General features: G+C 28.9%; 1 protein-coding gene and 1 long non-coding RNA gene across 2 annotated transcripts; one reads left to right on the top strand and one right to left on the bottom strand.

The window, feature by feature from the left end:
• Positions 1-28,400: 28,400 nt before the first annotated feature.
• On the bottom strand, positions 28,401-191,152 carry LOC132948723 (uncharacterized). The gene is made up of 6 exons (XM_061019349.1): positions 190,581-191,152; positions 80,519-80,695; positions 72,807-72,977; positions 54,044-54,190; positions 46,610-46,841; positions 28,401-31,665 (listed from the first exon to the last, which is right to left on the bottom strand). Exons 1-6 carry the CDS (start codon positions 190,852-190,854, stop codon positions 31,062-31,064), a joined length of 1,605 nt encoding a protein of 534 aa, XP_060875332.1. The 5' UTR covers positions 190,855-191,152; the 3' UTR covers positions 28,401-31,061.
• Positions 163,510-168,176, top strand: LOC132948203 (uncharacterized). Its single transcript, XR_009665007.1, has 3 exons — positions 163,510-163,627; positions 165,774-165,933; positions 168,003-168,176. It is a non-coding gene; the product is annotated as an uncharacterized LOC132948203 (long non-coding RNA).
• Positions 191,153-245,345: the final 54,193 nt, after the last annotated feature.

Below are 245,345 nucleotides of genomic sequence, written 5' to 3'. Positions count from 1 at the left end.
TATTAAAGAATACCAGATTGTCAATGTTTAAAAAATTTGGATAGAGGTAAAATCAAAAAATAAAAATTGAAGGAGGGTGTTGGCGCCCGCAGGCAAATGCATTTTAGGAAACCAAAAAAAAATTTTGAACAATATTAACTGTATGATTACACATTACAAAGTACAAACTAAAATGCCCAGTTTCTTAAACAAAAAAAACCATTTAAAATATTTAGTTCATTAAAGATAAGGATTATTCAAAGGTACCAGATTGTCAATGTTTAAAAAATTTGGCTTGAGGTTAAATCAAAAAAAAAAAAATTGAAGGAGGGTGTTGGCGCCCGCAGGCAAATGCATTTTAGGAAACCAAAAAAAAATTTGGAACAATATTAACTGTATGATTACACATTACAAAGTACAAACTAAAATGCCCAGTTTCTTAAACAAAAAAAACCATTTAAAATATTTAGTTCATTAAAGATAAGGATTATTCAAAGGTACCAGATTGTCAATGTTTAAAAAATTTGGCTTGAGGTTAAATCAAAAAAAAAAAAATTGAAGGAGGGTGTTGGCGCCCGCAGGCTAATGCATTTTAGGAAACCAAAAAAAAATTTTGAACAATATTAACTGTATGATTACACATTACAAAGTACAAACTAAAATGCCCAGAATCTTAAATAGAAATAACTTTTTCAAAATATTTATTTCATTGAACAAGGATTATTAAAGGATACCAGATTGTCAATGTTTAAAAAATTTGGCTAGAGGTAAAATCAAAAAATAAAAATTGAAGGAGGGTGTTGGCGCCCGCAGGCAAATGCATGATAGGAAACCAAAAAAATTTTTTGAAAAAATTTAACAGTATGATTACACAATACAAAGTACAAACTAAAATGCCCAGTTTCTTAAGCAAAAAAAACTATTTAAAATATTTAGTTCATTAAAGATAAGGATTATTAAAGAATACCAGATTGTCAATGTTTAAAAAATTTGGATAGAGGTAAAATCAAAAAATAAAAATTGAAGGAGGGTGTTGGCGCCCGCAGGCAAATGCATTTTAGGAAACCAAAAAAAAATTTTGAATAAATTTAACTGTATGATTACACATTACAAAATACAATCTAAAATATCCAGAATATTAAACAGAAAAAACTAATTTAAAATATTTATTTCATTGAACAAGGATTATTCAAAGGGTACCAGATTGTCAATGTTTAAAAAATTTGGCTTGAGGTTAAATCAAAAAAAAAAAAATTGAAGGAGGGTGTTGGCGCCCGCAGGCCAATGCATTTTAGGAAATCAAAATAAAATTTTGAATAAATTTAACTGTATGATTACACATTACAAAATATAATCTAAAATATCCAGAATATTAAACAGAAAAAACTATTAAAAATATTTATTTCATTGAACAAGGATTATTCAAAGGGTACCAGATTGTCAATGTTTAAAAAATTTGGCTTGGGGTTAAATCAAAAAAAAAAAAATTTGAAGGAGGGTGTTGGCGCCCGCAGGCAAATGCATTTTAGGAAACCAAAAAAAAATTTTGAACAATATTAACTGTATGATTACACATTACAAAGTACAAACTAAAATGCCCAGAATCTTAAATAGAAATAACTATTCAAAATATTTATTTCATTGAACAAGGATTATTAAAGGATACCAGATTGTCAATGTTTAAAAAATTTGGCTAGAGGTAAAATCAAAAAATAAAAATTGAAGGAGAGTGTTGGCGCCCGCAGGCAAATGCATGATAGGAAACCAAAAAAATTTTTTGAAAAAATTTAACAGTATGATTACACAATACAAAGTACAAACTAAAATGCCCAGTTTCTTAAGCAAAAAAAACTATTTAAAATATTTAGTTCATTAAAGATAAGGATTATTCAAAGGTACCAGATTGTCAATGTTTAAAAAATTTGGCTTGAGGTTAAATCAAAAAAAAAAAAATTGAAGGAGGGTGTTGGCGCCCGCAGGCCAATGCATTTTAGGAAATCAAAATAAAATTTTGAATAAATTTAACTGTATGATTACACATTACAAAATACAATCTAAAATATCCAGAATATTAAACAGAAAAAACTATTTAAAATATTTATTTCATTGAACAAGGATTATTCAAAGGATACCAGATTGTCAATGTTTAAAAAATTTGGCTAGAGGTAAAATCAAAAAATAAAAATTGAAGGAGGGTGTTGGCGCCCGCAGGCAAATGCATGATAGGAAACCAAAAAAATTTTTTGAAAAAATTTAACAGTATGATTACACAATACAAAGTACAAACTAAAATGCCCAGTTTCTTAAGCAAAAAAAACTATTTAAAATATTTAGTTCATTAAAGATAAGGATTATTAAAGAATACCAGATTGTCAATGTTTAAAAAATTTGGATAGAGGTAAAATCAAAAAATAAAAATTGAAGGAGGGTGTTGGCGCCCGCAGGCAAATGCATTTTAGGAAACCAAAAAAAAATTTTGAATAAATTTAACTGTATGATTACACATTACAAAATACAATCTAAAATATCCAGAATATTAAACAGAAAAAACTAATTTAAAATATTTATTTCATTGAACAAGGATTATTCAAAGGGTACCAGATTGTCAATGTTTAAAAAATTTGGCTTGAGGTTAAATCAAAAAAAAAAAAATTGAAGGAGGGTGTTGGCGCCCGCAGGCCAATGCATTTTAGGAAATCAAAATAAAATTTTGAATAAATTTAACTGTATGATTACACATTACAAAATATAATCTAAAATATCCAGAATATTAAACAGAAAAAACTATTTAAAATATTTATTTCATTGAACAAGGATTATTCAAAGGGTACCAGATTGTCAATGTTTAAAAAATTTGGCTTGGGGTTAAATCAAAAAAAAAAAAATTTGAAGGAGGGTGTTGGCGCCCGCAGGCAAATGCATTTTAGGAAACCAAAAAAAAATTTTGAACAATATTAACTGTATGATTACACATTACAAAGTACAAACTAAAATGCCCAGAATCTTAAATAGAAATAACTATTCAAAATATTTATTTCATTGAACAAGGATTATTAAAGGATACCAGATTGTCAATGTTTAAAAAATTTGGCTAGAGGTAAAATCAAAAAATAAAAATTGAAGGAGAGTGTTGGCGCCCGCAGGCAAATGCATGATAGGAAACCAAAAAAATTTTTTGAAAAAATTTAACAGTATGATTACACAATACAAAGTACAAACTAAAATGCCCAGTTTCTTAAGCAAAAAAAACTATTTAAAATATTTAGTTCATTAAAGATAAGGATTATTCAAAGGTACCAGATTGTCAATGTTTAAAAAATTTGGCTTGAGGTTAAATCAAAAAAAAAAAAATTGAAGGAGGGTGTTGGCGCCCGCAGGCAAATGCATTTTAGGAAATCAAAAAAAAATTTTGAATAAATTTAACTGTATGATTACACATTACAAAATACAATCTAAAATATCCAGAATATTAAACAGAAAAAACTAATTTAAAATATTTATTTCATTGAACAAGGATTATTCAAAGGGTACCAGATTGTCAATGTTTAAAAAATTTGGCTTGAGGTTAAATCAAAAAAAAAAAATTGAAGGAGGGTGTTGGCGCCCGCAGGCCAATGCATTTTAGGAAACCAAAAAAAAATTTTGAAAAATTTAACTGTAAGATTCACATTACAAAGTACAAACTAAATTGCCTCAAATGAAGAAATGTAAAAAACTCAATGAAGTGAAAAACAAATTATTTGAGAAATCTGGGTGAAATAACACTAAACAAAAGAATACGCTGGAAGCTAAATACTGCAATACACATTAACTACAATCCAAAAACTACGTGTCGTTTACATTATAATAATGCGAACAGTTATTATGATCAGAGGTGTATCACGGTAATATATATATTAGAAAATGTATAAAAATGAATGTAAATTATAAAGGATGCAAAGAAATTAAAGAGAAAAGGTTCTGCACGGACTCTACTATTTGATTGTAATTTATGAAGGACATAAAATGTTTAATTTAAAATAGTATTGTGTTTGGTGGGTCTACAGTCAATATTAAATTACAAACTATAATGTCTAAATGCAAATAAAAACATAGTCAGATACCTGTTTTAGTCTTTGTAAATATGTGCGGAAAAAAAATAGATTTTGTACAATGTAAAAAAAATGTGGAAATGAAACCCTAAGAATTCTTTGATAATAGGATATTAAAACACAAAACCATATATTAAATTAAAACTATTGATTTCATACATTTTCTATTTACAAAAACTCATAAGTATTGAAAACCTTATAAACCTTGATAAAATAATGTTTTGTTATATTTTAAAATACATTTTATAATTTGTTGTGGTAAAAAATTCATTATTTAATGTTGGCTGTATTTAAGTTTTTAATAACTATACTGGTACAACTCTTGCTGACAGTCTTTAAGACCGTGTTAAAAACTATGATAATTAGTTAACATCTAATTTCCTGCCCTATCCTAACCTAACCTAACCTAACCAAATTAATAATATTTAAATATTTTCTTTCATTGTTATGTTTCCAATATCGAATACCTTGATAGTTAGTAGGAAAAGATCATCGCAAAGCTCACGACCGGTGATGGTAGTCGTCTATCATTACCATAGCTTCAACTAACCATAGGTTTACCAAACTAACCTTCTTATGACTTATTAGGACACTTTGAATAAAAAGATCCTGATTTGCAGGTTGCTGAACTTAAGTGTTTGATTATAAAGTTGATCCTTAGATTGTTGACACCTTAATACATGCTATGGATGAATCCCATAGATAATAAAGATATGGATAGTCCACGCCTATGTAAATACATTTGAGGCCGCGTTCCCGCGGAAGGCAATTGAGGCTTCTTTATATTGATAGTCGATACTCGATATAGGTATACTTTATTTGGCCTCAATTGTTCCCCTCGAAGACCGCTGATAAGACCATTATGTTATATCTTTATTATCTATGATGGAGCCATACCCAGCTCACTCGTGTAAACAATTTGAAGCACCAGGGCCGTAACTACGGGGGGGGGGGGATATTGGGGATAGATCCCTCCCCATGAGCTGTATTTATATATTGTCTTATACCTACTAATAGTTCAAATAAAAACTTATAAATTATTACGAAACTAAAAAAAAAAAAAGTTTAGAAGTTGTGTATACTTAAATATTACCCGTATATAAATATTTACCCGTTAACGATAAGCATGATTTCAAAATAAATGGTCTGATTCATTTTAATTTTTATTTATTAATAAACCACACACTGTACCTAATTTTGAATAGATTATAGATGGTAAGTAATCCGATAATGGGAAAAACTTGCATTCCATAAACATAATATAATAATAAAAATGTAACTTCAAGATTTACATTTCGTAGAACGAATAATAGCCATAGATAGTAGGTACTAAGAACGCGCGCCGACACAAATTATCTACATTGATTATTGCGATTACGTATAAACAGTAAACACTACACAGTAGGTATAAACACCGTGACACCGTGTCATTCTCTCATATTCACAGTGTCAGTTACATTTTTATAAGCTAAAAGCAAAATGCAGCAAAAAATAGAAAATTACCAGCAACTAGCAGTACTTTATTGAATTTTTTTAAAAAGAAGCCTGGGCCTGACGTAAGTATTACAATTTAAAATACTAAACATTATTCGACCAGGAATTAAATGTTTAAATATTATGTATGACGTATTCAACTTATTATAATTCGCATTACAACTCGCGCTAAAATTATGCAAAATTAAATTAACACCAGTTAAAAAAAGTACCTATTAAAAATATAATTGCATTCACTGCAGTTTATTCAATAACTATTAGTTATGTTATATTAATTATTATAAAACATTTAAATGAGTTTATTAAAAAATAGATATTACATTTTCAAATGAAGAGGTCATTGATGAACTTGCCAAAAAGCCTAGGAATCTGGACATAATATTGTAAAATATTAAAACATTTTAAAACATATTTGTAAATGTATAATGTTATGTAATATAGAATGATTATATTATTTACATGTGTTGAGTTATTAAATTATACAAAATATAAATAAGGGGGTGTGGGCTGTGGGGGCAAAGGCCCCCACAAGTTTACCCTACAAATTTATTTTGATTCCCCCCCATCAAACATTCTCAGTTACGCCACTGTGAAGCACATAAAAGCGATCAACGAGTCTCTATTAATGATTTATCAGCATCTAAGCCCAGCCCACCTTCATATTATTCTCTATGCAAAAAGTAAATTTAAGACAAATTTGTAAATCAATGCACAGTCTCTCTATTGTACTAATATTTGTGATTTCATTAATTTTCAGTATATTGTATTATTAGATTGGGAAAACATAAGACAATATAATTTACACAAGACTGTGGCTAACCCAATCATATACTTTGATAAAAGTATATGATATAAGTACCTTCTATATTTTAATTAATCGTTTTTTTTTCGGGTACTTTATTGGTGGACGGCACTTTAATTACTGTCCCTCAACTTACTGAGGCAATCTTGAGGCATTTCCTTTTAGGAAATTAATTAAATCCTCAAACATAACTCTAAATTCAAGAGTTTGTAACTAATACAATCATAATATAATATGAGTATAGTACATTTCGTAATATTTTTTTGACGGTTAAAAGAAAAAAAAAAATATTTTTTTATAATATTTACTGTTAGTGAAATATTAAGTTTGTATTTCTAATATAATATATGTTATGATATTTATGGACGACACTTGCACCATGGCCCCTCGATATAGTAATGTGGCGACCCGGCACATCTCTTTTAGATAAATGATTAAAAAATACTTAATCAAGTCTTCCAATTTACTAAACATTTATATTTTGTAGATAATTAGAAGAAAAATTTAAAATTGAAGAGAGACTGTGTGAATTAACAAAATTTTTGGTATGAAATGTTTATTTGAACACCTGTTATATTGTATTATATTGAACTTAAGTTAATTTTTTATAATGTACTATAGTAAACATTTGAACATTTATTACAATATACGTATATTATACCTTGATTTCAAGTATGATTTTTTTTAGTTTTTTTTTTGAAAGTTACCTACCTACTACAATACAAGACACTTTTATCATTTTCCTAATATTTTAACAGAAATTTTGGAGCTAAAAATATAGAAATACCTATATTATGTCACGGTCCATAGTTCATAGTTTTGTTTCATTTATAATAATAATGCTTTTTAATATACTTTTTCATAAATTAATATTTATTACAGTTGGCTTTTATGATTTGTTTGAACTATTAGTACGTATTTTTTTGAGGAGATCCCTATTATTACAAAACCGTTACCAATATGCGTTTTTTTTGGGTTAGTTAATATAATTGCATGTTTTCATGATTTCTTCGTATTTATGCTTATTTTCTTAAAATGTTTTTATATTTTCGGTTCATCCGTTACCTACCTACCAAGTGTGTAAATAAAGAATTTTTTTTGTAAACCAATTTGAATTATAATTTATTAATTTAAAAAATTTTTAATAAAAACGTTTTCATTCAGTATTTTTTTGAATTTTAAGTGCATATTTTTGAATATTTCAGTGCATATATTTGCCTGTTTTTAGTGCATACATGCAGGCAAATAATTAACACTTTTTCATTGTATTAAATTCACAGCCCTGCTAATTACTTTTACTTCCAATCATAATACCTACCACAGTTAATGTTAAATGTCGAATTGTCAACAATCAACTGCTTCTTCAACTTGATAACACTAAGAGGATGTCAGATTTTTAGCGCACCATTTATTTCTCTCTCTGACCCAATCATTTTAGTGTTTTCTTAATCGTACATTTGGTATGCTACGCGTGGGTCAAAGATGGAAAACAAATAGTGCGCGCTGACATCCCAACCGGCAACAAGTTTACACGAGTGAGCTGGGTATGGCTCCATCATAGATAATAAAGATATAGATAGGACATAATGGTCTTATCAGCGGTCTTCGAGGGGAACAATAAATTGAGGCCAAATAAAGGCTGCATACTAGTTGCGGTCACGCCAATTTAGGTAATATCTTAGTTGTGGTCATAGCTTATCAAAGCTGTCTATAATGCACACAGCGTATATATGTGGGAACACCACTACTTATCAGTAATGTTTATAAATAAAATAGATTAAATTGTATATTCCGATAGTTTCGAATATTTGAGATATCCACCGTTATTATGGACTGAATGTTCGTTTTCCATAACACGAACAACCAATGCATGCGAAAGTTTTCATTCAAAGCTCAATAGCATGTTTTACCACTCTCATCCTAATATTTTTATATTTATTGACGCTTTAAATAAAATTCAAACGAATGGCTATTTAAAAATGAATTGTACAAAGACCAGTCGTGTTAATAAAATTTCAATAGAAAAAGTGCATTTTTTAGCGCAACAAATACAATATTGTGAAGAAGGTGAAATAAATCGGCTTGAATATCTAAAGTCAATTTCCTTTAAATTTATGCCTACAAAATTTTAAAATTTTAAATTATTATTATTATTATACTATTATATACATATTATATTTTGACACAAGTTTACTATTATATACTATATTTTAACACAAGTTTAACCACGTAATTTAAACATAAGTATCAACATTCTTAACCATACCTACACAAAAAATAAAAGTGTAAACAGTCCTAAGTATGTAACCTTTTTGATGGGTGACCGCAACTAGTATGTAACCTTTTTGAGGGGTGACCACAACTAGTATGTAATTTTTGATTATGACCGCAACTAGTAGGTACACACCGCAAATAAAGTATACTTATATCGAGTATCGACTATCGACTATCAATATAAAGGAGCCTCAATTGCCTTCCCCTCCGGGAACGTGGCCTCAAATGTATTTAACATAGGCGTGGACTATCCATATTATATTTATTATCTATGGGCTTCATCCATAGCATGGATTAAGGTGTCAACAATCAAAGAATCAACTTGATAATCAAACACTTAAGTTCGGCAACCTGCAACTCAGGATCTTTTTATTCAAAGTGTCCTAATGAGTCATAAGAAGGTTAGTTAGGTAAACCTATGGTTAGTTGAAGCCAAAGAGTCAATAGGGCCTTTGCAATTCAAGATATTTTCCTACGTATTCGGCATTGTTAACATAACTATTCTACCTTTACACTTTTTCTTCCCCCGTCTCTCACAGCTATATAACAGGTTCAGCCACTCTCATTCCACACCTCCACATGATCGGTATTCTGTCTATCCATCTCTTCTTCAGTCTTCTCGCCCATCATTTCTCCGTTAAATTAACTTCTATAGCCACTCTCACTATCTCTTATCATACAGTGACCGAACCACCTAAACCTATTCTCTCTTGTTTTCACTACAATATGTACACTACCCTACACTACCCTTAATTTATTAATTTATTATTCTATCCTCTTTTGTACCTTAACACCTTACTTATTATTCTCATATCTGCTACTCTCACTTCGCTTACCTACCCTAACCTTACATTTCTTTTTCATCTTTCCCTTTCATACACCAAACATTCTGAAATCCTGTTGACCCATTTCCTTATCTTCGCCATATCACACACTTCCTAATTCCTATTCACTCAGTCTCTAGTTACCTACAAGTCATCGTACTTGATTATCGGTGAAAATATTTAAATATCATTGAGCGAATTCCCTACTCAAAAGAATTGCTTAAAAAAATCCTTACCAATTTTCTAATTTTGAACACGACTTTATTGATAGCCCGAATAGTGTTATACCAGTATAGTTACAATACAAATATTGAAAATTTTCGGGCAATACATCCCCTGATCAATTAACTATAATAAAAAAAAGCCTACTGAGAAATAAGAAAATACATACCCCGTGACGGAATCAAAATCTGCTACGAAACTTAGTCTTCGAAACACTGAAACGTTCGCACATTTCAATCTGCTTATGATATATTATTCCCAGTTGGAAAAGGTTCACTGACGAATACCATTTCTGAAATAACACGCATCTTATGCAGTAAAATGTTCTACAATATTATAATGACCTATGCGTTACAGTCTACAGATATTATATAAACCTACCAATAAATACCTAATATTAATTTTTATTACACAGAGTTTGTATTTTTAAATGTTGTATTCAAGGATTTATTAGTTTTATTTTTATACCTAACAAAAATTACATTTATTCACAAGTCAGTTATCAACTAGAACTCGACTACGAGTAAGACGGCGTTTGGATTGTTCGGACTGGCGTATAATTTATTATTATTATACATTGCACCTTTGGTTGGCAGTAGTAAACGTATATGCTTCTACGTTACTTAGTTAACAGATTTTCCGCGACAATAAATATTTAATTCAAGTCTAAAAAGTAAATGTAACACCAAAATAATATAAAAACAAACTTACGCATAAACATCGACTCTTCCAGTGAAACCTGCTGTACTGCAACACACGCTGTCGTCGAAGAAACAGCTATCTTCATCCGTCTACATCTCGCTCCATCTCCATCTCTCTCTACATCTCGCTAATTGAAACTTATCTAGTATACAAAACTAGTATCTTTATGATCTGTAATATATTCTGGTTTTCTATTTCAGGGGGGGGGGGGGGGGTGTTCGATGAAAAAGATTGAAATAAGATAAAAATACATATTTTTTTTGGTTATGAATATGAAAGCTGTGAGATGATCGATATGAATTTTGTGAGAAATCTAGAGGGACTAGAAAACTGAGACGAGTGTGTTGAATGAAATAAATTAAAAAATTGATTAACACAACAATTGCTTAAAAATCAATTTAATTCAAATAATGAGATGAACCTTATTAGATCATTTAAATTTTCCAGAACAAGCCCCCAGTTGTTGGTCGCATGCCAATTTTAACCATATACTAGACCACAAGTTTATAGACATTCTATAATGTACTCTGCTGCATGCCGGTGGCCCTAGACACTGTTGGGGAAATTATATTTCTTTAGTAATTAAATTACGATACGAATTATTAGCTACGTAGGTACTTGTGCAATACTCGACTACCAGAATTTAAATTAAAGAATGTGATATACCTAGGTAACATATCGATCGATTCTAAAACAGAAACTTAACCTAGGTACAAATAATATCACAATATCAAATAGTGAAATGTGAAAATTTGAAGAAAATTTCCTATAGGTATATCCCGTAAAACCCCCAAAATAAAACGTACGTTTGAGGTGTTCTCTTAAAACCCAAATATTTAATGCCCGTATGCATAGAAAATGTATGTTTCACATTTAACGAAAACTAAAACTATCGTGACGGAACTAAATTACGAAGAACGTATAAAACAAAAATAATCGTCACCAAGTGATAGGTATAATCTGCTATGTACTTACAAATCATATTAAATAACATTAATCATTATGTATTTTCTTATTTTGTTAGGTAGCTATAAAAACCTACCTTCCTACTTATAAAAGCATTACCTAATCATTGATTTAAAATTTTAAAAATTATTCTACTATAACAATAAATTAACAGTTGTCGGCAAAGTATTATAATTTAAGGTATTTTTCATAATATCCTAATTTTTGTACACCTATAACAACTGGATTTTAAAAACTACTCTACGTCTAGCAGGTATATAAGTTTGTCTGACAATAAATATTTACATTAGGTCTACCGCGTCAACAGAGTAGTAGGACAACACTTACGTAATTATTTATTCTTCCGGCGAAACGCGTTCCCTTTGAGTGTATAATATTGTCTAGTGTCAGAGCTGTGCGTCTCCGCCAAGCAAAATGCAGCGCGCGTCTTCATATCTCCGATCCAAAAGTTCAGTCTGGAAGTATTGAGATTAATGACATATATAAAAATAGGCACCTAGCTTAATAACCAGAATGGAACGAAATATGTGAGTGCGTATTGGAATCGCTGTTCGTTTCAAACGATTGTCATTTGCCATAGATTATTTATAATTATAACCTAACCGTCTCAATCATAGAAAATATATATATGGTCCTAACCGATGGATGATGGATATTTTTACATTACTTCAAAAAAACATTTATTTGTTTCTACTAGACGCAAATGCGGTAAATTGAATTCAAATTTATAATATAGATAACGGTTTTTTTACTTGGTAACCATTTATTTATTACTTGGTTTATAAACAAATTCTAGTTGATATAAAATAGTAATTATATAAAAATAGTTTTATTGATCCCAATATTTAAAAATAATGTTTCAAATAAAATAATAAAAAAAATTTAAGAAATACCTATTAATTAATATGTATTACCTAAATAACAAAATAACTAAATAAATTCGTGTTTTTTTTTAAACATTTTCACGCCCCCCCCCCTCCTTACGAAATTGTGTCACTCCTCCTTAGAGTGGTGCACCCCTTAGGTTAAGAGCCTTTGAAATACATTGATCGTACAAAACTGTACCTACCTACATAATAGTTATCAACCTATTAACCCATCAATAATATTTTATTTTTTATTGTGTACACTAATCGATTGGTATATACAAAATAACGTTAAGTTATAAATAGGACGTGGATTTAAATGCCTTAAAAATACGATTTAATGCACTTATATTACAAAGCTTAATAAAATGGCCAGAAAAATTAAAAGTCCAATTTAAACGAATATAAAATAGAATTTAGATAAGACTTGTATAGGTAGTGTATTCGTTATATTTTGAGTTTCATTATAGTACAAATTATATACAGTCAATCAGATGCTATTTAATATTTTAAAACAAAAAAATTCGACAGTAATTCCATATTGGCAAGTGTTGTTTTCTATAACTGAAGACTGAAGTTATAGTATCGAACATAATGGGTACGTAAAAAAATTGAAATATAAGAAAAAAAATTACCTTTATTTAATTGTATTTAATTTTTTTCTAATACATTTTTATAAAATTGACTTTATCCCATATAAATGTTCTAATTTCATTTTTCAATTCGTTGATAATATATAAAACGAATTCTTTGCTTGGAAAGCAATGTTTTAGAAAATTCAGAAAATGCAGTTTATATTTAAATATTATAAATAATAATTTCTGATGCATTGATGTTGAAGAGTGAGGGGGTGGACAATCAGCCGAACAGAAATCTAACATCTTAAACACTTAATATAAACAATTTTTCACACACGCGTCATGGTATGAAAATAAAAAAAATATTTATAATTCATATTTATACCGATTTTCTACCGAAAAAATAAATTACTTTAATCTCAATATTATTTATTAGTTAACGATATCTTTGCTCAGAATCGTTTTTCGTTTGTTCGTTTTGTATTTTAATAATTTATACGTGGATATATTATTATTACTAATAATTATAGTAGTTGTGTTTGTTTTATTTCATTAATTTATTTAGTACTATACCAATAAATTATATATTAATTAATAATTTTTAAAACATAGTGTTCAAAAAAATAAAAAAAAAATGTGATTTTAATTAGAGTCTTGTAATGTACCTACCTATATTTAAAAAATAAATAAATAAAATAATAACTGTTGAACTTTTAGGGACATAATAGGTAACAAATTCGTGTATGTAGTATTACACTATTTATATAGGTATATTTATATACCTATACGAGTATATAAGTAGGTATATTATTCATAAGTGCGCACACGTCAGGATAGGCAGTTGACCATTCCGTGAATATACTTTTATGTGTACATGGTTATACATCCCTAATCCCTATGATATAGAATATAGATATTAGGTGAACAATAGAAGTTAAGTATGTGACACTAAATTAATAGTTACCTATAACTTATAACGTTGTATTTGGAAAAAAAATTACCAGTTATTAATTAAAATTGTATCTTATGACTATTATCAGTTATAAGTCATAACATATATTTCTATAAATTAAACCAAAATATTTATATATTTATATTAAGTACCCTGTATAGAGGTATGCACCTATTAATTATAATTATTCTACAAACAGGGACTGGAAAAACGACGACGACGTTTATATCTCGCGTATTTTATACATTTCTAGTCCGGAACTAAAATATGCGCCTACAACACTTGGATAGCACATTTTTCGTGACATTAAATATTTGTTTTAAGTCTTAAAAGTAAATTTAAGCCCCAAAAGAATATAAAAACAAACTTACTTTAATTATCGACTCCTTCGGCGGAATCCGTGACGTGTGTGAACTGCGACGCCCAAGAGGAAACGCTCCAGAATACAGCCAGAACTTAGAATATTGTGATTTATGAAAAATAAAATTATACGAAACGCAGTAAGTTTTTGCTCATTGAAATTTTAGAATTTTTAATCGACTGTGTCTTCTGCAACGACTTTGAGATTTGCCATAGATTAAATAAATAAATGATAGATATTATACTAGGTACGTCAATATGATGAATCCACGGATATAATATTACTCAGTATGTAATCATATGTTTATTTTTAGTTTAATTTAATTGCAGGTATTTAGTAAATAATAATAGGTATACGAAATTGTGTTTTCGAATAGCAATTTATTGTTTGTATTAATACCTACACCATATTAGGGAACTAAAATTTTGTAAGTGATGTACAAATGTATTTTTGGTGTTTTAAGGCTGCTGTAAGATCAATTTATGAGAATCTTTGCATTAAATTGTTAGGATTATTTGATATGAATAATTATTTTATTACACATAGGTTTATTACATATTGGTAAGTCGATCAGAAACTATATTTACACTGATAGTAAAAACCTATTAAAAAATCTATTATTTGTATTTATTTGTTAATAATAATTAAGACTTAAATATTAGCAGTAATTTTGTTCCTTTCACAAAATGTTGTTTAGTTATTTTTAATTTAATTTACATTTATCCCAAACTGATCTCTGAATATTCATTCAATGACGAATTTAATAGTTTTGGATTATAAATTAAAATAAACTACAGTTTCCAGCTTCTACTACAACATTATTTTATATTTTATTTTATGTTTTTAATTTTTTAAATGCAGTCTGCACCTTGTGTTGGTGATTTTACACGTAATATAGTAAAATTGATACTAGTGATGAGTAGTTACCTGATTGTTTAATCAAATTATTTACACGATTATTAACTAAAAAAATATCTATGAAGTATAAACATCCGCATTTCCATTAACTATAAATTCATAATTGTATGAGCTATACATGTTACATATATTTTTCGAAAAAACTATTTAAAAAAACAAGAATAATTCCTATTTGATGTCACACGGGTTGATCTAGCAACTGACAGCTACGACAACTGTGCAATTTTTTTTAAGCATAATACGTTTTGAAAACGTCCAGAAAAGAGATTATTTTAAGACTGTCTGTCTTGATAACAACTAATTTAATTTAGAGTGTATTGTTATATTATATTATAATTAAATTAATAATTATAGTAAAATATAAAATTGCAAGATATTTAATACCTATATATATAGCTATTTAGGGTATAAACTACACTAAAAAAGGTGTAAGTATGCTAATAAAATATATGAGGTGTATAATGTATTTATGTATTTAAAAAGAGAAAATATAAAGATTAATAACATTATATTGTTTTAAATACTACGCGCAAACCTAAGGTGATACCCGGCGTATAGTATAACATGCAAAAAGGTGCGTATTAAACTTGACGTGGTGAAACGAAGACGGTCTCGCGTATTTTATACATTGCGCTATTGGGATTAAACTTATAAATGCTTCTACGTCACCTAGTTAACAGATTGTCCGTGGCAATAAATATTTAATTTAAGTCTAAAAAGTAAATGTAAAATAGTAGGTAATAATATGAAAACAAACTTACTCGCAAACATCTACTTTTCCGGTGAAACGTAGCGAGAGTGCCGCCATCGCCGAAGAAACAGCTATCTTCATCCATCTTCATCTAATCATCTCACTCCGATGAGCTGAAACTTGAAAGTATCGAAATATTTTATGAAAATAACCTGATCAAACGAAAATTGCGAGTTTTTGTTACAACTTATCCGGTTTAATGAACTGTCCGTTTATATTTGTGGCCTATTATTTTTTGTACACTGAAATCAAAATATTCAATATATTATATTTATAATACAATAGTATTTCTGAAACTATTAGAACCGTCGCCGACGAATTTCGACAATTGACGATTGCCATAGATATTATAAAAATATATTATGCCATAGATATTATAATATATTATATTATTTACTATGATAAATCCAAAGAACCTATATATTATTATATAAGTACTCAGTATACCTATACGGTATATTTATAATCGTATGTTCTTTTACAGAAATCATTGTGATCTGCAATGCACCTATTTTGGTTTTCTATTTCAATTATAGTTCGCATGCCAAATTTAACTATACAAACTGGTCTGCAAGTTTATAGACATTCTAATAAATTCTCCCGCCAGTGCCAATAGACACAGTGTTTGAGAAGTTATATTTTTTTTGGTACCTAATTAATTTACAATATGAATTATTATAAGTTACCTATGTAGGTACTTGTCCAAAACTCGACTACCTGCAAATCATTGGTTTTTATGGTATAGCCTATCGAAGTTCACGATTTTCGGTGTTCTACGCACCCGTACAACGCTTAAAGTTTACCGAGCTTAAGTATTACAAATTAATTTTTTTTTTTTAATCTACGTAAATGAACGTTTTAAAATTGATGATGCAAAAATAATTCTGACACCCACCAATGGTGGTTTTACATAACAAGTCGAGGGATGTTTTTGATTTTAATTGTTCGAGCAAGCGCAGTGTGGTAAACCAGGTACATATGAAAATACCAAAAATTTCAATTAGTTATAATACATATAACTTAAAAATAAGACTGACCACCAAGTTCAGACTTCCCTGTCGTTTTCAGTTAAAAACTAATGATTTCCGGCAATTTTTTTTTGCAATATCGTTCTTAATTCGTTGTTACTTGTAATATATACATATACCTATTTTAAAAATATTATTCATGGGTAATTGAAACGTCTAAAATATATTATCATATACAAATATGATAATAAACAAATAATAATAATTCAACTTAACCGGCTATGGTATTAATAATATTTAATAATATCAATATAAATATAGTATACAATATCCTAGGCTGACAAATCGTTTCCACTTAAAATCGTTTTTCGTATACTATGATATTATATCAGCGAATTCAAATTTAACACTATCTATAACAGTCACCCACTTGTAACTTACTGTTCAGCAGAGTCACTTCCAATTTTTTTTTTTTAGATTCTGAGGGAAGCGATGAATGTATTGATTTTACAATGATGTGTGTTTTTTTTTTATTTTTTGTGTCTGTCATCACCTTTTAGGACAGCAAAAGTGCTTGAATTTTCTTTAACAGTAACTTTTCTGATAGGAAAGTGAATCTAGTTGGTACTATGGGGGGTCAAAAGTAAAAATGTTCCCAGTAGTTTTCAAAAACGACGTGAAAAGCAAAGGAAAAACGGGAATTTTTTACGCAAAAATCCGTTTTCGAGAAAATAGATTTTGGTTTTTGGTGCAACTCTAAAACAAATGACCGTAGGTACATTAAATTTTGACTGAATGCTTATTTTAGAATTTTCTATACACCATAATATTTTCCAAATATTTTGACTTATTTTGAGCTGTTTACGGACATAGTCAGTTTTCAATTATTTTAGTTTTTTTTTCTATAAATATCAATAAAATTTTATTTGTTGGGTAAAAAAGCGTGAAAATTTATTAAAAGGCTGCTGATATATCGTTTCTAACAGCAACTTTCAAAACTGTCGTCAAAACACTCGTTATAATTAGCAAGAATTTGCAAGTCAAAAATCATATATTTTTTTTAGTATTTTCATTCTCTTATTTTAGAAGTTATAGGGGAGGGGACACACATTTTACCACTTTGGAAGTGACTCTCGCGCAAACTTTTCAGTTTAAACAAAATGATATTAAAAACCTCAATATCATTTTTGAAGACCTATCCATAGATACCCCCACGTATAGGTCGGATGAAAAAAAATTGTTGAGTTTCAGTATGGGCAACCCCTAAAATGTATTTTTTTTCTATTTTTGAGTGAAAATCCTCATGCGGTTCATAGAATACATCTACTTACCAAGTTTTAACTTTTAACAGTATAGCTCTCATAGTTTCGAAGAAAAGTGGCAGTGACACCATGACGGACAGACAGACAGACATGACGAATCTATAAGGGTTCCGTTTTTGCTACGGAACCCTAAAAAAACAGAATTTTAAACTTAATAATAAGATTTTGAAGATTTTCAACCATAACTTCCAAAGAAAATTTAACCGACTTTTTTTAAAAGTGCCATTATTATGCTTATAAAAACACACATTTTAAAAAACAAAATTCACAAAAATCGCTTTGGAGCTAAATAAACTGGTATGGTTTCAATAATTCATATTTTCATGTATTACTTATCTCTTAAATCTCTAGAAAAACAAGTGTTAAATAAACATTATAATTTATAATATTACGTTTGACATATTAAAAATGAATACATTGATATCTTTAGAAGCATTTAATTTTGTTTTCTTATTATCAAAATAAATTACTGTACATAATAATTAAATAGCTATCAAACTGAAACTCATAACTATGTTTATACCAATGTTAATTTGTTACAAACCTAATGATTCTAAGTAATTATTTGTGGTGGACTAGTTTTGAAAGTGTCTGACAACAAGTCAGGGGTGGAAAACTTTGAAAAATCGTAGTGGTCGGAATTTTGACTTGCAAATTTCGGGAGTGGACTTGCGAATTCTCGCTAATTATAGCAAATGTTTTGACACCAGTTTTAAAAGTTTTTGACAACAAGTCAGGGCTGGGGTGGAAATCTTTGAAAAATAGTAGGGTTGAGATTTTTGACTTGCAAATTTCGGGAGTGGACTTGCAAATTCTTGCTAATTATAACCAGTGTTTTGAAACTAGTTTCATAAGTTTTGGAGAACATGTAAGGGCTGGGAAAAATACTTTGAAAAATCGTAGGGGTGAGATTTTTTACTTGCAAATTTCGGGAGTGGACTTGTAAATTCTCGCTAATTATAACGAGTGTTTCGACACTAGTTTTATAAGTTTTGGAGAACAAGTAAGGGCTACGTGAAGTTAGCCCTTCCTCGGTTCCACCCCTTATAATTCCTTTATTTTTGACTTGCAAATTCTGGGATTGAACTTGCAAATTCTTGCTATATACTTGTAAAATATTGGCACTGTTTAAAACTTTTTTTGAAAAAGTGTAAGTGCCAACTACACGGACGTGGGTCGACCTGCTGCAGTTACTTCATGTGACTTGAATAACTTTCTTTTTATACGCTACCAATAACATATCTGCGACGAAACAGGTCGTGCGGTTATAATGTTATGAGTTTATGACTTATGAATTTATGATACACAACTAAACTGTTGAATTATTAAATTCCTACTGACTTCCAGTTTAATTACTGTCGGATGTCCGTTACAAGGTTTATCAGCGTTATTGGCATTAATCGGGTAATTATTAAACGTTATGATGTCAAAACATGGTAAATTCGCGTGCATGTGCCAATTTAAACGGTTATAGATATACCTACCATTTACGAGCATTACTATTTACTATCAACTGCAACGTCGTTTTGGCTTTAAGATTAACTTCATGATATTTTATTATTTTATATACCTAAAATATATACTATTATCGACATTCGACAATCGTGTTTCAGTCATCAACACTCAGCGTGTTATAGGAAAAAAAAACTCCACGATTATCATATTTTATACGATGATCAAAGTTTTAAAAGGGTTATACAGTGTACTCTCGGTAACTCGAGATCAAAATAAAAATCTTAATGAGTTGTTTTTATTTGAAGGGGAATTTTATTTGTTCGAAATGTCGAGAATTTCGAGTTATCAAGGTTCGAGTTACCGAGAGTACACTGTAAGTTACCGAGAGTACACTGTAATATCTTTAAATACCCATAGTGGTCAATATAAAATACAACAATTGTATATAGGTATCAAATTAACAAAATAAATATGTGTATATTTGTATATTCTACTCGTATATGTAGGTAGTGCTGAAAAATATTCCTAGCATTATTTTTAGAGTAAAAACATTTTTTTTATGATTTTTAAAATATTGTTGTATGCGGACCGTCAGTGATCCAAAAGATAATGGTTTGAAATAAAGTTAGTCGATTTCAACCAGTAAATGAAATAATAGTGTATATTTTCAGTAATTATTAGGTGTACAAAAGTCGTATATGTGTGTGTATGTGACTGAGTGATGTGATTATGTGAAGGTGCTATGGACTCTTTCATTTAATACTTAGATCATATTTTGTATATTATAAAAGGTCACGATTCACGACTGTTATAAGAGTGGTTTATGTTTATATACATTGTAAATATAAATATAATATAATTATAATATAGTATACAATGCATCCGCAGAGCCATGGCTCTCAACAATATGTTATGATGTTGAGTTGGTTTATGAGTTTATTGTAACTTAAGAGTTAAAAGGCAATGTTTAAATTTGTTATATTATAGATTTGTTAAAGAATTTATAAGTTATATGTAAATATGTTACATATTTTCTTTGTTTCATACACCAAAAAAAATTTTAAAAATGTTCACTTGGAATTTGACGACTATAAACTTTTAGATATAATATACATTTTATTTTTATTTTTCATGAAATATTTGAAGAAAATAAATTTCATGAAATTTTAAAACCCTAATTATAATACGTTATCGAGTGAGGGTACCTATACATTTTTTTTGGAATATCCAAAATACGCGATAATCGCGTTTCAAAGAAATACTCAACAGACGAATTAAGATTACCGATTATCTTGTATCGTATATTATAATGTGTGTGTTTGATATCGGTACAACTGTACTTGACAACAGTCTGTTCCTGTTGTACACATTTTTCGGTATTTTAATAATTGTGCTTACTTCGCAAGTTATTTTCCGGTACACAGGCTTAGAACGTACCACGAGTTGTAAATTGTAATTTTTCATTTAAAACTACCCTGTTTATTTCAAGGCTTAAAATATCTTATATCTATATAATATGGTTCATCACTTTTATAATATACAAAATATAGATTATAAGTATATAGATTAATTAATATAGATCTAAAAACTATAGATTTTAAAAATATTATACATACCACTCAGAATCTAATATTTTTTATTAAATTGAATGTAATTTTTTTAATAATTAGATTAAAACCATTGGTAAATAATTAGGTACCTACCTACATCTTATGAAAATACAATTATTGAGATTGTTTTATATTTATATAGGTTATGATAAAAGAGGACGATTCTTATAATGTAGATAATGATTTGGCAACAATAATAATAAAATTATGAATTATAATTATTAGTTATTACCTATTTCATATTATGTTTGTTGATGTTATTTCATTCTGATATAAATTAAAAAATAATAAGTTAGGTATTTCTAAGTTTCAAATTCAAATTTAATTTAAACATACATTGGAACACAAGGTAATAAAGAAATTATAAATGTATAGCATATTGTAACTGAAAATAACTAAATAGTTAACAAAAATTTTGAATTTCAAATTCCAGTCGGCAATTTTGAAGAATGCACCCCTTTTTTGAGACCGTCCCTGCACATGTTCATATAGTATACTATACGTAATAGTACCTAGTTATAATAATTAGATTGATGAGTGCGGATTTTTAATTTGAATGCATCATTTTATTAAATTTAAAAAAAAGTAAGCTTTATGACACGCTGAACAATACTAAAGTTTTATTTTATCATACTTTTTGCATATTTTTAAATATTTTACTAGATCCTGGTGTGTTGCGGTGGTTGGCCACAGTCGCTTATATTACGTTTGCATCGTCAAGCACCGTCTGGCATCGTTTGGTCCCTGACCCTGTGACCACTGCGGTCACCATCCTGGTTCTTGGCGACAATCGTGCTCCATAATAAACCGTAACCCCCACAAAAAGCTAATTGTCATAGTTACCAAAACTCAAACACCAATTAAAAAAAAAACAAAAAAATAAAAATATTTTAGCAATTAAGTACATAATATAATTTTGTATTTGTATTTTGTATGATTACCTACAGACATAATATTAACAAAAAATGTTTCTGTGGGTTGATTGTACAATCGGTAAAAAATCCTTATAGATAACGTCGATACATTATATAATATATAACCATAATCTTAATTGGTTGACAGTTATAAAGTCATGTCTATTTTGCATTTATCCAGTACTTTTCTTTTATTCCATACCTATGATTAACATTATACAAATGTCTGTTAGATCAAACAATTTTCTGTTAATATTTCAGGTTTCTCTATGCGTCAAATTTGCCAAAAATATTTTTTCAAATATTGGGCTTCTTTATTACATAAAAATCATCGATAGGTATATTTATTAAATTTAACTTTTATGTTACAAGAATTACTGGGAAGTGGAAACTGTTTTTAATGCACAATTTATTGTTCTAAAACGCGCAATTAATAATAATATTATTTTATTTATTTACTTTTTTTTATTAAAGGAGAAAGGCTCGATGACGGGACCATTGGCTTGTTTTACGTGAGTACTTAAATAACCTTTATTACGTTTACACCGCCGACACGGTGAGTAATATTTTATCAATATTCCTAGGTATAGTAGCTGATACTCAAACTTCATCATAGGTTGATACTTGATATATATTTTCATTTTTCACTCCAAGTATGTCGTAAAAATTTCAAAACGACAGAATATTAAAAATGGTAGGTACCTACCAACCTACCTACCACTATATTAAAATATATTATGTTTAGTCGAGCAAGCTAAACTTTTTTCAGACACAAAAACAAAAAGGAAGTTTTTGACAGTCGTCTCTGTAATGTCAAACGAAATGAAAAAAGCTATATTCGACTAGATAAAAAAAATACACTGACGCACGCCGATTTATCGGAGGTTAGAATATATTGTAAGTAATATTTGTGGTTATATGAGGGTGAGGAAATGGGGGAAAAAACAAATCAACTCAGTGGATTATATTGTACACCTTGAGCGAGGTGCTTACGAAAATGGGGAACGGGCTACCGTATTTTCAGTAAAAAATACTGCTCATTCTAATTTTCCAACTGTACCTACATGCGAGGCAGTGTCCAAGACAATTTTTTTATTTTCGGCCCTGGAATTATAATAAACAGGGTTTAGAAACTTTATCTAAAACAAAACCTAAACTATTTAATCGACCAACAATTATTTTTAAATATTTTTATGTTTCCGTCGTTTCATGATCGTGGGAAGTTTGAATATTTTTTTTCACTATGAAAATCAGAGTAAGATATATTATTGTAATATTAGAATCCCGAAGAATAAAACGTTTTTTCACGGAACAGATTGTTGACATTGCGTAAAAAAGACCCCCTATGTTTACTATATCTGATTTATAACACTCCATTTAATGATAATTTATGACTAACACCGAGTAAAACCCAACAACACAGCCAATGGCCGAGGGCATCAGAAGTTTCCTATAAAATGTTCCTTAAAGAATCTATTAGTAACGATACCCCTAAAAACACGAATTTATAAACATAAAAATACAGGTAACTGTAATATTGTTGTTTCACAAAGTTTGATTAAAAAAAAAAAAACTTTACATTTCTAGCGGTATACTTTATTTATATTTTACGATGTACTCGAGCATAATATTGTAGGTACTGAAAGTGTTTACGCACTTCGAAAATCAACCTCTTATATCGTATCTCCGATGAGCGCTTCGCCGAAAGAATCTTTTCGTTTTCACGATTGTAGTGAAAACATAATGAGGTTGTCTCTTAGGAGTTAGAAGTATACAAGATTACTTATAAGTAGTTCCAAAAATACTGTCACCAAAAAAATCTAAAAAAGAATATAAATCATGAACACAGTTTTTTTAAGCATTTTAAGTTTAAATTTGGACGAAATTAGATATTTAGACACTGAATATTTATTTTAGTTATTCTTTTGTGATTTGAAAATATATTATTTTGTGATTACTTGAAACTTTTAACGTATAGGCATATTATTATATTTTATAAACACAATGATATTTTCAAATGAAATGTGTTCGCCAAAATTAATTACATTTACTGTATTAATTATAGGTGCTAAAAATAGTAAAATAAATTACTTTAACAGCAATATAAATATATCATAAAATATACTTATAGTAGTATATAGGCTGACAGTCTTCGCTCAGAATCGTTTTTTGTATGCAATGATTTACCATTGAATTTAAATTTAACATATACATTACTGTATGTTATATCATTATGAAAAGGTGACCTACTTTCCCCATTTTCTAAAACTAAAAATATTATTTTAGATATTCTTAGCGAAGCGATGAATGTATTGATTTTACAATGACGTGTGTTTTTTTTTTTTGTGTCTGTCATCATCTTTTAGGACAGTAAAAGTGCTTGGATTTTCTTCAACAGTAACTTTTCTGATAGGATAGTGAATCTAGTTGGTAATTTGGGGGGGGGGGGGGTCAAAAGTAAAAATTTCCCAGTAGTTTTCATAAACGACATGAAAAACAAACGAAAAATTACGGAAAAACAGGAATTTTCACGCAAAATTTTGGTTTTTGTTGTAACTCTAAAACAAATGACCGTAGGTACATGACATTTCGACTGAATGTTTACATTAGCATTTTCTATACACCATAACATTTTCCAAATATTTGGACTTATTTCGACTGTTTACGGACATTTTCAGTTTCCATTTTTTAAAATTTTTTTTTCTACAAATATCGATAAAATTTTATTGGTTGGGTAAAAAGCTTGAAAATTTAATACAAGGCTTCTACTATATTGTTATAATAACATTTGAAAAATATTAAAAATCCTTAGTCACAGTTTTTTTATATAAGCATTTATAGTTCAAAAATTGACAAAATACAAAAAATCACAAAAATTAGCAAATTATTTTGAGTTGAGAATTCGAAAAAATTTTCTTTTTCAATCTAAGATTTGAAAATGTAATACAAGATTATTCATAAGTTTATCTACCTTTATCAAAAAAAAAAGTCTACAAGAAACTCAAATTAAATTTTTAAGAGCGTTTGAAATTCATATTTTTACATCATTTGATATTCATTCGATTTTTCGTGTAACGATTTTCTTATTTTGTTGTAATTAAAACACGTATGACTGTAGATAATTTGAATATTATAACTTGACAATTTCACTGAATGTTTATATTAGCATTTTCTATACACCATACAATTTATAAAATAATTTGACTCTTTTTGAGCTGTTTACGGACATTGTCAGTTCTCAATGTTTTTAGTTTTTTTTTCTATAAATATCAATAAAATTTTTTTTTGTTGGGTAGAGAAGCGTGAAAATTTATGCAAGGCTCCTGATACCTTGATATCAATAGCAGTTGAAAAATATTGAAAATACAGAGGCACAATTTTTTTTATAAGCATTTAAAGTTCAAATTTTGACAAAATTTATCAAATTTAAATTTATTTTGTAGTTAAAAATGTATATAATGTTCAACTTTTGTAGCTATAAGGATTGAAAATTTAAAACAAAGTTCCACGTAAATAAGTAAATATATAAATTACTTTATTCACAATAATATCATCATTATTTAATATACTGTAAATGATTTACGTCTCACTAGCTCGGTGATTACCAACCTTATTCTTGAAACAACCTTCCATGTTTTTCCTTATGGTACCTATCGGCGACGCTGCCAAAACTTCTTGCGAATTTCTTCGAAAACGCCGCCATCGTTTATTAATTAATTACAATAAATTAATGACATACAACAATTTACGAAACTCTCAGGAAGTCGGAGACTATTTTCCATAGTGGACGCTTGTGAATAGGTATGTATAGGCTCCGGGCGACCTGAGAGTGAAAATTTAGTTTTTAAACTGGGTTAGCCAATGTAACTGTACTAAAGTCATTTTCGTTTAAGTAAGTATTTTGATGATAAAACCATATTGTTAGTAACTCCACTTCTTTCCAAAGATTGAGGAGACATAGAAGTTTTTTCACATAAGCTATACAATTTAAAATGGGAATATCCTTTTTTTTTAAATAAAAATGGTCTACTTGGTAATTTTAAGAATATTATACAATTTTATTGCAAAGTTATGTGCCATTTAATGAATTCCCTTAGGCACAGTATAATTATTTTTGTCACGCTTGCACCGAAAGTTTAGTATTCAATGACGGTTGAAGCGTTGGAAAGTGACCCTTTTCCGTTCAGTGGGTGGTAAAGTGGGAATACCCAAAGTGCCGGGCGGTAAAATGGAAATCCCCAAAAGTGTTGGGCTCGCATATAACGCGTATCTCCTGCACAACCAGACACTGAAATCTATATTTTTGGTTAGATCTTATATTCATATTATAACCTCCTTGCATAACGTGTAAACATTTTAATTTCATGCAATTGTTTTCGTAGAATAATCTGGTTGTTACTCATAGATTTCTGCATAGTACGTAGTTACCTTTGCCGTGATTCATTTTAGATTTTGAGCGGAGCGATGAATGTATTGATTTTACAATGATGTGTGTTTTTTTATATTTTTATTTAAGATTTGAAAATGTAATACAAGATTACTCATAAGTTTGTCTACCTTTATCAAAAAAAAATGTCTACAAGCAAATCAAATTAAATTTTCACGAGCGTTCGAAGTTCATATTTTTACAATATTGGATATTCACTCGATTTCTCATGTAGCGGTTTTGTTATTTTATTGTTATTCAAAAACTAATAACTGTAGATACATGTAAATTTTACTCAATGTTTATATTTTCATTTTCTATACACCATAACATTTTGAAAATATTTTGACTCTTTTTGGGCTGTTTACAGACATTGTCAGTTTTTAATTTTTTTTGGTTTTTTTTCTATAAATATCAATAAAATTTTATTTGTTGGATAAAAAACCACGCAAATTGAATGCAAAGCTTCTGATATATTGTTAAAATAGCAGTTGAAAAATATTAAAAATATAATATAGGCACAATTTTTTTTTATAAGCATTTAAAGTTCGATTTTTTACAACATTTATCTAATTTAAATTTGAATAATTATTTTGTAGTTAAAAATGTATAAAATGTTCAACTTTTATAGCTAAGGATTGAAAATTTAAAACAAGGTTTTCAAATATAAATTACTTTATTCACCTTAATATCATCAAATATTATAGGCTGACTGACCAGTGACCGGCTTCGCTCAGAACCGTTTTTCTTTTACATTGATATTATATCATTGAATTCAGATTGAACACCATCCATTACAAATTACAATGACCCACTTGTAACCTTCTGTACAACAGAGTGACACCCGCTCGCCCACCTTTTTGTTTTCTATGAATATCAATGAAGCTTTATTTGTTAGGCCAAAAAGCGTCAAAATTTACAAGGCTCCTGATATATTGTTACAATAGAAGTTGAAAATATTAAAATTACAAAGACACAATTTTTTTTGTTTGAATTTTAACGAAATTTATCAAATTGAGAATTTACAAATTATTTATTAGTTGAACATTTATAAAATGTTTAATATCTATAAGTAATAATAATTTAAAGCAAAGTTCCACGGGAGTAATAAATTCTGTTACCAAAAAATCAAAAAAATTCTTTAACACAGCTAGTATATCTTTATAGTTATTTTAAGTTCAAATTAGGACGACATCACATATGAAAAAACCAAGAATAACTTTACTATTTTAGTTATTTTGTTGTAATTTTATAATATTAATTTAACTTACCGCCTACCGTATTGATAATGATAAATAACAATATAAATATAATATAAAATATCCACACTGACTAACCGCCACCGCTCAGAATTGTTTTTCGTATACAATGATATTATATCATTGAATTTAAATTTAATGACATCCATTTTACAGTGACCCACTTGTAACCTACTGTACAGCAGAGTGACATCCACTTACCCATACTTTTTTATTCTTATTTTATTTTAATATAATAATTATTATTTATATTGAAATCTTTACCACGGTCTTTACAAAACAAACTTTTGGTTACATTATCTTATATTCATATTATAACTTCCATGACGCTTAAAATAAATCGTTTCTTTCATGAAATATTATTTTTGTAGAATTATAGTCCGGTTGTTGCATAGATCCCTGCATTACTTTTGCCGTGATCGATGACGCAAAAGCGTGACAAAAAAGTATGTGTGGCTCATGCGGGGAGGCAATTTCAGTCTTTGGCGAAATGTGCGCCTCGCCTGTGGCTTGTGCCACACACGTCGCCCGTGACGAAAATAGCTTTTTTCCCGCCATTGCCACACTATAAGATGAATATAATTTTAAGTTATGTCAGTTGAATTTCGATTTGTCTAATATCGGTAGCATCCACAGCAGGTAAAATAAGCGTTTCGGCGATAGTTTTAAACACTGCAATTAAAAGTGACATTTTGTAGGAAGCAAAAACACCTTTATCATTATTGTTTTTTATTAAAAAAATTCACACCTTTTTCAATTTTTTTCTGTAAGTCACAAAAATGTAAAATATTTTTGTTAGTTTTATTTATTTTTTTGTAAAATTCTCATTCATTGTTGAAGTCAACAACAAGTAGGTAACAAAATTATTTTTAACAAATAAGACACCACGGAGTTGATCAACTGAATATCATTAAAATTTTTTTCTTGAACATTTTATAATTACGGATATAACTTGTATATACACGCGAGCAATAACAAACTATGCGAGCATACGAATGTCAGACAATATCGGGGCCAAAGAACTATCGTACTGAATCGGGTAATTGGCATTGATAATGTACGTCATGCGATAAGATAAAAGCAATTATGTATATCATTACTTTTGTCGCTAATATTGCAGTGGCGTGTAAAAATATTATATTTAAATAGAGAATAAGCTCTTTTAGTCATATCGAACACTGGAACAACGTATTATAATTTATCACGCACACTGCACAGTTATAAATGTCATTGCAATAAGTTATAAATTAAAGTGAGTAGTGACAGAATATACGGCCACCTTAGAGAGCTTTAAAGTTGAGCGCTCTGTTAAAAGTTAAAAATTCCCACATGAAGGTGGCCGCGTCCAGGTTGGGAATCTTTGAACCAACAGCACGCAAATTGGATATTGAATTTATTACCCGGTTTTCCTGTTTTGGAGACCCTGCAAATATAGTATGCAGCGTATGTGATATAACACTCAAGTACCTTGTCACATATATATCTATAGGTATTGCAGAGTAGATACCTATTACCTATATATATATAAATAATCGTAATATTACTATGGTCACAATATATGCTTTATTGTACATCTTCCGTTTTAACAGTATGTCGATTCCCCGGGCGTATCTAACGAAAAATTAAAAAAAATCATCACGTATTAATTGGCCATTATCAAAGTTCAAAATAATATGCGTATTTAGGTAGGTAGGTAGGTAGGTTTATACCTGGTATAGGTGCCTACTTGTGAACAGTTATTCACCGCAATCCCAAGTTCCGGCACGGTATTGAATTATTTAAAATAAAACATATTTTATTTACAACTTTATCAATATAGATGATTGAAAACATTTACAATGTGTTTTCAATGAATTATATACGGTTATAAGATAATATCATATAACATACTTTATAGTATAATTTATAGCTTATATAATAGGTATAATGTTATTATAATATATTATTATAGTATGTATAAATATTTAGTTAAAAATAATAATTTATACTTAAAATAATATACATTTTCAATAATATAATAATAATTGTGTGGGTACATTTGACTAGAAAATGACATTTTCATAAAGGTACGAGGTTTTTCAAATTTTTGTTTGGTACAGGAATAAATAAGAATCAAAGTTTAGTCATCTATTTCGGTTTTAAAATATTTATACATAAAGAACAACATTTGTTTTAAAAACGTCAACAAAACACAATAATATTATAATAAAACAACTTTTTTTAAACTTATAAACGTCATTTGCAATATTGTGGGACGTGGATGGCGTATCTTTCATTCGGAGAAAAATTTCAAACAGACATGTCTAGTATAGAACGGAACAATGGACAGAACGCAATTAATAGTATAACAGACTATATTATGCCGATAGTATAATTGTTACACTTTGGGTTGCTGGAAAAGTATTAATAGTCTACTTCAGATGGACCAACGTTTCCCGATAATCTACACAACGTGCCATAAGTATAATATCATGATATATGACTTTTAAGCGATTTTCGTTTTTTAAAACTTTTAAACAAATCGTTGAATCGCACCAACGACGTTTGGGAACTATACGTACGTGTAAATTATACAATGTACTAATGATATGGAGACGATTCCAAAAACGTATGCGCATTCAGATATAAACCCTGTGCCAACAGGTGTGCATAGACAACATGCCGTTTTGGGTATACCTAAATGCGCGGTGTTTGGGAGATTGATTGAGTACAAAGAGAGAGAGAGAGACAGACAGAGAGCGAGTGAAAAAATACTAGGAAATCTTTCGTTATGAGAATCGTTTTACACGATGGAGGGTAAAGAATGCATACGTCGAGCTAACGTCACGGGATTGTAAATAATAAAAATTAAATTAATAATCGTATATTGTAAAACAATATTGTTATCATATTATTTACTTTATGCACTCGGTACCAATCGAACCAGTGACTCTGTTGGTTACGGTTTGTCGTAGGATATACACATTCCGTTATAATATTATCATTCAATACATTATAACTTATAAGGGGTGATTATCATTACCCCTACACCCCCTAAGAAAAACAACAGTGTCCCGCAAAGCTCAAAAGTACATGTGTCGGATTTTTTATACAAATCGGCACTAACGGTGCACAAAAAAGCTATTGGTTTTATTTGGAAATTCAAAAGTGAGAGGAATTGTTCTGTGTTCATCGTGCATAATAATAATATGCTGTCGTCGTGGTCGGGTGTTCATCGTGACACGTGGATAATGTTTTGGACATGTTTTACAATTTCGGTTTTTTAAATGCGTAACGAGTAAGGTTGACAAATATGGGTGGAGGATGAGGGCTGCAGGTGATATCGTATTACAAGGCGTACGGCTGGGTTCCGGGCCTGGGCGGTTGTTTGAGTAGGCCCACGTAGCGGGCGGCGTGCCGGCACTTGGACACCACCTCCTCCTGGACGAGCGAGAACGACATGGCGATCAGGACCAGGCCGAACAGCAGGTAACCGCAGCACGCGACCAGCTGCAGCTGTCCGTTTTGAGTGTCGGTGCCCTGGAACGATTTGCCCGGTACCAGGTCACCGAACCCAATCGTGGACAGCGTGACGAAGCAGAAGTACGCGCCGTCGATGAACGTCCAGCCCTCCCATGCGGCGAACACGGCCGCGCCCAGACAAATGTAACCGGCCAACACGAGCAGCACCAGGGCCACCGGTACGCCCGGTGGTGCGCCGTTGCGCCTCTTGTTCGGCCGCTTGCTGTTGGTCGCGGCCACTGCGGCCGCAGCAGCAGCCGCTGCCGCCGCCGCAGCAACCTCACGGTGATAGTGTTCGGAGGCGATGGCCGCGGCCGTGGTGTTTTGTCGTCGGTCCTTGTCCGCACCACCACGCCGCCGCTGCTGTTGACGGTTGCCGCTTAGGAGCGGCACTCTGCTGGGCGTCCCGTGTGATCCACTGTACATTTGGCTGTGGAACACAAAACGATATTATATTAACATGTATGAGGAAACTTGTATTTAGTTTCTAAGTTTTTTGACCGAGCAACAATTTTTTTCATCGATAAATATAAGGAAAAAAAATCCATAATGTCTATAAATAACTCAAAAAGTATCGATTATCAACGGCCATTCGTTTTTGTACTATACAATTAAAGAAGAAAATCGTTTGAGAAGAGACAGTTAGTGTGCGGGTCAATATCCTGTCTTATGAACTTCAAACGCTCATTAAAAGTGATGTGACTTTCCGGTAAACTTTTTTTTACATAGAATATATGTATAGGTAGATAAACTTTTGTAGAACCTTGTATTAAATCTTCAAATACATAATATATACATTTTATTAGATATAAAAACAAACATTTTTATGAATTTCTAATTACATAATAATTTTTAAATTTTCACGATTTTGTGGAATATTTAATAAATTTAAATTTTTTCACTTTATTCTTTCATGGGAGAATACAAATTGACATACTTTTTGAAAATTTCCCGGTGAATTTTGTCCGTTTATCGGCTGTAGGGGCACTACGCCACTACACGAAAACAATATGTCTACAGCACACATATAAACGCGTCAAGAACTATCAAAAGTGTCAAGTATACCTACCCATATTATAGATCAAGGCGCGCGCTCGAAAAATACAATTATTTACTGACGCGACAGATGTCACGTTACTCAAAGCCAGCCGCAAGTCCCGCAGACCGGAAATATGTATTTGAGAATTTAATAGCTATGCTAATATATATAAATACAATATTTTATAATCTATACTATTTATTAGATAAAGTAATATGTACAGGAAGCGCGAGATGCTGGTGGTTTGTATACCGTGTCATATATATAGTATGATTTTAAAGAAGTAATGTCATCGATACTCGATCTCCCGATGTCCGATAATGGTTTCAGTGGTGGTTGAGAAGATGGTCTGTAGTGACGGTCCAGTCTTGTTTGTGCGAGTTCTTTTAAGGGTTCAGATCGAACGGGAACAACCCATGAAGCTGTATTTATTAATTTATATGGTGCGAGGAAAAGCCTCAATGTATTTGTAGAGCAACGTTCGCCCGTTACAGCTGTACGCAGTGGTGGATCCAGGGGGAACATCATGGTTATTATAGCTTACAATTAGATTAAATAGTTATGTACATAAGGGGTTTTTACAATGATGTTTATATAAATTAAGTTAAATTAGATATAATTATTATATAATCAGTTTAATGTGTATACCGTATATAATATATTTTTTTATGGTTATAATTTAAAATATAGTGTTAATAAATTGTGCTCCTCTTCCTTTAACTTTTAATAATGCATTCATTAAAATTATGAATTTTTGAAATATAAAGCATACTTATTGCTTATTTTGAATAACAATAAAATAACAAAACCGCTACATGAGAAATCGAGTGAATTTTCTAAAATTATGAACTTCAAACGCTCATAAAAATTTAATTTGATTTACTTGTAGACATTTTTTTTTATATAATAGTAGTCAAACTTATGAATTATCTTGTGTTAAATTTTCAAATGTTAGATTTAAAAATAAAATTTTTTATGAATTCTTAACACAAAATAATTTGCTAGTTTTCGTGATTTTTCCGTATTTTGTCAAGATTTGAACTTTAAATGCTTATAAAAAAAACTATGACTAAGGATTTTAATATTTTTCAAATGTCATATTGACAATATAGTAGGAGCCTTGTATACAATTTTCAAGCTTTTTTATCCACCAAAAATAGTTTTATTGACCAATGTTCCTAAACAGTTCAAAACAAATCAAAATATTTTAAAAGTTTTATCGTGTATAGAAAATGTAAATATAAACAACTAGTGAAAATTTCATGTATATACGTTCATTTAGAGTTACACCAAAAACCAAAATCGATTTTGCGGAAAACCGATTTTGCGTAAAAATTCCCGTTTTCCTTAATTTTTAAGTTGTTTTACCCGTCACTTTTGACAATTATTGGGAATTTTAAAATTTGACCTTCCGAATACACCAACTAGATTCACTTTCCCATCGAACAATTAGATACTGTTGAAGAAAATCAAAGCAGTTTGACCACCTCAAACCATAATGACCGACACAAAAAAAAAAATTAAATAAAAAACACACATCATTGTAACTCAGAATCTAAAACGTGTGCAAGCATGTTGGGTAAATATCATATATTATATCCTAAATATACTTTTTTAGATAAGTATAGGTCTGTACCTACAATATTTTTTTTTAGTCAGGATTATGGTCCGGGTTTACAGATTGAGCATATGATGAAAAACTGAATTTAAAATCTTTTTCTGAATGAAATAGGACTTTATTTTTAAGCTACCGTTTTTTTCTTAAGAAACTATTGATTTTAAATATTTTTCAAACTTAAATTAAACCAACGCGTTATTTATCTATCTAGTTTTAAAATATATAGATATCTACACAGGCTGATTCCTCAAGCGTACTATTAAATGTACTACCAGAAAATATTTTTGAATAGGTTCTTAGGTTTTTCTGCAATTTATTTGTCTTGTGGTAGTAAAAGTAGTGACTAAGTACACACTTTTTTTTCGAATGAGAACCCATTTTTCTTCTGTAAATAAATTATGAATCAGATGATTTTTCTTAAAACGTTGATGTATCTAAATTGAAATCTAAATGAAAAGTTTTTGAGTTATAATCTAATGATAATATAGTTAGTCAGTAGTCCTTAATAATGGTTTTATATAAAATATAAAATATATTTAATATTTACTCTAGTATAGGTACTTATATTTCAAAACAAAAATTTTTTACATAAACCTCCTAAAATGTACAATTATATCCTTATAGTGGGTATTAAAGTTTGATACTCAATCAAATTTTTCTTGATGCATCAATATTTAAAAAAAAATTATTTTTTAATTATTTAGAAAAAACGGGTGTTTTAAAAGTTTGAACCAACAGATCTAAGGATTTGAAAATATGGTGCTGAGTACCTACTTATTTTTAAATTATAAGTTTAGGTATATCGCATGTAGTCACATAATTCTAGGCAAATATAATTAGTTCTCCATTACTCGTAGAATGCGGTATGTATAGTAAAAAAAAATATAATGGTTGCTCTTTTGCTTACAGCTTACTTAGTTGTTACTTGTTAACAATGAGAACTAATATTACTATTTACAACTGTACAATGCTCATACAAATTATACTATTGTCATATTATGCATAAATAAAAATAAAATAATTATACTAAATTCCTGTTATGTAAATAGTATTCTCGTTACAAATATCTTTCAGAATTAAATTTAGACTGTGTAAATTAAATTGCATTGCATCTAAATCTACGTGAGTCAATATCACGCAAAACCTTCGACATTGGATATTTTATACTTATCAGTTATCACCGTGCAATAATAATAATAATATAATAATATTATATTATATTATATTATTATCTAAACGAGCGAATCGTATCGCGGTTTATCGTGCGATCGATAAGCAATAAACATCACAATGTATACACCATAGAGTATTACTCTATGGTATACACCATAATATTATATCAGCTAATACAACGTATTTTACAAAGTTTGCGCAAAAAAATATCATATCGTAAAATCGTACACGCGAATATTATTATTTTAATATTATATAATATTATGTACCGCGTACATGCGATAGTCGTCTTTTGAAATTTACAACCGATGGTCGATTATCACATATTATATTATTATAAACAGTATATTGTCCTGTTTTATGTGCAGTCTTGTTAAGTATTCGAATACTTGCATTTAAATACTTTTTTTGTATTTCAAACACTTTTCATATACTTTTTGACCAATGTATTTTAAATAAACTTTTCTTCGTTCTCGTGGTCTACTCCAAATTCCAATTACTAATAATTCGGAATGTACTATTTTAAATGTTGATTCTAAAATATTATTTTAAATTGGTTCTAACCTTTGATCATTTATAAATAAGGTTTCGCAAAAATACAAGCAGATAACATAATGACTGGATACTGAAACCTCTGTTGGCTCCTCACTCCCATATTATACCTTGGAATACAAGACACTGACCGCCACTCGTTGGATTGGCATTTATCTTGAATCTTTAAATAGTCTTTCTTCTTATTTAATGGGTGGTACTGTGGTAGTAGCTTAAAATTTGTATATAAGATATTGGTATTAATGTTATTGAACATTTTAATTTTTCATATTTATTTTAATTTTTACAATCTGTATTAAATTTTTTACAATAATCACAATATATGGAGGAATACATGAGAGGGCTTGGTTTGGTTGATTAAATAAACTATTCAATAATAGTACTAGTACTTCATGGCGTGGGTAGTAGTGGTTTTAGTCGACTTGTCATTGAACTGATTGAATTATTGATTATTAATTATTCATTTATTGATTTAAAAATAAAGTATTTTTGTTAGTAATTTGAATACTTTTAAAAGGTATTTGTATTTATATTTAAATAGTTTTAAAAGAAAGTATTTGAATACGTATTTTAAATACAAAGTACACCAAGTATTTAAATACGTATTCTGAATACATTTGAAAAGTATTCTTAACAAGACTGCAGTTATGTGTTCCACTAAATATCTCAGCCTGGCGACCTTAGATTGAAATATGGTTTGATGTGATAGCTAGATAGTACCAAAGTCATAAAAATATCACTCTATGCGTCTGTCGGCGTGTGTTTATGTTTTGGAAAATCGAAAAATTGAATTATTTTCAAATTTTGAAACTCATCCAAATCTAGTTTTAGGACCAGTGTAAATAGTCAAATAGATCTAATGAAAATATAATAATAATAATATAATGGTTAATGGTTATACTAGCTGTTATCGTTATTAGATACATACTGTACATATAATAATATATAGATGTAAAAAATAAAGAGATGAGCAAACTATTCTATTCAATGATTTTTATTTTATGTTAAGAAAAAAGTAAAAACTTAATTTCTTATACACGAGGTGCTTCAACGCCTTTGCAACCTCGTCTGTATCCCTCTCCGCTAAACTTTAAAGCTTGTATTACTATTTAAATAATACTTAACGGAAGTTACATTAATCGACTTTTAACATAATAAATATTTCCATAAATTTGCCATCACAGATTCTTAAGAAACACGAAGACTACCGTTTTAGTAATTATTAAACAAATATTAAATTATAGCAATAAAATTGCGGTTTTTAACTTCTTTATATAATACGGAAATGAAGGTCCAAAGAGCATCATTTTAGACTTTACGTGGAAAGTAAAATAGTTTTCAAATAATTTTATATGATCATTATCATCCAACCACAATTAGTACAATTAAACACGTACCACGATATACGTTCCCTCATTCCAATAATATTTTTATTTAACAATATTTTTTCCCTTATTAAATTTTACTTGGCAGAAAGATATTCAAGAGATGATATTAACAATAATTATACTAAAATACTAATTATGAGTTACAATTTTACAATATTGGTAATCGTAGACGTCGTTGGATCAGAGACGGGATATATCGATCGATCCCGACGAGCAGAACGACAATGATGAAAATCAAACAGACAACAAAACACAAATAATAAAAATATAAAATCTGTGGAAAAATGAAACACCCGAGTGGTGAGTGGTGGATTTCGATAACCATATTATTAGACGGATTATAATAACTGTTTTATTGAGTTATTCCACAATAACATATTTTTATTTTACAGACGTTACCCGTGTTTATGCCGAGAACGATGAATGACGAAAAAAAAAAAAATGATTACTACGAAAATTTGTTATAGTGCGCATAATAAGTACATTCCTATTCTATTCTCGGAAGTGCGAGGAACGTTTCGTAAAACATCGATTTCGTTATATTGTTTCTATCGAATTTCCGTTGTCTATAAAACGTAATAATTTACTACGTAGTAGGCGGCTGGTTTTCCACGATTCGCGTCTGTGTGGAACGTTACGTCGTAGTAAGAGGCGTAAGATGACGTTCGCTCATTATAGAATTAAATAACAATAAGTAGGTTTTGGATCCCTCCCCGCACCGGTAGCAGAACTCTGGTACCACCACACAGAGATCATCGCCGGATACCGGTGAAAACGCATGCAGGAAATCGCACGACCAATAATTTACCAGGTTGAATTTTTCGAGATCTCAGTCTCGTTGACAAATTACTTTTCACTGTCAGAAAATTTAAAAAAAAACTAGCAACTTGCATCTGCTTCTTAATATTATAGTAGGTTTCGAGATTATCTCGTCATTGACTATTGCCAGTGCAGCTCACTGCAACATTATAACATGACGTATATTATATTTGAAGTCCATAAAAAAGACTGTGCTGAGGAGCTGAAGAGACCGATATATAGTGATAATATGTGGATATTGGATAGTATATTCAAGTATATTATATTATTTTTTTTTTAGTAATTTCCTAAATCGGCTTAGGACGTACCGTCAAACGATTATATAAATCTCGAGGGATACCTAAACAGATTAAAATTAATCTTAATATTTTGAAAATTTCATTACGTAGAATGAAAGACTGTGATTACAGACAATGATAGTAAAAACACACGGAGGAAGGACTGAAAAACAAAATAACTTAAATTGTTATTTTTCATTTAAATATTTAATTACGTCCAAATAAAATTTCAAACGTCTATTATAAGAAATTATTATGACTTTAAGAGGTCCCTTTCCTATTTTTTTTTTTTGAAAGTTTTAACTAGGTCCAAATAATTTGTATATTTAAAAAAAAATTGAAAACAGATGATAAGTAGTGCTAATTAAAGTATTTGGCGAAAATTTTATGTTTATAATTTATTTTTCTGAATTACATAAACAAAAATAAACGATTTCGTCGAATACTATAATATTATAGTGAATAAATATTTTAACTTTCTCGCTATATATATTCTGTTTTTTTTTTAAGAAATGTATTAAAAATTTTCTATTTTTTACTAAAAAGCATTTTAAATCAAATATGTTACCAGAAATTACTCTTAATGCCGATGATTAGAGCAATAATTAATATTCAACTTCAATTTATTCCAAAACGTGATAACACACATCGTTGTAAATCCAATATATCAATCGCTCTTTTCAGAGTAAAAATGTTATCACTTTCATCATAAAAAAGGTGGATAAGTGGATATCGCTCTGCTGTACAGTAGGTTACAAGTAGGTCACTGTAATGGATGGTGTTAAATTTGAATTCAATGATATATCATTGTATAAGAAAAACGATTCTGAGCGAAAACGGTCAGTCAGCCTATGATATTACCAAGTATATTGATATTTATAGAAAAAAAAACTAAAAAAAATGGAAATTGACAATGTCCGTAAACAGCTCAAAATAAGTCAAAATATTTGGAAAATGTTATGGTGTATAGGAAATGCAATTATAAACATTCAGTCAAAATTTCATGTACCTTCGGTCATCTAAAAATTCCCGTTTTTCCTTAATTTTTCTTTTGTTTTTCACGGCGCTTTTGAAAACTACTGGGAAATTTTTACTTTTGACCCCCCAAAGTACCAACTAGATTCACTTTCCTATCAGAAAAGTTACTGTTGAAGAAAATCCAAGCACTTTTACTGTCCTAAAAGGTGATGACAGACACAAAAATAAAAAAAAATAAAAAAAAAACACACATCATTGTAAAATCAATACACTCATTGCTTCGCTCAGAATCTAAAATGTAAAAACCATAAAAATATTATTATTTGTGTTCAACAAGTGTCTATGAATTTCAACAACAAATATAAAACATATATAAACGGCATCCATGGAATTCAAATCCACGCACACACCCACAATAAGTGACGTCCACGACATCCTGTAAATGACGCCCCTGCACAGCAATCGTTTTCTTATTCTTTAATATTGATTAGAAAAAAGTTATTGATGGGGACAAACGCTCTGTATATGTATCGGCGTTTGTATTATGTTATTTGTTCGGAATAAATGCGTAAGCTATGACGGTTGTTTGAGCAACGCGTCGCAATGTTTTCCATCCGAACCGAACGCGATTCGGAGATTGGGATTTTGAAATTTATATTCGAACAGAGTTTACTTTGCAGTCGCAAACCGTAATGCGCGTGTATATTATACGTGTGTGTATATATGCACATTTTTTTTTTATGGCGGAAACACTCGACGAAATCATTGTACGCGAACCGTTCAAGCGCAAAAGCCCCGGCTGTCTTATTTTTTATATGCGTCCCCCGCGCCATTTACATTTGGCCGTAATAAAACATCCGCAAATCACTCGGTTTGGTTCAGCGTCTCCTATGCGCGCGTACAATATAGGTTTCGATTAATTTGTATTAGTCACGTACCTACGCGATTTTTTACACATTTCCTCACTAACGGCTTACCTTTTTATACGTCAAAAAACCACACGCAACCGTGCCAGTCGGGCTACGACCATACCCCACATATTTTTATATAATATATTAAAATGTATACAAGTGAAGTGCAACTGGATTCATCAAGCCTGCACACCTCCTTTAATACTGCAATAGTGTGGTGTAATAGATTAATTCACATTCAGATTTTAGGAATTTTTAAGTATACTTATTTATGAGACTATATATTTCAAATACTTAAATGTTGTATACTGTAAACCATTAAATCACTCATTTAATGTCTTGTCGCACTGTCACGCTGTCCCGTGGCGATATAAACTTCCGTTTTTTTTTTAAAATGAAAACCACCCTTTTTTCTTGTGAATTGTCAAGAATATATACATATAGTTTTAAAAATGTTGATGCATCTACATTGAAATACGAACGAGTAGTTTTTCAGTTATTAAACATTTTGCACCAAGAATAATATTGTACTTGATAATGCATCGTTTTAGAATAATACGCGCATCTGTTTTGTGGCATCCATATACCATTGTCCATTAGGCATTAACCTTCAATTGCAGTTATATTTTAGAGCAAGTACAGCGTAGATTCTTGTTATTACTCATTTGCTAAGTGTATTTTAAAAATAGATCACTTGCCACACCACAAGATTATTATCCGAGAGTTCTTACTTATCTGAAACTGTGCATAACTACTACTTGCTTCCTAGATTTAATTTAATAGGTAATCCGCGCCCAGATCAAGAAGACCAAGATGAGCAGATGATAGCCTAATACTTGCATCCTAGCATTGTTTTTATTAGAATATTTATTACTCTAAAGCTAATAACCTTAGTAGTTGAGGCTCTAATTATTAAATAAAAAAATATAAAAAAAATTGATAGTAGTACCTACTATCTAATACACATTACTCAAGTTTATTTTTGACACTGATAATTGTAATTGTAACCATTGGGCTACCATTGGGTACGTTTTATAAATAAATAAATAATGGTTTTTAAAAAATAATATAAAATAGATGTGATATTTATTCTTGTACCTACTTATAAGTTATAATTGTGCTAGGACAATTTGTACAAAGCATAAATATCAATAGTTATAATTTTTAAATTATTTTAGCCTCCATATCTGCTAAACCTCGCTACGGCTATTATTTAAGGGGCAAAATTCAGGCAATTTATAATCTAGTCCTAGGATCTATGTGTTAGTTAGTTGAAAGTAGTATGTGTTTGTAAGTAAATGATTATTAGTGAAATGTACCACACTCGAACGCGCGTGCACATGCCAATAAAATAAAATTCATTAGGTACCTATACGTATTTTACAAAAACTTACTTATTGTTTAAAGTAAAGTAAGTTAACGTTGGCTAATTTCGATTTTCAATCGAAAAAATATTTGAATTCAGCAGAAAAATGACCTTAGATCGTACAAAATACTTAATTTTAATTAAGATTTGAAGTTTTTGATTACAATTCACAATAATAAAATATTTAATTTTTACCAAGTGTTGAGTACAATCTATAGACAATTATTTTGTGTCAATTATAAGTTATTTTTCAAAATCAAAATCAGACAACGTTAACTAACTTTAATTTTGTCAAAACTAACTCTTTTTAGTTAAAATTTACAGCAGTAGCGAGGCCCATTAATAGGCACATACCGTTTAATAACTTGAAAATTAATCGTTAACATTTTGAACTGGGTGTCTGGGTATACATAAATATATTATTCTCAAGAAACGTATATTCTACTTAACAACGCTCAGTGAAAAAGGGTGGTTGTTTGGAAAAACACACAAAACCGAAGTATTTGAAAATATGATCTTGAATAATTATGCTTAAAAATTCTAAAAATGGGATGAAAAAATATGTGGTGTGAACATGCTCGGCGAATCATTGCGTATGCATAATATGTGTAAGTGTATGTGGATGGACGTTATGTGTTAATAATGCATGGTGGGCACGACTATAATGAATATAAACATTCACCGAAATACGCGTGTTTGAGTCATTACGACAGAAACGACCGACGATTCCGCGAACAATTCATTTTGGCGTAACCGCCACCGCCGACCACAATAAAATAATAAGCCTATTAGGCCTGTTCGCGCACAAAAGACCACCAGAAATATGTCTGCCTAGCGCACTATAGGAAGATGGTTTGTACAAGATAATGAACGAAAAGTTGTGTCACTATTGAAACGGTTTTCGGGAATTGTCAAACACGAGACGACGACGTTGCAAGTGATATTTTTATTTTCATTTTCGGAAGAACGATTTTTGTCCCGGTTTTTTTTCTTTTTTTTTTTTGTACGACCAAACTCAATCCGGCTGAGACATTTTTTTCGTTGCACAGGTATATTTTTTATACATATATTTTTTTTTTTCTCAAATACGAAATAATTACGCGCAACACTATTTTTCCTTTAAATTTATATCTATATAAAAGTCCACGATCCGGACAATTGCTTTTCGCGTCATTAAACGCGATACGGTCATCTGACTACTGCAAATGTACGGCGCGACGCAGCTTCGTGTTTAAAAATTCATTACCGTAAAACTTTACACCGTTTTATGATACGTTTAACAGTCTTGCACGCTGCAGCCGCTGCGAGTAAAAGCGTTGGTCACCGTAAACATAATAATAATATCATTAATACATTTCGATCGATCAACAACACCATTTTGTAGATTATGATCATAATAGTAAATGGACATTTCCCCTCCGGACGTATCCCCTCCGACCGTTTAGTAGGACATTTCCCCTCCTCCCCTCCAGTATATTTTTGATGCGGACATTCTCCACCCATTTTTTTTTTAAAGTTTATTACTGACTAATGATAATAATGAATTTAATAATATTATATTATTCTTTTTTTTTAAATAAAATATAAAATATATAAACATTTTTTTATTTTCATAAATATAATATATTATAAATGTATAGTATGTTTGATCCACTAAATTAAGTACTTCAATGTTAAAACAATACAAATTAAAAAATATAATAAGTATAAAATAAAAAAAATTAATAATTAATAATAGGGGGCCGCGCGGACTAAAGCGTCGGTTGCGACGCGCACTGTCACCGGTTTGAACTTGGCCACGGGCGGCATTTTTCTTCGGGCAGTCACGGTGCCCGGAGAGAGAGGCCGCCATCCCCATGGGCATGAAAACAAACACACACGTGTTCAAAACTTACAGTTCCCTCCCCCACGGTTCCACAGGCTAAAAACCTCAGTTGTCGAAAACTTAAAAACAAAAATTAATAATAGTGGCTAAAAATGCCGACATAAAAATTATTCATTTTGTAAAAACATTTGACTACTGATTTTTTTGTTATTTCTAAACACATATTATTTTTTTAAATTCTGAGCGGAGCGAGGAAGCTAGTGGTTTTACAATGGTGTTTATTTTAATTTTTTTTTTTCTGTATACAAAATTTCCGCCAGAAGGAGTGCTTCGATTTTGACATATTATAGTACCTTATCTTTTATCAAATTGAATCAAGATGGTACTTTAAAGAGGCCATTTTTCGAATTTCTCAATAGTTATTTAATGTCACGGGAAAAACTACCAAAAATTACCGAAAACCACTGAAAATAGGATTTTAATTTCTAACGCTTTGTTTATCACCATAGCAACGAATAAAAAAAATAATATTATAATATTAATTAAACTTACAGGCTATAATAAATAATAACAATGTAAAAAATTCAAACTGATAAACCGTCTCCGCTCAGAATCGTTTTTCTTATACAATGATATTATATCATTGAATTCAAGTTTAATACAATCCATTATACATTGACCCACTTGTAACCTACTGTACAGCAGAGTGACAACTACTCACCCGCTTTTTTTTTGAAAATAATTGCTTTTGAATTTGATTCAAGTAGTTCAGTTGATCAAAAATATACATCTATAATTTATTATATTTATGAAAATATTTGAAAATATAAGACAATATCCAAAATAATAATTCCATATTAAATAATAAAATTATTATTATTAAATAGTAAACTTTTTAAAAAAAAATGGTGGGAAAATGTCCGCATAAAAAATATATCGGGGTGTAAATCTTATAATACACCAAAAACAGTCGGGGGGGAAATTTCCACGATTCGATCATAATAGTATCATCTGGATATAAAACAATAAGCGGCAGCGTCTACTGCAGTGATTGAATTAATATTATTATCATTGAGTATATTATATTGCACAAAAATAGTATAATAATATACTCAATAATGATATTATTATTATTTTTATATATTATATTTCGAACGTTTCGTAAAACGGCTGTCGCATAGGTAATATAGGTACATGCGTGCGTGGAATGCCTTACGCTATTTTTACCACCACGTTGACTTGTAGTCATTAAGTTTGGACCATTAAGTCATTGACAGTAGGTAGTCGGAACACGTCGGTTGGTTTACTAACATATTATCGGACCATATATAAACATACTGGAAATTTACGATGGATATTTAAATAATGAATATTATACTTACATAAGTAGTATATATTTGTATGTTCACAGCCAGCTTTTTCACGGTAAACATTTTTTTTCAAGGGGGAATGTCCCCCTTGGAACACTCTGATTTACTGTGTAACACATTACACACTGATTGTCTACCAAAATTTACCTCATACAAAAAATATTTGGGATGTATCAAATTTTTAACAAATCTTAAAACTGAAATAATAATTTCAAATAAAGAACACAAATTTTTTTTTATCCAATACAGCAAATATTATAAACAGTATATAAATATTAATAATATTTACTTATTACTTTTTGTACAAATTTATTTCCTTTCATTAATAATACAAATAAACATCTAGATGATAATCGAGTATGTTCTATAAAACAATTATCGTCGATTTCAAAACTATGTAGAATTATTCCACACCAATGGCATTGAACTGCATCGTCGAGATTGATATAGTAAAATCCACATTCAGCTAATTTGTATTTATTCTGGCCGGTATTAGATGGAAACGACTTAAAAGTTCGTAACCTAGATACAAATGTAGAGAATTCTGGATACCCTGACGTTGAATTGAATCGTATTTGTTCAACCAATGACTGGATATCGTTTGTACATTTTTGGAAATTCATTTTTTTATAAAATTAAATAATAACTTGGAAAAAAAACAATTTAATGAAATGATGAGAAAATTAGTGAACGAGACACAACTTGTTGAAACAGCTAATCGTTAGTAACTGAATATAATAAAAAAAAAAAATAATCAAGTTTGAAAATGAAAAAAATTATTGTAAATTTGTTTATCAAATTTTAGATAAAAAAAAACAGTGTAACCAACATGAGTTAAAATAAAATATAGTAAATATTTTTTTACGAGGTAAAATTTGGTAGACAATCAGTGTGTAATGTGTTACACGGTAAATCAGAGTGTTCCAAGGGGGACATTCCCCCTTGAAAAAAAATGTTTACCGTGGAAAAGCTGGCTGTGAACATACAAATATATACTACTTATATATAAGTTATATATCAACACCACGCACCAGTTTACAATGAGTTTGGCATGGATCATTATTTAAACGAAATTTTTTAAAAAAAAAGTAGAGAAATGTAGGTACTTAAATAAAATCCGACGTTAAAAAGTGACTCTGCTATTGAGCACAACATTTTCATGTACCTGTATCTAAAGTTATTTGGTTGGTGTTTTAATCCGTACACGAAATAATTTTTTTCGAAGAAAATATCTATAGACTCTTTAAAACTTGAAATATTAATAAATGCCTTGGAAAAACACACAGACATAATATTATATTATATCGTTACAGTACACTAATCCATCATTTTTTTTTCACTGTTCATAAACAATATTATAAACTTGCTTTATTGTTATTTGTTAATGTCAGCTACCAAGTCGTCGGAACCATACGCAATCCCAGCACACGCCTCGCGGCTCGTAAATTGTTTCTTTCGTCGTGATAATATATTATTGCATTCATCAATATAATATTACATTTTAATATAATTTAATAATTACAAATTTAAATCGCCTCAGGTTGTTCCAACTCAACAAACATAAGTTCAAGTAGGAAAAAAATATTTTGGGGTGGGTGAGATGTCCACGGTATATTTTTTTTATGTTATACAAAATGTATTTTTTATCGTTTTAACGGGTGCAAAATATAAGGTCTGATATTGTATGCAAATGTATATTTTTATAAACGTTTAAAATAAACATTTTGTGAAACTAACAATATATGATTTAAATATAATATAAGCTCGTACCTACGCGTGTCACCTTAAAATATTTGAGTGGCGCATAAATATTTTTCGATCTGTGTTTTTAGGAAATCGTATCAACAAATGAGAATTTACCTGCATATTATATTGCCAACGGAATAACTGAACGGAAATATATCGTTTTTCGTGGCAATTTAAAGATTGATAAGTTCTTTGCAGAACTGTATATTTTTGGATGCACCCATTCGCCTATTTTTTATTTCCCAGTGTAAATGACGTGACTATACATTTTTTCCCCCATTTGATATATGTATATTGTGCTTAGTGCTTACCACTGGTAACAGTCCTCGTTGTTTTCCCCATCGCCGATACCGTCGTCGTACGCGTATTCGTCGTGTTTCGCAGCCGTCGTTGGCAAGTCCGGACGATCGCCCAGTTGTCTGAGGATGTGTGCAGCCACGTGGTCGTGTGTCGGTGAGTTGGCCAGTTGATACTCTGCGCATTCGCACAAGACGTGTTTGGCCTCGGACGTCAAACGGTACACCGGTTTTCCTCCACTGCCACCTGCACGGTACACACAAATGGTATAAGGACTTGTCGTAAGATGTCACATAAGTGATAAATATTGGAGTATTTTATTATAAACAGGTCCTGTGAGTATGATATCATAATGAAAAATAAAATATATCTATACATACATTCGGAGGTAAAAGTGCGTGTAAGTATTGATTAGGTACCACCGACGACTTTTGAAATGATAATCGATTTCGTTATAAATCATATTATTTACCAATCATGTCATTAAAAAGTCGTCTGGCCAAAACATGTGGTATCCGTCACTGAAGTGTGCAACATAGAGGCAATTTATATTTAGAAGTTATCGTTCAACTAAATTCGTTTTGATATTTGAGTGATGTTATCTATTGAATAAAACTCAAAGGTTTCATTTTGAAGCAAGTTTAAGTGTGTAAAATATTACAATTTAAAAATTTTCATACCGGCATATTCATCACTACAAAATTAAAAAATCGATAAAAACATATTCAAAAAATATTGTTACCTTCAAATTAAATAACAGGTAAATTTACTCTTAAATCTAAGCTAACATTTAGCTAAACAAGAACTGTTGGATGGTAATTTACTATAGGTAGTATATCAGAAACTTGTAAGATGGAAACAACAATATTGTGACAATGTTTATAATACGTCCTCTTAAATCAAAGCTGTTTAATTAAACTTTAATATATCTCATATAGTTCTTTATTATTCACTATGGATTTATGTGTCAATGTTAATATTGTTACACCTTACATTTATCGTATTAAATATATATAGGTATATCACATTTTTATTATTTCATACGATATGACATGTATACATTTTATTGAAATACCTTATGTAAAAATGTATGTTCCAAAGACAAAATACAGTGATACCTCTCCTAACGGATACCACTAAACAGTGATAACTTCCAAATAGCAGACATTTTTTGGGAACTAACGAAACACTTTCTACAAAATGAACCCTCTGAATAGCGAACGCCTTCGAATAGTGGATACAATTTCAGCGACCGAGATTGTCCGGCATTTAGAGGTTTCGGTGTAACTAATTTTATTATTGATATTATTGTTTTATTTTTAAAGTCCACGTTTTAATAATTACATGGTACTTTTTTTATACATATTATACAGTTACGATTTGTAACTATAATTAGAACTTTTACTTTTCAGGGATACATTGGATGCTCAAAATAAAATAACCATATCACAAATCGCTGGTTAGCATTTATCGTCGTGACTTTAACACTGCATTTATATTGTGCACGGACGATGCACCAGAAACATTGAGTTTTGAGCTTTTACATTCTTTGGCCGTAAAGCACAGTACAATAATTATATGCGTGTACAACGTACTATACGCTTAATAATATTTACATTTACGGTTCCCTGCAGTGATTGACTCCTTTGATAACTTTTTCCTAGTCAATATTCTTGTTATATTAGCGATAACATTGTTCTCCTTTGGTATTATCTACTATACTCAGGCATTTACTAGCTTTGGCTGTACATATATTAAAATTGGAACGATGTAGAATCGACATGAACAACATTAATACCTTAATACATTAATACCACTCACGGTGCGGTTTCGAGAACATCTGTATTGTTTTCGGCCAGCACAGATCGGGTTAAACTTGATGGCGATGGTATAATATAAGAAAAAACAAAATCAGATCGATATGCGTAAAACGAATTATGAGATTCTGCCAATAAACCAATACTACGATAATATTAAAAAATTTTTATAAGATTTTAGAGATGTTTTTAACCAACTACACCAATTCACGAGGTATAATACACTTAAATTCGATTCATTAAATATCCTACGCAATAATTCCTATATATATGCTCGCATTGTACATCGCATCGTCAATAATTGCTCTCAACGGTTAAAATTTGTTTAATAATGTAAAATAGTGTCTCGGTAAATCGAATAATTCTGTAGCGGAAAATTGTATTTTTATTCCTATTCGCAGCATGTCTTGAATTAAATCATGTTCGGTTGATTACATTCTTTCATTCAATTATATTGAACGAATTAAATAACATAATTTATACTCGTAGCTTACGCCGCATAAATGTTGATAAGCAAGTTCCGTATAATATAATAAGATCTGCAAAAACGGTGAGGTAGAATTATTCTGTGGTTTTTTGTTTTATATATAGGTAGGTACATAATATAATATACGGACTAGGATTATAGTTATTTGCATCTGTATATCCGACCATAAGACTTGGGGTTTCTGGGTCTCTGAGTTTTGTTATCGTTCAACCATGTGATTACTGTTCAGTTTCGTGTCATGGGTGGTTATATATATGTATATATTATACACGAGTATATAACGAGTATATATACGACTCTCCTACACATACAATTGTATCGTTCGTAGGTCGGTACCTTAATAATTCTGGCTGTCTGATCTAAATTTATTACTATTTGGACATCCACACTGTGTCCTAAAAAATCCCTGAAATTACCTCTATTTTATCGTTGTATACCTATAGAAGCTAATAATACATGTATTTGTCTATACACTCACATCAGCAGTGACGGGTTGACGACTGAACGAATTACCTATAAACGGACCCATCCAAATCTCATTGAAAATAAAAACGTCGGTATAATATATCGTATATATATTACTTCTTATTATAAATCTCCCTAGCAGAATTGAGAAATCAAGACAAGCAAATTCAGACACTTAGGTACAAATGGACAAAATATACTACAGTAATAATGCACACGTTTTGGATGCGTAAATTTAATGAGTTCAGTAAGAAAACCATTTATTGAATTTTATGCACTATCTAAAAGATATAAAAAATAAATCAGAAAATTGAAAATGTCTATAAATAGCAGAAAGAGGGCCAACATATTTATTAAAGTCTACATTTATTGATATTTAACTAAAATAAATCAATTATGTCGACAATTCCAGTTATTCCATTTTTTTTTTATTCAACTGATTATTTTAAAAAGTATTGGAAAGTTGAAGATTGAAATACTTAAATGTACTTCAAAAGGTGATACCAAACATACATAATATCATAGTAAAGCCAACCGCTCCGCTCAGAATCTAAAAACTATATAAGTAGTAAGTAGTTACTTATTATATTATTTTTCAATAATATTTGTTATAGCAGCAACGATCTGCGTGTTAGTGTGCGTATTTTTGAATTGAAATCATGGATATAAACCTGAATACATTTTTCTTCAAACGAGACTGATTAATATATCATAATAACGAATTCAACGAGTTAAAGATATTCTTATTTCTTGATTATTCTTAGTAGTTATATTATTTTATTTTGTCATCGAAAGCAAATATAAAATATTAAGATAATATAATAAGTAGTTATAATAATATAGTAAAAGGCATAATAATATAATATACTAATGCGTGATAACTACCGAATAAGCATGAGAAATAAAATACAATATTATTGCACCTGTCTTCATAAACTATTGTTCGGCCCTTAAATTGCCTTAGAATAAATCCACGTTCACGGTGCACCTGCAAGGCGATGTTAAATAAGTGTTCATATTACTCTCTGTTTCCGGTAACGCAGTAATTTAGCGAGAGTGTTGAAAACTATTCTTGTTCCCGGCCAAAGTAAAACAAAGCGTCGCAAAGTTTGTGTGAACTTTAGTACTTTTATCTTATTTTTTCTTTGTACCTATAGGTTCTCTAGGCACAATGACGAGTGAGAAAATTATGAAATACGCACAGAAACGTGTATACGAATGCATAAAATATAATAAATTATAATATTGTATTAGAGCATGTAGGTACCTAATATTATAATAAATTATTTTATATTATACTTTAGCGGTGGGTAATATAATAATAATTGATGTCACACGATCGACCCAAAAAATATTATATATATATTAAAATATTTTTACTGTACCTACTCGTTTTTTTTATTAACGTTCCGCAGAACAATTAACGTAGATAATCTCGAGTAATATTGATGTCGTGCTCACGACAAAACGCATTAATTAGTCGTGGCCAGACTGAAACCGCTCCGGTACGGTTTTCAAACGTATTCAAACGGAATACGTTAATATAATATTATTTGTATATCGTTTCATAGGACTGTATAATTTTGATATTTTGTCTGTTTTGAAACGAATTATGAATCTAAAAAATGTGTGCGTTATTATACAGCTAGGTATTAGGTGAAACAGGTAGTTACGAAGTAATTCGTAGTCAGAAATCTCGTGTACCTATTATAATATATTATAGAATAATATCATATTATACATGTGTATAAAAAAATTAATAAACAACTGTATTCCGGTGGGTTTCATAAAACTTTGTTGTAGCTCTGTGGTTTGAAATAAAATCATCTAAACTTCTTCGTTTCGAATGCTGCAATGCGTGCGTTACGAACACGCAACCCTCCGACAAAAACATTAATGCTAATTAGCTTTATACAATATCATAATATACATACGGTATTTTCAATGTTCACTTGTTACTTGCATTTTTATACGTTTTGATACGTAATCGAATCGAAACAAGACAATAAGACCAGCACACACTATGAATCAATCGCCACAGTGAATTTGTTTATTTCACATACTTATTTATATAATGTAATATAATATATATTATTATGATGATTTATATTAATACATGATACCGAAACTATAAATATAGTATGGATATAACGACTCGTCGTAAACTTAAACATTTGTCACTATAATACGACCTGTCATAAAAGCTAAATTGAGTTTTCAATTTTTGGTGGGATTGAATTTTTACAATGACTATATTTTTCAACAAATAACTAATATTATCTATTTTTTCCAAACACTACGATCATATACGATGTCATTTTTATGAAACAGTTTTATTGCCATATAATTTTAAACCATTCAATTTATAAGCGTCCGCGATACTGTAATGGGTCAGCTGTCTATGCTAGGCCATATTAAAGTCATATAATTGTATTTTGAACATAATATATATTTATATATTGTACGCACGTTAAAGAGAAAAACGAATAGAAAATACATATTATTAAATCCGGATTGATGAGAAATAAGTTAGGTACTTATTATACAACGAGACGGGTAGAGAATTTCATTTAACATTGTTTCAACAGTAAATGTAAAAAAAAGCATTTGTTTTTATTTAAAATAATATTCGTAGTATGTTTTTGAGTCCATATTATAAAAGTTATGCAAAGTTCAAAACATGAAAATATCAAAGTGCAATAATATTGGATTGTTCCTAATCACATCTAATTTCTACCTAAATATGCAACATCACACATTAACACCTCACTCTGATATAAAAAAACTAACGTATATCTACCTAAAAAAAAATCTGTGTCCATAAACAATTAATATATTAAAAAAATTAGGTCATTAACCTTAGAATCACGATTGTACTCTTCCTAGGCATACCCAAATCATTATTAATACACTCCGAATCAGCCATTGTTACTTAAGCACCTCGAGATTACACAAGAACTACCACTATGTGTACCTTGTGCTCTTCCTGTTACAGATTAATACTATTATTCACGAGCTCAATCTCCATCATAATCTATGTGAACTTAAGCATCAGATCCGGAAACCACCACTTAACTCATAAGATTCACCAATTTATTGGAATTATATAATAATATTTAAATTTACTTACCTGTACCAATATTATTATTTCCTTTAATAATTTGTGTCTTATTTAAATTATGTAATTTTATTTTATGTTGATCGTTAGTACCTAATGCTATTATCTTGCTGCATATATAAAAAAAAAAATACTTTACCCACCAGCCATTAGAATTGTTTTGTATGACTTTTTGGATTGGCAATTGTTACTTAAACAATATGTGATTTAACGGGTAAACAATACTCTATTCCAAATAAGTCTAGAAAAACTGCGCAGCCTCTGTACGGTAGAACCGCTGTGATTGGCCGCAGTAGTCAGCTGCGCCGACTGCAGCCAATGAGACTGTACATGCGCAAACCACGACGCGTTTCCGTCGGGATTTTTTTCATACTTATTTGGAATAGAGTATACATGATATGAAAAATATTTATGGATATTATCAATATAATATTATATGTCTAAATAAAGAAGTATAAATTGTAATTAAAATAATATTATGTTATTTTTCATCAGCAAGAAGTCACTAGGCCGGGATGTTTTACACTCGAGATGTTTTAACGTATGCTATTCGGTGTAACTTAACCAATAGCACCGCCACCACTAGTTAGACACTATTAATTTAATTTTAAACAAACATTAATTATACATACTACATAATATTATACAATATGTATTATGTATGTTATATGATCCTACCACCGCGCTGTCGTTGTCACCGCCAATTAAACTCACCGCGGTGGCGTTTTCTTGGTAAGTATATATAATAATATATCTACAAAGTACGCTTCGTGTACTTTGTATAATAACTATCACGAACACAGTTTTCGAGATTTTTGGAAAAAAAACCAACATACAGACATTCTAACCCCATGCTATAATTAATATCTCCGTTTTCAGTTAACCGACGTTATTATATATTCGCTATGTGGCACACGTTTGAAATCGGCCTGAAAAGTGAAATTCGAGAATATCGCGCCATTTTATTTGAACAATATTATTATAATAACCGTGTATGTTATAAATGTTATAATATATATGTCTGTATTGTCTATGTCTTAACTTAAATCACGTGCTTGAATCATACAATGGAACTGCGATTTTGTTTTTCATTTCACTTTTGTAAAAATATATAATATTATATATGTGTAGTATAATAATATATTTATAGAGTTTTTGAATTTTTTATTCAAGTTGATTAAAAATATTGTTTCAAAAACTTTTGTTTAGTTTAATGCAATAATTCTCATAATTTAACTACTCGTATAAAAAGTTGATATAATTATTTAACATAAATTAAAATAATCTTAGTTTTATATTTTTGACTGTTTAGAATGAATTACACATCCCCGAGAATCGAGATTATATTATTCATTAATAATAACAATTGGTGATGAACCATTTCTAATTTTTTAGATAGAATGATTAGACTTCTTTGAATATTTAGTATTCAGTTGATTTTTGTGATACAATAAAAAATTTAATTTTTTAAGTGATTTATTGTGACATTTTTAGACATTTTTTCGATAATTTTTTAGAACCCCAATAATAATATTATAATATAAAAATATGTTATTCGGACCTATTTGCTGTTTTCGTGATCTCGGTGATAATTCTGCCCTTTGGTGGTGGCTCGCGTTGTACTGTTGTGGCGGAGGTGGAGTGTGTTGCACCGACCCCGCGTTTACAGCCGAAGATGATTTTTTCGATGACTTTTCCCGCCGATTTTCTGAAAAAAAAACAAACGGAATGGGTAAATTATTATTAATATAAAATGTACCTAATAATGTTATGTATATATTATATGTTATATTCTCGCCGTGACGCATATTACAATAGTGATATATTATAATTGAACTGTATATAGGTGTGTATAGATAGTAACATAGAGCGATTTAACCTTATAACCGGCTTCATTCAATTTGTATCTATACATTACTATAAAAGTAAAATTTCTGATCCAAAATATGAAATTAAAATTGTTAGCGCTATCATTTGAAAAATAAAAAAAATACATAAAATTAAAAAATAATAACTGTACAATGCCTAGAATGAGGATATTATTGGAACTGGGAGCTTTCATGGATTTGTCTCTATAGCAGTGTGTGCAACCAGTGGATGAACTAGGATTTTTTTATGGTGGTCACTAATGGATACTATTTTGATAATAAAGCTTATGTACCTACTTATTATGATAAAAACCAAGATAATACCTATTTGTTGGTAGTTGGTAACCCATAATTAATTTAATTCTATGCAGACATACGTGATAACTGATATCTGAGTAATTTATAGTAAAAAAAAAAAGTTCAATATGCGGGACGGTGGTTGCTTCAGAACAGTAGCACTTCAATTTATCGCGAAGTCAACTTGTCGTGACGTCAAATCATCGTGTATATATTATATATATATTTTTAAATTTTTAAATTGTAACAATTGGTTTTGTGTTGGCACATTTTTAAGTGTTCCATCTTTATTTTATCAAGTTTATACTATTCAGTATTCACGCAGTACAACATTCAAATGTTTTACTATCAGCTTACATCTTATTACGTTGTTAAAATGGGAAGGATAATGTTGGATTTAAATATTATATATATATATTTACATTGGATTAACACTCGATGAATTGACGTATATCCCTTCAGAGAACCCCTCCCTCCTCCTTAGATCTGCCAATATGTGCACCCTTCTGATGTTTCATCGGTCATACATATGCAAAAACTGTGCAGAGTTCTTACTCATTTTTACTTAAATGTAATAATATAATCGAATTTCATTACGATTTTATTTTATACTCAACACCAATTATTAATATTTATATAATATAGTAACATAATGTACGCCTCACGCCCACAATTCAATAAATACACTATAGTACAACGCGTATGTGAAAACTGTTTGATGATAACTTTTTACTGCAGTAACACACTCGATTCGCACTTCTTGTAACACCACTTCGGATTTATATTCGTTTCCAGCAAATCTACAACAATTTTATTTTCATATTTCCATACGCTATTCATATATTATGTGCACATAGAGTCATTTATAGATTCCGCTATGCACTTCAAAGAAACAGCATAAAATTCAATATTGAAAAATTACATGTTTCAGTTAAAAGGACGTATATAGTATACCACTATTATCTACTCAGTTCATTATTTGATGTATTCAATAAATTACCCGTTTCCTTCCGTGATTAAACCGGGTTTTTTTTCAATTTCCTTTTTTTTTCTAGTGAATAATAACAAATCAAGTTTATATTATTTTTTAAATATAATTTATGAAAACAAATATCATGTTAAATTAATATAAATATTATGAAAAGCAATGATCAACTACTCATAATAAAAATATAGATTGTATTTAATGTTTATTAAAATATAAGATTATTATAATAAACAGAAAGACACAAATGTTTGTGGACAAAACTGGACTACCGATTTAAAATTGTTTATATACCTATATAATATATACTTGCAAATTAAAAAAAAATCAGATTTTGAATAACAACATTATTAAAGAAAAAAAAGGGTTTAAACATATGCTTGGGGAATCACTCTGTATATTAAATTATTAGTTGGAAATTTTCTATGATTTTTGAAACCATGAACGGGCAGATATATTAAACATAAGTTGAAAGTTGTATACCTGTATCTAAGATTTTCGATGTAAAATTAATTTCCAATGTTCGAGAGGTTTTAATATAAAAATAATACTTGTAGATGTAAAATCATATCATATTCACTGGTTGTAGTTGTGTGTATTTTTTTAACAAAACAAGGTAAAATTATATTAATATAATTTATAAGCGAGTAATTCGCTTGTTCTAAAATTTTTTTAATAAGCTTGCAGTACTTAATTAAATACACATGACCATTTGAAACGTCATGATAAAAAAAAACATTTTTTTATCATCATTGTCATGCAAATGATCTTTTGGTTTTGTCTCTAACAACACTATTGTTTACCTTCTTTTCACCACATTTCCCACAACAAACATTTTTTTATCGTCTGACGGCAATCCCTCTGTCATATTTCCATTGCCCATTGTTTTTTTCGCGTAATCCACAAAAACGCAACTAAAGTCAAACATTTCGCTTTGTTTTCCCATGCACTAGGGAGAAAGTGTTTGGGGAATTAAATACAATATGTTAGTCATAAATCATATTTTTTTATTATTAAAAAGTGCAATCAATGTTTTGTAATAAAAAATAATAATTTATCCTTATAACTTTATTTAAAAACACAATTGTAAACGGATATTTATATATATTTTTGTTGAATATTGATAGACTCAACAAGAGCTAGAGATTAGGAAATCCATATATGATAAACAATATTAATATATGATGATTTAAATAAAATAGGTAGTATACTACTTGGAGAAAGTTTTAGCATATTATAACCCTAGTTAAATATCTTATCAAAAATCTACTTTTGGAAAAACTTCTCTCTGCAACTACTCAAATTTTAATATACATTTTTATTTGAACTTTTTCATAAGCTCACAGCAGGTAGTATTTATACATTATTATGAAATTATTAACTATGTTCAATATAATATGGCCATATACATATTATGTATAATATTATAATGTCAACAGTTAGATTAAATATTTTATTAACTACAATTTTCAATAGGCATATTGTTACATTATTATTCTACATTAAGTTGCATTTAACGAAATATTAAATAACACGCATATCATGGGCAACAAACAATTTGTATTATATATAGTTATCCATAAAATAGAATTGAATAAATTTGGTTCTAATTTGGTTTGATTCTCAAAAATATTTCATTAAACAGAACATTTTGTTAAATGGAATACTGGAATAGTTGCACTGTATTATAATAATTACATAAATTACATTTTTTAATGATATTTTTTTATTAACAATTTCCATAAAAATAATCACGTTATATTTTTCAATTCTGATCGATTTGTACTCCTATTTCTCTATTATATACAAATTTATAAATGTAAATGTAACAATTGTAACGTCAATTATAGTTATGAAATGTCGTTGGATATTACTTTTTCAAAAAAGAAAATAACAAGAAAATTCCATATCACATGAGATGCATATTATATTAGAGATATTGTCTCTGTTTATAGTAGCATGTTTTATTTTCCATCGAACTCCATATGCTTCAGTAGAATGGACAAAATATAAGACGCGTGTTGTGTAACGATTTATTGCATTGTGTATAGGTTAAAAGCCAATGTTTTCGACTTAAACGCTCTAGTGGAGGATGCACGGCGACAAGGGACCTAACGTCAGTCTATGGTAGATAAAACACCATTAATCATGTCTTTTTATTAAGCTAAACGATTATGTACTCAGGAAAGGTGTCCCTCGCGCAGTGTCGGGCGAACGAAGATGCACTGGCTGTTACACTTTACACCTCTGATAAAAATCCCACCCGACATTTGAAGGGAATTCATCGATACTGGATAAACGTCATATTATTATATTGTAACTGTTATTAGTGGTGGTACCTGTAAAATTGAGTTTAATTAGGCATTAACCAAAACATACTTTGCATTTTAATTATGACTCTGATTCATTTGTGTATATAATTTTGGTAAATCATATTTCAAAAATATTATTATATACGAATTATCGGTGTGGACAACTGCATATTATTATATATTCCTGATGAATTACTAAAAGTTTATGACGCTTACACGATGACGTATAACCTTCAAGGTTGTGAAAAAATCATATAGGTCCAACGAAAAAATGTGTATTTCATTTAAAATTCGTATAAACGTACATTATAATATCTATCAGACAGTAGCAAAAAAATACACGTAATACTATATACAACACGACGAAATTAACATAATATTGTAATTATCTGTAGATTATGGTGTCATTTTTTTGGCTTTGTCGGGCTGTGGTTGACTGTATACACGATCAACCTGCTGAGCAGTGCAGACTACAGATGCATTTTAATAAAAAAGTACGATATATAGTTATTTAATGATATTATAATATGCAATACTGCAATTCATGAATATTACCGTCGTGTCGTGTTTGTAAACTACATAATATTATAGCATAAAAAAAAATTAGGAAATAATACATTTTTCAACAGTCCACGTAAAATATACACAGGCTGCTGCAGTTAACTAATTACAACAAATAATATTCCATTTATTATTGTATCGTGTTCACTGACAATTTTTAAGATAAGTATCTATACTGCTATTAAGTATTACAGTATAAAATATACACTCGCATTTAACCAAATGTAATAATATTTTATTGTCTCCCTCCTGTACGTTGCTACGGCAACCCATGTCCCTTCATAATAATATTATCACAGATTATACGAAAATAATTAAAATAATAAATAATTTCATAATAATATAATCTGTGATGTTATTGTGCAAAAACTTATTAATCACATTATTTAATTTTACGGGTTCATTGGTACGTTCTATTATAAAATATGTAGCTTTATTTTATTTTTCGACAATGTTACATTATAATATTATAACGTGTACACGCATAGTACGATTTTAAAGCGTAGGCATACATTATCATATGCACAATATTATAAGCTCGCATTATATTGAGATTAATCTAAAAAAGAAAAAAAAATCACCCACCAGTTACAGTCTTTGTTAGAAACGATACGTGTTTGTCAAAGGGTGGGGAAGAGATTTATAGTAATACGATATAATATAGTCACGGCGACTGACTCGAATCGTTTGCACCGGATTAAAGCGTTAACATTTTATCCGGATTGGCTCTCGTTCCATTACCCTCGAGGGCACAGCCGTTAAGTATATTCTGTTTGTGTGCTCTTTAGATGTAGTTTTTCTTCAATTTTGATCTGAAAATGTCATCATACACCCCAGGCATACCCAGTGTCGGCCTGGCTATGGTCGCTGGACGCCATGGCCCCGGGGTCCCTCGGTTTATTATTTATTTTAGGGTCTCGAAAATTTGTATTTGGTTGACGTGTTCCTGTCTTTATAGGCCATAAGGAGAAAGGACTCAGCAAAGTATTTATCGCGATATTTAATTGTACTTACATTTTAGGCACATTTTTTTTTTACTGCAGCCTGCGGGGCCTAAATCCGTTCGTAGTGGGGCATTGGGAGCCATAAAAAAAAAACTTATCCATGGGTCTTTGCCTCTTTGGTGTGCCCGGCCGACACTGGGAATACCTATTGCGGTTGAAAATTAAACAAAAATATTTCCGATGGTAAAATTACGTATATAGACAAGTTATAAAAGCACGGCATTGTCCACGTTTGTTTAAGTCCAGCCGTTTATATATACAGTCCATTGCGTGTTGAATTTATTTATTTTTTTGTATGAGTTTGAGTTGAGAAAAAAAAACAAATTTACGATAGCCAGCCCGCATAATATTATATACGTACCATAAAATGTGTTCTGTACCCTAGGCCGTTTTGATAAAGGCACTGACTTACGCACGTTGTACGTATTGTACGAACACTTATCTCAACGTCGTCGTAACCGAAAATGCACGGTGCAACGTGCTTATTGTTCAAAACGAAATGGGTTGGAAAATATTGTCTATATGCAGTTCGGACGTTATTATTCAACCACAGACCGTAAATCGCGCCCGTACGTTTTATCCAAAGTTCATCTAGTACCAAGACATATGTGTGTAATAAAAAGGGTTGAATTGCGAAGTTGATATAACGCGCATAAAATATAATAATATACCTATTATTGGTGGCCGAAAGTTTTATTGTCGTTCAAACGGAACGTATGGTTTGCAGCGTTTCGCGTTTAGGTATATCCGCGTTCTTCTCTTGTATTGTGTTCTGAGAATAATATCGCATAATATTTTCCTCGGGTACAGATTGCGTTAGTTATTATATTTTGATTACCCGCTCGTGTGCTTTAGTAGAGTGAGCTTGGCATTGTATAATATAATTATAATCATAAAACAAAGAGAAATTTTAAGCCAAGAATAAAATTTGAAATTTAATAGAATCCACCGGCTTCATATAGCGTTATTATAAATACGTATTTAATTAACGTTTGATTTGAAAACATTGTCCGGAGCGGCACCGGTTCGCAAGCTGTCTCTGACCTTTTGATGCAACGTCCGAAATTTTAACTTCAAAAATTCTTTTTTTTAAGCTGCCACATCATATTATACATTATTGCCCATATTATGCGTAGTCAGTTTATGCGTCACATAAGACACACTTGTTTGTTGTTATTGTGATTAGACATCAAATCTGTACAGTGTTAAATAATATAATAAATGAGTTGTGCGCAGGTACTCGTAAACGGTAAAAAATAACATTACATATACGAGTATACATATTACATATTATAAGTATACATATATAAATAAATAAACAGGCTATGATGGTAGGTGCAGGGAATTTTCAACAACGGACCGATATTACAACTTTAGAGTGCATGCCTATTGTGTTTATATACATTTGATATCGAAACGTTGAATTTAATTTTCGATTTAACTCAACAATGTTGTCCCAGTATGAATTCGAAAGTGTTTCGATGTAATCCATGGGCTCAGAGCATGAATTATAGGTAATAATATGGCGTGGACATAAAATAAAGCGTATATGTCCAACTGACGAAAAAATCAATAGTATAATATAGGAAGTATGCCGAACAAAAATATCAATCCTGCAATCCTATTCAAAAGAAGAACTACGTACTTATAATAAGTACACTACAGTGCAGTCGTTCTCGAACGGCGTGTTGTCCGAAAAATATTTATCCCCCCCCCACCACCCCCTAAACAGCAAATAATATAGTAAATCAAAACCACAGAGTATCATTTAGATTCTAGACGTTCCTATTTTATTCCCAGATGATACATACCAACAGACAGTTTTATAACTTCTGATTGAAATTGAAATCCGTCTTAAAATTGCTACAACTACTTTTCATTTACAGACTTACAGTGCAAACATTTTTTCCATTGTACAGGAAGATAGTAAAAAGGTTTACGGCAAGACAGCAGTAAAGATATAAGTTTATTATATTTTAGATAGGTACGTATACGAAAAAAAAATAAATTTTATCACTGACGGTGAAAATCGGGAAAATAACTTATCTTATATATCTTGTGTACTTACAATTTATATAATCTATTAGGTAGGTATAATATACAATTATGTTACATTAGTTTATTTATGCGATTTTACTACCAGTAAAAGTAAGTATAAAAAAATTATATAAACAAGATGATTCACTGAGCATGCTCACCCTCTATTTTTTTTTTTTTTTTTTGAATCATGCAGTTATTTAAATTCTGATTTTTAGAGTTTTCAAGTATACTAAGACGCAAAGACAATATTTTCAAATTTTTAAGATTTGTTGTACTATAGGTACTTAAAAAATAACGATTTTAATAAAATAAATCTCAAGAACTTAAAAAGGTAATCTTCTAATATACCTATTTACAATTTAAAAATAAAAATTTGAATAAATGCATTATTAAAGGAAATAATGGTTTGGTGAATGGTGAATCTAAATTATTAAACCAAATTTTTTTGTATGCATTTTATAAAACAAATAAATAATTAAAATATATGCTTACTAAAAATAAAATTAAAAAAAAAATTTTTCACAACCATGAAATTGTACGGAATATACATGTATCAATTTTTAAATGAACATTTACCTGCTGTAATCATATATAAATAATGTTTAAAAGTCCCTACGTATCATTAGAAAAATAATAGAAAATTGTTGTCGTTTCCATTACAAAAAACTTTGTATAATTAAATTTAATTTGGTAATTAGAAGCAAATAGTTATATTTTTAAATGTTCGATATATACATATTATAACAGTGTGTACTTTCGTATGCAAAAAAAATAAAACCAACTTAAATAATATTTTTCAGATGGCAATATTTTTATCGTTTTGTTAGTTATATAATAATAAGTTTCATCTTTATCGTCTGTAGTTCGTCCATATTTTACGTCTTTTGGAATATTCGTTTGTGATACAACAATCAACATTTTTGAGATAATTAGTACCTAACGAACTTCTCTGCCATCTAAGGCGAACAATGATCATTCGACCCTCTTATACATATAATGCTCAACAATGGTCAATGATTTATTAAAATATTTCTTGTCTCCATCCACCCACTTCAGCCGTTCATGAACTTGCTATATATTATACTACCTGCAGTGGCAGGTAAGAAATTATTACATTTATTTGAAGTCTACTCATTATAATAATTCGGTCATAATATGTTTTACATTCCGTTTGACTATGCAAAACACCACTTCAAAACCTTATAATATAAGGTATGATTTTAATAATAAATTTATATATATATACATCAGTCCATCGAGTTATCCCGCTTTCCAGTGTTGCCTTTTTGTAGAAACCGGAAAACTACTGCATAAGTATATACACTAGTAAAATTAATTATTGAATACAAAACAATCAAAACAATTAAATAGCACTAAAATATTATGTGTGAAAGAACGTATGAAAAATAAGTCATAAAAATCTTTAAGCAGTAAGTATAATACATTAATACACATACCTACAGTATACCTACTTGCTAAAAAATATTTAATTATAATTCACAATCCAAAACACACTCCATAATATATATATATGACTACATTATAGTTTAGATTATCTATCATCGTTACATCACATCGTACTTATTATATTTTCAAATTGTATTATGTCTAAATACAATATAACAAAAATTATTATTATTGATGAATTTTAAAATTACTCATTGTTAGACTTTTTTTATGTTTAAGGTAAACACATTCATATCAACCTCAATATAGTTGAATAACGTTTTACACATCAGTTTAATGAAAACATCTTTTAATTTTTTTAATTAAATTTCTGATAGAAATAAGTATTACAATTTATATTTAAAATCAATTTTATACATAAGTGTATAGGTAGATGGTTTAAATTATAAATAACGTTCAAAAGACATTTGTAAGCAAAAGAAAATGGTCTAAATTTAAAAGGAATATAATCATAAACTTAGAAACATTGTATATTTTGGAAATTTAAGAATAATACCTTATGCATGGTTAATATCTTTGTACATTGTAAATAATAATTGTTTTAGTTTGTTTCTTATTATTATCCACCACTATTTCCCGTATTTTACTACTACTTTAATAATAATAATACACAGGCAACAAGCACGCGACTTATACATCATCAAAATATTATATTCGTGATATCAAAACAAACAATTATATTGCTATGAATACAGCAATTATTTGTTTTGAGGTTTCCATTATAATCGACCAACTATTAGATTTTACAATATTAGAATAAAATAAAAATGTTAAAAATAGTTTTATGGCTATACTTTTAATGTACACACAGACATCGTAGAACCATCTATAATATAGATATTTTCAAAAACAGAAATGTATTATTGTAATTTCAGTTCTTTTAAAAATCCACCTATTATATACATTTTGATTGCTAATCTATACACACTATAATAGTAGGTATGCCCGTAATATTTGTGGTTCGTGGTTCGTGATTAGTTAAAATTAATATAAGTATAATATATATTATTATAGTATATATTTTTAAGAGTTCCTAATAAATGGTGAGCAAATGGGAATTACACGAATATGCTCATCCACCTCGATTCATATTCTTTGAGTTTTTAATTTAATCTCCCTCCGGAGCGATGGCCACGAATCATTCGTGAATATTTCTGCGCAGCTTTTCAGCCATGAATCACGAATGAAAAATGTCTATGCCGTTCACGGATCTCAATAAATATAGCGAATCGTGTGTAGTTACTAGTTAGGTAGGTACCTCATATTATGTGATTGGTGTATATAAATTACTATTAATTACAATGATAACAATGCTTTTACATAATACTAATCACTATTGTACTCTTGTTGTTAGCAGTATCTCGTTATTCGATTTACAGGATAATATTACAATATTATGTCTATTGACCGTGTTTAATACTTACAGGTAAACGATTTTGCGTCAAGGTAGTAATCCCTTCTTCGTGATCTTATTTACTGTCTCAAAATAGACTATAATATAGAACAGACATTGGTATAATACGTATATTATCGTAAGCTCATGTTCAAGCTAGCATAAAATATTAAATTTTATCTTGTCGGTTTTCACGGTAAAAAATAAAAGACGGTCGATATAATTGTTTCCTATTATATTTTAATTTTAACTTTTGTTTAAAAGTAATAAAAATATAGAGTAATTATTTATACAAATGAAAAATTATGCAAATAATGTAACTTTCAGTACCCACTAAGCTTGCGTGGTTCATTGAAAAAAAAAAAATAATAATAATAATTTAATAAAAACGAGTTAGTACAATTTTTCTATAGACTAAAAAGGAATTGTTTTTATTGTGAAAACATAATAACATTTTTATGGATTTAAAAAAAAAATTATATTTGTAAATATAATGTGCCAAGTAGCTACACTTTCGGTTTTAGTACATAATAAGAAATAACAACTTTTGTATTGGTATTATTATAAAAATATACAGACCTACCTCCAAAGACAAGAAGCATTAAATTAAATATGTATTATTAGTAGTATTTTCTTAGCATACAAATGTATTCTAAGGCTAATTTAAATAAGTGTATTTTTTTCTCTACGGCGTGAATTTGGTTATCTTGTGTATTATTCTTTGGTTTGGAGCATAACTAAATCTCGTATAATATAATATGTATAATGAAAACATGGAAAATATGTACAAAATAAGTAAATACAATAACATTATATTGTTGCACGTTGTACCTATTTCATTTATAAATACATATAAGTGTATAAAAATTATTACATTTTAGATTCCTATGCTGTATAGTTCTATAACTTAACACAATTGTTTGTGTTTAAATATTTATCGTGTTTTTTTATAAAATAATTATTGTGAGATGAGTAATGTGTAAATTCGATTTAGAAAAAAATATCCTAAGATTACCAAAGAAATAGATTTTGTTCAAACATCAAACTTATTTTAATTATACTGGCCAGTGTACATATTGAATTATTGATTCATCAAAAATAAAATAATGATAAGAAAACAAAAATTAAATGAGCATAATCAAAAACGGTATAACGAACGCGCACAGAATACGCAAATATTTATAAAAGTATCCGAATTGAATCTAATTGCAGAAGGTGCAATAGTAATAAAATTCGATACTTTTGTTACTGCAGATTAAATTACCAAGTTTATATTATTTTAGTAGACAACAAGGTAGTGCAGAGAATATAAATACGTAGGTACGCGGTCTTATGTAGTTATGCACCTACTGGTGGTATTGCAATCCATGGTTAATCGTAAATGAACATTCTCGGGATGAAGAAATTTGGAGTTAAACACGTCGTAGATGGCGTTAGTAAACCGATGAAAAATGGGAGACAAAAATATAGTTTACTCGAAATCTAAAACAAATAAAACACATCAAAGGTAAACGTGCTCTTGTCTATTATAATAGAGCAGCTGTAATTGTCGTTATTATTGATTAATGGGATAAAAATAATAATGACAATAATATTGTTCAGAAAAATTGTATAGCCAACATGTTCCTCGACTATAGAACACAACTTTTAAAGACCCTCATTATATTTTATGAAAAGGAAATGCTTTGGCTGTTATATTATTTTGTTTTGATTTTAACGTCGTCGAGTGAAGTATATATATTATATAATAAATATATATATATATATATAGGAATTGGAAAATTTGTTTCAACGTAAATTAGTGCTTTAAAACTATTAATTATAAAATGGTTATTTTTTAAACTCTGTAGCTATATTATACTAACACCTTATTATTAGGTTAAAATAATTATGACTAATTATGTTATACAGCAATGACCTGGATTGATATTATATAATAAAAAATATTTAAGGATAACTGAACAAATCGTAGCTATAGGATATAGTTGAGAATATGATTGGCACGTAAGCCAATTTTAAGCCTTTTTAATGATAATGCTGTGAACGGAGGAGAGGAGAAAGTACGTCAGCGTGGTGAAGAAGAGCAATCAAGAAGTTATAACGATACGGAAGAATAGATACGGCTGTGAATAAACAAAGAAAGAATCATTGGATGTATTAAATTGAAGGAATTATGAATTCCTTGATTCCTACTTGAACGCATACAGAAGGGATGAACAATTTCAGGTTCTTCAGCAGGGGCGGCGCTACACTGTGGCCAGGGTTGGCAAGTGCCCCCCCCCCAAACATTTTATTTTGCCCTTCCTTTGCGCCCCCTATAATTTAACGTTGAACATTTTAATCTAATCTGAAAATGCATTTTAATATATTGAGCATTTTTTAAATACTATAATATATAATATAATACTATCCTAATAGTTTTTAATTATTTATATTCATTTCATACTAATAACTGATGGTAAAATAAAATATAAAACAAATAATGCTAACATAATAAATTGCATTTATTGATTTTAATTTTAATAGGTAATACCAATATGTTGCCATTTAGATACTTAAAAAGCCCCCTTTGTCTTTGTTTAATTGCAATGAACATAAAATATGAATGTGCATATAACACATTCGTATGTCATAACTCATAAGTCATATAACCTTATTACAAGTTTGTATAAAACATATTATAAGTACTTTAGGTAATACCTTATACCTACTTTGGATTCTATCATAACATAATATGTTAAAAATATGTAAGTACCTAAATAAAGATATTTTATTAATTAATTATTTATTTATTTTTTTTTGATTATTTAGAAATATAGCATTATATACCCAAAACATTTTTATCAATACTTTCTGAATATATGATATAAACAAATAAGTGGGTAATCGAGTAGCAATACATAAATGCCCCACCAGAAAAAAATTTGCCCCTGTATCGCCCCCCCCCCCATCCCCCTAATAAAAAATATCTGGCGCCGTCACTGTTCTTCAGAAGGTATAACACTATAACGTATTCCAATTCCAATTTTATTTAAAAAAATGGAGGAAAACATTGCACACTACACCTCAAATGGTTTCAAAAATAAAGTGAAATCAATATGATAAGAAACTTAACAGAAACTATTAATAAATATATGTAACATTTCCAATTTTGATCTTCACCCAGTTGTTATAAAATGGCTTTCTGACAATATAAAAGAAATTATTAAGTTCATCCACTTGCCTTACAATAACAATGGTATGGAGGTGTTTTACAGGAAAAAGTCTAAGCAAAGCAGATTATAGGGCTTAATAAATATATAATTTACATTTTAAATGATATAGGTACCTATCATACATAAAATAAAGAATTTGTCAAATGTTAACAGTATCATTTGTTTTTAGATTTTTTATTTCATGAGTGTATTTTCTTAAGTTTGTAAAATAAAAATTGGTTGGTACTATTTTACCAACAAATAATGTGTTATTTGATTTAGAAAAAAAAATGAGTACTAAAAAAATGTTTAATATTATTTTTAATATTATTGTAGTCTCGTGGTTGTAATTTTATTTGTAATTTAAAAACAAAAATAATTTGATTTAATACTTTGGGTGCTAATATTATGACAGTTTATTTAATATAAAGAGATACTATCACCACACCCAACTCTCAAATCTCTGATTTTTTTTTCACATAATATACAATTTTTAGTATATACATAATATATCTACTCATCTTTATTTCCCCCACAAAACAACTAAGTATATCAAAAGAAAATAAGAGTTGAACCTTTTTGCATAAATACATATAATAATAAAAAACTGAGACTTGACAGATACTCTTCATGACGTTATTTATTGCACAAAGCGAATTCAGGCAATGCATTTTCTTATGATAAAAAAATAATTCAGTTCTCAAACAGCGGCAAGAAAGTAACTTTTATTTTGATATATTGTATTTGTCAACACCTCATAATTTTCAAAATAAGATTATTTATATTATTATGAAGCCACTAGAAGATTGAAATACACAACTTGGGTGGGCAGAGATAATAAACTTTTTGCAGTAAAAATTACCAGGTGTCCTCCAGAAAAAAGGGGCTAATAAACAGCTATAGCAATCGAAATGTATATAAGTCATAGTTAGTGTCACCGGTGCCGTGGTAGACGAATACTGCACTCCTAATTGGATTAATTATTTATGTGCTGCCGAAAACTTTTGTTTGTTTTTTATCGCCTTATTTTTGCTTCCTTTTTGAAGTGGCACTATGCCAGAAATGTCATTCCGCAATTAATCACCACTAAGATTTCTATTTGAATTTACGATGGCATTACAGGTGAAAACCGAGAACCAAAAGAGGAAATATTTTGTCTCGCCAAAACGTCAAATCCATTTGGTCACCCTTTTAACTTTTAGATTTTACAGCTTCACAGAATTAAAACTTGAAACATTTTATAAGTCTAAGATACGACACCGATCAAACTCCCAATACGGCTATATAAACCTTGTACTTTGTAGGTATATTATATAAAGTGTCTGATCAAATAATTTTTACAAGTATTCAAGTACAGATATAAATACTATAGAAAAGTATTTAAAATACGTATTAAATACTTAGCAAAAAAGTATTTAAAATACGTATTAAATACTTAGCAAAAAAGTATTTGAGTACAAATACAAATACTTTATTTATAAACACTTTCAAATACTTTTACATTTTTTATAAAATATTTTTTTTACCTTATAAATCAGCAGAACTGATTTTCATGTTTTACGTTAAGTTTATAGAGCATTTACACTGTATCTTTTGATATATTTTTGAAATACTACTCAGCTGTTTTCTTCGTCAAAGTATTTGATTTTCGGTTCAGTATAATTCACAGTAAAAAAATATATTATTATAATAATTATTCTCAAATTTTATTTTTATTTTACGTGATCAAAATAAAAATAGAAAAGCGGGTATATGGGTGTCGCTTACCTGTACAGTAGTTTGCAAGTGGGTTACTGTAATGGTTAGTGTAAAATTTGAATTCAATGATATAAGTAATATCATTATTTACGAAAACAGATTCTAGGAGGAGACGGCTTGTCAGCCTAGGATATTATATTTATATTGTTACTATTAATACGGTAGCCGGTAAGTTGAATTAATATTATTTGCATAATATCATATTTCAATATCTGTATATAATAATATAGATACTTGAGAAAATTCAACTTTCAAGTACCCACAATATGAACTAAAATATTTGAAACTTTAAAATATCCGTTAACATCTCAAAATATTTTGAAAATATTATCAAGTACCAATAGGAATTGATCAAATATAAACATACACGAGTTTTTCTCAGTGAGGCCCAGTATTTTTTCGATATTAGTTTCAATAAAAATAAAATAAATATAGAGTAAATTTTAAGTATTGAAAGTTATTCGTTTTTGAATTACAACAAAACAATGAAATCGCTACATAAGAAATCGAGTGAATATCTAATATTATAAAAATTTGAACTTCAAACACCCATACAAATTTAATTTGACTTTCCGGTTGACATTTTTTTTTTTTGAAAATGGTAGACAAACTTATGAGAAATCTTTGATTTATAAAGAAAAATGTTATGAATATCTAACTCAAAATAATTTGCACATTTTCATGATTATTTTTCAAAATTTGAACTTTAAATGCGTATAAAAAAGTTGCAACATTGTATTTTTAATATTTTTCAACTGTCATTGAAACAATATTTTAGGAGCCTTGTATTAAATTTACAAGCTTAACGAATACAATTTTATTGATATTTATAGAAAAAAAACCTAGAAAAATTAGAAACTGAAAATGTCCGTAAACAGCTCATAACAAAATGAAAATTGTATGGTGTATAGAAAATGCTAATATAAATATGCAGTGAAAATTTCATTTATCTACGGTCATTGGTTTTAGAGTTACACCAAAACCAAAATCGATTTTGTCAAAAACTGATTTTACGAACAATTTTCTTTTTCTTTTTTCCAGCATTTTTGAAAACTTCAGGGAATGTTAACCTCTGCAATGTACTAACTAGATTCACTTTGCCATCCAATAAGATACTGAAGTTGAAAATCGAAGCATTATTTCTACTACTTATCGTGTATACAGACACACAAAAAAAACACACATCATTGTAAAATCAATCATTCATCACTCCGCTGAGAATCTAAAATATATAAGCCAAAAATAAAAATTAAAGTATTTGAAAATAAGTGTTTGATTATAAATGCAGATACTTTGAGAAAATATTTAAAATACCTACTTGAGTACTTAAAAAGTATTTGAATAATTTGACTCAAGTACTTTACAACACTGAAGTACTATTACTACCACTCAATTGAATTTAAGCGTGGATGTTGCAATAAGTACAAAGAATTTTATTTCAGTGGTAAAAATAATAAACCTATACTTCCGAAATATTTGTGAATTTAATGTGTTAAATAATCTTTTTATTCATTATCGTTAGAAAATAATTTACCATATGGAATCTAAATGTATTACTTACTAAAAAGGTGTCAAATATTTTTTTTAGATTCTGATGATTTATCTTAGGTCTTACATTAAACACATAATTGCTTAGGTAGGTAAATTTTAAAAATGTATTGAAGTTTTCATACTTATAGAAACTTAGTAATTTAATTTCTACGAAGAACAAAAAAATAAATACTTTAGTTATATAGTAGTTGTAAAATATTTATTTCTTCAGTTTAAATACTATTATAAACTATGCAGCTCAAACCAAACTTCTATAAATACGTCCAAATAAATGATTGTTTACTAAGTTCACAAAGAAAACTTTGAATTTCATTATCTAAGCTAGCACTACATTGACAAGCTTATTTATACTACTTCAGTAGAATTATCATTATTTGTAAAAGTGTTTTTTTTTATGAAATTCGAGTGAAACTTAGACAAAGCTGAATAGATTAAAATGTTTTCAACTTCACAAATCATTTCATCTGACCCTAACTAAACAGCATTAATGTAATCTTCGGCGTTCGCAATACTGATTGTTTTTAAATTCTATAAAACGCAATAAACTGTTTAGGTTACGAAATAAAAAATATTAAATCATAAAATACCATTTCTTGGTGTAAAGTTAATGTGCAGTCTGAATAACATGTAAGTATCATATTTTCACAATAACTAACCTCGTGTAACCTAACCTTCTGTATAGGTACTTTAATATTTGGAACATCGATCGATATGTTTAAATGCCAGCCAAGTTCAATATCAAGGTATTGAAATCATGGCAGATCATTGATTGGTGATAATCATTTCACTTGAAGTATTAAAGAAAAGTAGGTACAATTCAGAAAAAAATGCAGCTTTTATTTGTTGTGATAACCATAACAGAGTTTCTAATGCTGAGATAGATTTTATTTAGTGTTAGGTTCGCGTTGATATCCAATCACGGTAACGAAATGTCAACCACACTATATTATGCGTATGGAATGTTATGGGTTCGTCATCGACACGGAAAAAAATAACTCAGTCCATTATACACCGAGATAATATATTTTAAACGAGCTATTTTTTCGCTTCAGGTTATTTAATATCTTGTGTTAACAATAGAATATTAGTTTGCGTAATATTTCGAACAAACACATCACACACACACACACACACACACACACAAGTATACCTATATGTATAGCCATAAAAAAACCTTTGGTGTACCGTGAAATTTTCTTTAAGTAATCTCCCATAAACCAGGATATTGTATATATATATATATATATATATATAATACAGTGTATGGGAACGCGAAAAGGTCAGAGTAATATTATCTACAGGAAAAATATGTTTTAGTCTCGAAATTAGATTTTCGCGTTCGCCTACTACACACCTATACGTATATACTGTTTATGTATAATAATGCGGGTTTGGTGTGCTATAATATTATACTTGCGCGGTGTTTACACGGAAAAAAAAACTTTGCTCGATGTTCGCGGTGGGAGGAGCTAAAATATGAAAACCCATTAACGATATTACAATTGATAATGCACATAAACCGTATACCTATATATGTATACGCGATACACACATACGTGTATATAATATATTATCATATATAATGTGTGTGTGTGTGTGTGTGTAGGTATGTATAAAGTTATATAACACCGTCTCGGTATTCAATCAAGTCGAAGCGGAACTTCATTATCCCCCCCCCCTCCTCCGCCGCACGTGATATCCGTGATTTTTGTAGGGTCGATTGAACTGGTGGTGGTCGGGGGGAGCACTCGAATACGTATAGCACATAATATACGTATATAATATGGAGGTGTACGTTGCAGACGTGATAATATTACGTTTTAAACCCTACAGCGACTGGTACATTTTTTTTTCTTTATTATTATTATTTTTTAAATGCAATATTTTCCCTTACCCGATTTCCTCTTGGAGAAACAGCACGAATGGGAGTACGCGAACTGGAAAGTGCCGGCCAACAGAGACCCCAGATTGGATATGCACAGCAACATTAGTGGCACGCCGAATAATGCGTACACCATAGTTACGATTTTGCCTTCTGGTGTTTTTGGTGCCAAATTACCGTAGCCTGAAAAAAATACGCTCTCTGTATGAATAAATATATATACATAAAAAAAAAATCGATTAAACGAATTTTAGAGACGAATACGTTTTATGAACAATTCAGATTAACATAATATTTTGAAAAATGAATAAATCTTGGTTCAATATTGTTTCCTGCATTATATACAGAGTGATTCACCAATCATGCTCACTCCCATTTTTTCCTTCATTAATGAATCTATTTAAATTTTAATATTTGGGATTATTAAACATACTTAAAGATAGTTTTTATCAAATTCTTGAATTATATTGTACTACTTATAATGAATGTCCTGTGGCAATAACAAACTTCTGTTTTTTTTTAAAAATGAAGACCCCTCTCTGTCTCCCACTTTTTTCTATAAATTATTTAATCAATCACCATAGCCCCCATATCATATAACCATAGACTTTTTATCCTTAGAACACAAAGTTAAATTACTCTAAAACTACTCATATACATTTTGATTCAGATGCTTAAAATTTTTCAGGAAAATTATCCACTAAATAATTTACAGTTGAAAAGGGGGGTTCTCATTTGTAAAATAGAAGTTTGTATCTCTACAGGAAATTCCTTAAATACTAAATTAAATCTCAAAAATGTGAAAATATGGTTTTTAAGTATACTTAAAAATTCCAAAAATTCAGATTTTAAATAGGTAACTACATTATTGAAGAAAATAGGGGGTGAGCATCTTCAGTGAATCACCATTTATATATTATTAGATATTTCAGAATATTATATAAGATGATTATTTCATCCGTAGATACTCATCTTGAGTTCATCTCGGTATTTTTTTACTAGACAACATTGTTATTATAGAAATTGTTTTTGAAGGAAAATTATATATTCATTCTGAATATTTTTTAAGAATTTTTATATATAAAAAATATAAGGTAAAGGAAAGTCATCCTGTATTATAAATACATAATAATTATATAAAATCCAAATGATTCAAATAAATCCATTTTATCAGTTATTTTCAGTCATTATAAAAACTAATGACATCAAATAATGTAAAAAAAAAATATTTGAAACAACATTATATACTTTGATAGATACCGCATGATTAGTGTTAAATGAATCACCCAGTATTGTAAATAGTATATCATAAATATATAACGTCTTACGATTGTACACATTTTAGGGATTTCGTTTTTGCTAAATAATAATTGCCATAACAAAAAAATTGTAAGCCAATGGATTATTCTAAGATGTTAATTTAGCAATGATAAATATATTGTACATTTTAAAAGTATTTAGACACTTTGTTTTACGCATTATTTCATTGAAGGGAAACAAAAAACTTTTTTTAATCTTTACAAATTACTTAAATATTTAATTAAAAACAATCATATAAATAATTGCTTTTGAAATTAAATTTTCTTAACTATCCGATCATTATTTTAGTTCTTTCAAATATAATTAATGTTTTTGAAGATTATAAGTAATTTTGACACGTCAAACTCATTACATTATTTATGAATATTAAATATTAAACTGTAATCTCTATTGATGAATATTGTCGGAACGTAAGAAAGGTAATTGATAGAAAGTACATAACTATAAGATTAGCAATTTGTTTCCATTTTATTTTAACTTTGTAAAAACAATTTTAAAATATGACTTATTCGCTTATAATGTCGTACGTATCCTTACCAAAAAATAATTATCAAAATCTTATAGAAAATCTCATTTGGTTACAATATAAAGAAGCAATAGTTATCCATAAAATGTGAATTTTAGTCCCAAGAATATTTTATACCAGTAGGTAAAATAATAATCTATGCTTAAATATAATAATTATTATTCCATGGCAAAAGTATGTTTAATTAAGTATTCCGGAGTCAAATGTTTTTTCTAAGAACTTTAGTGTGAGAAAATCCAATTTCAAACAAGACGTTTATTACATAATTAAAATATTTAAAATGTATATAATCAGAGTATAGTAGCACATAGGTACTCGGCCGCTACTCTGCTCATCAAATCGTAAAATATACCTTCGCATCAAGCCATAAACTCATAACTTATAGACTTCTCGTTCCTATTCGTTTATCAAATATCTAATTTCTCAAAAAAGTATTCTGTTTAAATAGGAAATTAGAAATGTATATTGTAATCATTCAAAAAAAGTAAAACAATTAAAATATAGGTAGGTAATTACGTTACAAAATATTATTTGTTTTCAAATTGTTAATATTTTTTGAAATTGATAACGAATGTTTATTGCTATAATAATTATTAATTACCATGTTATGAATGTATTAGTTTAAAAGGTCAAACCATTCAGACCAGCGTCAATGCATTGTGAACTGTAAAATCACATAATGCGTAGAACAATTCAATAAACAGGAATAATTCATTAGGAAAATTGGTTCCAGTTTCGCTATAAAATAATATCATTTTAAAATTACGTATACAGTGATAGAAATTGCTTAACATAATAATATGTGGAAACTGTATAATGGGTTCAAAATTTCAAATATGTATCAAGAATCACACATAATTATACTAACTGAAAAGTTTTCATTTGTGACACTTTGAATTTAGCAATATGAAAATTAAAACTACTTTTTTTTAAGTTATAAGTTTAAACTTGATAAGTAGATACATTTAGGTACTTACGCAAATAGTAATACATTGCCTACTAATGTCTAATTAGATGGATGACGGTAATTTAAAAAAACCTAACTGCAAGTAGATAGGTTAATGTTAATGCAATTTATGAAATAAAAACATAAATTAGAATATCACCAATGTTAAAATCTACATATTTTTTTTTTAAATTCCAAAGTCGTGTGTATTGGCTTGCCTAATGCAACTATTTATAAGTGTTACTATTCAGTGTTGATATTCAGTATTAATACTCAGTTTATAGTCCAGTGCAATTAGGTTTTCAGCTCGGAAAAATTCCCACCTAGCTGAATTTTGGTACACATCTTTATTACATCGTTGTAAACAATGTCTAAAAAGTCGACCTCGATATCATGTACGCGTTAAAGGTTATTCGAGGTCAAAGGTCACGAAATTGGCCTTTTTTTTAATATCTCGTTTTTATTGGTCGTACAAAAAAAAGTTTTAGATTCAAATTATAGAGGAGGTAATTATCTACAAAAATAGTATCTTGACATTTTCACGTCAAGTTGATAGTTTTTCCAACAATGTGTACACTTTTAATGAAATATGATTTTTTCGCTAAAAACAAGTAGCCTTTGCGTTAATATCTCGCTTTATACTGTTTGTACGATAAAAAGTTTCGAACGAAAATTGTAGAGGACAAGATTCTCTACAAAATAGTTGTACATATATGTATCCAACCACACTTGCGGTATACAAATTTTAATGTTTACCATACAAAATTACAATAATATAATATAATATTATATCATATTATAATAACGATAATAAGAATGCATTCGTTTCCACACCACCATTGAGGTAGAAGCATGGTGCGTTTTTTTTCATGGTTTCCCCGGTAGGCCTAGTCCACGTAGTCAACAATAATTGTTAAATAATTATTATAGGTATCATAGTTATCTAATCGTCAAAACAAAGTAATAAATTATACATTTAAATTATTATTAATCATCATCGCTCTCGTCTTCATGAATTTCTTCTTCTTCTTCGTCATTTTGATGTTCTTCATTTTTTTCAAAATTATATGTATTGTCTTCTTCCGTTAAATCCGCTGACAAAACGTCAAGTGTGTCTATATTGTCATCTAAAGCATTGTCGGAACTTGAATTGAAACACGACTGCCCACGACAATGTCCACAAATAATTGAACATTTGATACCAATTTTTTTGCAACTGCAGTAAGTACCACAGCCTTTTTTACAGTTACAAAAAGTCATATTCACCAAGTCATCGGTTGCGGGTGGTAACAATGTCATTATAGGCTCCAAAACATTGTTATTCATTATCCACCCCCAGTTTTCCGGGTTTAATTTGTTGCCCAACCAAATTTGTACCTGGTAATAAACTCGAAGCAGATGCTGTTGGGTGGCGCTATTTGTTGGTGGTAGAGATGATAATTTCACAGGTTTATTATTCCTAGTTAGTTTAGCAAATAATGTTATATATCTGTAATTATCGATGGAGAACACTTGTTTTTGGGCACCATACATTGCTAAAATGAATTTAATTCCATGTTTGAAAATGTCTTGAACGGAGCAATTTTGATTTTTGAACACTGCTGCTGCACTTTGAAGGTCTGGACTATTTGCTAATAGTTTTAAAACTTTTACCTTTCCTTTATTAAACAATTTTGATGTCGTATCACATCCTGTGACAGCGTGCAAAAATAAAATATGTTCTCTACCAAAATTGTAGTGATCCATGCTATTAGTAGATGAGTATATTTTTGTGTCAACGTTTTTCCTTTACCGGGTTTTAAAAAAAAAATTTGTTTTTAGGACGGAGTGCGTGCTATTAGTATAACTAAGAGATCTACGTCCTCTCCAACAATAATAGTTTTCCTAGTGTATGCTTCTTCGATTGCTGTTTCTATAATAAGTACGTCAGCATCGTCTTGAGCTTGTTTTTAAGCTATATTAACATTTTCTAATTTTTGCATCAATGTAGAAATAAATCTGTTTTTATTCGATCGATTTGAAAGAAACTTTTCTTGACTTATAGGCACTTTCATTGTTTCATTAAAAAAAACTTCAAAAGACCCACTAAATGCCTCAGATCTGGCATCCAGACAACAGAAATATGTACAATGTACCTACATATACATCTTGCATAAAACGAATGCATTCTTATTATCGTTATTATAATATGATATAATATTATATTATATTATTGTAATTTTGTATGGTAAACATTAAAATTTGTATACCGCAAGTGTGGTTGGATACATATATGTACAACTATTTTGTAGAGAATCTTGTCCTCTACAATTTTTGTTCGAAACTTTTTATCGTACAAACAGTATAAAGCGAGATATTAACGCAAAGGCTACTTGTTTTTAGCGAAAAAATCATATTTCATTAAAAGTGTACACATTGTTGGAAAAACTATCAACTTGACGTGAAAATGTCAAGATACCATTTTTGTAGATAATTACCTCCTCTATAATTTGTATCAAAAACTTTTTTTTGTACGACCAATAAAAAACGAGATATTAAAAAAAAGGCCAATTTCGTGACCTTTGACCTCGAATAACCTTTAACGCGTACATGATATCGAGATCGACTTTTTAGACATTGTTTACAACGATGTAATAAAGATGTGTACCAAAATTCAGCTAGGTGGGAATTTTTCCGAGCTGAACCCCTTTTTTCGTCTAATTGCACTGGACTATTAAACAATATACCTATAGTGATTTATTAATGTATTGCTTTTAAAATATTTATATTATATAATATAATATATACATATTATTATATTAAATTAATTAAATGGTTTTTTTCTGTTGAGTGAATACTTATATTGTTGAGATACTTTTAGGTTATAGGTAGTTACAGTTATTATAAAATTATTTTCTATTCACATATGTAATTTTAATATTTTCGTATGATCGTTCTTTAAAGTTTGGGTTTGTTGCATGTTCTTTCCTGTTGTCCTGAGTTTTATTTGATAGCAAATAGTTTTCTCTTCCTGTCGAGAAGTTAAGTTTATAAGGGGGCTAATAAAATTTGTTGTGTTTATCTTTTATATAGTTTCAATAACTATTTAAACAATAAAACAAGTGGAGAAAAATTTAAGACATATGTTTAAAAGAAAACAACCTTTGGATTTTATTCATGTGGTTCTTATTCAACTTGGTAAATACTTTGAAAGTTTATTATTTTCAAATACGTTGTCATATATTATTTTATTTGTGTACTTACATTTATTTTAAATATTTACATTATTTCACGATATTTAAAGAGTTTGAGCCAACTTTTAAAGATTTAATGTTTTTGTAAATAATATAAATTTTTTCAGAACTATACTGAAGAGTGCATAAATAACTTTATGACTGATGTGAATTTACTTTATTCATAGTCTTCAGTTATTTCATATTTGCTAAATTAATTTCAGTGGAGGATAACAGTGAGGAGATACTTAGACACTTTTTATATTAATATCTGATCGTTTATTTTAAGTGTTTTGTTAAAATTTTCATGTACTTACTCCTTAAGTTGTTACAAAATAGAATATTACAGTACATTTTATTGAGATAACAATGGAAGTATCGTGTATAATATATAGCACTATAGAAATATTTTATTTTAGGTACCTTTTGTAAGGAATTTAGTAGGTATCTGGGTAGAATTTGATAGTTTGGTTTGTCAGTATTTATATTATTACATCCTAACTTTTCATATTCAAGATCGTCAAAAATCTTACATTATAATATTAATATTATATTAGCAGTAATTTTATTGTTTGAAAACAAAATGCCATTTTTTTTCAACTCATATGCACTCAAAATTTCTTATAAAGTACTTCTCAAATTTAATTAAATTAGTCACATCCCTTTGTTGCAGGTAACTCAAAACAGTGTCTTATAAATTATGACTACTTTTCTACTTTTTTTTCCCCGTCATTTGTAAGCTTACTAGTTGATTAAATAAGATAATACTGCATACTTTCTATTCAAACCAAAGTTACAAAAGGATCTAAAATGTATGAGTTACAACAAAAGTATTAAGAAGTAAGTAAGTACTTAAGTACAAAAGTATTTAAAATATTACTCGGTGTATTAATATGTTCAACTTAACTGCTTCTTTTTTAGGAAAATCTGTAATATACTCAGTTAATTATAGTACAAAATATTGTTATAATGTTCGATGTTCTACTTTAGAAAATTAAATAATACAAAAATTATATCAAATAATATTATGAAAAAAGTTAAAACATTATAATACATTTAACTTTGGTTCCTCTCTTTCTCTCTATGAATAAAAATAAATGTACATAAAATATTGTAGATTAATATATTAATATTTTCATGCCAACTATATACTAATAATTATTAATTATTATATGTTTTAAATACATTATTATTCCCGAGAGTTGTACAATAGTTGTTATAATAGTTTGATTGCTTTACTTAATTGTACAACTAAGGTAATGACATAATAAATTCCGATAGTTTATGTTGTTTTCTTAAAATATCAATTTTGCCTAAGCTCCTCTTAGTAATTGATTGAAACCACTAAAATTACAAACACTATATAATTTTTCTATTCCTTATTTAAAAATGTCAATTTCAATTACACAGACCTAGCTAACAGCCGACTTTGTCTGAAAACTTTAAAAACATTCTGTCTTTTATATAAATAGAAATAATTTCAAACAAAGACATTAAACAAAAAAGTTCATAAAACGATCGGTTCAAGATTAAAATTTGCCGTAGACGTCTCACGACAAAGCATCGAGCGCATGCTACGTGGCGGTCGGTGTAGCTTTCAGTTTTGAATCTAATTCGAAATCGTTTTACTCCGTGTAACGGAACGATAACGAATAATAAGTATTAAAATTTATATAAGACATACAATCAAGAAACACGTGTAATGGGTGTATACGCTTACCGATTGTCGTGATAACTGTGACCGAGTATAATAGCGCGCCTGTTAATGACCACTGTTCAGTGTTCTTGCTGTCGTATCCTTGTATGTTTTTCGTTGATATGATCTGAGTCTCAAACTTGTGCAGAGGTTCGTATACTAATTTCGTCCAATTTAATTCGTGTAACACGTGCATTCTCACTGAAAACAAATACATACTGTAACACATATTTTACTTATTCGCAAGTGCCTGTTGGAAAATAATCGGCTTACACACACCGAGGGGGGGGGGGGGGGGGCGTTTGAACCCAATCGTTTTAATATCTTTTAAAAATAATTAAAATACATACAAACTTTAAAAATGAGTTTGATGAAGATACAAAAAAAATAATTTCATATTAATATTTTTATCATTATTTCTGTACAATATATTATTGTGTATACGATAAATTGATTAAGTGTTCTACGATTTTATGCAATACAAATAATTCATCCAAAGTCTGATAGGTTAGGTAACTTAGGTTTAGTAATAATAACTTATAGTGTTTAAAAATCAACAAATAAATGTAAGGAGGAATGTTAACGTTTGTAAATTTGAAATACATTTATTATATTATTTAGCCCACTGTAGTGACAATAAAACAGCAGCCTACCTGTGTATCCTACAACTTAAGTCGGTGCACGCATATCCTAACCATACCTGATAGATAAACTAATATTATTTTGTATGAAATCCGCAGGATAGGGTACATTATTAAAACTGAAGATGCGTAATCGTCAATGTACATTAACAACGAAAAAACTGCAAACATTATCTAAGTAGATACTGACAATAGTATGTTTTATCAACATTCTATTCTTGTATACAATTGAGTCTTTACAACTGTATGTAGTGAAAATAAAAATTAAGATATACATATTGGGTACCTATTAAAAAATGTTACAGTGCATGATTTTAAGAAGCTATATATAAAATATATGGCTATAATGCTATATAATATAATGTATACAGTTACACTATACTTGTCTTATAAGTTGTATATTTCTTTTGTGTGTTGTGTTGTTTTTGTTAAAAAAATGTTTGTCGTAATAAATAAACTCTTTAGTTTTTTTTTGTCCATAACATATCTACATGTAATGTCTATTGAAGAAAATTAAAATTTGAAATGAAAACCATTGTCTGCAATTTATAAACATTTTTAATTTTCAAGCAATTTCGGACATGGTAAATATTAATTGAACATTCTCAATAATCTATTCATGAAAGGATATTTTCAGAGAATGTTATGAAAATTGTTGTCCGTACCCGGAATTTCAATAAAGTTTACTGATCTGTAAAGAATCTGTAAAGGGTGTACCTACTGGACTGAAAAACTATAGGATGTATAACGTATAGGTGTAAGAACATATTATAATTAATTACACATTAATTTACTGTAGTGTTTTAAATCAATATTTTGGTTTCCTTTTGTGGACAAAAAGCAAAATGAATCTTGTTTGATTGAATGAGTTAAAACGTTTTATAAATATGTACTAAATTTATGTTATGAAATCGTATTATGAATGACGTTATGTAGATACAATATATCAATATATTATGATTGATTTATTATTTTAGATTCTGAGCGAAGCGATGAATGTATTGATTCTACAATGATGTGTGTTTTTTAGATTCTGAGCGAAGCGATGAATGTATTGATTCTACAATGATGTGTGTTTTTTTTTTATTTTTTTATTTTTTTATTTTTTTTTTTATTTTTGTGGCTGTCATCACCTTTTAGGACAGTAAAAGTGCTTGGATTTTCTTCAATAGTAACTTTTCTGATAGGAAAGTGAATCTAGTTGGTACTTTGGGGGGTCAAAAGTAAAAATTTCCCAGTAGTTTTCACAAGCGACGTGAAAAACAAAAGAAAAATTAAGGAAAAACGGGAATTTTTACGCAAAATCTGTTTTCGAGAAAATCGATTTTGGTTTTTGGTGTAACTCTAAAACAAATGACCGTAGGGACATGAAATTTTGACTGAATGTTTATATTAGCATTTTCTATACACCATAAGATTTACAAAATATTTTGACTCTTTTTGAGCTGTTTACGGCCATTGTCAGTTTTCAATTTTTTTAGTTTTTTTTTCTATAAATATCAATAAAATTTTATCTGTTGATTAAAAAAGCTTGAAAATTTAATAAAAGGCTCCTAGGTTATTGTTTCAAAGGCAGATGAAAAAAATTAAAAATCCTTAGTCACAGTTTTTAATTATAAGCATTTAAAGTTCAAATTTTGACAAAATACGGAAAAATCACGAAATATAGCAAATTATTTTGAGTTGAGAATTCATAAAAATTTTTCTTTTTAAATCTAAGATTTGAAAATGTAATATAAGATTACTCATAAGTTTGTCTACCTTTATCAAAAAAAAAATGTCTAGAAGAAACTTAAATTAAATTTTTATGAGCGTCTGAAATTTATATTTTTACAACATTTGATATTTACTCGATTTCTCATGTAACGATTTTCTTATTTTATTGTAATTAAAAAACGAATGACTGTAGATACTTGAAAATTTCACTGAATGTTTATATTAGCATTTTCTATACACCATACAATTTTGAAAATATTTTGACTCTATTTGAGCTGTTTACGGACATTGTCAGTTTTCAATTTTTTTAGTTTTTTTTTCTATAAATATCAATAAATTTTTATTTGTTGGGTAAAAAACCGTGAAAATTTAAAATATATCGTTCTAGTAGCAGTTGAAAAATATTAAAAATACATAGGCACAATTTTTTTTTTTAAGCATTTAAAGTTCAAATTTTGACAACATTTATCAAATTTATAATTTATTAATTATTTTGTGGTTAAAAATGTATAAAATGTTTAACTTTTATGGCTAAAGATTGAAAATTTAAAACAAGGCTCCGAGTAAATAGGTTATATATAAATTACTTTATTCACAATAATATCATCAAATATACTTGGTAATATCATAGGCTGACTGACCGTTTTCGCTCAGAATCGTTTTTCTTATACAATGATATTATATCATTGAATTCAAATTTAACACCATCCATTACAGTGACCCACTTGTAACCTACTGTACAGCAGAGCGACATCCACTTATCCACCTTTTTTTAAATATGTTTTTTGTTCTTCTGCTTAAAAAAATATTCTATAAAAAAAATTATATTATGTACTTATATCACTGAATATCAGTATTGAGTATATATTATGAATAAATTCGACTCACACCGTCTCTCATCGGCGTGTGAATGCAAACTGAACGGTTTTACAAACGAAATCCGCAAGAGCTGGACGGCCAACCTGACTTGCATCTATAATAACTGATATAGAATTTCTAAGGGTGTGTACTCCTTATGTAGTATTATATTTTTGTTTCGATTTTCGTGTGAACCTCTGTGGCACTTCCCCCCCCCCCCCCCCCCGGTCGTGATTCGCGATGGTTTTGCTTACCCAAGTACGAGGTAGGATAATATTACAATAACGCGTCATTTACATTCATTTTCCAACATGTATAGAGGATAGAGTGAATTTGCGAAGTTCCAGTAAGCGAATCATCAGCATAACTCGTCTGTTTCACTGGCACGTGATGATAATACCGTCGTTGTAGGGTTGCGTGAGTGGGTGTATACAGCGTGTTTGCGATACTATGTTACGTATTTAACGTACACTGTGCAGATTAGGTAATGGAAACTACTGAACATATAACTACGGGCTTCCCATAGGTCACCGGTAACGACGTTTTTGAATGAGCTGCATTTACCGTCTCTTAATATTATCCGCAAAAGGAAATATTTACGCGAAGAATGGCATTTTTCTTCTTGTTTCTACTCAGTTTTAGTTTATTATCTTAAGAGACACGATGAATATATATAATATTATATAATATAGTAGTCCGGTTTTAAAATGTACTGTGCAATACAAATTGTATTTGCTTATATTAAAGATCTTACAGATTAGTTTGAAAAAAACTACGTTTGTTGGTCTGAACTCTATAGAACGCATAAATACTGGTGCGTGTTTGTAGGTGCTGTGTTTATCTTTTGTAACGAATTATCTAAACATTATCTTACACAATATGGTAAGTCAAAAGTAACGAGGACCGTAATGTTATTTTAACGAGAAAAATTTTTAAATATATGTCTAACTTGTAAACAATTTAATTAATAGTTTGACTTGACGTTCATTCTATGTTTTAAAACATATGCCCTGCTCCACTACTGCCGTTTAATCTATTATTTCAATTAATTCAACTAATCCTACAGAGTAAACGAATTGATCGAATAATTATTTGGTATGCGCCAGGGATGGGAAAATAACATCACTTTGTAATATTTCAAATTCAAAATACTTTTAATTTTAAGGTTGGTATACAAAGTTTTTGTTTTAAAAAAAAAATTTGTAAATATAATCATAATTATTATGATAAGTACATTTATGTATTAATAAAAAATAATTGTATATAAAATCTGTATAAAAGAACTTGTCCTGATTGATCGATTCATCATCACCTAGCCGTTGAAGATATAAGTATGAAATTTGGTCAGTATTGTTACGTCTTATGATCTAGAGATCCACTAAGAAAAAATTTTCCGAAATGCACTTTGTAAATAGATCCTTACACACGGATTTTGAAATTCCCGATGGAAATTGAAATTTTTTGTTTTTTTTATAAATGGTTAGCAGATTATAATAGAAATAGTAGAAATAAGTATTTTTTTTTTTGTATTAAAATGGTTGAAAATGGTTTACTCGGGCAGATGAGGTAGAAACATGCATACAACTATATCTTAAAAGCAAATGTATGTTTGTAGATTATATACTCATAAACTACTCGATTAATTTTGACGAAAATCTCAGAGGTTGTTTTTAGAGAGTAGTTTAAACCAAGTTAAAAAGTATAATAAACCTGAGTAGTTCACAACTGTCCATGTAGAGTTTTTAATGATAGCGTGCCTTCGTGCAGTGCGTTTTTTATGGGTATACCAAAACGCATTACCAATGACATGAATATTGTACACGATGATAACATTCTATCATCTTATTTTATCTATCATTTTTATGAATTTATCTGTAACCACATGTGATTGTATGCACAAACAAAAGTTGATTATATTCAACTATGCGGTATCGTTTGGTTACTGTGGTACATAATAATTACGCCATCTCCCGTTGAAAATGTTGCTTCAGTGACCGAGGAGCATAAGAGGTATAGTATCACTCAGAAAAATAAAGTTCTTCGTTCTTACAACAATGCATCATTAATTTAATGATTTACTAATAACTTAAAGTAATTGTTAAATATACTTAAACTAAAGATAATATCCTTAATAATAATTTGATTTCAATAAATGTGACTCCTTAATTGTATATCAACATCTTACAAATAATGAACAAAATGTATTTAATTTAAGGAATTTTATTTCTTATTATCCATGCCAATTTTACTTAATCTTATAATAATAGTTTTTTTATATAATACTAGCTGATCCCGTGCACTTCGTTACCCGTTAAATGTACAAACTGTATATGACTCAAACTTAGTTCAATGCGTCATTTAATATTCGGTGTATGATGTTCTAGATTTATCTTAACCCAGAGGTCTAATCTACACACAAACATTCATTTATATATATATATATATATATATGTATTGACTAAAAATAATAATACAAACCAACAAACATTCCCGATTAACCAATAGCGACCAATATATAATACACTATTATTATTATAATAATAATAATATTTTTATTTGTATTTTATTCTGGACAACCCTTATCACTTAGGGGTATGAAAAATAGATAGTAGCCGATTCTCAGACGAGAATATTGAATATGCATATTAAATTTTATAAAATCGGTCAAGCCGTTTCGGAGGAGTATGGTAACTAACATTGCGACACTAGAATTTTATATATTAGATAGAAAATGAACGCGGCAGCCTGCGAAGAAACTTTTTTATTTTTATTATAATCAATAATCATTCATATTATGCCTACGACCGTATTCAGGCCTAGTGTCACATTATATTACAACATACGTATCGTGCGCATTTGTGTACCGCTGTAAACATTAATTTTTCACTGTTCAGTACATTTTAATTTGTGACTTGTGTAATGGAAATCAATAGTTTTGATATTTCAAGTGCTCCAGTCGAAATTCTTTCGGGTACAGACGATTTTTTGGACGGAACCTCTCTTTTAGATGTATTAGTTCAGTTGAGAGGCGAGTGTTTTTTCAATATATTCATCGGTGTGTTGATATTTAATTTATTATTATAGATATTATACATATACAGTAATAAAAAAAATTCGTATAATATGTATTTAACGGTTGAGTATGTAATAATATTTTTTATTGTGAACTGTCAAGTGTCAACAGATCAGAATATAAAAAGATTAAATAATCAAAATGTATCCAAAACATTACAAAAACTGACATCTTGTCAACTATACAAAAGCTAGATCTAATAAGTGTCCAAAAATGAAATTGTGTCCAACTCGTTACAAAAACGTTTTACAGAAATAAAGTACGCAATGATTTCCGAGATGCGCGTGAGTTTTCGAGAAAAAAACATATTTAATTTCAATTACTCACAAAAGTTATCCTTTGAAACGTCTACAATAAATTTTAATTTTACAGCAACTGGGGCTGCAGATTTGCAAGTGTGCTAGAGAAAGTTTTGAGTCAGTGTCATTTCCGTATACCCAGGTACTTGATGACTTCGAAGAAAGCACTTCGCTTCACCTATACTTCACGTCGAACAATGACTTGTTATTAAACGCTTCATGGTACTATACTGTTAATAACAAAGTTTTAAAGCTGTTAAATGCTGTTTGAGCGTTTATTTTTCTAGACTCGTAAGCCATTACTGCATCCGATTGTCTGAGATGTCAACTTTCAAAATTGCTTATTAATCATATGTAAAGTTGAAGGTAAATTTTATTTGTAATATCTAATTACTTTTGAATTGTTTTTGTATTGTAATTGTTAGAGCGAAATAAAACTCAACGCAAGTACCCATCTATTCCTTTATACAAAATATAATCATAGACCCCACACACATAATATTATCGGTATACCTACATTTTGTTACCAATTGTATACTCTGTGGTGATATTTCATAAATCAATAGTATTACACAATTTTAGAGAGACGGTTTTTTGTAATTATTACATGCCAGAAAACATCATGATCCTAATACATACCTACATTATATTTCATTGCGTGTAAAACACAAACAACATTTGTTTTTGTGTTATTATTTTTCAACGCCCCCGAAAAATTCCTTGGTTATAATATATTTTTACTGACAAATGAGCAAAATAAAATGTAAATTCATGTTTTCGAAACATTGTACGAGTGGGTTACTAGTGATAATACAACAGGGTTTAAAGCATTTTTCAGAAAACCTTTCACCTTTGTTATTTGTGTTTATTTTAAATAAAAACGGTATCATCGTAAAAGTCAATTAATTCCTAAAAAGCTTTTGATAATTCTGGGTATTAGTATTGAGGTACCAGATTATGTGAATGCACAACCTATACAATAACCTGATACGAAAATTCCAAAAATTTATAAGTTAAAAAAAAAAAAAACGGTATTCCTATATTGTTGTTAATTCGTTTGTTAAAATATTTCATTGTTAGTAGCTTTTCATTAGTTTTGAATACAACTATTACTATTATAGACACTATTAATTGTTTTAGTATTAATTATGTATTTTTGTACCTATGTAACAAATAAAAAAGTTATATGCCAGGGGGATGGAGTGGCCGAGCGGACTATGGCGTCGGTCACGACGTGCACCGTCGCCGGTTCGAATCTCGGTCATGGGTGGCACTTCTCTCAAGGCAGTTACAGTGTCTGGAGAGAGAGGCCGACATACCCAAACCGGGCATGGCAGATATTTACGGGTGTCCACTTGAAAATTCTGCAAGACTAAAAACACGTGTTTACAAAACCAGTACCCTCCCGGCCTCCCCCACAGTTAAAAACCACTCAATGGCCTAAGTTGCCGCGGGTTAATTAAAAAAAAAAAAAAATTTATATGCATTCAATTATAATAATATTCATCATGTTTTAAAAAATGTACTCTTATGACCTTAAATTAAACAGAGGATGCCTCATAACTGCACGTGCCGTCAGTCTAACTTGAAATATGTTTTTGTTGAAAAATTATCAGTGAATTTATTATAAATAAGAATTAAAACGACTATTATTTTTTGATTTTGAGTTAGTTAACATTTTGCCATAGCCAATTTGCATCAATATTTAAACATTTAGGTTTTATTAATAATAATTTAGTATCTAGCCACCTATGAATAAAAGCGGAATGAAATTCCTCTATAATATGATGTACATCGTGTCACTGTGCACAGTGTTTAATTATTAAAATATTAATTTACATACATTATTGTTAAAAAAAATCGTTGGTTTTAGATATCAGGTATAAGCTATAATATCCTAAAATTACTTTTATCTATATACATTAATACATTATCATGACTACTTTTTAATCTAATTAGTTGATGAATTGTTACGTAAATATCCAGATTATCGTATGGTATATATTATATTGTATAAATAATATGGTGAAGTACTTTTTGTTTTCTATTTATAACTATGCGTAAATTATTATTATTATTGTGCAGTAAAAACAAAATATTTAAAACGTTATTTTGATTATTTAGTTAATTAATTTTCTAGCAAAGTACAATTGAATTAAAAAATGTAATTAAGAAGGCAGATTATCTTCATATTGTAAATGGTTTTAAATATAGTTAAAATGCAATGTAATGAATTTCGTGAAATGAATAAGTTTTTACATTTTATAATTTTATTAACTTCCATCAGAACTAATATTTCTGACTGTCACGTAATATTTAAAAAAATTCACAAATTTAATATTATACTATTCTATACGACCATGGAGACAGCATTTCAGAAGAGTGTCTATTGACAAGTATGTGAGTGGTTATAACTTTATAAGTACCCGTGCTAAACATTAATACAATATGCATTGTCAGATTAATTGTGTTATGTTATTCTCTTTTATTATTATTTTACGTATTTATGTTCAATGTTTCAAGTATTAAGTATTGATGCAAGGTGTAATAAAAGTACTTTTGATGTGGAAACTTGTATTTTAATAATTCATTTTCATCTATTAGACTTTATTGTATTGTCACGCAAATTGTACATACATAAAGAAAAATATAATATAATATAATATATCCATTTATACATGTAATAAATCAAACACTAAAACTGTGAAAAAAAAAATTCAAGGTTTATGGGCTCATCACCTGCACTAGAGACAATCGAATTTAAAGTTTTTCGTGGTATACTTCCATGGAGATAAGATATAGATTGACAATCGACATAATACTATAATAGCACTTACGTATAGTTACGTAGCTATCTTATATATTACACAAAAAATAATAAAACATAGGTACCGTAGAGCTCTACAACTAAGGCGTATATAAAACGTACAACAAAATTGTTTATCAAAAAATATCATAAATATTATATGTGATGGGTATAAACAGATCCAAAGTAAAGTTGTAAGTTTTGCTATTGAAGAAAATCATAAGTTAACGCCAAATACAAAAATTCGATAAACGTGTGGTGAAAAACCGAAGTACAAATTACATTCAAAGCAGTAATAAAAACCAGTAAATCCATTCCAAAACATACCGAAATCACTATAATATATTACAGCCTTTTGGCGATCTAAAAAACAACTTCCTATTTAATATAACATTTACAATACAATACTTCCAAACTGTGTTTACTAGTATAATTTCAATGGATATTCTGTTTTATATTGGAATTATTGTCAACGAAACAGCCGATAAAACTGCAGACGACACAACGAGACGATGAAAACGTATACAAATAATGCGACCAAATGAAGTATAAACGACAGAAACGACAAAGTTTAAATCGTGAATAGATATAGGCCTCTTTTTGCACCCAATATTGATTCTTTCGTATCGGTCCAGTACCCATACATTATAATATTGTATATTATATATATGTATATATGAATTTAAAATAATTCAATGGTTGTACTATACATTTAAACAGATAGCTAGGTATTATTCCGAAAACCTTTGAAAGCAACGTCGATAGACGGCTACCATTAAAAAAAACGCTTGCCAAGTCAGGGATCGGCATGTAATAAACTTTCTTGATTTTTAATTTTTAGAAATTTATTAACTGATATCACACCCAAGTGGTATAACAATCTGAACCCGGAAAAATTTCGGTGTCAACAGCCCCACAAAAAATCATTTTCATTGTCATTTAGTGAGATAGATCTCTGAAACCGGAGAGCGGATTTCGTTGTTTGGGGTCTTGTTAGATTCGCATTGTTTAGGAGAAGTGCAGTGAATATTTTCAGAACTTCATCTTTAATAGTTAATTCACTACAGTCTACAGAACATTAAAACAAATTAAAACAAAATTTATTGGGCGTTTTTTGATGTTTTTCAGCTTTACAGCTTTGTAATGAATCAACGATTCGAGATAAAGTTCTGAAAATCTTCACTGCACTTTTCCTATCCAATGTGAATCTAACAAGACCACAAACAACAAAATCCATTCTCCAGTTTCGGAAATCTACCTCGCTAAATGAAAATCTAGCGAAAAATAACTCTTTATTTTATCTGTGAAAAATTAAATAATTTTTTCAAAAACATTTTTATTCCACATTTATCATTTACTTGATAATCCATTTTTAATGAGTTATCAACCAACTTTTTAGCTATCATAGTTTAGGAGAAAAGTTAAAAAATAGATATTTTGAGACTGTTCACCCTGACGTTTTTATGAATTCAAGTGGTTATTCCGCTTGAGTGTGATATCAAATCCCTCTCATTAATATTTTATATTATAGCTAGCTAAATTACCCACCTACTTATCATTACTGAGTTACATATTTATTATTTTCCTATTTAACACAAATTCTTGAAACTTCAAAATTCAGACTTTTTTCATTTCAATTACCATACTTACTTGATTAAAAATCAAGAAAGTAAAAATATATATATATTTATGGCAATAGGTAACACCGAATAATTAATAATTAATATAATACAATTAATAATATCGTCAGCGTAAAATTATTTAATAAGAATTATATTTTTCATGATTGATGATGGCGTTAATGTAATGCACGTAAAAAGCTTTGCAGTAAATCCTTTGTCGAACAAATGAAAACCGAAAATAATAAAAAAACACTATGTCTACCGAAAATATTTTACACCAATAATTACATCGTGTGTAATGTGCACACAATACAGAGGGAATCATGATGGCGGTCAGTCCTGCTCTAATAAATTAGTTAATAATGACATTTTTCAAAAGCTTTGTAGGTCTAATCATCAATGATTATGATTTATGTGTTTGAACGGGTTACAAACTTTTGAATCAGCCGGCGTGGTGGATAATATTCTGCATGACCGATAAAACTTTTCGTGACCATACGCACACTCTCTCACACACACACACATTCACACCTCACGAGTTATATTGGAGAAGCTAACGTAAACAATTTGCTCTCGAACACTTGTCTTGGCGTTTTATTTCTTGTAAACACCAGATGTTGTACATAAAAACTCGATTTTTATATTCTTTGAAAATCAAAAGCAGATACCTTCTGTTGATAATAAACGTATGCAGTTTGTGAAGTGACTGTAAGGCTTGAAATAAACAGTTATTGCGTGGATATCCATTTCCGTTAACACTAATTATATAACTTATAAAAACACATGAAATAGTCAAACCAAGGAAAATATTTTTTTTTGAAACAAGTCAAAATTTTTTATAGTAGCTATTATAGTGTTATTTTTAATATGAGATTTGTACGTATGTTTTACAGTCATCGTGATATATGAGCCTTTTTATCAGGAGTCACAACTGGTCGATCTTATTAAAAACTAATTATACCTGCAATATCCGTAGATTACGTGCGTAATAATAAAGTTTAAGACTTAAACACATTTATACGCTTTATATACAAAGTAAAGAATTGATCACTTATTTTGTCACTAAAAATCCCGTGTGGCCACCAATCCGGGAACCAGTGACACCGGCCAATGCATAAACTCAGAGCACATTCGTGACTGAATGCAAACACCAAACCACTTTTCATGTATAGTCCCCGTCATTTTAGTATTTATCGTAAAATGTAAAAGACTTTACATGGAGAAGTGGGTATATCGAGATAATATATACTATAGGTATTTAAGACGTGGGTAAGAAAGTAATTATATTACACAACAATTTTAAAATTGTATCATATTTGATTCAAGAAATTACATTAAATATCGTTTATAATATTTTATTAACATAATGATTATAAAAAGTCTGTTATAAGTAATTCTTAAATAAAATGTAGGAACTTCATACATTTTGTATATTACGTAAGGTATTCCCATGTTTAAAAAACAAGAAAAATTGTAGACTACCATATTTATTATATTGTTTTAAAATCATAATTGGATAGAATGACTTGTAAATAATTGGAAAAAAAATTCAATTTTATTTATTTTTAACGAGTCTCTTTACTATAAAATATTATAGCTTCATTGTACCTTTATATTTAAATAATATGAAAATATGAAATATAAATATATAAAATCGTTATTAGTCGTTTTTACTAAACTTTATTTATGATTTTTTTTTAATACATGAAAATAAATTACACTGTAGAGAAACCTTACAATTTTATTATTAAAATAATAAAGAAATTTATTGCTGTTAAGGGTTTATTAAATTTAATGCGTGAAACGATGTAAATCTATTTGAATTGGTTTAATTGGATGGTTTTAAATAAAAAAAAAACAAAAAAAAGGTGGGTAAGTGGATGTCGCTCTGCTGTTTGGGGGCTTGATTGTAAACTCCGCCAGAATACCGGTCAAGATAAAAAGGTAATAATAGGTCTATGGTAAACTCCGCCAGTTTTATTTTCTTACCTATAATGGGTATATGTAAACTCCTCCAATTTTATTGTCTTACCTGGTCAGAGCTCACATTGCCACGTGCCTTCTCACATTAAATACGTTGACATCTATTGCGATGATATACGTCAAAATTGATAAAATATTGTCAAGGTTAGATCGATTCATCAATAAATATTAATAATTTTATCTTCATATTATCGGAAATCAGGATTTCCAATAATGATATCGGCAGTAGGTGAGGTATACGTAAAGACGTATACTTTGACGAACATAATCATTCGTAGTCTGCGTGTCTCCGTGTATATTTCTGAACGAAATTTTGTAATTTCCGATACTTCCGATATTTGTATATGGCCGAACGAAATATGTCGCAAGAAAGTAATAATATAAAATTAATTACTGGTCAACGAGGCAATTTATTGGTTGTATTTAAAAATTATAAGTATAATAAAAATATAAAATACGCGTCTGGTGAAATAAAATAGAGGTGCAATAACAAAAATGAATGAATATATATTACCTATATTATATCAATTGTATACTCTTAGCTGTTAGGTTAGTAATTTGTATATATATTTTGGCTTGATTTTGACATATTTTATTTATTATTTACGTAACAATTATATTTACATGTGAACGATTATTAAAATTATGAATTTTTTTTTAATAATATATTATATTCATTTTATAGTGCTACTTAATTTTCTTCAATGGCGAAGTTTACATGAACCTAATTTTACCTGTGTTTTTTTCTGGCGGAGTTTACACTAAAAAAAGGTACTCGTGGCGGAGTTTACATGCGCCCCTGTTCGGTAGGTTACAAGAGGATCACAGTAATGGATGGTGTTAAATTTGAATTCAATGATGTAATATCATTGTATAAGAAAAACGATTCTGAGCGAAAACAGTCAGTCAGCATATGACATTACCAAGTATATTGGACGATATTATTGTGAATAAAGTAATTTATATACGTCAACCTATTTACGTGGAATCTTGTTTTAAATTTTCAATCCTTAGCTATACAATTAGAAATTTTATAAATTTTTAACTACAAAATAATTATTAACCTTTAAATTTGATACATTTTTTCAAAGTTTTAACTTTAAATATTTATAAAAAAAAAATTGTGCCTATGTATTTTTAATATTTTTTAAATGTCATTGTAACAATAATATAGTAGGAGCCTTGTATTAAATTTTCAAACTTTTTTACCCAACAAAAAAAGTTTTATTGACATCCATAGAAAAAAAGACTAATAAAATTAGAAACTGAAAATGTTCCTAATTAGTTAAAAACAAATCAAAATATTTTGAAAATGTTACCGTGTATAGAAAATGCTATTATAAATGACCTGTGAAAATTGCATGTGTATACGTTCATTTGTTTTAGAGTTACACCAAAAACCAAAATCGATTTTGTGAAAAACCGATTTTGCGTAAAAATTCCCGTTTTCCTTAATTTTTATATTGCTTTTCTCGGCGCTTTTGAAAACTATTGGAAATTTTACTTTTGACCCCCCAAAGTACCAACTAGATTTTGACCTCCTCAATGCACCAACGATATTCACTTTCAAATCGAACAAGATACTGAAGTACACTCAGAATCTAAAAGGATTTGAAATTAAATGTCCAGAATACCTTGTATGCAACAAATACTTTGCATTTTAAACGTCATAAATAACTGTATACCATATAATTAAATATTAATACAATTGGATTTTAAATAGTATTCTATCGTGAGAAAAACTTAATTTCAAATAGGTAACATCAAAGGGTAGGTGCAGAGTGAGAATGGCATTTTCGTACAATGATGTCGTGTTTTATTAAAGGGACAAGGGTTATCAGTATTTTTCTTAATAATCGAGAACAACTAATAATTAGCACTGGAAAAAGAGATTATTTATTCAAAAACCAATTTTTGTCAAAATCAATTTTAATTGAAGTGTTATTTGATAAGAACAGCCACAGGGACTTTTCTTAAAATATTTTGCACCTTTGAGCTATTTATAGACATTTTAAATCTTTATTTTTACGTATTTTTGATTTATTTTTTTTAAATATTTTTTCTTCATCAAACAAATTCAAAATGTAATATAAAGTTTTTCATAGCTCATACGTTGTTCTTGCAGCAGTTATAAAATATTGGAAATACATCTCACAATATTTTTATAATCGTTTGAAGTTTCAATGTTGACAATATAAAATATTTATTTACTTCAGTCCATTAATAACGTTTCATTATACTGCAATATTTGGATTTTGATTGATGGCATGAAATATTTATAAATTAAATAATATATTGTATATATACTATTATAATCCTTAAAAAGAATCAATACGATTCCCATAAATGATTTCACAAAACATAATGAAAAAATAAATAAAAAAAAACCAAAGTATACTTGTACGTCCACATCCAGTGTGTTTGATTGGGCATACTACAATATTTTTATAAGCGTTTGAAGTTAAAATGTTGACAATATAAAATATATCCAAACGAGTACTACCGATTTTTCTTCAATCGAATTTAATTAGTTTGTTGTAATTCTATAAATACAAATCGACAAATCGTAGGGACTTGGAAGTTTTTACCGATAAGTAAATTATTATTTTATGTACTTGCACGATAATATTTTAAAATTTTGGACCTATTTTTTTTTTTAGATATTTACATCGAAGTTTACAAACCTTTGCACACTATTCCAATGGTGATATAGGCACGTCGATATTGATAATGAAGTAAAATATATATTATATATTATTATGCAATGTTTTTTTTTGACAAAATCGGCTAAATCTACTGAATTAAGAAAATACTTATAATAATATAAATGTAATTCAACTTACAAGATAAAAATACGTCCTTAGTAATAGATGGCTGATCCATTTGTCTCCTTCGCTCAGAACCGTTGTTTCTTATGCAAGATTTATGTGAGTAGTGAATTCAAATTTAACACATCCATTTCAATACGATGTACACTCGAAGTGTACTATACAGTAGATCGATTTTCCGGTTTTATTTATTTATGATTTCAGTTTTATTAATATATAATGTTAAAAATAGACGACAACTGAAAATAAAATCAAGACTGGACAAAATAATATATAGACGTATATTTCTGGGAATTATACATTTTATCCGTGTATACTTTGAGGGAAATTTAGCTTAAAATATTAAAGATTAAAAACTAGGTATATGTACGGCTTTATGTAACGTTTAGTCAACAAAAAAATAAAATAAATTATAAATCACATTAAAACAACCTTTATATCTCCATGCCCCGTCGCGTGTAACTGGTCAAAAACAGTTCTGAGGTATTTTCCTACGAGATTAGGATTAAGTTAGTTTTCTAACGGTTTTGTTTTCTATATTTGTTAATGGCCCTAATGTGTACGCCCAATCAAACAGACCGGATGTAGACGTACAAGTAGACATTGGGGTTTTTTTTTTTATTAAATTTCGTGAAAGCACTCGTTGGGATTATATTGATTTTTTTTAAGGATTTCAATAGTAAATATACGATATACCCAAGGTATAAATATTTCATACCATTAATCTAAATCAAAATATGATAGTTTAATGTAACGTTGATAATTAATTGAAATAGATAAATAATAAATATTATGTTAAAATAATACGAGACTAGTCGTACGTATGTAGGTACCTGTTTATTTGAAATTTGAAGTGTTTTAAAATAAAAACTTCCATATATTATAGTTTTAAAAAAAAGCGAAAGTGTCGCCAATTTCAAATTTAATTTGATACCTACCTACGCTTTTCTGTGTAGCAACATTACGAATAATTTAACTACCTAGTACATATTTTAGTGTTTAATTTCATATAATAACTTATAATGTATAATGTATATAACATTTTTAGTGGTTTTTGAGAAAATTTTTTCTGTGGTGGACATTAATATTTATCTAATAATGATAATTTAATGCACATTCGATGTTCCACTCATAATACAATTTATATATTTTTTAATGTATCCAAAATATAATAAACGCGAATGACCTCCAATCACATTTTATAAAACAAAGTTTAAATTTATAGTTTAAACTTTTAACCCATTTCATTTTGTTAGATTCTGCTGTGATAGTGAACTGGCAATTTGGACAGGATGAACGGGTTATTCCGGTATTTAGGGTCTTGGATTCGGACATGGGTGGAAGAGTCATCACTTCCTTTAAATACAGGAAACGAACCTGCAGTCTTGTCAAGTCTCCCGTAATGTAAAAATCGGTTTGGAGGGATGACATATTGGCTGAATACGAGAATTTAAAACAGGAAATATCCGAATACTTAATATATAGTTTATAAAGGGTGAAATGTTCGGTGCTTTGGCATAATGTGTCGAGTGAGAATGCGCTGAATAAAACTAGCGATGGTATATTTTCCAAACAATTGTTTGAATTGTTGGAATTTTCTTGCTTTTTAGTGTCAGTATAACATAATATAAAATATATCCTAATATTTGTCAATCACGTCCTTTATCATAACACTATTACGTATATGTATAAATTTAGTTCTTGAAAAATAAAATAAAAATATTGTAATAATATCGTTTCAAGTCTCAACGGACAAACTCCTCACTAAAGATATAAATTAATAATTTCAAATTGGATATATTATAATATTATTATATATTACATTATATAGTTGTAGCCACGTTTAAAAATTACCAATTTATTTTTTGTTTTTTTTAGGTAGATAATATCATTGTTCTTCTAATATTTGTCATTTTAATATTCTCGGAGAGGGAAATAATGATTTTTTTAGGGAGCCCAGGAGTTTTACTGTTATATACTATATGATTTATGAGTTAATATTTTTTATAGTCATTATTCCATTGATAAATCACATTTTTTAAAAATATATCACTCGTTTTTCAAATACTGATATACAAATATTATTTTATTGAATACTCCATATATAGCCACGCAATACTATTTATTCCCTTTATTATTCTGTTTTGTCTACTCTTATTTCTTGACATTTCAAATACAAAATAATTTATCATCTCTTTTATACTTTTTAAATTAATATATTGTCCATAATTATTTCGATATAACTGAAATAACATATTGGTTGGTACAATCTTAAAAAAAAATAATTTGCGTCAGTTTTGGGCTATAACATTATTTTAGTTCAGCTAATTAACCATATAATTTAAATTATAGGTATTATTAAACAATTTATCTACCTACGTTATTACTTATTACATAAATCTGCTAACCTTAACAATAAAAAAAATTTAAAAATAATACAGTGAATTATATTATTTTTCAAAGTACCTTTATATATATAAAAAATACAAACAGGCTTGTTATTTTTAATTACTAAATATTAACAATGTAAAAATATAAGGAAACGGTTAGTGTATAATTTATCCGTAACTCAACTCGGCAACTTTCTTTAACTATCTTATTTTACCAGTGGCTCCTTGCGCCTGAAGCTCTTTAACATTATTAAAATTAATTAATAAAATAAGACACAATTTTTTTTATTATTATATTTAAATAGTTAGATTATGTGTTTTAATATAGCTGACGAATCAATTCTACTAAGTAATTAAACTAAGTAATACTAAAAACCAAGTAATTACATCACTTACCTAAATATTTTTTATATTTTATTAAAATAAAAACTATTCAAAATTATGTCCTAAAATAATATTTTACGTATTATTATTATTACGTTTATTTAAAATTGTATTGTATAAAAAAAATTCCATGTATTAAACATCTTGTTGTTTATTTAACGCGATAAGTAAAGCTGACGAGAGTTGTCATCGAAAAAACTTCCTGATAGTATTAAATTTAAACTTATATTCAAGGGAATTACGATACAATATATTATCAAGACAGTATTGAAAGTTTTCAATTTATGATATTAATATTTTACCACACGTTTTGACACATCTCAAGTCAGTCATAAATATAGTTTTGCATATTATTGCATATCATATTAGTCAAAAACCGAACAAAAAGTGTATTAAATATAAAATAAATAAAAAACGATTTTTATTTTAAGAACAGATAACAATAAAACGAACAACTCATTGTTAGATAGACATTATTCACGGATCTTAGTTTTCCGTTTTACGCGTTTCCGTTTTAGGTTATGTTTACCGCGCACAGGATGTGCTCGTTTACACTACGCACAAGCCACATGAGATAGAATAGTCTCAGTTTATACAGACATGAGACATACGTAGGTGCAATAATCATAGGTATAGATATTTTTGTTGCGAATATGAAGTGTGTAGTTTCTAAGTTGTACCTAATCAATTAAAAATTTATTTTTATTTTGTCAATAATGTCATTAGGTCATATTATTAGGTCGTTTTAACGGCATAACTTTGATATTTTTTGGGGCATACCTATACGCATGCACATTATATAGTTTTTAAGGAAGGTCATAATCGTTCTAACCTTATAATAATAATAATAATAATACGATGATAATTTATCGCAACGATATTATTAGTTACTAAATAGTTGCATATATGTATATAATATAATGTACTGAAGATAGGTCTCACCGTATACACCGCGGTACATACATCATCTTGTACCTACTCATATGCGGTACACACATAATATATTTACTTATCGATTCGCCAGGGACTGTTTGTTGTGAATCCCTGAATCCCCCACAAACTGTCGCGGTTCTAGGACCGTCCGAAGTTTTCACGCACGCAATAACGCCGAGGCAGAGGAGCCGCTCGTAAAGTACTTGTACACCCGCCGAACGCATATATACATCTGTACGACTATGATATAAGTGCACGCGCGCAACTATATTATTACCTATACTATTATTACTATTATTATTATTATTATTATTATTATTATTATTATTATTATTATGTTTATATTATTACAGCGTCCGTGTTATACTTGCGTTGCCGGCGGTACAAAATATTGTTTACGTCGTCAATTTGCCGTACACGAAACCGCCATTAGCTTTCCGCCAGAAACGCAGGAAATTAAAACCGTTTATGAAATCGGCCGGGTGCGTCGTTAATTTATAACCGAGTCAAGTTCAATTAAATTGGGCGTGGCTCGACGATGGTCTGAAAAAAAGGAGCTTTATATTATTGCATACTATATGGATACCTAGGTATACAATATACAGTATAATAGTAATAATAATATAAAATACACGTAGTATATGCGTTGTTGTTTTGTTTAATACAATCCTGTATAGTCTCCTCTTTGTTTCCTCTTCGTTCGTGATCATCGACAATTTGAAAAGAAATCTTTCACATGAAACTATGTAATCAGATTTTACGGCACTTGTACACATATTATATTCACCTAACATGCGCACACCAAAGATTAACTGACGAACAATAATTGAAATGTATGCAGGTACCTACCTTAAAAAATATACTGATCATTCCGAGAAATAAGAGGAGAAAATCAAATAAAAAATATTGATTTTAATGATAATATAACGAAAAATAACGATGTAAAAAACGCATGAATAGAAATAGACTGAAAAATAATATTATACATGAATAATGCTAGGAAATAATTTAAAAAGGTGTTCAAAAATTACGTTAATGACTTAAATGATCTAGTTTTTATTAGTACTCTATCATCACCGATAAGAGGTTATCCTCAGTGATGAGATAGGCTATCCAACTGTTTTATATTTGTTTTTATCTATTATTGTAAATATCTTTTTGTCACTAACTTTTTGCCCAATAAAAAATATTTAGTATTTATTATTATTAGATATTAGGTTTTGAATAATACATTTTGATAAATGGAAATTTAAACTTCTAATAAACTTTGTATTTGTATACGTTTTTATTGCAATAAATGATATCAGTCAAGAGTTACGATATAATAAAATAATAAAATACATAAAGATAACTGTACTGTATAAAATGAATTACTGTACTTTTTATAATTATGCAATCATCAGAAGATCGTGGATGTATTGTCTCAATCTTTGCAGTTTAGTTACATTTTTTCTTATCATATAACAAATAAATAGATTGTATACCAGCTTTAGGTACTATGAATAAATTTAATACTCGTATGTTTATAACATTGTTTTGGGTGTTGAAATTTTTTTTGTTCGTTACAATATTATGTACTAAAACGATCGAAACCTACCACTTACCAGTTAGTTAGTATACAGTACGACACTCCCATTGCAACCATTACAGATTTAGTCGTATAATCAAAAACAATACTGTGTACAAAAAAACTTCGAAAACAGTGTTGAATGTTTTTAAAATGCAATTTATAAATATATTTTGTGAATAGTTTTTTTTTCCTGAAAACTAATTTTACATATTTTATTAAAAAAAAAACTATTAATACTACAAATATATACCATTTGAAATTAAATATTAGAAGGTATCATATTTTAAAAAAACCAAAATAATATACACATACTATATATTTACAGGGTTCCTGTAATAATATATCCTAGGTACCTATAGAGATCAGATAATGTATTTTCGAAAATATATTTCGGAACTTATTGAAGAATACATTTTATTCATTCAATATGTGTACTGTGTCGTGAAAAGTTGCTTATTTATGAAGTTTCACAAGTTTTGAGCTTGAAACCCTCAACTTTTTGTAAAGGTTCAATATCATATTAAGCCGAGGGCTCATAGCAAGGAAATCTTATAAAAGTAGGTATCCATATTATAGTATGCTTAAGTGTTTTTTTTACAATAAAAAACATGAATAAAATATAGTTCTTTAACCATCAATTGTATAAGAAATGTGTAATTTGTTTTTAACTATATTATTATTTCGTACAGGTAAAGGATTATTCTATTCTTTGGGTACCTATGGGCTTTACAATTAAATTATGTATTTTTTTAGTTAACATGGTGGTAGGAGCACAATACAAACAATTTTCAAACGTTTCTTGTCGGGCGTACCTATATTTTTTACCTTTATATTTTACATTAAAAAAATATTTATTCCTATATGAATATACATATAGAACAAGTTAAAAAAAAAATCCAATGATTTTTTTTAATTATTCAAAGAAACTTCTCAATTATAATATTTCAATCAGAAACATATTTCGATACTTCTATCAAGACAGTTAATTTCAAATAATGGAGAAAAAATAAGTCTTATATTGCAGTCATCATATAAATCAGTAGCTTACCCGACTAACATGCTATTGATTTAATTTTGTTAATACCTAATATAGTAACATGGTACATAGCTATGTAACATTCAATTCCTCCGCGAATGCACATAATTAGAAAAACAGATCGCACACTGTCCGTTTTAAGGAGTTCAATATACGCAAATGAAGAGTTCATCGAAAGAACCGGCGTGTGGTTGACACCTCTCACAACGCGTAACTTTTGAACGCAAGTGCACATGACGTCACTACTCACTACCACACAGGTACATGCGAAAAAGTTTTTTTTTCGATAAAAGTTTGATGACGCTTACGCAGTATACCATTACACGTTTTAATTAAAATATCATAAAACCGTATGGATAAAATTATATTGGGTAATCATAAAATCCTTGAGTTATTTAAAAATTTAAATTTTGGGTAGAGCCACTTGAAGATAAACTGAGCTTTTGGTTTTACAATTATATTGTGTACGTTTTTGGTTACTTTCAACACTTTTAATTTTGGTAAAAACGAAACGTTCAATACATATTTCTTCAAAATGTGGAAGTTTATTTTGGCAAAAAAAAAAACATGAGAAACCTCATTAATTAACTTACGGATTAGTGTTAACTAGCAGTCTAACACCCGTCTTAAAATGTTATAGGAAAAAAAATGTCAAATAATTAGTTTTTAAATAAATGATTTATAACTTTAAAATGTACAAATATCTTTTTATTGGCCAACTTTTTTCAAGCATTTTTCAACTGTATTTGGGATCAAGTTTATTGCACTGGGTACCTGTCGGTATTTAAGCATTCATTGACGTGTTATAAATACAAAACTTAAATACACATTTTGTTGATTTGAAAACTTTTTTGGTTAATTTAAACGATCAGGAGTACTCAGGTATTCATTAAAACATCTCGTTGTCATTCATGGAATAAAGTTAAATCCTAAAATTCAGATAATTGCACCATGAAATTTTAACTTTTAAATCCATTATTATATTCGATGTTTTTTTGCTTGTTCACCAGATCAAGTATGATAAATGATAATCAACGTTCTATAAATAGTTGTGAGAAATTCTTTGAGTACGGTCCAAGGGTGCAGACATCGGATAACTTACTGAGAAACTATACAATTATAATATTTACCATATTTATAATTATGGTTATGAGCTACTCTGCTTCAGTAGGTACTTAACTTAAATTACATATGTGAAGAATAAAAGCATTAAGATTATTAATTAATACTGCATAAATTTAAAATTCTAATTACCATTATTATCGGTGCACAACCCATTATTGGACTGATGCCATCATAGTTGTAGTTTTTTTCAAGATAATTAAAATTCTAAAATCGCATATTTTTTTTCTATTAAAAAAGCATAGTTACAATCTATACATTAATTTTTGTACTATAGGTTATATTTTTTATAACAGTTTAAAATAACTGGAAATTGCTGAGAGAGAAAGTACTCAGTAGTACTACACAACGCATAGTATTTAAAGACGACAATATGAATCTGAATTATAATCTAGACTATTTAATTATTTCTATCAAAATTTACGATTCCAAAACATCATTTAAATGAAATGCTCAAATAACTAATTCTATCCAAACTTCTAATAGGTTGTTAAAAAATGTTCGATGGAATAGAGTGTAATTTTCTTTTTAACTACTAACTAGACGATGTGTTTAATTTATGGTTTTGAGTCAAAATACCTTAAAAGAATAATTAAAAAATGTAGGTATACATAATAATATGCAATTTCAATTGGCCGTATAACAAGGGGTAATCGTGAAAGTTATTTCAAAATGAATAATTTAATAGAAATAAATAACTTAAATTTTGTAAAGTTACAAGTTTAGATCACGACAACTTGAAGTTTTCCAAATTGAAATTTAGTAATTTTTAATTTATTTCATGACTTATGAGTAGGTTGTAAGTTATAAATTGTTAGAAACTTTGTCACTATTTTCACACTATAATCTCTAATGACCAAAATAAATTTCTAAATACGATTAATCATAAACGCGTATACCTATTACATGGAAATTAATGTGGTTTTAGTTTCATGTCTAAACTACACATATATTTATTTATTTGTCATAAGTTAAAATAAAACTTCTAATTTCTAACTTACATTTAGTTATGTGTGAGTGCCAGTAGCTCAGACTTGTAGGTATTAGATTATTTTAATAACAAGTTTTACACTCACATTTATACCTTCCAATAGTGGTTGTAAATAAACATTAAAATGTTATAATAATTGTTTTTTTGAATAAAAGTATTTAATAATATGATATTAAATTCGGTATTTTAGTATAGTGTAATAGTAATAATATTTTTCACTTTCAATTATTTGATATAATTTCGAGTGTAATTTATTGTATTGTTAAATATACGCAACAACTACTACGTATACAGCATTTATTTTTGATTTCTAATGCCAATTAATGACTCCTAATCAAATTAATCAAATTTAAATTTTGTATATTTATATTCAGTTTGTTGTTTTTGATAGTTAAAATCAGCTTATTTTGTATTCATGGAAAGTCACTATTTATAATTTTGGAGATGCTGAAAATACGATGTAGCAGAATATAGAACAATAAGGTTAAATAATATTTATTACTAAATGTTTTTTTATATTTCCACTGACCTGCAGTGTGTTTATGAAGTTAATAATAATTTATTCACTTTCTATTATGGTTTAACCTCCTAGATGAATTAATATAAAAAAAATTCAGTTAGTCTGTATAGGTAACGTAGAGAAAAATATATATGATAATACTATGATTAGACAATATGTCGAGAAATATTTGGTATCTACGTAAATGTTTATATTGTCTAATCATACATATTATGTGTACATATTAAACGTATTCTACTTATTGTTAATTGACAAAGAGTTAAAGAAATTAACACAGTAGTAAAACGTAATGATTTTCGTTATTTCTTTTTTCATGAAATCAAATTATATGATAATTATAACTATAAAGTATAAATTAAGCTATAAATTCAGTTTTCGCAGTTGTATTTTTTCATTTTTGAAAAAAAAAACAAAAATACAGTTTTTTCTGTTTAAAACATCGTTTTAAATAAATTGTTTGAGTTAAACAGTATATTAAAAATTATTTAATTTTAATTTAATATGCAAATTACTTATATACCAATATGCCGTGTATATATGTTTCACCGTTTATTTATTACCTACTTATTTTAAATCCTAAAAGTATTTGAAAAGTATTTTAAATATTTTCTGAATGGATGTTTTATGTGGACATTATATTATGTATATATTAACTATTAAGTAAAAACATTTTAAAATTGATAATTTATTTAATAAAACTAAAAAAAAAATTAAAATGAAGGATGGTAATAGATATAATTATTTAATACTTTAACTTTTTTTCTGAAGGGTATCTGTTGTTATTTATTATTAAAAATAAACCAAAAAAATATACAATATTCCCTTGGATTTTAAACTGTTTTAAACAATGAACAAAACGTGTTTAAACATGTTTAAAACAAGTTGTTTTAAATAAAACAACCCTGAGTTTTCGTAATAGCCAACTATAACAAAATTTGACATTAAATCCTTACGAGTTACGTACTGAAGAGGGTGTTATTTTGCTGGCCCTGTTTGTCATATAACCGTGTATGATACAATTTACAAGGGTCTTTCACACTTTACACAACAAATTGCTGCTTAAGTCTTTTTGCCACGAATTCCAATTTCCAGACTAGTTTGATTGATGATTGGGTCGGAAGAAGTTTTGCAAACGGTCCACCTTAATTAGACGCTTAAATAAATAGAATCGTTGTTCTGGACCGTTTGCCGATTTATAACACAAATAATATGTTACCTATAGCTGTAAAGTTCAACAGCTTCTAAAATTATTTTTACTCATCAAACGACGAAAACGCGTTCCCAATGTCTTGCTAATGGATACCATTAAAGATACTAATGAACAAAAGACATTGCCGTAAGTGATTACAAGCAAGTGTCTAGAAAATAGATGATGACATCGAGAAAATGTGTAATTTACATAAAAACACCAATACAGGATAAATAAATATAATATTTGAAAATTTCAATGGTTTTAAATACGCTTATAAATCTATAGTATCAAAATTAGCACAATTTTTACCACCGTTCTTATATTACATTTACTAATAAGACAATTAGTATAAATTTAAAGATCTTGGACTCGTTAGATTGATGTGGTTGCCAAGGATTTGAGATAGTGGGACAGAAGTGGTTCGTGTATAGAAGCTTATACGATAGAACAATATAGAGATATCTATTGTTGGTAGAGTATATTGCTGGTTAATGCGAAGAAGAGTTTACATTTTCTGTTGGTTAATTAACAAATGGAGATCGATAATCTCGAATATTGACAACAATTCAAATGGTTTTACTTAAAACATTTTATTTTTTATTTTTTTACATACCATTTTTTTATGCAATTTCTTTATGAAACTTAATAATCAACTTGGTATTACATCATATAAATTGAATAATTTATATTGATTGCTTTCGGATATTGTTTTAAATACCTAGGTGGGTAGTAATATTTTACGAAAAAAATTATAGGTACTACTAAAATTTTTAGTTGTAAGTACTTATTAAAATTGAAAAAAACATTTATTTAATTAATTTACAAGGATCAAACATTATTGATGAGATCAAATTCTCATCAAATATTAACCATCAAGCTTTTTAAATAATTAAATTGCTTTAATATGCTTATGTTTATTATTATTAACATTAAGTTAATAATTTATTAAGAGCTTAAACAAAATGAATACTTGTTTGTTTTTATTTGAAAGGCAGCAAAGAATTTTTTAAGTAGTTTCTATTTTTCTTTTTACAATTATTTATCATCAATAAATATATTTTGATTTATGTATTTGTTTTAAATTATTTACATTCAGGTATTTGTTTTACTTTTATTATTTTGCTAACATTTTGATTCAAAGCTTTTGAGAATATTAGATTATGTTGATTAAAAGTATAATTATAAACTATATAGTGTAGGTATAGTATATAGTTAGTTATTATTCATTAAATATTTTATTACATATTATTCATGATGTTGTATTTAGAAGAAATTTGCTATTTCCATAATACAATAATATAGTACTATTAAATACTGTCAAAAAAAGATGACAAATAAATATAAAGTCAAAAATGTTTTTATCATACTGCAGGTATACAACTATATTATAATTCATGCAGTCATTGATAACCAAATATTATGAATTATGAGATATCCTGAAATTAGGATAGCTTTTCACTTTATATAGAAGTAGATTTCTATTATAGTACAATGGAGATAGATTTTTATTTGATTCAAAGTACAAATGATGCAATTATAGTAAAATTCGTCGTTTGGTTTCTGCCCCTAGAGCTACTTCAACTGCAGTTGTTGTTCCAAATTAGATCACATTAATCAGACTAACCTGTACATTAGCTGTCCAGCACACCAATTTTATATTCAGTTACTTATGCATACTTATGCTGATCGAGTTCAAAATATTAACTGTATTCATGCATAATACAATTTAAAAAAATGTGGATTTGGGAATATCCTTAAATTTATTTTATTTTTATTTATATAGTAACGGTTTAATATAATTTTCAATTATTTTCAAGAAACAACTGACAAAATATGCAAAAATTACATTTAAATATTCTATATTTTTCGTTAACAAAGAAGAATGAAAATGAATATATGGGATTATATGTTTATACCTTTATCTCTTTTATCGTTTTCCTCTTATAGTCGATTTATTATACATCCGATTTTACTATAGTACTTATATTTTAGAAAAAAAATCTTTATTTGATTTTTATATCAAAAAAGTTGGTAGGTATAATATAATAACAATAATTTTCATTTACAATAAAATGTTGAAGTCTGTATAGTATGAATTTAAAATTATTAAAATTAGATAATCGTTCTGTTGTACGTATGGTAGGTGTCCACAGTGTCCAGTGTATCTCGTTATTGAGTATCTCACTGTAATACTTATGTTAAATTTGAATTCTATTATAATTTAAATGATTCCACACGAAAAACGATTCTAAGTGAACACTGTCTGACAGCCTATAGTACAAGTACCTATATTGTATGATATATTATTTATATTGCTATTATAGTAATTTATTTAATTGTTAGTAACTAGATAACTGAACTACCCGGCATTGCCCGGAAAAAAATTCTGATTTATCGACTCCTTTTGGTTGGAAAACCATGGTTCGAACTTCAGAAATTCTGTACTAAAATACGTAGAAGTGCCACTGCGCCAACAGGCTTATTGCTTTAATAATATTAATTATTATTAAAACCAATAGCAACCATTTACAAACAAGAATTTCAATCGTAAATCTCATAATCCCTGTTTGAGCGCCTTCCCGGGTTGGAATTTATCCTTTTTAAATTAGCCTATATTTTTTCCAAAGGTATATAATCTATCTCTGTACCAAATTTCAAAGCTATCAGTCCAGTCGCTTAGGAATACATAAAGGACACACACACACACACAAACATTAATTTTTTTATTTTATTTTATTTTATTAGGTTTAAAGATTTAACAACTGAGGTCATTAGCCTATAGGTTGGTAGGGTTGGTACAGTAGGGTTGGGACGGTTGGTACGGTCGGTTAAGAACACGTATATGTGTGGCAAGGTTTTTGCGCACTACGAACCAATGTGGTCACCCATCGGAGAACTAGTGGTCACGACCGTCGCTTACTCTCAATCTGTACGTCGCGTAATTGATTTCAGCCACTGCGCCGCGCAGAGCCACACATTTTTATATACATATGCAGATAAGGTATATTGAATTAATTTTTGCCGGAAATACTGCATTTATTATCCAAAATATTTGATTATTATAATAGTTTATTATATTAATGTTATCAACTTTTGATTCAATACTGACTTACCGTAGATTGGTGTAAGTAGGTTAACTTATAAAATATAGAAAATAGCACACAATCAACCTAAATTATTATAAAATGGCACTGTGACAGGTAAAAGTTTCAAGCCCCCTTGTATTATTTTTATGAATTTGAACAAAATAACTAATATTGTTTTCATTTGTTTTTACAAGGTAATTCACCAAGCATGCTCACCCGTTCAATAATGCAGTTATTTGAAATCTGATTTTTGGAATTTTTAAATATGATCAAATTTTAAAATTCTTGAGATTTATTTTACTACTTAAGAAGTGTCCTGTGGCGATACAAACTTCTGTATTTCAAAGAAAACACCCCTCTTTAACTGTAAATTATACAGAGGATAATTTTTCTGAAATTTTTGACGTATCAGAATTAAAATTTGTACTCATAGTTTTTGAATTATTCAACTTTTTGTTCTAATGATAAAAGGTCAATGATAATGGATTAAAAGGTATAGAAGCCATGGTGATTTTAAAATTGTAGTCATTAATATTAATAGTATTTAAAAATGGACCAATTATAATAAATACTATATTCAGATTTACGTATATTTCATATTTATGTAAAACCTTTTTAAAGGACTATTATTCATAATTAGAGTTCTAAATTTGAAATATTTCAAAATTGAAAATGTCACTGTTCTTAAAATATTTCAATAAAATTATAAAAAATATTTTTTCTTCTTTTAAACGTGTTCGGGTATAGATGATTAGAAACAATAAATTGATTACACACTTAGAATTAAAAAAAAATATATTATTTTTGTTGATTTATTATTTCATATTTGTATATTCTATATTATATAGTGCTGCAAAATATTCCTGGCATTATTTTGAGAATAAAAACATTTTTTTACATGAGTTTTAAAATATTGTTGTATATTAGCGATCCAAAAGATAATGGTTTGTTATAAATTTGAAGTCAATTCCAACAATGAATGAAATAATAGTGTATTTTCAGTAATTATAGAGTGTGCAAAATTCGTATAATATGTGTGTATATGTGGCTGAGTGATGTGAGGTGCTCTGCGCTCATTATTTAATACTAAGATCATATAGTTTGTTATAACTATTATAGATTTGTTAAACAACTTAAAAATTTTTATTTATTTTTATTTTGTTTAATATCGTTAAAGATTACTAGGCCTCACTGAGTAAAACTTCAAATTATATGTAAATATGTTACATATTTTTTTTGTTTCATACAATAAACCAACTTTTAAAACTATTCACTTAGAAGTTGACGACTATAAACTTTTATGTATAATAAACGTTTTATTTTTATTTTTCATCAAATTGATATAATTCATGAGAAATTCATGAAACATTTCAAGAAAATAAATTTCATGAAATTTTAAAACCCTATTCATAATACAAACATTTTAATAACTAACAAACTACTCATTCAAATTTTGAATTAGGTACATCAAATAAAACTATCCACTCAATAATTTTCGATTTTGTTAAAAATTAAACTTCAAATGTTTATATAAAATATAAAAATCTGGCACATATATTTCAATAACTTTAGTAAAAACGTATGAGGAACATAAAACATTGTATTAAATGTTTAAGAGTTTGACCAAACGAACAATTATACTTATCGATATTTATAGAATAAAATCAATCTTCTATAAAAATAGTTAAAAAATAGTGGTAAAATATTTTTAAAATTATTATACCATTTAAACAAAATACTAGTATAAACATTTGGCGAAAATCGCAAGTTGAATATCTATATCAATCTGTAGGTGCGGTATTATAGTTCCCATCGTTTCAACGAGGTTGTACCAATAAATTAATGTTTTTATTCACGTTTCGTGAGCTCAAAGATTAAAACTAATAAATCTATTCTATTATTATATGTGCTTAGTAATGACTAGTATATATAACTACCCCGGTTTCTATATGCAGGTCTCGTAAATTAACATATAAATACAATTACGATATAATAATACAAATTTACCGGATGCACACCATTCATATAGGTACCTAGTGAAGTTAATTTGTAGCTGTCTTGCAGGAATTAATTACACCTATTTAAACATTTCGTTTACATACGTGATACAGCACTATATGCATTTCATTACGTTTATAAAACATTTTCAGTACGTGTTTATTGTATATTAAGTGTTTATTTTACAGCCATTTCCCGAATGTTTACACTCTATTTAACCACTTAACATAGAGTTAATTTAAACTAAAATGTAAGTTTTGTCATTGGAATATCTATACAATAAATATACTCACTATTCACCTGATACTTTAGTGCTATTAGTGAATAGTGTGATTGACATGGACATTTATTACAGGTGATACAAACAGGAAAAGTACAAACTGTCTGGTTTTGATATGAAACAAATTTCAATATGTTTTATTTTGATTGTAAAATTTTACATTTTCATATAAAGTGGAGGCACGCCTGTATGCGTTATCTTATACAGATGTATAATATAAGACAATAAATGTGTGTTGACGTATTTTTTGATTTAATATTATAGTGAATCAACTAATCAAATTTATAAATGAGACAGTCATTTTGGAAATCACGTAGGCTTATATTGATATTACATTTTTAAACCTAGTTATGAACTCAAGATCATTTTTAAGTGGAAATACTTTATGTAGGTAGTTATAAGTTATAACTCAGTTCAAAATATTAATAAAAGCCTACGAGGTTCCTTAGATAATATTCTTACCTTTAAAACATTAAGCATAATATCGAAAACATCGGAGATATTCCATAATTCTTCCACTATAGCCTCTATAATATGAATAATATAGTTCATAAAAAATAATTTTTTGAATATATATATATATATATGTATATTTTATATCTATTAAAAAATTATATTTTATAAACGATATTTCCTCAAGGTTAATCTGTACTCATGATAATAAATAAATATTATTCCAATTTTTCAACAATTTAATATGGAATATTGTTACAAAAAAATTATATAAGTAGGTACTCTGAAATTGATAATTTTAGTATGAATGTAAGAAATATTTATCAATAGTCAGTAATCGTTATAAGTATACACAATTTTTAACAAATGCACCAAATTTAAAATTCTTTTTTCCATAGATACACAGGTACTATTTACTGAATAATGTTTGTATTCTAGTTGCAAAAAAATTAAATTGCTCATTATAATATAAAATTTGAGGCGTGATGATTTCAATATTATATGGTGCGTATGATCTGACTTACATTTTCGCAAGAAATGTTTTTCATAAAATGGATATAAAATATTACCCTTAAGAGTCTTAATGAGATTCTATTTATAAAGTCAAAATATAACTAAGTTACGTAATAAGAGTGAAGGTGTTCAAACAAGTAATCGTTTATTACCAATTTATCACTTTCTGTGCATTGTTCTTAAAGCTAAAGGAAAGTTAAAACCACTGTGTAAATTGCGCATTTGAATTATTTACAACAGTTTGCATTGGTCGTATTCTCATTTGTAGGTATTTGGTGGTAAAGCAATCCCTTTATTTGCCAAGAATATTATAATAATGAGAATAGAAAATCGGTTTTCCTTTAAGAAGTTTAATGGCCTCGTCGATCTTACCTCAGTCAGATCCCACTTTAGGGATTTTAATCGTTTGCTGTTTCAATGGGCATTGTTAATGTTAATAGAAGCTTTAAACATTATTCATATTATATTATACCTAATCATTAAGTGGTGTATAAGATAAAAAAAAAATGTACCTATATAAAAGTATTCTCATTTTAAAGTTTACATATTCATATTTTGCTAAGTTATTTTAAGAATAGTAAGAATTTATAATATACATTTCAGAACGATAAGGTCGATTTAAAAAAAGTACAGAGTAACTTTTTAAAAACTAGTGACTATGATTCATGTTTATATTTAGCATTTTTAATTTAGGAACATAAGTGAAAATCATTCAAACCGTCGCAGTCTTCTTATATAACTTGCAGTATATAAAAATATTTCGTATTTATTATTTTTTTAATTTGAAAGTAATAGGTACAATGAACATTTCTAACTACATAGCTATTTTTTTTTTTAATCCTATTCAAACACCTTCGATTAACGTACACGAATGAAAATAATATACTTTATCATTTATCAGGTTTTGGTGTTGTAATAGCAATGTTATTAATCCACTTAAATAAATAAATTGTTTTATTACTCTAAGCAGTAAGTTCTATTATATTGTATTTTACAAAGCCATTATCATATTATAGTATATGTTGCATATTTAATACGAATACAAATTGTATTAATTTGTATAGATTAGGAAATACATCTGTATTTATTATTCAGTACAGCTGTTCTTAAGCTGTGGTCCGTGCCCCCCTGGGGGTACGTGGCACTCATGACAGGGGTCCACGGAGGTTCTATCTAAAAATAAAATATTACATTTTTATGAAAAATTATGTGTAATAAAAATAATTATAAAATATGCGTATGTTTGTATGTAAGTACCTACTTATGTGATTTGTTATATAATATAAGTATCAAAATATTTACTATGATAACATGAGATATTTTGTGTAAAAAAAAGGTGTTCGAGAGAATATTGGTTGGGGGTCCGCCATTCCTAAGACGCTTCCATCTGGGGTTCGTGTTCACCAAAAGTTTAAGGACCACTGATTTAGTTAATTTCTTCTGTACTATTTATATTAAACAATCTGAGGTCAATCGTTGGCATAATATTAAAATGATCCGCAGTATTCTCGATATGAGAAGAATCTCAACATGACGATGTTCTGTTGTTCCTACAGTATATACTACAATAATAATAAATTATAATACAATCGAAATGCAAGATAAGAAATAATAATATATGAGCAGATAATAAATTCTTAGGAAATAAAATTACATATGTTAAGACTATAGGTACCTATTTTAAATTATAAATACGAGGAACTTGGGGGTGATTAAATTAAGTACTTACTCTGTAGTTGCTCCACTGTAAATAGCCTACTCATTATTCCCAGAATCTAAAATTGTACATATATTAAACTTAGAATGATCCATTTATTCGATTTTTTAGTTTAAAGTGCGGTAGATTATAACTATAATCTACAGTGGTTTAAAGGTTTCATTAAGTATTATATTATCAAGATATTGTATTGAGAAATTGTATTAAGTATTAACAGAGACACGGACCTATTATAATATAATCATTGTTTCATTTAATTATAATTCTTTTTTGTCTATTCGTATCAATAGGCATTATTTTCTTATAATGATCAATGGGTACAATATATTTACTCAACTTAATTATTTTATATTTTAACCCTATTTGAATAACTAACTGTAAATGTATATACTTAAATTAAATCTACACAGAAATCAAGGATTTGTCACTAAAACCCAGATGGTCACCCATCTAGTGACACCGGCTGGCGCGGCACTCAGAACACGTTTATGACCGAAGCCAAACACCAGGCCACATTAGTTTATTTTGTAAATAACTTGAAATAATAATACACGTTAATATGTTATTATTACAAATTATATCGAATGTTCGGAAGATCAATATCAATACTTCTTACATAAAAAATCACCAAACTTGTATTAACGACTTATTACTTAATCAACCTGTCTATATATTGAAGATATATACATACATACATATATACGCATATATATATACATACATATTATTTTTATATGCACATATAATGAACCAATTAAAAAGTTCAGTACAAAAAGCCAGCGGCAAAAGAAAAGTTTGAGCAACTTATTTAATTGGTGTAAAATACAATGATTAAACAAGTTTTTATGGCATTGTTCGTATTTTTAAAACAGCGTTTAATGGATATTTTTAAATTCATAATTTATAATTCAAAAACATCTCGCGATATTCCATTGGGTATTAGATTTTAGATTTATATTTTACAAACATAATGTTAATAAAAACACTACACTAAAATATGTTTTTTTTTTTTTTTACTGTAGTTTTATACATATTTTTTCTTCTAAAACGCCAAAAATATATATAATAATATTTTTAAATAAGATACCAAAAATGTTATATGCAATGTACGAAATTTAGAAGAACACAGTGCCTGCTCTGGAATGTATCTTTATTATTAAATAATGAATACGCATGCCAAGTATGTGAAGTTTGAACCTTTATAAAGCAAAGTTTACAATGTTCCTTATTCTTCAAACATATAATATAAATTATTACATAATAGCTACATGTAAGCTACAAACATATTATTTTTAACACATTGATATTATGCGTAATGTGATGGCTATATTATAATATACCTATGTAATTTTGTATTATGAAATGTGAAATATTGTAATGTAATATGAATATGTTTTAACTATTATAATGTATCAGACTGATACATTATAGACAGGAATAATGGTTTAAAATTAAATAGTGATTCTAACAGAAACTCACCCCCGATATGCCCTCAAATTTACAGTAACGACATACATGTATAATACATTAGGTATTCGTGTCTTTTTCAATTATTAAAGATAATTTTTATTTAATTTCTTCATAAATTGTACAGTGCGATTGAAGTTTGTTGCGATTGTTTTGAAAAATTTCAATTTTTTATCGTGGTCTTCTAAGAGTCTGTTGAACTTAAAGATTAACCATCATTACACTTAATTAGATCGATCATTTATAAATAATCAGTAATCACATATTAGAGTAATTATTTATAATTTAAAATCAAATTAAAATTTTCGAGAAGTAAAATATTTTCAATTTGTATTTTTATTATTTTTATCGTTTACATGATTTAATTTTTTATTCTTTTACTTTTTTTAAATAAAACAATTTATATTTCACATTTTTAATTTCAATTTCCTTTTTCTACAAAGAATAGTTTTTTAAGAATTGTTATATACCTACAAGGTGAATAATCAGCTATGCTACCACATTTTTATCTGTTAATATTTTAAATAATATAGGTGCTCAATGACCATATTTTCAAAAAAGTACTTTGATTTTTTTTTCTAATCAAATGAAAACCACAGTTTATTCTTAACTGTAAAATTATAAGCAGATGATTTTTTTAAATGTAAATGCAAGTTTTAAAAAAAGTGGGCCATTTATTTGGTAAAAAAAAATGTGTATATCGTCAAAGTAAACTTCTTATACGATTTAAAAAATCAAGTTTTCTATAAGATACTTTAAAATACAAAAACCAGAACTATTTGAATATATTTATAATTAGAGGATTAGAGGATAAATGGGGGCGAGTATGCTTAGTATAATATCATACTTTGTACAAAAATTGAAATATATAATTTCGATCGAAAAGTTAATTAGTTATAAGTTTTTAAAAGTTTAATGATTGGAGTGAATTGGCAGAGGGGTACCTCGAAAAATGTTGGCCCATTACTACAACTGTCAACTTAACTTCAAATAGTTTTTACTAATTCAAAATTTGATTTTTATATTATTTTATATTTATTTCCCATAAAAATATTCTTCTTTGGAAAATACAATTTAAAATGTATGGTATCGAAAAAGTATAACTATTTTATCTTAAAAATAGTTGTTTTTTGATGAATTTAAGTCATGTAAAAAATATATGTTCAAATAGGTACGTATAGTATGATAATATACCTATAGAATGTGCTCTAGATTTCAATTTATATGGGGGTGGATCGTGGAAAGGGTGATAATTTATATGCACTATTTGAGTTTAAGTTTGAGAAGTCACGAGTGGAGTGAAAAAAAATAAAAGGGCCGTTGGGGGAACATTCGGCGCTAAAAATGAAATTGTGACAATTTCCCGGTCATGAGCTTTACACCACCGCCGCAAACGGTGGGGACGTTTCGAATTAGATTATCATATATAATATTTTATTTATGTACAGCATAGTCTGTGGAGGTAAGAACGTACCAACACGGTGGACATATTATTATAGCCGTGTTGGTGGTGGCAACAGAGAACTGCAGTCGAAACAACAACGAAAAAAAAATCGTCGACTTGGTGATATCGTTCGAAATCCGTTTCATATCTTATTATACCCACCGCCGCTGGCCGTGACCCACGTGGCCATTATTATTATTATTATTATTATTATATACGAGCACGCCCGAGTAAAAAGACCCGAGTTTTGGGATTGATGTCAGGTTCGTGCTCGAACTCTGAAACGACAAAAGCTGTATATCGTACCGTGGTATAACGGAGGCAGTGGCGTTTACGCCAGTCGTCGTCTATCGGCTCATAATCGCTTGCCACGCGCGTGCTTTTCGCGTTGGCGTATACAAAAGATTTGCCGCCGAGGTACCTAAATCCCTTACGATATTTCTCACAGATACACACCCGCTCCAACATATCAACACATGTGGGCCCTGTTACCAAGTATACACTACACGATATGCCTCTGCCTTCGCTTTCTACCTATTGTAGGTAGGTACTCACAGTGGTGTGGTGTTGTTTTTAATTTTACGTTCGCGTAGTACGAATTACGAATATGCAGGATAGTGGTGTGCAATCACTCGAATCGAGCGACTGTCGAGAGTGTTGACGAATAAACGTGTTGATAACATCGCCCGAAGAGGAACACAGCTGAAAGTATATAATAACAAATGTATTATAGCAATCGCGTTATATATTATATTATCGATTGAATGCAGCTTTTGTCGGACAGCAGTTGGATTTTATGAGAAATGCAGTGCCGTGCTAACTTTCATTGACGTCCCTATTAAACATACATCATATTTTAACATTTTAACCTAACCCTAGGGCACTCGCCCCATTTGACCCTCCCCCCCACCACTGGGCACGGGCTCTGGAGAGACTAAACAGTCAATACTTAATACATAATTACTCGAGTAAAAACGTTTATGATGTTTAATGTAAATAAATTATACCTACCAACCTACCTACTAATGCCCATATTACTACTTTCAGTTTATTATTCTAACCGTACACAACGCTAAATTAATCACAAAATAATAATAAAATAATCGAAAAATCGAAAAATCGAAATAATTAATAACTGTACCTAATGATGAAAACATAACGGTAGAGTATGTATCCATGTTATATAAACAGCGATAATTTAATCGAGTTTATGCGGTAGTTATGGTAATCGAGGGTTTCGACCCTATAATTAAAATATTTGTGTATTGTATTTTTTAGTATTTTGTACATAACAACAAAGTATTCTTGAACAGTACGACAGGGTCAAATTATTTATACACTAATTAGTATTTATCTACGTACACGTCAGGTTTGTACTTGTGATTAAAAGTTTTTGAAAACGAAAAGGATATAGTACCTAATATACATATACAATTAACCGTATACGTATGCCATTATACTTTTTAGCATCTAATGGATATACATAGGTTTAATTTTTGTTTATTTACTATTTCCCATTAGTCATTATATAACTTTGTTAATTGGGTTAAGCCCCTATGCGTACGGTCAAATATAATTGGTGTCTGTCAAATCATTTTTTTTTTAAATGAAATACCTAGTTTATCATGTGATTCGTGTAGTAGACTCGCACTAAACATAAATATAATAATATATAAGTAGGTGGTAGGTAAGGCAGGTAGGTACCTACATTGTTATTACAAGCTAATTCTGTTGTTAGTTAATTTTACTTTTTAAATACTACATATAACTCATTTTAAGAAGTTTTTTTTTTTTAATTTGTAAAGAATCATTGAAACATCATCAGAAATATTTTATATTTTTTAGAAATAATTTTATGTGATAATCGTTTTCTGATTCACGTCTTTAAATATTTGATTGAGTTGCCGCACCAATTTTTTTTTAATTCAATTATTTGAAACTATTTTATCAATGTGACGTATCATAATTTGTTTCTTATACTCCATCATTGGTCTTTCTTTTCCGATATAACCTTCCACGTCACCTTCTACAACTCACAACTGTAAAATAGTTTAGCTATTGTGGCACAGCAGATGCCTTATAATGTTTTCACTTCCGACTTTGATATACTATGCCAAAGTTTTTGTTTTTTCTTTATTTTTATCAGTAATTTCTCGTTTGTATTGTTATACTTGTCGATCGAATCTTTAAGCATTTTTTGATAGCAACACATTTTAAAAGCCTCTAGTATTATTTCCTTGTCTGTATCGACTGTCCGAGTTTCGCAGACATATAATCCACACATATACTTTCAGGAACTTTTTCCAAACGTATAAGATGAAAATGTTCGTCAAAGTTTAAGTTTATCAACTGATAGAACATTACTACAACGAAATCACCTAACAAGTGTAATTTAATGGATGCTAAATTCTAGAAAACCCGTTGGCAAATGAACCCGTTCATAAGACATTGTAATCTACCTGTCATCTCAAAAATCGAATCAAGTAAACCAAATGTTAATTCAAATCAATGTTGCTTTGGTAGATTACAATATTATAATTGTTTTAAATTGTTTTATCGCAAACTTGGTTACGAATAGTGCGATCTCCATTCAAATTATACTCTATCTTGTGTGGTGACAGATGCAGTGTTATTAAGAATGATAATAGGTCTCATGCTCAATTTTTCCATAATAACTGTTTAGATAATATTTTTCTTCATCAGGTGGTTAAAATTAGTAATTCAGTGCAACGTTTAACTCGAATTTACCTTTCATTGGGCGTTATTAAAATATTCAAACAGTCATCGTTTCTTGGATTCATTAGTAGAACTAGTAAATATTTTACCAATCACACTAGGTACTTTAAAGACGTTATACGTTTCACTGGTACGTTCTACTTTAGAATGAAATTCTATAGTCTAGTCACCCTATGCCAATATTCAAATACGATGCCTTGAATCAATCCAAAATCGTTTCCTTTGTTTAATACCATTCAAATCTATTATTTCACGTCAATCGCATTTACTATATAAGCCATTGTTATACACAATATAATATGTATATAAATTGTCTATAAGCTCAAAGCTGTACATTTAACTGATTTAAAATTCTTGTGTAGTTTGGTCAATGGTAGACTAGCTATTCAGAATCACTAAATTTTTTTAATTTTCACGTCTCTTCAATGCATAAATAGTTCTACTAATAATTTGTATATACAAATACCTACTCAAAATTAATTATGCTCTGAATATTTATGTAAATAGAACTATCAGTTAATCTAATGATAACCAAATTGATTTATTTAATTTTAACTCTATAGAGTATTTTTGAAATTATTTTATTATATTTTAGGCATGAATTATTTTTTCATTATTTTTTCATCTTTATTCTGCCATTATTATATTCTGTTATTTACTATCTTTTTTTTCTGTTTAAATGCACCTTGTAATTATACTTATATTTTAAACTGTTACTGGGCATTAGCCTGTTTGAATAAATAAATAAATAAATTAGTGATCAATAGACTGTCTTGAAAATTCAAATTTGCTTGTATTATCCTGATTAGTGATTACTATATAATTTACTTCGACCACCTTCTGTTATGTTACATTCTAAATAATTGAAGTAGGCATTGTAATTTTTTATGTATCTATGCGTTATTTATTTGTATAACAAGACAAAAAGGGTATATTTCGTCGTATTCGGTATCTATGAGGTTTATAGTTGTTATGGTTAAAAAATACAGACAATCGTAATTTTATTAAATGAAATAAATTTGTGAACTTAAAGAAAACCGTTATGTGTAAAAATAAATGATTGAAATTATTTATAGTATTGTATTTCAATAATTTTGGTAAAATATTAATTTTTTTTAGACTAAAATATCTGGTCCTTCTTAATGTTTGGACTGCAGTGTGGTGCAAATGTGACTTTAAAACCGAAATGATGGGATTAAAACCAAACGCGACTGCATTCCACCGCCTCGTTACTCGGTACATGTACCTACCTTATATTATGCTACACGCGACTCTTACCGTCGCAGCTAAAACGCCCCAAATTCGAATTTGAATTATTCATCACCTTGCGGTAGTGTGTGTATATAATATATTTAGGCGCGACGAAAAGGTGAGCTTAGCGCGTATATTAACACCGGATGACCTGTACCCTATATAGGATAGGGCTCCCCCTCCCCGCATGGACACGGAGAAACCTCACGTCTGTGTGGTGTGTGTATTTCTGCGTGACAGGCGTATGTGTGTGTGTTTATGTGTTTTAGATTTTCACCGAAGACCGTGGGAGCCAAAAATGCCCGAGACCCGTCTCAGTCGACCTTTAAGCACAGTTTTATGGTAATGTTGAGCGAAGTGCCCGTAAATCAAAACACCCGCGTGAATACACGAATGCATTCCTGCGTTTTATTTTTTACTTATAAACGCAGCAAGTCACGCTGAGTAACAGTATATAATTTATAATGATATTGTATGTGTCTGAATATTGAACAATAATACTTTATATTTCGGTTCAGCTCATCAGTGGTATAATCAGCTGCTGTTTTAATTTGCATTAATTTTTCAATAACATGTTAGTAGCCTTATTCCATGACGGTTTTCGACAGCTATATTTTTGGAACACATAATATACATTTTATATCTCTATAATATATAAATACACGATCACTACAAATCATAACTACTCCTAACAGATAACGGCTGTTTCCGATAATTTTTCTTACTATTATTTTATTGTATCTTATTCAGTATAAAAATGTAACAGTACACGCCATATTATGAATACAATCGCGAATTCACAGGGGAAAATATACACGTGAAAGTGTGGGCTTAGATGTCGTTTATGTATTATACTAGGTATTTTTAATCAAGCGATAAAAAAAATATACATGGTGATTTTATTTATAGGTAGTATACTATCATATTTTTTTTATAAAAATTATTCATCAATATCTCTCATAAAAAAAATAAAACAAAATTACAATTTCTTATATTTTCTATGCTATTGCCTGTTATGGCTAAACAAAAAAATGTCACTGTAGCTAGGTATAAATTTCTATATTATGTTAAAATTGAGTTCAAGAATAGCAAACGTACATACTATGATATTGGACCTCTTATTCCTATGTTGTACATTTGTTTTTACCTGCAACAAATAAACAATATTTATACCATATACATTTGTCATAAAAACCAACATTGTATGATAAAAAAAAAAAAAATAGAATGCATATATTAATATAATATTCAACTTTAATGAACACATTTCAAGTAAATTCATAAGATATAGGTAATAAGTAAATAGTAATAATTATTATTTATCAACACCTTCGTTATTATTATTTATTTTTAATCAACTATAATTTTTGAATATATATTTTAGATAATTGCACCTTTTTATAACAAAGATTTTAACTTTCTCCTAATTAGGTTTTCTAATTTATTTATTTAATTTTAATTTAGTGGATATTAAAATTAACAAAGTCAAAACATTTTTTGTTATGAATATCCTTTTTAAAGCGATGTGCTATTATGTTGTCCACAAATCAATTTGATAAACAGTTACAATTTAAAACTTCAAAAAGTATGTTATAACTTATTTTATTACAATCAAAGTATTAAATTATAATAAAAATATATTTGTCAAAATATTGTAAATATAATATCATAGGAAAATGTATTAGCATTAGCTACTCAAAGGTATTATTGTTAAACTTTTTACATGATTATTGTTTATGTTGTAATGTTTATAAATAAATCCAGCACAAAAAACTCACTTTAAACAACTAATAAATCTCAAAAATAGAATGAAGATGGTATGAAAAAAAAAGATAAACGAAACCATTAAACAATTTTGGCCGTTTGTACTGAAAAGGGTTTAAGATGAAAAGAAAGTAGAATAAAAGAAACGGTTTTATTCCAAGACATTATTTCCCTTAGCGTTTTCAAGTGCATTGGTGTGCATAATAATGGCTGTTTGAAGTACATGTATTGTAATATGAAAATTTCGCTGACTTTAACAGACAATGCATGTATACTTTTGTTTAGAAAACAATATTATGTAAAATACAATCGCCCTGAAACCGATATTCAACAAAATGGTATATTGTATATTATAATAGATATAATAGTTTGCCACATCCTAGATAAATCATCTATACTCAACCTAAAATCAAAAATATCCATTTATAACTTGCTCCTTATTAGTGGAGTTATTATTGCTCCTAACAAATTGATTTAGATATGGGGTGCAGCCAAAATATCCAAGCCTAGGCATAAACGAATAATATAAACAAATATATACATAATATATCTAATACAACAAAACGGAAAACTATAAATTATATTTGTTCATGTAATATTTAATAAATTATTAATAATTAGAGTGGTATTTAATTTCATTGTTTGACATATTTTATTTTATAGTCGGCAATAATAGAATCAAATAGATTATAACTTATATCATTTCTTTTTTATTTATAAAATATTCTTACTGAAATCCAATAATAAATAACCAAGTTTAACCAGACGTATTATTTGTTTCAAATTGACACAGTACGAGAAGAATTTCGATTTTTACGTGTTTTTGTTACTAAGTGGTTTACTATTACCTACAACCTACTATAAATTGGATCACGTACTTAATACTAATATTTTTTTATAATACATTTTATATTTATTACATACGTATTGTGTTAACTAATAAATAAAAAAATTAAAAACAAACTAATTTAAATTACTAATTTTGTAAAAAAGCGTAAAATTGTTTTAGAAAACACTATAATTTGCATAATTTATATAACTTATTAAGTCAAACATAATAATTGCATTAATTTATTAAAAGTATATTATGCAAGTTTTAAAAAATGTGTTAAAACTTTTAAATTTAACAATGTTTTTTTTTTTATTTTTACAAGAAATATACAATCTATACAATTAAGCACAATAAGTATATGTGAGATTAGGGTAACAAACAATATGGTGTTACGTGAATAAGAAGCCACCCATCAGTAGCACTTAGCTTGTTTATTATGTGATTTTAATTTATTAGGATGAAGTTAGATGATCCCTACACCATTTTCTTTTCAGCCTACGACGAGGATTTCCAGGAAGTGATGGGATATGTAAGCCTTTTATTAGAGGATTTTCATGGTTTTCTAATTTATTATAAAATCGTTTAAATTTAACAATGTTAAATCATTAAATCACGTTTATAATTATTGAATTTGTTATAGTAACTACCATATTATTATTAAAAATTAGGTATTGTACATATCAATAATATTAAATCTATCATTCACAAAATGAAGTGATATAAATATCCCACCCATACAATACACAACAACTGATCATATTCCTCAATATATCAAAATAAGTTTAATTATAATAGCCATTATAAACAAATTGTATTGACAATTATAAGCTATTGTAACTGAATGAAAATTTGAGTTTTATCTTTTTACATCAACGGGTACATTTGTTTATATAAATATATAAAGATTCCCTGTATAATTATACATGAATTACAATAAAGTTGAATATCTAAAATAAAAAAATACTTTAACCATAATAATATTTAAATTCAAAACATCGAATAGTGTTAACTGAATAAACCTTTATTAAATGGGTTATGGTATTAGGATTTTTTTTTGTATTTTGAAGCAATATTTCACAATAGTACGAATGAATATTTTTGTTTGCATCTCTACAACGTTAACGATTCCATATTGAATGTAAAATAATATTTCTCGAATATCGTTGACATAAGGAAACATCAACCGACAATGAAAATAAAATTACATTTTCTGACAACACATCCTTAGTTACACGATACGTAGGTTCAATCATACAGATATTGTCGAAATACCAATGCGATTATTTACGTCCAAGATGAATCGTGCTTCTTAAGGATTTTCTGTGTTTTCATCATAAACAAGGTGTATTGAATGTGATATTAGTGTTCTTTATAGCTTTTAAATTCAGTCAAAAGGTCATGATGTGTAAAATACCAAATAGACAAGAGAGGTTGTATCACTTAATAAAATATATTAACAATCGATAACGATAATGATATAAAATACATAGGAATATTAATTATCCACAATTTTACCTGAAAGTCTCGAAAATACACTCACATAATCTAAGATTCCGATCAGATTAAAAACATTAAACAACCGATATACCTACTACGGAAGTTCTGAACAAAAATACAAAACAAGTCCAAAGTATTCAACATAAATAATCGGTGAAAATGTTCCAATAAAAACATTTCAATTATTAAGTGATTTAAAAAATTACAACTTAAAAAAAATATTGACGATGGCTATATAGCTTATTAGTTGTTAAAATACGAATATAATATTATGTTACCATTAGAATTTAACTAAAAATTAAAATCATAATCGAAACTTGATTATGTATTATTATTCTGACCATAGTGCATTATGCATAAAACCAAAGAGCTATATAATATTAGGTACATACATTATATATGTAAGTTCATATATTTCTACATATTTTAATAATAACTAAAAATCAACACATTATTGCGAATTCATCGAATACTTAATTTTAATCTACGATATATTATGCCGTGAATCTTAATTCAAACGGTAATAGAGATATTGTTAAAAAATAAGGGTCAGAGAATATTTTTTTATAAGATAAAATAGGAATTTAGTATGTTCTCAAAGTCAATAATAATAAGAAAAGCTGCAATATAGGAATATAGCAAAAAAAAAAAATGAATCAACTGTAAATCTGTAAGAATTTAGAGCACATTGAAAAATATTAGAACAACAAATCGAAAATTCAGAATAAACATTAAGCACGTCGATAAAATGAACACCAGGAATAACAAATGTACAAAAATAAAACGAAAGTATAAGGAAAGTTTTCGTATTTCCGGAAGGCTTTTAGGCTACTATTATGGAGATTGAAATAAAACTATTACACAGAATACCTATACAAGGATACAAGGACAATACAAGACGAAGATATAAAATATTTTCTAACGAATATAACAATCGTGAGTTCGGTGAAACACAGAAACACAGTAATAAGAACTATTTTAATTACATTAAAATACCAATTTTTACATTTAAAAATTAAAGAATAATTCACATTGATATATTTTTAGAATTTAAATTATCTATAAAAGTAAGAAGGTCTTTTGGATTCTTTCTTCGTTATTTGACAAACATTGGTAATTTTAATTAACAACAATGTATAAATAGTACCTATGTTATGAAACTGTTTAACAGTAAAAATACGTATGACTTGACGATTGAAAATATACTATTATTGTTTGTGCAATAAAATGTATTTATTTTATTTCATTCAAAAAAAAGTTCTAAGACATACCTTAACGTGAATATATCTTAAAGCCCTAACAGATTTGAAATTCAATGTTATAATCTCCGTTACACAGATGCAAAATCATTCTAAATGCCCCTCACCTATCGATTCACATCTACTATCTAAAATGTAAGTCATCGAAAGAAATATATTCCTTATACCAGGAAACACACAAAAGGCATTCCTCAATGCAAAAATGGCCAACGTTTTTCACACACAAAAAATATGCCATCTCCCACCAACGTGTGTAAAATGCACCCGTGACCATAATACATTTTATTTTAGTCAATGCAAGGATAACTGGATAAACATACTCCTCCGAAATGTGTCGACTGTGACAAAAGTCATCCAGGCAACTACAGAGGGTGTACGGAACAACCAGTCAATAACCAAAACACTATGTCCCAAACAGGCCAATTTACGGTAAATAACGTGTCCCAAAAATATCCCATAAAATGCATAGGTACATAAACGTGATACCACTGATACTTATAACTTTCGCAATAGCTGCCAAATCAAAAACACTTCCACCTCTAATAAAAACTTTTGTGGCCCAATTAACGCAGACAATTATTGAAAGTATGTCTGTCATCATAAATAGGTAGGTATTCTTAAATCTTAATTTTAATTTAAATTAACAATTATAATACTGTTTTATTGAACTGCAACGACAAAAACGGTAAAAAAAGTATTAACTTTTCTTAGCTATCAATATGCTGAAATTGATTGTATAACAGAAACACAACTATCAAACACTGACAAAATTAAATTCTCCTGGTATAATAATATGTATCGCACAGACATTGGTATGAGCCATGATGGGCGGCGTAGTAGTACTAGTTTGCAACAAAATTATACAAAGACATAAACCCATATTATCCGACCTTCAGTGCTTATATATGTCACATCAGCGTTGTTGTGCATTAATAATCGATTTGTTTTGTTCGCCAGTGCTTTTCAACCACCAAATCGGACAATGCATATCACCAAGTACGACGAAGTTATGAATCTAAATCATAATGTTTTAATCACTGGCGATTTAAACTCAAAACACACTAATTGGGGATGCTGTGTCATAAACCCAAACGGTATAATAAACTACAAAAATACATATCTGACATTGTCGACATCAAGCAAACCTTCATATTATTTCCCATCTGACAATAATAGACTACATGATAATTTAGACACTTTATTAATCAAATCAATTTCATACAATATTGTGCATAAAACTCTATACTAATTAGACTCGGACCATAATATCTCAGTTATAAGTAGGTATATCATATAACAAATGTTGAAATGTACCTACACTTGAATTATATAAAGTAAACTCTGCCTTCCCACCAGCTCTGTTTTAAGGCCCTCACACACTGCAGCGGTGGTTGTGAAATGCTGTAGGACACATTTCACCGCTCACCGCGGTGGTAAAGCCAAGACAATAGAATTTAACGCCACCGCCACCGCTCCAGTGTGTGGAGACCTTAAAGGAGGTAGATAATTTATTATTGCAAAGATTTTTTTTTTCTGTTATTATGTTTAATTTCAAAAAATAAATAAAAACAATTTCCTAATAATGTTATATGTAGAGCAAGGACTTTCATGCACTAAAAAATCATCAAATATGCATTTAAAAATATGCACATATGCATCAAAAAATTAAAAATATGCGGTTAAATATGCCCTTAAAAAAATTAATTTTATTATTATTCTGTATAAGTTTTAAATAGATTTATATTATTAAATTGATTTTGAATCTGTTTTGAATGTTGGATCCCATTCTTCTTAGTTATTATTCTGCACATAATAAAACAAAAAAGGTATTTTAAAATAATTGATGAATTATTCTCAAATATTTACCTTACCTAAATTAGAATTGCACTGAATTATTAACATTTCTTTGATATTTTAAAATAGCAGAGAACGTCTTTTATCTTTCAGCAGGTTCTTATATTGCGAAAAACTTTGTTCGACGTCCACTGACGTGATCGGTGCATATTTGAAGTAAACCATTTCACTAGCATTTAAATCTCCTAATTCGGGGACAGAGTGACCGAGCGGACTAAGGCGTCGGCTGCGACGCAGCCGACCCGAGTTCGGTACCTTGGCCACGGGCGGAATTTTTCTTCGGGCAAGTCACGGTGTCCGGAGAACAAGTGCCGACATCCCCCCCCACCCGGGGCACAACAGAAACCTACGGGTGCCCCATTAGAAATTCTGCCAAAACACAACACACACGTGTACCAACCTACCCAATTTAAAAACCTACAGTGCCCTCCCCCACACCCAATAGCCTATGTTGCCGCGGGTTACCCAATAAAAAAAAAAAAATCTCCTAATTCATCAATGTTTTCCTCAGTGCCATTTAAAATATTTGAAATTATACGAAGCGTATTGAAACCTTTGTTTTTTTCTAATACTTTTTTAAGTTTTTCCACTACTGATTTTATACTCTTCGATTGTGTATCAATTATGTTCATATCGTCTATAATTTTGTTTAAAATGTTAATTGAATCGACTAGTTTTAATCCACGTTTTTCAAGCTGGGTAATCGATTTAGATATAATTCTAAAGTTCGCTGTAATACAAATCAAGTTTGCGTCTAATTGTTGGTCATCCAAAATATTTTTACTTTTAATATAGAAGCTGAATCGTCATCCAACTTCATAAAAACATTTCGAATGCTTTGTATATGTTTACAATAATAGTCTGTTGCATCTAAACACGTCCCCCAACGAGTAATTATAGGTTCAGGCGGGAGCATTACTTCAGGAGCTTCGTTTTTAAAAATTTGGACTCGATATGGTGCTTTTAAAAAAGTTTTTTTAACATTTGAAATTAGTTTGTCTACTTTTGGAAACATGTTACGAACCTCCTCTGCAACCCTGTGAAGACCATGAGCCAAACATGTAATGTGGACCATTTTAGAGTAAAAAACTTTTATTACAGATGCCGATTTAACCATATATGGTGCTGCGTCGCTAACAAAAAGTAAAACATAGTCATGCTGAACACCGTTGGGCCATAATAAAGCCATTGATCTATCAAATAACTTTGCTATTGTCGAGTGATTAACTTTTTCCAACACCTCAGATGTCAACAACATAATTTCTCCAGGACAATCAATTTCTAGTGTACCAATTATTACATTAGCTACATATCTTCCATTGCTGTCGGTAGTCTCATCAATTGACACCCATATTTTTTATCCTGGACAGTGGCCCTTATTTTATCCATTGTCTGGTTGTAACAATCGTTTACATAATATTTTCGAAGTGTCGATTCGTCAGATATATCTCTTTGCATATATTTTTCCAAAAAATTACTTAAAATGAGTGTTTTTTAGTTTATAGAGTGGTATTATTTGCAGATAGCAAAGTTATACATAAATCTGAATTGAATTCCGATAGTTTTGATTTTTGATTTGTAACCAATTGTTGCACATTATTTGTAGTATTGTTTTCTAAACGTGCTGCACTTCTGACGTGTTTGTCAGTTTTTAGATGTTGTATGATACCTACTAAAACGTTTTTCACTTGCTACTTTCACGTTACAGATTTCACAAAATAAAATAAGATTATCCGTTGAAAATACAGATTCACAAAACTCGATTACAAAATTACGCAAACGATAAGCTTTTGTCGATTTTTCTTTTGGCATATTGATAGAGTGACAAAAATTAAACACACGAACGTTATATGAAAATTAAACACGAAACTTTAACACACACGCGGTGAATGTTCTAGAACTAATGCGAATCTAATCTACCCACTGACTGTAGACACTTGATACTATCGTGTTTATACACGTACCTACTATTCGTTAAAAATACAAAAATAGACATAATAAATACCTACTGACCATTATTATTATTTCAATATAACGTTTATCTTTATCGTCTTTATGAGTTTATAACAATTGTTGACCTTAGTTCATGAAAAATATTCACCAAAGCGCTTGATTTTCGACAAACCATCAAAATATGCTCTTATAATCAAAAATATGCCCCTTAAACCAAAAAATGTCCAAATATGCAAAAATATGCACTAAAAACTTTGAGTATTTCATCATAAACGTTATGAAATGTATTTTGTACTTAACAAGCATACGATAGAGTTAACCAGAAAAAATATGCAAATGCATGAAAGTCCTTGCTCTAGTTATATGTATTAAGACGTCTACTAATAAAAATGGAATAATTTTAATTTTTGAAATCAATTTAAGTACCTAACTTAACTGATTTATCAAAATTATATTACTTATATCATCTTAAAAAACATTTAATTCATTTTAAAAATACATTACATATTTCAATGCATATAAAAGCGATAAATAACAGACTGGATGTCAAATTTAAAAAGGTCCATTTACCAAATTAAATTATTGTCGATCAAGTTAGTTATTATAGAAGTATGAAGAATCATTGAAATTTTAAAATTTGATTAAAAAAGAAGGTTACATTTTAGTGAATGGCTGTAATTACTATCGCATACTTTGCTCCTCAATAGCTTATGCAAAAGTTATAATTTGAATATTTGGTAGTTTTAGGATGTTCATTTTAAATCTATCTGATATACCTATATATATAAAAAATCAGTAAAAACGGAAGATATATTTTGTACCAAAAATATTATTTTAACATGCAATAAGTTACTTATTCGTATCTAATATAATATTACAATTTGTGAATTATTTAATTATTTAATATAAAAATGAATTATGTATATTAGGCTGATCTTAAAGTAGATTTTTAGATTTTAATAATATATTCTCTACATTTATTAGTTTCATTTAGGGTATTATACAAGTAAAATGCGAGATAAATAATTATATTAAATTATATTATAATATTACGTACCACAGTAAAAATGCATATTATCAAATTTTGCCTTGTCATAAACGGATATATCGGTGAATTCCCAAATGCATACGCAACTGAAGACTGCGAGCTTTTCATACCTTTTTTTTTCATATTATTTAGTCAACTTTATTTAGTTGAATAAAATCCCGTCACCACGGCCAACAAAGTGTTTTTCCTCACTGTCTTTTCCGGTCTACCGCGGCCTAAAGAGAACAATAGTTATATTTTTCATTTTTTCCGCTACAGACGTACCTACGCTTCTAGCGGCCATTTGGCGTTCTGAAAGTTGCGTGTGAAAGTTAGATGTCTCCAGAGAAATGAAATGATCTATAAGGCAAGACCGGCTGGGTTTGTGGGAGGGGAGGTCGAAGCTGTGAACGCGGTGGCTGTGAAAACCTTTACTATGATCTTCTTTATTTGTCATCCCTACGTGTCCCTAACGATGTTATCTCTAGAAAAATCTTTCCCGCGTACATGCACACTCACACTCTCGCCACATTCTATATGTACACGTTTCTATTTTTTTTTTTTGTCTTTTTTTTTGTAATAACTCGTTGATGCTGACTCGTAATTTGTTGTCACACACAAACACACAGACCATAAAAGTATATCCTGTTATATAAACGTAGTCCGTACAGTATCCACCCTACTCGCCGATGTTTTCTGCGCGTAATTAATAACCGACAGTAACTCCTTTATGATTGTTGCGAGTAGATTGCATCAAAGCGAAATATTCCTAAAAGCTCGCAAAACTATATACAGACTCGTTCCACTCCTTAACGAATGTAATTAGCTTTTTAAAGAGATGGCATCGACGTTAATATCTGTGGAGGTGGGTAATACGATACGTTTAAATCATAACTAAGGCCGTGGGGACTCGAGACTTCCTATGGTGTATATAATTCATTAAAATTATAATTTCGAAAAGAGTCGATGCAAACGGCGTTGAAAAATATTGTTTCGAACTCTTTTACACGTTTTATGATATTATTGAAAAGAAGAAATTGTTTTTTTTTCTTTAGCAGTTCACTAAATGAAAACGTCATAAAAATAATGGTATTTAAATTCAGTTATATAAAACGACCACTAGACAAGATAATCAAACGGTTTACTAAGAAAATAATTATAATTAAAAATGTAATTTATGTGATTATTTTATTTCACATTTTTTAGGTCATAATATGAATTCTGTTTTAATTTTTGGTACCTACCTATTAAACATTTATTTTTTGTTAAACAAATTAATGATGGTTATACATAGAAAAAAAAACACTATTTTCCAAAAATTTTTGAAATACAAATATATATATTATGTTTGATATAAGTACTGTGTTTTATTATATAACCCTTTGTCGACCGACGGTACTTATAAGTCCACCGAAATAAAACGTGTATGAAATATCATAAAACGTTATTTTTGTGTTTCTAATGGGTCGGTACTCACGAGTACCATCTACCGATTAAATAAATATTATTTTAAAAGCGGTCGTACTATTATTAAACATTTTATCGGCGATTAATTTCGTGGACTGCAGCATTCAACACATATACATGACTTGGTATTTTTCCTTTCTATTTATATGTACATATTTTATCATTTTATCATAAGAAATATTTTGTTTATGTTTAGATATATGTCTAGATGGATTATCTGTTTCTGTTATTGCGATTTCATTATCGATATAATGAAATATTTATAAATAAGAATATGGACTTGTAAGTACCATTGGTCTTTCACGGTAAATATTTAGTCAGTTGTCGACTAGTAATCGTCGCCGTCGTTCGTAAATGTTTGATTACTGTCTGTGAAATCGTTTTTTTTTACGTACTATACACATTTTTGTATTAAAAGTTCGAATTATTTAACCATAGGTAATAATATTATTTTTAAAATGACAAATAATAACGATGATTTGTTACTTCAGTGGTTAAATGAAGAGATTCCGTTAGATAATAATGAGATTACCGACGAAGAATTATCGGACGACGAAGACAATATTACGAAAGGTAAAGATTTTTTTTCTGTGGTCGATAATAATCCATTTGAAGAAAATATAGTGACAAATGAATTAGAAATTGAAAATGAAGATAGTTTTGAATTTATTCTGGATAATACTGATATTAATTTTTCAAATATAATTGAGCCAGTAGAACCTGTAGTTATAGCTGTGCCGACTTCTACTCAAACTGTCAATCTCCACGACATTTCTGGCTCTTCTAATAATATCAAATCTCCCCCTTCCAAAAAGCTTAAAAACACTTCAAAAAAAAAAAAAGAAGATATCTCACAAATTCGCCGTAAATGGAAAAAGATAACTGTCAAAACATTAGAACCCGATTATTCACTTCCCGATGGACCCGTTGATGGCAAATTCAAGGGGGAAACTGCTACGTCAATATTTTTGGAATTTATCGATGGTTTTATTGATCAACTTGTGTATCAAACAAATTTATATAGTATTCAAAGAGGACGTCCTTTGAATGTAAAACGTTTTGAAATTCTGAACTTCATAGGTATAAATTTTTTAATGGGGTACAACAAACTGCCAAGTTGGAAACATTATTGGGCAACATCTGATGATTTAAATGTTCCCTGTGTGTCAAATACAATGAGCCGTAATCGATTTGATAATATTTTATCAAATCTTCATGTTCAAGACAACTCATTGATCCCAACAAATAATAAAGATAAACTGTTAAAACTTAGGCCTTTGATAAATTACTGTAATGAAATATTTTCTACATCTTACCATGGAACGAGAGAACTAAGTATTGATGAATCGATGATTATTTTTAAAGGTCGTAACTGTATGAAACAATATAATCCTCAAAAACCTATCAAACGCGGATATAAAATATGGTGTTTATCTGACCAAAGGGGATATATAAAAAACTTTAGTATATATCAAGGCAAAGATGAGCAATTATCTGATGAATTTGAGTCATTTGGTTTGGGTGAGCGTGTTGTATTGAATTTGACAAAAAACGAGTGGAATAAAAATAAAAAATTTTTTTTCGACAATTATTTTACTTCATTGCCATTGCTAGAAAAATTAAAAGCGGAAAATTCACTAGCATGTGGGACAATCCGATCAAACCGTAAAGATGTCCCGGAATTATCTGAAGATAAAAAAGCGCCTAGAGGTTCATCAGATTATCGCATTACAAACACTGGTATTGGTGTTTACAAATGGAAAGATACCAAGTATGTTATGTTAGCATCAAATTATCATGGTTCAGAAATAACAACTGTAACAAGAAAGGATAATTGTGGTCGAAAAAAAGATATTCTATGTCCACAAGTTGTACGTGATTATAATTGTTATATGGGTGGTGTAGATCATGCTGATCAACTTAGAACAACTTACGGTGTTAACAGAAAATCAAAAAAGTGGTGGCACCGAATATTTTGGGGTTTATTAGACATTATGTTTGTAAATTCGTATGTGGTATACAAGCAAATACATGGAAGTATTACTTTATTGGATTTTCGTCGTTCAGTCACACAAGGACTTTTGACTTTACGAGAACTTCCTAAATCAAATAAAAGACAATCAACTTCAACACCAAAAAATAAAGGTCCGGCAATAAAGAAGAGGAGAGGAAAAGAATGGTCAGTGTCAAAAGATGTGCGTTTAACCAATCGAGGAATTCATTGGCCAAAATTTGTTGCTAATCGAGGACGTTGTGAAGTTTGTGCTATGAACGGAACTCAATCAAGGCCATATTCAAAATGCTCCCATTGCAATGTATTTTTATGCTGTAACGATAAAAAAAATTGTTTTGCGGACTATCATGATATAGATTGTTCATAACTAGTATAACTAATATGCATATAAAATTATTATAATGTGTTCATAAGCATAATGTAAAATAACTATTTTTTTTTTTAATTATAACATTTTTATTTGACTGATATGGAGTTATGATTTTCTTTTTATTTAACCAACATATAAATCAACACCTATTAATTTCCACGATAAAAAAAACTTTTGGTAACAAAATAATTCATATATAGCATTGACCTAATAATATAACATTTTTTAGACTAAAATACTTAATTTACACTTAGGAGCTATTGAGGTTTTTAATTTATATGTAAGTATTCTAAAAAAAACGTTTATGCTTATTTTTACTAAGAGTAATATTTTTAGAAATAAGAGAAGAACATTTTTTTTTCTAAAGTCGTAAATAAATTTTGGTATATTCAACATGTTAAAAATTATATGGCAAAATTACTGTTGGTACTTTGAAGTACCAATTAAAAAAATCCTAGATGACCGATGGTACTTCCAAGTACCATGATCCTAACTCAAATTTGAGTAAAAAAAAAAAAAAAAAAACAAAAAAAAATGTCTTATATAGGTCAAATATAACATGTTTATGCAAAAAAAACTTTAAAAAATATTTTAATTCGATGCTTGGTCAACAAAGGGATATAAATCATAAATAAAGTAATGTTATTTTCAATAAATATAAATAATAAATAATAAATAATAAATATAAATAATACAATTAGATTAATATTATTAAAACCCACTGTTTAGTTTTCATCTGTATAACTTATGAACTGATTAAAATAACTTACCACTATATAAAAATGTAATCAATATACTAATTTAACATACCACTAAATAATATTTTATCACAGATACATTTACCGTAAATTTGAATTACACGGAATACATCCAATTGACTTTCATAATATAAAAACAAATTTGTTTTGATAGTTTTGTATTACAGATTTATTAAATAAAACGTTTTTGATACAGATGATAAATAATAAGTTATAACTTATGTTAAATGGTTTTTAGAACAAATGAAATGGAAACAACAGAAGTGATGATGTTAATATTAATGGATATAAATTTTGAATTTTACCAATAAGTTTTTTTATCTTTATTTCTGTTTTACTTAAGTACATATTTAATCTTTTTTTAATTCAGATTTTCTCAGTCCAACCTCAGTTTAAATACTCGTTATACATAGTTCTTTAAATGGCGCTGATTGTATTAAAAATGTAGTACAAATACAAAGCGTAGTTAATTATTCTATATTTATACTATCCGGAAACATACATTTTGTAAGAGAAAAGTGCAAATTGAATATATATTATAGATGCTGTTTCGAGAGGATATCATTTTAAAAATTAATATCTTACCTACGACTAAATAAATATTTTAATGAGATCGTTTAAAAAAAAAAAAAATCAATAATAATTGTAGACAGTTTGAAAATGTATTTTTATTTACTAAAATATTTACTTATTGTAAGTTTATGAAGTTATTCTGACATAATATTTCAATTTTATTAAAACTATTTTACAATTATACCATTTAATTATTATTATTACATATTTATAACATATTATGTTCCATAAAAATATACTAAAAAACAAACTGTTAAATACAGTATGTTGTAAAATATTTACGATACGTATTAATGCGCATATAACCTACTTTTAAATGACAATGGCACTTTTTCTTTTCAGATTTGGGTAGATTATTATTTTTTTTTTTTAAATAAAAATGAATAAAACGATTTTTTCTAAATATTAAAAAAACTGACATAGGTAGTTAGAGTAAATTTATATTTACGAATAATCAAGCTTATAATCAGCATTTAACACAGCTTATTGTTCTTGAAATTATATTTTACTTACAAGATAAGATAAAAACTAATTTAAGTTAATGAAAATTATAAAATCTATTACACTACAAAATTGTTTGTTTAAATTTTCTAATTTAATAAACATCAGTGTTTAATTATGGGTTTTTTAATGTACACACCATTTTACCATTTAACAATAAAAGGTAATGACAGAAAATATATATTTCAATATCGTCTTAAAAACCGATAACTACAAAGAAGAATTATGTTTGCATTTTTTTTTTAAATTCACATACCTAATAGATGAGGACATAGTAAAACGATGGAAAGAGTATATTGAGGAGCTTTATGAGGGAGAAAAATTGGAGGAAATTACAACAAATGAGGAAAAAACAAAACTACCCATCTTAAGATCAGAATTTGAGGTAGCGCTCTATGACTTGAAACAAAATAAAGCTCCTGGGATTGATAACATAACAGCAGAACTATTGCAATGTGTTAGTATGAAGATAAAGGATGCTTTATACCAACTAACTCAGGATATATATGAGAAAGGAGATGTGCCAGACGATTACTGTAAAAGCATAATTGTAACTATACCAAAGAAAAGTGAAGCAAATCCCTGTGAGCAGTTTAGAACACTGAGCTTACTGACACATGTCTCAAAAATCCTGACAAAAATAATAAATCGAAGAATAGAAGGAAAAGTGGAACAATACTTAAAAAATGACCAATATGGATTCAGAAGACAAAAAGGTACACGAGAAGCAATTTTAGGATTGCGAGTGCTAATTGAAAAACAGATCGATAGAAATAAAATCACATATTTGGCCTTCATAGACCTGGAAAAGGCCTTCGATAAAGTAAATTGGAACAAGATGCTGCATATACTTCGAGAAATAGGTATTGAGCAACAAGACCTACGAATCATCCACGGTCTGTACAAGAACCAGACAGCCTGTATTAAAAAAGGAGAAATCACAACTAACGCTCAAATAAAAAAAGGAGTCCGACAAGGGTGTACGCTATCACCACCAGTCTTTAACTGCTACATCGAAAAAGTTATTAATATAGTGAAAGCAAAGCTAACAAGATTAAATATTGGGATCAAAATTGGTGGAGAAATCGTTTCCATGATACGATTTGCTGACGACATTGTGGTTATAGCTGAGAGTGAAGGTGACATACAGCGTGTAGTTGAAGAAATGGATGAAATGCTCAGAACATCAGAAATGAAAATAAATAGTACAAAAACGAAGATCCTAGTCTGTGCCAGAGACCCAAAAGTAAAAGCTGATGTATACATTGGTAATCAAAAACTGGAACAGGTAGAAGAAATGGTATACCTAGGGAGTAAAATCACATCTGATGGCAAGAGTGTCCACAAGATTAAACAACGCATAGCATTAGCAAAAATTGCCTTTAGTAAAAAACAAAAGTTGCTCACTTCAAAAAGGATACATCTTAATATCAAGAAGAGACTTATAAAAACATATGTATGGAGTGTTGCAACATATGGATGTGAAACTTGGGTAATAAATGATACCGAAAAGAAAAAATTAGAAGCGTTCGAAATGTGGTGCTGGAGGCGTATGGAAAGGATAAGCTGGATAGAGCGGAAAACGAATGAAGAAGTACTTAGAAGAGTGGGAGAAAAACGTACACTCATAGATGCGATTAGAGAAAGACGCTGGAAAATGATTGGACATGCCCTGAGACACCCGGAAGAATTGCATAATATAATATTGGAAGGTATGATAGAAGGAAAGAAAACTGCAGGACGCCCGCGGAACTCGTATATAGGACAAATTAAAATCGATGCAAAAGTCAAAACCTTCAAAGAACTCAAAGAAAAGGCGAGAAATCGGTTAGAATGGAGAATTGGAGTTGTAAACCAACCTTCGGGTTGAAAAAAAAAAAAAAAAACCTAATAGAAAAATCGTTAAAAACAACATCATCAAACACGTCATAAATGTTATAATAGAATATGTATTTATATCGCATGCAAATTATTATTTCGTGCCTGCGAAATACACAATAAATATAATACAAATTCGCGACGCATCTGTGTGCTGCGAGAGCAAGAAACACTACTGTACTGACAATAAATAACTCAATACCTATGGACTAAGACACGTATCATGAGACGGAAGTCGATGAGTATAAAATTAACATCTTATATAATTCTCAATTTCAACAATAATAATTCCCTATGATAAAGTGTGCGTGTGTGTGTCGGCCTGCGAAACCCGTGAGTACGGTCTACCTTTAAATTGAGATAACGTGAGTCTCGGTGGCGGCGCAAACAATTTGCATCTAGAAAATATTATTATTAATAAATAAACCTTAAGACGCTAATAATTATGAAAAAAAAAAACAATAATAATAACAATTTTGAAATTATTGAAATACCTAACTTGTATTATTATTATAAAAGGGGACGGAGTCGACCCGAGTTCAATTCCTCGGCCATGGGCGGCATTTTTCTTCGGTCAAGTCACGGTGTCTGGAGAACAAGTGCTGCCATCCCCCACCCGGGCATGGTAGATACCTACGCGTGCCTACTTGAAAATCTGCCAAAAACTACACACACGTGTTTACCAACCAACAGTATCCTCCCCTACAAATAAACAAACAAACAGCTAATGGCCATAGTTGCCGGACTTAATGACCAATTAAAAAAAATATTATTATAAATTAAAATAATAATCCATAATCTAAATATTATCTAAAGTTAATTTATTTTGATATTCATTGAAAAATGTCAAACATTTGCACATAAACATCATTTGTTTCTATCTTTAAAGGACATTTAAGTATGATATATTTTCATACTTGGAATCGTATATATACGCATACCTATTCTAACAAATGTTACTCTATTTACATAATGTTTAAATAGAAAAACTTAGATTACAATTTTAACACAACATGGAAATTAACAATTTATCATTTACACTGTATGCACATATTATCATATCTATATAAATTGGCTTTTTGTTTTCAAGAACTGTCTTCGCGATATTATTGTATAAAAAACGTAATATAAATAACGTCAAATGTTTTTTTAACCTATATACCTAAATGATAACTGTATAACTTAGATAAAATTAATATACATTTTTAAAACACAGTATAAGGTAAGTAATTCCCTACATTAAAAAAAAAATAATATATTTAACTACAGTAATAAAAATAAATTGGATACAATATGTAGCGGACGTATGTGTTGATTACAGTTAATTCTTAAGCTACGCTGTGCTTAAATATTTATGACTTTTTTAATTATGAACACCATATTTTAATTAAAATTGTAACTATTCTTTCAAGAATAAATGAAAATATAATCAAGAACTTTTTATCGAATACATGTATGTACCTATTTTGCCTATATTATACGCCCGCAGAATAATATTTGTTTTGAACCAAAATTTTAAAAAACGTTATAAAAAAAATTTATTTACTCGCCCACAAACGATGGATGGTAAAAATGAATTAATTGATTTACCATTTATAGTATTGGAGAGATGTAAATAAGTATCGTAGTTAAAATGAGCGTAAAGTCTTACATCGATGTGACTATTTTACTAACAACAATGTATACTGTTGTTAAATATTTACAAGCATACTAACCTATCATAGTTAAAAATAATGGTATATAGCAAACTTTGAATTTTATCAAAAATAATAACCGTTATGCTATTTTATGATTCGCATTTACAGAATCAAATTCACCAGACACTAGTAATCCGTGAGATTTATTACGATTTACGAATGTTATATAAGCCAAAGTGATTCTGTTTGTAGTACAATCAAAAATATAAAGTTCAACACAAAACTGTTCACCCTTTGTCGCAAGATTACGGGGTGATATTATGCATCATATAGTTCCAGAGAAGAATTTCAAACACATTCTGCCCAAAATTAATTTTTTATTTAAAATAAATGTATACATAGAATATAACCGTTATGCGAATTGGAAATGTGACCAAGAGTGAACCCTTATATTCACCTAGTACACTTACACATGCAATGTAGGTATATGTGTTATTGTAATTTCACTGCATTTAAAAGGAAGAAACCCCTACAAGAGCGGCCTATGGGTACCTAAACGTATTCATAAAACAAATATACAATATGAATATTTCGTGTACACTGTATAATTAGATAGTTAACTCAAATGTAAAATGTCCATATTACTGGTTAAACTATAGTATCTACTCTTGACTTATATAAAATGGTATATTATAATAACTCATAATACGACTGAGTTGGTACATAAAGCAAAATATTTCCAAAAATATTATATAATATTTTTAATTTTTTTTTTGAAAGTATAGACTTCATTTTACGATGTTTGTATTATGAAATGCCCCATTACGTGGATAGAAAAGAGTGAATATTAATTATTATTTTATAATAGTTTATAGAATAGTAGAATACCATATCAAAATAATATCAAGAACTTTTTACATTAAATACATAATTTATATTGTACATTTGGCAATAAACAGTGAAATTAGAATAAAAAAATAAACTTAATACCTTAGTTCATATCAATGTGTGAAATATGTATAAATCATACTTTCAGTTGTATATATTATTATATAATGTATAAATGTAGCAAAACTTATTGCACCTTAAATATAATAGGTATGTTACAAAAAAAAAATTGTGTTAGAAGTATTAAAAATTCTATATTTTATTGCAATATATTTGACAAATTGTGTAAAAATAAACTGACCAACAATTTCCTCTAAATGTATATACATTTGTAAATAGAAATATTGCTATAATTATTATATATATATTCAACACAATAAACGCATTAAAAATATTTAGGTATGTGTCCATAATAATTATTACCATCACTTAGGTATAATATAAATCTGTTATTATGCCTATAATAAAAAAAACTAATACGATAGGTACACAATATTTTTTAAATCAAATTATGATTTTAATAATAATTCATTATGTATAATAAACTTGTACATTTATCGTATACAATTTTTTATTTATCATGTGTAATGCTTTAGATACTATTATTAAGTAAGATTTATATTATAAATATATCGAATAACGTAGTCAAAAAAATGTATTTTATGTCTTGTGTTATTGTAACTATATTAATTTCAAAATAATGTACCTAGTATTGAGGACTGCGGTATATTATATTGATTTTTTTTTAACCTAGTATTTAAGTATTTGACATAATATTGTTATGCTTTCAAAATAATATAGGATGAATAGCTATATAGTGTCGAACAAATGAACAATTAAAGTATTAAAACAACACCCCAATTCCTACAAGAACATAGAAATCTTCTATCAGAGTTATATATAAAAACAGACGATTAAAAATCAGTTCAAGTTACCTCATGTTTCCATCTAGGTAAATTCCTTAAAATTTTTGTTAATTACATAAATATCCCAGTACAATGCTGTGATCAGACCAGTTTGGTCATAAATATACAAATTTGAGGTCTAACCAAACCATCTAAATTCGCCCAATTTAAGCAATATACCATATTATATCGTTCAATGATATAACTGGTTTGATCCAAAGGTATTTAACTAACCAAATATTACACAAAGATATTATTTCTTCTAACGATCTTCCAAAAATCAATTATAAACTTTTTAATTTTACACTAATCCTTTGATAAAAAATATCGCCTCCCTTTATATTCCCAATAATCCTCTTTGCCAGCTAAAATGAAACATGAATTATTTAGCTAATAAAATAATATAAATAAATAATTAGGTATTACCAATGGATAACTTCTTCATCACGCCACTCCCGCATCTCATTATTTATAATCAATATTACTTATTGGAGCATATTACTGATTGTATTGTTTTACATTTAATAAAAAAAAAAATCATAATAAAGTATCATACTATAACTAATTATTATAACGTACATTATGCATTTCTTGTCCATATCAAAAAGAAAATATATGTATTTATATATTATCTGATTAAGTGACATAGGTACAACGCGTTGGCTTAAAAATATAATTTGTTATATAGTCTTATGTTTGAAAAAATGAATAGTTTCATGAACATATTTCCTTTAAACTAACTACCAAAACCACGCGACCAATTCATATTTGATATTCGCTGTTTACCATTATTGTACCTAGTTCTTTGTTTCAAATTATTTGTTTAAGATACTATTATTTTAGTTACATTTTTAAATTAGATTTATTATACAGTATTTTATTTTTAATTAGTCCAAACACAATTGGATTATTCTGCCAGTTTATTTATCATTTACCATAGAAATTGTACATATATTATCACGTTTTTAAAGAGATCCTGTATACCAAATTATAACCATCACACTTGTTGCACATGTGACACAAACAAATATTTGTCTTTTAGGCGTTCAACAAATTTCAACCGGTCGAACACGGAAATGGAGAACCTTTTACGGGTTTTGATGGCGGTGCAATTATCTACGGTTAAACGACTATCGGTCGGTATAAAGGGCAAGTCTGTTTTTGACCAACGGAAGTGTCATTGGAATTGTTTGATTTTTGTTGGTTAATGTCAACTCAAAAATAATTATTAAATAGATTAAACCCAACCTGCTCATCTATTACACACATTTTAGCCGTTGAACTGTGATGATATTGTTCTTGTACACCTATATACATTGTATGTTATTACCTATGGATTCCGATTAATAATGTAGTTTTTAACTATAAATGTAACCAGTTTTAAATAATAATACCTGCGAGTATAATATTATTATTATATCGCACTTGACGAAAACCATATGAATTTAGTCCATCGGTTTATAGTGATAAATGATCGCCGTCAACTACCTAGATCATTTCTCAAAACCATGTGCGCTCATTTTCTAACAGCAGTGCCTTAAAACAATTTCCACGCGAGCAGCAGCTACAGCGTTGAATGCGTTTTTTGTATGCGAACGGTGGTGTAGAGACTGCTATGGAGATGGCTGTCAATAATATAATATATTATATAATAACGCCCCTCGCTTTCTAAATTGTTTGTCGTCTTCCTCTTCATTTCGTTTTACTTTTTACGCCAGTTTATTTTTACCGACCTGCCCAATAGTATATGTACTTAAAAATCAACTACACAAAACAACATATTATTATAATTATGTTTTAGGTAGAGGTACAACATGTAATGAGTTCTAATAACTAGATTTAGTACTTAAGAAAAATAATGGTACCAGGAAGCAAGGTCCATACTGACGGGGAAATTTTATTTCCAAACTGTATTTTGTTTCTTTTTAAACATTCAACGGGATTTTATACATCTTAACGCAACTGTCGTTTATACACTTAGCTGAATAAATTAAATCCAATGATATAAAACTGATCATCACAACACAAAGAAAACAACATGTGTCATATTGGGAATTAGTTTTAAAATGTTTAATATATAATACAGAAATTAAGTCACTTACTGAAAATACTTATCAAATTCTTAACAATATTTATCAGCATACCTATTATGTTAAAATAGTTAAATACTATTTTGATTTAGTAATATTTACTATTTTAGTATGTATTTATAAAAATATTGATCTTATGTCAAATTTTCCAAACACAATAATTAAAATTTCTCATATTTATAAAAAACTATGGTGATTAAAATATGATGATTTTAATATTAAAATATTACTATTAATAATATTATATAACAGCCAATAGTTAAGTACATTATAATTTAAATATTTATAACATATAAACTTAACCTTATTGGTCATTAAGTCTTTACTTAATGTGTGGCGTAGTAAGCGTAGTTGCGTAAATAGTTCATGATAGTAAAAACCATAGTAGAATCTTTAAAACTAAAATTGATATATTTAAGTTGGCTTGTAGGGTGAACTTACAATATTTGCATAAATTAAATTTAAGTCATATACTATACCTATTTTCAATATAATAATATTATATTAGTTCCAAAAATGTACTACACCCAATGTATTCAGCTGCTATATCAATTAAAAAAACTATTTGTTTAATTCAAATGTATATTAAGCTCAAAGTGAGAAGTAATTAGATGTTGTTCTTGCAATGGTTTATACCTGTTTGTCTAAAAGTTTTAGCGTAAATTAGATCTGGGTCTTATCCTAAAAGTGAAAACAACAATCCGAAAACTCATAGAAACTTGTTTATAATGGCTTAAATATCACTAGTAAGATCCCGTATAATAATATTTATATTTTAAATTTACATTATGAAACATATTTTAATCCACATACGAGAAATTCAGCTGATTGGTAAATACGAATTTCATTTGAAATAAAATACAATCGTGTTTAAAATAGTAAACCAATTAGTAGGTAAACCTAATGATAATTATTCAATTTCTCTCTCAGATGTTTTATAAATGCCACTTAGAATTTTCAATAAATTTTTTTTATGGTAAGTAAATCTGAAATTAACTATTCAAGTAAGCACTAATATATTTTAATGTACCTATTTCGCTAGAGATCAATATACTTGTCTGAGAAAAGTACAATATGCATGTTCAATGTTGTAGATACGATAACTGGGTTTGAAGGTTTTACGTCAATCATTGTGACAGCTAAAAAGTTTATGCAAATATATACAGACAGAATATATGATTTTTAAATTGAATTTATTTTCATAAATATAAATCGCACTTACAGAAAGTAATAATAGTAATAATAATAATAATAACATTAATACCTACGATCATCTTCAAGATCGATGATATATTTTTGGCTGGTTCTATAAATTGTGAACATATACGAGTCTAAATATGGTTATAACATAAATAATTTTAAAATAATTTTAGAACATCATAAGCATTTTATTTCAGTAGTATATTTAGGATTTTTCTAAAGACTGAACATTTTTTTAATTTGATTAAACTAACTGACACTTAATTTTAATTATCACTATTGAGATGTAAAAACATAAACTCGACTCTATAGGTGGATTAATCCTCACACAGTCACACCACATCTATCTGTAAAGAAAGGCGATGTCTCGTACCAATTATTATAATAACCTGATCGATCATAACCTTTATAACTGGTCATCATTAATTTGGGCAATAAATAGTATTACTTTAGTAAAAATCGGAAAATACCTACCTATAAAAACCGTAAATTAGCGCATTCATAAAAAAAAAAAAAACAATAACTATTCATTTCTAAATCGAATAATATTGGTAGATATAATATGCTATCTGAGTGTCATTCTCAAAGTAAATTTTCACACGTGAAAAATATGTATAATTATTTATACCATGCAATTAAGATATAAATTAAAACATGAATTAAAATCATAATTTAATGATTTAAGATTAACATCTGTAAATTATATTACAGTGAATTGCAATTAAAACGCTGCATGCAGCTCTTTGCAACCCACAACATCACAGGCATAGAATACAAATATTTCACATTAAAAATTGATTTATTTGTTCTTTGGTATGGACATATACTTCGGAAAATTTAATAATTACGGATTAAATTAATCAATCAGAAAGTCAGCCTCAGATTCAGATGAGAACAAATGCACCCGATTTCTTTTAGCAAACTTTTAAACGTCCTGCTTATATAATAATATACTGTCTCAGACAATTTTCCAAAGGTATTAAAAACGAGCTGCTAACCAAACACTGTTAATTACAGTATCGGTAGACTATTTGTACAAAATGATTAATCGAAAAAATGTTACGAATACGGCCACTGTCAAGCAATCTATACTTACAACTCTCTGTAACGTTATAGCACATCGTTATAACTTTTTTGAAAATATTTAAATACTTTTAAACTTAGAAATGCATATATTTGTTTATATTTTATTTAAAAACTAACAATAACTGCTATGCAATTGTTGTACTTAATTACTTAATAGTAAAGTGGCTTAAGTTGCTATTCGGATCAATAACATTATTTATTTAATAAATCATTGTGTCACCACTAGGTTCTTATTATACAGTTAGCTCAAAATGATCCGCACCACTGGGCAGGATCCACTTGAACAGAATAGGGTGACCAAATGTGCAATAAATATATATGTTTATAATATAACAATGAACATTATAAAATGGTGTACATTGCACGCACAATGTTTATTCACTAAATTATTTAAGACGATGACGCGAAGACCTCTCGCCGGGCCATACGTGCATAGACGAGTTGAAACGACACTCATTATACATGTAAATAAAATAATCTAAAAAAATAACAACACGAAAGATAATAATAACAACCACAATCGTTTATGGTAAAATAGTACGATACGTGATCGTGGTTGGTTGGCGACTACCTCGGCAGCTGTAGATGTTAGCAGCGGCGGCACCCATAACGGCTTCGTCGTCTGCGATTATTTTACTACGCATCAACCAATTGCATACATAATATATAAATATGTAGGTATATTCAGAGGCGCTGAACGTTGTTTTTGACTATGACGAAATATGTCATAGGTAAAATAAACATCGGAGAATTTTTTTTTGTAGGTTGGTAGGTGCTTATAAAATGTATAAACAATTATGTCATAGGCGTTTCAATAGACATCCGCGCATCTCGGTTTATTAGGTAGGTGACCTACGACGGGCGGCGGTCCGGACTTCGTGTGCCAACTGACAGCAGGTCGGTCGTACAAAAATATTACGGCAGCACTTGAACAACGGTGGCAAGTGACAACAAAGCACAGCAATTGTCCAAGTACGACTGTAGTGTCAGTGTGTATAGCTCCAATGGGGCCGACGCCACGGCGCTGGGCACACACCACACAAAGGCGAGACGAGCTGACAAAAGCGAGGGGCTCGAACAATCGGCTGAAAAGCGACAGACTGATTGGCAAAGACCGGACTGTCGTCCGATGAGCATTTGGGGGGGGGGGGGGCTTCCAAAAAACTCTACGCCGTGAGCACGAATCGTTCAAACCGGTTGCTGAATCACCAAATCAATAAAAAAAAGCTAATTCCGCAACGTTGCATTGAAAATAAAAACAATTCAGAACGAATCTTGGTTAAGCATATAAAGTGCACATTTTAGATTCTGAGTGAAACGATGAATGTATTGATTTTACAATGATGTGTGTTTTTTTTTTTATTTTTTTTTTTTATTTTTTTTTTATTTTTTTATTTTTGTGTCTGTGTACACGATAAGTAGTCGAAATAATGCTTCGATTTTCGACTTCAGTATCTTGTTCGATGGGAAAGTGAATATCGTTGGTGCATTGGGGAGGTCAAAATTTTAATTTCCCAGTAGTTTTCAAAAGCGATGTGAAAAACAAAAGAAAAATTAAGGAAAAACGGGAATTTTTACGCAAAATCGATTTTTAACAAAATCGATTTTGGTTATTGGTGTAACTCTAAAACAAATGACCGTAGGGACATGAAATTTTCAATGGTTATTTATATTTGCATTTTCTATACACAATACAATTTTGAAAATAATTTGACTTTTTTTGAACTGTTTACGGACATTGTCAGTTTTCAGTTTTTTTAAATTTTTTTTCTATAAATATCAATAAAATTTTATTTGTTGGGTAAAAAAGCTTGAAAATTTAATAGAAGGCTCCTAGGTTATTGTTTCAAAGGCAGATGAAAAAAATTAAAAATCCTTAGTCACAGTTTTTTTTTATACACGTTTAAAGTTCAAATTTTGACAAAATACGGAAAAATCACGAAAAATAGCAAATTATTTTGATGAGAATTCATAAAAATTTTTCTTTTTAAATCTAAGATTTGAAAATGTAATATAAGATTACTCATAAGTTTGTCTACCTTTATCAAAAAAAAAATGTCTAGAAGAAACTTAATTTAAATTTTTATGAGCGTCTGAAATTTATATTTTTACAACATTTGATATTTACTCGATTTCTCATGTAACAATTTTCTTATTTTATTGTAATTAAAAAACGAATGACTGTAGATACTTGAAAATTTCACTGAATGTTTATATTAGCATTTTCTATACACCATAAAATGTTGAAAATGTTTTGACTCTTTTTGAGCTGTCTACGGACATTGTCAGTTTTCAATTTTTTTAGTTTTTTTTTCTATAAATATCAATAAATTTTTATTTGTTGGGTAAAAAAGCGTGAAAATTTAATATAAGGCTCCTGATATATCGTTCTAATAGCAGTTGAAAAATATTAAAAATACATATGCACAATTTTTTTTTATAAGCATTTAAAGTTCAAATTTTGACAACATTTATCAAATTTATAATTTATTAATTATTTTCTGGTTAAAAATGTATAAAATGTTTAACTTTTATGGCTAAAGATTGAAAATTTAAAACAAGGCTCCGAGTAAATAGGTTATATATAAATTACTTTATTCACAATAATATCATCAAATATACTTGGTAAAATCATAGGCTGACTGACCGTTTTCGCTCAGAATCGTTTTTCTTATACAATGATATTATATCATTGAATTCAAATTTAACACCATCCATTACAGTGACCCACTTGTAACCTACTGTACAGCAGAGCGACATCCACTTATCCACCTTTTTTTATTTTCATATTGTACGTTTTTAACATTTCTACCTACATATTTTGTATGACCAATTTTCCCTCACTTAGTTCAAAATTTAAAACTCATATTTCTATAACGTTTGTTCAAAAATCCAAAATTGTCTATATTAAACGCATTTCAATAATAACTATTTTGTTTAATACGTATAATACTGTGTTTTTGAAGTATGTATACTAAATATGTTTGGCATCAACAACGTTGTTAGCTGATATAATAATTACTCTATACAATATATTCACGTAATAATAAAGACACATTACCTATATTTTACACAACATGAAACATCACACTTAAAATACCTATTCCCTCTTGATTCTTTCAAGCACTATTCATAATTAGTAAAGTATCAAGTCAGAATCAAGCACGCTATTTCAAATGTAATATTTATATTTTAATTATATGTTCTAATATGCAGGATCTAGGATTTAACCTAACCCGGGATTGGTGAAATTTCCATGAACAATAATTAACAAAATAATAAGCTTAAATAGAGATTTGGGGGAGAAGAGATTTACACCTAAGATAATATTCAAAACAATGTAATACCCAAATAATAAGAGGCGTGAAGATTTTTTTGAGGTACCCTAATCCTATATTACTATCCTATTAAATTGTGCATGTATAAAGCAATATGTTGATTTTTAAGTAATTCAAATATAATATAAATATCTATATTTTAAATAACAATTTTAAAATGTTTAATTTTTAACTTTAAAAATGTAATAAAAAGGAATTAAAATCAACTTTATTCACGAGTCCACGACATTTATAAAATAACAAAAATGACTACTTTTTTCACAAGTTTAATTATTGAAGGCAAACGCGTCTATAATATCATAATATATAGTAAACTGTAATAGTGTTGGTATTCAGTATAATCTATAATAAATATATTAATTAATAAAGTAATAAAGTATTAATTAAGAAGTCTAACTCACATTGGTTTTAAAATATATTAATATAAATATTTTAATAATAAAAATATACTTATATCATATTCATATAATAGAGTGTTTATTGGAATTATATTTTAGTGTCTTATTAAATATTGTTCATAATTGTTTTAAAGAGCACTATGCGATTTTATCAAAATTATAATCTTCATGTCTTTTCAAACTTTCCAAGACAAATACAAATATTTGTATTCAGTATTTACATACACGACACACAATACGTTTAAATTCTAAATAGCTTAAATGATAATTATATAATATTGTGGTTGCATGTAGTATCATAAATACAATGATTGATATTCATTTCCGCTTCAATAAATATGAAAACTTTTAAAACATCTTTCATGTTTACCTACAAATGCACACATCAATATTAAACTGCAAATATTATCATTTTGTTTTAATAAAATTATATGTCTATATTAGTTTATGTAGTTTAATTCACTTCAACTCAAATAATTAAGAGTCTGTTGCTGTATAATCATATGAAACCACGACACAATATTCGTTGGTAGGTAGTAGGTGCCTACGTAAATAAAAAAAAACTATTTTCTTTAGGTAAGTGCATCATTTGTATTTTGTAAAACTACTTTATTTGATATGATTACTATTTGTTAATGATACACAGTTGCTTTGCAAAAGTAATAATTTAAAAAGGTGGGCAAGTGGATGTCGCTCTGCTGTACTGTAGGTTACAAGTGGGTCACTGTTTAATGGATGGTATTAAATTTGAATTCAATGATATATCATTGTATAAGAAAAACGATTCTGAGTGGAGACGATATGTCAGTCTAGGTATAAGACATATTATACACTTATCTATGGTATTAAAAAAAAAATTGACCTATAATAAATTCCAAATTAATCATATCACAATATCCATTAGGTACATATAACGCGTTATACATCAACAACAAACCGTGATACTATCATCATAATATATCGATGAAAATATTACAAATTAGAAGTTTCAAGTGCCCACGAATAATATTATACAATCACAACAAAATAACTAAAATAGTTATTCTAGGTTTTTATGTAATTTCGTCCAAATTTGAACTTAAAATGACTATACAAATAAACTGTGCTTTTGTATTTTTTAGATTTTTTGGTAACCGAATTATCTATTTACATGGAATCTTGTTTTAAATTTTCAATCCTTAGCTATAAAAACTGAACATTTTATAATTTATTAATTACAATGGTTGATAATTTTCGAGATTTTGATAAATTCTGTCCAAATTTGATCTTTAAATGCTTATAAAAAAAAAACTGTGCCTATGTATTTTCAATATTTTTCAACTGCTATTGTAAAAATATATCAGGAGTCTTGTATTAAATTTTTACACTTTTTGGCCCAACAGATAAAACTTAATTGATATTTATAGAAAAAAAAACTAAAAAAATTGAAAACTGAAAATGCCCGTAAACAGCTCAAAAAGTGTCAAAATATTTTCAAAATTGTATGGTGTATAGGAAATGCTAATATAAACATTCAGTGAAATTTTCATGTATCTACAGTTATTCGTTTTTGAATTACAAGAAAATAAGGAAATCGGTACATGAGAAATCAAATGAATATCTAATGTTGTAAAAATATGAATTTAAAACGCTCATAAAAATTTAATTTGACTTTCTTGTAGAAATTTTTTTTTTGATAAAGTTAGACAAACTTATGAGGAATCTTGTATTAGATTTTAAAATCTTAGATTTAAAAAGAAAATTTTTTATGAATTTCTAAATCAAAATAATTTGCAAATTTTCGTGATTTTTCCGTATTTTTTCAAGATTTGAACTTTAAACGTGTATAAAAAAAAACTGTGACTAAGGATTTTTAATTTTTTTCATCTGCCTTTGAAACAATAACCTAGGAGCCTTCTATTAAATTTTCAAGCTTTTTTACCCAACAAATAAAATTTTATTGATATTTATAGAAAAAAAATTTAAAAAAACTGAAAACTGACAATGTCCGTAAACAGTTCAAAAAAAGTCAAATTATTTTCAAAATTGTATTGTGTATAGAAAATGCAAATATAAACAACCATTGAAAATTTCATGCATCTACGGTCATTTGTTTTAGAGTTACACCAATAACCAAAATCGATTTTGTTAAAAATCGATTTTGCGTAAAAATTCCCGTTTTTCCTTAATTTTTCTTTTGTTTTTCACATCGCTTTTGAAAACTACTGGGAAATTAAAATTTTGACCTCCCCAATGCACCAACGATATTCCCTTTCCCATCGAACAAGATACTGAAGTCGAAAATCGAAGCATTATTTCGACTACTTATCGTGTACACACACACAAAAATAAAAAAAAAAATAAAAAAAAAAATAAAAAAAAAAATAAAAAAAAATAAAAAAAAGGTGGTTAAGTGGATGTCGCTCTGCTGTACAGTAGGTTACAAGTGGGTCACTGTAATGGATGGTGTTAAATTTGAATTCAATGATATAATATCATTGTATAAGAAAAACGATTCTGAGCGAAAACGGTCAGTCAGCCTATGATATTACCAAGTATATTTGATGATATTATTGTGAATAAAGTAATAATTTATATATAACCTATTTACGTGGAGCCTTGTTTTAAATTTTAAATCCTTAGCCATAAAAGTTAAACATTTTATACATTTTTAACCACAAAATAATTAATAAATTATAAATTTGATAAATGTTGTCAAAATTTGAACTTTAAATGCTTATAAAAAAAAATTGTGCCTATGTATTTTTAATATTTTTCAACTGCTATTAGAACGATATATCAGGAGCCTTATATTAAATTTTCACGCTTTTTTACCCAACAAATAAAAATTTATTGTTATTTATAGAAAAAAAAACTAAAAAAATTGAAAACTGACAATGTCCGTAAACAGCTCAAAAAGAGTCAAAATATTTTCAACATTTTATGGTGTATAGAAAATGCTAATATGAACATTCAGTGAAATTTTCAAGTATCTACAGTCATTTGTTTTTTAATTACAATAAAATAAGAAAATTGTTACATGAGAAATCGAGTAAATATCAAATGTTGTAAAAATATAAATTTCAGACGCTCATAAAAATTTAATTTAAGTTTCTTCTAGACATTTTTTTTTTGATAAAGGTAGACAAACTTATGAGTAATCTTATATTACATTTTCAAATCTTAGATTTAAAAAGAAAAATTTTTATGAATTTCAACTCAAAATAATTTGCTATTTTTCGTGATTTTTCCGTATTTTTTCAAGATTTGAACTTTAAACGTGTATAAAAAAAAACTGTGACTAAGGATTTTTAATTTTTTTCATCTGCCTTTGAAACAATAACCTAGGAGCCTTCTATTAAATTTTCAAGCTTTTTTACCCAACAAATAAAATTTTATTGATATTTATAGAAAAAAAATTTAAAAAAACTGAAAACTGACAATGTCCGTAAACAGTTCAAAAAAAGTCAAATTATTTTCAAAATTGTATTGTGTATAGAAAATGCAAATATAAACAACCATTGAAAATTTCATGCATCTACGGTCATTTGTTTTAGAGTTACACCAATAACCAAAATCGATTTTGTTAAAAATCGATTTTGCGTAAAAATTCCCGTTTTTCCTTAATTTTTCTTTTGTTTTTCACATCGCTTTTGAAAACTACTGGGAAATTAAAATTTTGACCTCCTCAATGCACCAACGATATTCACTTTCCCATCGAACAAGATACTGAAGTCGAAAATCGAAGCATTATTTCGACTACTTATCGTGTACACAGACACAAAAATAAAAAAAAAAATAAAAAAAAAAAAAAATAAAAAAAAAAATAAAAAAAAAAACACACATCATTGTAAAATCAATACATTCATCGTTTCACTCAGAATCTAAAATCTTAAACAGATTTTGAATTGTGGTTTACTTGCATTCCAGGTATATTATGTTATTGTGTACAGCAAATACGTACAATTTATCACGCCTTAAGTCAAAATAGACGAATGCAATTGATAGCATCCGAGTCTCTGACAATTGAGAATGCTGAAATCCACAAAAATAAATAACGAATTCAACTTAAACATTAAACTGAATACTGTATTATGATGTTCGGTATACATTTTTTCACAGTAATATATCAAGGAAATGGTCTATACATATTTTATGCCTTCACGTTTAGGATTTAACCTTTCGTCACGTAAAACGCGGTCTTTCAGACCACCAGAGCAAATGATACCTATTTTATCCATGACATCGGATCGTCATCAAGGTATTTTGGGATTTATTTTTGAACCGTATACATGACGCACAAACTAAACTCAAGGTACAAAAATTGAGTACCATATCTATTTTTGCACATGACGTAATCGACCAATTTGCCAACCTATATAGTCGAGTAAAAAAGTATATGTGTGTGTGTGTGTGTGTTTGAGGAGAACAGAAGACTCTTTTTAGTTTTGAAATTCGTGTACAATGTTTATGATTAGATGTGGAGATGTGAAATACGCTAATTAATATGTATTCTATATATATACATTTGGAGATTTCAGCGCCTTACACCCCAATAATTTTCAGTGAACAAATAAACTTTCCGATTCTATATTAATATTTGTTATTTTTAGGTAGGTACCTAATACAAATATTTATGGTTATTAAACATTTTCAATCTCTAACGATACCTAATTTATTAGATAAATACTACTTTGTTGAATTAAATATTTAAATATGAATAAAATAATTTGTTTATGGAGAAATTATCACATAATAATATTTACTACCTACCCAATTAATATATTAAACTTGAGAATACTGCAATATTATTCTAATTGGCTAACTAGCTCGTTTTCATCAATGTTTAAATAATAGACCAAAAATGTGACTCCTAAACATATTATAATATAATTTCCAAGACGAAAACCAGCATAGTGAATTACGTTGTGTCGTTTTATATTGTGTCACTTTTATATTTTGTAGCACTTAGTCGAATGTTTCTTGAAGCAAAATATAGGTTAATATCCAGGTTGTCTCACCATAGTACTAAGTCTTGTTTCACCAGGCACCAACATAACCTTTTACTGATGAATAATTTACATATGATTTTTTTTTAGTTCCTACTATGGCTTTTATTAATAAAAACCAAATTTGTACTAAGTTAAAAAAAATATACCTTTTGGAATTGTAGTTAACGTTAACTCGAAAAAAAAAAATAAATATTTTTTAAAATTCAATGATAAAAATATTGTATAACAAAATAGTTTTTCCCAAGTTTTGAATAATATCAAGTAAAAGTAAAAAGCAATACTTAATAAGAGGTAACAATTTGAGCATACGCGGATTATGACTGTATATTTTAAAATTTATAGTAATACTTTACATGTACATTATATACAAAAAAAACTAATTAGAAACTTTGAATAAGGACAAATAACATAAATACTCAACAAAAATTGATAAATTTAAATTGTTGTTACTTATTGGACGATAAAAATTATTTTTATATCATACAATTAATTTTAAACTTAGTTATCAACTAAATAAAAATACTAAGTATCATTTTGAAATAAAAATACAAGTCATATATGTATTGTTTTTTTAACGATCAGCGTTCATGCTACAATTGATTATTTTTAATTTGTGGCTCATTCATTATGTACATGTTGCTTAGGTACATCGAATTCGAAATTTTGAAACTTTTTAGTCTATTTCCGAGTGTAGGTATGCATTCTTAAAATACGTAGCTAACATGTGTATGCTTAAATTCCGCGTGTTAGCTAAATTGTTGAACTTTCATATTACCTGATTTAAGTTTGCGCTGAGATGGAGCCTATTGTAGGATGTTTCATATTTCCCTCTATATTTTAGAGTACTTTATACATGAAAGAAGCCCCTTTATTTACGGACGTGGTTGTTGTGATATATCAAGAATTACAACACGAAAAAATGTAAATACTATCAGACATTCAACACATTCTTAACGTAGTACTTGAGATTTTTTCTTTAGGATAGGTACATTGTACATAAAAAAATCACAATGTTTCATTGTAATGCATATGTATACAAACAATATAGATAATGAATAAGGAAGAATTAAATTCTTATTCAGCTTACCTAGAACATAATATAGGAATAATTATATATTTTGTTTTATTATAAACAGCAATAATAGATTTTATAATTATTCATGAAACGTATTTTTTTTAACTAAATATTTTAAATTTGAGATATAGGCTGTCATTTTAATGTTTAAATGGATAAATATTTTTAATTTTTTTTTTTGTTCATAATATAGATCAATATTTATTTAAAAGTGTATAATCATTACCAAAAACAATATAACAATTAAAAACTCATTTTCAGACCACTATATTATATTATTAATTTTCATATATTTGTATGTTAATCAGTAACTATATCAAGAAGACCAAGTGACGTTTTTATTTTTAAAATATTATTATACAACAATATAAACGAGTCTTTGAATATAAGTATTTGAAATAAATAATAAACAAGGACAGTTTTTTTAAATTTTCACAAAAATGTTCATTATTATAGTATACATTCTGTACTTCTAAAATAATTAAATGTGATGAATATGATTTATCTTATAAATAGTATATTAAGGGGAAATTATCACGTCACGGCATCTTTCAGTGATTTTCTACTTTTATTCAGAGAATTTCCCTTTATTTGTGTAAGAACGACTAGTACGAAAAACAGTTCTAGATTTCAATCAGCAAACCTCAAAGGAAAAGAATATTATATGGTAGATTTAAAAAATTCACAAAGTATCATTATTTTGTGTTTATTAGATGTTGAGTACCTACATTGGACATTTTTGATAAATTATACATTATTACATTAAATTCTTGACATTTTCGTACTGGAAATATTAACCTGAAACAGTTTCAACATAGACATCGACATATTATCGTTAATCGTCTTTCAATTCAAACATATATTTATTTATTAATTGTAAAATAGTTTTAAAAATTAATTAGTTTTATATATTATGTGAGCATAAGGTAGATTACAAATCTAAAACTTATAATACATAAAAAAAAAATTGATGTAATAAAAAGCTGGCAAGTGGATGTCGTTCTGTTGTACAGTAGGTTACAAGTGGGTCAATGTATAATGGATTGTATTAAACTTGAATTCAATGATATAATATCATTGTATAAGAAAAACGATTCTGAGCGGAGATGGTTTTCCCATGGCATTAAATAACTATTGAGAAAATCGAAAATTACCTTTCTAAAGTACCATATTGATCTAATTTTCTAAAAGATAAGATACTATATGTTGAAATCGAAGCACTCCTACCGGTAGAAATTTCGTATACATGATAAAAAAAAAATAAATAATTAACACCATTGTTTAACCACTAGCTTCCTTGCTCCACTCAGAATCTAAAAACTTTTACAAAGTTTGTCAGTTATTATCACATTTTTCGTTTTGCAGCGTGATCGTTGTTCCAGTGAAAACCAATATTATAATAGCTTAAGCAAAACATTTATAATTTTCAAGTTCTTTTATGAATATCACCCATCACTGATTTATTGGTCGTGACTCGTGATCATAGTCTCTCGAGTCTACCCAATAATAAAATATAGTTTAAAATAAATCGTAATACTCATGCAAGTTTCAAATCTATTTTTGACCGTTACCTACAAAATGTCATCGCGCGATTATTATAAATGAGTAATGACATGCCCACTCTTAGTGCACCGGCATGAGACAACTCTAAATCATCACTTAACACAAAAACACTTCATTGTATATATTTCGTCCACTGTTTAACCTATATTAAACTAACGATGGTAGTTCAAAAAAATATTATTAGGGATTTAAATATTTAGATGTAAAAATACTCGATATTTATAAACTTATTTTTATTCCAACTCGAAATACATGGTTAAAAAAATATTATCAACTGGTGGATAGAAGTCAATCTTAAATAATTTTAATTTGTAAATTACATTATTTAGTACCTAATAATTGTAGTTTTATTTACCATTAATTTTGAGTTTATTAGATTGAATATAACATATAATATTATGTGCTTGCTTATTAAAAACTATATAATTTGAAACCATATCTTGATAACATTGTTTATTTCCCGTGTATTTGATTATTTCACATACAGAAATCTCACGGGAAATTTGCACTATATTTCCACCGAAGGTAACACTATACACGTTACATACGTGTGATGGTAATTTTGTGAATAGTGTGTCAACACAATTTAAAAGATAATTTATTATCGTTTGGAAAACCCACAAAGTTGTATTCCTTCAAGATAAATACAATTTATTAAAGAACCATTTCAAGAAACAACTGGTATGTATGACAATATTTCGAATATTTTTTTATATTTATAGGTAAACTGAAAAGGCAAATAAAATAAATGAAACATAAACCCTATTGTTGCTGAAAAACAAAATGTATGCGACATTTTTGTAAACAGTTACTAATCCATAATGTATTATGATCAAAATTACTGATTGGTATTGTTCGTGTTCTTTAGTATTTTATTGTTGATATATATGATGTAAGATCATCAATGCTGTTTAATAAACAATTTTCTATACAAAAAAATATATTTTTATATATTGATTATATAATATAAATTAATGTTTCTTAAAAATAAGTTATTTGAAAATGACCTTAGGATAAAAAATGAACTAATAATAACAAGTTCTAAATTTATAATATTTATATAAAGTTGAGTATAACATAGTATCTACATTCTACATCATTAAATATTACAAGTATAAAAATATATAACTGCTTAAATTTATGTTTGATACAGTATTTACTTATAAAAATGCACAACGATAAATCTCACATTTTACAACATATTTTGTAAATACAGTTGAGTCTAACGAAATATAGGCGTATAATTTATTGATTTATGTTGATAAAAATATAGAGTTAACTCAAAAAGGAAATACCTGTCAAACTTATGAAAATAAATATAAGGCGCTTAGATTTATCCGAAAATTAAAGAGATTTATTTGCACTGAACATATTTATTTGTATATAATATATATATTATAAGTGTCGTAGTAGTATTTCACTGCATTTGAAATTTCAATATCTCAAAAGTTTTATTTATGAAATAGATTAAATTAGAATAAAAGATATACTAAAGTTTTACATCGTTTCCAGGCTTCCAGCATATATGACGAAGTAATTTTATGAGTCCAATATATTAGTTTCAGTATTAACCGCATTATGGCCGGTCCTTATTCAAATGAATCGAATCATTGTGGACACAAGCATGTACAAGTATATGTAATTTAAATGGGCAGATTAAGTTTTATCTCGTTTAATTATACGATTTTATTTAATGCCTATAGCACTTCACCACTAAAATGTCACCATTGGGTTAATATCCTAATTTGGGGCAGTTCCACAAAATTAGCACACAATAATTATGAATAAGCCGATTTGCATAGCCGAACTTTACGAATGGGTAGGTATATCAAGTATCAACCTCGCAAGCCAATGCAAAACATGTAAACATAATACACGATACCACATGATACCGTAATTATAGTTGCGTTCACACTTAGCACTAGCAACATTTAAATAATGTATTTTATAAATAATTCTGCATTTATATGAGCCGTTAATTATTTGTTGTCATAAATTTAAAATAATATTGTAATTTTTAAAAATAAATTTCAACTTTAATTTCTGGTTGAATTACATTCGTTTATTTTAAATTTATGTTAACCACTCATTTTTTTTATTATCTGTACACGATACTACCAGCAGGCACAATTAGAGTATTTGCTACATAAAAAGAAAACATTAACAATTTCAACAACAAAACTACCCATTGATGAATCTTTTCTCTTTCAATTAATTATTTTTTTTTTTTTTTTGGATTAAGGATTGTTATTCAGCAGGTCTCTACTGAGACCTCGAGGAGGGCTGCCAAGAATGAATAATGTAGTTAAATTTTCAATAAGTGGATTTAGGTGAGTGTTAAGGCGTAAGAACCGTTTATAGTCACTTTTGGACACTTCATGTATTGTTTTCATGTCTAGGTCACTATGCAGGGGGGTATGGTTTGGAATTGCGTAATATTTTGGAAACTGTATTTTATTTAGATTTGAGATTTTGCATTGCCCCATAACTGTAGGCCGTCCAAATTGGCTTTAAGAAAGATTTATAGAGAAGTATTTAATATTTAATTTTCAGTTTAGGTGGTCGATGATTAGAGTTTTTAGCATTTAGGAAGTTTCATTGTAGTATTTTGGCTTGGATATGGTAAGCAAAGGTAAAACGGTGGTCAAGAGTCAGTCCAAAATATTTTATAGTTGAGGGATTTGAGTATCATAAAGGGTCGATTCTGGACAGTAAATAACATTCATTTATTTTATATTTATATTGAACAGAAAATTATTTTTCACGATTATCATTGTTTAAACTTCAAATCATATAGTTGAATCTTAAGCAGTTGTCCTTTTTCATATATTATGAAGGTATTTTTGTAGAAGTAGGTATTAAAGTAATATAGTCAATATACAATACACACAAAAACATTAATTAAGTAAAAGAAAGTTAGAAGGAAAACATTACCTATCCAATTGAATAGATAAAATACGGGACTTGGATATTATCTTGCAAATAGTCAACACTCGGAAATAATAAAATATAACTCATTAAATAACTAGGAATAACCACAAATAAGAAAACATTTATAACACACTTTACTAGGTGCTTCGCCCATATGAATTAAAAAAACACAATAGGTACAACAAAACGCAATAATTGTCTGATAACATTTTACATATTTATTTAAGTCCGCACTATAGGTATGTGTGTAACTTAATTAGCCAGATAAAATTATATTTAAACAAAATAATATATTATTAATTACCTAAAACTAATAAATTCGGTCATATACGTTAAAACCGATATCTGTTTTGGACGGAATATTTGTGGGGGTACCAAACAACTCTGTAGTAGACGGTTTCAGTTTTCACTGCTACTTTTATTTTCATACAAAAGTTCAAAGAAACGTTTGCATTTTTCGTTTACCAGAAATGTCTATACTTAAAAATTACTTATCTGGGTTACGTCCTATGTTACCACAATTTTGTTTTTAAAACAGTAAATTACCAATGATTAAATATAATATATTGTATAAAAAAATAACTTCTAAATTCTAAATTCTAAATTTATTAAACCTTGTGTCATATCTTAGATTTTATCGTAATTCTAACTATAGTCTATAATCTATTTTCTTTTTAATTAGTGGTGTAGTTAAATTGATAGTTACAGTCGACATGTTTAATATTAATGAATTATTCGTGGTTGTTAAATTTAATTGTAAACAAGTTGTGATGTTGGGTAGCCAATTCAGTTATGGTTCCGATTTAGATCGGACGTCTTTACGCACACAATTGTTTGACGTGCATTAGGGTACAAATGTAATTAATCTAAGAGCCTGAATTAATGAACAGGACTGTATGTATGAAAGTTTTGTAGTGCCTAATTGTCTTAGATTATTTGTGCTGCATAAACCTAACTGATAAAACAATGAACCAATTGAAGAATTGAAAGTTCTGTAAGAGCAAAATATAAATTTAGTTTTAGAATATTACATAGTTATATCATAATTTTCAAATCAATTAATTTTGACAGAACTTAAAGTTATCAGAAAAATTCAAACATTGAGTCGAACAAATATTTAAATAATAATTAATTTAATAATAATGATAGATACAGAATGTATAGAATTAGGTACGATTATGATCCAAAATGTTGTGCTATAATAATTTATATAGTATTTAAATTATATTTTCAAAGGAAAATTAATTTTTCACTTGGAACTCTGTTAATATTCTAAATGGGTACGGTTAAAAAATTAAGTTTCATTAATCATATACAGGGAGATTCACTTAGCAAGCTCACTATCCTTTTATTTAAAAATTCAGTTGACTAAAATCTAAGTTTTGGAACTTTTAAATAGGTATACCTAAAGAATATATTTTCGAATATTTGAGATTGTATCATTTAAGGATTGTACTGTGGTAATACATATATATTTCTGTTTTTCAATTGATAACCACTCTGTTTTACTTTAAATTATTCAGCAGATGATTTATTTCAAAATGTTGATGGTATCTAAATCCGAGTTATCAAATATTATGTACCTACTACTGATAATATATTATATGCTTATTCACATAACATAAAATGTATTGCGTTATATTTAAGAAAAAAAGTTAGAAAAGAAATTAAATAAAATACGAATGATATGTATCATTTCCTTTTGAATTGATTTATAAAGCATTATAGGAAAGTTTTATTAATGTATTACTATTTTACAATTTGTAATAAATAATAATTGTCTGAATAATAAATATAAGAACATGAAAAAATATATATATTTAATTTAGATCTGTTTTGGTGGATTGCCCAGGCAAGTATCAGGAACTATTATCATTAGTACATAAAGTTTAATAAGTCAGAAACTACTTGTTAGTATTATAACTTAGACACATCAACATTTTTTAAAAACATCTGCTGAAAATCTAAGTAAAACGGGTGATTTTAATTTAAAAATAATAAGTTTGTATCGTTAAAAATCACTTTTTTAATGGTATGCACATAAAACGTCAAATATAAAAAAGTTCCAAAAATCAGATTATGAATAACTGCCTGCTTATTAAAGAAAAAAATGGGGTGTTCACCCTGTATAATATATAGAATATAGTAAACACCATTTTGGGTGACATAACCAGGTTTTGGGCTACCAGCCAAGTCAACAAGTGTGTAGAATTCACAAAAGTCATTTACAGCAATCAATCAACCAACTCAACCGATGCGGCGATGGCAGTGTCCATTTGGCTTGCGTTCGACAGGCGGCAGTGATGAGTGGCCATTGGCGTTTATTGCACACTATATACGCATCGCCTGTTCAACATTAAATGCCAAACAGCCACGTAAGTAATGTACACCAAACTGTCGGCAACTACTATTTTGAGTTTTCTGGTTTTTATACCAATAAATTGAAAAATTGACTTTTCCCCACTAATCGACCAAAATGTCATGTTTAAGTAACAAATAACATAAGATAAGTATTTCAATGTAAATGTTACTGTCGGGAAAAAAAATCAAAGAATACTCATGGAAATTTACTTTAATAAATACAAGTCGTGCATAATTTATAGGACTCAGATATTACATTCTACGATATATTACAAATGATTTACACGCGAAGTGCAATAAACCGCAATAGTGAATATTACGTGACATTTACAATCTAAATCATTAACGCGGAAGACACCCAACTCAATGTATTACCTATCAATATCGATATATTATAATACACACGCTATATGTATGAACCTGTTGTGCAGTGATAAACACTAAGCCAATATACTAATGCACCAATAATTCCATGCTCGATTGTATAAGTAATACCAATAATAGCTAGGGACTTATCAATGGTATCGTCTTTAACATCGCCTTTACCGGGTTAGGTTTAAAACCATCGGTGTTGACCCGATGATGTAAGTGGTAGCCAGTATAGTTCATTATCGGGGGTTACAAAGTCAAACCCAGTTTACCGTCTGTAAGTCAATAAAGTATCCATTTCACCGTTCCTAAAGTTCTTACCTTTGCCTTAGTGCCAACTGAACCGGAAAGCGTAGCACGTCAGGACTGTTTGATTGATTTTACTTTTCACAATGACGACGGCAAACAGCAACTAGCAAGAGGGCCCCGCATAAATATCGTGTATTCTCGTGTAAAACACCGGGTGTTTTTCGGCAGCATAATATGCAACAGCTTCGAGAAAATAATATTTAGGGCTGGCAGAAAATTACAATTTAAACGAATCTACTGCCAACATTATTCGTGAAAACTCGACTTGTTGGAAAACAACACTACCTATCTATACAGCTGGACATAGTGACGACGACATGACACACGGTTGGCCTTGACGTGAGTTGTATAGAGACTATAGGGATATTAAAAAAATAAACATAAAATTATATCATTAAATTATTGAAATCATTGCATTGCATTTATATGAAAAAAAAAGTAACATAGTTATTGTGTCTGTAAAAAAGGTAGTTGGTTACTTGTTTAAGAAAATCTCCTTAAGCCCAATAATATATAGTTTTAAAGTACTCCCTCACTTTGTACATTAGATACTTTACGGTGAAATTATTAAACGACAATATTTATAGCATAGTCAATATCGAATTCGTTGAATATCATTACATGGAGTTCAAATTGTATGTAAACAAAACCTATTTAATTTCCGATTTAGATTGTGTAACGGCTCTATGTAATATGATGCATTGATACCTATTATTATACCCTATGTATAGACGTATAGTATTAAATTTACAATACAATTACTAATGCCGACAAGCGTGTTTGCTGAACCTCATTTATTCAATAATTTAATTTTTATTGCAATACAAATGATATAAATGTGATTAACAATGGATAAATTATTAAAGTTAGTTTATCATTATGTATTAAACATTTAAAACAAAATGTTATTATAATATAATTATAACAAATTTAAATATTATATCTGATTTAAGTACTACTTAGGTATTTTATTTTCTGCAAAATACATTTTATAAAACAAAAAAAAATCTAATGATAACTTAATATAAATCGTGTATAGAAGGTGTATTATGTTTCTGTAATTCATATTACTCGTCTATTTAGGCATTTAATACATATTAAATCTAATACATTATTTAGTAACAACCAACCTAACTAAACCAACCTAACAACAACTAACCTTATATAATAACTTACATATAATAATTCTTTAGTACCTAGTTAGTAGAACCTAATAATTATAATAATAAGTATTATAAAACGTTATTATTAAACACGAGCTTTGGTCATCAAGCACAGACATGTGTCTCATTTAATTAACATAATATATATAAATAATAATATTATACTATATAGATACTTATAGGTACTCAATAAATATATTATGTGTATCTTCATGAAATTATATAAAATATGTTAAATATAAAAAGTTTAATAATAAACTAATAACTAAAAAATAAAAGCAACATATTCTATATCTGAAATTAATTTTTTTTATTTTAGGATGTTCGTAAAAAGAAGGATTACTCCACAGAAGGCATATAATCAAAACCATTCAATGTAAACGGCCGTTATTCTGAAATGAAGTAATTGACTATGACGGTAACAGAAAAAGACATATTATTATGTCATAGAAAAATCAAGATATAAACGTGGACAAAAAGTTGAGTACAACTGAGAAACTGGCGATGTATTATTTTGCCGATGTTTATAGCAATTAGTGTTATTTATTATTTTTGGACTATACTCAAACGCACTCGAATCATAAGATTATTAGTTACAATTGTTTTGAATAAAAAATTAAGTTTCAAAATAGATTGGGAATACAAAACAAAAACGTTGTTTATATCTGTATGGTTATGTATTTTTGTCGAGAAATATATATGTATACAATAAATTATTATTGAATCAACGAGTTAAAATAAACATGAAAGGAAAGTATAGGTACTGTACAATATCATATTATTAATATATATATGTATATGCGATAAGTAGGTACTTGTGTTAAATGTTCAACCAATTTAAAATCGTGTATATTAGTTTTAATTTTAAATTAGTATAAGACACCTATAAGCAATAAACATTCTCCATGGTAAATTACTTTGTATAAAAATGTACTATCTTATAATATTGTATGGCTTAATAATAATTGAAGATTTAATTTCGAAAACATCTATTTTTGTCAAAATTATACGACGATATTCGACAAATTATTAAGAAAAACATTACCATGCTTTTCATTTTAATGAGATTTTCTTTGAAAAATTAAAAAATATTGAGAGTTTAATTGAATCTTTAAATCTATTCCATGTAGTTTTATACATATAAAATAAGTTTATTATTTTCAATCAAAATAACAAAATGGATATGTGTGTCATAATGGCATTTTGTAATTAAATTATTTAGCTTTTAAACAAAAACTAAATATCTAATTGACTTAAAAGATTCGATAGTAAAATTAGATGCATTTAATTTAAGCTGTCAAAAATTAAAATCAACATTGACAAGTATTTCAACCGTTTCAAAAGCACATTCTCAAGAGTTATAATATGTATATTGCTAAGAAAAAAATAACTAAAAAATGTAATAAGATACAATATTTGTCTAATAATTTACATTCAAAACAAATATAATATAACTCTTTCACATGAGTAGGTACATAAATATACATACAAGATGGAATATTTTAGTTAGATGTCGTATATAATGTAGTTTTTTTTATAGTTTTGTTTAGTTGTAAATTCTTTGACCCCTACCATTAAGGACTATCATTCAAAATGAATATAATATCTTTTATATATTATACTTTATTGATGAATATAAAGTTTGATGACTATTTCTTGTTTTATATTTATATTATGTACATATAGATAGAGTATTTTTGTATATCTAAAGGAAAAAACTAAAAATAATATAATACATTTTTTTTAAATTCAGAATATCACATTGACATAATCAATCCATTTTAAGAACTTTTACGTTAAATACAGAGAAGAAGTCTTAGGTATTATACAATATAATTTGATAACTTGTAAAACGTAATATATATTTCTAAAAAACCAAAAAACTCAATAAAAAAAATCCAAATAAAAGGATTAGTGAAGCCTTATTCTTAAAGTTCAAAACTAAAACCTTAATAATTGTAGTAACATTTAGAAACAGAAATGCATTATATGCATGAATAACAAAATTTAATATTTGTTAGAAAATGGGAAAAGTAGAATTTCAAAAATATTTAGCATATTTACAAGCATGTGTTTGCTGTCTTACATTTTTTGTTAGGTGTATATTATAAAACAGTTTATTAACTTCACTCAATTATATTTCCGATTGGTTATGTATTTTATCAATATTTAAGAAACGATTTAATATTTATTACCTTTATCTATTTTGTTGTTCAGTAGGTTCACACACAAAAAAAGAGTAAAATCATTTTAGGAAGCACAACAGTGCTATGGAATTGCTAAAAATTAAAAAGTTTTGAATTAATGTAATTCAACTTGATTTGCTTTATCAAGATTTAAAAATAATATTTTACAATTTTGTTAAAAATAAAACTGCCTTTTCACATTTAAATTTGAAGGCTATTACATATTTTAACACAAAGTATGGACATTTGTCTTACCGATAACCGATGTCTTCTCATATGCTTACAACAATAATTTAAAAAATCAGAAGTACCATAATTTATATATTATATATAGTATAATGTTGCAATAAATTTGGTTTCAGTGCAAACGATCATAAACAACTATGCAGATGGCTGGTTGGAGGACTCATTAGCCAGACGCATTAAACGGTCAAGAGGACGATTTTGACAATAATACCGTAGCACATCTGGAGACTACGCATAAAGACCGATGGAGTGAGTGGAACGCTGAGAAAATCAGTAGTTTATACACGAGAGAGAAGATGGGGTAATGGGCATCGGTTGAACCACCAATATTATTAATATCATTATATTATGACGATGTTATATATTTTGGGATTTATTATAATTGGATTTGAGGCTTTAGGTATTGAGACTTGAGAGATGAGATACTTATTCATTACCCATAATCAATAAATGCTCAAAACTTTAAAAACTTTGATCATTAATTATTTTCATGAGTACCTAGGTAACTTAATTTTTTTAAATAACTCTATAAACAGTATATTATACAGTTAACAGATATTTATATTTTTGAAAACCTATATGATACGTATAGGATACTATAGGATACCTTATCATTTTATATTAATATTATGATGTAGTAAGTGGATGGTTGGTCTCTGTGTGCTATTCAGGTTTTTTGAGTAGATTTTTACGGTACAATAATAAACTATATTACATTAATATTACATACATTCACCAATATTTATTAATAGATCTATGGTTTATAATTAAATTTGAAATGTGCTTAATCGTTTTGTATTCGTATACTAGTATACAAAAAATATACACTGAAGATAAAAACTGACTTTGAAAACGCCGTAATAATACTTAAAGATTGTAAAATATATTTTAACATTCAACAAAACTAATATTTTTACCAAAACAAATGACGACTGAACATCAGTTATATCACGTGATCCAATATTCGAACTAAAAATATATAAATGAATAGTTTCCAAAAGAAATAAAAAAAAACATTTGCCCGTGAATCTACTACCACCATCCACTGCAGAATTTGGCGCATTTCCAGTAGTATACACTTGTCTAATTTCGAAGATACTGTGAAACAATTTTTCAACAGACTATGTGAAATTCGCAATGTCATGTCTTTTGAGAATTAAAAGAATACGTGACATGACAATCCACGAGATATAAAATGTTCTTTAATTACCGCTACCATAATGTTTTAAATGGGTACTAATTTGAAACAAATATAGGTACGACTACTATAATAGTAAGATATAATTTATAACAATTAACAAGATCACGATAAAATTCATATTGTATCAACATTTTAACTTTGGATAATAATTGATCTAATCCGAGTTTTAACTGCACTTAATTAATACATATATTAATAAAATATAATACATTTTACTAATACTAACCATACAATTATACAATAATTATGAATAATTAGTTACAATTTTTTTTTTTAAATTATTTATTTGAATTAATGTTAAAAGCTAAATAAAGTAAATCGGTTTCAAACGGAACACGTATTTGTTTTCCTTAATTTGTATGATAAATTATTTGACTGGAGCCCTCTACAAATATAGTTTACTAAATTAAATGTATCCCGCCGAGTTTTCCGGGTTAATTATTTATGTCGCTATATTTCAGCAAAGCTAAAACACAATTTCTATGATATAACAGCCCACAGGTAATAGTATACGGCGCAAATTTTGTTAGTGTTGTTAGGTATAATAGTTATGGTATAATAATTTAGTCATTGCGGTGTACACAAACATTAAAACCACAATGTGAATATTAGTGCAACAAGGTCTGTTATAGTTATAGCAATAACATTCTGTAGTATTATAATGTTAAGTATAGATTATGGTTAACAGTTTGTTTGCGTTATTTAGAAAAATCAACCAACAACAAATACATAATATTAGCTATACCATAGTTATTATCCTTGATGGTTTTATAATAATAATAATATATATAGAGTTCGGCAGTTTAGCGTATAATTATATATCAGCACTTTTTTTTTTTATCACAAGTCTGTGAGTCTTGTGATGTATACGGTTTAAACCATTAATACATTTTTTATGAAAACAACAAACTATGTGTTAATATTTTTTAAATAAGCACATAAGTAAAGTTCTTACATTATCATTGATGTATACTGTATAAGTACCGATTTATTAAATACAATATTTAATAATAAAACATAATATTAGAAACCAAATAAAGATTTATGATATTATTTGTTTTCATTAAATTATACAACACGTACTATTGACGTCACAAGTGTTTAATCTACAAAGAACAATTCTAGCGAAAGCAATCATTTTTTATACCTTTTGGTAGGTATATCTACTAAAATGATGACATAATCAATTTTCTATTGTTTCAGTTCCAAAATAGATACCTACATAAATTCAATAAAAAAAGGTTCAGTATTCCTTTAGGTTCACATTATACGGGTATAACAATCGAAAATCAGTGCACATGACGAGTAGTTGGCTAGTAAGTAAATACTTAAATAGGTTTTGACGCAAACTTAGTATAATCATTTTTATTTATAATTTATATTATAACTCTTATAAGCTTTTGTAGTAATAATTACCAAAGTTGTTATTCAGAAAAACGATCTAAATTATTTATAAAAACATATTTTTTTTTTTAGAAAAAGTGGATTGGACTGCAATATATAAGATAAAGTTCTAGTAATTTGATAAATTGAAAGTCATTATATTTATGTCGTACAAATAATGCACGTACCCATATTACTCATCGAAGCGAAAACCATTTAAGGAAAATGTACTATGTATTTGTTTTTGCATCACTTTCGTGCGCACTACAACAGGGATTATTATTTATATTTTTTTTTCAAAATGTACCTAATGACATTAATAAATTATCATTTACTGTAATGCATTGTGGATGATTACTTAAGTGTTGTGTGCTTTAAATGTTCAAAAGTTTTTTTGTAAAGCAATGTTTACAAATCCTACAGAATTATTTTTTGAAAATAATATGTTTATATAAGTTATGATTATCTATCTAATAATTGCATGAACAAATTACATATTTTACACGTCTGCTCTCAAGATTCACAGTATTTTTAAAGATTGTACATTTCAAATTTTAAACAAAACATGGCATTTCAAATTCGGTAAGTCAGACAAAGGTAAAAGATATATTCAATTTTGTGGTGGTGAATCCTACTTATAATATAGGTAGGTTTCATGTGGATACCTGCGTATGCACTATATATACAGTTGTACACGATGATATGCGAACTTATTCACACCACGTGCTGATGTTAAAATCCCTGGGGATGCCTTAGGGTTGAATAAAATTTAATAACCTATTCCAATGCAGACAGTTGTATTATAATAGCGAGTATACAGTTTGTTAAAGATAGTTTTAGAACTGCAAATAGTGATAAATAGAGTTTATTTCGTCTCGAGTTTCAGCCGAGAGTTATCATAAAACGTGTATACTATACACTGTATATGTAGTATAAGTACTAAGTAGGCACATTAGAAAAAAATCTATAATCAAATTAAGTACTTATTTATAAAACTGAGATTTATTAATTTAAGGAATTAAAAAAAAAAAATATAGGAAATTAATGTGTTCAGAAGCATTTGACGTTAATTCTTTTTTTTTAAATGATTGATAAGTCAGCTGAGGTTCATGGTTAATATAAATATTTATCCAGATGTAATCAATATTATAAATGTTAATAAATTAAACAGTTATAAATTCACATATTAATTATTGGGTACACAGTTGACAATCTTCCACATAGTTATAATATTACGTAACGCATGGAAATGTTTTGAAAATATTGTACTCTATTTACAACAAGAATAGTACCTGGCGGGCAGTGGCCTCACTACAAAGGAGACATACCTATGGTAGATTCCTCAGTAGAGTCGTTTAACTGGGGTCTGGGGTTGCTAAACGAAAACTGGTGTTTATACGGTTCTTATACCTAAATGGGTATATTAAACTAAACCTCGAAAGAGTAGTAGTTTTTGAGTTATGAACATATGTATTATGGAAGTCTATATTAATAGGTTAAGAACGTTTAGAATGACGGGGGCTGCGATGATTTGAAAATTGTAGTAATATTTTAATATGGGTATATTAACATTTTATGTTTTGTTAAAACTGACTGAGTTTAATAACTATACTATACTAAATATTACGATTTACGTCCATATATTTTATATTTTATGTAAAACCATTATTATTTATTAGGGACTATTAACTTTAATACATAATGTGTAATAACTCAGAAACTGATCGTTCGAATTTCAACTTATGTATCAGCATTTTCAGCCAAAAAAATCATCCATGCTTCTTGGTGAATCTCATTGTATACTTACGCTAATGGTAAGTTCTATACGTTATGATTTAATAATAATTTGCACAATAAGATATTATTTTTCAGTATTTTTTTTATCCAATAACCAAATTGTTACCGACTTTAAATCGTCAATAATAGTATATAATATATTATTACAATGTGATATTTTTTAATTGGCAAACAGCGTTCGGTGTATAGTGTTTAGGTTTCTTTAGTGTATCGAGATATTTAAATGGCTAAATCATAAACCCTCCATAACGATCTAATCGATGACAAACAGAGATCGTCAAAAAAAAAAAAAAACTTATACATTGATTTACAGAACAAATATAGTTACCTACACGCGATTGACAACCTATTTTGTAGTTAAGAAATAATAAAAACTGTTTGAAAAGTATTGTATTTGTATAGGTATTGGGTGGATTTTTTTTCGTTTAATTAGGTGTCTGGTGAATCACGGACTCTTTGTAAACAAGTTGGCTTCAACGCAATACTGTTGGTCTAATACAATATTTATTAATATTATATTCGGGGGAACAAAATGATTTTGCGGTGTCCAAAAGCTGTCACAAACAACAATTCTATCAAAGACAAATATACTGCTTAAGTATATATATATTATGCCTTCGGATTCTTTTTAACAGAATATTTTATCCTTAAACGGCTGAAAGTATATTATAATATTTAAGCTCGATTTTTTTCTGTTAGATAATATTATTCTCCAAAGGCGTTCCAAAAACGTTTTTCTAAATCCGGACTTGCAGTAAAAAATAAATAAAAACAATTCCAAAGTCTTTTATAATTTTCACGAGTATAGGAGTTACAGGCTCTGGTCAGAAAACAAATACGATATAGCTTAAGTTTGCTAACTTGTGACGATAATTGCGTGTCACACACCAGGCCTTTATTCCGTGGGATTTTTTACAGGGGTGTATTTATGGTTCTAGGTCACTATTTGTACAGTCGGTCGGGAAAAATTTTAGATAGCAAAACGCCGGGTTGTTGGCCGTTTCGGCTACCTATAGTATATTGTTCATTTCGACCTTTTTTGCAAGACACATCGTTGGATTTTTGTGTTATGCATCGTTTGCGCATAACACGTTTACCCTACGTAAAATTGTCGTACATCATTTTCGCATCAGCATATTTCACAAGAGAATTGGAAAAGATTAGGAGTACCCAAAAACGCAAATTGCTTACTATTATACTGGGACATTACAATATACCAAATCGTAATTCGTATCGGTTTATGATAGGTATTTCAATATACTTCCATAATATTGATACCAACTAAAATATGTATATTATGACTATGTATAGGTAATATTATAATTATGCCATATTATTTTAAACTAATATGATTATGACTACAATTTAGTTTAATAATTGAGCCAATTTATTTTTAATCATTCATACATAACATTTATTAGATGTGAATTATTACGACGTTCATTAAGTTTTCAACCGTATTTGGTAGGTATTAAAAGTTATTTCAACTATTTTTTATATTCTTGCATTGTTTAGTATGTTGATACGCAAATTATGTATGGTATTTAGACACAGGTAAATAGACGACAGCAAACAACAACTGCGGACACTTTTTACTATTATATACGTCATATTATAAACATACAGTATAAAGTGTATATAATATAATATAAACAAGCCTGAAGCAATGACAGATTATATTTAAAGTTGTATAAAGTTCAATGAGATTTAACCATTATATGGTAACCAAAGAGGGGGGACGATTTCAATTATAACCTTGAAAACTATGATGTAGGTACTTATAGTTTTAAAATTTTTAAAAATATATATTTTTTAAATGTAGATATAATTTTTGATTATTAATGTTTAATATTACGGATTGATTATTTTATTAACATATTTATTTGAACATACTTTACAACATATTTATTTCTATTTTTAATATTATACATTTTGTCATAACTTTATACAGGTATATATTATAAATATATTATTAGATACTAAATAATGTTTCAATCTCGTCAACCTTTATAAAATTTTAATAAAATTTGTCATGACTTAGTTATAATATTATAGGTACCTATCTATACTATGTATGTTTACATTTTATAGTAGTACAAACTACAAAGTGTCCGCGTTCTGCAATGCACATTTTTAACCGTACAAAGTGATCGTATAGTGCACTAACATATTTACCGTATTTATTGTTTACGGTTTTATTTCGTTAGGCTTTTTTCAGTGGTGTTTTTCTCCACGGAGATTTTTATAGTCTTTTCTACCCATAAATATTACGTCCCTTACTCGAAATACTCGCCAATTAATCGAATCTCATCTACGATGTACGCAGCCGTCCCAAATCCAAATTTAAAGGCCGTTTGGCGTCATCGCTAATGGCATGCCCAAAAGAAATGTGGCCATGTATATAGGTACTGCATACCATCTACCCGCACCCTAATTAAGGGGAGACACATATAACCCGATTAATTTCAACCATCGTCCGTGTGACGGCAGCGCGGTCGCCACTGCTCCTCCGGTTTGTCGTGTAATTAGTTTAAGTCCGGACGATTCGTATGTAGGTATTATACGCGTGTGTTGTGTGTTATTTCTATACAGACACTGTTACATTATATACTGCAAGCAATACACGTTGGTTAGGTATTTACCGTATGCGATATACCGATATTACCATAATACCATATTATTATATCGGTTCGTATTTTGTGCGGATTCGGACCTTCGGAACAATTCGTACAATATCATGTACAGTGATTCCTCTTGTCGTCGAATCGTTAGTGTCTCGTAAATGTAAAATAGGAATGCGCTTAAACATTTTCAAACTTTAAATAATAATAACTATGAACCATTTGTTTTTAATTCATCTTTTATGCACGAAAATCATCATAAAAAATACATTGCTTTGAATCATCATGAAATTTGATACGTTACAATATTATGTTGTAAAAAAAAGTAAGAAACTTAGAAAAATATGTCAAATGGTACCCATAACGATAAGAAAATGTTGTATGTTGTTAACATCTTATTATCGTTAAAAAAAAAATATATTCATAAGCTTGTGAATTTCCAGAGAAAATGACGGTTATGTGTTTAAAAAAAATCCACTCTTTATTAGATAAAAATAATTAAAAACATATTATTTCCATAATACCGTGATGGCGGTTATTATTGAATTCCGGATGTCGTGTGTATGTAAAATGGGTAAAAAGGGTCAAAGTGTGTGAAACGCGCCCTCCAACCGTATACGCATCAAACTGAAATCTATAGTATTTTAGTCGTAATCGTTCGCCTGAAGAACGGGCAGTGAGTAGTGACTATAATACATCTATAACTTGTGAGCTTTAAAATCACACATTTAGAATTTGGATTTTGCCGAAAATCAGAGCCGTGAGCTATGTACGCACATATTATTATATTATCATAAGTATTACACATACCTTGGCAGGCCGACGCATAATTCGGTGATTTGGGTGGATTTCGTTCCGCCGTTTTGAAATAACAAATATTCTGATTAAACGGTACATAAATATATTATACTGATTGTGTTCCATAATAATATTATACGCGTGTGGTGTACGAATTATACGAATACAAATTAAAACGCATGGCCACGACGGAACTCTGGAATATTTATTACAACGGCGGTGTAGCTTAAAAACGACGAGAAAAATAATGAAACTTTCAAAATGATATGCATTGTACCTACATATAGGTATACCTCTAGTGGTGGTACCTACTGCGGAAGACGACAAATGCGCAAACATAATTATATTGTCTGTGGTATTTTTGTTTTTGTTTTTTTTTTTTAGAGCTGAAAAAAAACACATTTACCGGTGTTGAAACATTATAGTTTTACTGATTGTCATAGAGATCTAATTTTTTTTACGGGATCAATATATTATTATCGCCGTTTACTTCGAAGTACAATATTCTGTATATACTCATACAAAGTCACAATGATTACAAACAATATAGATGGTACTACCTAGTATACCTAGTACCCACATGGTTTAAAAAATTTGTTGATGTAACTCTTTACCAAAAAACCTATTTATATTTTTTGCTTATCATAAATGTATACATTATTTTACATGTATGGAATTTTATTTTATTCTATAACTACAAAGTTATGACAAAATAGGCATTTGCTGGACAAAAAGAAAATTAAATTAAGTGTGCAATTATTATTTATTTTATTATTAATATCAAATAAACCAAATAATATTTAATAGAATAATGGTTCATTGACCATTCCAAAGTTTTTTATAAAGGGAGATTTCTTCCCAATGTCTACGAGCCTTCCACAGGTTAATAAATCTTCGGAGTGGCCGAAAGGACTAAGGCGTCAGTTGCGATGCGCTCCGTCGCTGGTTCGAACTCAGCCACGGGTGGCATTTTTCTTCGGGCAGTAACAGTGTCCGGAGAGAGAGGCCACTATCCCCCACCCGGGCATGGCAGATACCTACGGGTTCCCACTTCAAAATTCTGCCAAAACAAACACACACGTGTTCAAAACCTACAGTACCCTACCCCACAGTTCCACAGGCTAATAACCTCAGTTGTCAAAGCCTCAACCCCCAAAAAAAAATTTGTTTTTTTTTATACATTTTCCACAGTTAACAATATTTTAGAATAAAATATACGAGATACGTACCTATTATTGATTATAAAACGTTGCATCAATGTCTGTCATCAATAAAATGTATAGTTTATTTGGTTTTGAGAATTTTAAAAATAATAAATAATTATTAATGTCATAAGTTAAAAAAATTATATCGAATATATATTTATAAAAACTTTTAAATTCTCCTCGTTATAAGTAAACCATTTCATACCTAAAAGATTGTTTTCTACTTTTCTGATCTTAAATTATAAATAAGTAGATATATTCAAGGCTGGGCAAGTTAATGATTTTTTTTAACTCAGTTAAGTTAAGTTAATATGCACCAATAACAAAAAGTTAAAAGTTAAAAGTTAATTTAACCATAGGTTAACTCAGTTAAGTTAAAAGTTCATACACATTTTTTGTTAACTTTTTATTAAGTTAAAAAAAAGTTAATTTGTTTATACAACGCTAGCGTACTTAATTTTTTTCCAACCCAAAATTAAATTATAGGATATAGTGTTAATACTTCATACAGTATTTCCATATAAGTTAGATTCAAATGGTATACATTTTTAACTTGAAAGAATTTACGATACATATTTTTTGACATGAAAACGAAATAGACTGAAATAGTGAAATATTATAAATTAAAAAACAAAATAAATTAACTTAACTTACTTCTTAAAATGAAAAATTAACTCGTTAATTTCACGTTAATTAAGAAAGAAATTTAGTAAGTTAACAGTTAAGTTAATGAAAAGCCAAAAGTAACTAGTTAAGTTAAAAAGTTTAAATTAAATTAACTTTTTAACTTAACTTTAACTTTTTAACTCGTTAATGCTCAGCCTTGGATATATTAATATTATTTATTAACACACACCTTGTTATTTTTAGTTACTATGTGCATGTGAAATTATATTAATCTAGTTATTACTTATTATTCAATATTATATTTTAGCACGGATAAATAAATATTTACCAAATTCTACAAAATATTTTTTTTGTTCTACTATTTTTATGTAAAGTGATAATATTATACGTATGTGTGTAAAAATTTTTAAATAACGAAATCATATACTAAAATCATATATCATATATTAAAATTCTCAAACAAATATTCTTCTTTAAAATATAAAATTAAAAACCACTACCACTAGCACTGTGAGAAAAGTTAACAGATTTGTTTCAAAATTAAGTGATGAAACTTATAAAATTTGCAAAAAAACACACTTTTTTCATAAACACAAAAATTGTATGTATTGTAAATCAGTGCTTTGTTTAAAGAAACCCGATTTTTTTTAAAATCAGAACAGAACAGTATTAAAATATTTAAAATATAGTAAATATATACATTATAGGTACTAACGCAACTTATAAAAATGTTAATGTAAAACATAACTTAAAAAAATGTATTACATTTACATAACAATTATTCATAAAAAAAACCATGAAAATATATAAAGATAAATTAAAAATAAATTGTATAAAGTTTAATTTTAATTTTAATAAAATGTTTTCAGACATAATATAATATAATGGGTATGGTATTCTAAATAAAAAATCTTAATATATTATTATATTATTCTTTGTAAATTATTGAATTTGACAAAAGAATAGAAATGAAAAACCACCTCTCAGACACTCTCAGTTAGTTAGTTATTTAAAAGACTAAAAGAGTATTATGCGTATAGATAGATATCTACATTTTTTTAAATTTATAACTTACATAATATTACAATAATAATAAAAGGAAAGACAAATAAAAACACGTTATTGTAATTGAGGATCAATGAGCATTTTTATAAAAGGAACCATACTACGAATAATTTGCTTAGACGAAAATTGTATTTATTTGAATATTTCAGTTCATTATCTCCCGCAATTAATTTAAAACATAATGTTAATTTTATTTTTAGTTTGTGGATACCAAATAAAATGAATGAAACTGCAATTGACCCGGATAAAAAACGCATTAATACGAATGATCTCATAAAGTAATACAACTTAATAGTAAGTGCGTTAATGTTTAAATTAGATCAATACATGTTTAATGTTTCCAGAATTTTACCAGAACTTTAACTTTAATTAACACACAGTCGAATTCGTGGTCACATAAGTCTGGGACAATATAATAATAGTGCATACTAATTAGGTTAACGGTTTCATCCATTAATTATAGTAGGTTTACTAACATTTGATATCACAAGAGACAAAAGTGTAATTGGTTGCAGGCGTGTTTAGAATATATATTTAATATAATATTGAATTAGGTATGTATGGAATAATGTTATGTTATTGATGTCTGGTTACGTAGTCTATGCCATTATCTAAGAGTCTTTCTAACATGGTTTATTATATTATATATTTGTGTAAATATTGAGCTACTCAGTATAACGTACTATTTGGAATGAACCAGTTAAAATATTTTATAATTGTGTATTTAGACAAGTTTACAGGGAATATATGAATATACAATGTATACAATATACATCTTGTCCATTATAGTAGGTAGTATATATACTTATTCAAGGTATACATATCGTATTATTATAACAATATTTTTTTGAACATTTATAAATATTTATTAAATACAATTATTTTATTTTGTCTTTAAAACATAGATGTATTTATATAGACATATTTTATAAATTACAAAAAAAATAATATACTAATTATTTATAATTTACTCAATTATTTTAAATCACTAAATTTCATAGGTATACCTCTAGACAATGATGGTTATACCTATAATGTAATTTAAACAATTTTGTTTTTAAACTCAATCAAATGATAGGTAAGTAATAAGTATACAGAGAAGTTTAAAGAAACTGATCACGTATTTTTAAATGTTGTTTTTTCAAGAGATAACAAAATAATGCTTTTCTTCCAAAATATAAAACTGTATTTGGAAATTCAACATTCTTAATTAAAATTCCCATTTACAAATTAAAGCATGACATTACATTCACAAATTAAAGCACGTATTATCATGGCCGAATAAATAAACTTGGACATGCTATGATTTTTACAAAAATATATGCAACTATAATTAGCATTGAACTAAAGAAGAATGTGAATAAAATTAATAAGATATTTAGTTTTAAAAAAAAAACATTTATAATATAATATTATTTTATATATTTTAATCATCTTTAGAGAATGTTATAAATTATAATTTAACCGATTATGAAATTAAAATTTTTCTTAGACTTGTAAGTTTTTTTTCAGATAATACAATATATTCTAGCTAGATATAGTTGGATTTTTATCATATTATAATAAAACATTAAAGCAGTAATACCAAATGCCCTAAACTTTTTTCAGAATTTGTAAATGCGTATTAGGTACCTGGTCGTAAAAATATAATATCAAGCTAACGAATACTAAATACAAAGTATTAAATTAATAAAAATAAATGGTAACTTCGTAAGTTTATTTAATGATTATATTATTATTGCCACAATCTATCGTGATTTAAAACGTTTATTCAAAACGATTGTCAATTGCTCAAGTTTTTACTACACGCGACAGAAATAACAATATACCATTTAAATCTGATTTCGGTGACAATAAGCTCATAATGTCAAGAAATATTATTAAAGACGCCTGTGAAATCGCATACCCCAGACAAACTCTACCGTATGTTACACGATTGCAGACACGACGACGATGAAAAAATACGACTATTTATTATAATTTACGAAAATATAAGCAAATAAATATACAAATAATAACTTATTTTTATACGTCATCACCTTGAAATTGAGCACACAAACAGCCACAGGGCGTAATTTTATTTGTTTTAAAGAGAAAAGGGGTGTCGAGTGGATGTGGATTCCGAAAACAAACAAAAAACTTACTGTACCTATCTACTTGTTTGTTATCGCCCCGGAACGTGAAAATGTTATCGCTTCGCCACCCATATAATCGATACATGATATTCATATAATGTATAATATTCATCAAAAACTAATCAAATGTTTTTTTTATGGTTTTCAGGAAAAAAATTTAGGAGAAAGTAGAAATATTGGTCAGTGGGTGGGCAATACCGGTGTTTCTAAAAAAAAAAAACAATCATATTTTATATTTTGAGGGATAGGAACTATCACATTAATTTAATGAGGAATGTAAATATATGACGTCAGGAGATTATCATATAATTAATTACGCCCGCAAAAAGCCGTTATAATTCATTATCACATTTCATTACAAGAAAAATACTAAATCCCAACATCATTAAGGTAAACATATTTATCTATTAATTTGTGATACGATCCAAAATCAGTTAATAAGTTTTTATAATTATAAAACATAGCGAAAACCAATATTTTTCAAAAAAAAGTCAACCATAATATTTCTAAGTACATAAGTACTGGGTATTTATACAATCATACATCAACAACTGTAACAAATGCCTTATTATACAGTACAACCACAGAATAAATTTAATGATCAGGTATTTGATTAAATTAATTTTGTGCTGAAATTCCCTTATATTATATAATATTGTCTATACGGCTATACACAATACACATATCTATAGGATAATAATATATTCTAGTACCCAGTATTGGTAGGTTTTCACCGAGACCATAGAATTATTAAATTAATTGTTGATGAGTATTAAACGCAATACATCGACAGCGTTATTATGGTTGTCGGAATGATAATATATAAGCAGTGTAGTGGGGTGATAAAATGTTTACGCGCCCGGCCGATAACAAACAAGTACCCAAAAAACAAACCACACCCAAGGAACGATGTAAGCAACTACCGTTTAACGCAAAGACAAGATCTTAACGCGTGATATATTTATTTACAACCCCATCCTACAGAACCGCACATTGACCCGTCGAGGAAAAGCCGTCCGAGTAGAAAACTTTTTCGTGGAAAATGTCTCTACCCCTCCACACTCGCACACACTCGTCCTCCACCATCCACTACTCATGCCTAACAAGGTGCCTCGAAGCTGATTATAAAAATACGTTTTCTGTGTAGCCAGATTTATACCCCTCACCGGCACAAGTACCTAACTGACAGTCATTTTATCTCGAAAAATTATAATTTGACTAAACCTACGCCTACCTAACAATAAATCAAAGGTAAATCATTAGTCTTTTAGTCGCAAAACGTTGGAATTTCAGATTTTACAATATTCATATTGTCCTAACAAAATGAACTCGTTTGGTTGATTGTTAACGAACTGTTCCATAAATAATTACATATATTATGTACATACATCGTATAAAATATAAAATTACTTATTTTTTTTTTTTTTTAAATAACACATAAACAATTATTATTGGCATTTGATATATTGCATTATGATTTAGAGTTATCAATTATTATCATCTAGTTATTTACATAGTAAAATATGCAGTAGTATTAAACTAAGTTATATAACCTCTATATTGATTTTAAGAATTGTAACATTTTTTTGGTGTTGTCCAGGTGCTCAACACATGACGTATTAAAGGTTAGATTATAAAAAGTTATAGTTTTAACATAACACTCATGAATATCTATTGTGTAACAAGACCTACTACCAATGGTTATATAAATTACATTTTACATTCTTATAGGAAGTAAAAATTAATCTATTATAAATTTAATTAAAATGAAAGGAAATCATCATAAATGTTTTGTTCCTTCGCTCAAACTGCTGGAAGACGATTTCTTACTTGATTTATAATGTTCCCTAATGTTAAAATTATTTTTCTTGGTTATATTAAAAATAAACTTCCCACCTTTCAAACGAAAATTTATTAAGGTGTATTCATAAGAAAAAGTCAAAAAACAATAACGATTGGAAAAAAAAATATATATTATATACAAGGATGTATTTATTCTAAATTGTACGTTTTGAATAAAAGTATATACTATATTCCAATGAAAATTAGTAATTACATTACGTGGTTAATTGTGTTTTCAAATAAACTGCTGCTGTCGAGCTGAATGGATTATAGGCGATTATCAAAATAACGTTTTTAGAGAGATGAACTATAATGACAACCCATTTTTTAATCGTCGTCTAACTAAAAATGTTATTTATGACTGACATAAAAAAATCTTGTATTTAAATTGCACAACTTACTATTGAAGAAGTTTTAATTAAGAATACTTTGTGTGTTATGCCAAAATATTAATATTGATAATTGAACATTGTTTTTTATTAAAAAACAATATTTATTATTTACGAGTGTTAAAAATTTAGCTCCATACATAATCGAATTCATTTTTAACATGATAATCCGGAAAATTCATAAATAGTGGAATAAATCTACATGGATCCAAAACTCATTTATAACTCCAACAGTTTATTTATAACTCCAACAGTTTGCACAGAGATTCTATTGGAATGAGTTTAGACGTCGAACGATCAGAACATGCCTGATTATAAGTAAAAATTTCCGTTTTTCTTTAATTTTTTTTTTTTTGTTTTTTCCGATAGTTAAAAATGTAGGTTTGGGAATTTTAAATCTTGACATCCTAAAAGTATCAAATAAAACAAATTTTCTATCAGAAAACACATCCAAAGTTGAAAATCTATGCATATTTTTAACATTTTTTTGTATGTATATACAAATAAAATGAAAAAAAAAAACACACACACATAATTGTAAAATCAATACACTCATCGATCCGTTAAAAATCTAAAACAGTGTTAAGTAAAAAATCCCACGAGAACGGTAATATCTTAAATTCGCTTGAATTTTAATAAAAACAAAAACTCGTAGATACTATAAATCATCCACTTCCGAAGCATGTGCACCATCGAATCGTATAATTTTTATTTTTATTTGTACGCGTACAATATTATAATATAGTGAGCATATATTTAACGACAGCCATAATAATATCAAGAGTTATAAATAATATGCTAATAACTTTTAATCCACGATAAAGGATGTATACCTACATGCGATATTTTAAAGTGAATTTGAGAGTAAAATCAGTCCAATATAATACAATATACCTACTCTTTTATATTATATTAAATGGATTTTTATAAGTTTAAATTTCATTGAACTCAAATATTACAATACATTATTGGAAAGTTCAATACCAATAATATGCAGGTAAACATTTTTATTCCTAAATTTATTTTATCTTTTTTACATACGAATGGTAAAGGGAAAAAACAAGAAAAGTCGTTTAATTTTCATTCCCAGAAAAACGTGTTTTTAATTTCTAAACTATGTCTAAACTTCCGGCGGTCATAACTTACTCGCGATTAATCTTCTTTTTTTCCTGTTTCGATAGAATACGTCAATACAAAAAAATTTGGCATTTTGGAAAAAAGTGACTTTTTAGTTTTTTCCCAGCAGTACCTTCCTAAAACACACTTTAACACACTATTACATATATTTTATTTATTAACAATAAAATATACATTCCCAACCATTATTGGCTGTATCTATATTTACGGATATTTACAGAGATAATAATAAGCTTTTATCTGTTATATGTGAGTGGTTAACTAAGAAGGTCGTGAGGACGGCCCCATTTTAGTTTACGTTGAGGCGAATTTGTGTGAAAATTATTAAAATGAACCTGTTGAATTAAGCAGTGACTTGCATGAACATCTTTAGATTGGGTTTTTTTTTATATGGTCTTGGGTTTCTTGAATTTGGAAATCTTTACGTAAAGTTTATGTTTCATATAAACCAGCGGGCATGGTAAATTATTCTAAATATTTTATTCTTAAATATGTGCATTTTATTGACGTGAGAGGTCACGCATTTTTTGTAGATAGGGCAAGCATAAGTTTGTAGTAGAAGTAGATTTTTTAATAGTAGAAGAGATACCATTTTTTTTCGTTCTGTAAACTATTGTATTATACAAGGTAAACATAGAATAGCGCTGGTACGTTTGTTGAAGTTTGGTTGAAATATGGAGCGGCCACGTGATCCTTTTGTCCAAAGTTACGCCGAGGTATTTTACTAATGGCTGCTAAGGTATATTTTTGTTACCAAATTTTAATTGCGCGGGGGACGGTAGCGACGTAGGCTAAATATAACAACCATGTTTTAGAAGCATTAATTTGGATCCTGCAATTTTAACACCTGTACGATAAGGTGTTAATAATAATATGATCTTGCAGGTTTGTAGTTATCGCATCAATGTTGCATGATTTGCCGCAGTCGTCTGTAAAGAGGGTGATATTTGTTCGAAATGACTGAGAAAATTCAGAGACGTAGATATTAAAATAGTTTACAAAATTAATGTAAATTATATTAGATTTACTAACTTTTTTTTTAATACTTTGATTTATATCTAAATTAAAAAATTATTATTGCTCAGAATATCTTGGCAATTTATTAAAACTAGATTTTTAATATAGAAACACAGTACTGGGTGGTTTAATATTGCCATAAATCATAATCTCATTTAGTTTTAAATTTTAATATACCCTTTATCTATTTAAAAATGTTATTTATTGAAAATATAGTTGAACTTTTTATTGGAACTGCTAACGTTAATCATTATTATTTCCAAAGTGTGGGCAACTAAGATACTAAAAGATTTAAAAATATAATGAACGATTAAAATCGAAACTATATTCTGTATGAAATATTATAACCGTAAAAATAATTTTAGATTCAAATAAGTCGAAACTCATGTAAATATATTCTTAAAGTTGAACAATAATAAACAAAACTCTTTTTAATAGTAAAGGTAGTGTGGTATAAATTTACATCAAACTTTTAACATATTCGTGATGGGTGGTGTTAAAAAATGATAAACGAATGTAAATTTAAATTTCTTTAAATTATGTTCACCTCGTTGTAGAATATCTTGAACATACTTCTACACTTTATTTTTATAGTACAACTTTTATAGCGAGTACTGATTTACAATGAAAATATTTAACTCAATTTAATTTATCTACGTTTTAATACGTGTACAGTATACCATAATATACCTAACCAAATCCTGCATGAGCCCTAAGATTAACTTTTAATTTAGTAATTGCATAAATATAATGATTAATGAATATGTTAAAGTATTCATGGGATGTTTTATTATTTTATGTCTTTTTACACTCGTATGTTGTTCCACACATGTGATGACGTATAACGACTTTTAAGGACCAATCCAGCTATTTTGTAATATACTAATATGTCTATCAACACAACACATGGATAAATATTATATTTAAAAATCTTAAAACGTAATGCTTACTCTTCTATCTCAATCTCTATTCCTTCAATCTTTCTAACTATTTAATACGGGATTGTTCGATCTCCGGTCGTATACAAATTTATTATGTGGTCATCTTACGTAAAGGGGGAGCCCTTCACGTATCAACCATATTTTTGCATGTAAGTTTCTGTATAGCAATCGAAACATGTTTCACTCTTAATATTTAAAGCTTATATTAAAGTTTTTAATTTTTTTGCAAAAAATGATAAGTTTTTATTTTGAGTTCTCGCTCTTATTATACAATATACACATTACACACCTACATAAATAGAATAAAATAATATGGTAACACTGTAATAATTCAATGTGGTGTCTTTAAAACAATTAATTATAATAAAATAACCAGTAATAATACGCCTGTATTTTTAGTAAAATAATTTAAACGATTTCTACAACCATTGTTTTTCTTTCATATTGAATATTCTGAAAAAATTGAAAAGATGTGTTTCATATTTTTAATTATTTTAAATCATTAATAATTTAGAAGAATAGAATATAACGTATCAGAAATCAATTTTTCAATTTGGTTATCTGCCCAAAAGTTGTATAGGACTCTAAGAGTAATATTTTACAGGATGTTATAAATTAAAAATCTTAGAGTTGTGAACGATGACATTTTATATCAAACGAATTATTTCGAGTAAATCATTTTTAAGCATTTACATTGTTAATAAATAGATGCCTATTGTTCAAAATATACGTACCAGCCATAACGAATATTATTATCATATCTACTCATGATACATATAAATATATAATAATATATGTTAACACGTAAATGCATTTTACAATCATGGTCTATTTTATAATCAAATATATACCTATGTATGAATGGGTTCCTAGATATTTTACACATTTTTATTTTATTGGTACATTTATTATCTTATATGGTATTATATGGGGGGCAATCGTTACACAACTATATAATTTAAAAATATATTTAAACATAGAAGGTAACCTACCTGAATTTCATTTTATTTATGTTTACATGGACATGATACCATTTTGGTACATATTACAATACAGATAAACATCTAAAAATACAATTTAATCTTTAATCAATACATATTGTAATTTTCAACTTCACAAAACTTTTATTTCTTTTATAAAAGTTGAAAGTTTGGGTTAATAATTTTTTTGGATGGATTAAATTGGTATTTATTTTATTTTTATACTGACTGACCTTTGAGTGTATAAAAAAAAGGATTAAGTAATATATATATTTACTTACTACAAAATATACTAGGATACCTAATACAGTATAAGCTACGCTTAACCAATACTCAATACGAAAAGCTCTACAAAATACGATTATTAGTATTATAATTATTGCTATACAACGTAAACTATTTGATGTATGATAATAGTTATAGAAGCCAGTGGGTATATACTTAGTCGAAATTATCACAAATAGGTATCTCATGGTCATATAAACCCCTAAAAAACACCTGTTTAGAACATACTAAGTACTTACCTATAATATGCATTTTCATATATTATATGTGAATCTGTTATCGCTTTGGGTTAAAGGGTGGAGGATTTCAACGTATATAACTTCTAAAGCATGATATCAAAGTGGTAATAGATGCGATCGAAAAAATATCGCTCCGAGGCCCTGCAGGTCAAACGACAAAATGTACTTAGACGATTGTACCTACACAATACACGTATTATGTATATTGTACTCGCATAAAAGGGACCTCATATCGTTTAGCCGGCGGTAACGGAAAAACCGCATCGATTCGCATACGCGTCGGTTCAATTAAACTTTCGACGACATGCATTCTGCCGGCGTACAACGATCGTCGCGGCGGCGCATACCGCACACGGTTTTATTAAAATCCTCACACGGAGCATAACGTGTTTTTTTTAATTTTGTTATAATTATTCCAATAATGGCGAATACACAATGCCCATCGCATATTATATTATTATGATCATGAAATTTTATTTGAATATTAGACGATCGAGCTGTGGAGAACAACGCAGTATGTGAGGAAAGATAATTTCATAATAATTTCTTGTATTTCCAATATTATATACGATAGCCCGATAAATTTACTATAGAATAGTTACAGTAGATAATAATACTACGCCGGTGAAGTATAGATTTTAGTAGTTAACGTCGGTTATTATAATTTCAATACAATTGGTGGTCAAAGATGTGAATATAATAATTGTTTTTCTTTTTGAACTTTTAATTAAACGTTTAATGCACACATACCCAATACCCAAATACTTACTATTTGACGTAAATACATAGTAGATGAGATAATTGCAGTAGTCTTTGTATCATCAATATTTAATGAATTATTTGCTTTGTGTGAAGATACATTTAAATATAAGCTTGATACACAGAAATGGAAGTTTTAGGAGAATCTAGTAGGTACCTACCTAGAATCTAGAATATTAGGTATATATCTAAAATATAAATAATATGTTATATATGGAATCCTTGTGCCCTCGAAGATAGTTTACGTGTTAATAAAACCGAAAATCTTTCGAAAAATCGGTCAGAAACAAAAAACATATAATATGCTGCCCAAAAACATAATTATATATCTAAAAAACTTAAATAAATAGAAGACGATCTAACTTTTTAGTAACCAAGGTTACCATACAATTATTTTTATAACAATATTAATATGTTAACGAATTGTAGATTCTGAGAGGAGCGAGGAATCTAGTGATTTTACAATGGTGTTTATTTTTATTTTTATCTTTTTTATCTTGTATACAAAATTTCTACCAGAAGGAGTGCTTTGATACCAACATATATTATTAAGGTATCTTATCTTTTAGCAAATTGAATCAAAATGGTACTTTAAAGAGGTCATTTTCGATTTTTTCAATAGTTATCAAATGCCACGTGTAAAATCACCAACAAATTACGAAAAACCACTAAAAACGGGATTTTAATTTCTAACGCTTTGTCTATCACCATAGAAACGAATAACAAACAATAATATTATGATATTAATTCAACTTACTGGCTATAATAAATAATAACAATATAAAATATCCTGACTGACAAACCAACTCTGCTCAGAATCGTTTTTCGTATACAATGATATTAAAATACGCTCCATTATACAGTGAATCACTTGTAACCTACTGTACAGCAGAGCGACATTCGCTTACCAGCTTTTTATATTTTTTTTTGTTTTTACCGACTATTTTAAAAAGTAGGTACTGAGAATTTTCAATTTTCACCTCCCAAAAGTACTAATTCGATACAATTTTTAACTAGAAACCTCCACCAAAGTTGATTTCCAGAATATTTTTTTAATTTAAAAAAAGTTTCTCTAGACACACATTGTAGAATCAATGCATTCATTGAATTATACTATATTACTGAATAGTAATTTTGTAATCATATTTTATATTATAAGTAACCTCATATTTTAGCCCTATAGGTATAAGTACCATGTACTCGTCGCAGCAGTGCGATGGTTACTAAAAATAGCTTTTAAATTGGAAAATTCTTGGGATGTTCAAATTGTAGTTACGAGAAAGTACGAAATGTATAGATGTTACGTATAGAATGTTGTTAGTAGTTAGTATATTCCCAAAGTAAACACAATTTCAGGTAGGTAAGCTTGGTATCACTATTGCTATATAATTAATAAATGCCAACATTTTCTTGGGTTACCACGCGCGCAAACTTTGAACATAAATCGGCCTTTGACGGTAAGTGGTAACATACATTATCGTACTAAATAGGTACATATATAAACATGTAAACACAATATTATCATTAGGGTAGGTATACGCGTGTGCATCGGCGGGGCGTTATAAATTAGGGCGGCCACAATAATTCGGAAAATGTACTTTGTCGTGAGCTGTGTTTGTTTTTAATATACATACTATGCTCATCACGTTCACGTTCTGTATTCACGACAGTAAATAACAATAATATTACTCTATATAGTCTATACTTTATACTCTATAGGTACTATCAATAACAGTTTTCTGCAAGACGTTATATTTTGCACGGTGCCTTATAATAATATAACGAAAATATATGTTTACGTATACGATTCGAAAAGGAAAATATTATATACCTATAAATTATAATCGTTCACCGCCAAGTGCATCGCACATACCTATTTATTGACACACTACGTCATTCTGGTTTATCGGTTGGATATTTATTTTTTCGTATTTTCAAATTATCTTCAGATTTATATTCATTTTAGCCATACCACGCAATGTCAAACGTTAATTGATGATTCAACGACTTGTGTGCAAGTAAAAAAAAAAGTAAAAATCATCAGTATTTATAGCATGTAAAAAATAAGTGTAATAAACATTGAAACACTGTCTCGAGCGAAATAAAAATGTATTATTAAGTAAAATATTAGGTATTTAAAACGACATCGCTGTCATTCGACGGAACTCGCCGACCCCAATCCGATGGTCCCGCCGAATCTTCAAGACAAAATACAATATTGTTGGGGTGATACCTATCGACACGACGACCTCAACAAATCTGCGCGTATGTACCTGTAATGTTCCAGAGCTCGCCCAAGCAGTCGTTCTTAAGCCGGCCGATGCGGTCCCGCTGTTGCCGCTCGTTGCCGGCCTCCAGGAAACGGAACACGAATGCGCCGACGATCACGTAACCGGCCACCAGCCCGAACAGGCCTAGATTGCTGAACAGGTGCGCGAAGAACTTGCGAACGCACCGCCGGAACCGCGGTTCCGCGGGGGCGTATTGGACGGCCGGCGGTGGCGGCAACAACAGCGGCAGCGACGAAGGTACCGCGTGCGCCGGCATCGGTGGTGGTGCGCTGCACGGCCGCGTTGTGGACGACGACGACAACGTCACCAACACCTGCGAAAACTGTGTCACACCACTGCCGCGACGGACCGAGACGAAGAAATTATCGTTTGTGGAGAAACGAAAGAAAATCGGAAAACTCGAATTTGAAAAAAAAACGTGAAACACGCGTTCGCGATACGGAACGACGAGACACGCGCGCACACCGCACCGGCGACACGGCCACGAGACTACTGAAAACTGAAAAGTGCGGCACTACGGTGTGTATAAGTGTAGGTGCGCGCGTGTGTGTGTGTGTATGGTGGTGGTTGTAACTCGTAGTCTAGTCGCACGACAAGTCGCTCGCTCGCCGCCGCCAGTCAACGGTCGCGTCGTCGCCGTGCGCACGCGCACCCTGGGGGTCGCCCCTTTAACTCATACAATACAACAGTTATTAATTATAACAATATATAATATTATTAAATTGTTGGATAATATTTTTAGTTATTCACCATGATGGGTACGCCGACCTCCGGACAAGAAAATCACGCGATATTGTTTGTTGTTGTTGTTGTTGTTGTTTTCGGAATAAAGTTTGCCGAAACTACAGTCAGGTTTGAGTCCATAGGCGTCAGCAGATTAATTCCACGGAGCGTGAGAGGAAAGCTTAAATAAATTTTATATTTTGCTAAAAATACTTAAGATTTAAAAAATGTACTTACCTATATAGTATATAAGTACCTATTATGATGACAGACATATAATACATCACATGGTCCACGGAGGAGAGGAGAAGAGGTACGTCCTCTTCTCATTCCCTCTGCAAGGACACGCCAAAGTTAGTGAACGAAACAAATATACATTTATATTATATATTATATTACATTGACTTAATTGCGATTTGCGGTCTATGATCGGAATTCCGCTGTAGGAGCTACCGTAGTAATCATAATTTTTAAATACTGAAATCATTTTACTTTTAGGTGATTATATAGGCATTAGGCATATAAAGTAATATACATAGGTACTAAAAATAAAATAGCTTAATAGTTATTGTCTGTTTTGGGGATATTATTCGATAATTCAACATTCAGGACTATGTTGTTTTTCAATTCAAATACCTACAGACATTATACCTATTACAATAATAATTATTTATTGTAATAAAATAACGGATATGCCGATGCGTTGTGTTAATATTGGCAGGTAAACACGCAACTGATCGCATTGAAATAGTAGGTCATGATTAGGGCTGGGAATGTAATGCCTTATAAAACCTTAAAAAAAAATGCTTTAATGCCCTAAAAATTCTAAATAATGCACTAAAAAAATGCAGTTAAGTTGTTTTAATTTTTAATAAATTATAAAATATAAGTGAAAAAAAAAGTTATTAAAATAATTTTTCTATAGGTCAAACTTCTAAATTTTAAATATACTTTGCCATACCGCCAATCGAAAACTTATTATCTAAATTTTTCTACAATACGAGGTACGAGTAGCCAAGTAGGTATCTACTTTATTGTATGTTATAAAAAAAAAAAATATATAAATTTATTTAAAACTCGCGTTAACGTGTAAAATCTAAAAATAAAATTTCAAGTTTGAATTTTGGGCCCAAAAACTACAATAATGCCCTAAAAAAAAGAAGAAAATTACGTTAAAATCAAAAATTGTCAAAAAAAAAAAAAAAATGCAAAAAAAATTTTTTATTCTCATTCAAACGTACATGTTATCGATTTGTGACCAGACCTCTGGAAAAATATGAAAAGTGCATCAAAATCCCAGCTCTAGTCATGATATTTAAAATACTTGCACGCCGTAAAAATACATCAGTGCCAGTGTCACAACTTATCTAGATGAAAATCGGTAAAAACTTAAGTAGGTACCAGTATGGTACAACTTGTTATGGTAACTGTTTACATATTTAATTATTCAAAGCAATAAATCAAATCAAATAGAAAATAAAGACTTTTTTAAAGAGGTTCATTCAATTTAAAAATGGATTCAAATTTAAAACGATTATCGCATAATAATGTTAAAACCTTGCAGTACGCCAGTGCCTATATGACGTACATTGTACATATTATTATAAACTATAAATAATAGGAACTATTAGGCTACGTACTTAAAATGTTACAAACTACATCAATAACAATAAAATGTTTTGTCATGATTTCTAATCGGTGAGGATTTTATCACATAATAGATTTAATTTAATATTATACAAGATTATCGAAATCAAAATATAAACATTGTCAACCACCGAATCATCAATGATCAGTCAGCAAATTATCATTATCAACACTTGCCCGCAGCAGTCAATTTATTGATTTATAGATAATAATATGTGGGCCCACTTTCCGGTATCTCATTTACCTAATCAGTCAGCAATATAAATCATAAGCATGAATAGCATTAAAATTAATGAAAAAATAATGTTTGCGGCGTTTCGTATAGGCTTTTTGGGTACACAACTATCGTAGGCCCGATTTTCCAGTATCTCATAAATTATACGAATATGGTTAATTTATTGCAAATTTGACGTTCAACATTGTATAATTTTATGCAAACACCAACTGAACACAGTTTGTTTTGTAACGAATTTCAATAATTTATTGTTTGATATAAAACGTCATCGGCTAGTGTAGTTTAGGCAGGATTTGTGAAGTTGTCAGTCTGTGGATCACGCAGCGTGACTGCGACAGTCTAGATTGAAGTCATGCGAGCCGTCTGCTGTGATGTTTCGTAGTTGACGATAATTTTCCTATCAGGAATCTTGAATTGGAAGTATGGGAACAGTGTTTGCACAGAGACACCTACCTACGCTGAGAATTTTAATGTGTTTTCTTTTTGTCCCTGCAATTCCTTGTTTATCTATATTATATATTTTAATAGTGTATAGCAGGTACCTAATATACCTTTTAAAATTATTAAATGTATCAAAGTTATATACGTTTTTATTGCAACTGTTAAAATATATACAATAAACTATTAAAATGTAAAACGGTTAAGTATAATATATTATGTCAGCCAAAAGATTCTTACGTAGTCCCGTGGAGGGTGTGGGAGAAAATATAACGTCCTGAACCGACTGAAACGGTCGCGAGGGAAATAGCGTGAGTTGCAATGCAATTTAAGAGGATTGCCCTAGATTTTTTAACGAATTTAATTAAGGGGCATATAATAAAATGAGATGAGACAAGTTCGTGGGACTGTTACAACTATTAAACCTTCTGTTTCTGGAAATATAGTTTATTAAACTAAAACAATAAACTGTTGAACTGAAAATTAATAAAAAAAAATATATACCATTGCTCCGGTGTACGTGGGTATTCACATAGGTACTTTCAGATAAAGAAAATATTCTAACAAGTTAAAACTATTTCATTATATTATAATGTTTACATAATATTTTATTATACATAGATATATTATAGCAATAAATAAATAATGTGTAGCTGTTAGGATATTATAACATAATATAATAAACACAATATGTTTATTGCGTATAATATTGTAATATAAGTTTTAACATAATATTATATACATTACAACAATCTTTATCAGTAATTTATGTGTATTTATGTTTATATCTCAAAATTGATGGTCTGACTATAGCTTGGTCATCAGTATTACTGTGTATTAATTATAATTAATTTTGTTTAATAATTATGGTGCCCTCGTATTTATAATTATGCAACATGAATTTATTTAGAAAAATATGATGGCCAATGTCAACCAATGGTTAATATTTTCTTCAACTTAAAAATATGTTAAACTAATTCTATTTTTATAAATTTTCAAATTTGTTCAATACTGATTCTATAGTTACGCGCTGGTGACAGCTCTACTACGAGGACAAATACAATCCTAAAAATACGTGTACCAAATACATTTTAAAACTTATAACTAAACTCGTTAGAATACAATAATTAAATAACAATAACCGAATCTAACAAGATATTCCTTCACATTTCTTATTATACAAAAAATATGTTATTATAATATTAATTAATTCCATTTTTTAATTTTTTCTCAAAGTCAAACATAAATTATAATTTAAAATAATGTGTATACACATCAGATATCAGTTACATAACCTACCTCTTGTAAGCGTATGCAGGTTGTGGTGGAGATAGCGAGTTATGGTTATTTAACTCATAATTAAATTAATGTAATAGATTCTAATAAATTAAAATACAATTATAACTATCAGTCTACTATATGTATCTACATATTCGGTTATTATAGAGTTATACTTATAGCTTAAAGAATTGTACTCTTTTATAACTGCGTCAACAGGTTGAAATAGGTTGTTATAAATATTTTGATTTTCGAATACCAAATCTAGTATACATTTCCAATATATAATACCTTGTACAAAGTATAAAAGATTAATAAGTCACCGTTCCACATAATCGAATAATGTTAAACTATCGTCTAAATTGTATAATCCAATAAAAAATATAGTAAGTTAAACTTTTGTTTTGTATATTATATTATCTTTATACCAATTTATGGTACCAGCCTTTATCTTAAAGTAAACCAGTTATCTCATTAGAATTTTAGGTAAGGTACAACTTTTTAGCGTTTTACGTTTAAGTTAATATTATAAAAATATTCAACCTTAAGTCAATCAAAATAATTTTTTCAAAAATATTTTACATTATTCTAAAATAAAATTCAAGTTAATCCAATTTATTCATATTTAATAATACATTTGCCAAATGTGTAATATTGATTTTGTTAAAACGTTTGATGTATTTGAGATGCTACTATAATATAATATTATTTTATTGATTCAGTTTATGTTATTTTAAGAATATAACGCTAAAAAGTAAGATCAAAAAAATTGTTAAATAGTAAAAAACTACAAGCTGAAAGAGCTTATTTAAATTCATTAAGTTAGTTTTTGTGATAATTTTTTTTCTATTATAATATTATGTTCTACGACATGTTCTTATCTTAAATTTTATCTCTGTATAATATTTTACCTTTTATTTTATATAGTCCATTAACTGAAATTAAACAAACTTGTCAATTTTAATAACTGCTAGTGACATAGTTTAGCATAAAAAAGCTATGTTAACAGACACTTTGACGTTTACTGAACGAAAAAAGAAAAGTAAAGGAAATGTGTCGCTAACTACTTATATGTAATGTTGTTGGCAAAAACACATCAGAGCAATCTAAAATTGAGTTCAACCATGTCACATTTATGTTATTCCAAATGATTTACAAAAAAATGCAAATCACCTACATTGAAAATAGGTAATAAATAATATTTACTATGCCACGAAAATATTTGAATATTGTTTACTGTAGGTATAATGTGCATCTTCGTTAAGAGAAGAAGAAACAATTGTTACAACACTACATCATAGGTATTCAACTTTTCATTATAACTAACTGTTTCTGTAGACAGTTTTAAATCGCACATCAATTTGTCGGCGTTACAATTTTAAATCAGTTAGATCGTTTCGTTTAATGGTCCAGAGAAACTATATGCTGGATTTGCTCCAAATGTTTTACAGTTAGTGTTGTCATTTAAAACCATTTTAAATACAACACATGGCTCGACTGCAAGTATCTTAACAATAATATGAGCAATATATTTTTTTCTCCAAAATTAACATTTTGTAAGTTAAATCATAATAATCATATGTTTTTACAAATCTTCGACTGTATGTGGAAAAATAATATACGTTTTCGTTTATATTTTACTGATAAATGAATCGATATAAAGAAGAAAATGTAAATAAGTTTAAGACATCTTGTAATTTAAACTATAATGATTTTATGTTGTACATATCCATTTTTGCATTGAAAATGACTTAATCATAGTAAATAAATATATTTACTTTAATTTTTTATTCATAACGCTGCATAAGAACTAAAACACCAACTTTACTACAGCTCTATCAGCATATTATTGAATATTATGTTTTATTGTTGGTGTTAATAATAATATATTATGTTTCCACGTGAACTGCGTGTTATAATAATATACGGTTATTGATTTTGACAAATAATAATATGTGGTATGTGATTGACAGCCAGCAAAAAAATAAATAATAAATGCTATAACTAAAACCGATCAAAATGTCCATCTAGTATTTGGAAATGTAACTGTATTAGTTTGGAAATCATGACTTGTTTGAAGATTGAAATAGAATTGTTTGACAATAACGCGTTGAAAGCACACCAAACGCAATCATTCATCGTCGGTCGTACAGTGTATAACCATGACGTGTCAGTAATTCGAATGAGAATTGTTGTTTTATTGTAACTAAAAGATTGATCACAATATGGTCATGATACTGCAGAAATAATGAAATTTGATTTTTATCAATCCAACACCTTGCAGTCGGTCATTTTGATGATAAACCACACATGAACAGCAACTAATAACAATTAAAAATAATCAGTTGTGTGCACTACATCAGAAACGCTGCACAATGCATAGAAGTCAATTACATTGGTGGTGTGTTCAGTGGTGAAAACAATTACTTTTGGATTGCTATGGAATTAAAATATAAGCTACCTGCTGTATAGATGTCTCAGAACATTTTACGGCGGACGTTGGTCGTAATTATATTTTGTAATGAAAATCGTTAATTCACAACACAAAACGTCGTTACAAATCAATAACAATAATATATAAGAGGGAACGGAGTGGCCGAGTGGACTAAGGCGTCGGCTGCGACGCTGCCGACCCGAGTTCGATACCTTGGCCGCGGGTGGCATTTTTCTTCGGGCAAATCACGGTGTCCGGAGAACAAGTGCCGCCATCCCCCCACACAGGGCACGGCAGAAACCTACGGGTGCCCCATTAGAAATTCTGCCAAAACACAACACACACGTGTACCAACCTACCCAATTTAAAAACCTACAGTGCCCTCCCCCACACCCAATGGCCTATGTTGCCGCGGGTTACCCAATAAAAAAAATAAATAAATAATATATAAATATTGTACACGAGATTTTTTTATACCAAACCTGTAAGAACTTGTATGTCATAATAGTATATTTTTATATTCGCTGCCTACCCTATATGGCTATATATTTTCTTCGTAGTTAAAACACGTCTACTTGTTTTATCAGGTTATTATTATATCTTATAAGTAAAAAAATAAAATGAAATCGTAGAATTCCCGTAAAAAGTATTGCCTGATTCATGCCAACAAAAAAAAATCAGCCAATACCTACCTACCTATATTATTATATTTACTGAGATTTCCAGAGTATACGTAATAAATCTTGTTAAAATACAATTATATATATACGTGCAATGTGTATTGTATACGATATGATATGTGTGCGTTTAAAAAGGGGCGGGATTGAAGTGTAAATATTCATAACGCTTCTATATATATTTAAACAGTAGGTATAGGATGGTATATAGTATATTTAATAATATATTGCTGTGTGCATTACGAACTCTTTGTCATTAAAGCTATTCAGAGAGAAGTAGGTACTCTATTATATATTATTATTGTAGTTCTCCGATTCCTTTGTCAAGTCCTGCTTGGTCGTATGCGTTGTCCTTCGTATTTTGACAAAACGCGTCAGTCGTGAAATAGCACACCAAATTTTACTATCTCCGCATAATATATAGGCACGTAAGTATAAAAGTGGTGTCACGTGACGTCAAATTCAGATAGGAAGAAAGACATTGTCTCATAATTTATATGATTACAGGACTTTTCAAGTTGTAAGAAATTTAATATTTGCTAGCTTTACTGGGCAGTGAGCACTACGGCCGATGTGTATTTTAAATACCTCAACCACATTAAATTATTGGAAAATAATAATATTTTTAATAATATAATTTAAAACAATATCCAAAAGCATCACCCCGTACCGGCGGCTTCAGTCTTAAAGATTAGTCACGCTGTCATGGTAAAATGTTCCAAGTTACGCACTGGCCATAATGCTGGCTGTAACCGTATCAATCCTACAAATCGGGGCTCAATAACAGTCCTTACTGTATACTACCTAACTGTGGAGAGCCATATTTTAACATCTACTCAATAATTATTGTCCTTCTCACACACAAAATAGAATATATTTCAATTACCATTTTTCCTCTCTTAATCTCAAATCTTCTATATTAATGATCTTTCCTCCAATAATGGCGTCATAATAAAAACCATCCTTAGTTTTATTCTTCAGGTTGGTTTAAGAATTTAACTGTATGAGCATCACACGTTATTTGTTTGTTTCTGTTTTTATTATTTTTTTAAATTATTTTATTATTTTGTTTTAATATGTTATTGTTGCAATAAATTTATTATTATTATTATTATAATTATTATAAAGTTTCTAAAATATATCAACCCACGAAATTTAAAATTTGTTTTTTTTTTCTACTATGGGACTATTTACAATAATTATTATTTATACCTACCGTAAAATTAGTTAATTCCTGTATCCTGTCTATTAACATACCATATCAAGTCCAAAACCTTATTTTTGGACTTTGGATGTTTTGCGTAACTAGTACAATATTAAGTCGTAATTTTGTTTTAGTATATTATTTATTTTTTCAACAATACCGGCTGAGCCCAAGAATACGTTACTATTTACAGCACTTAAATAAATTATACATTTTATAATACTTTCCTAAATTATTACCCTATTTTAACTACACTCTCTTTTATATAACACTCGAAACAAAGTAATTTCTAAATGATATACCTCTCTAGTGTAAGATGTTATAAAATAATCTATTTTTCTGTTATAAAATATTTCTTATAGTACTTACCTATATGAATTATCTGTTTTAAAAAAATTTTCTACATTCATTACCACATAGGGAACAACTCGTTTTCGTACTATATTACCATTTTAAGACTCGTTTGAGCATACCCATTTTTAAGTTTTAATATCTAATAAGAGTACTGAGTACTGAATACTAGGTGACAACAATCATTTCACATTTCGGAAAAATTTTCAATAACAAATTATTCACTGCATTATTGATATTTTGCTTAAATTTATATTATTACTAAACATATTACCATAATGCTATATCCTACACGAAGGATATTTTCGATGAAATATTATAAAAGAAATATTATTTGCAAGCTTTAATTTTAGTTGAGAATAACTCAATATTTCCAATGTGCGCAAACGAGTCATTGTCAGTGTTGGGAATTATCTAGATAAAATTATTTCTTTAACTATCTTATCTAGATAAGAATAATTAAATCATCTAATTATCTCATCTAGATAAAGTCATCTAGTAGGTAAAATAATTTAAATGTGCGCAAATGAGTTTCATTGATCATTTTAATAGTTGAACGTGTTATGAGATATTTCGTAAATCGTAAGTCCATAAATTCACGATGATATTAAATTAATATTTGTTAAACTTAATATTAAAGATATCCGTTCAACATCGTCTTTTTAAAGGTAAATTTGAATTGATTAAAAATGTTTTGTTTCGAAACTTATCGAGTGCAATAAGTTCTAAATGTTTACGATTTCAGATTCTCTTTAAGTTGTTTTTTTCCAATTGATCAAATAATTAAATTTAAAACAATATATGTAGTTTTACGGAATTATGACACACACAATTACATTTTCATGAATATTAATAAAACTAATGAACTTTATAAAATTGAATACATTTCAAGCAAAAAAAAATAATAATAATAATAAAATGTTTTATTTATTAGGTAATTATTTACTCTGTTCATCAAACACAGTATGGAACTATTTTTTTTATTTTAAAATACAAATACATATTTAATGTATAAATTGAATTATTTCCATTGTACTGATTTGTAACTATTATCAATTTGTTTTGTAAAATATGTTAGGAATACATTTTATGTATTTTATAATATTTTTACGGTTTGTACGTGTAGTTGTGAGATTTCATGAGTTTAAAAAAAACAATTAGTCATTATCATTATATATAGCGCTGATTTATAAACAAATACATAATATAATTTATTGTACAAATACAGTTAGTTTTTAAATCCAATAACTGATAGTAATAATTATAATGCCACTGTGAAAATAGAATCGAAAAAAAGACCTGTGAAGGTGTAAAAACAAGTTAGGTTTGCCCCTCCCCCCATATATAGTTGTGAGAGAAGGACGAATAATAATGAGAAGATATTCGTAATGTTACGGGTAAAAACCTTTATCGGACAAAACGTCATACTTCCCTCTTGCCTAAAACCTACTTATATTATGAGTTGTGGCCAACTAGGTACCTGACTTATTGTAAAATACTCGTAGTACAAAAATATAAAGTTAATAATACTTTAATTAATTGAACAGTAAATTTACTTGAAACATTATTCCTGAACTAACATTATTTTACAAATATTACACTAAATATGTATTGATTTGTGATATATTATTTTAATATCGATTCATTTTCCACGAAAATTGCATTATATATATTATATTATAATATGTGTTCAGGTATTTTAATTAATCCACGCAGAATCTTGTCATTTACGAATATAAAATATAATTTATAGTAATTATGTATATTAAAGTTTAATATTTTGCCAATATTAACATATTAATTCTTGGTATAAATACAATAATATTAGTATAATACAAATTTAAGTAAGTAATTATAAAGTAGAATTTCGGGTTTCAAAATATCTTATGAATTCAGTAATCAGTATACTAACTTTCATAGTTCACACAATATCATAATGAAATTCAGTAGGTAGTGTATTTAACCAATCGGTACTCAACTCTCACCTACAAAGATCGCAGAAATAATTTTGCATAACCCGTAGAAACCCCCTCCCCAGATTGCCTATAAGGTTTTTAAGACCATCCGTGGTGGCAAATCGTTATGAAGTCCAGTGAGACCGCTTAACTCCTCAGCATTTAGGAATGGATGTGTATTGTGCTTAAATATACAAAATATATTTTTTAAGACTGCAATTATTATAAATTAATTCTTATCGAAAGTCCTATGATTTGTTTCCCCAGCATTATTGTTCATAATATTTATCTTATAATACGTACACACCAATATTTTTCTCACCAACTTACAACAAAAAATGTGTTTACAATTTTACATTTTTAAATTGAATAAGAAAATATATAAGGTGTATAGAGTGAAACATTTTCCAGTGTCTTCTCTGTTTATATAAGTCATAAATAATACACCTATAATCTATATATACTATTCCCACGTCTGTCCCGGGCGAGTTGTATTATTTATTCTGCCTTTGGAATTCAACTAATATCGTAAATACAACATAGTAATGGTCAAATAAAATATATTATTCCAGGCTGGATGTAGCTATAGGTCGTATTGTAAAAATACGTAGCTGACGCCCTGCTTAATGTTAAAAGTAAATTATCCGCGTTTACACCAAGTTATACCGTGTTTGAAATTACAAATGAAATACAACAAAACGCATTGCAGTTGTAATATCTACGCGTAAATAAAAATAAAAAATAATAAATGATGAACATAAACTAAGAACTAAATATTACAAGAATAGTGTTTCGATGGCCAGAAACACTATTACAACGAAAAAACTTTCTGTGCGTCTATTGTTATAGTTAAATTTTTTTTTTTAACGGTCATTGTTTGCGTGTGAAGTATTGTTCTTATAAAAAAGTTACTACCATTCTACGACCTTTCTTTTTTTAAATTTATGCTCAGTTAAAACGATTTGAAAAGTTGTTGAAAATAACCACTGCCGAGAGCTTAACATTTTTCTGCTGTATGAGTAAAGTGATACTTTTTTTTTCATTTTATATACTTACTTTAGGAGTTTGAATAAATACTTTTAATTATTATTCCTATAAGCTAAGTTATTCTCAGTACAGCGTAGTCGATTTACCAAAACATACTTTAACATTTTATAATTTGGTAAATCACTTTGATCGTTTATAGTTTATACAATTATGTCGCAGAGAGCTTTGGAATTGTTAGCTACCTAACCAACAAATTTGACGCACTGTAAAACAACTTCTGTTGGTTAGTATATAGATGATATTTTTATTGTTCGATGTCATCGACTTTTTTACTGACAACAACGAATAATTAAAACGATAATAATAATAATATTACAAACAGTTTAAAATAATTTATTAAAATATAATATCGTTTAGTTAAAACACTATGCACGCATTTACAATATAATATAATAATACATTGAAGTAAAGAATGCTTATCATTACCATTTAATCATTAAATGAATAAAGAATTATTGATCCGGTTTTTGTATTATAATATATTTATAATGCCCAATGAATTCTTAGACGTTTAATAATTAGCACTATAAAAACTTGATTACCCTATCAAATAAATACAATCAATTTAATAAATAAAATATTAAAACACGTCAACGTTCAAAGTAAAAGTATATGAATTCTTTTGAAAATATTATAATCCAGACTTTAAAAAACAAGTCGGAAACAGATAGATACGTCAAATGTCTTAAATGTTTTTGACATTTACGTTCTTTATATTTATCATAATTCATAATATTATGAGTACCAAGAAACATCTTGATGAATATTATACTAAATTAAAAATGCATTTATCTAAAAAAGAAAAATGAAATAATATTATACAATGTACAATGTACTGTAATCAAATCAATATGCTTTCTTTGCTCCATTCAAGTATAAAATGCAGAACAATCAGTACTGAAATTAACAAAAATAAATATTTTTTGAAAGAGTTCAATGTATTAATTTATATAAAAAGTTGTTATTTGCCACTACAAGCCTTTGAAGTTAAAAATATTTTTTTTTATAAAAATTAACTGATGAACTGTTATAAAACATTCCAAAATCGCCTACAGCGATTCTATCATATAACCAACCCACGTAAACTTTTATTTGCTCTCGTTTTAACGCACTGTTGGTAATGGGAGTTTTATTTTTAATACACTATAAGTTATAAACAAATAAATATTTCGTCAAATCCAAATGTATAATATATACTTGGTTAATAATTTATATATATATATATTTAATATCTGCGTATAAGAAAATAGGATGTAACAATTAATTTAATTGCTTTAATTTAACTTGTAACTGTTTTACTTTTAATTTAGCTTGTTACGTGTACGAAAAAAAAACTATATAACGCAATATCATAAAGTTAGGACACGTGAAAACAATAATTATTTATATCAAAAATATTAATAATAGTAAAAATAACAAAAAAAAAATCTACTCGTTTATATTCTTAAATTCACTTTTTATATATTATGGCAAGGGAATGAAGTATGGTTCATCAAAAATCAATATATATATATATATGGGACACTACCATGACATTAGTTATTTAATGAGACCAGAATAGCTTGAATGTAATGAAATGTAGGTACGAAACATCAGCTTTTTGCATCAAACATATTTTACTAACAGTACTCAGAGGAACCGGAAAAAAAAAACGAAGAGTGCCAAATTGTACTCAGTCTTTCACTCATTAATTTTCGTCAGATAATGAATATCTATTCTATAAAACTAAAACGATACAAAGATAAAAAAAAATTTCGTAAAAAAAAATAAAACATTTTGATTCCGCGACAATCGATTTCAAAATTGATAGTGAAAACTATATAATAATGTGCTTTTTATTTTATATTATCAAACCTTTCATTTGGGAGACAATCTCTTTCGTGTTATCTTTGTCCCATACATCCGGTTACCTGTTGTACATTTCCTTTATTATATATGTTAGGTATAACTTATTGTGTTGTAGTGTTAATCGGCTCACTCTACAGTTACATCGATGAATACAATATTATTAGTATTAGTATATAAAAATATCATGTTAGTCCCCCCCCCCCCTATATGTTTATTTTTTATTATTATAGAAGGAACTGCGACAGTACCTATGGCAAATAATAGGCTATATAGGTCCATTTCAATGCCCCCCCCCCCACTTTCGAAATTTGAACTTCTGACCACGCCAAACGTTTGTGCATCGTTTGTGCAGAAATATGCACCAAGTTCAATCGTTTGTGCACAAAAACTGAAAGCTCTATCCCTAAAACAAAATGGGGGGGCATTGAAATGGTAGCCCCCCCCCCCCCACATGGAATATTTGGATTTTTGAATGTGCCAAACGTTTGTGCATCGTTTGTGCAGAAATGTGCACCAGGTCCCAACGTTTGTGCACGAAAACTCCCAGCGCTATCCAAAAAACAAAGTGGGGGGGGCATTGAAACGAGACACCCTCTTTTTACGTACCTAATAGGTTTAATAGAATTTTACTATTGCCATGTAAACGTATGACAAATAAAATCTTCAAATATTTTTAATTTATCAAGAAATCATTATCTTGTTCTAATGTTTTTGATTTCAAAATTGTATGAATAAATACAGTTTTTTATTTATGCATTTCTTTACTTTATATTTTATATTATATTTTGCTGATTAAAATGTGTTTATGGACAGGTACCTCAACTCGACGTTGCTGTATGTCCGGTCCAATAATGTAAGGTATAAGTCATTGTGTACATTTTAATAGAATAAAAGCATAGTAAAAAAATAATTAATAGACTATATTAATATAGTACCTACTTAATTAATTTAATATACCTAACCGTACCTATATACATATAAAAATAGTATAATAATATATCATTTATGTTTGAATTCATTAGAACAATGGCGTATCAGACGTCGCTCCCAAACCGGTCGACATCCATCTGCATAACTGTGAGTTGATAACGTCTATATATTTAAAAATTGTTATAGTATAATATTTATCTAATAAATTAATTTTCTTTAGCATTCTGAAAGAATGAGCGGTATAGTTTAAAAACTTACCAAAGTTATCTGGTGGATGTCGATACGTTGGTGAGCAGCCGTCACACATAGGTCTGATGTACCTATGGAAAGTTATTATTGGATCGGTCATAGTATTACGTTGAGAAGTTATCTGTCCATAAACTTATTTTCAGATTTGTAGGCCAATTCCGTTGCCATTTTTTAATCATTCTTTGTTTTTATTAAAGTTGAGGTGTAACAGCATTTTAGGGGCTATTGTAATTCCCACTTCCAGGACTGTATCATACATACAGCCGACAGCCCGATGACCTACATTTTATTCTAGTCTACCCTATGATAGCCGCGAAGTAACGATCACGTCACCGTTTATCAGATTGCCCAGTTTGAAAGAGTCTCCAACAATTTCATCGGATAGGTACGCCATAAACCGTGGCATAGCGCTGGGCCAGCATCATTTTGTCCGGATCAATATCTACAAAAATGACGTCCCAATTATTAGAAGCTAATAATATAGGTACTTAATATTTATCGTAATATAATATAATATTAAACTCATTATACCCAGTAATTACGATTAAGTAGAAATAATATTTTTCAAATAATATTACAGTGTCATTGTTGAACAGTCAGCTGTACGAAGTTTCCGCTGTGCCACAAAACGGGTCGACCTCGGTCGCTGAACATGGGAAGTCCTCAAGTCCACCCAGCATCGTATTGATGAATCAACAATACATCTTACATCTTACATCTTACATCTTACATCTATCATTGCAATCTTATAATTATTCACCTGAATGCATGTAATCCTGAATGTACAGTTAATTTATTACTACCCATCTACAAAGTCAACACTGCATTAATGAAAGTATTTATTGTTAAAATAAAATTGAGTTCTATATTATTTGTAGGTACTTAAAAATTATTTGGGTATAAAGGAAACATATTTCAATCATACAAAATTAGATAAACTAAAAGACATAAATAATAAGTAAATACGTCGTGTTAAAAATATTTTTTAATTAATATAGGTAGAACAGGTACCTATTATGTAGGTAGGTACTTATCCAAAACTCGTTTATCAGGAATTAAATAAAAAGGGAAGTCAATTAAAAAAAGGTGGGCAAGTGGATGTCGCTCTGTTGTACAGTAGGTTACAAGTGGGTCACTGTAATGGATGGTGTTAAATATGAATTCAATGATATAATATCATTGTATAAGAAAAACGATTCTGAGCGAAAACGGTCCGTCAGCCTATGATATTACCAAGTATATTTGATGATATTATAGTGAATAAAGTAATTTATATATAACCTATTTACGTGGAATCTTTTTTTAAATTTTTAATCCTTAGCTACAAAAATTGAACATTTTATAAGTTTTTAACTACAAAATAATTATTAAATTATAAATTTGATAAATGTTGTCAACATTTGAACTTTAAATGCTTATAAAAAAAAATTGAGCCTATGTATTTTTAATATTTTTTAACTGCTGTTAGAACGATATATCAGCAGCCTTATATTAAATTTTCACGCTTTTTTACCCAACAAATAAAAATGTATTGATAATTATAGAAAAAAAAACTAAAATAATTGAAAACTGACTATGTCCGTAAACAGCTCAAAAAGAGTCAAAATATTTTCAAAATTGTATGGTGTATAGAAAATGCTAATATAAACATTCAGTGAAATTTTCAAGTATCTACAGTCATACGTTTTTTAATTACAACAAAATAAGAAAATCGTTACATGAGAAATCGAGTGAATATCAAATGTTGTAAAATTATGAATTTCAAACGTTCATAAAAATTTAATTTGACTTTCTTGTAGACATTTTTTTTTTGATATAGGTAGGTAAACTTATGGATAATCTTGTATTACATTTTCGAATCTTAGATTGAAAAAAAAAAATTTTTATGAATTTTCAACTCAAAATAATTTTATAATTTTCGTGATTTTTCCGTATTTTGTCAATATTTGAACTTTAAATGCTTATAAATAAAACCCGTGACTAAGGATTTTTAATTTTTTTCATATGCCTTTGAAACAATAACCTAGGAGCCTTCTATTGAATTTTCAAGCTTTTTTAACCAACAAATAACATTTTATTGATATTTATAGAAAAAAAAACTAAAATAAAATGGAAACTGAAAATGCCCGTAAACAGCTCAAAATAAGTCAAAATATTTGGAAAATGTTATGGTGTATAGAAAATACTAATATAAGCATTCAGTCAAAATTTAATGTACGGTCATTTGTTTTAGAGTTGCACCAAAAACCAAAATCGATTTTCTCGAAAATGGACTTTGCGTAAAAAATTCCCGTTTTTCCTTTGTTTTTCACGTCACTTTCGGAAAATTTTACTTTTGACCCCCCCATAGTACCAACTAGATTCACTTTCCTATCAGAAAAGTTACTGTTAAAGAAAATTCAAGCACTTTTACTGTCCTAAAAGGTGATGACAGACACAAAAAAAAATAAAAAAAAACACATCATTGTAAAATCAATACATTCATCGCTTCCCTCAGAATCTAAAAAAAAAATTGGAAGTGACTCTGCTGAACAGTAGGTTACAAGTGGGTGACTGTTATGGATAGTGTTAAATTTGAATTCAATGATATAATATCATAGTATACGAAAAACGATTTTAAGTGGAGACGATTTGTCAGCCTATAGGATATTGTATACTATATTTATATTGATATTATTAAATATTATTAATACCGTAGCCGGTTAAGTTGAATTATTATTATTTGTTTATTATCGTATTTGTATATGATAATATATTTTAGGCGTTTCAATTACCGACGAACAATATTTTTAAAATAGGCATATGTATAATATATTACAAGTAACAACGAATTAAGAACGATATTGCAAAAAATAATTGCCGGAAATCATTAGTTTTTAACTGAAAACGACAGGGAAGTCTGAACTTGGTGGTCAGTCTTATTTTTAAGTTATATGTATTATAACTAATTGAAATTTTTGGTATTTTCATATGTACCTGGTTTACCACACTGCGCTTGCTCGAACAATTAAAATCAAAAACATCCCTCGACTTGTTATGTAAAACCACCATTGGTGGGTGTCAGAATTATTTTTGCATCATCAATTTTAAAACGTTCATTTACGTAGATTAAAAAAAAAAATTAATTTGTAATACTTAAGCTCGGTAAACTTTAAGCGTTGTACGGGTGCGTAGAACACCGAAAATCGTGAACTTCGATAGGCTATACCATAAAAACCAATGATTTGCAGGTAGTCGAGTTTTGGACAAGTACCTACATAGGTAACTTATAATAATTCATATTGTAAATTAATTAGGTACCAAAAAAATATAACTTCTCAAACACTGTGTCTATTGGCACTGGCGGGAGAATTTATTAGAATGTCTATAAACTTGCAGACCAGTTTGTATAGTTAAATTTGGCATGCGAACTATAATTGAAATAGAAAACCAAAATAGGTGCATTGCAGATCACAATGATTTCTGTAAAAGAACATACGATTTATAAATATACCGTATAGGTATACTGAGTACTTATATAATAATATATAGGTTCTTTGGATTTATCATAGTAAATAATATATATTATAATATCTATGGCATAATATATTTTATAATATCTATGGCAATCGTCAATTGTCGAAATTCGTCGGCGACGGTTCTAATAGTTTCAGAAATACTATTGTATTATAAATATAATATATTGAATATTTTGATTTCAGTGTACAAAAAAATAATAGGCCACAAATATAAACGGACAGTTCATTAAACCGGATAAGTTGTAACAAAAACTCGCAATTTTCGTTTGATCAGGTTATTTTCATAAAATATTTCGATACTTTCAAGTTTCAGCTCATCGGAGTGAGATGATTAGATGAAGATGGATGAAGATAGCTGTTTCTTCGGCGATGGCGGCACTCTCGCTACGTTTCACCGGAAAAGTAGATGTTTGCGAGTAAGTTTGTTTTCATATTATTACCTACTATTTTACATTTACTTTTTAGACTTAAATTAAATATTTATTGCCACGGACAATCTGTTAACTAGGTGACGTAGAAGCATTTATAAGTTTAATCCCAATAGCGCAATGTATAAAATACGCGAGACCGTCTTCGTTTCACCACGTCAAGTTTAATACGCACCTTTTTGCATGTTATACTATACGCCGGGTATCACCTTAGGTTTGCGCGTAGTATTTAAAACAATATAATGTTATTAATCTTTATATTTTCTCTTTTTAAATACATAAATACATTATACACCTCATATATTTTATTAGCATACTTACACCTTTTTTAGTGTAGTTTATACCCTAAATAGCTATATATAAATAGGTATTAAATATCTTGCAATTTTAAATTTTACTATAATTATTAATTTCGTTATAATATAATATAATATAACAAAACACTCTAAATTAAATTAGTTGTTATCAAGACAGACAGTCTTAAAACAAACTCTTTTCTGGACGTATTTGCTTAAAAAAAATTGCACAGTTGTCGTAGCAGTCAGTTGCTAGTTCAACCCGTGTGACATCAAATAGGAATTATTCTTGTTTTTTTGAAAAATATATGTAACATGTATAGAGCTCATACAATTATGAGTTTATAGTTAATGGAAATGCGGATGTTTATACTTCATAGATATTTTTTTAGTTAATAACCGTGTAAATAATTTGATTAAACAATAAGGTACTTTTCTACTCATCACTAGTATCAATTTTATTATATTACGTGTAAAATCACAAACACAAGGTGCAGACTGCGTTTAAAAAATTAAAAACATAAAATAAAATATAAAATTATGTTGTAGTAGAAGCTGGAAACTGTAGTTTATTTTAATTTATAATCCAATTAATGTAACCGAGTATGTAACTATTAAATTCATCATTGAATGATTATTCAGAGATCACTTCGGGATAAATGTAAATTAAATTAAAAATAATTAAACAACATTTTGGAAAGGAACAAAATTACTGCTAATATTTAAGTCTTAATTATTATTAACAAATAAATACAAATAATAGATTTTTTAATAGCTTTTTACTATCAGTGTAAATATAGTTTCTGATCGACTTACCAATATTAAAATTATTCATATCAAATAATCCTAACAATTTAATGCAAAGATTCTCATAAATTGATCTTACAGCAGCCTTAAAACACCAAAAATACATTTGTACATCATTTACAAAATTTTAGTTCCCTATTATGGTGTAGGTATTAATACAAACAATAAATTGCTATTCGAAAACACAATTTCGTATACCTATTATTATTTACTAAATACCTACAATTAAATTAAACTAAAAATAAACATATGATTACATACTGAGTGCCTATAATATAATATTATATATGAAAATTGAATCTTTATTACGAATACGTATCGTTTACACAGACCACAAAAAAAAAAAAATTAAAAATATAAAAAAAAAAACACACATATCATTGTAAAAATATAGTTGGTATTATAGTATTTGATGAATTTACTGTATACGTTTATGGCTTTATGTTAACTCTAAGATCCAGTAATCACATTTTTATTTAATAATTCATAAAATACAATACGCTCTTATAAAAATATTCTTGTGCTTCTGATATCTATTCACCACCTTAATCAATAATTAAATTGATAAACGAAAATAATAATTTAAATAATACCTATATCATATTATTAAAATTAAAATTCAAAATTATAAACTACTTTGGTTTATTGGCATATCAAATTTCAATGAACAAATTGTTCCTTAACACAGAACTCTTTGATATAAAAAGTTGCATTATATTATATCCGTGGATTCATCATATTGACGTACCTGGTATAATATCTATCATTTATTTATTTAATCTATGGCAAATCTCAAAGTCGTTGCAGAAGACACAGTCGATTAAAAATTCTAAAATTTCAATAAGTAAAGAAGAGATGAGCAAAAAACTTACTGCGTTTCGTATAATTTTATTTTTCATAGATCACAATATTCTAAGTTCTGGCTGTATTCTGGAGCGTTTCCTCATGGGCGTCGCAGTTCACACACGTCACGGATTCCGCCGAAGCAGTCGATAATTAAAGTAAGTTTGTTTTTATATTCTTTTGGGGCTTAAATTTACTTTTAAGACTTAAAACAAATATTTAATGTCACGAAAAATGTGCTATGTGTTGTAGGCGCATATTTTAGTTCCGGCTAGAAATGTATAAAATACGCGAGATATAAACGCCGTCGTCGTTTTTTCAGTCCCTGTTTGTAGAATAATTATAAGTAATAGGTGTATACTTATACAGGGTACTTAATATAAATATATAAATATTTTGGTTTAATTTATAGAAATATATGTTATGACTTATAACTGATAATAGTCATAAGATACAATTTTAATTAATAACTGGTAATTATTTTTCCAAATACAACGTTATAAGTTATAGGTAACTATTAATTTAGTGTCACATACTTAACTTCTATTGTTCACATAATATCTGTATTCTATATCATAGGGATTAAGGATGTATAACCATGTATACATAAAAGTATATTCACGGAATGGTCAACTGCCTATCCTGAAGTGTGCGCACGTATGAATAATATACCTACTCATATACTCGTATAGGTATATAAATATACCTATATAAATAGTGTAATACTACATACACGAATGTGTTACCTATTATGTCCCTAAAAGTTCAACAGTTATTATTTTATTTATTTATTTTTTAAATATAGGTAGGTACATTACAAGACTCTAAAATCACATATTTTTTTATTTTTTTGAACACAATGTTTTAAAAATTATTAATTAATATATAATTTATTTTAAAATATTAAATAGCATCTGATTGACTGATGTGCTATAATGAAACTCAAAATATAACGAATACGCTACCTATACACTTATCTAAATTCTATTTTATATTCGTTTAAATTGGACTTTTAATTTTTCTGGCCATTTTATTAAGCTTTGTAATATAAGTGCATTAAATCGTATTTTTAAGGCATTTTTCTTATTTTTAATGCATTTAAAGCCACGTCCTATTTATAACTTAACGTTATTTTGTATATACCAATCGATTAGTGCACACAATAAAATATGTAATATTATTGATGGGTTAATAGGTTGATAACTATTATGTAGGTAGGTACAGTTTTGTACGTTCAATGTATCGTTCTTAATTCAAAAAGTAGCTAAATGAGTCAAATGATTTTGCAAAGGGGTGGGGGGGGGAGGATATGGCTGATTTTTTAACATGCACTATTTCAAGGGCTCTTAACCTAAGGGGCGCACCACACAATTTCGTTACCAAGTAAAAAAACCGTTATCTATATTATAAATTTGAATTCAATTTACCGCATTTGCGTCTAGTAGAAATAAATAAATGTTTTTTTGAAGATAATGTAAAAATATCCATCATCCATCGGTTATGACCATATATATATTTTCTATGATTGGGACGGTTAGGTTATAATTATAAATAATCTATGGCAAATGACAATCGTTTGAGACGAACAGCGATTCCAATACGTACTCACATATTCCGTTCCATTCTGGTTATTAAGCAAGGTGCATTTTTTTATAAATGTCATTAATCTCAATACTTCCAGACTGAACTTTTGGATCGGAGATATGAAGACGCGCGCTGCATTTTGCTTGGCAGAGACGCACAGCTCTGACACTAGACAATATTATACACTCGAAGGGACCGCGTTTCGCCGGAAGAATAAATAATTACGTAAGTTTTGTCCTACTACTCTGTTGACGCGGTAGACCTAATGTAAATATTTATTGTCAGACAAACTTATATACCCGCTAGACGTAGAGTAGTTTTTAAAATCCAGTTGTTATAGGTGTACAAAAATTAGGATATTATGAAAAATACTAAATTATAATACTTTGCCTACAACTGTTCATTTATTGTTATAGTAGAATAATTTTTAAAATTTTAAATCAATGATTAGGTAATGCTTTTATAAGTAGGAAGGTAGGTTTTTATACCTACCTAACAAAATAAGAAAATACATAATGATTAATGTTATTTAATATAATTTGTAAGTACATCACTTGGTGACGATTATTTTTGTTTTATACGTTCTTCGTAATTCAGTTCCGTCACGATAGTTTTAGTTTTCGTTAAATGTGAAACATACATTTTCTATGCATACGGGCATTAAATATTTGGGTTTTAAGAGAAAACCTCAAACGTACGTTTTATTTTGGGGGTTTTACGGGATATACCTATAGGAAATTTTCTTCAAATTTTCACATTTCACTATTTGATATTGTGATATTATTTGTACCTAGGTTAAGTTTCTGTTTTAGAATCGATCGATATGTTACCTAGGTATATCACATTCTTTAATTTAAATTATGATAGTCGAGTATTGCACAAGTACCTACGTAGCTAATAATTCGTATCGTAATTTAATTACTAAAGAAATATAATTTCCCCAGCAGTGTCTAGGGTCACCGGCAGCAGAATGCATTATAGAATGTCTATAAACTTATGGTCTAGTATATGTTTAAAATTGGCATGCGACCAACAACTGGGGGCATATACGTTTACTACTGCCTACCAAAGGTGCAATGTATAATAATAATAAATTATACGCCAGTCCGAACAATCCAAACGCTGTCTTACTCGTAGTCGATAACTGACTTGTGAATAAATGTAATTTTTGTTAGGTATAAAAATAAAACTAATAAATCCTTGAATACAACATTTAAAAATACAAACTCTGTGTAATAAAAATTAATATTAGGTATTTATTGGTAGGTTTATATAATATCTGTAGACTGTAACGCATAGGTCATTAGAATATTATAGAACATTTTACTGTATAACATGCGTGTTATTTCAGAAATGGTATTCGTCAGTGAACATTTTCAAACTGGGAATAATATATCATAAGCAGATTGAAATGTGTGAACGTTTCAGTGTTTCGAAGACTAAGTTTCGTAGCAGATTTTGATTCCGTCACGGGGTATGTATTTTCTTATTTCTCAGTAGGTTTTTTTTTATTATAGTTAATTGATCAGGGGATGTATTGCCCGAAAATTTTCAATATTTGTATTGTAACTATACTGGTATAACACTATTCGGGCTATCAATAAAGTCGTGTTCAAAATTAGAAAATTTGTGAGGTATGATATTTTTTTAAGCAATTCTTTCGAGTAGGGAATTCGCTCAATGATATTTAAATATTTTCACCGATAATCAAGTACGATGACTTGTAGATAACTAGAGACTGAGTGAATAGGAATTAGGAAGTGTGTGATATGGCGAAGATAAGGAAATGGGTCAACTGGATTTCAGAATGTTTGGTGTATGAAAGGGAAAGATGAAAAAGAAATGTAAGGTTAGGGTAGGTAAATGGAGTGAGAGTAGCAGATATGAGAATAATAAGTAAGGTGTTAAGGTACAAAAGAGGATAGAATAAGACATTAATTAATTAAGGGTAGTGTAGGGTAGTGTACATATTGTAGTGAAAACAAGAGGGAATAGGTTTAGGTGGTTCGGTCACTGTATGATAAGAGATAGTGAGAGTGGCTATAGAAGTTAATTTAACGGAGAAATGATGGGCGAGAAGACTGAAGAAGAGATAGATAGACAGAATATCGATCATGTGGAGGTGTGGAATGAGAGTGGCTGAACCTGTTATATAGCTGTGAGAGACGGGGGAAGAAAAAGTGTAAAGGTAGAATAGTTATGTTAACAATGCCGAATACGTAGGAAAAGATCTTGAATTGCAAAGCCCTTTGGCTTCAACTAACCATAGGTTTACCTAACTAACCTTCTTATGACTCATTAGGACACTTTGAATAAAAAGATCCTGAGTTACAGGTTGCCGAACTTAAGTGTTTGATTATCAAGTTGATTCTTTGATTGTTGACACCTTAATCCATGCTATGGATGAAGCCCATAGATAATAAATATAATATGGATAGTCCACGCCTATGTTAAATACATTTGAGGCGGCGTTCCCGGAGGGGAAGGCAATTGAGGCTCCTTTATATTGATAGTCGATAGTCGATACTCGATATAAGTATACTTTATTTGCGGTGTGTACTAGTTGCGGTCATAATCAAAAATTACATACTAGTTGCGGTCACCCCTCAAAAAGGTTACATACTAGTTGCGGTCACCCATCAAAAAGGTTACATACTTAGGACTGTCTACACTTTTATTTTTTGTGTAGGTATGGTTAAGAATGTTGATACTTATGTTTAAATTACGTGGTTAAACTTGTGTTAAATATAGTATATAATAGTAAACTTGTGTCAAAATATAATATGTATATAATAGTATAATAATAATAATATTTTAAAATTTTAAAATTTTGTAGGTATAAATTTAAAGGAAATTGACTTTAGATATTCAAGCCGATTTATTTCACCTTCTTCACAATATTGTATTTGTTGAGCTAAAAAATGCTCTTTTTCTATTGAAATTTTATTAACACGACTGGTTTTTGTACAATTCATTTTTAAATAGCCATTCGTTTGAATTTCATTTAAAGCGTCAATAAATATAAAAATATTAGGACGAGAGTGGTAAAACATGCTATTGAGCTTTGAATGAAAACTTTCGCATGTATTGGTTGTTCGTGTTATGGAAGACGAACATTCAGTCCATAATAACGGTGGATATCTCAAATATTCGAAACTATCCGAGTATACAATTTAATCTATTTTATTTATAAACATTACTGATAAGTAGTGGTGTTCCCACATATATACGCTGTGTGCATTATATACAGCTTTGATAAGCTATGACCGCAACTAAGATATTACCTAAATTGGCGTGACCGCAACTGTTATATCTGTTTATCTCAAAAATCGTCATGACCGCAACAAGTATGCAGCCTTTATTTGGCCTCAATTTATTGTTCCCCTCGAAGACCGCTGAAAAGACCATTATGTCCTATGCATATCTTTATTATCTATGATGGAGCCATACCCAGCTCACTCGTGTAAACTTGTTGGCGATTGGGATGTAAGCGCACTATTTGTTTTCCATCTTTGACCCACGCGTAGCATACCAAATGTACGATTAAGGAAACACTAAAATGATTGGGTCAGAGAGAAAAATAAATGGTGCGCTAAAAATCTGACATCCTCTTAGTGTTATCAAGTTGAAGAAGCAGTTGATTGATGACAATTTGACGTTTAACATTAAGTGTGGTAGGTATTATGATTGGAAGTAAAAGTAATTAGCAGGGCTGTGAATTTAATGCAATGAAAAAGTGTTAAATATTTGCCTGCATGTATGCACTAAAAACAGGCAAATATATGCACTAAAATATTCAAAAATATGCACTTAAAATTCAAAAATATACTGAATGAAAACGTTTTTATTAAACATTTTTTAAATTAATAAATTATAATTCAAATTTGTTTACAAAAAAAATTCTTTATTTACACACTTGGTAGGTAGGTATGTAGGTAGGTAACGGATGAACCGAAAATATAAAAACATTTTTAGAAAATAAGCATAAATACGAAGAAATCATGAAAACATGCAATTATATTAACTAACCAAAAAAAAAACGCATATTGGTAACGGTATTGTAATAATAGGGATCTCCCCAAAAAAATACGTACTAATAGTTCAAACAAATCATAAAAGCCAACTCTAATAAATATTAATTTATGAAAAAGTATATTAAAAAGCATTATTATTATAAATGAAACAAAACTATGAACTATTGACCGTGACATAATATAGGTATTTCTATATTTTTAGCTCCATAATTTCTGTTAAAATATTAGGATGTATTAAGTAGTCTAGCAGAGTCTGATAAAATTTGGTTCCACGACTTTGATCATACAAACTTTAAATACTAAACTATGGGTCTGAAATTTAGTTTATATAGATCTAAATAATCCAAAACATATATTGCTTCAAAATATAAAAATAAAGTGTCTTGTATTGTAGTAAGTGGGTAACTTTCAAAAAAAAAAACTAAAAAAAATCATACTTGAAATCTATGTATAATATACGTATATTGTAATAAATGTTCAAATGTTTACTATAGTACATTATAAAAAATTAACTTAAGTTCAGTATAATACATTATAACAGGTGTTCAAATAAACATTTCATACCAAAAATTTTGTTAATTCACACAGTCTCTCTTCAATTTTAAATTTTTCTTCAAATTATCTACAAAATATAAATGTTTAGTAAATTGGAAGACTTGATTAAGTATTTAATCATTTATCTAAAAGAGATGTGCCGGGTCGCCACATTACTATATCGAGGGGCCATGGTGCAAGTGTCGTCCATAAATATCATAACATATATTATATTAGAAATACAAACTTAATATTTCACTAACAGTAAATATTATAAAAAAATATTACGAAATGTACTAAAAATGTGAAAATTAATGAAATCACAAATATTAGTACAATAGAGAGACTGTGCGTTGATTTACAAATTTGTCTTAAATTTACTTTTTACATAGAGAACATGAAGGTGGAGATTGTAATGAAAATTAAATGCAGGGTGTTTTTGGTTGAATTGTTGTTGCGTTTATTCTCAAAAACTTATTATTTTTCATACAGACACAATTTTAATAATTTGTTGTACAGTATTTCTTTTGAATTAATTAATTATACTCTTACGAGTGTACAGATCAAATAGTTTAATAAAGGATCACATAAAACATGGGGGGGAAGGCGTGAACATAAAACTCACGGTTTTTGGTCGGGTGTTCATTATGACGGGATCAGTAGCACGGTAATATAATTATTACCGGCGTGAACAGCTGGGCGGGTTCAGCAGTGACTTAGCTCGGATTGCTGTATGCTGATAAAAAAAAAAAGGCGAACGGTGTTGGACCTTCTACAATCTGTTCTGTTGGTGGTCGTACGTTGGTCGGATGGAACTGACTGACTCAGCTCGGACGGCGGCGCTCAGTAACGGTGGACGCATAACGACAATATATACCTCGCGACTTACTGCGGCGGTGGTGGAGGGTATATGCCGGGACAAACTGTAGAATGTCCGTTCGTGGCGGTATTGAAATACCGTCCGGCTCATTCAGTCTGGGGGCAAGTGCTGTATGTAGATCGAGCAATTAGTGTCTGTTCGTGGAGGTATTAAAATCCGGCTCACTATTCGCTTTTTCTCAGCGGGGAGAATGATGATGATATGGCGGTCGGCGGCCTGTATTTATGTAGTACAATGCTTGCCGGTCCCGATTGGAATATCGTGTGACACTTTTCTGTGTTTTGTGATGCAGCTACAGGTTTGAAGTGTTCGATAGTATCCATCTTATAGTTTGAAATGCGCTGATTAAGAATATGTACTTTTTGTACTTTGTTATTTTCATAAGGAAATCTCAGTTTTTCCCGCGGGCGGCGCGCGTTCGGATTCCCGTGCGTCGGCCGGCGATATCTGTAGTTACGGGTGGCGGTTGCGTTCCGTCGGGGAATCCGTGTTTCTAGGCGGCGGTCGATAGTGCACAGGTACTGATGAAAACTAGAGTGCGCCACTTATGAATTGGGCACTCTGTTTTTTCTCATTACAAGATGGATAGAGATTCGTTGATAGCTTTTGTGACTTGTGTGCTTCAAATTGTTTACACGAGTGAGCTGGGTATGGCTCCATCATAGATAATAAAGATATAACATAATGGATAGGACATAATAGTCTTATCAGCGGTCTGATCTTCGAGGGGAACAATTGAGGCCAAATCGAGTATCGACTATCAATATAAAGGAGCCTCAATTGCCTTCCGCGGGAACGCGGCCTCGAATGTATTTAACATAGGCGTGGACTATCCATATCTTTGTTATCTATGGGCTTCATCCATAGCACGGATTAAGGTGTCAACAATATAAGGATCAACTTGATAATCAAACACTTAAGTTCAGCAACCTGCAAATCAGGATCTTTTTATTCAAAGTTTCCTAATAAGTCATAAGAAGGTTAGTTAGGTAAACCTATGGTTAGTTGAAGCTATGGTAATGATAGACGACTATCATCACCAGTCGTGAGCTTTGTGATGATCTTTTCCTACTAACTATCAAGGTATTCGATATTGTAAACATAACAATGAAAGAAAATATTTAAATATTATTAATTTGGTTAATTAGGTTAGGTTAGGATAGGGCAGGAAATTAGATGTTCACTAATTATCATAGTTTTTAACACGGTCTTATCTCTACCAGTATAGTTATTAAAAACTTAAATACAGCCAACATTAAATAATGATTTTTTTACCACAACAAATTATAAAATGTATTTTAAAATATAACAAAATATTATTTTATTAGGGTTTTATAAGGTATTCAATACTTATGAGTTTATGTAATTAGAAAATGTATAAAATAAAAAGTTTTAATTTAATATATAGTTTTGTGTTTTAATATCCTATTGTCAAAGAATTCTCAGGGTTTCCTGTCCACATTTTTTTACATTGTACTAAATCTAATTTTTTTCCGCACATATTTACAAGGACTAAAACAGATAACTGACTATGTTTTTATTTGCATTTAGACTTTATAGTTTGTAATTTAATATTGACTGTAGACCCACCAAAAACAATATTATTTTAAATTAAACCTTTTATGTCCATTATAAATTACAATCACATAGTAGAGTCCGTGCAGGACCTTTTATCATATAATTTCTTTGCATCCTTTTTAATTTACATTCATTTTAATACATTTTCTAATACATATATTACCGTGATACACCTCTGATCATAATAACTGTTCGCATTATTATAATGTAAACAACACCTAGTTTTTGGATTGTAGTTAATTTGTATTGTAGTATTTAGCTTCTAGCGTATTCTTTTGCTTAGTGTTATTTCACCCAGACTTCTCAAACAACTTTATTTTTCACTTCATTGACCTCTAGTAGATTTATTTGTATAAAAATTTACAAAGTTTGTACTTTGTAATATGTAATCATACAGTTAAATTTATTCAAAATGATCTTTTGGTTTCCTAAAATGCATTTGCCTGCGGGCGCCAACACCCTCCTTCAATTTTTTTTTTTTGATTTTACCTCTAGACAAATTTTTTAAACATTGACAATCTGGTACCCTTTGCATAATCCTTGTTTCATGAAATTAATATTTTAAATGGTTTTTTCTGTTTAATATTCTGGGCATTTTAGTTTGAACTTTGAAATGTATTTTTCTTCTGTAAAATTTTTTTAAAATTTTTTTTGGTTTCCTAAAATGCATTTGCCTGCGGGCGCCAATACCCTCCTTCTAATTTTTTTTTATTATTTTACCACTAGCTAAATTTTTTAAACATTGACAATCTGGTACCTCTTGAATAATCCTTGTTTAATGAAATAAGTATTTTTAATAGTTTTTTCTGTTTAATATTCTGGGCATTTTAGTTTGAACTTTGAAATGTATTTTTCTTCTGTAAAATTTTTTCAAAATTTTTTTTGGTTTCCTAAAATGCATTTGCCTGCGGGCGCCAATACCCTCCTTCTAATTTTTTTTTATTATTTTACCACTAGCCAAATTTTTTAAACATTGACAATCTGGTACCTCTTGAATAATCCTTGTTTAATGAAATAAGTATATTAAATAGTTTTTTCTGTTTAATATTTTGGGCATTTTAGTTTGAACTTTGAAACGTATTTTTCTTCTGTTAAATTTTTTCAAAATTTTTTTTTGGTTTCCTAAAATTCATTTGCCTGCGGGCGCTAACACCCTCCTTCAATTTTTTTTTTATGATTTTACCTCTAGACAAATTTTTTAAACATTGACAATCTGGTACCCTTTGCATAATCCTTGTTTCATGAAATTAATATTTTAAATGGTTTTTTCTGTTTAATATTCTGGGCATTTTAGTTTGAACTTTGAAATGTATTTTTCTTCTGTAAAATTTTTTTAAAATTTTTTTTGGTTTCCTAAAATGCATTTGCCTGCGGGCGCCAATACCCTCCTTCTAATTTTTTTTTATTATTTTACCACTAGCCAAATTTTTTAAACATTGACAATCTGGTACCTCTTGAATAATCCTTGTTTAATGAAATAAGTATTTTTAATAGTTTTTTCTGTTTAATATTTTGGGCATTTTAGTTTGAACTTTGAAATGTATTTTTCTTCTGTTAAATTTTTTCAAAATTTTTTTTTTGGTTTCCTAAAATTAATTTGCCTGCGGGCGCCAACACCCTCCTTCAATTTTTTTTTTTATGATTTTACCTCTAGACAAATTTTTTAAACATTGACAATCTGGTACCCTTTGCATAATCCTTGTTTCATGAAATTAATATTTTAAATGGTTTTTTCTGTTTAATATTCTGGGCATTTTAGTTTGAACTTTGAAATGTATTTTTCTTCTGTAAAATTTTTTCAAAATTTTTTTTGGTTTCCTAAAATGCATTTGCCTGCGGGCGCCAATACCCTCCTTCTAATTTTTTTTTATTATTTTACCACTAGCCAAATTTTTTAAACATTGACAATCTGGTACCTCTTGAATAATCCTTGTTTAATGAAATAAGTATATTAAATAGTTTTTTCTGTTTAATATTTTGGGCATTTTAGTTTGAACTTTGAAACGTATTTTTCTTCTGTTAAATTTTTTCAAAATTTTTTTTTGGTTTCCTAAAATTCATTTGCCTGCGGGCGCTAACACCCTCCTTCAATTTTTTTTTTATGATTTTACCTCTAGCCAAATTTTTTAAACATTGACAATCTGGTACCCTTGAATAATCCTTATCTGTAATGAACTAAATATTTTAAATGGTTTATTCTGTTTAATATTCTGGGCATTTTAGTTTGAACTTTAAAATGTATTTTTCTTCTGTAAAATTTTTTCAAAATTTTTTTTGGTTTCCTAAAATGCATTTGCCTGCGGGCGCCAATACCCTCCTTCTAATTTTTTTTTATTATTTTACCACTAGCCAAATTTTTTAAACATTGACAATCTGGTACCTCTTGAATAATCCTTGTTTAATGAAATAAGTATTTTAAATAGTTTTTTCTGTTTAATATTTTGGGCATTTTAGTTTGTACTTTGTAATATGTGTTCCTACAGTTAAATTGTTTCAAAATTTTTTTTGGTTTCCTAAAATGCATTTGCCTGCGGGCGCCAATACCCTCCTTCTAATTTTTTTTTATTATTTTACCACTAGCCACATTTTTTAAACATTGACAATCCGGTACCTCTTGAATAATCCTTGTTTAATGAAATAAGTATTTTAAATAGTTTTTTCTGTTTAATATTTTGGGCATTTTAGTTTGTACTTTGTAATATGTGTTCCTACAGTTAAATGTTTTCAAAATTTTTTTTTTGTTTCCTTAAATGCATTTGCCTGCGGGTGCCAATACCCTCCTTCAAATTTTTTTTTTATGATTTTACCTCTAGCCAAATTTTTTAAACATTGACAATCTGGTACCCTTGAATAATCCTTATCTGTTATGAACTAAATATTTTAAATGGTTTTTTTTTTTTTTAAGATTCTGGGCATTTTAGATTGTACTTTGTAATGTGTATTAATACAGTTAAATTAATTCGAAACTTTCTTTGTAGTTTTCTAATATGCATTTGCCTGCGGGCGCCAACACCCTCCTTCAATTTTTTTTTTATGATTTTACCTCTAGACAAATTGTTTAAACATTGACAATCTGGTACCCTTTGCATAATCCTTGTTTCATGAAATTAATATTTTAAATGGTTTTTTTCTGTTTAATATTCTGGGCATTTTAGTTTGAACTTTGAAATGTATTTTTCTTCTGTAAAATTTTTTCAAAATTTTTTTTGGTTTCCTAAAATGCATTTGCCTGCGGGCGCCAATACCCTCCTTCTAATTTTTTTTTATTATTTTACCACTAGCCAAATTTTTTAAACATTGACAATCTGGTACCTCTTGAATAATCCTTGTTTAATGAAATAAGTATATTAAATAGTTTTTTCTGTTTAATATTTTGGGCATTTTAGTTTGAACTTTGAAACGTATTTTTCTTCTGTTAAATTTTTTCAAAATTTTTTTTTGGTTTCCTAAAATTCATTTGCCTGCGGGCGCTAACACCCTCCTTCAATTTTTTTTTTATGATTTTACCTCTAGCCAAATTTTTTAAACATTGACAATCTGGTACCCTTGAATAATCCTTATCTGTAATGAACTAAATATTTTAAATGGTTTTTTCTGTTTAATATTCTGGGCATTTTAGTTTGAACTTTGAAATGTATTTTTCTTCTGTAAAATTTTTTCAAAATTTTTTTTGGTTTCCTAAAATGCATTTGCCTGCGGGCGCCAATACCCTCCTTCTAATTTTTTTTTATTATTTTACCACTAGCCAAATTTTTTAAACATTGACAATCTGGTACCTCTTGAATAATCCTTGTTTAATGAAATAAGTATTTTAAATAGTTTTTTCTGTTTAATATTTTGGGCATTTTAGTTTGTACTTTGTAATATGTGTTCCTACAGTTAAATTGTTTCAAAATTTTTTTTGGTTTCCTAAAATTCATTTGCCTGCGGGCGCTAACACCCTCCTTCAATTTTTTTTTTATGATTTTACCTCTAGCCAAATTTTTTAAACATTGACAATCTGGTACCCTTTGCATAATCCATGTTTCATGAAATAAATATTTTAAATGGTTTTTTCTGTTTAATATTCTGGGCATTTTAGTTTGAACTTTGTAATATGTGTTCCTACAGTTAAATTGTTTCAAAATTTTTTTTTGTTTCCTAAAATGCATTTGCCTGTGGGTGCCAATACCCTCCTTCAAATTTTTTTTATGATTTTATCTCTAGCCAAATTTTTTAAACATTGACAATCTGGTACCCTTTGCATAATCCTTGTTTCATGAAATAAATATTTTAAATGGTTTTTTCTGTTTAATATTCTGGGCATTTTAGTTTGAACTTTGAAATGTATTTTTCTTCTGTTAAATTTTTTCAAAATTTTTTTTGGTTTCCTAAAATGCATTTGCCTGCTGGCGCCAACACCCTCCTTCAATTTTTTTTTTATGATTTTACCTCTAGCCAAATTTTTTAAACATTGACAATCTGGTACCCTTGAATAATCCTTATCTGTAATGAACTAAATATTTTAAATGGTTTTTTTTTTTTTTTAAGATTCTGGGCATTTTTGATTGTACTTTGAAATGTGTAATCATACAATACTAACCACTGTGTGACGGGGAGTTATAAGACCATCCCCTCGGGGGATTTTACACCTTTAGCCATATGTCTCGAGGGCGGCTCCTTCACGCCTTTGGGTGACGCGGATACATCCCTCCGACGGGATACGTCAGGGCGCCCTAGCGCCAGGCTGACGGTCCCCCGCCGGCTGCTCTCGTTCGAGATAGATCGGTGGGTTTCGTATAACCGCGTCGGCGAGCGCTGGATTCGACCCAGTCAAATAGCTCCCCTTCTACTAAGGCACTACTCTCGACAGCCCCCGCGAGGCCATCCACATATGTCGCGAACTGGCGGCCGGCGAGCGCGAGCACGCGAGTTACACGCGCGCGTCGTCCGGACGCACGCCACACAGCTCGACGGGCACTGTTACCGTTCGGGCGTTAGCTAGGTCGGGTTTTCAGTGGGGCTGCCCTCGTCGCCCACGGGATGAGATTGAAGGATCCATTATCCAGAGTACTCACAACGACTCTTTTCCCACTAGCATCGACACCGGGGCAGTTCTTACGCTGACGCGATGCGACCTTTTTTGAGTGGTACGGTTTTCTTTTGCCGGGTGCCGTGTCCGTACCGAATGCTCGGGTTTGAGTGCTTGACGGTGGGTGTCCCCCAGCCGGACTTCCACCTTGCACGTGTTCGCACACGAGTTGGTCGGGCCCGTGTTCTCTCAGTCAGGTTCGTGCTAGAAGCACCAGCGCTGACGGAGGTCCGCGTATACTTCCCTCGTCATGCTCTGGCGCCTCTCGCCCAAGCCCACTGGTTTGTCGCAGGTGGTATAATTCCCCCACTTGGGTAGATGGTTCCCGTGCGGAAAAGGAAGGTGCCCTCCATCACCTCGGTCGTCCTTATACGGGGACCCACGTCGGGGTCTTTTGACGTGCCTATCAAGTCTTCCCTTCATCAGTGCGTTGATACGCCTGGAACACGGTTATTGGTTTTTCCCGTGAGTCCGCTCTCTGCGTTTCGGTCCGCTCCGATCGCTTGCACCTTGAGCGCGGAGCTTTTTCGTAGCTGACGGTCGGGCAGTCGTATGTGTAAGCAGATGCTCTGTGATCCTTGAGGACCTGCATTTGGCAAGCTGCCCATCTCTGGGGTATACTGTTGGAATGGCTGGTCTGCTGAAAACTGCCTAGCCAGTCCTCTTTTCCTTCATTGATGACCCTTCCCCGTCGCCACCGGTAAGTCTCTGAGACCACCTCTAGATGCTTCCTATTACCCCGGGAAGCTCGGTTTGGAGATGCGCCCTCCACTGGCGTTGAGATCGGGACGGGGCCCTCAAGTGGCCCGGGGGTGCGAAGACGCCTTCCGGCCGTTCGTCATCCGCCCAGTCCTGTACCCGGGCAGGACATCGTCAGCCGCGGCCTCAATCCCGCGGCTCTTTTTGCTCCACATGATTCTGCACAATCATGAGTGAGCTTTTCGTGAGGGCGCTCGAGGGTATAGCCTTGTTCGAGCACCCCCCCGCCTTCCTACCCATTTCAAACCTTTTGTGGCTTAGCGTGTTCTAAACCACCGGGTTACAACCCTGGAAGGTACAGGTGGCCCAGGGAACTCGGAGGTCCTTGGTCATTTCGCTAGCACCAAGCATGGCCTGCCCCGAACCCTTGTGATTACAGTTCAGTTAACTCGAAGCTCTAGGGCTAGCTTCGTTAAGACCGTACCCCGCCTGCCCCTTTCCCGGACCAGATTAGTCAGCCAGTTTCTCAACGTGACTCGTCTTGGTGCGGCCGGTAGCAGGTGTGTACTTGTACTGGTCAGTCTACACGCCTGGCTCGTCGTGACCTGGTTGGGCCGTCCTTGCCAGGCGGGTGAGCACCAGTAAGTCTTCACGGGGTTACCTCGATGCCCTTTCAGCAACCTAGGTCAGACCGCTCCGGGGGCCCGCCAGCCCCTCCCCGACCGGCGGGCGCTTCACCCGTGAGGGCGCGGGAACACCAGCCCGGTGTAGCCGGCGGTCCCCCAGACCTGCCCTCGCTCTGCCGCCTTCAGAGTTCTGGTGGCCTCGTGTTGTTTGTAGCGGTCGGTTTCCGCTCAGCAGCGGGGGATCCGAGCCCACCGTCGCCATCGTCACCGCAGTTTCTTTAGCCGTTCTTACGGCAGCGATGGGCCTTAGCCCCCACTTCCTCGCTTCCGCCTAACGTTACTAAGATGTTACCTGCCCGTAGGTCAGGCATGTGGTTCCTGACTCCGCCCACTCTTCGGTGATTTCAGTCTTACGGTAACAAATTGTGCTTATTTTGACGACAAACTGTGTTTTGCCGGCCCTCGGGCTGGTGCGTTCAAGTTTTTGCCACTGGTGGCACCCAGCCGTCGAGGTTGGTTCCGGCGCACAACACCGGAGTCCTCCCTCCAGAGCTGGGTCATTTGAAAACGATTGACTGAATCCAGATCACCGCCCCTCCGCCGACCGAGTCGCCAGTGCGTTTTCCCATCCACTCGGTTTGATCTCTCCCGCCAGGGACGCATCTTTGCTCATAGCTAATGCGAACCATCTATCGGTCAAGGTACTCATGAAGGATGTTTGGTGAAGTAATCACCCGATGCGACGCCTTAAGCGTATAGGAGCTAGCGTCGGCCTTCTGTGATTCTCATCTCACGCACTTCAGCGAGAGGTTCGTCAGAGATGCCATGATTGGATCTCGTGTCACCGGTTGATTCACGTTATCAACCGTAAATGGGACGATTGGCTCGGTGTTAGCAAACTTTCTAAGTCAGTATCCATCCGCCGGCGACGTGGACGCCCCGGCCATCGGCAAGCGCCGCGGTCCGTCAACCCCGGGACGCCCAGCGAAACACACAGGCCCCACCTCCTTGGCTGTGGTTTCGCTAGATTGTGTAATCATACCGTTAAATTTTTTCAAAATTTTTTTTTGGTTTCCTAAAAAGCATTTGCCTGCGGGCGCCAATACCCTCCTTCAAATTTTTTTTATGATTTTACCTCTAGCCAAATTTTTTAAACATTGACAATTTGGTACCCTTTGCATAATCCTTGTTTCATGAAATAAATATTTTAAATGGTTTTTTCTGTTTAATATTCTGGGCATTTTAGTTTGAACTTTGAAACGTATTTTTCTACTGTTAAATTTTTTCAAAATTTTTTTTTGGTTTCCCAAAAAGCATTTGCCTGCGGGCGCCAATACCCTCCTTCAATTTTTTTTTTATGATTTTACCTCTAGCCAAATTTTTTAAACATTGACAATCTGGTACCTCTTGAATAATCCTTGTTTAAAGAAATAAGTATTTTAAATAGTTTTTTCTGTTTAATATTTTGGGCATTTTAGTTTGTACTTTGTAATATGTGTTCCTACAGTTAAATTTTTTCAAAATTTTTTTTTTGTTTCCTAAAATGCATTTGCCTGCGGGCGCCAATACCCTCCTTCAAATTTTTTTTATGATTTTACCTCTAGCCAAATTTTTTAAACATTGACAATTTGGTACCCTTTGCATAATCCTTGTTTCATGAAATAAATATTTTAAATGGTTTTTTCTGTTTAATATTCTGGGCATTTTAGTTTGAACTTTGAAATGTATTTTTCTTCTGTTAAATTTTTTCAAAATTTTTTTTTGGTTTCCTAAAATTCATTTGCCTGCGGGCGCCAACACCCTCCTTCAATTTTTTTTTTATGATTTTACCTCTAGCCAAATTTTTTAAACATTGACAATCTGGTACCCTTGAATAATCCTTATCTTCAATGAAATAAATATTTTAAATAGTCTTTTTTGTTTAAGAATCTGGGAATTTTAGTTTGTACTTTGTAATGTGTAATCATACAGTTAAATTTATTCAAAATTTTTATTTGGTTTCCTAAAATGCATTTGCCTGCGGGTGCCAATACCCTCCTTCAATTTTTTTTTATGATTTTACCTCTAGCCAAATTGTTTAAACATTGACAATCTGGTACCCTTGAATAATCCTTATCTGTAATGAACTAAATATTTTAAATGGTTTTTTTTTTGTTTAAGATTCTGGGCATTTTAGTTTGTACTTTACAATGTGTATTTTTACAGTTAAATGTATTCCAAAATTTTTTTTGGTTTCCTAAAAGGCAGTTGCCTTTATAAATATTTAATATATTGATTATGAAGTTTTTTTGAATTATTCAATAATATTTGAATATGGAAATAGATATTTTTCATAGAATACCTACATAAATTAATTTTTATATTGGTATCGCCCTTCGTATAATTACTAGGGAATGTTGGTACAGTTGGTAGGGTTTTTTAGTTTTTTAGTACATGATAAATTCAAAAATGTGTTCAAAATTTAAATTATTCAAAAATTAATTTGGCGGGAAATTTTCTTTTGTCATTCTTAATATCGATACTTTTTTGAGAATATAAATTTGATTTCAAGGCTTGACTACGTTGAATCTTGAAGACTTTAAGTCGATACGACCAATATTGAATGATTTACGTTTTTTATGTAATACGAATTTGAAAAACATATCAAACAATTTAAAAGGCTTACTGCGGTGTATCTTAAAGATTTATAAGTCGATTAGACTAATATTGATGAAGTTAGGATTTCAAGTATTTTTAAAAAAACTATAAATATAAAGTTCAATTTTTTGAACTCAGATCAGCTATGATAAATTCTCATTAAGTACCTACTTGAGCAAATGTATTCAAATACTTTTTAATCACTTGAATACGCGTATTTTACATACTTTTCAAAAAAGGTATCTGTATTTGAATACTCTTAAAAATTATTTTTTCTAGTAAGTATTATATTAATTGTTAAACAAACATTCTAATAGATTATAGATTTAAATAATAATTTAACAACTGTGTTCATAAATACAGAATATAATATATAGTGTATTATATATTGATACATTTACGACTTATGTTACACTTATAAGTTATAATATATTTACAAGACTTATATTTATTTATTTGATTTTTTGTTTATTATAGTCAACAAATAATACCTTTTTGATAAATTAGGTATTTACAGAGTTAATTTGAAATTATGTTAATAAATCATAACCATTGTTATTACTTATTTGTTAACTGTTTTCAAAATTTACATCAACAGTAGTAATATTTAAAATAAAATTGTCAAAATTGTACTTCGTTGTTAATGTAGTCGTTAAACGTCTGTGTTAAAATATTTCCTTATTTATATGAAAAAAAACATTATATAGCCATATAGGTAGTATTATTTAAACATTGTTAATTAATCAAAAGTTCATATTATATAATATCCATTTATAACTTAGAATATAAATTTAAAACCATAGTACGTGCAGTGCTACTCTACCTATGTTGTGTTAAAATAAATTAAATTATTTATCTAAGTAATCACTGTAGCTTATGAAAAAAACAGTCTGTTGTTGCATTGTTCATGTACAAAATGTATCTGAACCACTCAGAACACCCTGAAAAAAAGCTCTAATGATGTGCCTGATAGTTATTAATATAGTATAGTGCAGTGGTCGGCAACCTTTTGAAGAAGGTAAAAAGAAAAAAATAACTCTTTAAAACTTTAAAATAATAGAGCATAAAAATTACAGTTTTTAATAATATAATAATTATAATATAAAAGTATGGAAATTACAACTTCTTTAGGCTTAATTTGATTTTTGTTGTTGGATATTGTTTATTATTTTTTAAATTTCCACATTAAAATTTCTGGTGCTGGCTCGAAGTACATGGTGGAGATGGTCATTAATTAAACGTGAACGGTATGGATTTTTAATTTTTTTCATATGAGAAAAGGCCTGTTCACACACGTAAGTGGATCCAAACATACTGAAGTATTTTGCAGCTATATTTTTAATTTTTGAAAATGATGCCGGAAGTTCAACGAAATTAAGTTAATATTGCTAACCTGTGGTTATAATTTATAAGCGGTAGTTATGTTTTTAGATATTTTAAATTAAGATTTTTGTATTTGTATTTTAGAAACACTGGTATTTAATTTTTAAATAACCTAGGAATATTTAAAACATAATATTATTATATTGTTCATATTATTATAATACAATATTTAAATATAATATATTATGAACCTACTGCTCTACTATTTCTAGACGTTTACATGGCAATAGTAAAATTCTATGAAGCCTATTAGGTACGTAAACAACATTTATTAATATGACAAATATTTAAAATTTCAAAAAAGGGGGACCCTCGTGTTAATACCCCTCACTTTGTTTTTTGGATAGCGCTGGGAGTTTTTGTGCACAAACGTCGGGACCTGGTGCACATTTCTGCACAAACGATGCACAAACGTTTGGCACCTTAAAAATCCAAATATTCAATGTGGGTGGGCTACCGTTTAAATGCCCCCCCCCCCCCATTTTGTTTTAGGGATAGAGCTTTCAGTTTTTGTGCACAAACGATTGGACTTGTGGCACATTTCTGCACAAACGATGCACAAACGTTTGGCGTGGTCAGAAGTTCAAATTTCGAAAGTGGGGGGGCCATTGAAATGGACCTAGGCTATATTATAAAGGGATACCTATATTATCGTGAAGTCGTCCGAACCGACGAACCAAATATTATTTGTTGTGATATTGTCTTGAAAACAACTTACAAAAAAAAAAAAATTGAAATACCTAACGAATTAGGACTAACGAACCGAGAGAACGAAACAGTTAACAATAAAATAAACGCGAGTGGTGTAATCTAAATGTCGTGTTTTTTGTTTTTGGTCGCGGAGATTTTGGTAAGAAAACGTGCCATCAATTTATGTCGTCGCCGTCGATCAATCTCCAGGCACTTGTGGAGCTGTAGGGTGGATTGTTATACCAATGTACAGATTAAATCTGCAAGTCTTAAGTGACTTATGTCTTACCACACCGAAACACTATAAAGGCAGCAATATATAGTAATTCTCGGCATTATTGTTTATGGCCACGTCGTCTTTGTGACACCGTCCAAGTTTACATTTTTATACCCTTCAATTATAATATTTTTTTTTTTACGCACTTTACGTATTATATTATTATTTACGATACCCATTATTGTATGCCTACTATTTACGAAGCCATTCTGAAATATTTTGTTTGCTTGTACTTTGTACGTTTGTTAGTGATGACGTATAGAAGGTGCACAAGGCTGATAATTTTATTGCAATTCATGCAACAATGTCTAAAAAATACAAAGAAATTAAATTTTTTTATTTCAAACATATAATTATAATAATATTATTTTACGATACTATATAAATCCTCTATACCTAACTAGTGAACTGTCTTATTTATCTAAAGGTTCCTTATACTCGTTTATAATAAAATATATAAATAAATACTATATTTTCCATTTTTCTATAATTATCAGTTAAGATAATAACTTCTTATAATTCTATGTTTTTTATTTTGAGGTTGTATAATATTCTATAGGTTAGATACAAATTTTTTTTATGAAATGGTCAAATTAATGCAAATTCAAATCTTGCAATCTTTGCATAACTCAGCAGTTCGTTATATTTTGTAAAATAAAAAGACATATTAAGCCAAAAAGCATTCTTAAAAATTATTAATCTCATACTAGAGCATATTTATGGGTAACATTTTTCTACATTTTTTCTTACAATTTAGAGTTTAAACAAATTGTAAAGATTTTTTTGTAATTTTAATTACACTAATTATTTAACTAAATATTAGTAAATATCTTTAATAATTATTAACCAATACATCTTTAATAATTATTAATCCTCTATTTTTTTTATTATACATTTTGGTTTATACCTAATTACGAACAAAATTTTTAAAAAAAACATAATAATTGATATTTTAAAGCTTTTCTGTTAATTGTAACTGTATATTTGCATGCATATTTCGAACATTTTTGGTCTGATAAGTGTAAAGTTATGAACCCTAATAGTTATCAGTATTTGAAAAAATTCCTCGTATATTTCTCGTACATTCCAGGTCCACGATCAAAGAATTGCCCTGTAATCTGTGTACACGTTTGGCATCAGGCCAAGAATAACAGCGAATACTGTAGAAGTAACGCATCAATACGTCACACTTGTGTACATAATATACGCATATAAAGCTTTCCGTTAATCACACGTGACCTGTTTATTTTTCTAGGCCAATGTATATAAAACTCACGATTGAAAGCCGTAGTACCTGACAAATTTATTTTATTACGAAATTCACTCTAAGGAGATCTATATTAGCTTAGGATTGCATTTCAATATTACAAATGATAAATGAAATGCACTCTAATAATTGAAACCGTTGCCTATACCTAACCACCTAACCGGCTCATTCGGCAAAACTTTTTTTTTTATTATTATCATTAAACCTAACAACATTTTTTTGTAATCGACATATTTTAGGTACTTGTCATTTAGAATTTGAGACGAAAATAAAATGAACTTAAAATATTATTGTATTTGAATTATTGATAGCAGTCAGAAATTATAAAGATTTATAAGTTACCTTATTAAAATTTATGTTTACAAAATCAAAAGATTTTCAATTATTTAACAAAAGTAAACACATTTTATTACCGTATGTTATAAACACCTAACGTTAAATATGAATGTATTATGAAAACCTGTAGGTTCACCGAACAGTTTGTTCGAAAATATAGAAACGTTGAAATAATTAAATAAGACCAAGAAAAGCCGGTAGGAACATCGTATACGAGATTAACCACGTGGGGATAAGTTGTATAGTTTTGAATTTTGTACGCACACTTTAAGAAAAATATTTAAAAATACGCCTCTGGCAATTGTGTTTAATGAAATGTTTTTCTTCTACAACCGAATAAATATAAAATATAAATTTAAAAAACGGTTTATGTGCATGTATGTGTGGCCTGTAGTACCAAACAACAGTTGAATATAAATTATGGGATAAATATTTTATTTTATTTATTATTATTATTATAGATTAAGTACACGCCAACACTCGAAATAGATTGGTCATTTACACGTACTACGCGGTGACCATTATCATAAATCTACGAGGAACATAATATTTCGTTTTTAGCTTAACATCCGCAATTTTGTATCATATTATTATTTCAACCATCACCGTCGCCTTCCATATATGATTCTTGGGCTTAAGATCACGTTTTTTTCTTTTTTCCTGGTCCAAAAATAATATGCAATGACTTGATTTTCCACTAATTATCTTTTAAACCCGTAAACCTCTTCATGGGTACTTATTTTTAACATCTTAATAAACAATCGTATATGCTGCGGTACACAAAAATGTGATTTTTGTGTTGTTAGATTTCTATATATTTTATTTTTATTTTTTAGTATACTTACCTACATGTACTGCAGTCATTGGTACGCCGTATTAAATAACTGTAGTAAGAAAAAGCAATAAATTGTACACAACACAATGTCCATATAAATAAAATAATTATCCGTCAAGGAAAAAAATAAAACCACTCATTCGTACACTAGATTGGTGTCGCTATATAAATTGAACGGTGACACAACTAATTTTTATTGTGAACAATCTTTACTTTTTCGGACTATATATTTAAGATATCTACTTGCAATCACGCCGTACAAAAAATACGCTGTCTTCATCGTTCGACGTATCTAAAGTCGTATAATAAAACTGTAATGACTTAACTCACGTGGTACAATAATATTGTGTAAAGATCTACAACTCAAACGGAAATGGTTGAGCGCCCAATTGGAAATTTACATACAATTGATTAAGCATGATATATATATAATATATATTGAATTTAGCGTTCATATGTAATCGGACGTTCGATTGTTATTATAGTGATCGTTGCAAATGTTGTATCAACGGCGTGGTTTTTAATCGAGTTTCTCGAACCGGGTCCGTATTAAATTAGTGGCATTGTATGTTATTACAAATGAGTTAATGAACTCGCGGGATATCGTCCAAAGCAAATACGGTGAGATTATTGTAAATCTAAAAAAAGAAAACAGAACATTTATCTCTACTAAAAATACGCGTGAAAAACGTTAACGACTAGCTAAAAGTATTGAAAATGTTCTAGACGAATATTTAAAAATAATATTAAGTCATTAATAATGTGGTACCAACTACAACTAAAATGCACCGTGACATCACGCATAAAAACGTATTTTCGACTTAGATCTATTTTACATCCCACTTTAAAAATGTCAAATGTTTTTTCCCCCCACGAGTATTTCGATACGTTTAAAACAATAGTGTGCCTTTTAAATTTAAGTAGCATTTTTGTTTTTTGACGTTACAAACAAAATACCAGCCAAACCGTCTTCATTTTTCAATAATTATCACTTAAATAGTCACGTGACCTATCTAAATCGTATATCAACTATTTATTCACAGTGCGGTGATTAAATTTATTTTTAGTGTTTCTTTTTTTTTCCAACATAACTTATTTCACTAGATGTTTAACAATAGCAACCAAAGGATATTTTAATTTGCAAAGGCGACTCACGAGTGCCAACCATTTGAACCCTGAACTCTTGTGATCTATATAGATTGTATTTCTATATTCCATTTTGAGTCGTACAGTTATTTCAATGAATATATTTAAGGTATATTTTAAATTTAACTTTACATTACATATTATTGAAAATACAGTTTGCATATAGCGTATTAAAGTTTTTAAAAACATAAATTATTATTTCTAACAGTTAGCTAGGTAATTAAATTGGAAAAAAATTGTGATCAAAAATAATGATAAAAAAAATTATAATATACCTACGTTTTATATAATACTTCATTAATATTATAATACTTTAGTTAGTAGTTTAAATACCTTGTTTTGTTATTTTTGTATAAAATAATCTCATGAACCGTTTATTCAATAGAATTGTTTGTTATATATACCAATAATCATATGCAGTTAAAAATGTTGTAAATTGTTAATTCCAACTTCATCAACGTATTCAATCCATCAAAACCATTTTTAGGCACGCTGCCAATTTTTAATATTCTATTGAATATTATGTAATTAGCTAGTTATTTACCAACAGTTAAGATGAATAATAGCTATTTTAATATTATGACATACAAAATATACAATGTTAACTAAAACAAAACATACATAAATGTATAATACATACAAATCCAACCATATATTGACATATTGTCTTTTATTGTTGAGTATTTTTAAATAAACTTTCATTTGTGGTACAAAGTTTAAAGGTTTAAAACAATATTGTTCCATGCTACATAGGTACTATATCTTGCATCAGTGCGATTATTACATGTTGTATAATGTTAATAGGTTGATACTTGAAATTTCAATTTTTATTCATAGTTAAAGTATAATATATTATATTTAAACTTATTATTAGTTAAGGACCCCGGTGCCAGTTTTTCAAATATTCCACAATTCTTTAAAATTTGAAAATTAAATTTTATATTTTATTTACCACCTCAATTATAAGACTTTTCCACTAATATACTACCTGATACCTATTTAGGGGTGGGGGGGTTGATAGGGTGTATTATATCGAAAAAAATGACTTTTGGGAATAACTCTCAAGCTTTGTCGGATTTTGATGATTCTTTTTATCTGAAAGAAGAAGACTTCCTAGAGCCCGCATCGATCTCTGATTTTGTATTTTATTTCAAATAATTGTATTAAAAAAATTGTTAAAAAAATGCTTTTAATCTTGTATTTTTTTAGACATAGTATACAGTTTGAGAATAAAAAATTGAAAAACAGAGATCGATGCGGATGATATTTCCCTCTAGCAATTAAAAAAAGTACGAAATTTGGTTGATTCTACGAGGCGGTATCGTTATTCCCGCAGAGTGTATTTTTAAGGACAAAATGGCATCGGCACCGGGCGCCTTAATTGATATTTTTATCAAGAAGACTCGAAATAAAAAACTGTTTTTTTTTTTACTATAGTAAATGTTTCGTGAAAAAATTAAATAGTTTGTAGATAAGGTAACTTTTTAATACATACTTTTTGTACTTTATTGGAGAACTAATTGTTTTTCTACAGCTGTACAAGAAACGGTAGAAACAGTCTTATGTGTGCTATTTTATAAAATGATTGGAATAATAATATTAATATATATATTATGACTTACCTATAACTTATAAATTATAATAATTATGGAAAAATTATTATCACATGGAGTCTTTTTCAGTTCTATAACTTTGTATATTAAGGATAATCTAGGATTTCTATGGTAATGGGTTAAGTAGATTTGTGGGTTTGGATTATTTGAAAATTTTAGTAATCACTATTGATCTATCAATATGAATAATTTGTAAAAACAATCCAAGTATAATGAATACTACATCTAATATTATTACATATAGCTTATATTTTTGTAAAACCATATCTAAGGATTACTATCCTTAGTACAAACTTTTTAATAGCTCAGAATCTACTTATTACCATTTTGATTTAGTACACACAAAATAATGTTCAAAAAAATTTCCCGCTAAATAATTTGCAGTAAAAAACCCCTTCTCGTTTGAAAAATAGATGTTTTTATCGTCAGAGGAAACTCCTTAAGTAGTACAAAAAATATCAGACATTTGAAAATATGGTCTAAAGGTATACTTAAAAGCTCTAAAAATCAGAATTTTAATAAATGAAATATTAAGGGAAAAAATCGGGGTGAGCCGTGAGAATGTTTAAAGAACCACTCTGTATATATTTTTATATTACATGAATAATATTATATTGTACCAACAAAAAAAATGACGTAATAAGTGACACACATACTCAATATCAACTTCAAAATACACTGATGGTCAACACAGCTGATTTTAATACATGTTATCAGTTGGTATCCATTAATTAAGTTCTAACTTAAAGGTATATACTACAATCGATGTTTTGTTTCAATTGACAAGAACGAAATAAAATAATAATACGAGCGGTATGAGATACGACACGTCACTGGTCAATGGTTAAATACTTTGTAGTAAGTTCTTACTTCATATAGTAACGAGTATTTGAAGATCTTAATTATTTAGTGAAGTCTTATATTAACTGATGTTTATTGATGGCTTTATTTACTGATGTACAAACTATAAAAGCTGAGTTGCATTTCTGGAAAGTAATACTTATACAAGGATAAAAATTTCCCAACCACTGGAATAGATATCATTAAATTTTGCAGCTCTGGTATATTTTCTAGTATATATTAATTAGGTATTACAAATATTGTATACAATTCCTCTAATATGTTAACTTCTACATCCGAACGAATGTTTCTCGTCTTAAAAAGTTAAAAAAATATTTAAGAAAATACTACGGAAGTAGTAATAATTACGAAATATTTCTTGTTCAAATTTAATGAGTGAAACATATACTTACATAGTTTTAGTTTTATTAAAATAACAACTGTCTACATTACACAAAAATTATTGATCTATATATAAAGTTTTTAAATTGTAATACATTTTGTAATCGTATGATTGTGAATTGTAATATGTTATAGAACCAATGGCCATGATGGCGGTTAGTGCACATAAATATTAATAACTCGAGATTAAATAATGGATGAGGTACCTAACAAGAAAAAAGTAGACTGTTAATGCATTTATATAAATTTATAAACTGTTACGGTTTGATCCCCGATTCCGCAAGTTAATTTACTACTTCACTGAATGCGGTGCTGTATATACTAATATACTATATAATATCATAATAATTCTATATTTATTTTGTGATATTTACTTGTGTACATATTTGATTGCATTAAGTATTTTATGAATACTATTTATGCCATCAGTTCCATGTCGTTGAAATCATGCAAGTGTAATTCAATTTAAACATTCATAATTATTTAATATGACTGAGAGGTTAAAGGCCTGAGAATTTAAAAATAAATGCTGTTTATATAATGGGAAGATAATTTTTAATATATCTTATATTATACAAGTGTACAAGTGTATATTATATACAATTTTATAAACTTTATTTTAACCTTTTTTGATTATATAGTTTATATAATTTTTTTTTTTCAAACAAAGTTTCCAGAAAGTGCTCACACATGTTGTTAGTTGTTATCGCTGACAGACGTATTGATAATGCATTTATCTAAGTACGTTTTTCACCTATTACAACCGTCTGGTAGTTTCGACCTATTAAACCATTTTAAAATACATTTTTAATGAGTAGTTTGGCCACAATCGTCAACCAAAAAACGATATTTAATTAGTAGGAACACTATACATGTTTAAATTGCTTAATTTTAAATATAAAATTCCTTATACTGCTGTTTTACATTTTAAGTAGTTTTTTTTTGTTATATTTAAAAAACAGATTTCTGATAATAATTCAATATAGGTAAGGGCCTCACCACCACGTATTTTTTGTCAAAAACTACTGTTTCTAATTCCAAACATAAGTGTCGATAATTTACACGATTTTCATTCTGAAAAAATATTCATATTGTCCGTAATATATACAAGGGAACGATCGAGCCACCTTTTTAATTTTTGTAATTTAAATTGGAATAAATAGTTTAAGAAATTAAAAAAAAAAATCAGAATTTCCAACTTAAATATTTAATTAAGAGGATGTCAGCGCACTATTTGTTTTCTCTCCCAGATCCTGATGGACTATTTCGACGTTTCCGTGATGGACGTAGTCGCCGCTCTCGTGGCAAAATTGAACGCCGTTACTCAACAGATATTACGAACCCGAAGTTACAGAAGACGGAGAGAAGGCGTTCGACGGTGATTTTAGCGACTACGTTGTGTCGATGGTCAGCGCGTCCGTCATCGGTCAAGACGAGATGTTCGAAGTGGACAGTCCGAATCGCAGCGTGGACGGGCTGCGTTTCGGAAGAACTGCGACGAAGCAAAGACCTGGTTTCTCTTGGATTCTCTCCGGTTTTCGTCCTGGCAAGGAGTCGCGCACGGCCGGACGCTGAAACCTTGGAACGGTTTTCGCGGGTCCGCCGGCGTTGCGGACGTCCGTGTTCTTAGCACAAATATAATATAGCTCCGTCGCTCAACCGTCGTGTTCGATAGTCTCCGCCGATGTCATTAGGAGTCGCGTCTTTGTGCACGCGCCGCAATCGTCTTCGCATTGCTGCTAGCCACCGCCGCCACCGCCGTCCGCCGCGACTGGGCGCTGGCCGGATCCGCCGTCGATATAGGGTCACTTACCACCTGGTCACAATGTGCTCTTTCATATACCACTCCCCGTTTTGCTGCAGTCTCGTCTACTGTTCTTAGGCCAAGATGCGGGGGCGGGATTCTGCTGGCCGTTATTCCCATCGGCGACCGCAGCAGCAGAACAGACGTCCGGCCTGTTTGATACCTGTCCACGACGTGGATGTGCGTCTGTCTGCTGCTGCTAGACCACAGGAACAATAAAAATCATGCAGTCCAGACATCCCGTATCGACGTCGGCCTCGGCCGGCCACATCCCGGTGTCCACCTGTTCGTCTCCGGTCTTTGCTTCGTCGCAGTTCTTCAGACTGTCCGCAGGGCTCATGCACTTCGAACATCTCGTTTTGACCGATGACGGCCGCGCGGACCATCGACATAACGTAGTTGCCCAAATCAAGTCCGTAACTTCGGTTTCGTAATCTGTTGAGTAACGGCGTTGGATTTTGGCCGAGGGAGCGGCGACTACGTCCATCACGGAAACGTCGAAATAGTCCATCAGGATCTGGTCGTCGTATTTTCGTTTCATGATGGCGTAAACTGTGGTACGTGCTTACTATACTCGGAAATGCAAAGTGTTATGAACGCAAAACTAAAATATCGACCTAAGCTGTCGTCGAAAAATACCAATATTTTCTAGACGACGGGTGCCGAGATATTATTATTCTAGCCAGCGAGTACGCACACGATATGTTCTGATCGGTCGGCGTGAAAATTTGTACATCTTGTCTGTGGCGAATATGCAATTTAGTAAACGTATGTGTATCTTAAGGGGCGTCGCAATAGCATTGATTTAAGGAGAATCATTTAGGCAATTTCTAATCTCATCATCGCCACCCGAGATCTATGTGTTCAGAATGAAAATCGTGTAGATTATCGACACGTATCGTTGGAATTAGTAACAGAAGTTTTTGACAAAAAAGACGTGGTGTTGAGGCCCCTTAAGATGTATAATAATAATCATGTTAAAATTATTATCACACGGAGTCTTGGATAGGCAATATAGCTACACCACTTTCGTTAGTTCATTATTCTATTCCATACATTCATATTACATAATATTACTAATTATGTTATTAAATGAGTATTCGTTCCATTTTTTTTTTCGTATTTTTATATTAATTTTAATCTTGAACAAATAAATTACTTTTTAATACCTATTGCAATATACACTAATACTAATCTGAACACGAAACACGACCGCGCGACAGTGACAAGATGAGATAGTTGTATATTTGTCCTTTTTAGATAATCGCTTGGAAATTATAAATCAGTGACCAGTATATCAATTATCCTATATTGATATCCAATTAGTAAATTACAGTAAAGTGCTTTTTTTTAAATATATTTCTTTAATTCAAAAAGATAATTAATAGTCAGTGATTTTTGTTAGTAAAAAATATTAATATCTGAATGTATATTATTATAATAATACGTTTGTATATTTCATGTAAATCTTAACTTCCTATAGGGAAGTCTTAAATTGTATTCATATCATTGGTTGTGTATTTTGATATTGCACATATCATACTATATTTATATTCATAAATCTCTTAGCCCTGCATATGAGTATAGTTCTAGTAACGGCTTATTCATCAAACTATCAAAGTACTATTAAAGTAAGTGTTTACCTAAAAAGAAGTATGGTTAAATTATTATATAAGGCTATAAATTATTATAACTATAAAAACATACTAAAAACTTTATTCTTTCTAAGATAATCGATGAAGCCTAACTAATTAGTTTAATATTTTTAAAATTAAATTTAGTTTGTAAGTGTTTACTGCTTAGATAAATAAATATACTTAAATTGAAATATAGCTAGAGTAATTATATTTTAATCAATATACTATTCACTATTCAGTTAAGAACATCTCTCCACTACCAATCAGCCGTGTGATTTTAGTTATTATAATTTGGCATTACTAATTGTACAATATATGCATTGGCATATTTGCCAGTCGTTGTGGAACACTTGATAAATAAAATATATACTGGCCTGGATTATGAAAATATACGATTGTTAGTATATTTTTCAAATTTACCATTCACTAAAACACACCTTAATACTACATCGACATCGTCAACCGTTTCAGTTGTACATACGCATCATTATTAAATTTATCGTTCAAGTCGATTTTCCAAATTATTACGCTAACGTCGATTCATCGGTCGAAGGTTTTCCACTCTTTTTCTTATTATATAATGTGTAATTTCATATTTACCAAACTCGTTTCGGACGTGTACCATTTATTGTCTAACGTGACTTTCTGTGCTCGACCTTAGTTTCGTTGTGTGTGAAAATCCGATGGTGGCGAGACTATGTCCAAGCTGAGAGTTCTATACTTGGAAATTTATATTTTTCCGTAGCACAAGTCGGTTCAAAAATAGTCTTAAATAAAATTGTAAATCAAAGAAATGAAAATGTGTACCTATTAAGTTCAAATTCGAATAAAATTGAATAAATCTATATTGTACGTTTATATTTTAATATTATAGAAAATGATACGAGTTGTGGACGTCATATTTATAGTTGTTATACATTTTACCACACATTGGTGTACAATAGATTACATATATGAACTCCTATTAATCATTGTTGATTATTACTGAAAGAAGGCACTCTGCATGTAATATTATTACGTTATAATAATGATGATCATCATTTTTCGATTAATAATGTTTAATGTTTATTGTTTAACTCACGAAGTAGTTTTATTTTAAAGTATTCAAAATAATACGTTATTATAAAATTATTTTTTATTTTTTAATTTTCACTTTAAACAACGTTTACTGTTCAGCATTCTTCTATTAGATAATTAAATAATTAATAAATATAACATAAAATATTTAATAAAATATTTCTGATTTATCTTTATAAGAAATCCAAGTGTGTACATTAAAATTAAAATATTGATTTGATAATATTTATAAACGTATATTCCTTATTATTAATTCCTGATATTTGTGTTTAGAAAATAACTCATTTTTCTTCATACTCAACTATTTTAAATCTAATAAACAATATTACTTAATATGATTTATATTATAAAAATAATATTTACTTTTACTCTAATAATATAATTAATAATAATATATTTTTTTTTCACATCTATTTCTTTATTTAATAGCATTACTATAGCCAATAACTACCTAAAATTATATGTATTTGGACAAGTTCATGTAAGAGTATAATATAATATTATATGACAATTTAAATTCAATACTCCAATACTTTGATACGTAAAATAATATATAAAACGAGAATTCCAAGTGTGTAAAATTCAATAAAAACTATTCAAGATAGACATTTACATAACATTCACATGATGCGGAAGTAAAGTTTTTCCATTACGTTTAATATTGGCACAATTCATAAGTTGGTTCACTTATCAATATTGTTATCCCGTGTTCGTTATTATGCATTTTATTCCTTAGAAAATGTTTTCCGTTACATTTAATAACATTTTATAGTCATACTATCCAAACAAGAATATTATAAGTCTCCGATTGATTTTTTTTACAAATCAAACTTTATTGTAACACAACAGTACAATACTAACACGACTGTATTTTATAGAAACCATTCATTTGTTAACAATAAGTCAACAACTCAAGTTATATCGTAATAATATAAACGACATTTAAAAGATTGACTAATATAAAATTAATACATTTTACGATACTGTATTTTTCTAATATAATATAATATATTACAATTTATCATATTAAGAATACAAATTAAACATTTAATTTAGGTATTGAATAATATTATTTTTGTAATCGATAAACTGGTTAGATCTGCATATATTCGATATAATTTAAATGGTGGTTACCTATTTAGTTATTCAAATATTTTGGAGATTAGAATTTCTGTATTGAGTATAGAACTATAGACTATTGGGATATATAATTATGCTACTATATTATCTTCATAATAGACGCATATATTTTGGTCGAATAAATAATATTTTAATGTCTGAAATTGGACCACATTTAAAATGCTAAAAACAAAAATGAAGTACAGATGATTGCATTGTATTAGGCACTTTCATTGTATTTAAAATCAAAAACTTTACCAACCCATATTATACACTAGTGAAAGAATATTATCAAACGCAATAACAGATGTGGGATGAAATTAATTGCAAATAATCTCGGTCAGTTCATATTTATTTTAAATAATATTATTTTTATAATTGTTTCATAATGTATAGGTTAGGTTACCTACTTGCTATCATTTTGTATTAACGTACAATATGGTAGCGAAACTATTGGTAGCGAAGCTACACATTGAACGTACGCAATGTTCAAAACAATAACAATATACTATAGGAGTATAGGGGATATCGTCGATTCCGATATACGTTTTTTTATTAGGAGAAAAAGTACATAGATATCAGCAGTAGTCCACCAGTACATATTCCGCCATGTAGAGCAGCAGTTAATTACCCTATCGATTCCACCCATTTAAAGTTCTAAGTTTGGGTAACTTGAGCTTGAACTACTGTTTTTCATACCGAAATAATATATGTAGGTAATACTATAATAGACGGTAATTAAGGAATTGAAAACAGTATTAAAAACGACGTTTATCGTTTATGTTATTTAGACTTTTAAAAAGAAGAAGCTTACTTTTTCTCGAACCTAGGTGTGAGTGACATACCTGTTGGCTGTTGATGGCTTTTTTAATACAAATTTTACTTTTATTGAATTTTGTGGTGGAAGGATTTCCGAGCGATCTTCAAAACTAAGCTAGATAGTTTACGGCACTATCGAATATCAATTTTGCTAAAAAAAAATTCAAAAATGTTTGTTTCAACTAGGAAAAGGATTGAAACCGTTTTTAAAACGACGTTTATATTCCTCAGATTTTTAAAAGAAGGAGTTTATTTTGACTCCTCAAACTACGCTATACTGTTTATTTGAATGGCAATCGCCGATCAATACGTTGCTAGAGAAAAAATTCGGAAGTTGGTGACATACCTGTTGAAGGCTTTTTTAAAACAAATATTACTTTTAGTGAATTTTGGGAAATTTGTTTTGTTTTTAATTACGTTACACTAATTACTCATAGTATAATAAATAATCACCCAACATCCAACCACCTGCCCACCCACTCACCAAATTGTGTATAGGATCGCTGCCACTGGTCCTGATGGGTTTTAATAAGGTTTTGTACATAAGGAGTTTGATATTAAAAGGCGTGACTTTGTTATCAACTAAATATTTAAGTATTCGTAGCAGATTGTTTAGGTATAGTCTTTTTTCAATTAAATGTTGAACCCAATGTACAGAATATAAATAAACTAATAAGCCTACGCGAAAATGTGTTTCTATAGTGTTAAATAAAAGACCATGTCAAGTGTATTATTTAATTAATTATTATGATGTCAAGAAGTCACCAGAATTACCGGCACGTGTACGAATTGGTAGCTGACGGAGTTGATGGGTTGTTTCAGTCTGTCCTGGCGGAATCGATGCTATTAAATGGGTGGATGCCGTAAAATATTATCTTAAAAGTTATTTATCGCAGCACTATTATTATTTTCACCGTATAGTCATATTTTGCAAGTGTTATTATCTTTTAT

Source organism: Metopolophium dirhodum, chromosome 7 (genome assembly GCF_019925205.1).
Source record: "Metopolophium dirhodum isolate CAU chromosome 7, ASM1992520v1, whole genome shotgun sequence".
Classification (NCBI taxonomy): Eukaryota; Metazoa; Arthropoda; class Insecta; order Hemiptera; family Aphididae; genus Metopolophium; species Metopolophium dirhodum.
Note: the sequence above shows the minus strand (reverse complement) of the source record. Positions and strands in the feature narration are given on the sequence as shown.

What these genes read in the sequence shown, in the direction of transcription:
- LOC132948723 (XM_061019349.1), bottom strand. Translation starts at nt 190,854, where the DNA reads ATGCCGGCGCACGCGGTACCTTCGTCGCTGCCGCTGTTGTTGCCGCCA. An exon ending in ATCACGAAAACAGCAAATAG is followed by an intron (nt 46,842 to 54,043) that starts GTCCGAATAACA and finishes TGTACCGTGCAG; the next exon opens with GTGGCAGTGGAGGAAAACCG. An exon ending in AACGAGGACTGTTACCAGTG is followed by an intron (nt 31,666 to 46,609) that starts GTAAGCACTAAG and finishes TGTGTTCCACAG; the next exon opens with CCAAATGTACAGTGGATCAC.